The sequence below is a fragment of the Scedosporium apiospermum genome (assembly GCF_000732125.1).
Source record: "Scedosporium apiospermum strain IHEM 14462 chromosome Unknown SEQ_SAPIO_0092, whole genome shotgun sequence".
NCBI classification, from domain to species: Eukaryota; Fungi; Ascomycota; class Sordariomycetes; order Microascales; family Microascaceae; genus Scedosporium; species Scedosporium apiospermum.
Genome location: NW_015971793.1, coordinates 203,212 through 475,042, shown reverse-complemented (window position 1 = coordinate 475,042; position 271,831 = coordinate 203,212). Strand labels below are relative to the sequence as shown.

At 52.1% G+C, this 271,831-nt stretch overlaps 53 protein-coding genes and 19 pseudogenes across 53 annotated transcripts in view; 42 read left to right on the top strand and 30 right to left on the bottom strand.

Annotated features, from left to right (window-relative positions):
• The window catches only part of SAPIO_CDS4513 (Uncharacterized protein), a gene marked incomplete at both ends in the record, with an annotated part of 1,728 nt that extends 1,411 nt beyond the window's left edge, over positions 1–317 (top strand). The window contains one exon of the mRNA XM_016787040.1: positions 1–317. This exon is cut by the window's left edge and continues 628 nt beyond it. Within this exon, the coding sequence (XP_016643385.1) occupies positions 1–317 (317 nt within the window).
• Positions 318–2,771: 2,454 nt separating this feature from the next.
• SAPIO_CDS4512 (uncharacterized protein) lies at positions 2,772–5,852 on the top strand (the record flags this gene model as incomplete). The annotated part of the gene is made up of 3 exons (XM_016787039.1): positions 2,772–3,525; positions 3,612–4,437; positions 4,490–5,852. The coding sequence occupies 3 exons, from the start codon at positions 2,772–2,774 to the stop codon at positions 5,850–5,852; spliced, it is 2,943 nt and encodes a 980-aa protein (XP_016643384.1).
• Positions 5,853–10,562: 4,710 nt separating this feature from the next.
• SAPIO_CDS4511 lies at positions 10,563–12,827 on the top strand (annotated as a pseudogene; the record flags this gene model as incomplete).
• Positions 12,828–13,671: 844 nt separating this feature from the next.
• Positions 13,672–14,422, bottom strand: SAPIO_CDS4510 (uncharacterized protein; the record flags this gene model as incomplete). Its single annotated transcript, XM_016787038.1, has 2 exons — positions 13,672–14,246; positions 14,374–14,422. The coding sequence occupies 2 exons, from the start codon at positions 14,420–14,422 to the stop codon at positions 13,672–13,674; spliced, it is 624 nt and encodes a 207-aa protein (XP_016643383.1).
• A 940-nt stretch (positions 14,423–15,362) lies between these two features.
• Positions 15,363–18,597, top strand: SAPIO_CDS4509 (uncharacterized protein; the record flags this gene model as incomplete). The annotated part of the gene is made up of 14 exons (XM_016787037.1): positions 15,363–15,529; positions 15,598–15,690; positions 15,780–16,197; positions 16,258–16,314; positions 16,378–16,491; positions 16,554–16,605; positions 16,668–16,699; positions 16,757–16,944; positions 17,002–17,062; positions 17,133–17,199; positions 17,266–17,397; positions 17,462–18,120; positions 18,201–18,357; positions 18,422–18,597. The coding sequence occupies 14 exons, from the start codon at positions 15,363–15,365 to the stop codon at positions 18,595–18,597; spliced, it is 2,373 nt and encodes a 790-aa protein (XP_016643382.1).
• A 695-nt stretch (positions 18,598–19,292) lies between these two features.
• On the bottom strand, positions 19,293–20,415 carry SAPIO_CDS4508 (uncharacterized protein; the record flags this gene model as incomplete). The annotated part of the gene is made up of 4 exons (XM_016787036.1): positions 19,293–19,661; positions 19,763–19,956; positions 20,134–20,229; positions 20,364–20,415. 4 exons carry the CDS (start codon positions 20,413–20,415, stop codon positions 19,293–19,295), a joined length of 711 nt encoding a protein of 236 aa, XP_016643381.1.
• A 2,658-nt stretch (positions 20,416–23,073) lies between these two features.
• On the bottom strand, positions 23,074–25,499 carry SAPIO_CDS4507 (uncharacterized protein; the record flags this gene model as incomplete). Its single annotated transcript, XM_016787035.1, has 4 exons — positions 23,074–23,170; positions 23,254–23,380; positions 23,461–25,186; positions 25,335–25,499. The coding sequence occupies 4 exons, from the start codon at positions 25,497–25,499 to the stop codon at positions 23,074–23,076; spliced, it is 2,115 nt and encodes a 704-aa protein (XP_016643380.1).
• A 7,429-nt stretch (positions 25,500–32,928) lies between these two features.
• On the top strand, positions 32,929–34,189 carry SAPIO_CDS4506 (Uncharacterized protein; the record flags this gene model as incomplete). The annotated part of the gene is made up of 2 exons (XM_016787034.1): positions 32,929–33,030; positions 33,248–34,189. The coding sequence occupies 2 exons, from the start codon at positions 32,929–32,931 to the stop codon at positions 34,187–34,189; spliced, it is 1,044 nt and encodes a 347-aa protein (XP_016643379.1).
• Positions 34,190–38,144: 3,955 nt separating this feature from the next.
• SAPIO_CDS4505 (uncharacterized protein) lies at positions 38,145–40,476 on the top strand (the record flags this gene model as incomplete). The annotated part of the gene is made up of 3 exons (XM_016787033.1): positions 38,145–39,409; positions 39,468–39,891; positions 40,090–40,476. 3 exons carry the CDS (start codon positions 38,145–38,147, stop codon positions 40,474–40,476), a joined length of 2,076 nt encoding a protein of 691 aa, XP_016643378.1.
• Positions 40,477–43,464: 2,988 nt separating this feature from the next.
• SAPIO_CDS4504 lies at positions 43,465–45,600 on the bottom strand (annotated as a pseudogene; the record flags this gene model as incomplete).
• A 4,500-nt stretch (positions 45,601–50,100) lies between these two features.
• SAPIO_CDS4503 (uncharacterized protein) lies at positions 50,101–52,316 on the top strand (the record flags this gene model as incomplete). Its single annotated transcript, XM_016787032.1, has 2 exons — positions 50,101–50,128; positions 50,764–52,316. The coding sequence occupies 2 exons, from the start codon at positions 50,101–50,103 to the stop codon at positions 52,314–52,316; spliced, it is 1,581 nt and encodes a 526-aa protein (XP_016643377.1).
• A 7,445-nt stretch (positions 52,317–59,761) lies between these two features.
• On the top strand, positions 59,762–61,667 carry SAPIO_CDS4502 (uncharacterized protein; the record flags this gene model as incomplete). Its single annotated transcript, XM_016787031.1, has 7 exons — positions 59,762–59,829; positions 59,952–60,090; positions 60,173–60,245; positions 60,315–60,746; positions 60,877–61,306; positions 61,378–61,532; positions 61,600–61,667. 7 exons carry the CDS (start codon positions 59,762–59,764, stop codon positions 61,665–61,667), a joined length of 1,365 nt encoding a protein of 454 aa, XP_016643376.1.
• An 848-nt stretch (positions 61,668–62,515) lies between these two features.
• On the bottom strand, positions 62,516–66,831 carry SAPIO_CDS4501 (Spindle-pole body protein; the record flags this gene model as incomplete). Its single annotated transcript, XM_016787030.1, has 2 exons — positions 62,516–62,840; positions 62,927–66,831. 2 exons carry the CDS (start codon positions 66,829–66,831, stop codon positions 62,516–62,518), a joined length of 4,230 nt encoding a protein of 1,409 aa, XP_016643375.1.
• Positions 66,832–71,032: 4,201 nt separating this feature from the next.
• On the top strand, positions 71,033–73,530 carry SAPIO_CDS4500 (uncharacterized protein; the record flags this gene model as incomplete). The annotated part of the gene is made up of 4 exons (XM_016787029.1): positions 71,033–71,478; positions 71,844–72,090; positions 72,219–73,294; positions 73,356–73,530. 4 exons carry the CDS (start codon positions 71,033–71,035, stop codon positions 73,528–73,530), a joined length of 1,944 nt encoding a protein of 647 aa, XP_016643374.1.
• A 641-nt stretch (positions 73,531–74,171) lies between these two features.
• Positions 74,172–76,200, bottom strand: SAPIO_CDS4499 (uncharacterized protein; the record flags this gene model as incomplete). The annotated part of the gene is made up of 6 exons (XM_016787028.1): positions 74,172–74,722; positions 74,793–75,007; positions 75,116–75,297; positions 75,376–75,475; positions 75,534–75,622; positions 75,694–76,200. The coding sequence occupies 6 exons, from the start codon at positions 76,198–76,200 to the stop codon at positions 74,172–74,174; spliced, it is 1,644 nt and encodes a 547-aa protein (XP_016643373.1).
• Positions 76,201–77,500: 1,300 nt separating this feature from the next.
• Positions 77,501–81,539, top strand: SAPIO_CDS4498 (Nucleoporin; the record flags this gene model as incomplete). The annotated part of the gene is made up of 4 exons (XM_016787027.1): positions 77,501–77,989; positions 78,057–78,205; positions 78,284–80,364; positions 80,434–81,539. The coding sequence occupies 4 exons, from the start codon at positions 77,501–77,503 to the stop codon at positions 81,537–81,539; spliced, it is 3,825 nt and encodes a 1,274-aa protein (XP_016643372.1).
• A 545-nt stretch (positions 81,540–82,084) lies between these two features.
• On the top strand, positions 82,085–85,463 carry SAPIO_CDS4497 (uncharacterized protein; the record flags this gene model as incomplete). The annotated part of the gene is made up of 2 exons (XM_016787026.1): positions 82,085–82,327; positions 82,425–85,463. 2 exons carry the CDS (start codon positions 82,085–82,087, stop codon positions 85,461–85,463), a joined length of 3,282 nt encoding a protein of 1,093 aa, XP_016643371.1.
• Positions 85,464–86,483: 1,020 nt separating this feature from the next.
• Positions 86,484–88,265, top strand: SAPIO_CDS4496 (Succinyl-CoA:3-ketoacid coenzyme A transferase 1, mitochondrial; the record flags this gene model as incomplete). Its single annotated transcript, XM_016787025.1, has 3 exons — positions 86,484–86,543; positions 86,675–88,042; positions 88,134–88,265. 3 exons carry the CDS (start codon positions 86,484–86,486, stop codon positions 88,263–88,265), a joined length of 1,560 nt encoding a protein of 519 aa, XP_016643370.1.
• Positions 88,266–89,285: 1,020 nt separating this feature from the next.
• On the top strand, positions 89,286–91,168 carry SAPIO_CDS4495 (uncharacterized protein; the record flags this gene model as incomplete). Its single annotated transcript, XM_016787024.1, has 2 exons — positions 89,286–89,761; positions 89,833–91,168. The coding sequence occupies 2 exons, from the start codon at positions 89,286–89,288 to the stop codon at positions 91,166–91,168; spliced, it is 1,812 nt and encodes a 603-aa protein (XP_016643369.1).
• Positions 91,169–94,208: 3,040 nt separating this feature from the next.
• On the top strand, positions 94,209–95,158 carry SAPIO_CDS4494 (uncharacterized protein; the record flags this gene model as incomplete). Its single annotated transcript, XM_016787023.1, has 3 exons — positions 94,209–94,284; positions 94,422–94,966; positions 95,054–95,158. The coding sequence occupies 3 exons, from the start codon at positions 94,209–94,211 to the stop codon at positions 95,156–95,158; spliced, it is 726 nt and encodes a 241-aa protein (XP_016643368.1).
• A 493-nt stretch (positions 95,159–95,651) lies between these two features.
• SAPIO_CDS4493 lies at positions 95,652–96,695 on the bottom strand (annotated as a pseudogene; the record flags this gene model as incomplete).
• Positions 96,696–97,199: 504 nt separating this feature from the next.
• SAPIO_CDS4492 (Uncharacterized protein) lies at positions 97,200–100,450 on the top strand (the record flags this gene model as incomplete). Its single annotated transcript, XM_016787022.1, has 3 exons — positions 97,200–97,223; positions 97,290–100,233; positions 100,299–100,450. The coding sequence occupies 3 exons, from the start codon at positions 97,200–97,202 to the stop codon at positions 100,448–100,450; spliced, it is 3,120 nt and encodes a 1,039-aa protein (XP_016643367.1).
• Positions 100,451–100,749: 299 nt separating this feature from the next.
• SAPIO_CDS4491 lies at positions 100,750–101,931 on the bottom strand (annotated as a pseudogene; the record flags this gene model as incomplete).
• A 777-nt stretch (positions 101,932–102,708) lies between these two features.
• SAPIO_CDS4490 (uncharacterized protein) lies at positions 102,709–104,855 on the top strand (the record flags this gene model as incomplete). Its single annotated transcript, XM_016787021.1, has 4 exons — positions 102,709–103,254; positions 103,349–104,030; positions 104,103–104,551; positions 104,649–104,855. The coding sequence occupies 4 exons, from the start codon at positions 102,709–102,711 to the stop codon at positions 104,853–104,855; spliced, it is 1,884 nt and encodes a 627-aa protein (XP_016643366.1).
• Positions 104,856–105,367: 512 nt separating this feature from the next.
• Positions 105,368–106,309, top strand: SAPIO_CDS4489 (annotated as a pseudogene; the record flags this gene model as incomplete).
• A 287-nt stretch (positions 106,310–106,596) lies between these two features.
• Positions 106,597–107,576, bottom strand: SAPIO_CDS4488 (uncharacterized protein; the record flags this gene model as incomplete). The annotated part of the gene is made up of 4 exons (XM_016787020.1): positions 106,597–106,841; positions 106,910–106,974; positions 107,046–107,139; positions 107,216–107,576. The coding sequence occupies 4 exons, from the start codon at positions 107,574–107,576 to the stop codon at positions 106,597–106,599; spliced, it is 765 nt and encodes a 254-aa protein (XP_016643365.1).
• Positions 107,577–113,078: 5,502 nt separating this feature from the next.
• Positions 113,079–117,753, top strand: SAPIO_CDS4487 (uncharacterized protein; the record flags this gene model as incomplete). The annotated part of the gene is made up of 6 exons (XM_016787019.1): positions 113,079–113,081; positions 113,329–114,020; positions 114,119–114,368; positions 114,423–114,450; positions 114,511–115,521; positions 115,592–117,753. 6 exons carry the CDS (start codon positions 113,079–113,081, stop codon positions 117,751–117,753), a joined length of 4,146 nt encoding a protein of 1,381 aa, XP_016643364.1.
• A 2,683-nt stretch (positions 117,754–120,436) lies between these two features.
• SAPIO_CDS4486 lies at positions 120,437–120,871 on the top strand (annotated as a pseudogene; the record flags this gene model as incomplete).
• Positions 120,872–125,380: 4,509 nt separating this feature from the next.
• SAPIO_CDS4485 lies at positions 125,381–125,962 on the top strand (annotated as a pseudogene; the record flags this gene model as incomplete).
• A 1,041-nt stretch (positions 125,963–127,003) lies between these two features.
• On the top strand, positions 127,004–127,499 carry SAPIO_CDS4484 (uncharacterized protein; the record flags this gene model as incomplete). Its single annotated transcript, XM_016787018.1, has 3 exons — positions 127,004–127,178; positions 127,251–127,273; positions 127,332–127,499. The coding sequence occupies 3 exons, from the start codon at positions 127,004–127,006 to the stop codon at positions 127,497–127,499; spliced, it is 366 nt and encodes a 121-aa protein (XP_016643363.1).
• Positions 127,500–141,703: 14,204 nt separating this feature from the next.
• On the top strand, positions 141,704–142,989 carry SAPIO_CDS4483 (Phosphoserine aminotransferase; the record flags this gene model as incomplete). Its single annotated transcript, XM_016787017.1, has 2 exons — positions 141,704–142,566; positions 142,620–142,989. The coding sequence occupies 2 exons, from the start codon at positions 141,704–141,706 to the stop codon at positions 142,987–142,989; spliced, it is 1,233 nt and encodes a 410-aa protein (XP_016643362.1).
• An 8,010-nt stretch (positions 142,990–150,999) lies between these two features.
• SAPIO_CDS4482 (uncharacterized protein) lies at positions 151,000–152,873 on the bottom strand (the record flags this gene model as incomplete). The annotated part of the gene is made up of 3 exons (XM_016787016.1): positions 151,000–151,156; positions 151,217–151,537; positions 151,828–152,873. The coding sequence occupies 3 exons, from the start codon at positions 152,871–152,873 to the stop codon at positions 151,000–151,002; spliced, it is 1,524 nt and encodes a 507-aa protein (XP_016643361.1).
• Positions 152,874–157,945: 5,072 nt separating this feature from the next.
• Positions 157,946–160,733, top strand: SAPIO_CDS4481 (uncharacterized protein; the record flags this gene model as incomplete). Its single annotated transcript, XM_016787015.1, has 3 exons — positions 157,946–158,611; positions 158,712–159,674; positions 159,741–160,733. The coding sequence occupies 3 exons, from the start codon at positions 157,946–157,948 to the stop codon at positions 160,731–160,733; spliced, it is 2,622 nt and encodes an 873-aa protein (XP_016643360.1).
• A 474-nt stretch (positions 160,734–161,207) lies between these two features.
• On the bottom strand, positions 161,208–161,937 carry SAPIO_CDS4480 (uncharacterized protein; the record flags this gene model as incomplete). The annotated part of the gene is made up of 4 exons (XM_016787014.1): positions 161,208–161,336; positions 161,429–161,485; positions 161,578–161,736; positions 161,806–161,937. 4 exons carry the CDS (start codon positions 161,935–161,937, stop codon positions 161,208–161,210), a joined length of 477 nt encoding a protein of 158 aa, XP_016643359.1.
• An 817-nt stretch (positions 161,938–162,754) lies between these two features.
• SAPIO_CDS4479 (uncharacterized protein) lies at positions 162,755–164,537 on the top strand (the record flags this gene model as incomplete). The annotated part of the gene is made up of 2 exons (XM_016787013.1): positions 162,755–164,445; positions 164,510–164,537. The coding sequence occupies 2 exons, from the start codon at positions 162,755–162,757 to the stop codon at positions 164,535–164,537; spliced, it is 1,719 nt and encodes a 572-aa protein (XP_016643358.1).
• A 1,137-nt stretch (positions 164,538–165,674) lies between these two features.
• On the top strand, positions 165,675–166,427 carry SAPIO_CDS4478 (annotated as a pseudogene; the record flags this gene model as incomplete).
• A 101-nt stretch (positions 166,428–166,528) lies between these two features.
• SAPIO_CDS4477 (uncharacterized protein) lies at positions 166,529–167,364 on the bottom strand (the record flags this gene model as incomplete). The annotated part of the gene is made up of 2 exons (XM_016787012.1): positions 166,529–167,208; positions 167,304–167,364. 2 exons carry the CDS (start codon positions 167,362–167,364, stop codon positions 166,529–166,531), a joined length of 741 nt encoding a protein of 246 aa, XP_016643357.1.
• A 4,055-nt stretch (positions 167,365–171,419) lies between these two features.
• On the top strand, positions 171,420–172,437 carry SAPIO_CDS4476 (Protein GCY; the record flags this gene model as incomplete). Its single annotated transcript, XM_016787011.1, has 2 exons — positions 171,420–171,962; positions 172,024–172,437. The coding sequence occupies 2 exons, from the start codon at positions 171,420–171,422 to the stop codon at positions 172,435–172,437; spliced, it is 957 nt and encodes a 318-aa protein (XP_016643356.1).
• Positions 172,438–172,788: 351 nt separating this feature from the next.
• Positions 172,789–174,445, bottom strand: SAPIO_CDS4475 (uncharacterized protein; the record flags this gene model as incomplete). The annotated part of the gene is made up of 6 exons (XM_016787010.1): positions 172,789–172,975; positions 173,047–173,355; positions 173,424–173,530; positions 173,601–173,760; positions 173,816–173,925; positions 174,218–174,445. The coding sequence occupies 6 exons, from the start codon at positions 174,443–174,445 to the stop codon at positions 172,789–172,791; spliced, it is 1,101 nt and encodes a 366-aa protein (XP_016643355.1).
• Positions 174,446–175,493: 1,048 nt separating this feature from the next.
• Positions 175,494–177,794, top strand: SAPIO_CDS4474 (uncharacterized protein; the record flags this gene model as incomplete). The annotated part of the gene is made up of 12 exons (XM_016787009.1): positions 175,494–175,725; positions 175,800–175,845; positions 175,919–175,950; positions 176,021–176,145; positions 176,223–176,386; positions 176,469–176,552; positions 176,605–176,781; positions 176,843–176,942; positions 177,033–177,336; positions 177,400–177,427; positions 177,499–177,573; positions 177,635–177,794. The coding sequence occupies 12 exons, from the start codon at positions 175,494–175,496 to the stop codon at positions 177,792–177,794; spliced, it is 1,527 nt and encodes a 508-aa protein (XP_016643354.1).
• Positions 177,795–178,236: 442 nt separating this feature from the next.
• On the bottom strand, positions 178,237–178,812 carry SAPIO_CDS4473 (annotated as a pseudogene; the record flags this gene model as incomplete).
• A 1,379-nt stretch (positions 178,813–180,191) lies between these two features.
• Positions 180,192–184,792, top strand: SAPIO_CDS4472 (uncharacterized protein; the record flags this gene model as incomplete). The annotated part of the gene is made up of 4 exons (XM_016787008.1): positions 180,192–181,219; positions 181,277–182,885; positions 182,961–184,638; positions 184,728–184,792. The coding sequence occupies 4 exons, from the start codon at positions 180,192–180,194 to the stop codon at positions 184,790–184,792; spliced, it is 4,380 nt and encodes a 1,459-aa protein (XP_016643353.1).
• A 2,245-nt stretch (positions 184,793–187,037) lies between these two features.
• On the bottom strand, positions 187,038–188,384 carry SAPIO_CDS4471 (annotated as a pseudogene; the record flags this gene model as incomplete).
• A 1,665-nt stretch (positions 188,385–190,049) lies between these two features.
• SAPIO_CDS4470 lies at positions 190,050–191,490 on the top strand (annotated as a pseudogene; the record flags this gene model as incomplete).
• Positions 191,491–192,225: 735 nt separating this feature from the next.
• Positions 192,226–193,062, bottom strand: SAPIO_CDS4469 (uncharacterized protein; the record flags this gene model as incomplete). The annotated part of the gene is made up of 3 exons (XM_016787007.1): positions 192,226–192,387; positions 192,463–192,553; positions 192,611–193,062. 3 exons carry the CDS (start codon positions 193,060–193,062, stop codon positions 192,226–192,228), a joined length of 705 nt encoding a protein of 234 aa, XP_016643352.1.
• Positions 193,063–195,052: 1,990 nt separating this feature from the next.
• On the bottom strand, positions 195,053–197,461 carry SAPIO_CDS4468 (Eukaryotic translation initiation factor eIF2A; the record flags this gene model as incomplete). Its single annotated transcript, XM_016787006.1, has 2 exons — positions 195,053–196,606; positions 196,895–197,461. The coding sequence occupies 2 exons, from the start codon at positions 197,459–197,461 to the stop codon at positions 195,053–195,055; spliced, it is 2,121 nt and encodes a 706-aa protein (XP_016643351.1).
• Positions 197,462–201,142: 3,681 nt separating this feature from the next.
• On the top strand, positions 201,143–202,973 carry SAPIO_CDS4467 (uncharacterized protein; the record flags this gene model as incomplete). The annotated part of the gene is made up of 7 exons (XM_016787005.1): positions 201,143–201,239; positions 201,300–201,347; positions 201,421–201,786; positions 201,863–202,143; positions 202,204–202,255; positions 202,323–202,713; positions 202,796–202,973. 7 exons carry the CDS (start codon positions 201,143–201,145, stop codon positions 202,971–202,973), a joined length of 1,413 nt encoding a protein of 470 aa, XP_016643350.1.
• A 393-nt stretch (positions 202,974–203,366) lies between these two features.
• On the bottom strand, positions 203,367–204,614 carry SAPIO_CDS4466 (annotated as a pseudogene; the record flags this gene model as incomplete).
• Positions 204,615–208,361: 3,747 nt separating this feature from the next.
• Positions 208,362–210,369, top strand: SAPIO_CDS4465 (Uncharacterized protein; the record flags this gene model as incomplete). The annotated part of the gene is made up of 2 exons (XM_016787004.1): positions 208,362–210,013; positions 210,093–210,369. The coding sequence occupies 2 exons, from the start codon at positions 208,362–208,364 to the stop codon at positions 210,367–210,369; spliced, it is 1,929 nt and encodes a 642-aa protein (XP_016643349.1).
• Positions 210,370–211,361: 992 nt separating this feature from the next.
• On the top strand, positions 211,362–213,193 carry SAPIO_CDS4464 (Surfeit locus protein 6; the record flags this gene model as incomplete). The annotated part of the gene is made up of 3 exons (XM_016787003.1): positions 211,362–211,382; positions 211,516–211,605; positions 211,769–213,193. The coding sequence occupies 3 exons, from the start codon at positions 211,362–211,364 to the stop codon at positions 213,191–213,193; spliced, it is 1,536 nt and encodes a 511-aa protein (XP_016643348.1).
• A 941-nt stretch (positions 213,194–214,134) lies between these two features.
• Positions 214,135–215,534, bottom strand: SAPIO_CDS4463 (uncharacterized protein; the record flags this gene model as incomplete). The annotated part of the gene is made up of 4 exons (XM_016787002.1): positions 214,135–214,224; positions 214,317–214,768; positions 214,920–215,166; positions 215,268–215,534. The coding sequence occupies 4 exons, from the start codon at positions 215,532–215,534 to the stop codon at positions 214,135–214,137; spliced, it is 1,056 nt and encodes a 351-aa protein (XP_016643347.1).
• A 1,685-nt stretch (positions 215,535–217,219) lies between these two features.
• On the bottom strand, positions 217,220–218,995 carry SAPIO_CDS4462 (Uncharacterized protein; the record flags this gene model as incomplete). Its single annotated transcript, XM_016787001.1, has 4 exons — positions 217,220–218,356; positions 218,418–218,462; positions 218,522–218,812; positions 218,873–218,995. 4 exons carry the CDS (start codon positions 218,993–218,995, stop codon positions 217,220–217,222), a joined length of 1,596 nt encoding a protein of 531 aa, XP_016643346.1.
• Positions 218,996–223,348: 4,353 nt separating this feature from the next.
• Positions 223,349–224,179, top strand: SAPIO_CDS4461 (annotated as a pseudogene; the record flags this gene model as incomplete).
• A 1,836-nt stretch (positions 224,180–226,015) lies between these two features.
• Positions 226,016–226,984, top strand: SAPIO_CDS4460 (annotated as a pseudogene; the record flags this gene model as incomplete).
• A 2,459-nt stretch (positions 226,985–229,443) lies between these two features.
• On the top strand, positions 229,444–230,537 carry SAPIO_CDS4459 (uncharacterized protein; the record flags this gene model as incomplete). The annotated part of the gene is made up of 2 exons (XM_016787000.1): positions 229,444–229,788; positions 229,857–230,537. 2 exons carry the CDS (start codon positions 229,444–229,446, stop codon positions 230,535–230,537), a joined length of 1,026 nt encoding a protein of 341 aa, XP_016643345.1.
• Positions 230,538–230,960: 423 nt separating this feature from the next.
• On the bottom strand, positions 230,961–232,292 carry SAPIO_CDS4458 (uncharacterized protein; the record flags this gene model as incomplete). The annotated part of the gene is made up of 4 exons (XM_016786999.1): positions 230,961–231,179; positions 231,347–231,832; positions 231,896–232,208; positions 232,282–232,292. The coding sequence occupies 4 exons, from the start codon at positions 232,290–232,292 to the stop codon at positions 230,961–230,963; spliced, it is 1,029 nt and encodes a 342-aa protein (XP_016643344.1).
• Positions 232,293–233,656: 1,364 nt separating this feature from the next.
• Positions 233,657–234,825, top strand: SAPIO_CDS4457 (uncharacterized protein; the record flags this gene model as incomplete). Its single annotated transcript, XM_016786998.1, has 4 exons — positions 233,657–233,711; positions 233,786–233,939; positions 234,032–234,677; positions 234,760–234,825. 4 exons carry the CDS (start codon positions 233,657–233,659, stop codon positions 234,823–234,825), a joined length of 921 nt encoding a protein of 306 aa, XP_016643343.1.
• A 266-nt stretch (positions 234,826–235,091) lies between these two features.
• On the bottom strand, positions 235,092–235,943 carry SAPIO_CDS4456 (annotated as a pseudogene; the record flags this gene model as incomplete).
• Positions 235,944–236,612: 669 nt separating this feature from the next.
• SAPIO_CDS4455 (uncharacterized protein) lies at positions 236,613–237,954 on the bottom strand (the record flags this gene model as incomplete). The annotated part of the gene is made up of 3 exons (XM_016786997.1): positions 236,613–237,339; positions 237,419–237,646; positions 237,764–237,954. The coding sequence occupies 3 exons, from the start codon at positions 237,952–237,954 to the stop codon at positions 236,613–236,615; spliced, it is 1,146 nt and encodes a 381-aa protein (XP_016643342.1).
• A 2,261-nt stretch (positions 237,955–240,215) lies between these two features.
• On the bottom strand, positions 240,216–242,532 carry SAPIO_CDS4454 (uncharacterized protein; the record flags this gene model as incomplete). The annotated part of the gene is made up of 4 exons (XM_016786996.1): positions 240,216–240,705; positions 240,793–240,877; positions 240,969–241,143; positions 241,228–242,532. 4 exons carry the CDS (start codon positions 242,530–242,532, stop codon positions 240,216–240,218), a joined length of 2,055 nt encoding a protein of 684 aa, XP_016643341.1.
• An 18-nt stretch (positions 242,533–242,550) lies between these two features.
• SAPIO_CDS4453 lies at positions 242,551–243,309 on the bottom strand (annotated as a pseudogene; the record flags this gene model as incomplete).
• A 1,305-nt stretch (positions 243,310–244,614) lies between these two features.
• SAPIO_CDS4452 lies at positions 244,615–245,235 on the top strand (annotated as a pseudogene; the record flags this gene model as incomplete).
• A 1,232-nt stretch (positions 245,236–246,467) lies between these two features.
• SAPIO_CDS4451 (uncharacterized protein) lies at positions 246,468–246,798 on the bottom strand (the record flags this gene model as incomplete). Its single annotated transcript, XM_016786995.1, has 2 exons — positions 246,468–246,619; positions 246,723–246,798. The coding sequence occupies 2 exons, from the start codon at positions 246,796–246,798 to the stop codon at positions 246,468–246,470; spliced, it is 228 nt and encodes a 75-aa protein (XP_016643340.1).
• A 2,929-nt stretch (positions 246,799–249,727) lies between these two features.
• SAPIO_CDS4450 lies at positions 249,728–250,549 on the top strand (annotated as a pseudogene; the record flags this gene model as incomplete).
• Positions 250,550–250,966: 417 nt separating this feature from the next.
• On the bottom strand, positions 250,967–253,384 carry SAPIO_CDS4449 (annotated as a pseudogene; the record flags this gene model as incomplete).
• Positions 253,385–253,985: 601 nt separating this feature from the next.
• SAPIO_CDS4448 (putative phosphoribosylglycinamide formyltransferase protein) lies at positions 253,986–254,799 on the top strand (the record flags this gene model as incomplete). The annotated part of the gene is made up of 3 exons (XM_016786994.1): positions 253,986–254,160; positions 254,233–254,478; positions 254,543–254,799. The coding sequence occupies 3 exons, from the start codon at positions 253,986–253,988 to the stop codon at positions 254,797–254,799; spliced, it is 678 nt and encodes a 225-aa protein (XP_016643339.1).
• Positions 254,800–255,990: 1,191 nt separating this feature from the next.
• SAPIO_CDS4447 (uncharacterized protein) lies at positions 255,991–257,044 on the top strand (the record flags this gene model as incomplete). The annotated part of the gene is made up of 2 exons (XM_016786993.1): positions 255,991–256,789; positions 256,887–257,044. 2 exons carry the CDS (start codon positions 255,991–255,993, stop codon positions 257,042–257,044), a joined length of 957 nt encoding a protein of 318 aa, XP_016643338.1.
• A 706-nt stretch (positions 257,045–257,750) lies between these two features.
• Positions 257,751–259,425, bottom strand: SAPIO_CDS4446 (Major facilitator superfamily transporter; the record flags this gene model as incomplete). The annotated part of the gene is made up of 3 exons (XM_016786992.1): positions 257,751–258,177; positions 258,294–258,868; positions 258,985–259,425. The coding sequence occupies 3 exons, from the start codon at positions 259,423–259,425 to the stop codon at positions 257,751–257,753; spliced, it is 1,443 nt and encodes a 480-aa protein (XP_016643337.1).
• A 2,110-nt stretch (positions 259,426–261,535) lies between these two features.
• On the bottom strand, positions 261,536–262,817 carry SAPIO_CDS4445 (Altered inheritance of mitochondria protein 24, mitochondrial; the record flags this gene model as incomplete). Its single annotated transcript, XM_016786991.1, has 3 exons — positions 261,536–262,375; positions 262,444–262,562; positions 262,643–262,817. 3 exons carry the CDS (start codon positions 262,815–262,817, stop codon positions 261,536–261,538), a joined length of 1,134 nt encoding a protein of 377 aa, XP_016643336.1.
• A 470-nt stretch (positions 262,818–263,287) lies between these two features.
• SAPIO_CDS4444 (Kinesin family protein) lies at positions 263,288–265,572 on the top strand (the record flags this gene model as incomplete). Its single annotated transcript, XM_016786990.1, has 2 exons — positions 263,288–263,498; positions 263,639–265,572. The coding sequence occupies 2 exons, from the start codon at positions 263,288–263,290 to the stop codon at positions 265,570–265,572; spliced, it is 2,145 nt and encodes a 714-aa protein (XP_016643335.1).
• Positions 265,573–266,524: 952 nt separating this feature from the next.
• Positions 266,525–267,966, top strand: SAPIO_CDS4443 (uncharacterized protein; the record flags this gene model as incomplete). Its single annotated transcript, XM_016786989.1, has 2 exons — positions 266,525–266,851; positions 266,929–267,966. The coding sequence occupies 2 exons, from the start codon at positions 266,525–266,527 to the stop codon at positions 267,964–267,966; spliced, it is 1,365 nt and encodes a 454-aa protein (XP_016643334.1).
• Positions 267,967–269,641: 1,675 nt separating this feature from the next.
• SAPIO_CDS4442 (uncharacterized protein) lies at positions 269,642–271,152 on the bottom strand (the record flags this gene model as incomplete). Its single annotated transcript, XM_016786988.1, has 3 exons — positions 269,642–270,412; positions 270,637–270,965; positions 271,053–271,152. 3 exons carry the CDS (start codon positions 271,150–271,152, stop codon positions 269,642–269,644), a joined length of 1,200 nt encoding a protein of 399 aa, XP_016643333.1.
• Between the last annotated feature and the right edge of the window lie 679 nt (positions 271,153–271,831).

Sequence of the window (271,831 nt, the reverse complement as noted above, 5' to 3'; positions counted from 1 at the left end):
CCGTGATGGAGAAACCCGGCGTCAAGACTCCCAGTCGAAAGATAGAGTCTGCCGCCGCCACCCATGAGCATGAGTCGGCTGAGCGTGGGAAGATCGGCGAGGTCCAGGGTGTCCAGATACCGGTTCCGGTCATCAAGGTCAAGAAGGCCCTGCCGGAGGTTCCTAAACACCGCCACGGGGTCCCGTTTACGCAGATGGCGACCCTGCATGTTAATGGTACGAAGAAGATACCACCAAAGACGCCCCCGCCTAGACGGAGGGGCAAGCTCCTCAATTCCCAAGCCAAGGTGGAAGGTTCCGGAGTGCCAGGACAATAGGACATGTTGCGATGGCCACTACACAAGAGACAAGGGAGTTTGTGATGCCAGTAGTGCATTGCTTGCCTCGTCTCTGTACCGGTTCCGGAAGAGGGAGAGAGCTCGCGTTTCTTTGGCTACCCTCACGGCTTTATAGCAGGCCATACTCTTCCCTGTTCCCTTGACTTTCGGAGATACTACTTCATTTCTGTTCGTTTATGTTTGGTTTACGCGCCTTTAATTCCCTGCGGCACAGAAGTCACAAGCATCGCATCGCAAGGAGTCTGGATTTCTTTCTCGTTCATGTTTCGTTTCCCGTTTTCCCCTCTCCTTTTCTCTGGCGTAGTGTGGCACACTCAAGTGTCACTTAGGAAGTGGAGGAATGGCTCAAGAGAGAGGAAGCAAGATTTTCGCATGTCCATTTACAATACCCACCAGTTCGCCTGCACTCAAAAGTCAGAACTCAATTCCAAGAAGAGTGACTGTTCCCTGCAGTAATAATTTTGTCCTTGTGCTATGTGACCTGTGAATCTGACATCTGTAGAAACCTCACGAACAGTGTTGAACGACAATCGTCGATGGAGAAGCCTCACATCCAGAGTCTCTGAGCTGTAGACTTGTTTGTTCGGTGCGCATTCGTTCAACTCGTCTATGTCTCGTCGAACATAAACAGGGTGCCACCGAGTCACTTGGGCACGCAGCCTGAGACGGTCGATCCGTGAATAAGAAAAAAAAAAAAAAAAAAAAAAAAAAAAAAAAAAAGAAAGAAAGAAAGAAAGAAAATATTAATGTATCTAAGGAGAGCCTTGTTTCTCTGCCGTCTTTCGGATCGCTTCAGTCGTCCGTACTTCCGACAACGGTGTAAGTCAAGATTACACTTCGTTTGCATCTGCATTGATATTCAGATACAGTTTATTAGTAGTAGATCGGTTGTTGGACTTTCCTAATTTTATAAGAGGGCACCATCTATCGCTATTACGAAGTAAGCTCCCATTGCAAAACCAGGATTAATCCCGAGGACCCTTCCTGAGCTAGCGTCGCTTGAATCCCGCATCGCGACAACCAGGCAGGATCAATATTCGAGTCATTGATGAAGTCAGGGTCCACTGCCCCCGTATTCTCTGCACGGCGCCGGCGCCGGCGCGCCTGCGATAGCGTCCTGGACAATTAGTTGTGTACGAAGCAAGGCGGGGTTGGTTCAAATTGTCTGGGCTTGCAGACAACGTAGCACATGCAATACGTCATTGTGGCTGAGATCCAGCCGCCACCTTCCCGATGGAGGCAATTCTCGGCCGACTAGATACGAAGTGTGTCGTTCCCAGCCTCTGGCCATTGAAATAATGTAGTGTAGATGAGAGGGACTAATATTCCCAGTAGCTTGGAAGGAAGATTCACATGGGAAGAGACATGGGTTGGAACGTGTGCAAGTCTCTGGGGGACAGATCAACGTTGCACCTAATTTCTCCGAGCCACGCCTGCCACCAGACGTAGACCGCACTGCATTACGAAGTAGAAGCATGTCGATGACGCTATCGCTGCTTTCGGATCTAGCTCTACGCATATCTGGCCAAGCCTTTCGTCTCGTCGACGCCATCAGCATATCATCAGGCTTTGATGGATGGAAGTTTTATATGGGCGGGGATGTGGGAAGAGCAACCGAAAGTTCAACCATTTGATTTAGCGTGACCTGCCTGGGAGGAGGGGAGGCCTCTTCTGCTGTGTTTCTGGAAGACAGACACGTCTTTCGAATGAAAGTTTCGATGATATTGACCCTCGTTGACCCGGTATTATCCGTCCTGAGATTCTTGATAGAGATCGAGACTGTTTCTGGAGATGATTGCTCTCGCTGAGGAAATCTACTCCGTAGTACACGAGTGCAAGTTGCTTGTTAGCTCCAGGTTTCTTCATCGATCAATGTGTTGTCTTCAATGTCAGGCTGTCTCAAACCTGGCGTGACATGTTTGGTGACGCAAGTGCTGGATCAAAGATGCCCCCGAGTCCCGACTCAACTCCCCATCAACGTCGCCAATTGAAGGGTGAACCCTGAATTGCCACCGACGGAATCCGGGCCAAGAAGTGCCAAGCAAAAGATTTGCATCATCTCGAGGAACGGCTTCAAAAGACCGGCCGTCCTATCGAGCCTTGAAGTGGTTCCATTGAAACTCAAATCTCGACTATATACTCCTTCCCCAGCTAGGCGGCTGGCTCTTTCCGTCCTTTTTTGTTCACCGTACCATTAGAAACTAGTCTCGAGACCCTTTTTTTTTTTTTTTTTTTTTTTTTTTTTTTTCTTCTTTTAGATCAACCGCGTTTGTGCTTTTAGCTCGAGAAAGAGGACCAAGACCAATTGATATCAAAAATTAGTCAATTGGATCTTCCATCCTAGCTAAGCATACAGAGAGCGCTATTGCGTCAGTGCTTTTATGACGATACCTAGGGAAACGACAGCACAGCTTGAGCCTACATATTGACGCTATGGTCACCAAGTCCCCGGCGGTGTCGCCCGTCTCGACGAACCGCGAACCCCTACAGGACACCACCTCACCCACTTATAGGAGCGCCACGCCCCCCAAGAACATGGCGTCGTCATCCGCGCCAAGATCGTCAGGCTATTTCCCCCCATACTCCCTCAACCAACATCAAAATGACGAACCAAACGACGCCGAACCGCAACGAGGGATAGGGAATGATGCCGACGATATCGATACTGAAATTCATGCGCGTTACGGTTCTTCATACACCGACTACCACCGCCACTATTACACTCACTCAGCAGCGCAACCGGCGGCGCAGGAACCCGTCGATTCCACCCAACAGGAGCAGCTGCATCCAGGTCAGAGCTCCTCCCTCGGACGATCCCAATCGGCTCGAATAGCACCCCGACCGAACACTCCATCGCGCGAACACGGGGAAACCGACCAGCGGGGGAGCTCGGGTCCCGAACAGAATATTAACAATAACACCGGCAAGATGCGGCGGTCCAACTCGTTCGTGTCCAATGTGCCCGACGATATCCAGCTCGCGAGGGGCAACACTCTCAGGAAGAAGGCCTCCATGAGGCGCTCGGGCAGCCTGCGCCGGAGCAGTAGCCGCCGGAGCATGAAGGCCGGCAGCGTGAGGAGTTTGGCGCTGCAGCCCGATGCGGATCCCGACCAGATGCATAGCGCTCTTTACTGTCCCGTGCCGACCTCGGCGAGTCCCACCGAGGCCCTTGCAGAGAGGTTCCAAGGTAAATCATGTTCCTGATACGGCCTTTTCCGCTTGTCGACTCATATGGAGACTAACTCGAGGTTCTTGTTTTTTCTTTTTTTTAAGCTTGGAGGAAGCTATTGAAGGAATTGATTGCCTACTTCAAGGAGATTCAGACACACTACGAGCAACGCGCGAAAAGCACAACCAGGCTAGCGAACGCATCAAGTAACTTCAGCCAACACCCTAGCTTCCTCTCTTCGGACGGCCTCGCCGATGCCATGCAGATCATCCGCAAGTACAACCGGACAGCGATACAAGACGCCAACAGGGCGCAGGAAATCGAGCACGACGTCATCCTGGCCTTGACCGGTCTCCGCAGCGACCTGCAGCAGAAGATCAAGGAGATCAAGAACTTGTCGGGCGACTTTAAGAACTCGGTGGAAAAGGAGATGGACGGCACGAGGAAGGCTGTCAAGGCGCTTCAGGATGTCCTTGGCCGTGCGGAGCTCGACACTTCTCTTGCGACGGGGAGGCAGGATCCTTATCTGCTGCGGCTGGCTGTAGATCGACAGGTGGAGAGGCAGATCGACGAGGAGAATTATCTCCATCAGGCCTACCTCAACCTCGAGACGTCGGGCCGCGAACTAGAATCCATCGTCGTTGGCGAGATTCAAAAAGCGTATAACGCATATGCTTCCATTCTTAGGCGCGAAGCCGATGCTGCTGATGCTGCGATCGAGGAGCTTCGTCTCGGGCCCGTCGACATGCCAAAGGACCATGAGTGGGAGCGGTTCATGGATAAGAACGACGAGTTTGTTGATCCGAGTATACCGATGCGATCGCCGGAGAATATTCATTACCCTGGTCGTGACCATGTGGCTTGCCAGGAGATTCGGGCTGGCCTCCTCGAGCGAAAGAGCAAGTACTTGAGAAGTTACACTGCCGGATGGTAAGTTGAGAGCGACATCCCATTGTATTAGTTAATCTAACCAACGATGTAGGTACGTCCTTTCGCCCACTCATCTCCACGAATTTAAATCGGCAGACAAGGCACAAGCTCCACTCATGTCGCTATACCTCCCAGAACAAAAGCTAGGCTCTCACTCGAAGGAAGGCGCCTCCTCACAAAAATTCATCCTCAAGGGCCGACAGACCGGCGGCGTGCACCGCGGCCACACGTGGGTATTCCGGGCGGAGAGCTACGACACAATGATGGCCTGGTACGAGGACATCAAGGCCCTCACAGAGACGCCACCACACGAGCGCACCGAGCTCATGCGCAGCAGTTCGCGGAGCATCAGCCGCACGTCGCGGCGTTCCATGAGCAGCGACGCGGGTGTCGTCGACGAGGAAGACGAGGAGCCGTTCGCTGCGGGATCTCAGATGGGGATGAATACGGCGGTGAACCGGCAAGTCGCGCAGGAGCGCCGGCCTCAGGCGGGAGGGCGGTTCCCCTCGGATCTGCAGGTGAATGCCGAAAGGGGGTTGCAGGCAACGGTGTCACAGTCGACCAGCAGTTCCGGCGGCGGGGCCGGCGGGCGAGATGGTGCGAATTCCATCATTGCCAACGGGGGTATTCCGACTGGCGGAGTCGTCGCGGCCGGCGCTCTTGCCGGAAGCGGCACGGACGAGCCCGTCTACCGACAGAACGGCAACGGCAGTTACCAATACGGCGCGACGGCGCAGACTCCAATGGAGCAGGCGCAGTCGCACGCGGCCAAGGTGAACCGCGAAGCTGCGCAGGACGGTGTTAATCCGTACACTGGCCAGCCGATCGATCAGCTGCAGACTACGAGTTACGGCAACCTGACGATGAACCCTGCGCTGGGGGGATTCCAGCACCAAGGGACATCTACGCCTAGCCAAACGGGAAGCCTGAACTACGTGGGCCAGACTCCGTCGCACCTGGACGTTTCCACTGCCACTACTACGGAGCAGGTGTTAGTGCACTCCCCACAAATTCACGCCGCGCGGACTCAATCGCCCGCAAGCCAGCAAATCACCTCGGCCCAGACCCGCGCGTCTCAAGTATCCCCGCTTGATTCTCAAGGTCCGGAAACGGCGGTAAACGAAGACCTGACGATGAGGCACAATCTGTCTAATGGCGCTGCCCCGGCGGCCGATGGCAGCGTGGCGTCGATGGCTTTCCTCAGTGTTTCGGTCTCCGCTGGGAATCACGGAGAAGAAGGGAAGAAGGTGTCTGAAGGCCGCGTGGAGGAGATTACAGAGGCGTCGGATGATGGGGCTGCGGAGAGGCCGTCTGAGGCGGAGAGGTCGACGACGCAGGGTAGTTATCATGTGCCTGGACAGTTTCCTCGGTCGAATTCCAATGTGAACGTTACAAGGAATGGGGTGGCGACTTGATGATGGAGGCCGGTTTACTACTCATCACTCATTTTAGGAGATTCACCGAGAGTTGGAACAACAAGCCTGTTTGTGTTTATGGGATTGAGAGTGGAAAATCATTTCATGTGCATTCGAAGGGGGGGATCAAGTTTAGAGAGGGGAAAAGGGAAAATGCGATTTCTTACTCGGGGCTGTATGTATGCTGGATGCTAGATAACATTGATGTTCGCACGAATGAAGACATTTGAACAGCGGTTTCTCCTTTTTTGGCCTCGTATGATCTCGATGGGATGGTTAAGTGGTCTATAGCATGACGACTTAGATGGTTTAGAGCATAAAAGCAAGGTACGGCACCAGGAGTTTCCTTTTGGCGAGACGATCAGCGTCCTGTCTAAGGAAGAACGCGGAGAGAAAAGAGAAGGGATATCAGCATTGACCTTAGTTGTATTAGTCCCCGATGGCTAAATTTGTCGACGGGCTACTTTCTAGTATTCCCCGGATATAACGGCCGGCGGATGTCGATCTCTTATAATACGGCAGCGGGAAGCATTGAGACAGTGATTCTCTTCCCACCCCTTGTCCAGCACATACTAAGAAAGCAGCGCAATAATATACTAACAGTGGCTAGCAGTAGAGAGATATTCGGATACGCTACCCAAGGATGAAGAAGTCGTGAGCGAAGGCAATACTCAACATCAAATACTTGTGGGATCGATGATGGCTCCAAAAAAAATCCTCCAACTCCATCGACCCCTTCCTCAAGTTCCCTTACCACTTGGGCCCCGGGTCTGCCTTTAAGGCTTTGAATCCTGTCTACCAATTGTAAAGGAGGAGAACCTCCTGAGGCATCACCCAGCCAGGAATGATTTGTCGAATTGTGGTTGTCGTATAATTTGACCCTCGTAAGAGGGAGAGCGACTCTAGAGCTGGAGAGCCAATTTCCGCTTGAAAAATCCGGTAGCACGGGGTGCGGATCGAACCGGCGAGGGGTCGTCGGAGCGATCGTGGCCTTCGTGGTTCCGAACGCGTCAAGCGTCAACTGACCATTGGTGAAAGCTTGCCGACGGATTCTGATATATGAGGGATATTGGGCTGGTTTTGGAAGGGGGGGGGGGGGGGAAGGTGCTGCTCAGTGAGCTCTTTCCTCCTCTCTCCTTCACTCGCCTGCCCTTTTCTTCTCTCTTTGTTAAGTGAATTGATGGAACAAGGAACTGGAAACCACACACTTAGACCTCCTTCAAGTGCCTAGGCCGGAAAAGCGGCCAATGCACAACTGGGTGGCCTTCAGGGTTTCATCGTTCGAGTGGCGGTTATTCGGCCGGGGTTTGGGAAGGATACCGCATTCTTTCTGACTTCATAAGATCGATTCGATGTCTCTCGAGACGCCTTTTCCTCCCGTAGGGCCGACAAGCGGCATTAACTGCTACAATTAGGCTTGTCGAGGCCAGTTGTCGTTACTATCACTCAGCCACAATCAAGCGAGAGCATAAAGCCGATTGAGGCTGAACCAGCAGGAATGTTAGCAACAGGGTGGTGGCCTTTGCGGCGGGGGAGAGAGTTAGAGGTGATGGGGCTGTGAGGCGTTGGGGGGTAGGACGGCATAAACTTCGCTGGGGTCCAGTGCCGGTCTGTCGGGACCTGTGAAGGGCGACTCGTTCGGCCGTTGGTTGGTCCTTGCTTCGTTACGGGGATCCTTCTTGTTGAAGCTTGAAGGTGAAGGCGCCTTTTTCCACTTCGTTTCCCCCTTGTTGCCCAGAGTACACGCGAACTTAGAGAGTCCCAGGAGATCCATCATTGGCCCATCGATCTATCAAAACTATCACTGCGCGAGTTCGTTCGACTTCGGCACGCCAGTTCTGTGGTGATGTTCCCGGGTCCAAGTCGAGGACCCTAGTTCTTAGTTCCCCACGATTAAAATACACGACCTCGAAAACCTGGAAAGACACGCAAGGGAACAAATCAAGACCTATCGGTCATACTTCATCCCTAGGTTCAAAACAAAGAAAGACAACCACAACAAAGACCGGCGATGGGAGGTTTCTGGATCCAGTTGCCGCGACTTGCAACTGGTTCAGGGTCAGTGCGTTGCCCAAGCCAGTCCAGTCCAGGCCACTCCAGTCGCGGTGCTGTGCCACTCGAAACAGGACCGGCCGAGCGACCGCCAACAGCCGAGAAGCGACATTGCTTTCTCTAAAGCTCGTCGTCGCTTTTCCATAATACCTCGTATTATTGCGCTGTCGGGCTCGACCCGACCTTAGTGATGTAGTACTTTCACCTCCGCGATGATTGCCCGCTCCTGCATACGCACCTGGCATTATCATCGAAATCAAAGAATCCTGATAGGCGACGAAGACGAGGACCAGATGCGCTAAAGCACGACCCAGAGTTGACTGCATTAGTCTACCTTTAGGCCCAAGCTGGGCGGTTAAAACAAAAAGAAGTCTACTTCGTATGAACTCTCCCATGACTGCCTTCGTGTTGGGTGGATATTAGCATCGATACCTCCTATCTTTATCCGGACGGCCTCGAGATGCGACAGACGGAACGGCCCAAGAGGTCAAGATGAAAGGATAAAAAACGGATCGCCCTGGAGTAATGCCCGGGTCTCGGGTCTCGAGTCTCGAGTCCAGCGGCATCCCATTCTCGGAGCTTCTGGTTAAATCGCTCTGGGACAAGCCGAATGATTCTGGACAACCTTCAGAGTCTTGGTGCGGGAAGCCTATTGTTCCGTGTCGGCCAATGGGCTCGACGACTTAACCGCGCCACGAAACGTGCGGCCTGCAACGCGGTAACTAGCGAGCGCCATGACACTTTTTGGGAGGTTGGCGGAGGCGAGGTTTGGCACTAGTCTCATTCTGGCAGTATGCCGCATTCCTGACCACCCTTGTTCTCACCAAGTAACCCTTCTCTGCCTTCCTTTGACTCTTGTTGTGCTTACTTTCCACGATAGGAAGAAGTGATCGTCGCCTAAGTCGGAAAGATGGATGGGTGGCTCTTTGAGCACGCAATGAGCGGACAAAGGATCACCGCTGGAGCTCGATCTACAGGGGACCAACGACACATCCTCGAGGATCTAGGACGATAGACAGGTAGACAAACCCCGTCTCTGATCGAGACAAGGAATTGAATTGACGGGCTGGGGGGATCAGCCCTGCAACGACGAAAACTCCCAGCCCAAGCCCTGTCCCGTTGGCCAGGCCTGTCATGTTCTGCACAGGAGATCCAACTCAGAACTGCTTCCTAGTTTTACCTCGCAATAGTGTGGTTCGAGAGACGAATGCAAATCCCGCCTGGATGCGGTAATTCTTCCACAGCGATTCGAGTTTCCACTTAGCAAGGAGTGTACGAAGTAGTGCGACAAACAATATGTTGGCCCCAGGAGATTTGCTTGGTACGTGGGACGACGCAGATAATGCAAGTCCTTTCACATTGGCTTCCGATGTTGAGGAACGACAAGAGATTGTTATTATCAAGAATAACAGCCTCGCTCTTCGATGCATGAGAGGGTTCTCGCGGCCTTCGCAACAGCGATCAGTGAGTCTGTCAACCATGAGAGCGAACTTGGAGATCTCCAGGGTGCCACCCACGACCACGACGAACCAGCCAATGCTGATGGGTGCTATTTTTAGTGAAGCTGCCACAGACTTAGTGAGAACACACTGCCTGGCCCCAACATTCCAACAGTGAACCTGAGGACTCTGACCAAATTTCACAGCCCGCCAATTCCCGCTTCCCGCTTCCCGCTTCCCACCCACCATCTTAATTTTGTTATCGTGCTCAATGTCTTTCCAAAGAACCCAACCTCCTCACCAATTCGGCGGTCTACTTCGTAGCGTCCACTAGATCAATTGATTGATCGAATGCATTACCCATCACTGCCATTATAGGTCAATCACGCTCCCCACCATCTTCTCGTTGATGCATCCACAAGTCCAATGTTGCATGCAGTCCTTCGAGTCCATTGACCTGTCCTGTTCTGTGTTGTCTGGCTCAGGCTTGGCAGCACGGGCCTTGACCACCCCCAGCCGGGGTTAGGTTGCTTTTTCTCCCGCTGTCTCGTCGCCCTGTTCGAGTTCATCCTTCATCCTTCAAACTCGATCCCTGTCCATGTCCTGTCCGTTGTCCATTCATTCTCGATAGCCTGGCAGGATCGTGGGTGTGACAGGGTCCACCTGTGGAGCTGTGCTTCCTTTCTTCCTTGCAGGGGTTCAGTGTTAGTTTGCCTTTCTGGGCTCGAGGCATACATACCTGTGGACACCTTCGAGAATAACAACGAAAATACCAGCCCCCATCCCGTCTTTCCATTTCCATTTCCATATAGAGCCATCCACCACCCACTCTCTTTTTTTGCCTTGAAAGAAAAATTCCGAGTCCGATTATATACCTCGATCCGTCTTTCCATCCCGCTTTATTACACCTTATTTCTATTCTAAAGCGCTTGTCGGGAACAATTAATTGTCTTAGTGCATTCAACTAAGACTGCCTGCCTTCAACCCACTCCCCATATGTGAACCTATAACTGCTTGCCTCCCACCACCCTCAACTCCTTAGGTCTTACACGCACACGCCGGCTAACGCCTCCAACTTCATATCTCATATTTAATATCCCCGCCTCATCACGCGTGCTTCTGCTGTGGTCGTATCGTCTGGAAATGCATCATTGCTAGACGATGTGCTAGTGCGGAGGACTTACAGGGCATTACGTTAACAACACTTATAAGTGGAAACATGGAGGACCACGATATCGATGCCGCCAAGGAGAAGCGCCAGTCGCATAACTCCGTCAGTTCGGCCGCCGAGGCTATGCAAAGAGCTGCGGACAGACTTATAGCGACTACCGAGTTCTTTAGGCTTCAGCTTCGCGAGAGGCAGGAGGCGAGATTCGCGAAAAGAGAGCATGAAGAGCCTGCTTCTTCTTCTTCCGAGAAACTTCGGGATTCCAGCCCTCCGAAGGCGTCGAATGAGGCAGTAAGAGTAGTAGTCGATCAAGACCAACCTCTGCCCTTCACAAATGGCAGCTCGGACGAAGCGACTTCGAGCCCCACGACCGATCCGCGAGCGAGTCATCCGTCTATGTCACCCGGAGACTGGCCAGCCAAGGTGCCAGAGGATCTCCCCATAGCCGCCTCACCCTCAACCCCACAAGTTGTCCATTCTATACCCATCCCAGAACCGAATGCCGTCAGGATAGAGTCTGCAACCTCAACAGCGGACAGCTACGCCACGGCGCAAGCCCACGTCTCCCGCCCCGCGCCTGCCGCAGTGGCCGGTTACTACCAAACACCGTCCCCGGGCCAATATTACTCAATGTCGCCCAATTCCCCTAGTTCAGCGAGCGATATGGGAAGCTCTTATCTTACCCCGCGATATCCACCTTATCGATCGAGTGCCTCCGCCTTGAGAGAGCCTTTGACATCGGAGACGGACAGGCCCTTTCCGTCGACTACCACCAAGGAAAGCAATTCCAAGTTTAGCGACGGAAGGCCCGCTTTCTCCTTTATTCGAGAAATTTTCTTCGTCTTCGTGATTTGTTTCTCGCAACTTCTCATGTTCGCCGCTCTTGCCCAGGCCCTCGCGCCCGCTCAGAAGATCGGAGCTTCGTTTCCAAACACCGTTCCGTTCTATCTCTCCTGGTACTCAGCAGCCTACGCAATGGCCGTTAGCGCCTTTTCGCTCCCCGCTGGCCGACTAGGAAGTCTTCTCGGACACAAGAAGGTTTTCGTCGCCGGGTTCGCGTGGTTCTCGCTGTGGAGCACCCTAGCCGGCTTGAGTGTGTACGTGGAGCGCAACGGAGGAAATGGTACCCTGTTCTTCTGCATCTGCAGAGGCCTGCAGGGGATCGGGCCCGCCATCATCGTACCCAACGCCCAGGCCATGCTGGGTCGCGTTTACGACCTCGGCCCTCGAAGGAACCTCGTCATGTGCCTGTTCGGTGCTTCCGCGCCTTTGGGCTTCGTCTCCGGGGCCGTGATGGCTAGTCTCTTCGCCGAGCTTACATCTTGGGAATGGGCCTTTTTTGTCCTCGGTGCCGTCTGCCTTACGTTTACATGCCAGAGCATCATCGTTCTCCCTGCGGACGACGCTCCCGCGCCTGGCATGAGTTCGGACAGGTTTTGGAGGCTTATTGATGCCCCCGGGATCATCACCGGAGTCTCCGGTGTTGTGCTCTTCACATTTGCCTGGAACCAAGCGCCCATTGTATCCTGGACCACACCCTACGTTTACTTCATGCTCATCATAGGCGCCCTTCTGATCGGAGCCTTCTTGTACATCGAATCGGCCGCCCAATACCCCATCCTCCCCATCTCCTCCCTAACCACCACAACCTACCTCGTCCTCGCCTGCACGGCCGCAGGCTGGGCATGCTTCGCTGTCTGGATCTACTACACCTTCCAATTCCTCGTCGTCCTCCGCACCTGGGACCCCCTCCTCGCCTCCGCCGGCTTCGCCCACATCCCCGTCATCGGCCTCCTCGCCTCCATTCTCGCCGCCTACCTCCTCCGTCGCATAACCCCATACTGGGTCCTCTTCATCTCCATGCTCGCCTTCGCAGTCGGCGCCGCCCTCATGGCCACCGCCCCCGTCAACCAGTCGTACTGGTTTAACGCGTTTTTCAGCATCTTGTTCATCCCCCTTGGCATGAACATGTCTTCCCCCGTCGCTACCGTGTTAGTTACAAATAGCCTGCCGCGAGAGCACCAAGGAATCGCGGGTAGCCTCGTCGTGACGACCGTTTTCTCGGCGATATCGATCGGGCTCGGCATGGCGGGAACCGTCGTGTCGAACGTGGGCGGCGACGGGCGGGATGTTTTGGGGGGTTATAGAGGTGCTTTTTACTTTGCGCTGGGGTTGGCCGGGTTGGGGATCGTGCTGGCGCTGGTTTCGGCTGTTAGTGATATGTTGTGGCCTGCGGAGCCGGAGGAGGGAGCTGCGTTGAGGATTGGTGGGAGGAAGGGGAAGAGGGCGGCTGTGAAAGCGAAAGCCGTCGCTTGAATGATTGATGATTTCTTCTCTTTTTTACTTTGTTCTTTGGATTTCATGAGGAAAAGAATCTGGGAAATAGGAGTTTGGGACGCCTTGGGAGTTGTAAATGGGTTGTCTGGAGACCTGGACGAGTTTTGGTGTTTATGGCGGATACCCCCTTCTTTCATCTTGCATCCTGGATTTTTTTTTTTTTTTGTTTTTTTTTTTTTTTTTTTTTTTTTTTTTTTTTGTCATAACGAAATATCAATGAAATATCATGAAATATCAAAGACACGACGGACGTGCCCCGGTGTTGCTGAGAACATCCAATCTTGTGCTGATGATCGTTGCTAGCATGGATATACCATACCATACATCGACCAGGAAAGGAAGTAGTTGGGCTTGCCTTTCCTGCCACCTCACCTGAACAAGACTCTCGAGGTCGAAAACGTGGGCAAGGTGATCGCCAGATGCGGTGAGTCCGGCGCTTCAGTCAACGATTCTCGACATGGCCAACTGGGTCTTTTTTGGACCTGGAACATCGAGACAGAGGGGCACAAGACAGGAAGCACGGTTATGAACAAGGAGTCGGGAACTTTTTGGATATCAGATTCTCGTTTTGGAGCTCGAAATGGCTGTATAGTTAAACATTTGCCCAACCCGTTTGTTTGCCCTAAACGCCAGAAAAAACAAAACGACATGATAAACAAGACCAAGAAAATTGGCTGGGGAACAGAAACAACTGGTATGAGAGCCGCATAGCGTACCAACAGAGTACAAGCCATCAGCGGAGTCCGATGAACGTGGATATCTCCCCATGAAGAAAGGGGAGCCCACCACCAACTCGCGGGCATGATGAGCACCTTTCGTCTCCTTAACGACCACCCCTGCTGAATCCACCGCCGCCTCGTCCCCTTCCACCACCCCTCGAGAAACCACCGCCGCCCCCACCCCGACTAAAACCACCACCTCCTCCCCTCCCACCACCAAAGCCCCCGCGACCACCTCCCCTCGAAAAACCACCACCCCTCGGCCCACCCCTTCCTCCCCTCGAAAATCCTCCCCGACCACCGCCACCCCTACCGCCAGCGCCGCCCCTCGAAGGCTTCTTCACCCTGGGCACACCCAACACCTTAGGCTTCGGCAGGAACCTCTCCATGGGGAGCAGCTTCTCGGAGCCGATGTAGAACTTGTCGCCCTCCTTGAACGAGGCGGCCTGGATACCCTCGGTGGGCTTGATGGTGAAGAAGACCTGGTTGATGGGGCCGAGGATCTCGTCGACCTTGCCGACGGGGGTCTTGTTCTCGAGGAAGATTTGGGCGTTGAACTGCGGTACCTTGGGGTTGATGGATTCGCAGACCATTTCGCCTTCGCAGGCGTGCATGAATTTGCCCATTTCTAGGACGGTGGCTGGCGGGCCCATGTCTCGCTGTTGGTAGCCTCCGCGGCCTGTGAAAGAGAAGAAAAAAAATGTTAGGATTTTGGTTCGGCTTTTTTTTTTCTCTTCATCCTTTTCTCTTCCTGTAGACTTTGCGATTTTGGATTAGGCGGTGGGAATTAGAAAAGAAATACATACCTCCGCCGCGAGAGAAACCACGGCCCCGTGGCGCTCCCCGAAATGACATTTTGAAATTGGATGAAAAAGAGAGACTTTCGAAAATTGACTGGTCGATAAGACTCTCGAGAGCGTCGCTCTGGTGCCAGTGGAAAAGGAAGGCTGGCAGGTTCTCTCGGCGATTGCAATGCAGGATTTGTGAGAATCCGAGTCCCTAGATTTTTTTTTTTCCTTTGCGTCGAAGTGTGAGAGCTTGGAGCGATTGGGGAGATGTGATTGGTCAGACACCGTCGGAGCGGAAAAATATAGTCCCTCAATTCTGCCCCTCCATTTTTTTTGGTACTTTGGCACATTGGTACTTTGGCCTGCCCCTGTCACCGCTTTTAATGTGGGGTCTGTCTTGTTCAGTCTTGGTTCAGGTTCTCTCGATATTTGATCTGACCTCTTGATCTCTTCAACATCTTGATGGATGAGAAGTTGCCATGCTTGAGATGAGAGAGGGTGCCCTTTCCATGGCCTCGAGTGGCTTTGAGGCCTGGTGATGTCCGAGAGGGTCGGCTGTAGTAATATCAATCCATGAGTCAACGAAACACTGCCCGGTAATTCCGCGCTGGCAATACGAATTGCGACTGCTGTGATACATAATAAACCAGAGAATTCATAATTCTAAATGTCAATGACTCGAAGATCAGGAGAGCAGCAGCAAGTAATCTTAATTTCACCTTCTTCTTCTGGCTCTTCCAGCTTGAAACATTGAAGTTGGGGTCTGCTTTTCGAGACTCTGCCTGAGTCACCGCCTCCGTTCCGCACTTAAAACCCTGGGCTGAATTTTGGCGGGGTACTTTTCACTACTTTCGACCTCGATTGCTGTGCTAAGACCTAAAAGAACCAGACTCGTCTCGAATTTGATCTTTCTACCACCTCCGCCTCAACCACCTCCCGGAAGTGCATACAACACCACTCCCGTTCCTAGCACGTACGATTTCACTACTCAATTCCTGCCAGAAATCATGGCTCCAGAGAAGAAGGCGGTAGATGCCGTCACCGAGGGCGTCAAGAAGGTCGCCATCGCCGGCGGGAAGAAGGAGAAGAAGAAGGGCGGGGCTGCTGGTGATGCTCCCCAACGCCCTCTCGAGCTACAGCCCGCGCCGGAGTTTTTGCAGCGCCGTATTGAGCTGTAGGTGTTTTCATCCTGCTCCTGGCGTCGGTGTGCTTGTTTCTCTAACAATCCCCCGCCCTTCCCAGGTTCGACCGGCTCAAGAAGAAGTACGATGAAGAGATTGCGAAGAAGCCACGCGAGCGCATCACCATCACCATGCCCGACGGCAGCATTAGGGAGTAAGCTCAGAACAAACTCGATAATACGACTCGATGTACCCCCAACTCTTTCGCCGAGATACTTACAAATATTTACTTCTTCCTGACAGGGGCACCTCTTGGGAAACCACCCCCGGCGAGATCGCGAAGGGCATCTCCAACAGTCTGTACAAGCGCACCGTCGTCGCGAGGCTAGACGGCGACCCGAACAAGCTGTGGGATCTCGACAGGCCTCTCGAGGCCAACTGCAAGCTCGAGCTGCTATCCTTCGAAGACGAGCAGGGTCAGATGGTCTTCTGGCACTCCAGCGCCCATATTCTCGGTGAGGCCTGCGAAAGGCGTTTCGGTTGCTCGCTCTGCATCGGTCCCCCGATTGAGTCTGGTTTTTACTACGAGATGGCGCTTCCTGATGGTGGTGCTGTCCACGAGAGTGATTGGAAGCCGATTGAGACCTTGGTGGGCTCTATTGTTAAGGAGAAGCAGAAGTTTGAGAGGCTTGAGCTGTCGAAGGAGGACCTCTTGGAGATGGTACGCGTGCAGAGAGACGCCATGCTCGATCAAAGGGAAGATGCTGACTTCGGGTATTAGTTCAACTACAACAAGTACAAGCAGCACATCATCAAGGACAAGATTCCCGATGGCACCGTAAGAGACCACTTGGCCCACGACAACTGCGGAATCGGAATTATTTTATTAACTGAAATTTAGTACACTACTGTCTATCGAAACGGTCCCTTGATCGATCTTTGCCGAGGTCCCCACGTCCCCGACACCGGCCGTATTGAGGCTTTCTCGATCCTGAAGAACAGCGCCTCGTACTTCGTATGCCTTCCACACCTCCGCCACCACTGTAGTCGACTGCGCCTGAGACTAACGTGGAATAGCTCGGATCTCAAGAGAATGACTCCCTTCAGAGGCTTTACGGCATCAGCTTCCGTAAGTACCGGATCCAGTGATATCGTGAGGTGTTGGTCACCCCACGACTAACAAGATTATAGCCGACAAGAAGCGCATGGCTGAGCACAAGAAGGTATATAGAGACTCCCACTGATATCTTGTTGATATTCCCGCTGACCTTCTATTGTAGTTCCTTGAGGAGGCCGCGAAACGTGACCACAGGAAGATAGGTCAGGACCAGGAGCTCTTCTTCTTCCACCCCCTTTCTCCCGGCAGTGCCTTCTGGCTACCTCATGGTTCCCGAATCTACAACACTCTCCAATCGTATATCCGAGAGCAGTACTGGAAGCGGGGTTATGAGGAGGTTCACACCCCGAAGTAAGCATATCCTAAAGATCATTGGCCCCCTCGTGGTGCATACTGACAGGAACATAGCATGTACAATGCAGATCTCTGGAGGCAATCCGGTCACTGGGATTACTACCAAGATGATATGGTGAGTTCTCAAGCCTTTTTTTTTTTTTTTCTATGCATGCGTTGATTGAGACTAACTGACCATTTTGTAGTTTGTTGTTGATGTAGACAAGACCAAGTTCGCTCTCAAGCCTATGAACTGCCCTGGTCACTGTCTTAGTACGTTTCGCGACTTGTCCGCCTTACAATCCATATGCAGGCGGTATTGACAGTTTTTGACTTTAGTGTTCGGCCACCGCGAGCGAAGCCATCGTGAACTCCCTATCCGCTATGCTGACTTTGGTGTCCTTCACCGAAACGAGGCCAGCGGTGCCTTGTCCGGTCTTACCCGAGTGAGGAGGTTCCAGCAAGATGACGGTGAGTATCGAGCAGAACTGCGTGAGTAGTATCAGACGGACTGAAATCCCTAACATGTTTATAGCCCACATTTTCTGCCGAGAGGACCAAATAAAGACCGAAATGGACGGCCTCTTCGATTTCCTCCAGGAGATGTACGGCCTTCTTGGCTTCACCTTCAAGCTCAACCTCAGCACCCGGCCCGAGAAGTACCTCGGTGAGATTGAGACCTGGAACCGAGCCGAGGCCATGTTGAAGGAGTCTCTTGACGAGTGGAAGGTCAGAACCGGAGGTGTTTGGGAGCTCAACGAAGGTGACGGTGCTTTCTACGGCCCCAAGATCGACGTCAAGGTCTTCGACTCGCTGAGACGAGAGTGGCAGGTCGCCACCTTCCAGCTTGATTTCATGAACCCTCAGTCCTTTAACCTCGAGTACGTTGTTGGAGAGGCCCCCGTGGCTAAGAAGGACCAGGATCCTAAGCCTGCGGCAGCTCCCAAGCCCAAGGTCGAGGAGGCCCCGGCGGCCGACAAGGCTGACGGAGAGAAGACTGATGGGGAAAAGCCTCAAGAGAAGGCCAAGGAGGTCGCCTACAGCCGTGAGAAGAACATGCGCCCGGTCACTGCCGGCTGCGCTCGCCCTGTCATGATCCACAGGGCGATGGCAGGCAGTATTGAGCGGTTCACTGCTATTCTCTGCGAGCATTTCGGCGGCAAGTGGCCGTTCTGGCTCTCCCCCCGTCAGATTGTGAGTGGTGCCCCTTTTCTTCTTTTTTCTAATCTTCTTTTTCTTTTTTTTTTTTGCTTCTGAATACTGACTACCCCTAGATTGTTATCCCTGTTGGTAAGGGATTCTTCGACTACGCCGAGGAGGTGCGATCCATCTTCCACAAGCAGCGCATGTTTGTCGATGTAGACACCAGCGGCAACACCCTGCAGAAGAAGATTCGCTCGGCGCAGCTCGCGCAGTACAACTTCATCTTTGGTAAGTTCCAGCCCTGGCTATTTTACCTTGTGTGTCATGGATGCTAACATGATCAACCTTCAAGTGGTCGGTGATGAGGAGATGCGTGGCCGCCAGGTGAATGTCCGATACCGAGACGACACCTCCACCCAGGACCGCGGCAAGCCCGTTCCTCTCGACGAGGCCATTGAGAAGCTCGTCACCCTTCGGGACGAGAAGGGCATGTATAACCCTTTCCCGGCGGCGGCGAAGAAGGCGTAAGTAGGGTTTGGGTGTGATATGAGAAATGCTAGATGGGGCGGTGTATGTAGGTAGTCATGGTGTTTTTAAATAAACGGAGCTTTGAGGCGTGTTAGAAGTTGTCTATTCTGAACCTCGTCAACCTGTGATTTACAACGCCCAGGTTTGACCTTCTTTATTTTCCCTCCACTACAACCATTCACCGAAACATCCCATCACCTCCCAATTCCCACCAAGTAGGGAGATCAAATTAAAAATAAAGCGATCGCATCCCGAAACACTAGGAGGCTCGTTTTCCCCCCCATTCTTCTCCTCTGCTGTCGACTAGCGAGAGCATATCTCAAGCTGCTGACCCTTAAGCCTACATCACCGATTTCTCCAAGTCCGATTCAGCATCTGTGTAAGGAAAGGGGATATCACTTATTTCATAAGACGGGTTGCCCCAGTACAAAAAGCTACATGATGCGCAATCCAAGGAATCTTGCAAGACTTTCCCAAAAAAATCCAACGGCAAGTCCAGAGCAGAGACAGAGAATAAAAAAAGAAAAAAATAAAAGGGGAAATCCGACATCATCTCAGTTTCATTTCCGCTTTCTTCCACAAAGTTTTTCCAACCTGCCCTTCCCTTACCGTCTTTCATCTATGCCCATTATTCCACACACAATCGCACGCACACAATCCGCCTCTCCCACCAAACCTGGTCCGATCCGGTCCCCTTACGGCTTCGGTACCTTGATCGTCCTGCTCGTCATCAAACACCCATGCGCGACAAACAACAACACAAGCGGGTGAACCTCCAGCAAAGTGCCCTCGCCCCACACGCCAAAGGGCAAGTTCTCGAGGATCCAGCCGTTGGCGACCCAGTAGGCCATGATGGCGTCGATGCCGAGGGTGGTCGGGATGGGGGCGCCCTCGAAGTAGGAGGATTTTCCGGTGGCGTCCTTGGGGAGGGAGGAGACGGTGACGTTGAAGCGGGCGAGGCGGACGAGGCCGCAGAGGGCGAAGAAGGAGAGGGAGAGGGCGTCGAGGGGGGTTCGGAAGCCGATGGCTGTGGCTATTGTTGCGGGGGCGACGCCGAAGGAGATCTTGTGTGAGAGGTCATGGTTAGCATTGCTCTTTACAGGTCTTTTTTTTTTTTTTTTTTTTTTTTTTTTTTTTTTAATGAGAACATTGTGGGCAGACGTACTAGGTCAGCGAGAGAGTCTAATTCTTGGCCCATCATGCTCGTCTTCTTCCGCCACCGGGCCACGCGGCCGTCCATAAAGTCGAAGAAGAGGCCGAAGGGAAGGAAGGTCAGGGCAACGTATATCAGGGTGGGGTCTTGGGGATCGCCGAGGCAGTAATGTAACGCTGAGAAGATGGACAGTATACCGCAGAGACCTAGAGTTATCTGCCTGTCAGCAAGGGCTAGGAGGGGCTGTTGTATCGTAGGATCGCAAAATGCGAGCTTGGAGTGCGAGTGCTGAGTCGCACATGGCAGCCGCGAATATCGGTGAGGAATGGCACGATCGAGAGGGGAGCCCATCTACGCGAGACTATTGGGGGCTATATGCGTACCGTTGAGGAGAGTAATAGCGTCGGCGAGGTGAAGAGCTCGAATAAGAGAGAAGCGGCCTGCATCGGCAGATAGTAGAAGCTTCTGCTTGTCAAAGGCTACATCGCGAAGGAAAAAAGTCGAAAAAGAGATTAGCCTCATGTCCCGGCTCGGCCCCTACGGCTTCAAGAGTCCCCGCGCTCCGAAGAGAGAGCCGTGGCACGCAATGTCAGGTGCGTCATGGATAGCTCACCTGGCTGAGCGGCCTGGCCGTCTTTCAGTGCGGTGCCATTGGAGTTCGCCATGGCGCCGGACCGTCTCAACATAATCCCGGAACCGGCGGTGGGGGGGAGTCGGAGAAGGCGGGGGGAAAGGGAATGGAAACGGTTTCGCGAAGATATTATATCTCTATCTATATGTGTCTGTGTATTTCTCGGTCTACTAGATGTGTCGGGTCGAGTGGGAAGAGTGAGGCCGGGATCTGTGTGTGGGTGTGGCGGTTTGACTCTCGCTTGTTGGCAACAAAATGAATCAGGACCGTAGATCGACGTCAGTTGTGTCGGCTTAGATTTGACCGCTGGTCAAGGCGTCAAGGTCGCGGGTTCGCGAAGGAATTCTCGAACGTCAAGGAGAGGGCGAAGAGAAAAAGGTTAACGCCGAAGTGAGCAAAGACAATTGGGAGGTTCAGTCCTGCGGTTGTCGGGGCTTGTTTCGTTTACGTGAGATTGATGCTGTCTGGATAAAGTTGCTTTTGGAGGGTTGAGAAAACAGAAAAAAAAAAAAAATAAAGCAGGGCCAAAATTCTTGAGCCGGCTTTGGCTGGCTTCGGAAAAATGTACATGTACCGGGGAATGGGCGCTGGTGGTTGGTTGTGGAGCAAAGACAAAGCCTCAATGATCGACCTGGGATTGGAACAACAGTGATTGATGGCAGGGTCAGAACAGGGTCAGCCGGGATCAAGCCAGGATCAGCCACACTGGACGGACACTGGTCCCCCGCTCTAGCGCTCTAGCGTCAAAGTCTTGGTACATACGATTTGGGCTGCCTTGTTGCTCGCATGTGATCTTGCCAGGGTGTGTTCAGCGTTAGCATTGGCATTTTAATCTTAATTGCTGCGCAACGTTGAAGGCTTTTGCTGGGCTCAAGAGAGCTTGCCGAACCCCACCAAGCAGTTACGGAAAACCACGAAGTACCGGTACAAACGACCACTGGAAGCCCAGCCTTTTTTCCTTTTTACTTCGTACCTGGTCATTCTTTCCCGCGGAGCTGGCAAGACTAGTCGTCGCTCTCAACAAAATATAATGGCTCACAGGACCTGGCAGAAATTTCCCCTAACTTCAATTTGATGCTCTAAGCTCTTTTCGACGCTGTTTCTACTGGGTCAGGTACTTGGTAATTCTTTCCATTTATCCTTCTTCTTTGTGCTTCCTCATGCCCGGCTCGCCACGTCGACAATCAACAAGAGTAACTTATCCGGGGCCCGAAGAGTTGAGGTCCCGAGCCTACGCCCGCCAAGCAAACCGTGCGTCTTCTGCCAAACTTCGTTCACGACAAACTGGACCCTTCATGTTTCCTTTCCAATTCCGACATCGCTATATATAATCAGCGCATCCACAGCCTCCAGCGTAGCACGGGCCCTGCGTACCTACATCCCACGAGCTCGGAGGCAGCAGCAGACGACAAAATAATCCCCGAGGGCCTGGAGCTGCGTCGGCATTGATACAATATACTAGTACCTGTGTAGTGTACACTCATAGTAGTATACCACGTCACAAAAAGAATGAAGCCGCACACTTCGCTACTCCTCCGTGTGAAGTTATTGCATGACGACACATAACTACCAAGTAAGACACTTTTTGGCTCCCTTTGGCAACCATGCACGCAGTCATTTGCTCTGTAGAGAACGACCGAGAGTGATGTAATACGTCCACCATTGTCCTTCCGACACGCGCCAAACCAGATGGACGCGGCGCAACTTGGGCATGATCAAATCTGTCCATCAGCGGATACGCCGCACCACGCTATACTACACTTACACCACTTACTAGTAGTCTTTAGGTGGAGCGTGTCTCCCTGCGGAAGGGGCGGCAATGGTATGGAGTACATCAATAACTTCGTAGCTTCGACTCAAAAGAGATTGGCCCACGAACTGTAAATTGAAACTCGACGATTGCTTTGTCCATTTGCTCGTCGAAGGAAGGAGACAAATGAATTATGTAGTATGAACACTAAATCATCGAGCGAGACACATCTTAGAGTCAAGTAAAACCTTGGGCCATCAACATTACAAGTCACACGGGTCAAAGACCAAATCAAGACATTGGCTCTCTGCTGCTGCCCAAAAAAAAGCAAGCGTCTATTTGCAAGGCTCTCAGGCCCCAATCATCTAAACTCCGCAGAAAGCAGAAAAAACATGAACCGGGCAGCTTGCCTATGCGCCGTGACAAAACCTCCTCTCCTCCCTAGAGAACAAGAAAAAGAAGGAAAAAAATAAATAAATATTATGTTCGTAGTAGTGCCGATGACGATGATGAAACGGGAGAACAAAGCCGAAAGCGTGAGAGAACGCAAAAGAAAAAGATGCGATGCAAAAACAAAGGAAAAAAGTTCCGCCTAACTCAGGTTATGTTCCGCCCAATGTTCCTTTCACAAAAACATGGGATATGTGTATATACGTGTACGAGCTCTTCAGCTCTTCATGCTGCGTATGGATATCAAGGCCATGATTATAGGGGAAAAAGATAAATACCGGCTCTGAAAAAACAGTCGAGCGTCGGTCCGTACCGAAGGGGGTATAAGATGCTTGATGTAACATGGAGAGAGAGAAGGGGGGGGGGTTCATCTCTCCCGTTCTATGCCGCCTTTTCCTCAGTTTCTCTCTGGGCCCGTGGGGCCTCTCTCTTATAACTGTTCTGTTGTGTTCTCAGGTAAATTATATGTCGTGTCGAGGCAGATTTTCCTCTCTACCTCGAGACGATCAATGAGAAGCCGTCAACCCACGAGCCGCATGTGCCGGATACACCGGCGACGTTGTAGCCGCTTGGGGGTATTAGTGTTTGTCTGCATCGAAGATTTGTTAGCACTTTCTTTTGGTTCCCGTAGCAAATACAGATGGCCACCGGGAATGTTTCTGGTCGACTTACGGTGATCCGCCCTGACTGTTGCCAAAAATCGGCGACTTCCTCCCCACGCTCGTCAGGATCTGGATTCCATCTAACCACGCCCCGGACCTCACATGGAAACCGGTCAGGTACTCCCCGCGCCGGATATCTGTAAGCCAACAATTTTGTTTAGTAAACCACATCCCGGGGGGGAACACCAGAAAATTTCTCGTGGGGCCAAGAGCTTACCGAATTCGAAAATATCACCCCCGGGCTTCCCGCCCTTCTTCCCAAACATCTCCACCGACCCATCATCGAAAATAAATTCCAACCCATCCACAGCCTTCCCATGAAACACAACAATCTTCGACACAACCCTACTCTGCCCCTTCGACTCCCTCGGCATGAACACAACCTCCTGCGGCACGCTCCCCTTGAGCCTCGACAACCCCACCTTCTGCCCGCGGAAGCCCAACCGGCCCGTACTCCCGAGCTTGACGGCCGACTCCTTGGAGCAGAATGCCTTGAAGTCCGGGATGTCGACGCTGCCCCCGCCGTACGACTTGGCGCACACCTTAAGCTTAGTAACACGTTTCCCTTCCGGGACGCGGGCCCGGAGGTCTTGCTCGCTTAGGACGATCTGACGCTGCGGTATGCCGTTTTCGACGGGGTACTCTATCCACGTACGGCAAACGTCGTCGCCATCGGTGAACACTTCGAGGAACGAAATGCCCGTGGTGGCCATGATCGCCACGCTATTATTATCGACAGGGTACGTCTGGACGCTGCTATCCGGGTGCAGCACGGGATCGTTCGGCAGCCTGAAGCACGGATGGCTCCTGAACCGGAGACAATCGAGCCGGTGCCATTTACACTCGTCCTCCATAGCCACGGGGCCGCCCCTAGACCGAGTCCGCGTGCAGTACGCCTCGCGAGCCACGAACGACCTGTTGAGCGTAACGTAATCCCGGAGCATAACCCCGCTCTCCTGGTGCGGGCAGCCGAAAAGGTGGCCCACCTCGTGGAGGTGCGCGCCGATGCCGATGTTCGCCGCCTCCCACGAACTCCCCGCCTGGTTGCAGTCGTTGGCGACGTGATTGGTATCCGTCGGAGTGCAGTCCGTAAACGCCGGCACCACCTCCTCGAAACTGGCGGGGTAGCTCTGGAGACAGTGTGAGCCGAATACGGCAAGTTGCAGATTGGCCCCCGCCGAACCGCCGAGCGCCGCGTGACCCCGGATGGTCTTGGCTTCCGTGTCCCAATGCGCGTCGAGGATTAATACGCTGACGTACTGTTTCTGGCCCGGTAGCGGCTTGAAATAATTTTTGACGGCTTCGGCGGCAATGTCGAACAGGGCGTTCTTCTTCGTTGCCTTATTGTATTGCTGGGCCTTGTCGAGGTCCCGGATCTCCTCGACCGTCTTGTCTGTTCGGATAATATGCACCTTCGCCTCCGACCGCATCGTGCAGAGATCGGCGTCGCGGTAGGTCGAGCTCCCCAGCGTCCACTCCTCTTCGAACCGGAACGCCCGCCTTCCCAATCTATTCCTAAACATTTGTTCCGCTGTAAAAGCTTGCCACAAATATGCCGCCATTCGAAATTTCCGCACCGCGAGATCCAGATCGTTCCCTTCTCTCTCGATTCGCGCCGGCATCGCATCGAACGTTTCGGGTGAGTCTTTGGCCACGAGGATGGCAAGCTGTAACGGCGGAGAGCTCGTGGGAGGCAGCATGTGCAATGTGAGGCAGGAGACGTGTACGGGGGCGGAGGATCGAAGCTTGGGGTTCGTGAACTCGAGGCGTATCCGGTTGGCGCCGGGTTGGAGGTAGACGAGGGCCTTGAAGTGGGAGCTGCATACTGGCCAGTTGACTTGGGGGAACGAATCGTCCAGTCGGGTAACGCTGACGGTGCCGTCAATGGCCTGCATCGCCGGATCGCCAATTGTGCCGTGGAGTAATATCACTTTTTGGTAGACCTATGAGGTCGGACATAGCTGGTTAGCCATCATTAAAACAGGCACAGCGAAATCATGTGAAGCTCCCCGGCTCCTCCCAGCACATCGCCAGAAAAAAAAAAAAAAAAAGAAAAAAAAAGAAAAAAAAAATCTATCCTCACAGACATACCCAGGCATTCTCGCTAATATTAGAAATCCGAGGGGCATACTGGGACAGCGGCACACTTGGTTTCCTATTCAAAGGTGGGTAGTTGTATCCCAGTCCACTCATGCTCGACACGCTGTTTCTAATGCTCCCCGGCGCCGAATGGGAAGTGAGGGGAGGTCGTGGCATTGCCGGCGAGGGAGGAGCGAGAGAGTCTTTGCTATCCGGCAGGTTTAAGGATGGGTCTGAACAACTGGTGACCGAGGGCGGCGTAAGCGAGCCGGTTGTGGGAGCGGTCCCATGGCTGCCGCCCGCATCACTAGACGTATCGGTCGAAACATCGGTTCGGAAGCTCGCTCTCGACCGCCGCCTTAATTCTCTGAAACTGAATAGGGAGGGAGCCATGGCAGGCCCCAAGGAGTTTGAATTAAAGACAGCTTTGCTGCCTTTTTGCACTTGTTGTCAGTCTCAATCGAAGGGGACTCTACTCGCCGCCCGGCGAGCTACTCCTAAGAGAACCGGATCGTTTCGGCTCCGATATCGAGGTATTATAGTAAGCGGCGCAGACACAGCTCGACATTGGACCCTTCGTTTCTGTGTTTCTGTTTCCTTTCTTTTTTTTTTTTTTTTGTCCCCCTTTCCTTCTCTTCTCCGGGCCGGGTGGTTGTTGTGTCACTTTTGTCTCCTCGCTTGGGGAAAAGGGAAAGACGAGGCTCTTTGGACTTTAGGGGAAGAATGTCAAGAAAGGGAAATGAGAGAACAGGTAGTAAGTATTGACGGATCTACCGCAGGCTCGTATTACATGGCAGTGTGGGGGGGCAACCTCGCAGGATGGTGGCGCTCATGTCGTAAAGAAATGGACGAATGCATTCGGGGCTCGGAAGTCCACTTGTGCCTGGCAGCTTCCCTATTCCAGTAGTTCCGGGTGGGTTCAATGATGTTGCAGCGACACTAAATCCTGTTTCTCCAGTGTAACTTGTCCACAAGCTAATCAATTTGATCAATTCATCAGCAATAGCAACAAGTTTGGCAAAAAAAAACGTCAATAACTCAACGTTATTACATCAATCCGGGACTTTGAGGGGCAGCGAAAGATGTCCAAATGTTGTTACTTGCTAATATGATTAAAGCATGGGCCCAATTGGTGACCTTGGCTGTGGAGAGTGCTAAGATCCATCGATCCCCAAAGTGGACATTTCGAGAAATGGCGTGTGCAACTAAGCTCGTATACGGTACTCGAGGACATGAACTTGGGTACTTTCGCGCTTTGGTGTCTGAAGCTTGCAAGGCGAAGTATTACTTTTACCCACTATGCTACTCCGTAGGAGGAGGTACAGGGGTTGCAATGCTTCGTGTTCAAGTTCCCAGACTGCGAAACTGGTCCAGTGAGGAGACGAACTCGTATCCGGCTATATTTCCGGATCAGTTTCTTTGATTCTAACTTGTACAGCCTGTCTTTCAGCCCATGAGCAGAGACGACTTTTGGCCAGGCTCTGTATGTATGTCCTCGAGTTCGAAGAAGAAGAAAATTATGAGGACACAAAGTTGGGAGACTTATCCCTCGATGGTGTGTGTGTGTGCTGGGGAGCGGATTGGTAGACGAGGCTTTCGATGCTGCAATGACAGAATCGATAACCGAGAGTCCTTTATACAGCTAATAATAACAGCGGGAGCCAAGGATACCACCGTCCACTATGCATGTCGGGGCAGCACAGCACCCAAAGCGACATAGTGGCTGACAATCGACCGACAGGATCAGATCAGCCATCATTACCAGGCTCGGCTGCTGTCGTCCTCCGTATAATCCACCGTTGATCCATGCACACCGCAGTCCAGGCCCTTTTAGGCCAGGCTGTCTGGGCAACGGTGCAACCCACAAAGGTTGACGTGCGATCCTATGCAGGACACTATGAGTATTTTAGATGCTTTATGGTGTACGAAGTACTTCGTACTTGGTAAGGCTCTTATGATGAGGCTTGTTCCAGCAGCGGGAATGGTGCGCTTGCACTATTGTTGTGTGCCTGCAGTACTCAGGCATAAAATTGTGGGTAGAGTGGAGTTTGATGTTTCTGTATCCTGTACTTAGTAAAATCTAAGAGAGCAGAGAACATGACGTTTTGTTGTCAGGTATGAATGAGTCCCTCAAGGTAGATCGGCCAAGGCCCAATGTCCTCGCAGTACGCGTCGCCTGCAAGAATATACATCGATCGAGCACATCATCAAAGCCCGCTCAGCTTAGCATCTTGAACATCAACATTGACATTGGCATTGGAAGAGTTGATTAACGTTTTCAGTTTTTGGATATTTCTATTCCAATGTTCTCTTTAGCTTCGAGATATGCCCGTCATCGGGGTCATCCTGGCCTTGGCCTGATCTTCAACAGTCCTTTGGGTCCTGACATCAGGTATAAAATCAGATCACATTTCAAGTTTTGCCTCGGGATTTCCAATGAAACGCAAACGTCAGATCCTCAATTTCCTGTTCTCCATGTCGAGTACTCTGGTACGTAAACAAGGATCTATGCACAATTAATGTATTGACACAGCTAAGAATGAAATAAGCATTAGTTTAATGTTATGTTACGTTATGACGATCTCGCATTAGACTCGATGACCTTGACTTCGACTGGTCCACATCAGTTGAGAGAATTGCAAGAAACCTGTCTAAACTATGACGTATGCATCCAGACGGCGGCTTGACAATTTCGATGCCATTGACGCCAACATCTACATCAGCTGAAAATATGCAACTAATATCAATAGCAACTAGCAAGGACCAGATTTTGCTCCTCCATGTAATTCTCCGTGGACAATGTCAATCAATCCTCTGCCTATGTCTACACGCGAGAACTATTCCCAACCGGGCACACCACCACATTTTATAAGTTAGGAGACCCTCGATCAGCTCCCTTCTTGCGTCTTGGAGACAACTCCACGCCATGATAAGCCCCGTCCTGGCACGCCAATTCAGCTTGAGCTTCGGCCCCTAGCGTGGCTCGCCGCTATCCTGCTAGAGCACGTTCCTGTCGATCCAATGCCCCCATGCAGTTCCAGGAAAGAAAGAACAAAATCAAGGCTGTGGTTGCCAACACAACGTGGATAAATTGGCCAACCCCATCACTCCCACGCGGTGGATAAAATGAAAGCAGGATTGATCTAAAACTTCCCTGTTTCCTTATCAACTGGTGGGGAATCGGCACTTTTTCGCTCCCCGTCTCCCATGATCCCATCTCCCAACCCCACGGAGCGCAAGTCATTTTGTAGAAATCCCCGATCCGTCGGTCGAGAGGTCGCGAAACAGAACTGGGCAAGGCGCACTCACGCATCACGAACGAGGAGACTGCAGATTAAGCCGGTAGAGTTCCCTCGAAAAAGCCTCTCCGGGTCTCGATCAGCTGCTTCCAACCTGTTTGGATGGAGCTCGTAAGAGGTTCCCTCTCAATTTTCACAAGGTAAGGAATAATCCTCTCGCGACTTCCCTCCGCAATGGCTCTATCGTCAAGATACAGGAAAAAAAAAAAAAAAAAAAAAAAAAAAAAAAAAAACCTTCGGCCGAGAAGCTCGGGCAACATTGAACACTGCGACCGGTTGCCAAGTAGGCATCAGAGCGCTCAGAGTGTTAGATTGAAGTTTTGGTTCCTGTGCAGAAAGTGAACAAGGGTAGCCTGAACAAGTCTTTCTCTTCTTCTTCTTCTTCTTCTTCTTCTTCTTCTTCTCTTCTTCTTTCCTTTCTTTTTTCTAGCAGATTAGCATCAATTTCAGTCTTGCGATTCTAAGTTGAAAATTGCCGACTCACTGCAACTAAATGTCGTGTTGTCACCGACTCGAGTCATTGAAAGCCTATGTTGAAGCTGAAAATCAACGTTCGTATAGGACTTGAACTCAATGGGCATTATGAGGCAGAACAGTGAGAACCACTGGTGGTGAGGAAGAGCAACATTGGAGTTTCCCCCCCGGCCATGTTGTTGGGAAGGCGAGTTCACCAGTCTAGTTTGAAGCTCGACACCAATGTAGATATCTCGGAAGGCTGTTGACGGTGCTCGCCGGCCGGTCCATGGCGCGTGAAATTTGACCTTGCTCGTAGCCTCATTGTTCGGGGTCTGAAGAAAGACGGTGTCTGGGGTTGCGGGAGAATAAAGAACAAAAGGCTGTTATAATAATTACAAGGCGGAGCTTCACATTTCTCAGACAAACTATTGGAGTTTGTGAGCGGAAATGCTGAAGATGACACTTCTCGATAAGCGCTAAGGCTGCTCCTAGAGAGTCGAGGGGAGTTCGATTCGATAAGAGTGCAGGACATAAATGTTACTCAGCTTCTATGGTCCATCGCTAATATCACAGAACAGGCTCGTTCTTAATAGCCAGGCATTCACGCCGTGCCAGCTGCACCTTGGTCGCCCTGCAGGATGCAAGCCCACTGCACTATCTTCAGGGATAACCTTCCAGCGCATTGGAACCCTCGGCGCCTCATAAAACACAGCCATTATGCGCAACAAGTTCTGTGCATCCATTGTGACGGTCAAGAGCGAGCCAATAGACAAAACTTGCACGGTGGTTTGGAAAAAGAGCCTTGGATCACGACCGTGTTAGCATGTTCCTCTCCGTATCAAAAGCCTGATCTTGAGACGTTTACTTTGTAAAAGTGTATGTCCATCCCGCGTACTTCGTACTCTGTCGTCCAGGCAAATGAAAGGGGTCCTGGTCGGAGGGCTGCAGGGATGTAAATTGGCCCGTAGAACCCTTGTCTAGGCAACTGGTTGCTAGCGGGATGACGGCGGTTTGTCTCGACTGGTGAAATGAAGCAGATGACTCGGAAAAGGATGGACACTGATCTTTGTGTGGTGTGAATCAAGTGCTTCGTTCTCTGTATAAGTGGACATCAGTATCGTCTTGGTATTATTACCACACCCTCAGCAAGCATCCCAAGCCAGGTTCAAACCTCGAGAATGGATCGCAGATCTCTGTTCCCAGGGTCACTTCACAGTCCTCATAGATTAAGACACGAAGGTCCCGAATATCTTTCCACTTCTCTATTTTCCCCGGTATGCCGTCCCTTCACCGTCCCGATAGTTGCGTCGTACTTGTATATTAGGCTGCGGTCGAAACATCATCCAACCTATTAAAGCATCAAGGAGCTTTTACTTTGAAACTTTCTTAACATCACTCAGCCGTCCCGCCCTGCCGGCAATCGTAGCGGGGGCTCTAGTTTTGAATCGCCTTGTATGCGACAGCTGTATCACTGTCATAGACTAATTACCCGTGCAGAGCGAGCGAGCCGACACGCAAGTCCCTGCTGTCCCTTGCATGACTTCCCATTACGCAGGCCGCTGGTAGTATATTTGAAATGTTATCATGATCGCTGCTCAAAGACCCGGCGGCTCGTGAAGGGTCTTTTTGGAGAGCGAGTCGGAGCCTCGGGGGGCAGTTTGATGTGGACATCGATTCGTACACATGGGCACAATCTGCCCGTTTTACACTGTCGGAATCGCTCGTTGCTCCCTCCGTGCTCCTCAAGTACATTCTGAGATGTCAAGAGCAGACAAGTACTTCGTCAATGTTCACACGAAGCCCGGGATAGCCGCCCATTATGACGCTCTACGAAGTAGGCATGAGTGTTATTGACCCGCTTTCCACTAAGAGAAGAAGTTGATGCTGACCGGGGCTCTGAGGTATGAAGGACTGTGAGATTTGAGTGTAGACTTTACTTCGGAGAAGGCATTATTAAGCCATTGGGACTCCAAAAAAGGAAAAGATAGAAAAATAGGGGGAAAGGATCGAGATGAGCATCTTTACTGACTGGGCTTCCATGACCTGAAGGCTGAAGGAGATGGGGTCTCAGCCCTGGGAGAGTCGCACAAGGAGGCAGCCCTGTTCGCAGGAGCCGAGAACACCAGCGATAGGCTAAGAAGCTGACTTTATCGAAGATGTTGAAGTAACAAAAAAAGAGAAAGGGACTTTGCCCTGCAGGGATGCGGCCTCCTCATCGAATGGTATCTCTCCCTGGCCCGGTAATTTACGCAGAGCCGGGGGCTTTGCGTTGTTACAAGGTCTTAATTGGTTGTTTGTCCGGGGTTAACGAGCGAGTCCAGGCCCAGTGTTGCATCTTGGCTTTGCTCATATCCACCATTCTCAAACAATGGATTGCTGGTATCTTTGTACGAAGTCTTGGTACATGTAAGATCGAGTGGCGCAAGTTACGAACAGTGGTGATGTCAAGTGGAAAGTAGTCTTGGCCAGTTAGGCCATTTGCCAATGAATCAAGAAGAAGCTGGGGCAGTTGCTAAGATTTCGCTAACAGTTTTAGGGGCTGCCCAGATATTGAAGGAAAGAAGTGGGCATCACCTTGAAGAGGCCGGGGGATTACGCCGTCGCTCGGTCCCATCCCTTGAAGGCTTCGACGGCACAAAATTCCAATTAACCATAGATCCCAAGTCAGAGTTGTGTGCTTGTACAAAGTATCAGTACAGCCGACTTCGAGAACCACAAGCGCTTGGTCACAGCATATGCGAGATGCAGTTTCGAATGCCGCTGTCGTCTCTTGTCTCTTCTCGGCGACAGCATGCAAGGAAGCTCCCCTCACCGATTAGCAGCAATTTGTACCTGCGTGCAGAAGACTCGCGTCAATGTCGAGGAAGTGTGTCGTCAGGGCAGACTGCTACTTCACGGCGGAACAGGCAGCACGGGCAACATTGAAGGGATAATGCAATACCTGAGGCAGTGTATGTCGATCAACCGACTCTTCACTCTCCGTCATGATCACACAAGCGGGTCAGTCCCGGTTTCCACAGGAATCGAATGTCAAGTTCAATTTAGCAGCGAGATATATTACCGGGTGTGTGAACAGTGAGCACCACCTCGTAGGGTCTTGGACCGCCCCCAAATGCTCCGGGAATTGATGCTCGGTTGCTACTTGTCCATATTTGATATAATACACTGCTTGCTGCAACTGGCACCTGGGAAATCACATTCCCACAATCTGTGAGACACCGGTAATTCTGGGCCGGAATGGAACTTGCTTGGACCCTCTGGTGAACCCTCCACTTTGGCACTTTGGCACCCTCTCAGCCAGGCATTGGTGAAGCAACGAAGCAACGCTGGCGATTAGCGTACCACCACCCTACTGGGTGGCACCTTCCACCCCCATCCAACAGTGCAAGAAATTTTCACCTCCACTTCCAGTTTCTAGTCTCCAGTCTCCAGTCTCCAAAGTACAATTTGAACTGTATCGCTGGTGCATGGTCTCGGTGCCTTTTTTTTTTCAACCTTGGATTTGACGTGCATGTACAATCGAAGCTTCAGAGTTTTCCGATTCTCCATTTTTTTCGTTCGAGAGAATCCCGCCATCCCCGGTCGTATTGTGCCGGATCAATCATTAATCGCCGCCCATTGAGCTCTGCACGTTACTCCAGATACAATACCTATACTGACACAAAACGGAAATTGCCCTTTGGTCAGCTTACCTCTTCACCCCCCTCCCCTATCCTCGGTAGCCGCCCACCCACTTCACCACCATCATTCACACCAAGATTTCCGACGCACACCGCGGTGGCCCTCTTCGATTGTCGAGAAAACGAATGCCTCGGCCGTCCGTAGGTGCGGCCCATGTTACAATCGCAGCGATGGACAATATGCACTCGCAGCAGAGTATGAACATGTCGTCGACATGGCAACAGCAGGATTCAGTCGCAGATAAGGTGTTGAAGAGGGCAGAAGTTAGCAAGGTTAGTTACGACAAGAACTCTCACCCTCACCGAACCAAGGGGCTATGAGACGAATGCGCTCGAGAACCCCCACCCATTCACTCTACGAAACACCTCGTCTGCCCGCCATATATCTCTAGGCCAACTCCTTTGCACTTTACTCCTGGGACAATCGCCGGCTGACACAGGTGCCTCGTTTGCGTGCACGCCCCGTTCATAGATTGCTCGACGACTACAGAACCGATTAGCGCTCGCGCAATTCAAAACCAAGCATGGCTGGGAAGATCTCACGCTCGATACCATCGAACCCAAAGTCGAAGAGGAACGCAGGCGGAGGAGGCTAATCGAGGGAGACGTCCTTTCCGACTCGTCCAGCAGCACATCCGATATCTACCCCTCACGAACTCTCATGAGCTCGCCTCTTAAAGCCCCAGGCCCAATGTTCTCGGACAGCATCGGGCCCAGCACAGGTCACCGAAAACGGAGTTATATGGGTTCGCTAGAGACCATTGATGATCTTAGTCCCAGCAAACGATACCGCCTCTCCCCCTCGACTCATAAGTCGTTCCCTTCGGGACATGCGACGTGGAAGGATATGCACCAACTAGCACAGTCATCGCCAATTAAGCCAAGGCGGCAGCAGCATTTTACGACTCAGGCGGGGCCAAATGTTTCGTTCCTCACATCTCCCGCTCTCCTCTTGCAGTCAGATGATGAAGATGACATGTTACCAATGCATTCGTTCAATGTTGGCCCTCGCTCATCTCCTCCTCGAACACCGCCCATGCGAAGCCGCCCTCTCAACGGACGCCGCAGTAGAGAAAGGTTGAACGGGAACGACCTCGGTGGTGCCGCAAAGACTGGTGAAGAAGGTGCCGATCTACTACTTTACCTCGCGGCCTCACCTTCTCCTGCTGTTGGTTCTCGGAGGAACATGGAGCCCCCGTCCACACCCCCGCCCAAGAATAATCTTGCTCTTCCATCATCGATGATGGTGACGCCGGGAGGCAGCGGCCTTTTCCCCAACACCCCAGGGCAAAACTTTGACTTCTCCGATTTCGTCAACATTACACCAAGCCCGGCGCAGAAGCCTTGGAAGACGCCAGTCACTCTTTCATCTACGAGAACGCCGCTCAGCGTGGCGAGGCGGCGGCTAACCTTTGATGAGCCACTTGTTTAAAGTTGTTCCATATTATCTTATCACCCCCTATACAATATCTGTTAGGGTCTGTCCTTAATCCTTCATGCTATCACGACAGCCAGCCGCAGACCGGCTTTACTTGTTTATCGGTTTCTTGTTCCGATTGTTTTTGCCTTTCTTGTCTTTTGGATCACTTGCTCTATTGGACGAGCTCCTCTTCCTTTTGTTTCTTTTTTCTTGGCCATACGTTCTTCTTGGACATTCCACTTCTCAACCTTTTTTCCTTTGTCACCACTACACTATTTGCTGATTCTTTGGGGGAGTTTTCTGGCGGCGGGCTGGCAGGCGTTGACATTGCTCTACTAGACGCTCGACGTACGGCGGAGGAGGGACATCGGATTGCATTCATGTCTCGTCCTCCCTTTCTCACTCCCCCCCCAATCTACTATTGTCTGCCCGCAGCGGCATCTTGCACATATTCCGATCATACATATTTGCGCACTGCATGTTTCTGGTTTCTTCTTTTTTTGGTTATATTTACGTTGCGGTATTTTTTCACTTTATCCTAATTCCTATCCCGACACACGAGGTGGCTGGGAACATGGGCAGAATTTGGGGGGGATAGCGACCATGGCCAAAGGAGCTGAAACGGATTGACCGGGCCCAAATTTCGACGACCCCCCAAAACACCCGACTTTTTTGGGGATCTTATGACAGAAACCCCACAGGAGGACCGACTCTGGAATGGAGTGGAAACGAGGGAAGGCGAAGCAAATTTTGCTCGGGTCCAATTAACGATCGATCGGATGCAAACGCAACGACCAAGATGGGCATCGTGGGGTGGGGTTCGAGTTCCCCGAGCCAGAGAAGTGGGAAATATGGCGTTTCCTTGGGTCTCGCCACTTTACGCGTCAAAGAGACGCGTCTCGACACGCGAATCTACCCCCGAATGCCGGGAGGAGACGCGAATTTTCGCGTCGCGCTTTTTTCTTTTCTGCATGTCATTTATTGCGACTTGATAGCCAATCAGATTCCTCCGTTCCGAATTACTTTGTCTCTTTTGGTATTTTGTGAAGTGAAGACTTGCATTAGCGGGGAAGTGGAGGAGGTCGTAAGGCTGGAAGTGACCTGAGATTTGGCTTCATTTCTTCCTTCTTTCTTGGTAGCTGCAAGGGATTTTGTAGGGTACGCTTCTTGTCGGCGTTTGTTCGGTGGGAGGAGATTATTGGAGAGGGATCGAGCTGAGGCTTATTATAATCACAGCTTCCAAAGGGCGGCGAACATGATTTCTTGTGCCTGAAAGGAACGAACAATTTCCCTCCGCCACACTCGAGTATCCTCGCCCTCTCCTCTCCAGCGCGAATCTCTGATATACCACCACCACTCAGAGTAGGACAAGCCCTTCAGGAGGTCAAGGTTCTCTGGCGTCGTCGAAGCCACCATCTCCATCTCGAGACCTGGTGCAATCGGACCCCAGGATTCTTTAACACGGATGGTGGCGTATCCATCTTTGACATGGCCAATTGGGAGAAGATAGCACCCGCTGCACTTGTTGTACTTAACGTAGATTTTGGATCGATTCGGGCTTCCACCTGCCGCTTCAACAATGTAACACTGGATTGTCGGATTGAGGCAGATGTGTCATTCAATATATTTTGGAGATGCGCAGGTAGTTGTGGGGACGTGCAGCTGAGACAGAGAGAGCCAACGTGCAGCTCGGGAATGAAATTCAGCGACATGGCGGCATCGCTTGGCCTTGGTCTTTCTTGCATGTTCTCTGTCGAAGGGTGGCGATCAATGGATTGTTGACCCGGGACGAAAGGTACACCAATGATTGCTTTTTTTGGTCGAAGTAACAGAACAGGAAACGGGAATTGTTGGGCGATAGCATTTTTCATGTAGGAAATAGGGAAATGGTTTGTATGAAGTAGATAGGATATGCGATTTTGTTTGCTTTTTCCAGGGTACTACAAGCAAGAGTGACGATCTTCGGAGGATGGAAGGAAATGCACGGCGCGGAGCACCGTCTCTTGACCGATCCCGGCAAGCATGTGGGCGATGTTTCGTTTAATAGCCCAGATCGGTCGGTTCGGGAGTGGAATGGAGGAAGCCAGAAGGTTTGAAAGTGCTTGACAATGTGCTCTCGACATGGGCTAGTTGTATGACGAAATACCCAGGACGAAATGGGTCGTCACAGGAGGACGAACTTGATGCTGTTTTCGCAGAACTATTCGGAATGTATACTAAAAGCTAGAGCACCCGCCAGCTGACGCTAAACACCTACGTCAATGTCAGAGTCTTCTTACTTGTGGCATTTGTCTCCGTTATTATTGCCCCCGGCGATCAACTGGGACATGCTCGTTCCTCTGGTGTGCCTTGGTCGGTTAGCAGTCTTCGCGTGGAAGCAGCGGTTACGGGACCCTCTCGGATTGGGTCCCGTCGTATCGCAGTACGTCCTTGACAATTCCATGCCACGGTGAAGAGCACAAGATGCTCATGCCCTAGGTGTCCGGGCAGCTATTTGGCACAAACCCCCCATCCCTCGCCAGCATCGACCCTCGTCGGAACATATTGGAGAATCTGGCCTCTTGTGGATCTAGCAACAAGTCTGCACTATCCGCTATAGAACAGGAGACCGTCACTTCTGGTACAAGAACCGGCCGCTCCAGCTTCGACGACGGGAGAAGGATGCCTGCTCTGGTTCTCTTGAGAAAGGGAGGGGGTTCCGGTTTCATGCATCCACTAGTCTTCAAAATATATTAAAGGATCTGCTAGAGGAATCACAGGAATGTTGCTGGCCGTACATGGGACAACTCCAGGGCAAGACACTGGCCTTCGAGGATAGAGATGGAAGGTGGACGCAAATACAAGGAGACATCCGGCCGAGGTCAACAGTTTCGTCATCGTTCGCTTCCCCGAATCATCGACGAAGGTACAAATGAGAGCAGTGCGAAGAGGCGAGGTAGGAAGTGTTCTCAAAAAGTTGAAAGTTAAACAGAAACTCGTCAGCGCGTGTGTGGCGTCACGTCAAGTGCCTGCCCAAGATCGCTAGCGGCCGGATCACAATGTGGGTCGTTGCCATCGGAGCGGCGGCCCGCACAACACGTGCCAGGTCCTAGCAACGTCACCTCAAGAAATAGACCGAAGAAGGCCTGGATGATTGAGCAAAGGAAGAAAGGAACGCGGGGCAAGCGTAAGGAGGGAGAGTAAGATGAGTCCGGTAAGTAAAGATCGAGACATATGAAAGAACAAGTACGAAACATGAGAAAGTAACGCCCTGCTAGTTGAGCAAAGACGCCGATGACGATACTGCGCGCTCCTCGAGCTCTTTATTCGGCGAGTCAACCATGGCCTTGCCCTGGAAATTCGGCTATCTCAAGCTCGATTGTGGATTGTGCACAGTGAGTCGTGGGCTGTTCTTGGCGGCATGAGAATGCCTGTTTTATGCACCTCCAGCAAAGTATAAGAAATCGAAGCTGGCAGCCGGCCCATTGGCCTAATACTTTTTGGACTATACCGTGACCAGGACGGGTTGAAACGCGCCCTCTCAACGCCGGCTGTCCCCGTCGCGCGTCACTCTTCATGCCATTGTGGACGTGGATCTGGGTCTTGTGTAGCCTGGCTGTTGGCAGCGATATGACGCCTGGTCGTGGCATGCGGCACTTTACCCCGCCATGGATTTGAGGCGAGTAGAGTCTCGCCATCGTCCCAGAAATGCAGCCAGGCACTGATTGGATGACCGGGCTAACCAAGCCCACCATGCCAGAAGCGCAGCCTGGTCCATCTATCCAAGCCCAATTGAAATTTGTCGTCGGGCTTCCCCTCCCACTCCATCCAAGCCTCACAGACATTCATTATCGAGCAATACGAGCTTATCCAAATCCAACGGACATTCATGGCCGAGAAACACCAGTCGATCCAGCGTCGGCTCTCACCAACCCCAGAAGAAAGCTCTCTATAGGACTACCAACAAGACTAACTGCGGTGCCTCGCCATGGCTGACCCACTTTCTGTAACCGGATCCGCGGTCGGCATCGTGTCTCTCGGTCTTACCGTCTCGAAGGGACTAATCAAGTACATCGAAGGCGTCAGGGGCAGGAAATCGAACACTGACAACACCGCTAGAAAACTCAAATGTCTTCTTGACTCGCTCAATGTTATCAACAGCCAGATTTCCGACCCCAATTTCCGACCCAAGCAAGATCTTCTCAGTAACATTGAGAGGTCAATCCAAGACTGTAAAGACTCGATCGGCAAGCTTGAGGCCGAGAATAAGAAATTCCTGGACCTTCCCATGGACAGCATCCCAACCGTCGCCCGCGCCGGGCTTCGCCGTGTGGCATATCCCTTTAAGGAAGAGACGCTGAGGAAGCTCGAAGGCGATGTTGAGGCGGCTATCTCGTGCTTGAAATTGGCACTAGACGCCCTACAGAAGCATGATAGAAACGAAATGAAGTTATTACTCGACCTAGTCAGAGCAGACCAGATCTCATCGGACATCCGCGACTGGCTAAAAGGGCCTGATGCCTCCATTGAGTACAATGCCGCCTGCAAGAAGAAGCAGGAGTACCCTAGTACAGGGCTCTGGTTCGTCAAAGGAAAGCCGTTTTCCTCGTGGCTCGAGAGTTCCAATTCCCTCCTGTGGCTCAACGGCTTCGCCGGTAGTGGCAAGTCAGTGCTGTGTTCTACAGCTATCCAGTCCACCTTCAGCCACCGGGGCGCCAACAAACGCATCGCCATTGCCTTCTTCTTCTTCGTCTTCAACGATAAGTCAAAGCAGGATGTCTCCGCAATGCTCCGTGCCCTCATCCTGCAGCTGTCAACCCAATTGGAGGATCGTGGTTCTCTCCTAGAGCTGCACAACCGCTACCGCAACGCTTCACCGCCCGACGATGCTCTTGTCGAGTATCTTCACCAGCTCATCAGCATGTTTGACCACGTTTATATCCTTCTAGACGCACTAGACGAAAGCCCTCGGGACAAGTCCGGGAAGCGGAAAGATGTCCTTAACATCCTCGTCGAGATGCAGAATTGGGCGGAGCCCGGCCTTCATCTGATGGTTACTAGTCGCGACGAGCCTGACATTCGCGAAATGCTAAGTGCTCCTAAAGATAAAATAATTTCGATGTGGGACAAATCCGTCGATCACGACATTGCGACGTTTGTCTCCAAGCGTCTCAGAGATAGCAAGGAATTTCGAGTCTGGGAAGACGATTATGACAAGATCGAAACGGCATTTACCTGTCGTGCGAAGGGCGTGTACGTATTTCCCCGTTTCCTTTTGATCTACAGGAATTTACTGACCCTGCCATTGCAGATTCCGATGGGTGGAATGCCAATTCAAAGCCTTAGAGAATTGTCCACAATCCGACGACGAGCTCGATGAACTTTTAGATTCCCTACCAGACTCGCTGGATGAGACCTACGAGCGAATACTTCTAAATATTAACCCGAGATCGGTGAAATATGTCCAGCCTATGTTAACCTTACTTTGCTACGCCAAACGCCCGTTGACGGTACCCGAGCTTCGTGACGCCATTGCCGTGGACCTGAGCGAGCCGCCTCAGTTCAAACCAGGACGAAGATTAAAAACGGTTGACGCGATCCGCCGAATTTGCCCCGAATTTATCGAAGTTGACGAGCAACCCGATGGAGAGCCGCCCACCGTACGCATCGCCCATTTCTCAGTCCAGGAGTATCTTGAATCGGGACGACTTTCCAGCGAGATCGCCAAGTTCAGTGTTCAAACACAGGACGCCCATACTCAGATCGCCTCTATATGTCTAACATACTTGCTGAAGCCTGAGTTACATAAATCGATAAATCCGAAGGAAGAGTATCCACTGGCACTATACGCTGCAAGAACCTGGCACGAACATCTCCTTGATGGATATAAAACTGATAATTTTGCGGAATGCCAAATTATGTGCCTGTTTCAGAATACCAAAGCATTTGAGAGTTGGGTTACTATATGGAATATTGACGAGGAGGATGGCAAGAAGCCTATAGGGGAGATTCCATCGCCTATTTACTACACTTCACTTATCGGCCTTGATTCAGTTCTCACGAAGCTACTTCATAGTAGAGTTGGAAATATTTCCGATGTGAACGCCCAAGGCGGCGGCAGGTTCGGCAACGCGCTGCAGGCGGCATCACTTGGAGGCTACGAGGCTGTCGCGCGGCTGCTTCTCGAAAAGGGCGCCGATGTTAACGCCCAAGGCGGCTACTACGGCAACGCGCTGCAGGGGGCATCATCTAGAGGCCACGAGGCCATCGTGCGGCTGCTTCTCGAAAAGGGCGCCGAGACTAAGGGTAGAAAGTTGTAGAATAACGATTTTCGATTAAATAAGTAGGTATGATATATATCTTTTCTATCTCTGTAAAAGAGGGTCCTCGGGGACTGCGCCAATATATACTTTGCAATCTTATTTCCGCCTGATTCGAGAATATGCTAGAACTCTTATCGCATGTAGTCGAGATGAGACGGTGGCGAGTTAATGCGGATTAATTGTAAACTAAGAACTGACGGCGCCGATAAGCGGATGCGGTGTATCGGAGTCACTACGTGGTATCTTTAAAGCTATCTGCGTGGTGTTAAAAGACGATGGGACTTATCGTGTCCGCAGTGGCGAGTGAAGGTGGTGCTGGCAACATTCGTTCATCGATATGCAGTATCTCAAAGTTACGACTCACTAGGCACGAAAACAGACAAGGGATGGAAGCAATGCCGTACCCTGCAACCGAACTTACGATCTTGCAATGTATTCCCACAATCCCCCCTTCGAAATCGTATACTCCGACCATGACATCGTGCTTCTTCCTCCTAAGCAATCGCCATAACTGCGGCTGGGACGAGTGACTTCGATGTTTGTTGCCTAGCGGTATCATGTATCGCGTCTAACTAGGCTTTTGGGCCCACCTATCGCTTCATAGGTTACATCATCCCTTAGAGATATCGCTTTCAGGTGACCAAGGGAGCTTCTTCACCGGAATGATCTGTTGCTCCAATGATTTTGTTCGGTGGTCCTCATTAAGAGCGGCATGGGGGATGTTCGAAGAGGATTTCTCGGGAAGTTGCCGGGTAGAGCTGAGGATTTCTTGGGAGACTGGTTTATGGCATCGTCCCTCCGAAGGTACATAGGCATTAATGGAATATATTTCAGCAGCCATCGGAACAACATGTCCTAGACAAGCAATTTGGCTCGCCTGTGAGCATCCTACCTCTATTGCGAGGCGAGGGAATACTCTGAGCACAAGTGAGGTGAAGTTACTGCATTCGCTACACTTGCAATTAGTATTCCATAGAATCTCAGGGATGATAACAGTCCGTACCAAGCCGACCTAGTTTCGTCCCTAGGCTAGATAGATGAGTAGATTGAAGGGTCGAACGCCCGTTGTCGTTGAATCAGGGTGGCCGCAGAAATTAGTGCGGTGTTGATTGGTCGACTCGGGCATTGCGCAACCAGGGTTACCAGACCATAAAACATCTCCTATGTCAGGGTGGTCGAATGATCACGAGCATCCTAGTTCCGGATGGAACGCGCCATGGGAGCGCCATGGGCTGAGAGACCAAGGTGACGAGTTACTCGACAACATTCATCGTCGGCATCGCGATTCGGATAAAAGTAACTCCGGTCAAAGAGATCTATCAACGCGCAGACTTGGTTAGAGTTTGGCACGCAGAAAGGGGACTAGATGAGCTTGACGAACCTCTCGGTTTCACAGACAGGCCACTGCTCAAGCATATTGTTTGGAAGTGGCTCAGAGTTATCCGTAACGTTGTTCCTAGCGGAGGCTTGGGCTGTTGCCGGATCCAGCCTTATGGATTGAAAGCCGTGTTTCGTCATAGCTAAATGTGAACAATGCGGCAAGTGTCAGTCTGGGCAGCTCTGCGCCTCGAGTCCTACGGGGAAATCCCCGTTAAAACAGGTCCTTATGTTCACTCCAAGGAGGGTATCAGAGCCGTCTGGTTAACAATGTTAGCCGTCACTGGGACTGTACTTGACCTACCGCTTTGCTCGTCGTCCGGCTGCCCGCCGAGGTAATGAGACAAGGAGGCATCTCAATCACAACCCATTCTGCTGCGTTTGCCAATCGCTCGCTCGTTGGGATTCTTTTCCCGAGCTTGTGTAACGACGAATGAATAATTAGCGCTTTGGATCAATATCTCACGGAAGCCATGGACACGTCGTCAGCCTAACACTCCTTGCCGTGCCGGGATGTCAGGGAGGACCGAGGGATACAATCTGTAAATGGACCAGAAGCGAGAATTGAGGTGCCACAACTCTGGTACGAAAAAAAATCGACTACCAAAGGCGATCATCCAATTTTGTTAGACGCCCGCAAGTTGACGATGTTTCTCTTTCCTGGCCTTGTCGAGATGACGTTGCCGAATGGCCCCGCAGAGCAGAGCCGCAGGGGCTTGGGGTAGCGATGACTAATTGGGAAACCCACTGCAAAGGTAAAATGGACGGATCTGGAAACATCATCCCAATTTGAATCAAGACTCGAGGATGAGAGAATGGATCTGTCAACACACCCACTCATAAACGCTTCGCACAAGCACGACCACTTTTCAACCATTCAATATCTGAGACTATCCTCATTCCTCCCGCGGATCGATTCCCAATCCTCGACCCCCATCCAATGCCCACTCCTTCCCATCTCTCTTCAGTCTAGACAAAGAAAAGGCACAAGGCCGAGAAGCCAAGACGTGGAGAGAGCCTTATTTTTCGACGCTCAAATCAACCACCAACATAAACTAAGAACAAATCCCATCTATCACACCCACAAAAAAAGAAGAAGGGAACAAAGGAAATGTGAAACAAGTAGGAAACCGAAACGCTAGAACTCGCTCGATATTAAAAATAGAGGTAAACAGCATTTGATCGTTTCTGCAAAAGGAAAACAAAAAAGGAATTGATGCGCAAGACAACATTCGTCCTCGAGGAACTCCTCATTTTCTCGGGGAGTCGGATCATGGATAAAACGAAATTGTGTCGGAATACAAGTCTTGGAGATAGAGTGAGCACAAGGCCATTGGAAAGGTAAGTGCGGGAGCCGTCTGCTCATGCTTATCGAACGGAAAGTGATGGCAGAGAAAAAGGTAAGGATGGGTTGGGTATACACATAGCGAAAGTAAGGAAGAAAGCGTATCCGCATCAACCACTGGTAAAAAAAAAACTCCCAAAAGAAACGAAGAAACATAAAATCCCCAGCAAGAACGCCCAATGCCTAAAACGAAGACCATCCCCTCACAAAATGCATCTTTTCGCTTACTCCCTTACTTTTCCTTCTTCCCTCCTTTCGCTCTCTTACAATGCCTTCCCTACGCTCCCGTCACTTCCACCCCTCTGCCTCGACCCCGGCCTAAACCCTTCCGTCGGGCTATCCCACCGCGTCGACCCAGGCCCTACATCCGGACCCGGATCGCTCCAATCCCCGAGACTGAATCCACTCGAGTACTTGGACGAGTAGCTATCCGTCCGTGTATGCACCCTCTTGGGCTTGTTGAGGCTAGAGCGAGGGTCATTGCTACCACCACCACTCGTCATAGTAGCCGTCGTGAGATCCTGCCGACTGCCGAGCAACTCGGGTCTCTCGAGGTCGAAGGGATCGGACCGGAACTTATTTCGCTTCGGGCCGAGGTTGTCGACGCTCACCACGGACTCGCGGTAGACCGAGTCCACGCGGTCGTTGCGCGGCGACGAGTAGCCTCCGGCGTTGCTGGGCGTGCGGCCGCGGCCCGGAGCAGGGTTCTGACCGAGACCGCGGGACCGACGGACATCGGCGACGTAGGTGGTTGGCGGCTTGATTCCGCCAGTCTTGCTGTTATCCGGTAGGGCGTTGGCGTCCGAGAAAGGGTCCACACGTGGAGATACCGCCAGCGGCGCGGGCTTGGCGGAATCATGGGATAGCGCGTTCATATCGGAGAAAGGGTTCTTTGGCGAGTCGAAGCTGAGGTTGAGTCCGCCGAGGAAGTGGTTCGAGGATCCTACGCTACCGTTGGCTAAGTGGTCGGCCTGTCGCTTCTGCGCCTCGCGCTGAATATCCTTGTCGTCCATGCCGAGGAGTGTCAAGAAGTCAGGCTGCGACGACCCCTTGCGCTCGCTCAAGTTCCGCACGGCCGCCGCCGGGTCCGCATCCATGGTGCGGTCATTCCTCATCTTCCAGTTGAAGTTCATGTCGGCGGTAACCCTGGACCACCAGTCCTTGAATCGGTCCTTACCCGTCACTACATCTTTGGAGCCCGAGCGCGTCGAAAGCGACGAAGAGTTGCTTCGACTGTGCAGAGACCCGTCGTCCATATACTGCGAGTTCCCCCTGTTGAGATCGACGCTGGGACCGCTCTTAGACCCTCCCATTTTACCGCGGAATCCTTGCAATTTCGCTCCGACGGCGGCCTTGAACTTTTCGGCCTTGGGTGTGGGGCCGACGGATCCCCGCTCGATAATGTACGACTTTTCGCCATTGCCTCCACCGCCGTTAAACGTCGTGGGTTCGATGGTAAGCGGCGTAAGGAGGGAGCTCCTCCTCTTGTTGATGGCCTTCTTGCGCCAAAACCAGAGCAAAAAGGCAATGATGGACACGACAGCGACGCCACCAGCAACGCTTCCGGCTACCACCGCCGTAGGAGCGCCGGATCGGCCGCTTCCGCCACTAGTTACCGTAGTCGGAGTGGCATCGACCGCACCTTCTCCAACAACCGCCGCACCACCGTCGAGACCGCCTACTGCCGTCGTGGCCAGGTTTCCGTTTACAACATTAGGAGTCGTTCCGTCGGGAGTTACGGGCGCTGGTGTCGGGGAGGGTGCTAGCTCCGGTTGCTGTTGCAGTGATGGTTGCTGCTCTGGTTGTTGTGGTTGTTGCTGATTCGCACTATCTGCTTGTTCAGGAACGGCTGCATTGCTGTCATCAGTGCTACTGCTCGCAAAGGCAAATGAGGGGGTAGGTCTTTCAGGTAGAAGAGAATTCTGTACGCCTTCCGCCACAGTTGTAGGGCTAGGCAATGGAGAAGGAAAGGAGAGGAATGAAGGAGACGAAGCAGGAGGGATGTTTATGGGTGGTGGAGGAGGAGGAGGAAGAGGAGGAGGTTGTTGAGCCGCCTGCGTCTGCTGTACAGGCGGTTGCTCTTGGGTTTGTGCTGGGGAATCTGTTGCATTGTCGGGGGATGGAGTGTCTAGATTTGGGGAAGATCTCGTCGTACTCGCTGCTCCTGCATCACCTTCTTCCGACTGAACCTGGACGCTGCTCGAGCTGTCCGCGTTCGCCGCCGGTGTAGGCGTTGATTGTATGCCTACAGCGCCACCGCCATTGTTTCCGCTGGGCGCCGCCGCCGCCGCTGTCGATGCCGCTTGTGAAGGCGCCGCGTTTGTTTTCGGCACAGCCGTGCATCGCCTTCCGTTGAGGACGGTGATGAAAGCCCCCGCCGGGAGGTTCTGGTCTGACATTGTCGCCGGGACGTTTTATGGATACAAGAGGAACACACGCAGTGTGCTCACTCTCCCCTCGCTCTCTCTCTCGTAAAATGCGAGTCCAGTCGCAAGAAGAAAAAAAAAAAGAAGAATGTGTGTGATAAGACAAGAAAGCCCACGGGGCTTGAAAAGAAGCGAAGTTGAAGGAGTGGACTTTCACCGAATCCAAACTCCTTGAGGAAGAAAAGAAGAAGAGAAGAGGATTCCGGTCGAAAGCCTCGCGCGGGAATCGTAGTCGAGGGGATTTCGTAGGATGGGAGATCGAGAGATGAAAGGACGAAAAAGAGATCCGAAGCGAAGAAAGAGAGAGAGGGAGGGGTAAAGCAACGAGAAGCGTAAACGCGGGGAAAGCGGACAAGCAGTAGTATCGGGCCTCAACTGGCCGTCTAGAAAGCGGAAACGACCATCGAGGAAGATCGTCTTGGAGAGAGCAGGCGAGGGTGTGTGATTCGAAAAATGGCGACTAGCGGCTAAATTGGCGATGGAAGAAGAAGAAGAAGAATGGCAGGACTTTTGGCGTTGATGCGGATGAATTTGACAAGATTCGGAAAGTGATCAGTGGTAGCAGCGGAGATCTTGGAGTCTTGGGACGGATGTTCACGATGGAGAGTGTGTAATTTCCCTGAAGGGGGGAGGGGAAAGCTGGGCTAGCAGACAAGAAGCAAAGCAATTTCGTAGAGGACATCAAGCATGAAGCATCGAAAACGATGGAATAGAAGAAACTTGGGAAGGCTAGCCGCAAGAGGTGGAAAAGGAGGATTTACGTTCCGTCCCCTCATCGACGGTAGGGATCATCGACTTGATGGGGGAGGAGTCGGTTCAGACAACTGGGCCAAGATGTCTCACAATACCAAATTGAGCAGAGAGCAAGAGCCAGCTGGGAATAGAATCAATGTTACTATGGTTTCCGTGAGTATAGAAGAGTAGCAAGGCACACACGCCTGGGCGGAACCGGGCGTGAGCTGACATTGAGAGAGGTAAAGGAGCAATTGCGAGTGCAAAGAAGCGATTTGAAAAACAGCATGAATCAAGGTCTTGGCACTCTGATTGATCGATGTCAAGCCATCGTGGGATTGGCTCGGAGAATAACTAGGTGTCTGAGGAAGTCTATGGGATCCGTCGATCACTAGGGAGGCTCAGCTACGGAGGGAGGGGTGAATCCCTGACCTCTTACAAAACTGAGGCACGGAAGATCTCAGGTTTGACGAGGGTAACGCTGGGAGGGTGGTCGAGTCAAGGTGGTGATGGAGGGGAGAGCGTGCCTCGTGCAGGTGCCCTTGCCTCTGACTTTACCCCCTGACACAACCTCCAATGAGCAAAGCACCAGGGATTATCCGGAGTTGACCACCTCGAGCCTTCGAAGTGAAGGGAGAGGCGAAAGCATCGGGAAATAATCAAATAAATAAATAAAAATCGAATATGACTAGAAGAGTGTGATTACGAATAGCTGGCGATTTTTATTATTTTAATCTCGAACAGTCGGTGAGACTTATCGATCAAGGAGCGAGTGTCCGTCTAAGAAGTCGTTGAATGGCGTTGTCGATTGTGGGCCTGGATCAATGCGGCGTTTCCAAACGTGAATCCTCCGTTGCAAACTACAAATGTCTCATGCCCCTGGATTATGTCATGGACTGTGGGGTAAATCTCGCCATTGATATCGTGACTTTGGATTTGGAGCATCAAATAAACAACTCTTGCACTCTCCTGGGTTGTCAACTTCTTAATGACGCCCTCCGCTTCCTCATAATGTTGATGTCCAATTTATGCCTCGCTTCGCCATCTCGTCATTGACAGCGCTCCAGGGTATCAAGCCTCAAACTAACTTGATACTCCCATCAATACTGGTGTCATCCAGACTTGGGTCTCTTGATGGCATTCATTACTTCGTACAGAGTAACTCTCGGGGTTCTCGAGCAACCAGATCACGGCCTGGACGTCCACTGCTGCAAACGATATGCCGGAGCCACAACTGCCGGTGTGACGCGGATCCGGGGTATCCGTCGCCTGGTGAGGATCCCGAATTTTCGAACAATGTCATCCTCGACGCAACGCCAGATGGACTGTTGTTGGCCGCCGCGTGATACCCAACGATTTTTAAGATCAGTGCTCTCGGATGCTTTCCCTTCCTCGGCACAGATGAAAGTCGTCGTTCATGCGCCAGATCGGTCGCCTTCTCTACTATATATCTATATCCACCAGCCAGTGTGTAGCGTCGCATAATCATGTGCACATGTAGTTATGAAATGCTATTCCGCTGGGGATTTTTGCGAAGAGTAACAAAAGACATATCCTCTCAAGCTCGAGGGATTCGTCCATCACAAGAAAGAGAGCCTCAAAAATCGAGTCCAGTTACGGACCACGCATCAATCTTCTCGAGGTCCATGCCACCATCAACTGTTAGAGATTTGTGTGTCTGAACCCTTCTGATCCGAGCCGCGTTTTATGAAGAGTGCGGGGTTGCACCGAGAAAAGTGAAATCCTGGGTTTGTTGGTGCGACCACTCTCAAGCAAGATGCGGAATTCCTCCTCCCGGATAGGCTTGGCAGGAGGATTTGAAGAATATCAACGAATACAAACAATAGCGTCGACGAAGCCCGAGGTAAGACTAGTCCTCGAGGCACAGGGCAGGAGAGTTGTGCGTTTTTAAAATATGCGGTTCCCGCTACCTTTGTACAAAACAAACACATCCCGAGAACACGACTTCAAATGCTTCAAAGAGACTCGGTTCAAACGAGAACAGCCAGAAGTGGCTAGGCTAATAATGATGGACGAAGCAGTCAAGAGTCAGGACAGCACTGGCTAACTAGCCTAAGAAACGGGGCGGGAGGAAAACCGGGTCGTCCTCGACGTAAAACCCAAGCCATCTCGATGTCGGCTCTAAATATATTACAAGTGCGTCTGATCCGTCTCGCTAGCACGTTAATTGACATCAAACGGCTTTTAGTCTCAGCTCTACCAGTTGCGGACATCAAGATGCTAACGTCTGGCATCAATATCCTGTTGCTAGCCTACCCGCCCGCCAACATCGGCCCATGACACTAGGCTTCACCTGGAGCAGCGTTCTTGGCAAGACTCACCTTCATCGTGAGCTACGAAAGTACTTATGTTCGTTTGCGTTCGGCTGCGTCCGCCATCTCCACTGAAAAGAAGCATGCGACTCTGCGGCTGCACCCAGCTAGTCCCCCGGGCCTTCGCATTGGTGCCTCGGGCGCTGGACCTACTGCCAATCATTCCCCCCAAGCGTAAACAACTGGCGTCTCTTGCAGGTCGGTATCCGCAGTTACCCTTTTTGCCCGCAATTCAGGAGAACAACAGATGGCCACTGCCTGCCGCAATCGACAAATCGACCTATTACGCCGGAGGTTGAATGCTGAGATGTGGCCATGGGAGGCGTTGGTATTACCCACCACACAAGCCAAGGCTGCAACGTTGTCCGAGGAAAATCGGATGCTCTTGTGTTCAATGCTCTCACCTGGGCTGTAATTTTATTAGGGTTACTGTGCTAGTGCCAGCAGGAATGGGAAAATGGGCCGAACCGACTTCACTTTTGTGCAATTCCATGTTGTCCTGTACTTCCCCTCCAAGAAACAGGATTGATTTGGAACTTTGGAGAACTTCACTCCTTCTGTAATTCTCGAACTCGACCAATAGCCTCATTTGGCCCATTCCCCCATTTCCCCCTTGTTCCTGCGTTCTCCGAGACAAGCAGGACAAGAACCATTAAGTTCCGGGCGAAAGTCTGCTGGTTCTTGTATTTTGTCGTCCGGTCCCATCTTCACCCCGCTCTAGAAGGTAACTTGAGCGAGTTTATGAGGTAGATTTCATCAAATGTTATGTTCTCCCTCCCCGTCTCTCCCTCCCCCGCCTTCCCATAGCTTCCTCCCCCGCGCGACCGTGACCGCACCTTCCAAAACCCCCACCATCAATTGATCACTCCAATCACTACGTCGTACGTACGAAGTACCTCAACTGCGAACGAGAAGCATCACCTCCACTACCACCACTTTCGACCACCGCCTTTTTCTGCTCAACTTCCAATCCCATCCGCATTGGACAGATTTGAGCCATTCGCCAACACGCAACACACCTCATACCTCGTCTCGCCGCCTCCTTCGCCTCCATCACCGTTCTAGCATCTACACCGCTTTCCACCGCCCTTTTAGCCCCCCTGAACCACACAATTGGGAACCGGGGTTGCTATGTTTCGAAGCTCTCATTCAACTCCTCATCGTACAACTCTCCTCGTCATCACCATTCCACTCCGCACGTGGGTCTCCTGAGCTTCGTATGTCTCGAATCTAATACCTGCATACCTTACGGCCTTCCCACACGCCAATTGTACTGCCAGGAAGACTAAGGAGGTGTTCAGGCAAACAAAACGAAGACCTAGTTAGGCCTTCAGATACCCCTAAACTTACGCCATAATTTGGGTTTGGTTACAGGAAACGAGGTCGCTTGGCCCCTCTACCTCGGACAATGTTTGGCATCAGTTTGCCTTCTTTGGGTAAGTCGAGTTCTCAACAGGCGAATTCCTCTATTCTTAAACCCCTGCTTTCATACATTCCTCGGATACTGGGACTTCACTTGAGAGAGCTCAATATTTCTGTTTCTGTGTGTGAATGCCATTGGTCCTGTACCACACGTTGCTGGCTCTCTGACGGACGCTGCCACGGGAGATCGTCATCCAACCTGTCTCGGGAGCCTCCCTGACAACATTCTTCAGACCCCGGTCCGGTTCCCTCACCGGTCCTCACACCACAAGTAATTTTCAACGTCACACAAGGCCATAGCCATTTCGTCTTATCTTCATGCTAGTCAGTGCTGCATTAAAGGTGTGAATGAAGTTATCGCTCTTCATGAATAGTCATTCCACCACCCCATCTTACCTTTGGGGGGGCTTGGCTGTCGTGTAGCGACTTGGCCACGTTTTACTATTAAGTTCCTAGTCCTGTTACATTTTGAGTATCTCTTGACGCTCGATGAGTGCTATTATCCGTGGTTTCGATCTTTTCCTTTTGCCTCTTTTTTTCTCCTTCTCTTTATTTTTTCACTTTGGGCATTCTTCACCTCATCTGAAAGTCGCCATCTCCTTCTACAAATGCCACCTGTTTCTCAAAATCTAAACATCTTTTGTTCTAGGAAGTGCTGCACGCCCCAAGGTGGACCCTAAGGATGTCCCTGCACCGACTCGGGTAATTTTCCCTCCGCAACACGTACCCGACTCTTCCGAAACCGGGTCGGAGGCCGTGGACGGCGCTGCTCCGCCGGGCTCCGCGAGCCTTGTCAAAACCCTCCAGGCGATATGTCGCCCTGGTGATATCACGGGCACCACCTTTGACGCCTTTGGCTTGAAGACGTTCTACGATGCTACCCCAGCGGAAGTGGTGCCTGATCCTTCGTACATCCCCGATTTTTCGACCTGGGATAGCCTCACTATAGACGAAGCTAGGGAGAAAAATGCGTCTACGCGACTACCGTTGAACAATGGAAACTTGTCTCCCGGATGCCAAACCTACGTCGAGCGAAAGTCAGAGCTATCAATTCCGAATCAAGATGCCTTCCGAACTGTCCGACGCTTGCCCGCTGCCAAAGGCAAGCCTCAGCCAAGGCTAGGGAACTCGTACGAGTTCTTCCGTTGCTTAGAGCTGTTTACTACTTACTGGGATGATCCGACGGTACCCCTTCCTAAGAGCTCCTCGGAGGAACCTTCCACCGACCCTTCCCTTCCGGCTAGTGATCCTGCCGTTGTAGGTTCCACATCTACTTCTACTTCAGATGATAATGATGGGTATTACCGCACTATGACAGGCACGGCGATGCCCGCCGAGCATCGCCATGCTCTCCTATCCTCCTTCATCAGACTCGTCGCATACGATTTCGGCTGCAATGTCACTACGCCCCGTGCAGAACCCCGACTTCAACTCTGCACGCCGCTTTCTGCGGTCGATCCGGGCCACCAGCCTCGCAAGTCCTACGTTCCGTCCGGCTGCATTTTCGTCTTCCGCACGCCCACCAAGCGGGAGCACGCTAGAGCGGGTATGGTCGAGGGTCCCGTTGCCGCCGTTAGCGCGCGAGGCACCCTGAGCCTTGATTTAGAGCTTGAAAAGAACCAAGATCTTGCCAGGGAAATTCTCGCCGCCCTCGTCACGGCCCAGCACCGCGCCAGGGAAGGAAAGACGGAACAGCGCTTCGGCGAGGGCCAGTGGTGGACCACAAAGAAGAGGTGGGGAGGTGGTCCCGGCGGTCCCATCGGTCGAGAAGTCGACAAGGACGACGTCGTCGGAGACAAAGACGCCTCCTCCCCTCCGACGAAGAAGCCCCGGAAGACCATGGCTGTGTACGACAACTACCGCATGATCCGACCGCCGTCGCTCTCGTGGGACAAGAAGACGCGCTACGAGGCCATCGGCCGACCGGCGGGCGTGACGGAGTACGACGACATCTTCGTCATCAGCAGCTTGTTCCACCACGTCAGCGTCCTTCGGGTCCGCGTGCCGCAAAGGTTGCTCGACGTGATCGAGGGGGCGGACGAGGAGACGGTGAGGAGCTGGGGCGGGCTGGTGCTCTGGAGGAGTAAGTGGTATGATTTCTTCGTTGCGGAGGAGAGGATCCAGGCTATGAAGTTACTTTGGGGGGTTTTTGCGTATCAGATGAGGAAGACGGATTCGGAGGATACTGCGATGGAGGGTTGAAAGAGAGGAAAGATGAACCTAGATCACGGATGGTTGCTATCGAGTATAATGGAGGCCCCCGATTGGAGGGGGATTACTATTGAGAGAGGTCCTATATTTCTTGACAGCTGAGTTTGATTCATATCATGGGAGTGCGACAGTAGGTTGCATTAAGATTTTCGTGGCCCATTGGAGAGGGACTATTATACAGAGTATAAAAGCATTGTAGTTGAGATACATCTAGAGTTGATTCGTATTCGAAGCTTGACTTGGAAACATATTTCGTTACCTTTGATGATCCCCTCGCAAACGAAGTCGAGACCAAAGTCCGCCAAGGACTTGTCCGCATGTGAAAGATGGATCCCACAAAGGTCTTTCTAGGTGGAAGGCGACAGACTTAGGGTTTACAGATCCATGTTCCACCAAGAAGATATGCACCAAAGCAATGCTGGTGAAGTTACCATCGTCTCAGAGCTGGAGGCAAGGAGCTGTCGAGGCCAAACTTCGGCCATGGGCCGAGATATAGGAGAGTGATTCTTCATACACAGGTTTCAGAGGGGGTTGTGAGTGCGAGGGCGAGCTCTTCTCAAAGCACGCCTATCATGACCTCTTGGTGTGATGTGTTGTAGCTAGTTATTGAGTGAGGACATAAACTCATCTATTCTCTTCGAAGGTCTTGAACTCTAACAGGCTTACTTTTACCAGGATCAAAGACAAGATACCGGGCACTATCTAACGCACTTCTGCTTCATCCTCTTCTTCTCCCTCTTTTCTTCTTTTTTTTTTTTTTTATTTTATTTTATTTTATTTTATTTTTTTCTCTTTTGATTTTTTAAATCCTTTTTCTTCCGTTTCTTTTTTTCACTGCTCACGGCCATCAGGATTCCCCCTTTATCTATGACGAACAGGACTAACATCAATATCTTGCGTGTCCTTCCTCGGCCCTCTAAGGTGTCCTTCATTCTCCTCTGCCCACACGATTGGTTTGCTTTTTCCTTCCTGGCTCTTGAATCCTGTTATAAGCATGGGGAGTGACGATCCCAATGTGTTGAGGTGTACTTCCTAGGGTAGCATCAATGTAGTCAGAAGCTGAAACGGTTTCTCGGTGAAATACAAACGTTAATCAACGTTTGTGTGTGATTTTTCGGTGTGGTTACCCAAGGTCAGCCTGGAGCCGAAAAAGAACGTCCAGCTCTGGGAATAATCCTAGATGAAAGGGATCAACTACGGGGTATGAGGACTCTACAGGTTATACTTAACCTTGGCTATCTTTATTACTACTGATCGATCTGCTGCCTCTAGTCTCACAATTGATCTTCAGAGTGACATCTTTTGCAAATACCTTTGACATGAACCATTATTGATTTCCCTCCTATGATTGAAAATGAGTATTTAGATAAGGAGGCTCTGCTTGAATTTTCAAATATCATCGTCGTTGCTCTGAGTCCAAATTGGATTCGAGACTGCGAGTACGAGTAATCAATATCAACGAGATGCCAGGTAAACCTAAACGTGAAGGCTGCCTCAATGGATCTTACCGGGATTGACGTAATACAGCGGAGAACGAAACAATGAACCAGCAACAATTGAAGAGCGGAATCGAAAAAAGTCATAGTTCGTGCCATGGGAGCTGAAGCCGTCCGAGCTACGCCGAAACAGGACTGCGAAGGTGCCACAAAACCCCCGAAAAGCCATGAAAGAGATCGGCGCAGCAGCTCATCACTACTTGATACAGAAACTTTACCCAAGGAACTCCAGCTTTCTGAGAGGGAGCGTGTAAGGACACCCTAGCCTGCTTTAGGGCGATCCCAGTGCCACGGGTCCGGGCACATACATCATTTCGTGCTTTTCAGCGTTCCTGGTCGGTCGTTGACGATGAGCGCTAAAATGAAGACTCAACCCCACGGATCGCCGGTCCACCAAAAAGCCGCGTCGTACGACCTGTAGCCGGGCGATCAAGTGACTGGGACCCTTTCAATGTTCTCTTTTTTTCAAAGCCTGTCTTCTCATTCCCAGTGACATCCAAAGTAGATCATCAAGATAGGGAATTAAAAAAAAAAAAAAAAAAAAAAAAAAAAAAAAGGGATCAGTCCGAAATATGACCGCCAGCCGTTACATCGGAGGAAAGGCTGAATTAATCACTACGAAGTCATTTAAAGCCTCATGGGGATAATTCCCAATGCTGAGCCTTACCGGGACAGCTGAAGACCGTTTAAAAGATCTCTCATCTGGACCGTGAGGGGCGGGATTGATGCTCGGGTCTTAACGCTTGGCTCTGGTTGGCGAGGAAGCGAGGAGGCCCGTTCAAGATATTTACCGCCATTGCGCTGGCCCCGGGGAACGGGAGCTTGTAATCGCGAGATTGTAGTGCTCCGTATTTTGGAGGTTGGTTGAAAGTAGTTTACTAAAGGTAAGGTACCTCGTAGCCCTGCCTCAGCTCACAAGGGTCCTTGGCTCGGGGACCGTCAGCTGGAGAGGGCACGGAGATGACGCAATGGAAGCCGTGATGGGCCGGTTCTGGGACCGAAAAGCTGTCAATATGGTGTTTTTTCGGTGCTTGAGCTAGCCTGTGCCTTCTGCACTAGACCTTGTCTAGTATGTTGGCCGTGCTTACATCCGTGGTGCAGTGTGGTTTACTTTGTCGTTTATGTAGGTCTGGATACCCGAGCCAAATCTAGAACATATCCCGTCGCTAGAAGAATCTGTGGTGTACACTACGCTGAAAATACATCAATTCCATGTTCGGGGTCCGGCAAGTACTCCGTAGGCCGGGCCCTCCTCTGCGCATCTCCACGTTCGTGATGGGGAAAAGGAGAGTACGAAGTCTGATCAATGCGAGAATTCAAAGTAAACTAAGATCAATTCGTCCGTTTATGGGTACGTCCCTGCTCAGGAAAGGCCATCTTGGGCTCCCGATTGGCCTCGACCCGCCGTCGTCCAGGGGTCCTTCATTGAAGCTCAGGTGCGCCACTTCCCGCCACCGCACATCGGCTTTGCCGTGGACTTGACCCTTCTTGGAGGAGATCGTCCCGATGCGTCAAACCTTCGATCTTCCCCAGGGGGGCCCCCTGCCACAGTTCGCGCGATTGGGGCTTTAGGGGTCTCGAGTTGACGACCGGCACGTCATTGAGCAAGGGTTTGTTTTTTTCTCGACAACGTTGGAATCTTGGTTTTGCAAGATTGAGCTTCCTATCCGACCTTGACAAGTATTTTCGTCCAGAATGCTACGTTCGTTGATTAGAGGATGGAGTCGGATAATTTGGTCGGTTGCTTATCCTTTCGAGATCAATGTCAATTCCTGATCCTTCACGCTGGGGCAAAGGAACGAGCAATATTATGCAAATTATGTACAACCAGGGAGAAGCTTTCGGATGAGCCCGGGTCAATGAGAGCATACAAAGTAGTTTCAACATCAACAACAGTGTTACAAAGTACTACAGCTTCCCATGAAGAGGCGACGCATTCCCACCACCGCCCCGATCGGTTCCTGGGCACAAACCACCAGCCGTTCGATCGAAGAACATCAAAGAGTCAACTCCTTGTGAACTGGCTAGAATGGAAACGTTCCCTCGTGGTGCGGCAGGCGCTAATTGACTACCCAGGAGGGAACCCAAGCAGGTGACCCCTAGAGTTGCTGTCGAATGAGTACAGCTAGGCTCTAGTGCACCCCGTAGTCGCGTTGGCTGTGGACGCGTTAGTACTTAGCTGGTTCCGACTACTGCTAGTAAAACCGTGAGCTTTCTTTTTCGTCTCTTGGTTGATTCTTTTCAGCTGGTCTTGCCCACGTCTTGTAGGTACACACCCTCTAGCCCGGAAAGAAGAAAAAAATTGTATTGGAGTCTCGACAGTTTCTTTTCCCTTGGTGTAACTTTTGTACTAAGTCCTGCCGGGGCGGAATGGACCCCAAGACTCCAAGAGTCCGGGTCTTCGGTTTCGGATTGCGGTATTGGGCCGGGGATGCTGCCGTGGGATTGGTCGCTGCTACGATTATTCTTCATTACCTGTAAAATTGAGAACCATATTTTCTTTCTTTGTCGTTGACACGAGTCGAACTTTTTTTTGGCGGGATTTGGCGGCGTGCTAGCGGAGACGCTTTGCATATGTTTAATTATCATTGAAGCCAGTCGAATCCATTCCTTTGGCTAGCTCCGATGAGCGGCTCTGTTTCCCGAATGTCTTTTGAGCTTTTTTTCGGCCCCTTCGAAGCCACGATTGTCGACTCTCCTACTTCGTGCTTCGTGGGACACGGCTACATCAGTCATGTCAGCTTTTATTGGCCCCTTAGGTCTCACCATCTCAGGATGATTTGCACTTGTAAATGGCCCCAGCGGGATCGGGCGGGAGGTTCCTGTCTGTCGGTTATTGCGTCGCCTAATATTCCCGCCCCCCGCTCTTTTGGCATCCGTCAATATATTGACGAGTTGGCCTCGGTCCATTCGCAGAAGCCGGGGCTATGGGTATCTCTCAAGGTAGTCCCACTGGAGGACGAGCACATATCGTATCAAAGATGTGGTTACGAGTGTTGAGAGGCTTTATTTGGAATTAAGACGTCGAAAAACTCTGACCTGCAGGAACGAGGAACGATTCTTGGACGGTTGTACCATGTCAAGGACCAGGGTTCGAGGAGCTGGATTTCCCAGCTCCGTCGTATTGATGGGGGTTGTGAAGTTGCTGGTTCCTGGGCTGAGGTCAAGGGGGTTGGAGCTCTGATACTTGGCCAGCTTGAGCAATATCACAGCTTGGAATATTGAATATTTCATCGGAGGAAATCTTCGTTAGTCATCAATATTCTCAGGTCAAGTACTTCGTCAGTCACGAAGTTCGAAGTTTGAAGTTCGAAGTTCGGATGGCAAGGGTCTTGGGCGCGGCAAGTGGGATGATGCCGCCCAAGGCCGACAACTATGAACCAGCATCTATCTAACAAGTTGCCTTTGAATTCAACAAAATCAATTCGATCGATTGATGTTGATTGCCAGCACCGCAACAAAGATCCCCGCCTACCGGAGATCCCATTGTAGGGTTACATTTGGACCCGGCTGCCATCAGAATTTTGCAAGACCCTTGAGCGACCGACCACTGGCAAATCATCATTGTCACATTGCCATTGATGTGATGGGTAGTCGGGCTCAATGATGATCAATTGATATTACCTTATCCTTCGTAGTTGTGCCGACTTCACCTCCTTCGCCCAGGCATCAAGTTCGAAGTATGGATGTATGATTTGACAGCCTGTAAGGTTGAGAGGTCCAGAAGTTGAGAGGATGAGACGGAAGAAGTCCCCGCACGACCGTTGGCAAAAGCGTAGGATGGCGTGGCCCCCTGTTCTATAACTTGCAGATGTGCATGCATCCATCGATTCCAGGCGACTGGTCTGGATTCCGGTTGGGGGAACTTATTCCCTCTGTCAATCTCAACTGCAACCGTGTGTGATCGAAGTGATGCAAGAGCCCCGTCTGGCACCAACGGCTCTGTTGTGGTGGGCAGCCATCAACCTGCCCAACCGTTATTTGGCGCCCATTCGCCATGAGGTGTATTCGGACGAAGCAGGCCATCAAACGGTCGCCTTGAATGTGATGTGTTCCTTTGCCGTTTACACGATGTTACGTCGTGCAAGGTCTAGCCCAAAGGCCTCGTTATGATTCTCCAGATGCCGAAATACGTCAAATCTTCAAACTGCGCATGTAGGTGGGCCTGGTTTGGATCTGGACATACTGGAGGATCTATGATTCGTGGCCCGGCCCCGGCTAGTAAGACTAGAGCCCGCAACCACAAGACTGGAGAGAAGTGGGCGAAGTGGGCATCCTGAGATATGCTCGGCAATCTCTTCCTCTGTGCGTCGTCGTCTTCGTACTTCAAGCTCCCAAGCAATGGACTAGGCAGGATAGGCCGGTCTTTGTGACATTTGATGGGGGCACACTAGGCGTGGACAGGGCTATAGTTTAGCTTGAGGTATCAATTAATACTAAGCGGCACTACTTGTTTCGCACCAGAGTGGCAAGGCAAGGGAGAAGTAGAGCGAAAAGGAAAGTGAAGGGGTGTGGAGCACGAAGAGGCAGGGCAGGAGGAGACTGCCAAATGCGACTAGACTGGCCCGGCAAGCATCTCGTCGACTCCGTAGCGGAAAGAGCGATGAATCCACAGAAAGGAAGAGAAGACTCAGAACATTGAATGCTCTCAGTGCTGCTTTGCATACGCTACACTACAAATGCGGAGCCTCCATTTGGTGGCTAATTGTGGTGAATTTCCAACACCCTCCAGGCCAGGCGACTATTTTCCCCAACGAAGTACGAAGTGGTGTACATGATAAGTACCACTCCCCGCCCGCCCCCTCCTCCCCCGTTCAGTTGCGCCTGCACTTTGCAGCCATTGATGATTGCAGCCCGTGAAAGTACTGCGATTGAAGTACTGCAAGTACGCGAGTACCTCGACTTCGAACGGAAGGTCCATTGAATTATCAATTACCGCTGGTACCAGAGCTTTGCACAAGGCGAGGCAGGTGACACCCGAGTTCAGCAGCACCGAACTATTACTTCCTACTTCATCCATCGACCTCGACCTCAACCGCGACCACGCTCTCCTCTCAACTCTTCTCTCAACCCTCCCGCTCCCTCCATCCCCCTTCTACCCTAAACGGCCATTGCACGCCATCTGATCGTTCCTTGGCTCAGCCAATTTTCATCCCAGGTTCCTTGCTGGGTTCCCTCCCAGACCCAGCTGGCCTTGCTCCTCGTTGTCGTGCCTGTCCTGTCCTGGCATCCTGTCTTGCTTATCTTGCTTATTGCCGTGTGTGTAAAAGACACCGTCCCTCCCCCGCCTGCCGGTCTTCTTTCGGACTTATTCCGACGATCTATCGGTTCCACCTTGTCTCTGTGGCTGGCCTTCAGCGATTCGAAAAGTTACTAGATTACGAGGGAGAAGTGAGCCGGAAAAAACATATCCTCATACATTTTTACTATCCGGTTCTTCACGTCACCGTTGTGTTGCTTGCTTCATTTCCCTGTTTCTTCCCTGGACGTTGCTGGTCTATGCCATTGATCTAATGAGGCATTCTGGTCGTAATTTGAACATCCCTTCCTACCACTGAGAACCGAACTTCAAAAGAGTCAATCCAGGCAATCTCCACCGAAGCCTCGAAAGCGATTTACGCATCTTTTACTATCCTTTTCTTTTTTGTCGCCTCTCGTCATTATCTATCTGGAACCTCGGCTTGATTTCCCATCTCTGGTTGTGCAGTTTATAGAGTTCGCGAAAATTTCCAGTTTTCAGCTAGTCCGAGGACGAGAATACCTCTGTGGTCCACAATCTTTCCCGATTCCTGCCGTCAACGCCCTATAATTCGGGACGAAGCTCCACCGCATCCGCCGCATATTCCTACCTATCCTTCCTCGCTTCGATTAGCAGGCTAAGAATCTGCACTTTCGCTTCTTCCCTTCAGCCCTGTGACCGCCGGTCGGCGCGCCGCCGATATGTCGGGATTCTCGGGCTATGGTGGGGGCTACGGTCCGCCGCAACCTCCCCCAGGCGGTTACTACCCGTAGGTCTCTTCATTCGGCAGAAAACCGCAGGCTCAAGTCTACCCTTCTGATACCCTGGATGTGCCGGGTGACGAGGCTGCCTAGATGTGGAGAGTATGGTTCTAACTACGTGCATCTATAGCCCGCACACGCAACCTCTTCCTCACCCTCAGCATCCTCCCTACACCCTCTATCCACAGCCGATGCCGCCGCAGTTTCCCCCTCAGGTACCTTTCGGCTACCCTCAGCAACAACCACCGCCTTACGCATACGCTCCCCCGGTACGTATTCTCGCCGTGGTGCGGAACGAATGTTCTCTGCGACGATCATCAGAGAACTAAGACTAACACTACTCACTGGTAGACCACTCTTCCGCAGCAACCCTACCCCCCATTTGCTAATCCCTCTCCGCACCCGGGCCAAACTAGTCCAACGAGTGAGTATCCATTCTTTACCGCGCTCGGTGGACAAAGAGAGGCTGAACCAAGCTCTACCACCCATCTAGCGGGACCCCTTCCGCCACAACAGCAGCAGCCACCTCGAGGTCAACCGCAGCAGCAGTCTCCAGGATCTCAGGCCGGTAGCCATAACAGCGCGCCCCTCCCTCTCCCTCCGACTGGCGCGCAACAATTCGGCCACGGCGCACCTCCCTCCTACGCCTATCAGTACTCGAGGTGTACGGGCATCCGAAAGGCCCTTCTTATCGGTATCAACTACTTTGGCCAGCGTGGCCAACTGCGGGGATGTATCAACGATGTGCGCAACATGTCGGCCTACCTGGTGACGCACTTCGGCTACAAGAGGGAGGACATGGTTATTCTCACAGACGATCAACAGAATCCCATGAGCCAGCCGACGAAGCAGAATATTCTGAGGGCGATGCATTGGCTAGTGAAAGACGCGAGGCCAAATGATGCGCTGTTTTTCCATTACTCGGGTACGTGCATATCTGGAGGCAAAGAGATGGAGACATCCCTCGCCCTTTCCGCTTCCGACGAAAACCTACACGCCCAGGTTATGGTGTGGGTGAGACGCGGTGTTATGGAAAAGTACTAACAATTATCTAGGACACGGAGGGCAGACGAAAGATCTAGACGGAGACGAAGTAGACGGATATGATGAAGTCATTTACCCTGTTGATTTCCGACAAACGGGACATATTACCGACGATGAGATGCACCGGATTATGGTCCAACCTCTTCAGGCCGGCGTGAGGCTCACAGCTATCTTCGACTCGTGTCACTCGGGTACCGCCCTCGATCTTCCCTACATTTACTCGACGCAGGGAATCATGAAGGCACCCGACCTTGCAAGAGAAGCGGGTGAGGGCCTCCTCCAAGTTGTATCGTCTGGTAGTCTTAGCGAGGCGGCCAACGGCTTTACCTCTCTGTTGAAGAGGGCAGCGACGGGCCAGGAGGCTCACGAGAGGACGATGATGACAAAGACGTCGCCTGCTGATGTAGTGATGTTTTCGGGCAGCAAGGATAACCAGACCTCGTTCGTCGACTCCGACTTCTTGCCCCCCCTCGCCTGCATAAGAGTTGTTTTTGCTAATGTCGCCCGTTTAGTGCTGACGAAAACACCGGTGCCATGTCCTGGGCCTTTATGTCGGCCCTCAAGAAGAATCCCCAACAGAGCTACGTCCAACTGCTCAACAGCATCCGCGACGAGCTCTCCACGCGTTATACGCAGCGTCCTCAGCTCTCGTGCAGCCATCCTCTCGGTGCGTGGTCTTCATCTTTATGCGTGTTTTAGTCCGCGTCCTCTATCTACCCTTGCCATCGCCCCAGCACATGACGCCGAGCTCCGCGGTCGCCATGGTTTTCCTGATTCTACTTTTCCTACCATGTCGAGTTAAAAAAAAGTTATTGTGCTACAACGAACATTATCTCTGACATTTTTTTGCCCTTTCTTTTTATCTCGGAACAGATACCGACTTGATGTTTGTTATGTAACTCTTCTCCCCCGAGAGATTGTTAAGCCCGAGTGAGATGGAATGAGATTTTAAGGCAGAGTGATGAAACATTTTCTTTTTTTTTTTGAGGCCTATCGACCGTCTATCTATTGTAATAGACTCCCTTTGTGTTAGAGGTGTTTTGAGTTGGATCTCCGAGAGATGGAGGAGTTCGTTGGGGCATGGGAAGGTTGTATAATGTGACTACCCCCAATGATATGGCTGGATGAGGACACTCTGACTCTGTACTCCTTTGGTGCCATGTGCCGTTGAGCCAAACTATATGAGTGTAGATACTCGAAGTATTCAGCTTACTACCACTTGTGGGGAGGAGGTTACAGAGAGGATGAGGGAAAAGGTTAGAGGAGTTAGTTGCTAGTGCTTACACGAGAGAAAAGAGAGCCGCCTCACAATTCATCACCAAGATGGAAGGGTGAGCGAGGGTGAATAATAACAATCATAAACTCTTTCATAAGAAAACTCCAACTAATAACCGTCTCGGTATCCTATCTTATCCCAATACTCTAGACAGACCAGGAAAAGAAAAGAAAAGAAAAACTCTAGTCTGTGCGAGGGGGAAAGAAAAATAAAAGAACCCATGAATGCTCGAGCTCATGTCCGATGCCATTATCCCACAAGGCCTCATTGCAAATGCATAGAAAAACAATAGAACCAAGAATTGCTTTGCCAGTCAAACAACCAACCTCCAGAACCCCTGCGGCAAAGACTCGAACAAAAAAGAAAGGCAGGACTCAAGCAATAACACCCCTGCCACCAAGCCCCGACTGCCTCCCCGCCCTCCTCCTCCTCTTCATATCATCCACGCAAGCCGCCAACCTCCGCCTCTTCTCCTCCTGCTTGGCCCAAGCGCGGGCGGCGATGCGCGCGCGGGCGATGAACCGGGCCGCGAGGGCGACGGTGCGGAGTGTCGGTCTAGGGGGCGCGTCGGTGGGTGTGGATGCTGCTTCGGATCCGTCCTTTGCGAGGAGGCGTTGGCGGCGGGTGGGGGGAGGGGATTTGCGGGAGCCGAGGAGTTCGGTGCGGATGCTTTCTAGTTCGCGGAGTTGTGCTTTGTTGCTGTAGGGGGAAAATTAAAGTTAGTACTGTTTCGGGGGGGAGGGAAGACTTAAGAAAGGGGGGGGGGAGGGGGGAAAGAAACATACCATGCGTTGGCGACGTCAAGCTGGAGCTGAAGGAACTTCTTCGCATACCCAGCATCAGCGCGCAAACCAGCCTCACGCTCCCACCTCTTCTGCATCCACTCCATCTGCATAATAAGCCCCCGAATCTCCTTCTCGTGCCTATGGTCCTTGTCCATATCCTTCTCTTGGTCCGCCGCAGCTGCCGCCGACGACCTGACACTGTTTACCGCCGTCCTCTCGCTAGAAGCCGACAACCGGAGAGCCCCGTTGTCGAGCTCTCCGACCGCCTGCGCCGCCTTGAGCGCCTTGACGTCCCGCTGGAGCTTCTCGGCGCTGACGCGATACGCCGCCCTCTCGCTGCGCGCACGCTCGAGCTTCTTCCTCAGAGAGGCCTCGGCCGCCAAGAGCGACTCGATCATTTCCTGCTGCTGCCGGACGTCGTGCTCAAGCGCCTCGGTCTCGGCTTGCTCCTTGCGGAGGAGGCTCTGCAGGTCCCGTCGCTCGGCGGCGTTGGAACTGTCCTCGGTTGTCTTCTTCCTCGTCGTCGCCGCCGCCGCCGCCGCAGCGGCAGCGGCATCGCGCTCGGCCTTTTCCAGCTTCTGTTTTAGCTTCCGGACGAGACGCTCGTGTTGGGCGGTAGCCTCCTCGGATTCGTTCTTGGTATCCTCGAGGGCTTGTTCGAGGGCGAGCCGCTCATCCTCGAGCTCTTCGAGACGCATTTGCACTTCCTTCGACGACTGGGAAGCTTTCCTTTCGGCATCGCGGAGCTTAATCTTCAAATCGTTCATCGTCTGATGCGCGGCAGTAAGCTGGTGTCGCAGCTCAGCAATCTCGCTCTTCCGGATCGAGCCGTTAGAAATCGACCCCGGGGACGCAATCAGCCTCGACATCTCCGCTTCGTGAACCTGGCGCTCGAGCTCCGTAATCTGCCTCTTGAGCCCCCTCACAACGTCCTTGTGCGCCGTCTCCTTCTGGAGGTAATCGAGCTCCTTCGCCCGGGCCTCTGTGAGATCCCTCCGGATCATCGACAGCTCGCTGTTACCCTCGCCGGCGAAAGCAGGGTTATTGTTGCTGGAGGCGGTGGCGAGCTGCAGCTCGTAGTCGTCGACGCGTCGCTGGAGCTCCCTGATGGTGCGGCGGGCGGCGGCGAGGTCCTGGTTGTCGGAGGATGACGATTGTCGTAGCTTGGTCTGTAGCTGCAGGATCTCCTCGTTGAGTCGCTCCTCCTCGCGGGCGGCGCGGTCGATCTCCGCGTCGAGGGATTCCTCGATGGCGCGGCGTTCCTCGGATACCAGCCTGTTCTCTTCTTTGAGTCGGCGTACTTCGTTGTCGAGCTTGATCTTGGCGGTGCGGAGGTCGACCCTCTCCTGGTCGAAGCGGTACGTTTCCTCGCCATGCTTCTGGGATCGGTGAAGCTCGCTCTGGAGCTCGTCCCTCTCGGCCTTGACCTCCGCGAGGGTGGACCGTAGTGAATGCAGGTCGATGTTGGCCGTGGCAAGCTGATCTTGAAGGGTCTGCTTCTCTTTGGTGAGTTGGGACAGCTGAGTGGACGTTGAACTAAGCTGATCGCGAAGCCTGTCCAGGGAGCCCGATGTTGCCTGGGCCGTCTCGTGTGAGGCGTTAGTAGCGCTCTTGGCAAGGTCAGCGGCGTGACGAAGAGTCTCGACCTCCCGTCTAAGGCTCTCACACTCCTTCCTGGCCTTGTCCAGGTCCTTGCGTGACTTATCGGAGTTGTCGTCGAGGGCAGCTTGGAGCACGTCCACCTCGTCCTCCAGGGAGTTGACCCGCTCGGTCTGGGCCTGGAAATCGAGGTGCGACTGGCGAAGTTCGTCTCGTACACTGGAAATTTCAGTCCGTAAGTCGGTCAGCATGGCCTGGCGGCTATCGAGAGTCTGCTGCAATTCCTGAATCTGCCGGGTAAGGATGGCTTCCTCGTTCTTATGGCGTTCCGTCTCGCTCTGGATAGCCTCCTGAAGCTTCGTCTCCTTGTTGGATAAGGTTCCTTCAGCCTCGCGCAGCTTGTCAATCGTCTTCTGCAACCCAGCTGCCTTCTCCTCGGCGCGATCGCGCTCGGATTCGAGAGTGCGCTTCTCCGATTCCCACTTGTCGCTGTCATTATCGTACAGGTTATCCCTCTCCCTAATCTCGGCCTGGAGGTCGGAAATCTCGTCGTTGAGTCTTTCGATTTCTTGTCGGTACTGATTCCTGAGATCCCGTTCGATATCAAGTGCGTGCTGACGTTCCTTGCTAAGGCTATCCTCGAGCTCACTGATGGAGTGTTTAAACTGGGTGATTTCTCGTTGTAAGCTAGTAGCCTCGGATCTGAGAGTGTCGTTTCTGGTCTCCAACATGCTGATCTGGTCCTTTTGCGCGTCGAAATCCGCCTTCAGGTCGCCATACTCAGATTTGAGCGTTTGCAGTTCGCGGTCAGAGGAATCTCGCTCCCTCTTGCCCTCCCTGAATTTGGTCCTCAAATCTTCGTTTTCCTTATGGCACTCCGAGAACTGCCTCTCTAGATCCGCATAGTCGTGACCGGCCTGGTCTAGTTCGTTCTGTAGCCGGGTAACCTTTTCCTCGATTTGGCGAGACAGACCCTTTGTGACGACAGACTTGTTTGCCATCTCTTCTTGCAGCTCTTCAAGATCGTTCTTGGCACGCTCCTTTTCGGAGATGGCGTCGGCGAGCTTGTCCTTCATCTCATCAACCTGGGCCTCGAGGACGCGAACATTCCGCTCTAGGTCATCAATCGTTTCGTGGGCCTCGTCGAGTTCGTGATTGTTCTGGGCCTTTTCCTCCAGTCCGATAGCACGACGCTGAGCCGCTTTCTTGTCAGCCTCCGACTCAGCTAGGCTCTTTTTTAACCGCTGAATCTCTTCCTGCTGCTGTTCTATTAAGTCGTCCTTTGCTTGGGCATCACCGTTAAGCTTATCCTTGAGATCGTCGATGTTGTCCTCGTGCTCGCTAATGACTCGGTCTTTTTCTCGGATATCCGCTTCGAGGTCCACAATCTCGTCACGGAGCTTGTCCACGCGAGCTTGATCCTTCTGGCCCTCGCCTAATTCGTGTTTTAGGTCCTCGATTTCGGCTTCCTTGTCGTCGAGGATGCGTCGCAGTTGTTCCAACTCCGCCTTTTGGCTCTCGTCGGCATACTTTTTCTTGGTGCGTTCTTGAAGCTCCAACATTTGTTGCCTAAAAGTCTCTAGGTCGCGTTCGGCTGTGGTAAGATGTTTCTTGTATCGATGTAGTTCCCTCTGCATTGTGACTTTGTCGACCTTCAGCTCGGTGTTCTCCTTGAGAGCGGCCTCGCTGAAGCCGGGGCCAGCCTTCCGCAAGGCCTCTTCGAGGAAGTGGATCTTGAGTTTTAGGCCAAAATTCTCCTTCTCGATCTTATCGATTACATTCTCCTGTTCCCTCAATGATAGCTGGTTGCCGTCTTGTAAGGGTCCTTTTCCATTCCCGCGTCGCGTCGGGAGCGCCATGGGTGTTGAGGCGGTACTACTGCTGTCTACCACGGGCATTGTCGCATCGGCGTATGATTTCGAAAACATCGATACCTCTCCGGCGGGGACCGGTGTAAGGTCGCTGTCAAGCGTGTCGAAGGCGGGCGTCGCGGGGACTCCATTCTCCTTGCCAGCGCGACGCACACTTCGCGTTGCTGACTTGAGCATTGGGGTAAACTCGGCGCCGCCAAGATTCGCCGGGAGGTTCCGCCGGTCATGGAATGGTGCTCGACCGCGCGGCGTGCGAAGATTTAGGCCGCCTGAGCGGCCGTTTCGAAGTTGGTTGAGGAGGTTGTTGCCATCTTTGGGAGGGGAGAGGAAGGAGGGTTCTTGGGTGATGTCGAAGTCGGGGCGGCGGCTGAGGTATGTCGCGTCTCCTGGGTTGGTCCGAGGAGTGTCGAGACTGTCAAAGCCCGGCTGGACCATTGTGCCGGTGTTGACAGCAGGTGTGTCGTAGATGCGGTGTGTTTTCGAGGCGCGTGGTGAAGACGGTTATCTCATTGACACGTCGAGTTTGGTAGAAATATGTAAAAAATAGAATGACAACAGTGGCTACAAGATATACCACTCTGCTATCGACAATAGCCCGCCAATATTTTCGACATGGAAAAGGAAAAAAAAGAAAAAAGTTGCTGTCTTGGTTGTGACGTGAAGTTGGGAGCTCTGATGATATGCTGGTGGATAATACTTTGTATGGATGGTGGGAGAGGAATTGGAGCGCGTCTTGTTTACTTCAATCCCGATTTGGACTAGCGCAGGAATTAAGTGGGGGAGACAGTTTGTTGTGGCTTGGGGTTGGTCAAGGTCTTGTCGGCAAGCCGGGGGGCTTGGTTCACACGAGGATTTACCGGAACAGATGTGTCAGCAAACTGAAGAGGGAAAGAGCGAAGGCACTTGGATTCCTGCGCGCTGAATTGTACAACAAACGAGTTATTCTTCCCATTTCCCCTTCCGTCATCATGTGAAGAACAAATCCTATAGCTGTTGAATATTGACAACAACTAAGCTTGATTGCTGATTCTGTCCTCGACATCGAGAGACCCGCTTGGAAGCTTGAAGCAGGGTTGCCACATCGTCAACATGGTCGTCTAGTTGTCAATAGCCCATGCGCCAGATTCGTAGAGAATCGAGCAAAGTGGTATTAATACGGCCCCAATTACATCGGAAACCCAAGAAGCTACAAAATTTGCCTACTTTTTTGTTGGTTCTCGCTCACATATCTGCAGCGCAGCAAGATTCCCAAAATTCCTGTCCGATATTTCAAGTTCCATTGGAGCTATCATTCGATGGTTCAATATTAATTTTAAGAGCACCCCACCCGATCAATATCTGCAAGACGACGGTGCCACGACATGATACCAGACGTTGAAGTCTAGTATCAAGGAGGGTGACCCAGGTAACATGTGATCATGGAAGGCGTCAAGACGTAGACGTGGTCTTGCATTGATCCAAGTCAACAGCTCCTTGACACTTGGCAACGGTGAACAAGATGAAAAGACGTAGCAACCAGTAAGGTCCGAAATGCACGGCTATTTTAAGTAAAGCGCAACGCCTTTGGGTTGCAAGATACACTACTAGACCTGACAACAATCGGTGAATCCTCGTGGTCTCCAAGTACGAAGTAGTTTACTCAGCAAATGGTTGGAGCACACTCGCCCCTATCTTGCGCCAGGAAAGAACGAGTAAGTGTAAGCGGTCGTCTGGCTCAGGACCAGGGTCTTCAGTTGGAGGCAAACCGTGGTAACGGGTGGTGGGGCCATCGAGGCGTGGAATTAAGAACGAGAACCTAATGGAATTCACCAATCAATCGATATATGCGAGCACAGTAACTGCTCCGGGCTCTACGAGCAAGGCCCAACTGAGGGAAGTCATGTCGTAGTCTACCTCCATTTCTTGGAAGTTCGGTTCGGCGAGATTGCGGATTCGCCACTTCTGGACCTATTGATTCATTTAGAGGGAGAGAGCGCAACTGCAAGGAATGAAGAGCAAAGTCCGCAATACAGAGTACGGAGTACGTAGACCCCCAATACAATCCATGTCGAGCTCGTCCTGTTCCTTTGGCCCTACGAACTAGAAGCAGTACCTTATTTTAACGGTGCCTAAAAGTTCCAAGGGTCGTGTCTAGAGTTTAGAATTGAGTTTAATCATATCCAATGAGGAGGAGATCTGCCCCGCGATAAAGGATCGATCGCATGGGAACTCTTGGAGCTTGGGAGCTTGGTGGGGTAACAACCCTCCTCCATTGTCCCCCTCTGGGCGAAGTACTGATCATCGTCCTTCTTACAAAGTGTGTGGACTGGACGTGAGAATTGTTCAGGACCCCCAATCACTCGGCATTGTGCGGCAGGACACGGCACGATGCCAGATGACCTTGATCGACCCTTTGATCAGGAGCTAAACAGCACTTCATGCTTCGGAGGGGGTTGCATTCAACGCGGCCCCCGTAATACATGACATCGGGGGATACTTTCAGCGAGTTGTTCGGAGTTCGGATGCAACACTAGCGACTCTCGGAGTGGCTGCATGGTGGGTTGCAGGGTCCTCCGAGGAGCTCTGTTCATCCACGGTTGTGTCTGGCAAGCTCTCCACTGATGAGCCCGTTCGTCTGAGTATTTTTTGGTCGCGAGACGTCACATGTGCAACAGAGGTTTACTTCGTATAGAGACCTCCACTGTTTTGAGGTTACTCTTTGAGAGTTTGTCTTCGGCGGTTCTCGAGTACCGAGCGAGTTTACGCTGCCCGATCCGATTTGCATTTTCACACCCACCTATATCGCACGTCTTATTTTCAAGATGCATAATCGACCTCCCTAGCTGGTCTCGCCCTACCGGCCATGGTCATCATGGGACTGATGAAACTGTCCGCGCAAAATATATATCTTTGCGACGAAACCACACTGGCTTTGCATTACCGACTTGACCAGACTCCAAACTCTGAAGCACCCCGCCCGAAGAGGCCTAAGGGGTTGCATTAGCCTCGCAGCCATTCATTCCACGAAGCTCCCTTGAGGGGCCGGAGCTTGGACTGGTGGTGGACTTGTAAGCTACAAAGGACGAAGTACTTAGTAGTAATAATAGTGGATAAGAATGATCATGCAGCTTGCCTCCTGCTCCCTCCCTGCTCTATTCCTCTTTCGAAGCTGCACGCATCGTCTCTGTCGGTCTCTGTCGTGTGTTCTTGTCCATTTTCCTGGTAGCGGAACCTGGCGTCCATTCTCTAGCGCCGATCACCCCCAAACCGTCCGGTCTTATAGCCCCCACCCCTCCACCTCCTCTTGTCCCTCCCAATCTTCATCTAGATTAATAGTAGGGAGCCTCAGTGTACCTGTGTATCCCACACCCGGGTCTCGACTTGTCGCCTTCCTATGCCATACCGAGTACATACTTAATAACCCTTGTTTCTCGCTACGCTAGGCTGCCGCCTCTCTCCATGCGTCCAGACCAGTAATAGCGCCGAGTAGGCAGGATGGGAGAGAAAAGACCTACTTCATACAGGAGCTGACCCAAGATAGGTGTTCTGCTGTGGGTCGACGATGGCATCTGATTGATGAGAACAGGGGCAATACTTGTAGAGTCAGGTGTCGAAGCGCTGGCCGAGTAATACTTTGTGAAATAGTAGATATTCGATGCCTGTGCCACGCCGTTCTCTTCCCCATCTATCTCCTCGGTTTCTAATATTTGAAGGGGCATTTACACTCGGGCTGTCAAGGCAATTACCAATTCTCCTGCAATCTCCTGGCGCCAAGTCTTGCCTTTGGCTGGAGTGCTGTCCAGTGACCACCAAGACTGTTTGGACCACTGGAAGACGAGCATTGGCACTCGCATATCCAAGCTGGGCAATGCTAGGTTTTAAGAGAATACGAGGAAGATATTCTCACTGATCTTGTTCTTCGAGACTTGCCACAACTCGATATTTAATCATTGCGATACCCCCTCGGCCTTCATCCCAGTGGACGTTGAAAATCGAAACCTTGTTGACACCGAGCATCCCATCCCCCTTTTTCATCTCTCCTTCGCATCGCAATATCTCGTGTCATCAGGCAATTGATTACCGATTATCTCTCCAACCTAAACAGAGCAACCTGTCCCTGATATACGAAATATAATCTCGGCGACCACAATCAGTCTCTCCCGTTCCCATAGCATCTTTCGATTGTGCCGAGTCCTTGCCTTGCCAGCTCCATCTAAGAAAAAGTCGAAAACGGCCGTCCCGCCCTAGAATTGCCAGTCCCACGCGGGTTGCGCGCAAGGCGGTTCCAAATATCCGGGTCCTTCCATTCCCGTGTTGTGTCTTTGGCGTTACAGGCAGGGGAGGATAACGTTCAATTCATTTTGGGGGGCGCCACCGACACCGGCGAACACCTGAAAGTTCGCGCCATCAGCGCCTTCCTTCGCCCACTTTACACCAAGTCAGCGCACCTGCCCAATTTCCCAGGTCAAGCTCTGCTGACCTCATCGTTACGATTACCCCTCCGTCGCAGACTCGCCCTGTCGCACATCCCTTTGGCCTCTGCTCACTCGACCGCCGCCTCGCATTGAATTTATTGCTCGACCTCTTCCTCCTTAATTTCCTTTTTCTTTGCTTTCCCCTCTTCTCCCTTCTTCGACAACACCATCCGGATAGCCACATGGAGGCGGAAGCGACGACACAGCCGAGGATACCGGCCTCGCTGGAATTGTTCCCCAACGAGATCATCCTGCACATCCTATATTTCCTCCCTCCAGAGGACAACCTCCTCTGTTTCCAGCTGCTATCGAAGCGCCTTAACGACCTCGCGAACAAGCCGTTCCTGTGGAGGCACCACTGCAGCAACGCCTTCAAGTATTGGAACCCCGACCACGAGTTCCAGAGGAAGCTGGAGGGCCCGGTGTCCGACGTCGACTGGAAGCGGTTGTTCATCTTGCGAAAGCAGAGGAACGCGCGCATAGCGCATCTCTTTGACGGAATACTCGCGACGAAGCTCGGTCGGTTACGGAAGTTCGAACAGATATGCCATCTTGGCTACGATGCGAAGGAATTCTTGCTAGACCAGTGCCACGTCGACGACTCCGTTGAGGATGTTCTTGCTAGGAGGTAGGATTTCTTAAACCAAAACCACCAATTTGCCAGCGAATGAATCGCAAAGAAGCCTTGAGCCCAGAAGAAGGCAGCTTGTAAATGATATCACCATCCGTCTCCCTGAAACATATTTAAGATCCATGGCGCGTGTTACGAAGGAAATACCCACGTGAGCGGCAAGGGAATATTGTATTAACACCCCAAGATGCGAAGAAAGAGAAGGTGAATGAGAATGAGAGAGGATAGATTGGACAGTTGTTCTTTTGGTCTCAACTCAGAATATCCAGCTAGCAGCCCGTTTGTTTTTGTTTTGCTTGTCTTTTTATATTTCCTTACCTCATACTTCGGACGCTTGTAGCTAAACTAGTCTCCCTCCTCAGGTATCACGCAAATTCAATATTGGATAGCATCCACCGGGAAGTAGCCATTAAAGAATGGAAGTCATTCCCCCGAGATATAGAGATCAATAACGGACATGACACCGTGCAGACGGCTGGCGGTCGCCGCTTGAATACGACAGTTGAGCGGTGCCTTGCCGCCTTTGACATGTTCATCCTCCATGACCAGCCGGGCGATGTGGACGAAGCAAGTAGCCCCCCTCCCCTTCCTCCCCCTCTGTGCCCCACTGTCCCTTGCCGAGATCTCCTCCGGGCGGGTGGGATGGCTCGCGGTTGCCCGCTGCCCTGCTTGAGACCGGCATACACTATCATTGGTTGATTTGCTTTGACGACTGTGATTTCTAACTTCGACTTTAGATCTCACAAATGCTCGACAACCTCGCGGCTCGATTTCGTCGTCTTCACCCGGATTTTGACGACCTATCAACAAGAGACAAGGCTCTGACCTTGAATCTCTGGCTGCGATCACAAAAGTTACTCGGCATGGACTCTCCTGGCCGGAATTACCGCAGGTTACGAAACTGCTTCATCGGCCAAGCTCTCCGATACTCGCCTCACCAATCCCTTCCTCTAGTATCGAGTGCCATCTACTGCTCCGTAGCCGATAGACTCGGATTCGATGCGCGGCCCTGCCTCTTCCCTAGCCACGTCCACACATTAGTATTCCCTCCCTCGGGCGTATCTCTCGATGGCGTGCCCCTCCAACCGGTAGAGGATAGCGATGAACCCCCTCCTCTCCCCGAGGGCATGCATCTAGATCCCTACGGCACGGACGAGGAGGTTCCTAAGAGCTACCTTCTAGCCCTGCTTGCCAACTTCGGCTGGCAAGCCAATGCCGACGTCTTCCTCTCCTCCGCGCAACCCCGAAACCTTATCATGCGCCTCGCCCACAACATCCGAGCGGCTTTCACCCCCGACCTATCCGGCCCCAACCAGCCCGAACCCTACGTCCCCGCATCTGACACATCCCGCCCCACCAGCGGCAGTAGCGTCATCAACCGCGACGCCGCCCTGCTAGCCTTCATCTGGGCCCGCCTGATGCTCCTCCCGCCCAACGGTCTCGAATGGGTCGATTCGCTTCACCGCATCTTCGACCGCCTCACGACCTCGTGGATCGGCGACACCTGGCTTATCGAGAAGTACATCTGTCCCCTCTACGATATGGCGGGACCTCACGGTCAGGTCTGGGATAACCCCCGGAATCTGGTGCAGACGAAGAGGGACCAGGATATGGTTAAGCTGCGCGTTCGGAGACGGAGCGAAACGACAGCGAATATCAGGTACAAGGTTGGTCAGGTCTTTCGGCATAGGAGGTTGAACTTTTTGGGCGTTATTACGGGGTGGGCGGATGATGGTCCGCCTGTAGCGCCGGAGGATATCATGGCGCCAATTGTCGATACGAGCGAGAGCGGGACCGTGTATTATACCTGCATGTGAGTTTACACCACAAGGACCCTAAAGATCTAGGGGGAAATGCTAACTTAGTGTGATTAGGCGCATGGATTCCCTCAACCAGGTGAAGGTTCTCCAGCACACTATTCTCCCGGTCTACGATAGGGCTCAGATCCCCGACGAGCTGTTTGAACTTGCGGGGCTTTACTTTAAACGGTTTGATAAGAAGACGTGCAGGTTTGTCTCGAATATTCGGGAAGAGTATCCTGACGATTAAAATTTGAGTGTTTATGCCCATGGAGGAATTCGGGGGATAGGCTCCCCATGTCTAGGCGACGAGAGACTATGTGCTTAACAAGTTCAGTCTCGAATACAACTATATTTACAAAGGAGATTTTTATTATAGAATGGTGATGTTGATATATTTTGTCTTTTTTGTCTTGTAAAACGTAAACATCATCGTAGGAGCTATAGGAACTGGAAGACAGTCGGATTGTGCCGATATATCCGTAAAAACTCTTATATTGAGTGGTACCTTCTCATTCTCTCCTCCGGAATAGAAGCATGAAGAGTATGACCTCAATATGAAAATGATAAAAAGCAAGCCAACAAGTATGGCTCCAGGGTCAATAGATATCGATCCTAGACATCGCCAGGATGAACCTCTGCGCATCCACACACCGTCCACAGCCACTTAGCAAACAAAGCCAAAGCTAACAAACACCCACCCCCCTCCTCACCACCCTCAACTGACTTCTTCTCCCTAGAGAAGGAGGAGGATGAGGATGAGGTGGTGGTGGTATCCGAAACAAGACCCCGGGATTCATAAACCATACCATGCTCAAGGCACCGATATTTCTCTCGACGCGCTGCCGTGCCACAGCGCCGCTCCTTCCGCCAGCGAACCTCTTCAGAATCCTACGTAGCTAGGTCCTCCAGCAGGCCCTTCTCCGCCAACTTCTTCACCCAGGCGTGGATGGCCGGGGTATAATCCTTCTTGCGGCCCTTGACGGCCCTTTCGGCGTCCTCGACGAAGGCCACCTCCTTTTCGTAGTCTTCGATTAGGTGCCTTAGGCGGCTGAGGATCGAGGCGTGGTAGTCTACACAGCGCTGAGGTAGTTCGGTGCATTCGTCAGAGAGGTCGCTGAGGATGGGTTCGAGGTCTTGGGGGAGGGGCGCGGCGGAGATTATGGCTTCGGTTAGTTGGAAACGCGAGAGGTCGGGGTTGGCTTCGAAGAAGTTGAAGGGGTGGGAGCCTTGGAGGGTGGTCCAGTCCTTTGTGCAGAGCGGGGTGAGGCGGCGGAGTTCGCGGAGGGAGTGGATTTGTTGGGAGATTTGGGCGGTGATGGTGGGGATGGGACTGCGGGATATGGCGACGAGGTTGAACTCGAGACCTTCGTCGTATTGACACATTCTGCTATAGAGATGTTCGACGGCGTCTGTTTCCCACGACGTGGGGTCAATGGGGCCTGCATTCTCATTAGTATATGGGTGTAAATCATGCGTAAATTGAATGGGCAACGGAGGGTTGAAACCTACCGACTTTCAAAGGCCGGGATCGAAGGCCGTCAAGCTCCCACAGGGACTCGTTGACGGGAACATAAGCAACGTAGTGGAAACCGGCATCAGACTTCGGGGCTTTCTTCTTGGTAGGCTTTCCCTTCTTGGGTTTCTTGGTGGCTCTTCGCGCCTTCTTCCTGTACTCCATGGCCTTGTCATGGAGCCACAGGTCGGTATTCAGATGATCCATGCGTCTGTTGAAAATGAATCAGAATGTATGCAAATGGAAGATGTATGAGGGAGTACGAGACGGCGGCGGTTACATATGAGGAGATCGGGGGAGACTCCAAGATAGTCCCTACCTTGTGAATGAGTTATGGACAGTTCTCATGAATTGGTTTTCTGCGAGGGCCTTGCCGCGCCGCGCACTGCTCATGCGCTGGGTCGCCTCTTTGAATCGCCGCAGCTCTTCTCCTAGCTCCACTGCAGGCGAATTCATGAGAATGTTGATCATGGCAACTGTCGCGCATGCATTATCAACCGTCTGACGAGTTTCCCATGTTAGGCAAGAAGACAGGAGGACGATGGAGGTGGGGAGAGTCGTGCTTTTTTTCAAACTTACTTGGTTTGCGAACCAGACATCTTCGGTGTCGGATTCTTCCTCGACGTCCCAGTCGTCATTAACGTACTTGAAAAGGAATACGAGGCCATAAACCGGTTTCCTAGAAGAGGTGGGCATCAGACATTGTTCGAGGAATCAGTGTCATGGACAATACGCACGGTAGGAGAGCCAAGTCGCCGAGATCAAAGAGTTCTGTGACTTTGACGTCTTTGACCTGAAGGTCGCGCAAAATAGTATTGAAGAAGGCCTGGGTATAAAGATGTTAAAATGACTGGAGGGATATTCCAAGAGGCGATGTGGAAAGTGACCAAGGCTTACAGGATCAGACTCGAACTCGATCCATCCTTTCCATTCACTGAGCTCTTCTTGAGTCAGGGGAGCAAGGGCTTCTTCGAGGAGGTTATCTGGGATTGGAATGTCACTTAGTGGGGGGTCCATGAGGGCTGATGATGCCGTTCGCTTCGGGTTACGTCTGGCCCCAGCCGTAGCACTGCCGTTTAGACCAGGAGCACCAGGCTCTTCTTTCGGCAAGGCATTCCCGACTGGGTTCTGGTTTTCGGTAGAAGCATCTGCGTCAGGGAGATTTTCGGGGAGAGGTGAGAATGCATGAACAGAGGCCTCGGGTGTAGTAGAGCGATGTTCGTTGCTACGTCTGTTTGTCTCTCCTGCACTCTGGCTGGTAGGTGAAAGCGCGGGGTTAGGTGAGGCATGTCGGCTAGGCACAATCTCGTCTGGCGCGATGGATTGGCTAGATTGAGGTAGACTTGAAGATGAGGGCGAATCCGCGCTAGTAGGGCTAGAGGCTGTCTCGGGCGGCGGCGACATCCTGCTTGATTGACCGCTAGTATAACACAGGTACAGAGATGTGGTCTGGGTTGCTCTGGTAATGGCCGGAGTAGCGGCTGAAGAAGGATTTGGTGAAGCTGGAAAGTTGAATCAATATATGGCTCTGGTTGCAAAGAGGAGGTGGCTTTGGTGGAGTTGCAATTGAGATGGAATGGAAGTAATGATCAAAGATCAGGATCGCGAAACGGCAGACTTGGAGAACAATGGATGAGAGAAACTCGAGTCTTGGATCCTGCAAGGTCGAGATTGGGCCGAGATATTCTGGTTATTCTTGGAAAAAGAAAAAAAAAATGTTAAAAGAAAATGATTCAATATTGATAAAGGGAGAATATGAATATAAGTTGATGGAGTTTCTGCTGCATGCTGGGAAGGAACAACTAAATCGTTGAATAGCTTATTGAAGCCAAAAGAAGAGAAAGGAGGCATGTACTCACTTGTCTAAGTAGGGTCGTTGTTTATCAAGACCACAATCTGCAACTCTAAGTCCAACATGTTAACCATGGATGGAGACATTGAGGTAAGGCTCGGAGGCCGAGGTCATTTTCTGAGCGGAACTGGGGAGATGGTGAGGCTAAAATATCCAGTGATTGTTTTACATGGTGTGGAGTAGCTTAGACTCTGGGTAGACCTCAACTCCACATTCTGCTCATACAATCAGGAGAGTTGTCATATGTATAGATCATAGAAACACTTTTAAGACCCTGGTGAGCTCCCTCTATCAACTCTTTTGTTGCTTCATCCCCTGTGAAAGCGAAGGTGAAAGGTCAAAGATGAAAGGTGAAGCTTCAATGTTCTGTTGTTCCTAGCTCAAAGGTGGTCATAGCTTCCCAAACTGGAGAGGAGGGAAGTGCTTTCGGCTATTATGATTGGGCGAAATAGCAGAGAGGCATCAATAATTATGACCAATGAAAACGCAAGAAATTTCCTCCCCTCAGGACTCCATCCTGGTCTCTCAAGTCAAAAGTACCAAGTACTCGGGCACGTTTGGAGGAAGGTCGCGTCCAGGCTACGTTCAATTTTGACGTGAAGCTTCAATTTTAGTAAATTTCGTTGCTTCCAAACAACCAAACGACGACCCTCCCAAGCGTGCACAACGCGCGAAGCCACATCGCGAGGACTCTTGGACGCCTCCCTTCACCCCGAAATTCCCTCGAGTCGTCGAATTCCCGGATTACGGCTGTTTGCCCGGCTTCTCAATGATATAGCCATCTACTGTTCAACAACCCTCAACTAAACAAACAGCTCGTCACCGTCAACACACCACACCACGGGGAAGGCCATGGCGTCGACACCACGCCCGAGGCCGGGGCACTTCCCACAAACCCCAGCGAATGGGCCCCGTGCGAACGGAAGCCGCGCGAACAACCCTCGTGACAGTACTGCCAGCCTCGATAGTGGTATCGGTGGCAGTGGTGGAAGCCGACGAGAAAAGAGATATTCTCTCCCGGACGCCCCCGAGGCGAACCCAGTACAACCCGCCAACCCCCCCGTGATACCGGTCACGGTGATCGATGCCCCGACCCAAAGATTCTACGCCGCGGCCGTCTATGTTGCTCTCCTCTGCTGGAAGCTTTATGATTGGATCCACGTAGTAGAGAACCACGAGGTGTCACTAGCCCTGCTCGTAAAATGGAGCATCATCGACTTCATATATTTGTTTGGCCTCCCCGAGATGAGGATACCATGGCTGGAGCTCTCTCAACAGGCTGTCTTGATCCTCTATGCGGGTCACTTTATCATGAATTACATGTTGATGTTCGACATTCCCGTAAGTCGCACGTTTTACCCCTCTCGCCAGGTTTCGCTGAAGCATGCTCACCATGGCTCTCTTTTAGTTGCCTTTCCAAGGCTGGCTCTTGGCTGCAGGCAAAGCCTTCTTCGACAAGGAAATGGCTCTCTCTGAGCATACCGTTCGCGTGTCCAACATTCTCCACAACGAGTCCCTCATTATGGGAAAGCAGATCATCAACATTCTACCCGAGGGGTATGTAGCAGTGCAACCCCTCCCCTTCGCGCGCCCTCATGTTTGGTTCGTTGATTGCTAATTTGTTTGTTCGTGTAGATCCGCAGTCTTGAACCCAAATGGTACGCCCTTCTGCATCGGACCCGATACCCCGTCTGCTCGACTCCCCATCCGGTTCAACGGGACTATGCCTGTCGAGATTGAGCTTCTCCGTATCGACTTGGAGACGTCGCATCAGGAGGCCGTTAGGCTATCGAAGCGAGAGGTGGCCAACATCGTCAAGGAAATGAAGAACCAGATGTTGGATTCCGGTTCAGAGGAGGCCGAGGGTTGGTACACCGTTAGGAAACCGGGAGTCTATCGCCTTGGCCAGGTTCTGGACGAATACAAGCTGGAGGTCCAACGCACAACTCGAGATACCTACGTCGTCCCCTGTCCGAAGGCGAGCTTCCGCAACCCGGATTCATCCAATCGGTGCATTCGCGATTTGTCCGATCTCTACCTCGATGTTGAAGGAACGGCCCCTCTTAAAATCCTCTACGGACGAACCGTGAACGGCATCGATAACGGATTCCACTTCCAGAGCCTACAACCCGAAGGTTTCACCTCGCCTCTAGTTTCGGCCCCGTCCGGAATTATTGCCACGGATGCAGATATCGATGATATCTCGTGGGTTCGACCGGCTAAGGTCCGCGTCCCTCTTAATGAATCGTTGACGACCGCGGGTGATTGGCAGTACGTTATCAACGAGGTCCATGACGCATTCGGAAATGTCGTCAACTACACTCCATCGCCCGATGACCTTGAGCCTAAGCCACGTCCTAAGCATCTGGTTCAGAACTTCTTCGTGAACGAGCGCCCTCGAGCTCGTCTTCAAGGTTGCGATCTCCGAAACCCCCTAAAGGTCGCCAAGGGCCGCGCCACTAAACTACCTGTCAGCATTGCGATGGCCGGTCCGGCTAGGGACGATACCGGCTATTCAGTTGAATGGCGTTTCACTCCGGTTGACAAGCTCACCGACAGTGGGGATCACGGCGAACACCCAGAGTACGGCTCATTCAATGGAAAGAACTCCAAAGAGGCTCCCAAGATTTCCCAACCTGGCTTGTACACCCTGACGACCGTGACGAGCAAGTACTGCCAAGGTGAAGTCGAGGAGCCATCTTCCTGCATGCTGTTGAATCCTCTCGAACCCCAGCTATCCATCCGTGCTGAGGACATCGCGGATAAGTGCGCCGGCAATTCCGTTGGTCTTCGAGTCGATCTTGACCTCATGGGTACTCCTCCTTTCGTGGTGAGATACGACGTTATCACGAGCACTGGTACAAAGCACGAGTTTGTTGAAATCAAGGGTCTCCGACACCAACTTGAACTTCGACCAAAGGAGGCCGGCAAGCACAAGTATGTGTTTAGGGCTATTGATGACGCCGTATATTCTGGCCAAATCCTCTCTGGCGAGGGTATGACGCTGGAGCAGGATGTCAAGCCCGCCGCATCTGCTACCATCCTACACCCCTCGGGCTCAACGACCGCCTGTTTGGATGACGAAGTTGACGTTGACATTATGCTTCTCGGAGACCCTCCGTTCAGTTTGGAGTGGGAGATTGTTCACGACGGAAAGAAGAAGCCTCTCAAGGTTTCCGATATCATGGAATCTACCTACAGGATCAAGACGGCGCCGTTCACCAAGGGTGGCGACTATGTTCTTGCGCTCAATAGCGTGCAGGATAAGAGTGGCTGCCGCACTTTCCTGAAAGATGAACTCAAGATCTCAGTGAGGCGACAGAAGCCCCGCGCCGGCTTCGGTCTCATCGAGAATAAGCGCAGCGTTATGGCCGTCGAGAACACCAAGCTTGAGCTACCCCTACGCCTCCAGGGCGAAGGCCCCTGGACCGTATCCTATCGTAACAGGGACGTTGATGCTACCTTGGAGACGACAATTACCAACCCGAACGGATACATTCCGGTCAAATATCAGGGTATTTACGAAATCATTGATGTCTCGGATAGGCAATGTCGTGGATCCGTGGACCCTGATGCGTCCACTTTCCAGGTTGGATGGGAGCCTCGTCCGGATATTTCTCTGGCTGTTTCTCGTTCTATTTCGGGCGAGGGCAGGGTCTTCATCAAGAAGGACGTTTGCGAGGGTGATATTGACGGAACGGATATTAACCTTAGTGGTAAGTTGATATTTTTTATGCATCCCAGCCAGGTATTTTGGATGCGTATGTACTAATCCCAGTTCTCAGGACGTGCTCCTTTCCATGTGGAATACGAAGTCCGCCACACAGCTCCAACTGGAAGCGGTACATCGATCCAAAACAAGAAGCTGGATGTCGCCCAATTTAAGGCATCCATTCCCCTGGACACTTCGAAGCCCGGCACCTATGTATACCGCTTCCACTCGTTGGCAGATAATCTCTACAACAGCGACAGGAATTTCAGCCCATTGGTGCTCAAGCAAGTGGTCAATGCCAAACCCACCGCATCCTTTGTCAAACCCGGATCGTCATTCAAGTACTGCATGGCGGAGCAAGAGAAGGAAGACGTTATCCCCATCACCCTTACCGGTCAGGCTCCGTTCTACGTTGAGTTGGAAATCAAGCACCATAGCGGAGTTACGCCCGAGACGTTCACCATCCCATCCATCGAATCCAACTCGTACGGCATCCAGATTCCTCGCCGCCATCTCAGGCTCGGCACGCAACAAGTCAGGATTCGAACCGTGAGGGATTCCCGCGGCTGCCAGCAGACGTACGATCACGGCGGCCCCTCTGTCCAGGTCCATCTCTACGACGCGCCCGCCATCTACCCTCTCGATACCCGAACCGACTACTGCGTCGGCGAGCGCATCGCGTTCACGCTTTCGGGCACGCCTCCGTTCGAGATTACGTATGACTTCGGCGGTAAGAGGATCGCCAAGAGTCCGACAACCAACTTTAGGCGTATCGCCGAGAGCCCCGGCATATTCACGGTCACCAGCGTCTCGGACAAGGCGAGCGAATGCCACGCCGCCGTCAACATCACCAAGACCATCCACCCCTTGCCCAGTGTCCGCATCAGCCGCGGCAAGCAAGTTCAGGTCGACATCCACGAGGGAACCGAAGTTGATATCCTGTTTGAGTTCTGGGGAACACCGCCCTTCGAATTTACGTATACTCGAAGCTCAAATGCCAGGAAGGGACATCCTAGCACGGTGCTGGAGACGAGGCACGATATTTCGTACGACGCGACCAAGATTGTGCGGGCCTCCCTTGAGGGCACGTACGAAGTTGTGGCGATCAAGGATAAGTACTGTGCCTTTTCGAACCAGCAGGTTGAGAGGAAGGATGATAAGAAGTTGCTCAAATATTGAGGCGGCTGTAATGAGATACCAAGGACTAGAAGAAAGGAGGAGAGAAGAGGAAGAGGAAAGAAAGAAAAGAAAAACGGGAAAGAAACTTTTACGAAAATTGTGAAATGGAAGGGGGCAGGCTGGGCTGTCCATAAAGCTGAGAGGAAGCAGCAGATGGTGTAATTATCTACTGAGCATTGTTTGTTTACATGGCACGGCGTTTTGTGGGCGGTACATATCGGATGTTGGGATAGGACAGCTGAAGGCATAGAAGCAAACCCCAATATCAAGTCGGATTATCTCTTTTGTACACGAAATCGGTTGTCGGATTCCATCGACCATTATTGCCTGTCTCGAGGACTTTGCTGTGATGAGGACGGAGGAGTTTGTGCTTCGTAGATTATGTACAGTTTTATCAGGTCACGATAAGAAAACCGCACTGTATTCACCAGCTTTTTTTTTTTTTTTTTCCTTTTGCATCGAACTTTGTTTTTCGTCCTTGGACGAGCCCCACGTAGAAATTGAGCTTTCTAACTGTCGAAAAGAACAACCACCACGACAAAACCATGGAGTCGAGTCCGAAACGGCGCAGGATGTCCAAGGATGGCGCGACCTTGACGAAGACGGACCTGACGTTCAATTCCGAAGCGGCGGCGCAGATCGCAACGGCGAGTACGTTTGTTCTTGGGGCGGAGGAGCTCCTTCGGGATGTGCAGGTGGATTATAAGAAAGTTCTGGGGGACGTGGACAAGGTGCTTTTTAGGTTGAGGGAGGTGATTGAGGGGATTGAAGGACATGAGGCGATTTCGGTACGTGTTGTTCCCTTGGTCCTGGGGAGAGGGTGTTTTTATGGGAGCTGAAATTTGGGGACCGAGAAGAACTAACTTGGAGAACGACGAACAACAGATTCCCGAAGCTACGAAACGGATCGAAAAGAAGCACAAGATCGTCATTCCCTGGCCGTTGCCCAAACCCAGTCCCGACGCCCCCTACAAATTCGCCTACGCGAAACCATCCCAATACAACGTCGTCGGCAGCTACGTCTCGCGCACGATGATCAAAGGCCAGCCCCGCCACGGCGTCGACATGGTGATCGAGATGCCCAAGGAGCTATTCCAGGAGAAGGATTACCAGAAGATGCGGTACTTTTATCGACGAGCGTATTATCTCGCCAACGTCGCGGCGGGGATCAAGAGGGAGCTTGGCGGGGAGATGGAACTGTCGTTTGAATATCTCAATGATTGCCAGTTCCTGCCGGTGCTGGTGTTGACTCCGGTCGATAAGAGTACGAGGGGAGTTGTACGGGTCATTCCGTGCGCGCCGTCTGGGCTCTTCAAAAAGTCGAAGCTGCTGCCGTCGTGCAACTGCAACCAGAGGGGATCATCGCAAGACCGGCCCAAGGATAAACTCCCGGGCACCCCGTTCTACAATTCTACGCTGAAGGCGGAGGATACTTTCATACCATATCTCCAGGTTCTCACGCTTGCGAGGAACGAATGCCCGTCCTTCGATAAGGCCTGCATCCTTGGTCGCGTGTGGCTTCAGCAGCGAGGCTTTGGGAGTTTGGTATCATCGGGCGGGTTTGGCCACTTTGAGTGGTCCATTATGATCGCTCTTCTCCTACAGATGGGCGGTCGGAAAGGTCAAGCAGCTCTATCTTCTTCGCTCAGCAGCACCGCGCTGTTCAAGGCGGCGGTGCAATTCATCGCTTCTACGGATTTTATTTCGAAGCCGTTCCTTTTCAGCTCGTATAAGCTCGGTGCGGATGCCGTGAAGGAGGATGGCCCTGTCATGTTTGATCCGGTCCGACAGCTCAATATTCTTCACAAGATGACCCCTTGGTCTGCAACTTTACTCCGGATGCACGCCAAGTCTACTCTGGACTTGCTTAGCAGGCCTCTAGAGGACCAGTTCGAGCCGACGTTTATCGCAAAGGCCGACCTTCCTCGACAAATGTTCGATACTCTGGCGGAGATAACAGTTGACCCTGCTGAAGTAGATCTGGATCTCGGCGGGGACCTCGGCCTGGTTAGGTTCCAAGCTACTCGAGTGTACAATGTATTGCACGAGGCGTTTGCTGATAGAGCAAAACTTGTGCACGTCCAGTGGGACCAACCACCGCCCTGGCCTGTGAACGCGGCCGTGCCGGTCTCCGGGGATAAAATTAGCTACATTCGCATTGGTATTAGTTTCGATCCGGTCCACATGGGCCGCACGATGGAGTATGGCCCTCCAGCAGAGGAGCAAGTTGAAGCTACTAAATTCCGGAAGTTCTGGGGTCCCAAGGCTGAGTTAAGGCGCTTCCAGGACGGTCGGATTCTCGAGTGTGTTCCCTGGGAAGGTAGCGGGCCATTTACTCTCTGCCGAAATATCATGAACTACATTCTCGTGCACCATTTGGGACGCGGGGCTATCCCGCGGGTTCTGAGCACGGGTGTCGAGGATATAGGCCCGCCCATCTCTCAAGTGGCCGTCTTCAACAAGGTCCTCGAAATATTCCGGGACTTGGAGAAGACGATCCGCGAGCTGGAGGGCATGCCGTTGCAAATACGGCGGTTCTCCCCAATCTCTACACAAGCACGGTACGCCTCGAGCTCTGAGCAGGACTTGGCATCTCCGCATTTCCCAGCGCTGGAGGTTGTCCTCTTCTTCGAGACGTCGAACCGCTGGCCGGAGAACCTCGTTGCCGTCCAAGAAACCAAGCTAGAGCTTCTCCTCGACATCGCCCAGCGGCTCCAGGAGACCTCGAGCAGCATCGAGACGTATCTCGGTCGGGACAACGTGGAGCTCGGCATCGAAAATCTGGGCTACTTGGATGTAGTTCCGGTGGCGCCCATCACGATCAGGATACGCGTCCACAGCGATATGGAACGGACACTACTCGAGCGACAGGCAGCTAACATCACCTTCAGCCCTACGATCCGAGCCGAAGCCGAACAAGCCCTCGAAAAGTTCAAGTGGCAGTACGAGATCCTCCCGCTGCACTGCCAGATCGTGTCGACGTTCTGCACGCGCTTCCCGGCGCTCCAGGCGACTATCAACATCGTCAAGTACTGGTTCGAGAGCCAGATGCTGTCGTCGCACTTTAGCACGCAGCTCATTGAGGTGATTGTGCTCTACGTCTTCTTGCAGCCGCAACCTTACAGGGTACCGAGCTCGGTGTCTACGGGTCTCATGCAGGTGCTTTTGTTCCTGTCGCGCTGGGATTGGCGGGACGAACCCCTCGTCGTGGACTACGATAGCCACAACATTTCGGCTTCGGAGCGATCGGCCATGTACAAGAAGCTGGAGGAATGGCGGAAGAGGGATGGAAACATGAAGAGCCACGTCCTCTTCGTCGCGACTTCGCACGAAAAGTCCGGCGAGGCGTACACTAGGTACGGAGGACCGTCGAGGATGGCGGCCATGCGAATGACTGTGCTAGCCAAGGCCGCCACAAAGCTCGTGAGACAACAACAGGACTTTTCAGCCCGCTCACTCTTCCAGCGCTCGCTCGAAGTCTACGATGTCGTGCTCCACCTCTCCGAGAAGGAACTGAACCGGGTGCTCCGCGCGGCCGGTAGTAGTAGCGCCGTCGCCGCCAAACCCTCCAAATTCAAGAACCTTGAGCATGCATCCGGCCTCGCGGCGATGCCCGTGGCGACATGGCCGATTGAAAGGTTCGTCGAAGTGCTGAGGGACGTATACGAAGAGACGCTGGAATTCTTCTACGGCGACCCGCGGAACCATAAAAAGGCGGCGATTGGGGCCGTGTGGAAACGGCGATCGGGTGGTCAGCAAAAGTTTCGGGTCGGGCTGCCGTATAATTTTCGACAGGCCGATCCGTCCTCGGATAAGGTGGTGGTAGATCGGACGGGCATCTTGGCGGAGATTGCGAGGATCGGAGGGAGCCTGATTTCTGAGGTTGAGGAGACTTCGATACCGGAGGATGTGGGGATGGATTGATGAAGTGGGTTTAGTGTCCTTTTTTTTGGGTAGTCAGTTCCTCTCTGCATTATTACTATGTGGGAGTAGTGCATTTTGCGAGCACGCTTGATACCGAGTCGTAGTGTGCATAGAGAAAAAAAAAAGAAAAAGTATAAATAGGAAGGTGATGGCCAGGACTTTTTGAGGATGCAGACGATCCAAATCTTGGAAGGTCAAAATGCCAATTTGGCCCGTGGACCCTGAATAATCGGCAATGACGTTGGAGTTTCTTTCCGCGTTTGCTTTCCTGGTCCTTGTGCAGGAAAGCTGCAGAACCAGGAACTGCCGACACTTTCCGGCGCCGAAGCCGGTGGTGGGGCAAACCAGGCTACGCCCACTACAGATTGCCGAAGAGTGAACCCGACGGTAGAGGGGGCGGGGGCCAAGGGCGGACTTTCCGCATAAATTGTATCAATCGGGTCAATTTGATGTGTAATCCACGGAGTAATTCTGAGGTACTTGAGCACATGAAGTAACTGAGCTGTCTCGGAGGAAGGCGTTAGTGAACGGAGTAATCCATGACTTCACAGGTGCCCATACTTCTTTAGGAACAGGGGGAGGCGGGGCTAAGAGAAGCTCGGCCATTGGCTGGGGAAGGCAATCGTAGGCTTCTAAACGAGTTCCGCTCTCTTAAAGGGGGGATTTCCGACAAAGCCTTTGGCAGCGGCGTCTTCGGTAAATGGAGAACGGAACTACGAAGTCCTTTCGCCCAGTGAGTCGCTTCCCGGTTCCGATGGGGGTATTTATAAAGAGTTTGGCTATCCTCGGTGAAATTCGGGGTAGCTTCCCCGTATTTTTATTTTCCCTGTAGTTTTATTGTTGACGATTTTTCTTTTCGTTTTTCTTTTTTTAATTACTTTTCCGTTTTCGGGAGGAGATTCAATTGACGGACGAGTATTAGTGAGAAAAAGAGAAGAGAGCACCTTGGTGGCTTTTCTGATTTCCTTGGGGAACTCCTCGTTCTGATTGAGCAGAATCCTCTGTCACAAGCTTTCCACAATGCCGTCTTTCGGATTGTATGCGCGGACGCTCCGCGCCTATGCCCACCATGGCTCCAACGTAAGGATTCCTCCCAAAATGAAGAAAAGAGCAATCAATTGCTCTGCATAAGCCTTGAAAAAAGGGACGAGAAAAAAGGGAGAAAAGGCAAAGAAGCTCTTTTGAATACTGACAATGCTGCGCTCCTCCAGCCCGTCCCCGTCCTCTCGCGCGCCTTCTCCGCCACCGCCCGCCGCGCCGAAATCAACAAAGTCTACCCCTCCGCCAAAGCCGCCCTCGCCGACATGAAGCCCAACACGACGCTCCTCTGCGGCGGCTTCGGCCTCTGCGGCGTGCCCGACACACTCATCGACGAAGTCCTCGCGAAGCCTGAGATCGGCGGACTGACTGCCGTCTCGAACAACGCTGGAACGGACAAGTCCGGCCTCGGCAAGCTCCTCAAGACGGGCCAGATCCGCAAGATGGTGGCTAGCTACATCGGCGAGAACAAGACCTTCGAGACCATGTACCTCACGGGTAAGGTCGAGCTGGAGTTGACGCCTCAGGGTACGCTTGCCGAGAGGTGTTCGGCTGGCGGTAGGGGTGTTCCCGCGTTCTATACCCCTGCTGGTGTGGGCACCGTTGTGCAGACTGGTGATCTCCCGCTTAAGAACAAGGCCGATGGCACTCCCGATGAGTTTTCTTATCCCAAGGACGTCAAGGTTTTCAACGGAAAGCCTTACGTCCTCGAGCACAGCATCGCGGGAGACTACGCCTTCGTCAAGGCGTACAAGGCCGACAGGCTCGGAAACTGCCAGTTCAGGCTGGCCGCTAACAACTTTAACGGCGCTATGGGCCGAAACGCTAAGATGACCATTGTCGAGGCCGAGCACATCGTCGAGCCCGGCGAGATCGCCCCCGAGTCCGTTCACCTCCCCGGTATCTACGTCAAGAGGGTCATCCAGAGCACGTCGGAGAAGGGCATCGAGAAGTTCACCTGGGCCAAGGATGAGAACGACGCTGATGCCAAGTCTGCCCTCGGCACTGGCGACACCGCCGCCAAGAGGGAGCGCATCGTGCGCCGCGCTGCGAAGGAGTTCAAGAACGGCATGTACGCTAACCTCGGTATCGGCATGCCCATGCTCGCACCCACCTTCGTCGGCCCCGAGGTCGAGGTCCAGCTCCAGTCCGAGAACGGTATCCTCGGTCTCGGCCCTTACCCCAAGAAGGGCGAGGAGGACGCCGATCTCATCAACGCCGGCAAGGAGACCGTCACTCTCAACCCCGGTGCCGCCGTCTTCGGCAGCGAGGAGAGCTTCGGTATGATCCGGAGCGGACGTATCGACTTGACTATTCTCGGTGCTATGCAGGTTAGCGCCACCGGTGACCTTGCCAACTGGATGCTTCCCGGTAAGGTTAAGGGCTTCGGCGGTGCTATGGACCTTGTTAGCAACCCCAAGGGAACCAAGGTCGTTGTTACCATGGAGCACACGGATAAGAAGGGTAACCCCAAGATTGTGAAGCAGTGTGCTTTCCCTCTTACTGGCCCTGCTTGTGTCTCGCGTATCATTACTGAGTTGGTAAGTTACAATTCCCTGGAATTTTACTTCCCCTTTTTTGAGCCAAAAAGTGTTTTCGGGGAAGGAGTTTTGAAGCTAACAGGTTTTGTAGGGTGTTTTCGATGTCGACTTCAAGACTGGACTTACCCTCGTCGAGATTGCTGACGGTGTCACGGTTGAGGAGATCAAGAGCAAGACGGAGGCTCCCTTCAAGGTTGCCGATGACTTGAAGCCCATGTTGTAAAGCGGACGTTTGATATTGATACCACGGGATGGACGAGCAGGCTGAGCTAGGGAGGGAGTGAGTGGCGAGAGCAAGCACAGCGTCGTAGATACTCGAGATCAGGGGAGTTGGAATTTTGACACTTTAGAAACCACGGTCTTGATTTTTGGCGAAACTGGCCTTGTTCGTTTTAGAGCATTCATCATTTATTGTTTGCATAGTTTGGAGGTTCAAATACATTTTTGGAGTTATTCCTCATATAAGTTTGCTCTGAGCGGCGCGAAGCGAGAACTGGGCAGTTTCGATGTTTTCGTTGAAAGACTTCGAGGTCGTCAACCATGCGAGAAGGCGTCATCGACAATTAATTGTGAGGCTGCTCTGGTGACGGATGTTGACAATGTAGTGGACATGGACATCAATGATGGATGATCTGGATATGGGCATTGATCAATTGTGTGTTTCCGGATAATCGCTAGGGAAATTCCATTGCTGCAAAGTGGTTGCTGTGTTTAATGTTGTTGTTGTCGTTGTTTCTTGGCTGAACATTTCAGGTGTTTGGTGGTGCTTTGAATTTGGAAGGAGCGAGGGAGGCTTCAGAAAGTCTTCGAAATCGCACATCACCAACTTTCAGGGAAGGAGCGAAAGAGACAACTACTAGGGTCAACTAGCAACAAAGGAAGAAGAAAAAAAATAAACACTGCTGAAGTACGTGTACGCATCTTCCTTTCAGGTCATGAAATCTCCCAGATCCCACACTCTTCTCCCCTTCTCCCATTACACTGCAGTTGGATTGCCACCTTCAACATAACCACCAGCATTGAACATCAAATTCCTTTCATCAATCACTAATAAACTACTGTCCATCATTCATTTACTTGGTTTGTATTTCCCTACTTTGCCTCCTAGAAAAAGGAGTCAATTCTGCTGCTGCGATCCCTGGTCCCGGATCTCTACAGCTGTTAGCAGATCCACAACCCCTGCACGCATCCCAGATCGCGTAATAGTGCCTGGTCACACAGCTAACGATGATAATAGGTAAACATGGATGATTTGTATGATATTTACGAGGACGATGCGCCAGACGATGATTATTACGATATTGATGATGCAGATGATGCATATGGCAGCGGTGGAGACGATGTGGATGAGTATGATGCTGCTGAGCAAGATAATGCAGATTCCGATGATGAATTCCTGGCTGGAGAGGATGCCCCGGAATTCTTTTACTTTTCGAATAATCCTCCCTACTTTCATCTCGGCCCCTCGCCACAGACTCCCCCTCGGACGCCCCCTCGTGTGCCTCCTACCGTAGCATCTCAAGCCCAGGATGCTATCCAGAGCGGTAGCCCTACGCTCCCTTCCCCGGGATCTGCCATATCCGGAAGAAAGTCATTTATGGACATGGTTCTCGATGTGGCTACTTCGAACCTTGATAGCTTGGTTCACAAGAAGCTGTGGTATTCGATGCCGTCAAGCGTAGTCCTCAAGGTCTATCGGAAGGCAGAGAAGAAGAACAAGTAAGTTTTACAACTGCCCATCCATACAAATCGCCTAGTAGCTGCCCGTTTCTAACGTTCGGGCCTTCTAGGCTTTCCATGGACGCCTGGGGTCTTCTCTCTGGCATACTGTACGATACTCGGGACGAGGCGGAGGACGTTTTCCACCGAGAGTACCGTTTAGACTTGCCTCCTCGATATTTTGCTTCAACTGACACGACGAGTCTTGAGCGGTGCCTCGCCCCCGCTGTATCCTTGAGTTTCGATTTCATCACTCATCTCATCATCAAGGACACTTGCGGTCTTAGTGCACGAGAATTTCTCTGCATTTCGGATATGAAGAATCTCGGTCTCTTGAGAATCTCGGAGCCTCGTTCCGACCAAGAGTATGTTAACAACAGTCTAGGTTCGGTGGAACGACGCATCACAGACCGAGTCATACGCGCCTGGTCGGAGAAGGATGATCCCTTCCCAGTCTTGAGAATCTTGCAGTTCTACAGCTGCACCGAGATTACTCCCGAGAGCATGCGTTATTGGTCGCGCTTCCCCGCACTTGCCGTTGTCACAGTCCGGGGCCTCCGTAAGGTCTGGGATTGCATCGAGGAGGGATCCGTCGTGCATGGTTGGAAGATCCCCACAAATCCAGATGACCTGCAGGTGTTGGCTCTGAGGTACATATCCACTTGTCGAGATTTTGAGAGTGACACCATGAGAACGGAGTCGTACGCCGCTGCCTGGGCCATCGCGAGGACCAACGCATCAAAGCTCTCTCTCCTGTACGGATCGAATCCTGTGGCCAAATTGCAGACGCCTCTGCCCGTGCGTCGATGGAATGGCAGAATGCCAACCAACTCTACGAAGGAGACTGTCGCGATAAGTTCGATTTATTCTCCGTGGGGAATCCGCACGTATGCCGACAACCCGATGTGGTGGCTGTACGCTGCACTCGGCTACATTCTATTCAACGACGAAGACCTGAGGGCCAGGAACCCGGACATAGGAAGCCAGTACTTTGCCCAACGCACCTACCTCCTTCCTCCCGCCCCCGTCATGACGGTGACTCTGTGTCCCACCGGCGACCCACCTAAAATCGGCTCGCCCACGATGTTTCTCGACTATCAGCACGTCAGGGCGGCCCTCCACAGTGAGGCCCGTTTGGTCAGGTACAGATTCGTCCGGAAGGAGTTCTTTGATGACATTGCTACGCGTGAGCCCGGTTGGACTCCCGGCACGTACGAGGAGGACTACTTGAGGGATGACGATGATGCTTCGGGATCTAAGGGATCCGAGGGTTCCATGAGTTCCAAGAGTTCCAAGGGTGCTGGCTCGTCTGGTGGTTCGGGATCTCAGGCTAGGAACGAGGGGTCGATCCGGCGGGGTAGGAAGCGTAAGCTCGGTGATGTCCTCGCTTCCTTGTCTGGGATTTGATGGGTGGAAGAAGAAGGAGGAGCGTGTATGGCAAACGTGTTGAATGTTTGGGAGGGCAATCTTTTTCCTCTGCTTGAGGTTTTACGGCGCAGTATGAAGGGGAGTAATGAAGGGGAGTATGAAGGGGAGGGAGTATGAAGGGTGGTACGGAGGGTAGTATGAGGGGCAGCGTGAAGGGTGGTGTGGAGGGTGGTTGAGATGACGGTTATGATGTCGGGAGCGGGAGCAAGGTTGACCTTTTTAAGGGCAAGATGTACGATACGCATGTGTCTGGAGTTATGTGTTGTTTGCAGAAACAGGGCCGCTCACTGGAGCGAGGGTAACGAACCCGGAATGTACAATAGCACAGTATCATGAGCCAACGAGCAATGATGATGATGATTTCAAGCCATAGCCAAACCTGCGTGCATCGAGCCTCCAATCGTAGAACCACATCTTCAAATAGAGGCGCCAACCTCAAGTGGCACCTCTGGCCTGTTCCCAGGGCAATGGGGCTATTTCCTCCGATAGCATTCTCCGACGGTTTTCGGACGCCGGTCCCATTCAACAGAGCCAGGCGAATCAGGCAGACGAACACCTGTTTATCCTTGAAGATTCTTACCATTATATACTGGGTTACTATAAAACGGGCATGTCGCGCAAGTTATATTTCTCAAGCACCTCATGAGCGGAGAGATCCGCCATTCAGGAAGAGGGTAAGCAAGCGATAAAGTAATTCTCTTTAATCTCTCCTCCAGTTTCCCCTCTAGAAACAGCCATGGCAGAAAGAATGAAAGCCAGAGTGAATATGAAGGATTATTGATTAGGTTGAAGAGAGGGAAAGGAGGAAAGAGAGAGAGAAACGAAATGTTTCGGGGACGTTGCTATATGGGAGGAATTGGGGGAATTTTTTTCTCCAGTTATATCACGTGACTATTCGGATCGGGTCGGAGTAATGTTTCCACGATGGACGTAACTTGGCTCGGTTCGCTTTTTGATTCCTTGCATTCGGTTGGATTGACGCACGCATAATGAAGGGGTTGAATTGGTCGCATGAGACCCTTGGCTTGGCGGCACAGCAACCCACCAGTCCAAAGTCCAAAGCCCCCAATCCAGGCGACGAGATCTGGAAGCTACTTCGTAGATAGCTGGCTGGTTCCAGAGAAATCCTGCCCAAAGTGGAGACCCTTTCTCTGACTCATTTGCTTTTTCATTCCGCCTCTGCGCGAAAGAGATTTTAATGCAGAATTTCCTGAATTACATTATTATACTACAGTTGTGGTGCCACTGACATTCGGCGATTGCATCGACATCAATGGCTATTACGACGGACGACTGGGCAGGGGCGAACAGACCTGGGCGGCGTTGATGGCGGGGGCGGGGTTGGTTTTTTTGTTTACTTGCGTACTTGCGTCACACGACGAGATGTAAACGGTAGATCTTAGCCAGGGGGTCATTGGTGGTGTACGCCACTCAGGTCAGGTAAGAACTAAACTAAGTAGCTTACGAAAGCTGAGTGTGCGTAGCGTATAGTTTAGTTTAGTTCGCCGGGACGCTGGAGGGTTTGGTCATGCTCTCTTGTTGCTCCAACTCAAACAGGGAGAGGGGTGAGTTTGAACAAAGGGGGAGGGAGGGGCTGGTTTCCCACTTGCTTGGTCGGGAAGGAATTGCACGCGACAGTGGGATGTGGTGGGTCTTGGGTTGTCTTGCAGGAGAGCAAGTGGCTTGGGTGCGATGGGCGTATGTAGGCATGTATGTAGGTATGTATGTAGGTATGCAAGAGGCCACGGCCTCGGTCAATGTTTAGATGGTTGATGTCGTGTCGTAGTTGAGAGAGAGCACTCGAGGTGATGATGGTTGGTATCGGGTGAAGGCGGTTGGGCTGGGTTGCACATTGTGGCCATCTCCATCTTGGATGTTTTTATGCGATCATTGGGCTTGGTCGCATTGGAAAGGGGACTCTGGAGTTGACGTGGGCTCGATGAATGGATGGGCTGGCCGGCCGGCTTGAGGCGAGTCGTTTTCGGGTTCTGTTGGGGGCTAGTCTTGTGGTTTCCTGTCTTCCTGTTCGAGTTCAGCCTTCAATTCGAGGGGTCGGTCTGTTGATGCAAGCTGGCGGAATTCACAAGTCGGGCCGGGCTGAATGGTTGTCCTCGCTTACTTTCTCTCTTGTTCTGCTTGCATTCCAGGCGTTCAATGTTCCCCTCTACTGCTTGCCAGGCCGACTCTGTAGATGGTTTTCAACTTGACTGGGATTCCCCATTCAGAAGAAAGCAGACCATGATCCAAGGTCGAGTTGGGTACCGATTGATGTGATGTCATTGTCCAAAGCTCGGGACAGATCGAAAGATTCAAAGTAGTACGCAGTGCGACTAGTTTAGAAGAGAAGTGGCGGCTGGAGAAAGATCCAAGGGTTCAAGGGCTCCATTATTCCTCATCTTTCGATGTTTGGATCGATGGAATGTTGGAATCACTTGGAGATTCCATGACCGCCTTTTCCAAGAGTCACTTGATTCTACTATTTTTCTTCAATTCTCTTCCACCCCGCTTATTTTTAGTATTTTAGCTACAAGTGCAAGTATCCGTAGAAGAGGCAGAAAAATCACAAGGAACATTGCACATTGAACCGCCTCATTCGACCAACTCGTGTCAATTTGATCCTATTCAGTCAATAATAAGTCTCTTAGGCTGCAGGGCATAAATAGGAACCGAGCCGCCAGTGTCGCCTTTCGCTTTGAGTCTCGCCCTCGCCCTCTTACAGAACACAACCACCCCGCATTGATTTCATCAATCACCCCGCATTCCCGCATTCACGCTTTCATTCCATCCTCCCACAGTTGAAGTCGCCATTCAGTCAGCTTCACTCTCCCACTCTCAAACACCACTTGTACCCGTCCCTTTTACTTCCCCCCTCTCTCCTCTATTATTTCCATCTCCCGTGCCCTCTTACTTCCTTTACAAAATCTTCTCTGTGATATATCTATTCTATTCTCCTTCGCGTCTTAGCTCCCTCTCTCTCTCCTCTTCTCTTGTACAACCTTCCGCATCTCAGATACCCAAAATGGCTAGAGCTGGTGCTCCCCCCGGATCCAACTCCCGTGGTCGCGGAGGCAAGTTTCGGAAGTTTACTCGCGGTGGTAAGTCTTCTCCAGCTCTGCATTTCGTTTCAATGGACCTGGTATCTTCTTCTCAAGGCTTTGAGCCTGTCGAAATCTCTCCGCTCTACCCAGCCCTCCCTTGTCATCGAATCCGCTAACACGTCCTCTCCCCACAGGCGGCAAGCACTACTCCCGAGACCTCCGACCCCAGGACGAAAACGGCAATGAGATAAGCATGTGGTCCGAAGACGCCCAGAAGCACATCGCCGGCCTCTCCTCCAACAGCGAAGAAGAGTCCGACGAGTCCGGCTCCGAGGACGAGCGCTCCGGCCAAGCCCTCAGCCGCGAGGACCGCAAGAAGGAAAAGAAGGCCCGTAAGGAGGCCGCCATAGCCCGCAAGAACGCCCAGTCCGTGCAGGTCGGCGACCTGCCCCCCTCCGACGACGATGACGACGACAGCGAGGACGGCGATATGCCCGCCAACCCCAACCATTCCAAGGCCGCGAGGAACCAGACCAAGATCGTCGACAACGTGGCCGACGACGTGAGCAAGCTGGCCTTGTCACCGAATCGGAAGGAGAGGGAGTCAGCTGATGCTCAGGCCGCCAAGGAGAGGTATCGTGCTTTGCATGAGCAGGGGAAGACGGATGAGGCCAAGGCCGATTTGGCTCGTTTGAAGCTTATTCGCGAGCAGCGAGAGGCCGAGGCCGCCCGGAGAAAGGTGTGTTCAGAGACATATCCCGCTTTCATTTATTTTCAGCCCATTTTTGTGTGAATGATTGCTAACCCTGCTTCCCCACCTTTTCAGGCTGAGAAGGAGGAGAAAGACGCCCAGGAGGCGGCTAGGAAAGCGGATCTGGAGGCCAAGCTCGCTGCCATCGAGTCAAAGAAGGCTGGCAAGAAGTTGAAATAAGCAAGGTCTTTTTTTTGATCCGGGCGGGCTCAGGGGTCAGGAGGATGGAACCAACAAACCATCCCAAAGCGGGGGATTAAAGTGCCCTTCATTCTTATGACGTGCATGAATTTTGGCGATACTTGCATTAGGGCCGACGATGGGGCTTGGATGGGCTATGATAACGGCATTTGCATATTCACCGCCTCGACAGCGTCTCTTTCTTTCGACAGCAACTGGTCGAAGCAGATCCAATAAATTAAAAGATAAAAATAAAATAAAAATAAAAATACATTCAGAGGCATATGATATGATAACCATGACCGTAAAACTATCCGTTTCTCTATGATAACTTTTGATACCTGTAAAATCCTATTCCCCCATCCTTTTTTGGTGTCCATATCTCTGGATCTCGCACTTTGGCTTCGCGTATTAGTCGTCGTCCATTTATATGTCAGTCAAGCAAAGAAGCACAGCGGCTTTCACGCAAATGGTTGAACCAACCCGTGTTGTTTTACATTCCAACAATACCATCGGCCCCCACACTCTCCTTCCAAAGTTCATCAAAATCAACGTTCTCCTTAGCAAACATCTCCCTAATCTTCGCCGCCACCTCGACCTGCTTATCGGGCCCAAATCCGCCCGGCCGCGTGCTCTCAAACTGCACGATCTCGATCCACCGGAAGAACAGCTGCTCCTTATCGAGAGCCACCAGGGCGTCCCTAAAAGCGAAAACCTGCCTCCTGCGCTCCTCGGCGACGGCGTTCTCGCCGCCCAACATGTCGAGGGATAGCCAGCCGTGCGTCTTGTCGTGAAAGAGGACGACGCAGCGGAAGGCATCGAGGGGGAGGTCTTTCTTATCGACTAATTGGGTGGCTTTTACCATGAGGGCCCAGTCGAGGTCCCATTGGCCGTTCATGGTGAGATAGCCCGTCTTCTCTCGGATGAGCGAGGGCGCCGTGGCGGCGCGCAACACGCCCAGGAACGTCGACTTCATCTCGGGTCTGTGAACCAGGGCGTCAAGATCGCGATCCCACTCCCGGCTTCTCCGGATATATATCTCCTCCTCGCGGAAGCCCACAGATGCGCGCCACCTCACTGGATTCCCATGCGTGCGACCGGCGCAAAACTCCACGGGCCACGGCCACACAAAGATGAAGAGCACGAGATCAAGCAGCATCGACGCCGCGCGGGCGAACAGCTCCCAGCCGATCTCCCCCCACGTGTGGATCGCCGGATCGAATGTCGTCTCGTTGACGTGGCCGAGGGCCGATTGCCCTAGCTTGTAGTAGTAGGGGACGATGTGCTGGGCGCGCCAGAGGAAGAGGGCGCTGACGGCGAGGTTCATGGCGACGGGGACGAGGAAGACTTTGCGCTTGAGCTCTTTGGGCTTCTTGTCGGTGTGGGCTACGTAGACGTGGGAGGTGTCGAGGTGTTTGGTGAAGTGGGTTTGGAGGGCTTCGGGGGCGGGTTTGAACGGTTTCGGGGGAGGGTCGGTGGTGGACTTTTTGGAGGAGGAGAGGCGGATTTTGTCGGATTTTCTTTTTGAGCTGGCCATTTTGAGCTAGGGAGGGAGGGCGGACTGGCGCGATGAGCGATTGTTGATGAGATGAAAGGTGTTATAAAAGAAGAGGGTGTGGACCTTTCATCAAGGGCCAGGTTTTTCTGGCTTGTGCATGCGAGCTCTGGACGCTTGGGCCAACAGGGAGAGTCGGAATATTCCTTGATTCATGACATCATCCAGGTTGGTCGAAGTCGACACAGATATCTTGCCATGCTTGCCAATTGCTACTTTACAGTTGTTTTATGGACAAAATCTATAGATAATCCAGAATTCCTAGAAATTCCCGGTCTCCGAGAAAAAAATGATAAGGAAACAAAGGAACGCAGAATTGTCCTGAGGTTGGCTTGACTGGGTGGTTGTGCCTTTGTTTGTACCTGGCAATTTTGCCGAGTATTATCCAGCTGCCATTGGTCCAACATAAGTCAACTTTTTTCTCGACGTCGGACGACAATTGAGAGGCGATAATACAAACGGCATCGCCCGGTCGCAAATGGAACCATGATTTCAAGAGGAATATGGAGGGTAGGACGTCCATGGATTTTTCGCTCCTCAACTTTTGTTTACGGAACTGACATTTTTGGAAATTAGAAGAGACGGAACCTCTACATATGCTCCCTCTGTAACCGCTTGCCCGCCACCCGAACACCTGCCGCATTCGCCCACGCTCTACGATGGACGAGTTCCGATTCTTCCTCCTCTGACAATAAGGGAGGTCCAGCGGTGCCTAAGTCTACTGGCTGGGGTTCATCTTCTACTTTCGTTCCTCGGACACCCAAGAAGACGACCGAATCCCATGACCTCTCGCCGGATGAACTGGCGGCGCGTCGCGCTCTGCAGCCCAGTTCTGCTTCCAACGGACAAGGACCTAGGTCCAATTCGCAACAACCCCGGAGATCGAACCAATATTATACCCCCAGGGCCGATTCGAAAAGCTCTACGTCGCACAAGCCTAACTGGGATGGGCCAGCAAGTTTGAGATCTGGGAATGGAAACAACGCCGCGGGACAGAACCGCGGTGGGGGCAACCGTCCTCAGAGGCGGAATGATAGGGGTCGGTCGTCATGGGGGGGTCAGGAAGGGGCTAGAATGGCGTCGCCGAATGTGACCGGTGCGGACGATTTTTGGAGTCTTTTTGGCCCGAAGGGTTCTGGTGATAAGAAGGGTGGTGCGGGAGTGAGTGCGGAGGACGATTTGCCTACCTGGAGTGGGCTGCCTAGGCGCCCCTGGAACAATAACGGCTACAGCAGGAACAATAATAATAACGACAATTCAGCGGATGTGAGCCAAATTAGCCAGGGAGCTTGGGGCCGCCTCTCTCAAGCTGGAGGTGGTGGCACTGCTAAAGGCCAGCAGCGGTCCAATACTTCTCAGAAGGGAGGGACGCGACGAAACCAAGAGTCCCAGGCTCCCTTCCGGCGTGCTAATCAGCAATCGGAGTCCTCCAACACTTGGTCAACGAACTTCGGCCAGGCGGCGGATTCTAGGAGGACAAGTGGACGGAACTGGACCGAGTCATCGCCGTCGAAGAATGCTTGGTCCTCGGGATCCAACCAATTCCGAAGGAGCCAGCCCGAGAATGAGGTACCTAGTCCTGTCGAGATGACCCCTCCCGAGCCAAGCAGATCCACCGATTCAGACTGGGGTTCGAGGCAAGCTCACTCCCTCGAAGCGGATCGACATTCGCCAAGGCCTAAGAAGTCAAGGGGGGCTAGGTGGTCAAACAGACGCGACCAGGACGATGAAGATGGGTATGATGAGGACGCTGAGATCCTTGCCGAAGAGAGGCGACGTCTGAAGGCGGAAGAAAAGGCCGCCCGAAAGGCTAGGAGGGCGGAGAAAGAGGTGGAGACCAAGGCGCAGATATTCCTGCCCGAGTATATTGGCGTCACTGACCTTGCTAATGCTCTCAAGGTCAGAGTTGGCGACTTCCTCAAGGCACTCGAGCAGCTCGGCTTCGAAGAGGTCACCGAGGATTCGATCTTCACTGGCGAGACGGCCGGCCTCGTTGCCCAGGAGTTCGGTTTCGACGTTAGCATTGACGATGGCGCGAGCCGGGATATCAAGCCCCAGCCGCCACCGGAGGACTGGGACAGCGTGCCTTCACGACCTCCCGTGGTTGCCATCATGGGCCACGTCGATCACGGCAAGACGACCCTCTTGGATTGGCTCCGGAAATCATCGATTGCTGCCCAGGAACACGGTGGAATCACCCAGCACATTGGCGCCTTCGTGGTTAACCTGTCTTCTGGTAAATCCATCACCTTCCTCGATACTCCCGGCCATGCGGCCTTCCTTAGCATGCGGCAGCGCGGTGCCGAGGTGACAGACATCGTCATTCTCGTTGTCGCTGCTGACGACAGCGTCAAGCCCCAAACCCTCGAGGCGTTGAAGCACGCTCGCGATGCCAAGGTGCCCATCATCGTGGCCATCACCAAGGTCGACAAGGAGGATGCGCGGATTGCCCAGGTCAAATCCGATTTGAGTAAGCACGGCGTGGAGCTGGAGGAGTACGGCGGTGACGTGCAAGCCGTCTGTGCCAGCGGAAAGACTGGCCAGGGCATGAGCGATTTGGAAGAGAATATCCTCACACTATCGGAAATTCTTGATGTGCGGGGTGATCCTGACAGTTTGGCCGAGGGCTGGGTTCTCGAGGCGAGTGTAAAGCCTGTCGGAAAGGCGGCCACCGTTCTCATTAAGCGTGGAACGCTACGCGTGGGAGATTACCTCGTTTGCGGCACGGCGTGGGCCAAGGTTCGAGTGCTCCGAAACGAAGCTGGGCAGGAGCTCCAAGAGGCCCCCCCTGGCACGCCTGTCGAGGTCCTCGGATGGAGGGACGAGCTTCCTAATGCCGGAGACCAAGCGCTTCAGCCACCGGATGAGGCGCGGGCGAGGGCGGCTATCGACTACAGGAGGGAGATGAAGGAGCGGCAAAAGACTTTGGATCACATCGCAGAGACAGAACACCTACGCCGACAGGCCGAAGCCAAGGCCGAAATCGAAGCCGCAGTCGCTGAGGGCGAAGGGGGATCACAGGAAGCTGCTGAATTGGAGCCCAGCATGACCACCGTCAACTTCATCGTCCGCGGCGACGTCGTCGGGTCCGTCGAAGCTGTTTGCGCCACCATCCAAGAAATCGGCAACAACGAAGTGCGACCCAAGATCCTCCGTTCCGCCGCGGGCCCCATCATCGAGTCCGACGTCGAGTACGCCAGCATGTCGCGCAGCGTCATCGTCAACTTCAACAACCCGATCCCGGGCCACATCAAGCACCAGGCCGAGGAGGCGGGCGTCAAGATCATCGACCGGAGCGTCATCTACCACTTGGCGGATGACATCAAGGCTGAGCTGTCGGCGCAGCTGCCCGATAGCGTGTCGCAGAGGGTGCTGGGCGAGGCGGAGATTCTGCAGGTGTTCCCTATTAATGTCAAGGGGCGAGTGTATAAGAACATTGCCGGCTGTAGGATTAGGAATGGGGCTCTGAGGAAGGTGGATACGGTGAGGATCTTCCGGAAGGGAAAGAAGATATTTGACGGTAAGATTTTTTTTTCCAGTCTTTTTCTTTTCTAGTTGTTTTAGATGGCACTAACTCAGATATAGGCAAACTCGAATCTTTGAAGCACGGCAAGAAGGACGTTTCCGAGATGAAGAAGGGATCCGAGTGCGGTCTGGGCTGTATCGACTTCCAGGACCTCATGGTCGGCGACCAGATCCAGGCGTACGAGGAGGTCCGCGAGAAGCGAACGTTGTAGAATTACTTGTATTATCATAATCTCCTCTGTTATGTAACAACGCAAAAAAAAAAAAGGGAAAGATGTAAGCGAAACTGGGTTTGGTTTGGTGGTTGGATTTCAGTCAAACGTCATGTATATATAGATACTTCCATCTATAGACGATAGAACGGTGTAGAATGAATCAATAGTTCGAGGCAAGTCACGGCATGTTTTTCGCGTGAGCGATGGAGTCTCTATTGGTATTCCCCCCCCCCTTTCTGGTTCTTATCTATTGAAAAATAGTACAGCCGGCCGGGCTGGGTAGCTCTTGTCTGTTTTCAAATGTACTTCCGCGTCCCAGCAGCATTGAGCGTTATCGTCTTGCTTGAAGCCGCACGATCTCTCTCCTTCTTTAGTCTCTGGAGCCCCAACTTGTCAGTGTTGGGAGTAGCTTCGATAAGCTGGTCGAACTCATCATCATCCCCATCATCAACCTCGGAACCGGAGGCGGATTCGGCTTCTTCCGACGCGGGGCGTTGTTCTTGTGGTCGAGGTATCGTGGCTGGCTTCTTCTTGTCCCCCCCCGTGTCGGCGAACGCTTTTGAGGCGAGGACTTTGCGTCTTATTTCCGCCATGGCGGCGGCGTCGTCTTCTGAGTCGTCGGATAGTTCGTATCTGTCCTTCTCTTCTTCATCTTCGCCGTCCGGCTCGTTCTTGGAGACGGGCTCTGGCTTCTTTCCAAGGTATATGCCGTCTATCTCGTCGTCGTTTTCTCCCGCCGCACCATCCTCATCATCTCCATCTTCGTCTTCATCCTCGTCCGAATCCGGCAAGATTCTTCTCCTATTCACGTTTCCGCTCTCCCATATATCCTTTCCGTCTTCCTCCCTATTGTCACTATACTCCTTCTCCAACTTCTCCATCCACTCCTCCTGCGTCCTCTTCACACCCTCCTCATCCGCACACCCCGCATACCGATTCAACAGCGCCTCATTAATCTCAAGAAACGCCTCCCCATACGCAAAAGGCTCCATAATCTGCCTCGACCACTCCTCCTTCCCACAAATCCACATAGCAGCCGCCAACGCCTCGGCGCAATTCAACCTCCACGGCTTCCCGTAATTCACCGTATTCGCCGCCACGAGGTACGGCAAGAGTCTCTCGCACTTGCCCCCTACTTTACTCCATTGGACCTCTTGCACGCGCGCCCACGAGCACTCGACGACGGCGACGCCGAACTGCACGAGGAGCTCGGCGTCGGCGGGGGACAGGGTCTTTTTGCCGTTCGGGGTGATGATTACTCCCGGGTAGCGCTGGCCCACGTGCAGGTCGCGCATGAGGCCGAGCTTGAGGAGGCGTTTGCCGGAGCAGCGCTTGGGGTCGCAGTGGCCTAGGTCCCAGCAGGCGGCTTTAAATTCGGGGGTGGAGGAGGAGGAGGAGGAGGCATTGGGGCGGGGTCGGGGGGGACCGTAGTGGGGTTTTTTGCCTTTGGTGAATTTGTCCTTTTTGTGGCGGACCATTTTGGAGGTGGGTGGGAATTTTCCGGGGGGATGAGAGTGAAGGCGGGTGAAAGCAGGCGGGCCCGGGTTGAATCGAGAGTATATGTGTATCGAATGTGAATGTGGGATGAGCATGAACCCGATCCTAGCTTGTAATGTTCCTCTCAGAAAATCTGGATGGAACAAGAAGAGCTCGACTTTGACCCCACCACGACCCAGGAAAGTGACATCAATTGAGGTACCTTTGTACCCAGCCTGAGTGTGTAATTAAGAGGTACCAACGGTGGCGGAAAGGAAATATGTTCTTCCGAGACTCTTGTCGTTAGGGGCGAAGTCACTATTTGACCAGGGGCCTCCGTAATTATCGTCTGGGCATCCTGAATCGTCGTCTGAGTCGATGCTCTAATTTCCAACGCACACGCAATGTGTTCTTTGCACCTGCTAGGCAGTCACATTTGCCCAGAACTCTCTCACAGCTCTCTCTAGTTCTAGAGTGTAGTTCCTAATAAGCCCCCCGAGAACCGTCCCCGTACTATGGCGCTTTTGTTGGCCCCCACAAGCCAGAAACTCCCTTAGCAACTCCCGTCATCAATAGCTGCAGGATACCAACTGCACTGAACCCCCCACCCCGCCTCCCCCGAGCATCAATACCAACGTTCCCTCCCCACCACCACCACCACCCCCTGGCTTTCTCGAACGACTTCCTCCGACAGCCAGCCTGGTCCATTCTCCCTCCACCCAAAACCTGCACCGGAGGAATAAAGGGAAACAAGAAGAAATAGAAAAAGACTGACCACGATGGAAGCGGCTTCGGCAAGAGCGGCAGCTCGCGATCGGTGGAACGACTTCGGCAGGTCCACGCCGTCGCAGCTCCAGCGCTTCATCCAATCCGCCTGCAGCCCCGAGAACTTCGAACCTAACCTAGCCCTATGCCTCGAGATCGCCGACCTCGTCAACTCCAAGAAGGGGACGGCTCCGCGCGAAGCCGCCAATACCATCGTCAGCTACATAAATCACCGGAACCCCAACGTCGCGCTCCTGGCCCTGCACCTGCTCGACATTTGCGTCAAGAACTGCGGGTACCCGTTCCACCTGCAGATCAGCACCAAGGAGTTCCTCAATGAGCTCGTGAGGAGGTTCCCCGAGAGGCCGCCGATACGGCCGACGAGGGTGCAGATGAAGATTTTGGAGGCGATTGAGGAGTGGAGAGGGACGATATGCGAGACGAGCAAGTATAAGGAGGATTTTGGGTTTATTCGCGATATGCATAGGTTGTTGAGCTACAAGGGGTATACGTTCCCTGAGGTCCGCCGTGAGGATGCCGCTGTGTTAAACCCGAGCGATGTGAGTTTTTTTTTTTTTTTTTTTTTGCGATTCTGGGGGGGTTAATGTAACCTTTTGCGATGGGATGAATTAGACGTGCTGACAAGGAGTCTAGAACCTCAAATCCGCCGAGGAAATGGAGGAGGAAGAGCGCGAGGCACAATCAGCGAAGCTCCAAGAGCTTATCCGCCGTGGAACGCCACACGACCTACAAGAAGCCAACCGTCTTATGAAGATTATGGCCGGATACGACACGCGATCGAAGACGGACTACCGAGCGAAGGCCGCGGAAGAAGTCGCGAAGATCCAGGCCAAGGCGCGGCTTCTCGAGGAAAGGTTAGAAGCCTTTAAGCCAGGCGACACCATGAAGGAAGGGGATGTGTTTGAAGAGCTCGCTTCGGCGCTTTCGAGCGCACAGCCCAAAATTCAGAAGATGTGCGAGGAAGAATCCGAAGATCACGAGGCCGTGGCAAAGCTTTTGGAGATCAACGACAGCATACACCGGACGGTTGAGAGGTACAAGTTGATGAAGAAGGGCGATCTGGATGGTGCTGCCAAGGTTGCGAGCGGAGCGCCGATATCGACGGCTGCCTCGTCATCGAAATCTGCGGCGGCCGAGCTTTCACTTATTGATTTTGATGCGGATACACCCACGACGAGTGCGGCTCCAGCTGCACCGGTTGCGTCGACACCTGGTGGTCTAGAGGATGATCTCCTCGGTCTCAATATTGGTGAGCCTGTGCCAACAAGTTTTGGTCAACCGGGAAGCATAGCGCTGGGCTTTGGTGCAAACACTGGTGAGTCATTGCATATCCCTCTTCCGATCATCCAGTTGCAAAGCTCCTAGTTGAAATTCTAACTTTGGATAGGCATCCCTGGTCCCGCATTGCTCTCATCTGTAACGCAGAGCAACAGCGCAGGGGCACCGCCCTCGCCATTTTCATCCTTCATCTCTCCCTCGGCGTCTACCTCAGCTACGCCCCAACCCCCAGCACAACTAGCTTTCAGCCCTCCCCAGCCTGCCGCCGACCCCTTCGCTAGCTTAATTGGCGTAACGTCACCTGCCCCTACCTCTACAACGCCTGCTGCTCCCGCAGCGACTGCCAGTAATAACGACGATGACGAGTGGGCGTTTTCCTCGGCGTTGCCTCCTGAGCCAAAGGAGTACAATGCACTAGTGAGCGATGCGGCTGTAAAGATAGAGATGAAGGCTGCGAGGAATCCGTTCGACCAGAATTCTCTCCGGGTCATCTTCTTGTTTTCTAACAACTCTTATGAGCCGATTACCGAGCTGCACTTCCAGCTGGCCGCACCAAAGGTGGGTTATTTTTTTTTTTTTCCATTCTTTTCTCTTTTACTTTCTCTTTTTACAGTTGTTACGTCAGGTGCCATGATCACTGCTAACATAGATCCAGGTTTATGAGCTCAAATTACAGCCGCAGACGGGAAGAGCACTGGAACCTAGGCAGATCGGTGGCATACATCAGATTGTCATCGTCCATCACCTTGGTGCCAACGACAAGAAGGTCGAGTCGGTGAAGCTGCGGTGGCGAGTAGCCTACAAAGCGAATGGAATCCAGAAGAAAGATATGGGAGAGATCCCAGAGTTTACCGTTCCCTAGGCGGAGCATCCGTGTCCGTGTTTGTGGTGTGGTGGATTCTAGGCATCCTTCAAAAGCTCGCTGGGAGTGAAAAGGGGAGGGAGGGGGTGTTCAGTTAAGCGGGTGGCAGGGGTTAGTGGTTTATGAGGCTGCGGAAGGAGGCAAAAGCGTTGTTATAGATTTCGTAAAAGTAGTTGTTACGATGAGATGAATGAAGCCAAGCCTTCTCTTCGCTGGCCATTTTGATGTTCAGATATTGATTCTTGATGAATGTGGAGTTGGTACATGGAGTGAGCTTGGTGTTGCGATGACTAAGTGTATGAGAGCTCCATGTCCCGAAGCTCGAAATTGAATATCCCACAACAGCTTCGCCTCTAAGCGTTGTTCCTTTTCCAAACCTCGCCTCTCTCCCCAAATTTGACCCAATTCGCCCGCATTTCTTTACCAAATTACTGCGCAAAATCTTTCCGCGAATTATATTCGATCTCTAGCTGTTCCGAAGTAATATTTTCCACATTCCGCTCCCTTCCGCGATGCCTTCAGACGACGAAAGACGCGACACCAACCGCAGCCGGCACAGAGACGACGAACCCGAATCCAGAAGAGACCGGAAAGATGACAGATACAGAGACAAGGAAGGGCGCACGAGGGAACGAAGCTCTGAACTGCACACCACGGCGTTAGTAGAGCGGCGCAGGTCCCGCGAAAGTCGGAGATCCAAATCTGCGGAACGGAAGCGGTCGCGATCGCGGTCTCCTGGGGCGTCGTCGTCACGGAGGAGGCGGTCGCGAGATAGAGATGGGGATCGACACAGGGATTCCGATAGGAAGAGGCGGCGATCTCCCGAGGGAGAGGGTCATCGAAGGAGGCGCGACGAGAGGGAGGATGAGGAGGGATCGGGGCGAAAGGGGAGTCCCCTGAGGAGAGGCGGGCCGTTGCCTTCCCAGGGAGATTCGTTTGCGCTCACATTACCCGACGCGCCAAAAGAAAAAGAGAAACCCAACTACAAGCCCACGGGGATCCTGGCAGCGGCCTCGAACCAGGTCACGCAGGCCGACGGGACGGTCATCACGTTAAAATACCACGAGCCACCCGAAGCAAGGAAACCCTCGTCGCGGGAAGATTGGAAGCTATTCGTTTTCAAGGGCAAGGACGTTGTCGACCAGGTCGATTTGAATCTGAGGAGTTGCTGGCTGATCGGGCGGGAGGCGGCGGTGGTGGATTTCCGGGCGGATCATCCCAGCGTGAGCAAGCAGCATTGCGTGATACAGTTTAGGTACGTGGAGAAGATGGACGAGTTTGGGGATAGGAAGGGGAGGGTGAAGCCGTATCTTATTGATCTGGAGAGCGCGAATGGGACGGTTTTGAATGGGGAGAGGGTGGAGGATCGGAGGTATTTGGAGCTGAGGAGTAAGGATGTTATTCGGTTGGGAGATAGCACGAGGGAGTATGTGGTGATGGTTGATAAGAGGTGACGAACACTCGGGGCTTTTGGTATGGGGAGAGATGATGCAGTAGAAATGAATGCATTCTCCTTTTCCTTCCTTGGTTGAAAAGGATATCAATGCTAAGCCTGAACACCCCTAACTCTGTGGTATCCCGAAAAACTATAACAAAACAAACCCAACATTGAAACCGATTATACCTGCCTCCCTTGGTATTTTCTTTTTGCTAGAACGCCATGCCACCCAACTAAATCGTACCTTAAAATACACTAGAAAATGGAAACAGAAAGAAGAATAAAATCATTACAAGCCCACTTCTAAAGCAAACCCGCCCGCACCATGGAGCGGTACAACACCTCACTCTCGTGCAGTTCGCTGTCGCTACTTTGGCCCTTTTCAGCGTCTACCGAGTTCATGTCTCGGAGGGGAACGGACTCGGGCGGCGGGCTCGGCGAGCGGTGGGGCGTGTCTTTTATGTAGGGCCGGATGGAGGGTAAGGTGCCGGCAATCGTGGTGAGGGTTGCTTCGGCGACGCTCCAGAGGAGGATGTATGCTCCGTGGTCTGGAGGCGAGAAGGGTTGGCGTTGTTAGCTATAAGCTCGGGAGAGGATTGGGGGTGAGTAGTCTTACAGGTGACGTCGCCGTCTTCAAGGTGAGCGTACTTGGATCGCTTGATTAAGGCAGCAAGGGCAGCGCTGAAGCGGAGTTTGAGTGTTAGTTGGAGAAAGTGAGAAAGAGTCAAGATTGCGCAGTGCTCTCCACTTACCATACGCCAAGCGCAATGGCGACAAAAGCTCCGATTCTCTCCTTTGGTTCAAGTGATAGCCGGACAGCAATGCTTGTCGCTATCAACACGAGGACTGTATTCAAAATAAGAGAGAAAACTGCTCCTCGTCAGCACCAGCAACCATTCAAATACCCAAAATATCAACTTACACGCCAACAACCTCGCCGCCGTAACAAAGCTCCCCAACGAAACGCAAGAATCCCCGCCCGTAGAGCAATACACCTTGTCCACAGGGATACTCGCCAGCACTATAGCAGCAGCCATGCCCAGCGCCGACAACGCCACAACAACATCGAGGATCTTGCGACGTCGCGACACGGAGGGGACGTTGGGCTGAAGGACGGCGACGACGAACAGCTTGCTCCAGAAGATGGAGAGGGTGACGAACATGTCGGCGAGGCGGGAGACGACGGCGATGGAGAGTAGGGTTTCGCGGGAGTGGGTGGAGGCGTGTTTGCCGTGGCCGAGGGAGATGGCGCGGGAGGAGAGGACGCAGGAGAGGAGGAGCATTGCCTAGGTGGGATTGTTTAGTTTCCTCCCTTTCTTTTCTTATCTCTTTCTTTTTCCGTCCATTGTTGAATATTGTTTGTTATTTCGAGGTGTATAATATCGCCAAGTGGATTTGATGTTCTTTGTAACACCGAGAGGTCAAGAGAGCAAGTAGAAGAAATGAATAAAATAAAAATAATAAAATCAACTTACACTCGAGACCAATGCCGCCCACGTAGCCCAAGATTGTTGGTTTCTCGCCGGTATCCTCGCATTCCTGTATTCCCTCACAGCAACGGCACCAATTGACATGGCTAACAAGTTCCAGATGAGAAAGTAGGTCCTCGGCCCCCGATCCTCACTCTCAAAGGACGCCATATCCCTCACGAGATGGAAGATCCTTAACGATCTTAGACTCTCCATCTTTTTCTTTTTTTGCATCAACCCTCTTCAGAAATCCGCAGAGAGACTGAGATTCGCCGCAGGCGAGGGAAGAGCGGGGTGAAAAGTCTAATAGAATTGAAGTTTTTGCGAGAAGTCAAAACAGATGTTTCTTCCCAGGCTCTAGAACCAGGGGTGTGTGCAGCAAGTATATTAAAATCTGGAGAGCATTTCGAACGTTTCTGTTTTCGATCCTGCGGGAACGAAAAGATCCAATTTTGGTGAAGGGGGGGTGTGCGTGGAAACTGTTGCGTCGCATCCCCGGAGCTTGTCCCGAACTATTCTTTGCCCTTCATCCTCGAGTTCATCTGTTCGTTGTTTAAAATTTGCCAATGCGCATCACACAGGAAACAGTACCACGGTCCCCCCCTTTCGAACCATTGATCTCTTCTTGCGGCGAGAGTTCCCACACCCAGTTCATGGCGCCACACCTGTTGGCGGCGGCGCTCAGACGGTGTCGCAGGGCGGAAAAGGGTGAAGGTTGGGTGCGACGTCAATGGAGGGAGAGAAGATTGGGGAAGCTACTCATCCATCGGCTCAGGCAGGGATTTCGTGGCGCCCTGCTCGGTCCCTACGCCAGACAAAAGGACTATTGGTTCGGGGACGGGACGGGGAAGGCCAGATTTCCGTTGGCAGAGTCGATTCTTTTATGACAATGCTACACTGCACTGGACTTTCGTGCATTCCTGCGTTATTAGCCGAAGGTAACTCTCTTCCTGCGAACTGGGAGAAAGGGAAGGTCGAAGTTAGGTTTATCGGAGCGATTCCGATTCCCTCACTCCCCCTGCACCCTTCAGCGCCTGGTCCCATTAAATGATTTACACGTATTTATTTCTTGATGGTAGTCCCCATATGTTAATGAGGAACGCATTTTCAACATTATTCGGCACCTTTGTAGGAAGGAATATGGATCTCTTGAGATTGACAGCTTGGTCCCGTCCTTGGACAAAGTCTTCGACCCCCATCAGCTAATGGAGATGGGGCATCATTGATTCTGGATGCCATTGCGCTCGGAGCTCGCTGCGAGTGGGCTAGTGGTGTTGTCCTCACAGGGCGGCAAGCCTGGAGTGGCTGTACGATTCCCCTTCCGGCTTAGACCTAGAGCCTGTCCTATGAAGCATCCAACTACGAAGGAAACTAGTGATGGGTCTGTGTGTCGCTCGTTCATCTCCCAGCGCCCAGCGCGGTATTATTCACACTGCCTGCAGTGTTGGAATATGGTTCGAATTAAGCTTGAATTATGGTTGAGTGTTCGTCTTGAAGCGGATTAGTGCGTAGAGATGCTACATCTCAGCTTCTCGTGCGAGCCCAGAAAATGACGGGAACAGTCTTTTGATTCCGCGCACTTCTTGGGATCTCTTTCCCGTTTGTATTAATTGGTAGGATTGGAAGCATACGAAGTTCGTTCATTGCCCCGGAGAAGAAATCGAACTCGGAGAACGAAGAAATTAAGGTGCTAGCGGACGGAGCAGTAGTTTGGCGTTGACAGGCTCAATCCCTGTTCATTAAAACGTTTTGTCTTCGGAAATCCAGGGATTCGCACTCTCGGAAACCGGGGAAAGATTGTCCACTCGTCTGATGAAGGGACGGATCAATTTTGGGGTCTCTCTTAATGAATGTGGCAATCGCGTGTCTCGATGGAACCTCAATGTTGCGCAATGTGGGGAACGAACTGGCGGAGAGGATTACAGAGGTCTTATTCGCCTGGCACCGCAGAGAATGGATGAGGCTCAGGGGAACCATCATCAATGGTCGGTTACAAAGAGTAAGGTTCTTATGGTTGCATTACGACGACACTTTTGGCGTCTCCGAAATGTTTTCCTCGTGAGACCAGAGCAGGGATCACAAGCTTGAGTTTACGAAGTAAACTTATATGGTTGATTCATGATCACAGTTGCCCAGGCTCAGCGAGCTCACTGATACGCGCCTGGCTAGAACAGAAGAGGCACGTGCTGTTCCCGTCTTCTTTTCCAAGTCTGGAGACATATTCACTTCAAGCGATAGGTTCGTGTATGCCCACGATGTATCAGCAAAACGTCCAGAGCCAGATACATCGACGATCATACTCTCGGAGAGGAACTCGAGCTTCTCACTAAACACCTTACAGCTTTCGGTGTCTTACGAGTCGATAATATGCCGTTCTGCGCGGAGGCGAAGAAGGTGGGGAGTTTAAAGAGAGTGCAGCAAAATCGGTTGGAGGATAGAGTAAATGGGAAACTTCCCATGTCCCTCTTCTCGCGAGTTATTCGGGGCTGTTGATCCTGGGCACTCCGTTCAACGATCTTGCTCCAAGAGTTTGCAGAATCTCCCGTGCCATCATATGCGACGCCCTCAATAGCAGAACAACAGCAGGGCCGTAATCCTCTCAAAGGGGCGGATTCGGGATCGGCCAAGGCTTTCGCCGTGTTGTCTTCTCCCTGCCCAGTGCCTGATATTGGCGTCTTCTCGATTCGGCATCAATATTCGATGGTTGACGCCAGCTGAAGAGTAGGGCCCCTGGAGGAATAGTGTCTACAGCCTGCCGGGGCGCTCTGAGTTTGACACGTACGCGCGGAAAATTGAGGAGGGCCATGTGTTTCGAACAACTTCGCTTTCGTCGCTTGCTTTGTAAAAACACTTGTGAAAGCCAGCAGTCTGAGGAGGCTCTGCCAAAATGCAAAACCCGTGCCCACAACCGTTCGGGCGATGCGGACCAGCCTCGCAAGGAAAGGAGCCTGGATATCCATATAAATTAATAACTCCCGGTGTTGACTGGGCGACAAGATCGTGAGAGCCGCGCAAGCTTTATAGAGTGGCGTTGCCCACTTGCGCGTGAGTCAGTTCCTACTGGGTGAGTGTATCGATTCTTCCGGCCGCCTGTTGAGAAGGCTATCTGAGAAGGATCACGTCCTGGGATGGAAATAGATGTGCAATCGGCATCGAACTCGAAGTGACCGGTGCCTTACCGAAATTGGGCTGTTATTACAAACAACCTTAAACAAGTGAAGGACAAGAACAGGGCCACGGAAGCCTCGACTTCGAGGACACCGTCAAGGTATCTCTTGATGCTTTGATGTTAGTTCGTATTCAGAAGATCGTGGACGACATTCGAGGCCGTCTAGGCTTCCAAATTAATTTGCTTACTGCCCGCAAGGCACATTCACACACCTCCCAGACTTAGCGAGGCTCGGCATCAATCGTACTTGCCTTTTTCAGCAACCGATGCGACTGCCAGCTGCGATCAATTTGTGCCAGCCGATTGATGAGGCTCGCTTCCGAGAATAGAAGATCTGTCCATGTTAATTATTACTTCGCTCAGATGAAGGAGTCGCATTCCACACGAAAACAAATTGCCTGGCATGGATTACTAATTGGTTCCCTCTCGTCCTTTGTGGAGGCTGAAATCCTGCTTCGTATTATTAGTTGATATGTCAATATGAGCCCAGTCTGGATGACAAGCGGACCGGCAGCGGATATGCAGGAGGGTGGTGGTTGCCGTGGTGAATCCACTCACACCTCACACATCGATCAATCAAGTTGAACGAGACTGACAGTTCAGTCCGGTCCTCGAAGATCATTGATGGAACAGCGGGGTTGGACCCCTCGGTTCGGGGCGCAGGGCAGAAGATGGCCAAAAGCGGCGAAAGCTGGGCACGACGAAGGAATCGGTCGCACTGAAGTGTTTCAGTGAGTGCCCGCAATTGATTCTCTTCAGGGCCCAGCACCGTCCACCATTGGATCACAGGCGGGGGCGGAGCGCTTGCCCGCAACCACACCGCATGAATCACTAGTGAACTAGGGTCCAGTCCCGATCCCTGTGAATAAAATTGGTGGAGGGTGTTGCCATTCGTTTCTTGTCCTGTTTCCCACAGTGCTCTCCAAATGCCTGTCCTTGGTAAGCTTAGCCCATCAAAATATGATGTTCACACCCGATCCTCATGCCACAGGCGAGCGAATCGTTCGGTTTGGTCACAAGTCGTCCTGGTCCTCCTCGCCTCACTGCCATTGCCATGTAAGAAAAAGGTGGGAAGTCGACTCCAAATCCCGGCAGAGCGGTACGGCCAATACGAGCACTGAGAATAGCAACTTCGCGGTCTCTGTGTGACTGGATAACCGGGCGGGTAGCCTCCCCGCCAGACCATACTGCTCCCAGATCATTGGTTTTGGGGGGAATCGTGACCCTTGTTTGTGTACACACGCACACACACTCTCACACACACACTTCTTCCACGTACACTTTGGTAGTGGCTTTGCGCCTTCTTCTAGAGAAAACAAAGGAGGAAATAAAAGTGCCGAATCAAATCGATTCATTCTCGAGATTTTGAAGGACACGTCAACAGAAGTCGCCGAGGAGTCGTGACATTTTCTCATCAGGCGTGTGTTTGCCCTGGCTGTTATTCCCCCGTCGAGGAAGTTTCTCGACAGACTCGCCGTCCACATGATTTACTGGACTAGAGCACTTTGATGCTTCGTCGCACAAGTGTCCCTTGAAATGCCCCCTGCTTCGTAAGACTTGGGATGCGAGATGATGGAAGCCTAACTTGAAAATTCGTCTGCCAATCGAGAAGTCTCCAGAATCGCCGGTGATCATGTTCGCCTGCCAATTATATGCCAATTATACGGCTTGCAGAGCCGCCCACGACGAGCCTTAGACTTGTGTTTTGGATCAAATCGATCCTCGTCGCGCGCACAAGTGGGCGCGAAATTTCGACATCACTTTGCGACCGGTATTTGGTCTCGCTTGGGTGGTTATTCTTCCAAGAGCCGCAGGTTAGGACTCACCTGGGTGGGCAGGCTGGGCTGACTCGCGTCGTCCTAGGTCCAAGGGCACTGCCCCCTGCAGCATAATATAAACCCCGTCTTTCCACCCCGGAATCCTGCTGCATTGTTGTAATGAGTTGTCACCCTGCAAGCTAAATTAGTTCTTTTCTCTCCCGCATCTACGCATCCTTCTAAATAAGCGTTGAGAGCTCCAGCTCTTCAAGCCTAGTACAACCATCTTTACATCAGACCCGGACTTATCTTTATTTTACTCGGGCCCTTACCTGTTTATAAGTCGAGACGAATGATGCCCCCACCGAATAACTCCCTGCCTCTTCTAATATGGTAGGTTTCTTCTTATATCTGTGCTTTCCAGGTTTATGATCGCCGAAGCTACCCCCCTTGGTTTCCCCTCACTCCCCGCTTCGTGATCGCGTCTTGCAGCCCCCAATACTAGACTTCCTTCTGCCTTCTCCAAAATCTTGAGCCAGTCTTCGATCTTCAAGTGGACAAGCTGGCAGTGCAGCCTTTTTAACCTTTTATTATATTTTTGTATCTCCACCACTCCGGTCTCTCTAACATGGCATCCTAGGCGTCTCTAAACCCGAAACTCATCAAGCGATTCGAGACCACCGCGGTCTATACCCATCCGAGCGCCACCGCTGACATCGTATTCGTTCACGGTCTCAACGGCAGCCCTGACCATACCTGGACCGCCAAAAACAATGTGTTCTGGCCGCTCCAGCTCCTTGTGCCTTCGCTTATTCACACCCCCGCCAATGTAATCGTGTACGGATACAATGCAGATGTCGCGTCGTGGACCAAGGATAGCTCCCCGTCCGAGAACTTTATCTACCAACATGCCCAAGACCTCGTCACTTCTCTCACAACCCATCGGCGAGATGCCGGTACAGCTAGGAATCCCATCATTTGGGTCTGCCACAGCCTTGGCGGGATCCTGTTGAAGAGAGCCCTTTTATATTCCAATGATCTCAGGGACCCGGACCTTGAGATCCAGCGCTCCATCTACATCTCTACCTACGGAATAATCTTCCTGGGTACACCGCATACCGGCTCCAGCTTGGCCCCGTGGGCCCGCGTCCTACAGGCTATGTCTGGGGCCTTACCGAAGAAGTTTCTCGACTCGGAACCCGTCCTTCTCAAAACGCTGAAGAAAGACAATGTCGTGCTGCAGGAGATTAACAATCACTTCCTCGACATCTACCAGCGTTTCAAGATTCATATGGTGCGCGAAAACAAGAAGACTGACCTCAAATATACAGTGTAAGTCTCCCGTCTCATACTTATACCTACATTATGTCTCCGTGTCCCAGCACACTTGTAATCTCCGCCAACAGACATTGCACTAACTGTATTTCTAGAGACTACGTCGTCGATTCTCAGTCGGCAGGACCTCAGCTACCTGGGGTGACTTATTACAGCATCGAGGCCACTCACTCGACCATGTGCAAGTTTGAAACCGCCGACTCGCCTGGCTACTCTAATGTGTCCAGCGCCATCCGACAGTGGGTTCAAGAAGCGCCGGACTCCATCCACACAAGGTGGACGCTCGAGGACGAAGAGAAGAATACGCGAGCCATCAGCGCGCTTAACCAGATGGCAAAGCAATTAGTATGTTACTCGCCGATCCCGTATCTTTATGTGTATCGTGCTAATCTATGATAGGGAACCGCTTCCCCTGCGCCTACTCCTGGTATGCCACACATGGCCCAGCTCGACTCGAATCCCTTTTTATCTACTAACATCAATTCAGCTATCGGCTTCCAACCTCCATCTCCTCCATCTCCAAAGGATACACTTGTAGCTCAAGAGACTCTGGTACCTGTTACTCCAGAGCCATTAGCGACCGCACCCAGCGAAATACCTTCCGAAGTCTCCAAGGGCAAACAGCCAGCGCCGCTCCTCATGTATCCGTATCAATTCAAGCCCAATGCACACTTCAAGGGCAGGGAGCAGGAACTTGCGCAGCTTCACTCTTACCTGAGAAATAAGAACCGAAGGGGTCTGGGCACGTCGGCCGTCCTTCTCCAGAGCCTTCCCGGTGGTGGCAAAACCCACCTGGCCCGCCAGTATATCCAATTGTACGGTACTAGCTACAAGGGTGGGGTCTTCTGGATCCGCGCGAGGTCCGAACAGGAGATGGAAGACGCATTCTGGAAGATTGCCAAAACCAAGATCATTGAGGACGCCGCCGATGAGCCATGGAAACAAAACCTTCTCGATCCGAAGCGCATGGTGAAAACCGTGCGGAACTGGTTTGAAAGTTTTGAGGATTGGCTCATCGTATTCGACGGCATTCACTTTGATAGCCATCGTGAAGCAGCGTTTATTCCTCATGCCAAGAACACCAGTCTGCTCTATACCTCGACGAATAGGGCTGCCATCGGAGACTACAAATTCGACAACCCCATCCTGATGGAGCTAGGGCCTCTCAGCAAAGAGCAGGCAAAGGAACTACTTCTCGAGGAAATGGGAAAACAACCGCCTTTCTCCAAGTACGACCTTTCCGACGCCGAAGAGGCGGTAGAACTTATGGATCGACTTCCGCTTATGATCCACGTGGCCGGACAGCACCTCAAGATAACGCGAGAACCCCTGCGCAAGTATACGCGCGCGTTCAATCATGCGCGTGAGGCGGGCACACTTGATGCGTACGAGAACGTAAAGCAGGACCTCGAGCGGCGTGGTGCGATCGAGGCTCTTAACCTCATGTATATTCTGTCATTCTTTGCTCCGAACATCCCGGTTGAGATGCTGGCGCTCGGTAAGTGTTTCAATCCCCTCTCTCTTCTCTACTCCTGCGTCTTTCCCTCTTTTACTAACAGTGAATGCAGGTCTGGGCGCTCTAGACAAGCGCACACCAGTCAAGGCTGCCGATGCCTCCAACCGACGAAGTCTCAACTACACTCTCAGTATTCTGATCAAGTACGCGCTCATCGGACGAAATGAAGAGGATGACAGCTCTTCGACGTCATCACCAAGCAAGAGGCGTCATCGTGGCATGGCTACCGATCATTCAGACACGCTTCGGCTTCACAGCATCATCCAGCGCTTCTTCCGGACGAAGATGGGCGCGCCAAAGGAGGTTGCGTTTTGGCTCGAGCGCGCAGTCGCCGTATTTTGCCGTTCTTTCGACGTTGCCGACTCGCGCATAAGGCGAACCCCTGCCGTCGGCCTTCCCGAGGACTACAGAAGATATTCTATCCAGGGACAGCAAATCCTCGCTCATGTCGACAGGCACACGAAGAAGCACGCGGCCCTTGTATCCTGCAGAGTCTCGGTCATAGACCGGCTAGACATGGTGGAACAGTCCATCGCGAATCTCACAAGGGCAGTTTCGAGCGACCTCAAGAGCCGGCGCACCGACAGAAGGTCCGTATTCGAGATGTCCTCGAGCAGCTGCTCTGATTCGGACTCCTCGCGCACGTCCGAGCGGTATACACCTGACCGTGAGGAGGATGAAGGGAAAGGGTGGATGATTCATGAGGAAATGGCGGTGCTTGAATCGCCCGCACCGTACGACGACTTGGGTCATCATCCTTGGGACGAGTTTCCTTATCCACAAGTCAACATGATGCCTATGCCACCTCTACCGGAAGACATGGATTTGTCCGACACAGAATACATCGGAACTCCTCGTCCACGGCCACAGACAACATTCAAGAGCAAAACCAAGGAAGACCTTGTCAATCACAGGACGGTCAAGAAGATGGAGGAGCGCCGTTATCACGACCGAAAAGGGTCGATGCGGTATGTGAAGGGAGGACCATATTCTGACGTCCGCGTCAGCGTCAACGTTGATCACGAGCCCCCCAAAGCCAGGATGTTCAACTCCATGCCCTCGGACCTTACGGAAGACGAGGTGGAGGCTGCAAAGGCGGAGCGGGCAAAGAACAGTAAGGCGAAATCACAACTTCTCCGAATCTCCTCGAGCCAGTCGTTGGGACGTGGCAAGGAAAAGTCGAAAACATTACCGAATGGAGGGAATAAATCAGCGTCACCCTTCCTCCAGTTCTTTGCCAAGGCATTGAGAAAGAGTCCGGTTGCTCAGAGTGATGTAACCTGGTCTCCATCGGCTAGTACCGTGCGGGTCGGAGAGCACGATACTCCTCGCCCGGAGAGGATGACACCGTCAACGCAGTTCAGCCCCGACCCCAACATCCAGTCGCCGTCGCATGGCGGAAGCCCACCCATTCGCACTCCAAGTCAAGATAGTTGGGCATATCACCACGACCGCATGTCAAAATCAGAGCTAGTGCAAGGAACGACATCGCCACCGTCGAGCAACCAACCGAGCAAGACGGGCCGGAAGCGAGGCGACTCGGCACCGCCTGTCTGGCAGGTCCACACGAATGAGTACTTGGACGATGAGGACCTCCGAGCCGGGCTACCAGTTGACATTGGAGCGAACCCACACGCAGGTGACGTGACTGTGTGGAATGTTAATCTTCGGCCGACGGGCTACTCATCCCAGCCAATGTCGAGACAGACCAGCGACAATCCCAATACGGGGTCGAGGCAAGGTGCTACGGCACAGTCTCTCGGTTCTTCCTTCCCGCCTGCGGTTTTAAGGGCGATTCCACTCAGTGACCGACCACCGTCCCATATTGAAACGGAACCTTCGCCGAGGCTCGTGACGCTAGCGGACGCGGGGCCGTCGAAGAACTGGGAGGAGCGCCACGCGATTCGCGGGCGCGCGAGGTTCAGCAGTAGCATCCCCGCGTCTCGCTTGAGTCACATGTCGCCGAGCCGGATCTCCAACGCGACAGGGTCCAGGCCCGTCAGCAGGGGTGAAGACGAGGGGCCTGGGTCTGGGGGGATTTTGACTGGGAACGGGAGCTTCGTGTCGTTTGGGAATAATGCGACCGAGGCCCAGAGCCAAGGACCGCTGGTGGAGCATGACGAAGAGGAAGGCTCCAGGACGCAGACCAGGCAGACGCAGCAGGATAGGGATCAAGCTCTTCTGGGTGTGGGGTTAGGGATCATCGAAGGGTAGGCGTCTTGCAGGATTCATTGTTTGCATGACCCATGCGTCTTTTTTTGCTTGTCCTTTTCTTTTTTTTTTTTCTGTTTAGGCATTTTCATTGGATTTTGGGAGTGATTTTAATTGGTATTTTTTGGGAACATGCAGCTTCGGATATCATGGAGATACCCTCTAACCCTCACATATACATTTATCGATAGACATAGAAGGGCCTCGGAGTATATCTTCATTTCAATACATGCTTTCAATTTTCAAGGAACAGGCTCTTTCCTCCCTTTCCCTTTCCTTCTTTTTAGAACCCCTTTCCCTATTTCATTGTTGCAAAGCAATCCCACTTCTCTTGCGCATGCTCACACCATTGACCAAAGTTTGTAGAGCCACGCAGCCGCGGCCGCCAAACACTCCCCATGACACTCAAGCAAGGCACAAACGTGTTCCTTCTCGAAAAAGAAACTGGGAAAGTCCCTAGGAGGTGAACGACCCAAACAGGAAGACAGCCATTGGACATTTACAGGAGGATCGAGCCCCGATGGGCTTGAACCAACAGCTGAGATTAAGAGTCTCGCGCCTCCCTCTCTTCAGATTTGGGGGGGGAGGTTTGGGTATATGAGTAAATTGGCTTCTGATGAAGGATTAATTGGTTCTTGCCTCCCCTGGAAATCATCCCCTTCCTCACATATTCTTCCCGACGACACATGCTTGAGGGGCCTATTGAATCTGCAGGTCCTATTCGGAAGTAGGCACACGCTGCGATTGAAGTGAATCAGCTGTTTGGCAATTCTGATTGTTTGTGAATAGGCCATCTGGTGATTCTGTTCGGCATGTGGCTGGGATCAGCGCGGCCGGGAGGGTCTATATAAAGGACCCAACCCTCTCCCCATCCCCATCCTCATACCTAAACCTTTTCTCTCCCAACTCATCCAGACCCCAGATCGTGGTTGACTCTCGCCATGGACATAGGCTCCATTCCTCAATCTTTTATATATTCATAATGACCTACCAGACGATCCTCAACTTCAACGTCATACTCTTCCCCCACACCCTTGGGTTGACGAGTAGCCTCTCCCACATTTCACCCTCCAGCTACATTTATAGCTATCTCGGCAGACATCACGCTTTTGTTGGTAAGCCTGCCACATGGGCCAATCAGCCCTTCTACGAATGATGAAGCGAGTTACGCCTTCAATGAACGGACTATGTTGGTGACGATTCGAAGCCAACGATACTGTTGCAAAACCTCTGGAAAGAGATGGACCTTGTCTTCTAGATGGTCAGAAACGATGGCTCAAGCTATCGCAATCCGACACAATCGGTGCGTTTCTGCACTCGAACTAAGAAGCTCCTCCACCAGTCATCGGTGGAGGTCCAGAAAGGCGTTCAGGCTTGTCTTCAGAACGTCGCTCTCGGCAAGGACCTTTGCCTTCGCGAAACTGAAGGCGGATGCACCGTACCGCTAGCCAAAGTCTCGTGCCTCACGTTGTCCTAAAAATCACGGTATATACTGCATTTGGCACGTCCTATATACATGAGGATGACTATGGAGTGCGCAGGTTCTGCCTTCACGGTGGCTGAAGTAGACCTCCATATTCACGAAGGAGCGCCTGGTCCTTGTCTGCGTCGGCTTTCGCAGCATCGGAAAAGACGCACTTAAGTCTTTGCACGCAATTTAATCGACGAATCATACTTGGTAAGGAAAAGGAGAGTAGGATCGTCGAGCCCTGTCTTCTGCGCCAGACCTTCACAGCTATATATACACCCTGTGGACACAACACTCATACGATGACCTACAATGCCTTCTGCCACCCCGTCCTTGACGTTTGCGGTACGTCAATGCGCCGTCAAGTGATGATGTTTCCAGCCATTGGGTTCGGGTGATGGCGAAGCGCTTCCAAAGTGTTGTGCATCCTTTTTTGAAGCAAGCCAAGGACTTCTAAGATTCCGATGGATGAGACGAACCGTCCGCCGGTCAAGCGGAATTATGACCGTCTTGAGTATATACTTTTGGGCCCGTTCAACAAAGGGACCTGGACCAATGTCTTGAAATTCAGTTGGCCCGAGGCTGTTTAGATCTTCATTGATTCTAGGATCAGCAGGCCCAACCGTGGTATCCCTTCGTCACATCCCATTGGCGGGGGCTGCGGCAAACTCGCACGAAAGAAGGCCGACATTGTGGGTGTCTATTACCTACTACCCTTCAACCGTCCATCCGTGGGCGCCCCTCCTGCGGCTTGCTCACAGATCGGGTCCATTTCATCGTTTGCATTTCATTCCTCTTTAGTGATCGCCGAAACATGGAATGGGTCCACCGTCGTGTCCCGGTTGGCCCACCCTAGAACAGATTTCATTCAAGCCCGTGCTGTCTAGCCATATGATGGAATACCACAAAGAGCGAGAGTTTCTGTATTAAAGTGCGAGGAGCTTATGCCTTGCACTACGTTAAGTAAGTCACGGCAAGAAACGATCTCCTGTTTTCGCTAGGACTGCCCTTTATTGTGCCACACCTAGTCCTAGCCCATTCATCTCACGATCAGTAGGCGGTTTGTCGCCGCTGCCGTTTCTCTAAACGGCGACCACGTCAACGCCTCAGGCTGGCCTACAGCCTCTCAGCCAGCGGGGCCGGTTCGGAGTCGCCAACACGAATCCAGACAGGCGGGACGATTTCGTCGGTAAATTCGCCTGGTTCCTCGCACCCTTCATGCTCCGGTGCCCAACCGACGGGACGTTTGGCAGGCAGCCCGTCGATAGAATACCACTTTCGACTCGCTCCACCATCATTCACTGCGCTACCTTCAAATGCGTCCCGAGCGACATCGGCGAGATGGTGAACGATTTCAAGGACAAGGTTCAGCTCCAGACCAACAACGAAGCTGTCATGGCGAGAAGTCCCGCCGGCCTGCGTTCTCTGCCGTGCTCCTATTCGCACACCTTCCCCTACTCCTCACTGACGCCGACGCGAAGTTGCTTCGCCAACAATTCCTCACCATATTCGAGTCCGACAGCATTCGCGCCGAGCCCAGATCGGGTTCGCTCCTCCCTGGAGGCCAAAGAATCTCCTTCGGTGGCCTCACTCAAAGGCCCTCAGTACTACCAGGCGAACGAAGTACTCCGCAATATTCCCCAGACGCGTTGAACAGACGAGCCACGGCGATCGTCATCCTGTCGTGGGCAGTGGGAAGCTTTATGGCCCGGGACGTAGGTGCTGGTGAATATTCACGCCCTTCGGCTTGGCCCTCGTCCTGTTCTTTTTGCTATGTAGTCCTCATCTTGGAGACTAGCAGGAGAAGAACAGCAATACCCATGGCTGTTTTTATTGGCAGTACATGGCTCAGACGCTCTGCGCGTCTGCACTTTTGCCCGAGACATTTTGATCCCAACCTCTACCTAGGGACACGAGAACCATGGGGTGGATGGCAACGTGCCTTTGCACGGCGTTGTCATGCAGGAGAAAGAAAACCCCTTGGCGCAAGAGCCGAAACAAACTCCGATGGAAAACGTGACCTAACCATTGGACAACTCGACAAGGACCCTCGGCTGCTCTTTAGGTAACTACACAATAGCCCTGTTCCGTTGTTGTCGGCCTGCGAGCTCGGGGTCCAACAGACTTCTGTATATCTTGATCATAAGGGATGTGGTCTTACATATGGACCATAAGGGATGTGGTCTTACATATGGACCATGTCTCACACTTTGATTCCTTGCCTGGTTCACCAGGTGTTGGACAAAGCAGTGAAGCTGCGTTTCTGGTATCCGCGGGGCATGTCAGAAACAAGATGCCGAATGGATTCATTTCTCGAGGTCTGGCTTTCCGCGGGTGTATGACCGAGGATGACCGGTGGTTTGACCCTCCATTACACGAAAATGTCTTGCGGGCGATAGGTGTACCCCATTGCATTTCTTTTTGCCTCGAGAGACGCGGTGCGTTTGTCTCCTCCCGTGGGATGAAGACAAATAGCCAGCATACGGCGGGGCCAGATATACAGTCCCTGCATGGTAACGAATGCTTAAGACGGCGTATATAACTTAGCTCGCCGTCTCCTTCTATACTCCGGTCGGGATCGCCTATATCCTTTGGGGTGTCTTAGCCCCCCCAGGAAGCCCTGGTCCTACACTAGCCGGATGAGTGCCTAGCTGTCCTCCAGATCAGTGGCTGGCAGCTTGAGGCCTTCTACTGTAGCGACCTATAATATGCCGCCCTTGCCCTGCCCGGCTGGAATATCCTTGTCATATAAGGTGCTATCAACGCCCAGCAGGTGTTCTCCTACTGGCCCAACTATATCAACACCCTACTTATCCAGTCAAGGGGTATCGACATCCATCCGGCCTGTGCCGAGTGCTAGAGGCTATGCCACCGGACCAAACAGGCATGTGATGGAAAATGCCGTTCTAGAGATGAGCGAAGTTCGTCATGGCCGACATATATAACTTACCAAACTTCGCGCTGGAAGCAATATCGTTGCCCTGGCGAATATATGCTGCTCCGATCCAGCCCGAAGAGCCCGATCGTAGCGGACCGTCGTGAAGTTCCGGCGGGGAGGCGCCGTGTATAAGTGAAAGCCATTGCTGGGATCACATTACCGCAGACTATATACTGACAGAAAGGATTGTCAATAGGACGGAGCCGCATGCCGTGCAAGAAATAGCTCACCAAGAGACAGCCTTGAACGTCCCAATCTCCCTTCGGCCCGTGGTTACAAGATCGACCTACACCTCTCGTGTATTCTCTAATGGCGAGTTGGGTCGCCAATAAGACGCCCAGACTGTAGACTGGGCAGCTCGTCCGCTTCCACAGCGACCCGGCAGTCCCTGATGAGCCAGTTACTGGGATCGTCTCGTCGTGGAGCTTCTCAACTGCAGGGACGAAAATGATGGAACAAGCCATCGGCCGTGCGACTAGAATCAACCAATATATTCCAATATTACAGGCCATTATCGGGCTTCGAGGACCCCCTGACTATGCAATTATCGGGAAATTTTCAGCGAATGCCCGCCTGGGTCAATATAAGTTCAGCGCCGACCGTGGAGGCAGGCCGTTCATCCACAACATGACTGTAGCAGGATTATATCTCTCCAAGTGGGAGAGAGGCAACCGCCGTGATCTGCTTACACCCTCCTGGACTCGTGCGTATATATTACAAGTGTGGAAGCGTCTTCTACAACGGGGGCGAGGAAATGCAGACTGCGTGCGGCATGTGGAGCTGTTTACTCGGCCGTAGGCGTCCCGCCTCATCCAGGTCCGGCACCCCAGATATCGTCGTCTCCCCCTTTTCCATCTGACTGCAAATCCAACCAGCCCTCAGCAAATAAGACGTTGGCAACGATATTTACTAGCTCGCTGTTCGCCGCCCTGTCTTCTCCCAATCATCCCGATTACAGGGGTCATCGCCGGTTTCTCTCCTAATGGCCAGGCCATATCTCTATCAAGTCAAGGCTTAGATACCGGGATAGGGGCCTGTTATAGTCTCGATTTAGGTGCTTGTTTATAAATATATGATGAACTAAGGATCATCGCGGAAGTCAAACAGTCTCATCCCGGGGTTTAACACCCACGGGATTCCGCACCCCCTAAGTATCGAGATAACGCTGCCAAACCCAAGGCATCTCCTCGAGCGGACGACTCACGCGGAAAGGACGCTGTTCAGAACTGTAATATCTGTACTAAATATTTCTGAAGTCGATTAGAGTGCCAAGGCACGCCCAAGCTCGCAGCCGGTCGCAACATCCTTTTCAATCCACTTTCGGTTTTCTCGAGTTTTCTTATCCTTGATGATTGGTGAGGCAACGATGCGCGAATGGCCGCTACAGAGTGTCCGAGGATTAACTTACTGTTTCTTTGGCGCTGCTGTTATATATCCCCTATATCCTCGCATCTCCTCATCCTACGAGAATTAACGTGGCCTACTGGATGGGAGTGGACTCGAGGTGGGATGTCAAGTAGGAGACAACCATCGACCAGAGTCACCTCAGCTCTTTCCCCGTGGCCGACTTTTCTTTTTATATATGGCTTTTTTACTGGTATACCTGCGAATTCGTCGATCGAAGAAAGCTTGTGGAACAGAACTACCCGCGAATTACTTCATCTTCTGCCATCGTGAATCGTCACGAAAGGGGATACTTCCCTTGGTATAAGGCGTCCATATATAACCCTGGAGACGTGGGGATGATACCACGCCCACAGACTCGCCAACCAATATACAGATGTATATTTTATATTTTGCCAACAAGCCTTAGGCCATGAACCTTGGCGCTTCAGCATTGCCTCTTCCAAAGGATCAGTTTCAGTTTCGAAGTGGCCATAAATAATTTAATTCTTGTGCCCCGGTTTCTTCCCGGGTTCGAAGCCTAAGACAGGATTATCCCTTGGAAGACCGTTGATTAACTGATCCCCAGCATCAGACAAGTGTGGACTTCGATTGATGTTCGGGGAGGTCGTTAGGTGGTGACCCATTTCGAAGCCGGCCGCATGTCTTAGTGCCCGACCGGCTTCGCCTGCCCGCTGATATACACACTGCGGGTTCTTCTGCTCGGACACTGCTTCATACTTGCAGGTAATTTTGGTGGATCCAGCTCGAGTTCTCGAAGAACAGCGCAGGCTCGCATAACGTATACGTTTGTATATGTCTCCGGATGCCTTAAAACGTTTTCCCCCACTCAGCAGTTACGAGAACAAGCGGGAAGGCCTGGCAAGATTAATAGAACGATGCCCGGACACGCTCCCCGATGACTTTTTCGGCTAATTCGAAGGGTTGAGGCGTATGAATCAGGACCGCGCGAGATCTGGGAACGTGGAGGAAGAGACTAGGCTCCTGATTTATCATGCCCCCCCAAGGGAGTTCAGAGTCATCCAGCGAGATTTGGGAACTCTCATTACCCAGGCCCGAGTTTCTTATCTAGCCTCCGATTTTGAGGGTTGTTGTCCGAGTTAATAGAATGGGTCGTAAGGATGTGGTCGATGTAACGGGGACAGGCGGCTGTCTTGCGTGCCCTTCGAAGCGCGCGAGGTGCATGCACTCCCAATGCCAACATCGACCGGGCCTTTTTACGGGTGTGGAGCGTCGATCTATGGTTCTGCAATCACAAAAGACAAGCGGAAAATAGAAACAGACTCCTGAATCTGGGGGTGGTTTTCCTCCCTTTATATAGACCCGGACCGCGAACTTCTCGCAGCCCAATCCGATCTGGTATGTCCACCCGGAGTTCCTGACATGTCTACGGGTCGATCCTAACTAGTGATAGGGGCTTGCTCAGATGAAGTGGTTTTCCGCCCGCACCGGATGCTTAGCAGGAGACCTGCCAAAGGATGAGATGCATCATTGCGGTAGCGAGGTATTATTTTCGACCGCGGAATTCATGCCTTGAATCGAGGGTGGAGAGGCTCCAACGGGCAAGTGATATCCCGAGAGAAGGGAAAAGGGGCGGACAGGCAGGACTTTTCTCCACTAGGCGGGGTAAACTACATGCCCCCTTGCAAACGGTCCCCCAAGTCCATACGAGCGCCCCCACTCCAGAAGAGCTAGACCAACTACGACTCCGCCTCCTCAAAAGTAGGGTCCATACATTAGACGCCCTTCAGCCTGGCCCCAACCTCCCCACAGCATTGGAACAGAAGGTCATCTCCTCCAAACTATCACAACTGCCTCCGATGGACGAGGAGTCTCTCAGGCTTGTCATAGACGCCCTTCGAAGAAGAATCCCTCCCCCCATCACCCCGCCCACCGAGACGCCCTCCCGCCTATCCTCGCTTATAGATCAAGACATACTCCAAGAGTCCCTTCAACAGTCGAGTGCTATCACGGATGCAATCGAGGACGAACAGGAGAGGCAGAGGCCCATCCAATCAACACGGCAATCCTTCGTGCTAACGTCGGTCGTTTCAGAGCACCCTCCCCGCGAGGAAGATCTGCTAGAGGCTTGTGGTGCCCTAGGCCTGGACGACTGGACTAACCTGTCCATCAACCCCACAGACCCCACCCTAACCCTCATGCCGCACCAAGTACTCGATGCGTATTGGATGCTGCAGAAGGAGCGTTCCCCCCTACGTGGATCGCTTCTTGCTAATGAAGTGGGAACAGGCAAAACCGTGACCTACTTGTCCCTCATCCTAATGGCCAGCATAACTCAGAGAGAGGGGCCATACCTCCCCACCTTATTGATTCTCCCGAGCGCCTCGACGGACGGTGGTATTGCTAAGTCTTTGGTCGGCACGATCCATTCTGCGCCTTGAGGCTGATCTTGACCTTCTTTTGGGTCCGTCGGTTTCTTCAGGAAGCCACGCGCCATGACCTTCTGGTGTCAACGACGACACCGTCTGCGGAATAGTTAATCAAGTTATGATCGAATTCGCCTGTCAATTATTCGTCAATGCTCATGAAGCTTGTGCCGCCGGGCGCGCTGGCTCCCAGCACTCCGTGCCCCGGGCCTTGAAGATGGAGAAGTAAGCAATTCGAGGCTCCAAGGACATGGGAGACATAAATCCTCACTAAAACAGGATCTATACAACAATACCAATAGCACCCAAGTGGCAGGCCCTCCTTGCAGCACACTATGAGAGATGTTTCTGTCAATTTCTTGCTGGCCACGATAACGGAGTTCGAAACCCGCGTGAATGGGCGTAAAGTATATTCTGTGGATTGACGATGGTGAACGATGGCGACTGAAAGTTGAGGCTGTAAAACTCCACGGAACAGCTGGGCTTCGGCCAATCGGCAGTCACAGGCCGACGCAGCCCCTTCCCTCCGTTGCAAGCGGACAGAGAACACTGAACTCCTCTTTGTGTGCCTGCCTGACAAAACCGTTGTCCTCCCAGGCAGGGTGTACCGCTATGTACCATCGTCCCTGGGGAGCTCTCATTTCATGCGTGGTCGGGCATGTTGTTCTGTCGATGTCGCTCCCAAACTTCTCTCCTTGTGCGATTGAGCCGAAGTCCGCGGCTCGTTTTCAACGCTGCGATGGAACCGCCTCAGGCTCCAGGGAAATACCAGGCATACTTTACCGAGTCTGGAGCTCAGATATTCACAATCTATATATGAACTGGGAAAGCCCAAACCTCGCCGCGAAGATGGCGGCTTTGTCCGCTGCGCCGTCTACACTTAGGCGGTGATGAAGAGTATGGCGATGTAAGCCAGGTCAACACGGTTATTGCTGGGTGCTTCCACGAGAACAATAAGCCTCCCTCCTACAAACACTGCATAGCATATATCTAGATATATAGAGATCCATATATATCTAGATGCTCCCCCTTCCACTCCCCCCGCCCCCTTACGCAATGGCCAGCATCGACCCCGCCGCGACAGCCGATGTGCTCTCCAAGACGCTGTCCGAGATCACGGAGCATTCCCAAATATATATCCATCCCAACGCTTTTCCTTTCGCCACGGCGGCGATAAGACGAATCCTGTCTTTGCTTACCCAGGCATTGCTCGCCACCATGTCCCTGGCCGGTTCTAGCTGACGCGACGTTGAGAAGAAACATGAGAAATTTCAGCCGCCCGTTCCGCCCTCCGCCGCCCCAGCCGGACCCCTTGTTGACGATCGAGTAAGGACAATTTCCCTCTGTTCCTTCACGTGAAGCAGTCAGCTGACACGGTAACAAGCTTGGGTCCCTCGCCTCGGCCCACCCGCCCACCACAGACACCACTGGTGGCGCCCCCGACCCTCTCGCCATCACCAACGCCGCCCTGCCCCCCGGCCCGGCCTCTAGCCCTCCTACCGGCCCGAACCCGGTCCGTCGCGCCGCCGCCGCCAGACTACATCCTTCTTAGAAAGATGGTTGAAAGGTGGGGCAACCGTTGTTTCTCTCGCGGCTGTGGTTACAGGAGTGGTGTTTGCAGGTCTTTCTTATTCTAGAAGGAACTAATCAATATTATATTGAATGCGGGACGGGAAGTTCTTTCTTTTTTTAATATTCATTATTAAAATAAACGATCATTCGCGATGGGTATCAACCGAGAGCAGAAGTCAGTGAACGACGAGTATTCCTTCCTCCTCTTCACCCTAAAAGTGGTCGTAGTGCACGACGCAGAGCGATAACACACCCAAGCGCAGTCGCGACGATGATGGCGCCACGCCGAATCTTCGAAGGCGTAAGACCGACCACCACGACAGGCGCGAGATGTCCTAGAAGGACTTCGAAATCAGGAACATTGAAATTGCTAAGATCCGGCGTTGGATCCTCGGCTGCCGACCAGCGGGGATTTCGAGGCCGCCCCGTGGGCCCTGTCGCCCGATATACAAGGGTACTCTGGGGGTAGCATAATACCGTTAGATCCTGTCGCTGATCAGGGCATGGGGCTGCAGAAGCTGCTATCTGATATCTCTTACGATTGCACGGTCTCCTAACCCCGGCTCGAGCTCTTCTGCAGCACTTCTTGGGCTTGGCTGAGGCGCTTGCAGCACACCACACCTTACCACGCTGCACACTAACACATCCCCCATCTTTTTACCGTAGGCGTCGTAACCAAGACCGTGGAAAACCAACACTTATTAGAGGCTCAGTCCTCCCTCCGGCTATTGGCGATGATTGGAGTCTTCCTGGTTGTACGGAAGGGGTACTCGACATATCGCGAATTAGCCATGATCCGCCTAGCATTCCGGAACTGATACCGCCAGCGGCTGCTGTTCCTAGTCCGCCTGCAGTCCCTGCCCAGGCCGGAAATCCTTCACCGCCCGCCACCCCAATTCCGAGTGCCGTTTGCGAACCGGACCCACAAGCTGGTCGGCGAATATGATACCAAAGTCACCCATCTTGAAGCCTCTACACTCCGTTCTTTCTCCGTCTCTACTCTGCTACCGTTGGCTTTGTCTGGGTTCCGGCCAGATTTCTCCAGAATCAACGAGATCGTTTGCAGCTGGGCCCCGTTAGACTAAGATCCTCATCAGTCTTTTCCCATCTATCCCATTCTTCCCACAACAAGCACTCGGGCTGCTCTCTACCTTTTCTCCTTTCCAAACCTCGCCCGCTTCTCTATTTGAGTCGTTTCCTCTACTTAGTCCATTCCAAGCATCCCCTCATGTTCGGCGGGTATCCAATTCACTGATCAGGATGGCAGGAGATAGAAACGGTACCGAGCCCTATGGGCAGGAGGAGAAAATGCTTGGCATACACGATATCTGGTTGCTTGCCTACACTTTGACGACCCTGCCCATTGGACGACTATGATCTGGGACGAGGAGACATTTGAATTGTACCTATATGATGCTCTTTACGACAGGCTAGACACCAGAATTGCTATCAGTGTGGAAGCATGGGCGGCGCGAAGAAAGGAAGGCAAATCTGACCAATTCGTTGTCGTCTGTCCTACTCAGACAGCACAAGGTGGTTGAGAGTGTGGCCTATTAGCCATCGCTAACGTATTTAACTTCTTTCGACCCCCGTCAGCTGCATCTCGCGCTCACGATCAATCCAACCGCTAGCGTTCTGCCCATAGGGTGGGCAATTGGGCGCTTGATGGACGGGATCATGCGGGAAGAAACGAGCAACTGGACAAATTGGTCAATTCTTCCATCTCGGCCTTTCTCTAATTCATCCATCCAAACACCCACACTCCCACCATTCTTCCCCATCCTACCCTCTACAAGCTCTTCTTTATTTCATCCTATCAAGTATCCCTACTCTCCAGTTGGTACGAGGTTGACGGCGACTGAAAGAGGGGGGACGTGCCGGACGAGGCGCGGTTGCACAATCCCGAGGACCATGCGATCATAAGCGCTGCTTGCCCGTCGGGGGCACAAGTTCCGGATACAATGCCATTGCGTGCCATTGCGTGCCCGGCTGGTTGGCACGTACGCTGGCGAAGAAAGTTTAATTCCCAGCGGCCTATCTAAGTCCGTCTCACCTTCGTCTCATTTGTTACTCTAGACCACCGATGCCGTGGTCATTTATTGGTGAACCTACCCAACTTCCTTTCACAACAGACCTACAACGTATTGCTATTCAAGATCGATCACGTTAGGGGCACTTGTCTCCACGGAGACTTTGGTCGAGAGTGTACTTACTGTTTAGTAATGCAGAGAAGCCACCAGCTATCAAGGGGAAGATCGGGGCTTTGGTCTGATTAATTGGCACTTTGGCGCTACGAGGCTAGCAAGGGATACATCGCGGAAGCAGGGGCAGTCAACTACATTAACAAGGTCTATATGAATAGAGGCCACGATGACGAGCTAGCCAACGTCCTCAAAGCCATCGACAGCATCTAAAGGAACAAACAGGGGCCGCTAGCCAAACAAGTGGTGCTACCCATCGGACTAGTCATCGATCGCGCCCTTGACACGGCTAACTCTGCCAAGAATGAGAAGAAGAGCAACTAGAAACCTTGGAGAAAAGAAACTATAGATCTAGAGAAGATCCTGACTCTGCGCAAGCTGATGCCTGCCGTATGTAACCTACAAAAGGATGCTTAAAGGCGACTCTCGGCGGGTACAAAGCTCTCGTATGGGAATATGAGGATGCCCTGACCGATTTCCACCACCATGGGCGCGCGACATCGGGGGAGACCCATACACCCCCCGTCCCTCGGTCCTACGCGCCGCCCACCTATAGACGAATCAACCAAGCTAGCCTTGGGCGACTCAGAAACGGTGTACGTGGGCAGAACTCGTCGACAATGCAGAGCAGCGCATCGAGCGCGCTCGCCTCGCTATCGGAAGGGGGTCGGCAATCATCTGGCTAACGTGGAGGAGACGAGGGCCCTGAGGGAAGCCGAAGATTCACGGTGTAGTTCAGAGGTATTTTCTTCTCTCTGTTGTGCGAAACATTGGTTCTCAGGAGATGACGGCGCAGTCAATAAGCGACATAGCCCAGTTCAGCGCCAGTGAGTTCCGCTTGTGTATGTCTTCTCGACATGCGCCTCTAAGCCTGAACTTTGGTTCTCCTTCTCTTCTGCAGAATCGACGAACTGCACACATCTGGACACTCGAGTGAGAAACCGATACGTGGGTTCTATTACCCGGCAACTTCTGGAAAGCAACCATTCACTTCTGCCAAACAAAATGACCAGTGTGAGACATTCACCATTGTTGCCACTTATGAGGCACAAGCAACACGCCTAGGACAGATGCTTGGCCGAAGTTGATTGAAAGTCAGAGACAAATGCCAGTCGTGACGGGCGCAAAAGGAGGGACCCAAGTTTCAGTAGGTGAGGTGATATATTGGGACACAATTCTTTTGTGTCTCCTAGTGCAGTAACGAATACCGATGGACACGGTCGACGAGAAATGAGAATCTTGTCTCAGTCATCTGTCACCTCGTCGACGATGGGGAGCCAGGATCGAGTTGGAGCGGCGGACGTAATTTCCTCAACTAGACGGGGCTCTCTACATGAATCTGGGCATCAAAGACATGGTCGGATCTTGTGATCTCGGCTCGTCGCCTTCTGGAACTATGGAGACCGAGCACGTCCGGCATCCTAGCTATCAACGGCGTCAAGTATTATATAAGGTGTCGGTATGGCACTCGACTTGAGTCCGCTGTGCAGCCCACAGCGTCCAGTAGATGGTGGAAACTACGTCAGTCGGAAAAATCATGGACAAGAAGCAGTGCCAACTCTCGCCGAGTGAGGACTTTGAAAAGCAGTGGTATTGATACAACTATTCACCCATACCACCTGCTCAGTAAGCCTCAAAAGCTCCTAATCAGCAGCCAACATGGTGGTGAGAGCACTAGTACTGTTGACGGATGGGGCGATGGTTTTCCTGCGGATGCAATGAACCGGATCACAACAAAGCTTACGGAAAATAGGAGCCTAATCAGAGACTCCCTATAGCTCACAATCAGCTTTGTCGCAGCCCCAAGCAAAAAAGCCGTAGCGCCGTCGAAACTGAGGGAGAATCCCAACTTCCAATTACGAGGAGGCGCAAGGCTTCAGACTGGGTATCTGGGCCTGAGCTCGAGTCGGACTCCGACTGTCTCTCACTAAAGGAGAAAGCATCGACAAAGGCAAAAGTTGGTTGGCACAGTTATCTTGTCCCTTCCCCGTTCGGCGGAGTCTAACATGGCTTTGGTTACGAATGTTCGAGATTCTAACTCATATTTCTGGCATGCCGGGTCGTTGTGACGCTGAAAGGAGTCCACAATGAGAGGGGCCTTATAAAAATCTTCTGCAGCTTGAAGATAGAAAAATGTTGATACCCCAGTGCTTGGGTCTTCTATGCGTGGGGATTCGACAACAAAAAGGGATTTCTCACGACTACGCATTCGACATCCGGTGCTTCCACACGGATAGTGGTGGTGCGTCATCCACTACCTAATACGGAACGATTATCCTTCGACCCCCGAAGAATCAGGGACTGAATTTGCGGTATGAGCATCTTCTTATCGTTCCAAGTCGTGGTTTGGCTGGCGAGATGGAGGTGTCATCTCTAGTAGAGACCTAAGTTTGGTATCCACCTTCTTTTGCTGCAAGGTAGGGTGCCTTGGGTCGCTGCTAGGATCAATCTGTTTCCTGTCGTACCTAGCAAGAGTGTCAGCTGGTGTTATAATATGAGTTCAGAGGAAAATCAGGCTGGTTGATCACAAACTACTTTTTGTTGAACTGAATCACCCACCCCTGCCCATCTTGGCGAGGACTCCTTCATAACACGTTGGCTTTTACGGCTGGTTCGGGGTTCCTTCTAAAGCTTCCCCTCAAAAGATTCTACTTACAACGCTCATCGGTTTCTCGACGGGATGGCGGATCCTGTGATGAAGAGATCCATAGAGAACCGCTCAGACAAGAACAGATGCGATCGGCAAAGAACTGGTCCCCGGCACCGTTTCCCCGCATGTTGTGAAGAGAAGAGTGATAAAAAGGTATATCTGAGAACCTTGTTCTAATTCCATGGGTGAATGACTAGAAGGGGAAGATTGGTCAAAAGGGAAGTCGCTCTAGGCAAATGAAAGAACGGCATAACGAAGAAGCCCTGTCAATAGGTGAGTGAGACAGCAAGCGGCTTGTTCTCCTCACCTCCATATAGCAGCACCAACAGTTCAAGAGAGATGGAGAGGGCAGCAGAATAGCCTCTCGGGTGTCCCCCAGTCCTGCAGCACGCCCCGTACGTGCGAATTTGTCAAAATGCCTTTCGTCAGAAACTGTTTTCTACTGTAGTCTAAGCGGTAGGTCTGATAAGATCTCCTCGTCGTCTTGCAAGGCGTAAATCTGTATATATTTGTGTTTCGATGGGGCTACGTATCGAAATCAGAGCTGGCAAATGTCTCAGCGGGCGCTATGCAAGTGGGTATTCTCATCGTCTTCCTGACTGGCCCTTGCTAACCACCCGCTTTGCCAGATACATCGGTAGAAGTGCGACCTGTTCCAAAAAAAAATGAAGAAAGGCGGCATCCCTCCCTGAAAGTGCGTTTTCGTTCTTGTGGACACCATGGATGCCGCACAACCAACTCTACTACTCAGACTGTTAAATCCCTCTGTGCCGTTCGCCAATACGATCACTTCCGATGCAACCATTCCCAAGACATACAAGGAAGCAATGGACAGGCCTGACTTCGAAAAGGTGTGGCTTCCGGCAATGAAGAAACAGAAGAAGCTCTCGAGGACCGAAAAATGTGAACTCTTATCAAGAAACATCCCGGTGCCAAGCCCTACCCGGAAAGTGGGTATATAACACAATGGCGGATGGCGATAGTAACATCGTCGGATATAGAGCCATACTTTTAGTGCGGACTTGGATTGATGTTCGGGGAGGTCGCCAGGTGGTGACGCATTTCGAAGCTGGCCGTGTCGGCAGTTACATGACTACTGTTTCTAAAATGTACTTACCAAGCCGCTTACGGGATGAACTTAGAAGAATAAGACATGGCAGACCAAAGATATTACTGATAATTGCCTTGGGCTCCCATAGTAGTTGTCTTGATATCTAAGGTCTTTCTAATTGAACCATTAACTTTGTTTCCTTCTTTTTGGTGACCCTTTTCGACTATATTCGACTCCCCTACCTCCCATCCGCCTGTGACCAGCCACAGGCTGCATGTCTTAGTGCCTGACCGGCTTCACCTGCGCGTTGATATATACACTGCAGGTTCTTCTACTAAGACACTGTGACGGGGAAAAAGGCGACAGCGGTGGAAGTGGTGACGTTCTCATGGGTCCGCAAGAATGGGGGCGGAAGAATATTATTCCTTGCCATGGGCCATGAGTATGGTTATTTCTTTTCTTTTCTTTCCTCCCAAGGGAGGAAGAACAAGTTCTTCAACAAGTTTCTTAAGTTCTTCGAGTATTCTAGTCATTAGTCCTTCTTTCAATTGACTTCTTTATTATTACTTTCATGGATCATCTTGTGTGGTGACTCCAGACAGTTCTTCCTGTTGTTTTGTGCGCCCAAGTGTCCCCTATTTGACACTTACACGATCTTTGACTTCCCCCTATTTGGAAGCCTCCTATGGTTGCGATACGGCTCTATTCCTGTTGATCAACCGTTCCGACGTTCCGTTACCATTCCTGCAGATTGCAGCAGCTTCTTGCAGGAACTGTTCTAGACCCAATTAACCAACTGTTTCTGTTGTTTCGTTCTTGTGGTGTGCGGGCAGGCTGCACTGCTCCGTCTCACTACTAAAAGGATAAGATATATTATTATAATAGCAAGGTATTATTTTCAACTATAGAATTTATACCTTGAATTGAGGGTGGAGAGGCTCTAATGGGCTTCTTCCCCACATCCTTCGCATGTCATCTCCCTACATACCGCCAAGTCTGAATGTATTTTGACGGACCTTTCAGAACGGAATCTTTTCTCACAGTTTTGGCACCTAGCCGTCAGGTTGCGTTCGGATCCAAGTAACGGCGTAAAGCTGTCTTGCAGGAGTCTATTGAGCGCCCAGGGAAATCTTCTTGAGATCCGAAGCTGGCGGAGAAAGACGGCTCGTCTCTTGTCGTCTATCTCTCTGGTCTTCCGTGTTGATTGTGCTTGGCCCTTCTATATTAGGTGCTGTTTTCGTGCCGCTCGTTGTGTGAGTTCCCTGCGGAAGTTTGCTCAATTTAAGCAGACGACGTTCCCTCTTATCCTTGATCCCTCTTTCTCCCTCTTCTCTTCTCTTCTCTTCTCTTCTCTATCTTCTTCCTATACCCTCCACTTCCTACCCACCCTCACAGCACAAACCCTTTTCCACCAATGTCTGCCAACCTTAGCAGAGGCTCCGCTGAGCCCAAGGCCTCCCTTATACTAAGCGGAACTCTAGGCCGGACGCGGTTCGGCCATACGTGAATATAAAATGGCTGCTCTCGCTCGTTTCGCTATCCTGTCAATTTGGCAATATTCATAATTATTCACATACAGCTTCCTACCATTGCCAAGTATTCAAGTGCACACCGAGAACCATGCATATCACATCACAAAAGAAGAGATCGACCATAAAGAGTTCAGGCATGATCTTAGAACTTGCTCTGCTATTTACTACAACAGGCCAAGCGACCACCAACTTCGCAAATAGCCCTAGCAGTACATACTACACCAAAGGTCCCGCTAAACTAACCTACAGCGTAGCAGCAACCAGCAGTGTTACCTGTATTAGCACGTAGATTAGAGGGGTGGGCAACACTGACACAGTAGTAAGACGTACTGTTAGCACCACCATCAACATTGTCTGTCATAACCTAGGGAACAACAAGATTGTCAAACCGCACTTGTAGTCTAAAACGGCGATGACTGAGGTAATAGTCACCTCGACGAGGAACGGCCAGCTTAAGGTCCCAGCACAGTCCACTTTTGCTCTGAGTATTGAATTTACCTGCCCGAACGCGAACTGGAGACTGGAAGTAACTAGCATCGTCACCTCCTTCGAGTAACACGCTCACCTTTGCTGGCTCCACCAGGCCATTCATCCATATTACAGGCCCCTAATATTATGACACTGGTTGGTCAACCTGGACAGGCGGTTAGGTGCGGCAGAATGGGTAAACTTCAGCCAAAGAAGGGGACACCATTAGCAAGGAGGGAGTGATCACAACAATCCACAGTGACCTGGCTACAATGGATCGCTACGAGCTGTCGTAATCTACGATAGTAGAAGGCCCAAGTCCTCATTATCTCCGCTCTAGCATCACATGCATATCTATCCCGCACGTAATAGTTAGCGAGCCTTCCTAGTTCTGATCGTCTACCGTAGGATCCATCAAGTCATTGATATAACGAGGTCCTTGCACCTACTATGATTTCTGTTCGTGGTTGTGTCCAGGCCGAGGCCCTTCTTTCGGCTTGAGCCAAAGTGGATCATTTTGTAACGATGGCACTGTCGAATTGCCCACAATAACATCGACGCTGTAGTAGAAACATGCAAGGTGCCCGGATGAACTTGATGAACAAGGTCATAACGCACCGGCGGGGTATATAACACAAACTGGGTCAAGGACGACGCCCCAGTCCAGGATTCAGCCTCCTCATGCATTCAGCCCCGCATAACTGCTCAGCAATACCGGGCATGATGCCGCATGCCTTCAATACCTCGATTCCCGCGGCCTTGTTATTGCAGAACCATTGAAGCTCATAACCCCTCTCTATGGCCGCCTCACCAACTGCCTGAGGCGACATTTCACCTAGCCCTCTCCCCACCATCCCTTTCCGTCTTAGACTTCCCTCCCCATCCCTCTTTTTGCCTCTTTTGTCGTTTTGCCTCCTCCAAGACGTCATGTCAGACACCAACTTTGCGATCCCCTCTTCTGACTTTCACCACAATGACTGTGATTTTGATTCTGACTTGGGAGCACACCTGTGGCCAGCACCGCTTATCCAGATGGACTGCATCAGAGTGAACTGGCAGTTCCCGGGCCAAGTGACCAGGGACCTGACTCCTCCCCATGCTTTATACCATCACATGGATGTTGCGATTGCGGAAGGGGAGATTGATGAAGCTCACAGAAGATACCACAGAAAATATCGACAGTGCGCCTAGTGCGTACTGGAAAGTAAATCTAGAATCGAAACTCGCGAGCGAAGCCCAAGGAGACTTAGATTGAAGCGCAGCAGCGCCCACCGCCTGATATCCCAGCAGGGATATGGACCTGGCTGAGCCGGGGACCCAACCATAGCGTTAAATAGACACACACACACGCACACACACACCTCTACCACGCATAAACTTTGCTCCGCCGATATGTTCTTGATTGGGGAACTTCAACTTTCTGGTGGCTTAGACGAGAAAGCCTAGAGTAGGTCAAGCCTAGATTTGACGGCGAAATGACGGAAAGGAGCATCATAAAGTATTATACTAGAAGAAAATTTTATAATTTTGGAGCGCCCGGTTGCCTATAAATATGGCCTCCTCGACCGCTCTCCCTTGGAAGGTTTCCATTTTTAAACAGCAATCATTAATTATTCAGTTGCTGAAACTGAGCAATATCGACCGGAGTCTTGGTTACACCCCAAATATTGTTGAAAAATGCACTTCGAGAACTTCTTTGTTGTCTTTGCAGCTATAGCTGGTGCATCTGCTACTGGCACGGGAACCTGCACGGGAACCTGCGAGCAAAAATGTATTTGCACTTGCCCGGACACCACTTTGAGCCCCCCCACCGGGCCTGGTTGTGATCCAGGTTCAGTCCGTGCTCTCGGGGTCTCTTGTCCTCCATCCTCGGGAAGCACAACCAGCACCGGGTCTTGTGACCAACGCTGTCAATGCCCGACGTGCCCAGCTGTGACCCCCACCTGCCGTGGAGTTGGTGCTCCCGCTTGTTCAAACGTCATCGATAGATGCCATCTCAGTTGTGATTGTCCCCCGTAACCGTGGTAGGTATTCAAGAATTTATACCTAGTTCCTATTCTCAATAGACTAACATATCCAAGCCTTCCTTTTCACACTATCTCCTTCCCAGCCATAGGGAGTAACCTAGAACCAGGGGGGAAAAAAAAGAGAGGAATACAAGGAAAATTTGTTACAGGTAGATAATGGGGGGGGGGATTGGACATGTTCGGGGCCTTTCAACCTGTGCAACTATCCATTACTGTTGTTAGGGTCCAAAGCCGCCTAACTGGCTTGGTTAAGGAGATCTAAATCCCGGTTCAACCTCGCGTTGAGCTCAGTTCGACCTCGCGTTGGTCGCAGTTCAACCTCGCGTTAATAGTTATCAGTCATTATTCTAGCTATCAAATCAATTTTCAAGTCCTCCTAGCTAAGGAGGTACTAGATAGTTATTTCTTTTAATTTGCAAAATGCTCTAAGCCTTTAGTAGTATTTTCTTCGTTATACTCCCGTTATGCCCCTTGGCTGCGCTGGCCTTCTTCAGTTGCCTTGCTTGGTTGTGTGTTAGTCACGAACAATTTACTCGAGATGCAATTTAGCTCGCCAATCACATTACGACCACGCCGACCATTGGACCATTTCTCAAAGTTGTGCTGTTTTCAGTCTGCGCCCCCATATTCCTGGGCAAGCATAGTCACCTTCAACTTGGGGTTGTGTTGCTCGGCTCCGACAATCTATGGCAACGGACTGAGAAGGAATGCTTAGCTACAACCGCCCAAGCGAACGATTCCGAAAACCCAGAGATCATGACACATTCGATCAGGATCCTCCCCACCAGTGCCTCGTGGACGGTCCATCCAGTATTGTCATACGGGCCGCGAAATCTGTCGCCAGAGTCTGGGCCCGACAGGCACAAAGCAACCTGGATGGAAGCGTGTTCTCCATCCACCTACTCAACACCGACGGCACGGCCCTCAGGAAGGTCTAGATGCCGGTCAGCAGCGTAGGGCGAAGTTTAGAGCGGCGGGTCCCCATCAGTGCGTGCCTGTTATTTACTAACGTATTTCTCTAAATGCATCCGCCAAGTGCCACCTCTGTGCGGCTGGGGGGAACCCTCTGTGAGTGCCTCCTCGTTTCCGGGGACGCTTTGGTTGCTGCTCGCGCAGTGACTGCTGTCGCCTGGCAGACCCTTGTCGACATAGTATGTCCCTACTGTTTTCTTTTGATCCTTCCTATGTCCTTGTTAACTCTGCGTAGGCTGCCCTTTCCTCAGTATGGCTGAAATTGAAGTAGCTCTGGAGGCCCCGAAGGAAGACTAGAGAGCGACCGGAGCCAAACAGGCTAATATCGCCGCTCCTATGGTGTTGGCGCTCTGCGAGGAGTGGGTTCTGGAGGCCTTGGAGGCCTTGCGTTCTGCTGCTAAGAGCGCTAACCAAATCCTCGGGGCCTTAACCTGCTTCTTCGTGGCTGCGGCTATCGCTATAGACCGTCTGCTGTTGACGCCTGCGGCTCCCACTAGTGCGCCGGTTGTTCAGAACGCCGGCCCCAGTGGAGCGGGGCCGGCCAGGGTGGGAGTCAAGGTGTGGATAATAATGGAAAGACTCGCCGTGGTTCACCACCGTGCCCTCTTCGGCGTAAGAGCTTTTCCAAATCGCGAACGAGCTTGAAGGCTATATAAGGACATACGAAGCCCTAGAAGGTTGTTAGTATGATCCCACCATCGCCTTGTACGACATGATATTATATATATTCTACCGGATTCAACATGGAACCCGTGCCTTCGAGCACTCCGGGACCGGATAGAGACTGAGCTTTAGAGCGGTTCAACAATACCGATCCCGATTGTCAAATATTTGTCACTTCTATGAACCTCTCCGCATTCGGGCTCAACATGTATAGGTGTTGCTCAAAGGGCATTATTGCCCTGTTACGCTGGAATATGGGTCCCGTTTGGCTTTTTGTGCCTTTTTTCCCCTTCAACCAACTCAAATCATTATGCGTGTATTCGAGAAAGGCACTGGCGCTTCGGTCGTTACTATAACAAGCAAAACCGACGCCAGAAATATCGCTGACGGCATTATATAGCACCCATATACAGACGTCACACCCGAGGTTAAACGAGACCTACAGACCGCCTGGTCTGACAGTGAGCTCTCGTCTGGTATTATGGTCTGCTATGATTTTACGAGCAAAGTCGAATCCCAAGGGGTAGCCGCTGCCTACCTTAAATTCAAGGGCATCCCGACCTCCACACGTTCCTTGATAACATTGGTAAGTTACCCAACCCATTTTCCAAATAGCTCATTTCTGATATTCAAACTCTCGGTCTTGATGAAGGTCTCAGTTTTTCACAGTTCCTATATAATCTCCGTGGCCCTGAATTTCGGGATGTCTTGATCCTTGACGCTCGCCAGCTTCACAAAGCAGGATACAGACCGCTTCCATCGGACAAGCCCCTTTGGCGATTGCCTCCGTGTCGACGTTTGGAGATATGCCCATCGAAACCTGAAAACTTGCATCACAGCATATCGCATAAAATCTACGTGTCCAGTTCACTTCTTCGCATGACAGGATTGAGACTGGATTTCGGTGGCTGGTCTAGTTCCATGATATACTACCGACAAGTGGTCTCGCCTCTTTCCGATGAAGGCGACTATGCCAACAAGCTCGGACCTCAGCTACCTTCGCATTAGGGTTGTGCTTCAGGTTGCCATCGAATCTCCGATGCAGGCGAATTCTCCAAGTACTGCCAACAATATCCACATTAGTCGCTGATCTGCGTTTACTTGTGGATCGAGACTGTGGCAGCATGATACACCACTGTTAGACGAACAGTAAACCTGAACTACGATTTGGTTAAGAAGGGAGTTTGCGAGGATAATGCACGACAAGGAACAGCCAAGGCTAGTATATCTCTTAGGTGTATGAGGCTTCGGTGCTAATGAGTTTACCGTAATAGACTAACACTACGTCTTTTCGAATAGCTCCTGGGGCGAGCTCGTCGCTAACCTTAACCTTAATGCCAAGCTCTCCCGATCCTGAAGCGGGCCAGCTTGATTAGTCACTAGGGCTGGTTGAAGAACCCGATGCCGAGATGCCAAAGACTTCGGAATGTTTTCAACAATGGCCGTCTATCTTTCTCCAGGATCGTCTTAACCTCAATTGATACCCAGGTTCCATCAATTTCTAACTGACCATCCTCACAATTTGTGAAGTCAGACATCCATCTTTGACCACTCGAGAATCCTTGGTCTTGGCAACGAAACAACAGCCCATTGTCACACGCACAAGTCTTCCTCTAGGGCAATTCCCTCTCTCATGCATGCATCGAGCTGAGGATGCGATGCCCCCAACCCCCCACCTTAGCCCGAGTCCCTGAGACCCTGAGTGAGCCGTGGGCTAGTGGGATGATTTACGTCACACTTATGCAGGCCTAATTCCTTGCTTCGTCCCTCGCTGGAGTTGCATAGGGACAGGTGAGTCAACCATCGAACTGTTTGCCTAGCTTTTATCAAGCTTCCCGTTTGTGTGGTCCAATTGATGATGCCGATTTGCAATCGTGAGGGACTACCTGGCTGGCCCCCTCCGTGTGTCATGGCTGGGACATCCTGAGGAGTGTGTGGCCCTCTCCAGTCTATCCCAGAGTCGTTCGTCGTTCGCGCAGCCCGCCCGCCGGACCGGCGCGCCAAGTCCATCCCACGCTCAAAGCAGAACCCCCTGCCACGCAACAAAGTTAAATTGAAGCTTCTTGGAAGGCCAACTTTCTATGAACATAAACTACGCATCCACAGGGCGGGCTACTTGAATTCCCCACGCCTTTTGTAAACTAGACATGTCCATGGAGACAACGGAGCAGCGTTCCCTCTAGGTCTCCCTATTCTCCCTATTCTCCCTGTGGCTGTTCCCGCTCGACTGACTCTTCGTCGACGGAGCGCGAAACCGCGTGATGGGTGGCGCACATTTATTCAAATGCATGATTTCCAGCGCCGTCTTTGCTTCCCACGTCTGGTGAGAGTCATCAGGATGTTCGCTTAGCCCATAACCAAGTTACTCTTCCCGACGCCGCTCCGCAATCGGTCTCGAAATGCAAGAGTTCTTCATCTGCCATGCATGCGGATCATTGACTCATTGTTAAACTCCGGGTATTATTCATCTTTCGCACCATACAATTGTATAATTATCGCAACCAAATTTTTTTCCTTTCATGATCCAAAATTCGCGATATTTTTCCCTCTCTAAGAATATCTTTTCTACCCCTCCTCAATTGACCAGGTCAATTCAACCCCTCCATACCCCTCATACGTCATGCCCTCCAGAGCAGAGATAACCCATTTCGGTGCAGGCCCAGCCGCTCTGCCTACCGAGGTAATTGAGAATGCTGCCGCCGCCCTGATCGACTTCCAGGAGACTGGATTGGGAATTGCTGAGCATTCCCATAGGTCGGCCTTGGCTTCGAATATCATCAACGAGGCCAAGGCTGATCTGGCGACATACCTCGATATCCCCGATGATTACGAGGTACTCTTCATGCAGGGCGGCGGATCGGGCCAGTTTGCTGCTACGGCTTACAACTTTGTCGGCGCTTGGGTTGCGCGCAAACAAAAGGAGCTGGGTGGCTCGGGCCCGGAGCTCGAGGCGGCCGTGAAGAATCTCAAGATGGACTACATCATCACCGGTAGCTGGTCGCAGAAGGCGTCAGCTGAAGCTGAGCGACTCTTTGGCGCGGAGCACATCAACGTTGTGGCGGATAGCCGCAAGACGAATAACGGCAAGTATGGAACGATTCCGGATGAGAGCACCTGGAACCTTTCTCAGGATGCCGCTTTCGTTTATTTCTGTGACAACGAGACGGTTGAGGGTGTGGAATTCCCCGAGTTTCCCAAGTCCCTTGAGAATGGACAGATTGTCGTGGCCGACATGAGCTCCAATATTCTTTCAAGGACGATCCCGGTCAACAAATACTCAGCCATCTTCTTTGGCGCTCAGAAGAACCTCGGAATGGCTGGTGTCACTGTGGTGATAATCAACAAGAAGTTCCTACCGCCTACGACATCTCAGCCTCCCGCCATCTTAATGAGACAACTGGGTCTGCCGATTCCTCCTCGCATCTTCGAGTATGAGACTATTGCGAAGAACAATAGTCTCTATAACACACTTAGCATCTTTGAGTAAGTATAAACCCCGTCCTTAAGGAAACACTTAGGCTAATTGTGTTCTGTAGTGTATACCTTGCAGGCCAGGTATTGAAGCGGCTGCTGAAGCAGAGCCCTAAAGTGCAAGGACAGCAAGCCATAGCCGAAAAGAAAGCTGAGCTGATCTACGCAGTTCTCGACGCGCATCCTGAGGTCTATCGCATCACTCCTGATAAGACGGTGCGATCGCGTATGAATATCTGCTTCAGGATCGAAGGTGGCGATGCCGCAGAAGACGTTTTCTTGAAGGAGGCTACTGCCCTTGGACTCACTGGGCTCCGCGGCCACAGGTCGGTTGGCGGTGTGCGTGCTTCTAATTACAACGCCATCCCTCTTGAGGGCGCGGAGAAGCTTGCCAAGTTTATCGAGACCTTTGCGGCGCAACGGAAGACTTCCTGATCAGTGGGCTAGTGCGGGTATTTGAGCTCTTGACCTCCTTGGAGTTCTCACTTCTGAGGAGTATTTGTGTGGATTCGCGGATGGGCGGACATTTCATTCATACTTGTATGCACGCAGAGAGAGTTACAGAAATCTATCCTTCATTGCTTGTGGTCTCCTGAAGAGAGTTTCTTTGTATGGTTCCTGGCCATCTTAACATTCCCCGGGCCTGATCAGAAGAGCTGTGTGCTTTTCGGCCCTTTCTGGGCCTCCTTCGGCGCTGCGATCGTCAGTCGCACAGAGATGATGGCTTCTCCGGAGGCCCTAGGCTCTAGGGTTAGTATTGGATAGTAGAGTCGGCCTGCTGTTGCAAGTCTACTCCAACATGATCCCAATTGACTTTCACCTCAAATACCATACCCAGGATTCGAATAAACCTACCCATTTCCCAAACTGCTGAAAATGAGGAGTGGGTAACTGCATAGGGTCAGCTTTTCCTCAACTATCCTGAACCTAATTCGAGGATGGGAGCACAGAACGGTACTCTGCGGACCTGTATATGGGCATGGAGGAAGACTGTTGAATTATATACTAGATCTACATAGCCCGTTCTACGCATCCAGAGTCTTCAAGGGCCATTAGCGAACTGTATACCTTGGTGTCGTTGCTGGGGTTTCCCAAGTCGACCTTTTCACGCCGGCGATTCAGTCCTGGAGGAAACGACGGAGAATTGTCGTGGGAGAAGGAGAAGACGGAATAAACTAATGCCAGCCCTTATATGTATATATGAAAAAATACCCTCGTCTGCTAGGAGCACCTCGTAGAATGATTCGCCGATATATCAATCTACTCTCCACGGCTTGGACTGTTCTTCCGGTTTTGAGAGCCTTGTCTTAAGATATTAAATGAAAAGAAGTATTAATTATTTGGAACATCCTGATACATTTGGAGTATTACTGTGGAGAACTTCTGAGAATAGTATTATATCATTGGACTATCTAGACCTTGTACCTGGAGGTGATAGTGTTCCTGCGTGGCAGAATCCTGCCCTTATTATAGACAGAGCACAGAATGTCGGAACGCTAATAGGCGGCGTATTTTCATGACTCGTGAATATACGTGACATGTGAAAGCCGTTTACTTCCAAGTGATTTTTATTGGTAGGGATTTCTTTTTCTTCTCTTTTTATTGGGATGGCATTAGAGGCACCCGTAGCGCGTTGCTCGTGCCAGACGCAGACCCTTCGTTGTTTGGGCATTTTGGTGTATGTGGCTACTGCTTTCTGATTCGCTTATGCGTTGGTATAGAGTCGCTACATCCCGATAAATATAAAATAGGAACTAAGACACAATTTGCTGTCCTAAGGTGGTGGATCAGATGACTTGCAGTTAAGCAGGGGAGGCGAGGAGGAAGAGGGCCGTGCAAGCGGAGTCAAGTGACAAGATGAGCGGTTGAGTCCTCGCCCTCTCCAACCAGTCCCATTCCTTCGAAGAGGTCGATCCAGTCCTCGAGTCTTTCTCGAATAAAAACTTCAAGATCCCATGGTTCCGATGAAACACAGTCCCTTTCCCCGTCCCAGAGATACATGTCTGCCTCTACGATCTCATCTGGTTGGCCATCGCGAGAGACTGCGACCGAGACCGCCGTCGGCTTATAGGCCTCGCCTTCGAAGTCATCCAGTTTTTTTCGCTGGGAAGTTGTTTCGAGATCAAGAAGACATCCTTGTACAGATGCGCCCTCTCGTTTGACGGCAGCGGGGTAGTCTCGGTGATGGATAGCGAAGCGTGCGTATCCATCAACCCGGGCAGGGCGTGCGATTTGTGAAATGGAGGCGGTATTGGAAGCGTCGCCAGTTGTTGCCCACGCCAGAAGTGGTTTCGCACATAGGGTGCCATAGACAAATAGAGGTCGTGGTTTTTGCGAACGCGCCAGTTTTGGGGGGCTTTCGCTCTGTTTTGCCATTGTGGTGGAAGAGAAGGAGCGGGCGAGTTGTGAAAGAAGGAAAGAGAACCAGGGAGATTGGCAGGGGGAAGGTGGTTTTATGTAACCTACTGTCCAGGTATATATTGCGGGATTTACCCGCATTCAACAAGCGCACATGGTAGGACCAAACTAGTCTCTCTACCATGTGAAAGGAGGGATGAATCATGAGGCTGATCCCAAACGGAAGGTGAGGCTGAGACGAGACACTTAATGGCACCAAGGCTGTTTGTTCTTTCCCTGGTCTAGCACCCATCATTGTCAGTCTACAGAGAATTTCCACCCACCCCACCGGTCTGAGGACAACGAATACATATGCTCCAATCGCAACAATGATACGCTGAAGAGTATGCCCATCAACGAGGTTTATGCGAGAATCAGGAGCGCTAGTACCATGGAGGGTATTTGTCAGGTAGTCAACTACTGTCCTGAAAGTGGGCTTCCCCCTTTTTGGGGAGGAGGGGCGTGGATGTACTTGCCTTATTCCTTTATCAAAGCTATTACTTCTATTAGATGAGACGAATCTATATGACCGCGCCCCGGTACAGCCCATGTGACATGCTGCTCCTTCTGCTCACCTTTGCTCACCCCAACCACTGCTTTGGGTAATGTCACGCAGCGGCTCATGAATTGCTTTGAATCTAAACGAGTGGGCCCAGAATTGGTCCTGGGGGTGGCCAAAATGAGTTCCTTGGCTGGGCTTAATAGGCTGCACTGCCTTGTCCCTTCGCGCCTTTTCTTGATCCTGCTCCTCCTACGAACTAGAGACATAAAATGACCGTCCCTTCTCGCCCTCTTCCCTCACTCTCCTCAGATATGCTCTCTGTACACTACATTAAGCAGAGTCTCGGTGCCTCGAATTCTCATCTCTTGTGGATGCCCTTTAATACCGCTTCTAACTCGCTCCTATCACCTATACGTACTTTCCCTTAACAGAAGCACCGGGGTAGAAATATAGGCACAGAAGCGAAGAAATGCAGTTTAATAGCCAAAACGAGGACACGTGAGGATTCTGTAATCGGTCAGGCTAAGCGGAGAGAGCTTACGACAGATCGCTTAAGATCAGTCCTCACACAGTCCGCAGGAACGTCAGATTAAAGAGCGAGGCTCACTCGATGGAACTCTTTTCTTTTTTAAAGTCTGCAGCACAATTCAACATCGCAATTCTCATCCATTTACCAGATCTCCTCTATATACCTTAGTCAATCCCTTTTCATAACTTGCTTACTCACAGAGAGCAAAGCCGGAATGTACTCTAATCAAGAGGGCCGTCGTTCGGGCCAACGTCGTCCTCAACCGACACACACGCCACGAGGACGACCACGGCAGCGTCGAGACGGGAAATCCAAAATATCCATGACAGGGGCATGCCATTGCCGTGGCCAACGCTTTCATCTGGAGTCCTGTTGTAGGTTGCTATCGACGTGATCGTGGCCGCCGACGCGGCGGCCTGTTTGGACTCGAGCTAGAGAGCCCGATCCTTGCGTTCGGCGGCCGCTGCCTTTCAAATGCTCCAAGGATATGCCATGGCCTAGATAGTGAATCCATGGTACATGTACCATAAGTAGAACTACAAGCCTAGTCGTATACATACGACCCAGGCATCAATGGAACCACACTTTCGCCCGAGTCACTGTCATCCTTTTCCAGGCCCTCTACGAATTCATAGCAACTCCAGCAATACGCTTCCTGCGGATAGTACCATTTCCGCCTCTCAACCGGGGAGGTTGGAAATGGGCAACCGTCTGCAGCCTGGCTAGCTCGTCCACCCCAAGGTTCCTCTGAGGCGGGCGCCTGCACTCCCAGTCGCCAGTTGCGTATGTCTATCGGAGGCGAATAATAGCATTGGTGGCCAGCTATGCTGTGCGAGGTGCTATCTTGCTCGAAATAAGCGTTTCTTCCATCTTGCGGGGTGTGCTCTGCTCCTTTCCCTTGTCGAGAATTTGTCTCTGTAATGTCGTCTCTATCATCGAGTCCGCTGTCACTAAAGCCTGATGAGGCAGTGCTCCAGGACGAGGTTGAGGCTATATCTCTGAAATAAGTTTCTTTCAGAAATCCGCATACGCATTTCTGAGCGAGGATCATCTCCAGGAGCCTGTCCCACCAGGGTTCTATGTCTGCCCCATGGCACCTCTCCGTGGTGAGCATTCGGCAACAAAGATTTGCATCTTCTTCAAGGAATTGATAATTTGCCGTTCTTCGTGCGAGCAGAGGGGTTTTAGATAGCATAATTAGAGTCCGCAGACTATCCTTCGTCCATCCTTCCAGAGACAGCGGGAGTTGAGCGGAAGCGAGCTCGCCAGCTATAAGTTCTTCGTCTCTGATAGGCGTTCGTTGTAGCAATGCGATCCATTTCCGAAATTCCATGGAGGACGTCATCGCAGAAGAGGTTGGAGTTTCCCCGTCCACCACAAGGTGAATGTTGGCACCTTTTTGGAGCACGTAGTTGACATAGACAGCCGCTTCTTCCTCGTCTTGTTCGTTAATTGTCCTTGCAATGTGGTGCAAAAGGCCTTCCCGGCCATCCGTGAAATTTGCTGCATCCTCGTGTAGAGCTAGGCACATTTTGAATGATTCCATATTCGAACCGCTAGAGGAGAAGATCAGAAGGTTGAGGACATTATTTTGGCAGATGTTTTCTGACATTTCCCGTCGATACTTTCTGAGGAGATGCGGTACGAATGGCTTCGGGTGGAGAGTGGAGTTGTCCTTGTCCGCCGTTCGGCGTACAAGAGCCCAGCCATCGGAATCTTCATCCCAAAAATCAATACAGTCGTCAAAAATGTCGAGGAGCTCGAGACGTCGTTGCGACAAGGAAAAAAGTAATGATATTGGAGTGCTGGAGCCAATCACGTCAGTAGGTCACAAAAAGTAGATGAGCTAATCGTACCTGTTACTTTCATGACCAATATGCGGATACGTGCGGGCTGTCTTGTCAGCTCCTGCCGATATCAGAAATTTGCAGATATCTACTTCCCCGTTGCGCGTGGCGTACTGAAGAATTGTCGTTAACGTGAGGACTGGTTATGTGGAGTACTCGGGAGAATTGCGCGCTTCTAAGCCCTCGTCTGAGTTCGGCATGGGGTCAATACGTACATGGAGTGGCCTCCACCCTTGTGAGTCGGTGTCAACAACAGACGCTTCCCCCCTTGAAAATAATTCGTGAACTCCATCTAGGTTGCCGTCACGACAGAAAGTGAAGATGAGTGCGTCATCTTTCACCAAGCGGATTGGCTCGAACTTGTAATCCCAGCCCTTCAGAGACTTCAGAATTGCAATTTCGATTCCGTATCTAACTCCGCATCTGAGGAGCCAGGGGGAAGGGTGAAACAAGATGGAGTACGACATCTCGCCATGAGGCGCTCGAGAACCCTGCCGAAAGGTACGAATGGATGTTATGACCAGTTTGAACTCAAAAATGAATGTCCCGAACAAGTTGCGTGTGGGAACCCGACAGAGCTGTGTACGGCAGTTTGGAAACGGTCTTATCTGTGTCCCGTCGACAAAAATCGGGTCGACTTGTGCAGACTCGGCGGGGCTGTTGAATGTGTGAAGTGTCGAATTGGGGTGACTAGGGCTGGGATGGACGTATCTCGAGCCTTCTACCTCCGTCTCTAGGGAGTGTCGATAAGTGGTTGTTACATTGCTAAGAGCAATTTTGATATCCTCGCTCTTCTTCAGCTCTTGTAACCCTTGTTCTGCGCCGATGACGAATCCTGTGCGCAAGACGGAATCTGGAATCTCCTTGGCCATTTGTCGGATTGAAGCCCCTAGGGCATCGAAATGGGCACTGATCCCGGACGATTCCTGTCTTATTAATCGGGAAATTTCAGTCACTGTCTCCAGCTGCATTGCCGACATCCTCTGGCTCAGGCTTGCCAATGCCTCCCCGACATCCCGGTGGCTCTGTTCCAGCCGATTTGTGTTATCGAGCAGCTTGGTCATCGTTTGCCTGCTATGCATGGAATTCGCGACCATTCGACGACTAGACATATGTTAACCAGGAAATCAATTCAGCATCATCGAAAGGTCTGCATCAAGGCCTAGCTCCACAAGATAGTATTCATGTCGAAGACTTACTCAAGTGAAGCTTGAAGAGCCACGAGAAGCGTGCTTTTAGCCACCTCAATAGACTGGCGAAACTCCGTGGTTGATTCCTTCTTCCAGGCTGCCTTGATTGCTGTCCACTTTCGTTTTCGCGTTTGCCCTGTCTCAAGAGGCCCGTGAAATTCCACGACAGTCTCACGAAGGCGCATTATGCCCCGCATACAGTTCCCAAGGGCTGCTGTCAAATTCCCATCGATCGACTCATTCTGTGCTTTGAAGGCAATTGAGGTAAGAATGTTGGAGAGCAAATCTAGCTCTCTCGTCATGGTGCAGATTTCATCCGGGGCATCTCTCACGTTCCTCCAGAACGTTCGGAGTTCTTGAGCTGTGTCGGCAAGTTGGAGTGCTAGAGAAACCACAGCAATGCCTGCTAAGCCGTTATGATGTGACGCACGCAAAGGGCGAACATCCTATGACACTTACCGCTAGCTGCAACAGATATACCCTCCATTTCCAAGATGTATTTTTGGCCTACGATATACTAGCGCTGGCAAAAGTTTGGTTTACGGGAGTCATGGAGATGCATATGAGAGACGGAAGGGGGATGTGTTAAAAGACAATCACAGAAGCAGAAGAATTTGGTGATCATGTCAAGTTTGAGACCACGAGAGCGCCTTAAAAGAGGGTGCGCTGTGGCCTGTGCGCCCTGCAGATGCCAACAGGATGAGCAAGAACGCCTAGTCACGGTTATTTATCAATTTCGGGCAACACAGCCACGGCCACAGCCCCTCACTCCCTCCATTGTGCAGTGCTCCGTAGCATGCGAAACAGCCTCGTGTTCGATGGAAGTAAAGATTATGACAGAAGCAAAATATCCCTGGATGATTTTGGACTTGTCTTTCCAATGGATCATCGCATCAAAGATTGCGTATACACATAACGAAAATGGTTCGTCTTGTTACCATCGCCTCCTCATGCCGTCAGAAGAGAGTCCCGGACGGGCGGGTGTTTGACTTCCGCTCCATGTCTGCAGTAGTCAACCACGTCCAGGTCCACTCCTGCTTGGAGGCTTATTGCATGCGAAAGCTAAAGGATCCAGTTTCGAATTTTGCGGTTTCTGCTTTCCGCGTGAGATTCGTGACGTTCCCGTTCTCTCAAAGGAACTTAACCCGCGAGACTTCTATCCGCGCCTACTGCTACTATAATGGCCAGCTCTCAAATTGCTCGTCTCTATCACGATGATGTCTGGCTGTCTTGGCTGGATGGGTTTCGAGGTGGGATGCCCATCTTCTCCCCATCTCCCTCTCTGCCTAGCTTGTACATCAGCCACTCTCACCATTCTCTACTTTAACTACTCCTGATCCGTTACCTGAATTCATTCCCCAGATTGCATCGGGGATTAGTTGACGGTGTACCGAAGGATTATTGTCTAGAATCTAGGTAAAACCATTCTCACATCTATACCGATCATTTTTAATGTCCAAATAGTTCAGCGGTTATCATTTGTGTGCAGTGGCGGCTAACGTTCCGTGCCAGCACTGTTTCGAGTTACTATGTCTAACAACGAACAAGTAGGACAGACAGTGTTATCCAAACCCAGCACACACTACCCCCTACCCTCCCCGGAAGAGAACATCAAAGCCGTGTTACAGGCTTAGTTCCACCCGCACTGTCGGCAGCTGAGAGCGTCATTGAGTCGTCATTTGAAACAGCAGCATCCTCAACTACTTTCCCTTCTGGAATCAAGCTATTACCTGCCCCCCCCCCCCCCCCCCCGGGCGGCGCCATTATCGAGTATATGCGCAGCTGCCCTAGATAACATAGCTAGCACACTTCCTCCTAGTATCGTCTTTATCCACAGCTTAACTAGCGACTGAGAGAAGACCTAGACTACTAGCGACACATGCGAGCCATGGCCTAAGACCCTTCTCCTGTCCAAACTCCTGACCGCACGCATTCTCACATACAGATACGATGCATCCATAGCGGACTGGTATCACGGGGTCAAATAGCTAACCACGCCTGGAATCCACTGACCTCTCTTGGTCGTACCGAGAGGATGATGATACGGTAGGTGCTAGCAGCTGTGTAGAACTGGCGATGATACTGACGCGGGTAGAATGAGCGGCCGATGATATTTGTCTGCCACTGCCTGGGAGGCCTAGTTTGCGAGAGTGTATGTTTGCTCTTGTATACTGAGCTACAGCCCCCAGGCTAATACCTGCTGTAGGCCTTATTCACATCGAGGCAGCAAACAGAACCCGGACCTCCAGAACATCCTCCACTCGTCGTTGACTCATGCCAGCGCTCCTTCTGTATTGCTTTTGCATTCCTTTCTAGCGAGATGCAAGAGGATTTCTCATGGGCCTTACAACATCGCCGTTGGAGGTGAAGCACGGGAGTCAGCGTCTGGAGGTTGAATGCCCCGTTAGGCTCCTTAAGAAGGGTCTCCAACACCCAGGACACGAGCTTGTAGGGCCAGGTCTTGACAGCACAATCCTGGAGCACGGCAGCCACGGCGTGGTCGTCTCTCTGACGCAGCCTGCGGAGCATTGTAGTTAAGTTGGACTGATGATATCTACATGGCAGAGCCAGTGGCTTAAGAATGTCAACAGTGCAAATTTTTTCAAGGGCTATTAGAGAAGCTCAATGCGCCACGTCTGGCCATCGATTGGACCGTTGAAGGGTCGCAAAGGGGCATACCGCAGGTTCTACTCCATGTATTCGGAAACTGATATCACGAAGCATCGTCTGTATAGCAGTGACTAAGGCTACTCTAAGTCAAGTTTATCTATCTCAGGCATACCCTCAACCCGGCCTTTAATTGTATACACCCAGCCCCGCTCCTTAAGAGCCTGCGCCAATGTCTTTCCATCCCCAGCATCTGAGTCCAGCGTAAACAGGCCCTCCTCCAGAAGTGTAGGCAAGCACCCATACGCGCGATCTTCATCTTCAAGAGCAATCTGGAGAAGGGAGCGCCCCTCCTCGTCCCTCGTGCAGACATCCGCGCCCGCTTCGACCAACATCCTGAGCGTCTTCATATCCCCCCTTTCCACACAACAAGAGAGCGGCGTCCGTCCCTCCACCGTCCGAGAATTCAGATCCATACCCGACTCCAGCAGCGCTTCCATAAAGTCCATGTCTCGTTCATTCAGAATCGCAACATGGAGCGCTGTCTTGTTATCCTCAAACATTCCAAGCTCGGTATTCGGGCCAAGCTCGAACATCGCCCTCAGCGCCGGGATACACCATGAATCCGGTGCCGGCTTGCCATTCATCATCATGAGATGCAGCGGAGTGCACCCTTCCTCATCTTGCGCGTTGATATCGGCCCCATTCTCAACTAGGATTCGAATGGCAGTGACATGACCTTCTTGCGCTGCGAAGTGCAGCGGTGTCCGCTCCTCCCATTCCCGCGCGTTCACATCTGATCCCTTTTGAATCAGGAAGCGAATGATCTTCGCGCAACCTCCGACCGCGGCCCAATGAAGTGCCGTGCGCTTGTCGTAACGGCTGGTAGCATGGATGTCCGCGCCGTGCTTTACCAGAAGGAACGTACTTGGTGCATTTCGCGCCATCGCATTGCCATGCAGGAGGGACATGTCTTGTCCATATTTGACCTGGTCAAGGGCATCGAGATTGGCACCGTGCTTTACAAATTGGCCGATGACTGCATCGCGGATAGCGATCTCCTCAGTCACCGGCATTGGCAGACCATCCGGCGTAGTTAGCTGAGAAGGGTGGTTATATTCTTCTAGATCCTCCTCCATTTCGGCGAAGAAGCGTCCTATGGGATGTTTTGTTTCCAAAGGAGTAAGCTGCGCCTTGAGACCTGAGCATTTGCCATATTTGATGTTGCGTTGGTAGAGGAGGGGCATGACCAGAGTGTGAACATGGCGATTTGTGCGGCTGAACCGGGAGAGTTGTGTATAGCTTTCTAGACAGTTTGCGATGGAAATGATGAGTTCGTTGGGGAGATCGAGCAGGTTCATAGTGTGCCTGGTGTTTTTGCAAGGAGCTGGTTGGGTTTGATCACTCCTCTTTAAGACATATAAGAATGAGGAGGGAGGTGGGATTTGAGGCTAAAGGATGAATCATTCCAGTCAAGAGATTCTCGTGAGTTTTATATAATACCCTCCAGTGGGAGCACATTATCAGAAAATGCTGGTTAGGCCATGGCGGCAATGCATAAACGTAGAACAACTAGAGAGACTATTGATAGAGGGATAACCAAATTCAAGCGGACAGGGTAGCAATTTTCGGGCAGGAATAACCTAGTGTGGAGCCGGGACATTTCTGTGGGGGAAAGCTCGATTTTGGAAGCGGGAAGTGGAAATACCTGTATTTATAGTTGTACGCTGCAGAGCCCCGCTAGGGCCGCTGGGCTTGGGCGTGAAAGGTTACTAGCAGCAAGCCGTCTCCAATGATCTGTTTCAGCCAGCTGGCTGCCACTGTTTATGCAGACACAACCAATTACATTTGATGCATCGTCTCCACCCGGAACCAAGGATTGAACAACTTGTATCTTGAAATTAGGCAGCAAGGCGGAAGGCGCACGGGGAGGAGCTCCACTCATCACTACCGAGAACAACCCTTCCTTCCTGAGCAGGTGTGGAGACATCATGGATTCCTTCAGTGGGGGCATAGCTGCAGCTCAACTAGTCGGCCTACTCTCAGGCGTCGCGACTGCTACACAAAAGTTCTATAATGATTACAAAGGCGCGATCAGCAGCTACCCTACTCTGATGCGACAAGTAGAGAATACAGAGAAGGTAGCGACCAAATCCCTCATTTCTCCCTCCAAGTAGCTGACTCATTGAAACAAGACGATTACATTCGCCGCTTTAACCTATGCCGATGTCATCAAACGATGCCCGGACACGGTGCTGAACCAGATTTTAGACGGGGAGCAAATTAGATCACTACTAGAAGATTGCGGATCGCAAGTCAAGAAAGCAGGCGAAATCCTCCAGAGATGTAAGGTGAACAAAACCCATGGGAGGATTATGTTCGCCCTGAAGAAGGAGAATGTGCAGAATATCCTGCTTGACCTCAACCCAGTTGCGGTGTGGATGTCTGTGAACTTGAGCTGTGTTCTGGTTAGGCTGGTTGAGTGGCAGCTTCAGAATCCACCAACCCCCGAGTTGAAGGGCCTGGCGCAGATTCGTGCTGTTACAAGGGAGCACCTCGGGCGTGCGCAGGAAGCCGCATCCCAGTTGATGGCTGCAAGCAATCTGAGAGGACAGGAGGTTAGGCTACCAAAACCTGGGTCTTCCAGTCCTGCCGGTTCTGCCGGAGCAAACCAGCCAGCTAGGAAGCGGAGACTGACCGCTCCAAGCTGGCTCCTTCAAAGGTCAGTGTTAAAGGCGCGGCAGGTCAGATTGAGGGTGCTGGCCAATGCCTCAACAAAGGATAGGCAGCGGCATGTCACACCTTGCACCTCATCCATCTGCCATGCCCGAATCTCCTCAGAGGACCAGCCTGATCAAGTATTGGCGAGTTTAGAGCAACAGGCAACTCCCACGGGCAGTTTTGATGAGCTTGCTTCATCACCGGTTTTACCTCTAGTGGATCTATCTGATACCTGGGAGCAGGCCGCCCCACCACAGCCCTCAGTTACAACTAGGGCCTCAACACCTCCAGCAGCACGTCAGCCCGACAATAGCCTAGATAGAGAACGCAGTCCAGATCCTTCCCAGCGGAACTCTATTGACTGTGGAACAGCTATCGCATCCGAGTTCCGGCCATCCGCGAAAGCTCACTTAGAATTGCCTGCTACTAGCAGCCTTTCGAGCGCCCCTCTCTCTTTCAAGGGAGATCCTGAGAACAACGCGGAAGTTCAGGGCCACAACCCCATAGACCTACTTGATGCGGTTACGAAGATGGTCTTAGAGCGACAATCTCGGATGGCAAACGATGGATCAAGCTCCCAGATAAGCCGGGTAGTTGTTTCAGCGAGTACAAGTATCTCTATCATTAGACTACTCAATGCTCCTTGGGGATTTCTCTTCTTCCAGCGGCCGGATGACTGGATTCAACTTGCCTTAATTCCCGCTAGGGGTGATAGAAGTGCCATCCTTCTTGATCCCGTCATTCAGGTAGAGGCTAACTCTCTTATACGGTGCGACTTAGCCCATGCCTCTAATGGAATGTTAATATTGAGACTTTTCATATTCGCCAGGGGTGGTGAAGGGTATTGTGGTGTCACCGAATGCCGACTGGATTTTCGAAAAGCGCGAGAGGAGCGCCGCTGGACCACGCAGAGGACAGAACTACGGATGGACATAACCTCGGCACCTCCAACTGAGGGAAACCTTGTGGTCTGGGAAACAGGGAACACTAGATTTGCCTTTATCTCTTCGTCTGGGAAACTTGAAGGCATTCGCACGTGCAGGCGCTTAAGCGGCCACTGGGATCTTCTACCACACCCCTTTGAGATCCCCCTCCAGCCAGGTGATCAAGTTTGCTACACTGAGCAAGAGAACTCGATGCGAGTATACAAGTTCAACCAAGCCGGAATAACGCGATACCAGGTGCGAGGCTTCAGTAGCTGGTGTGACTTCCAGCCTGAAAACCTACATGATTTACCTGTAGATATCAGCGAGAGGGAGATAAACTTACATGGGCATCTTCTCGGACCATCTCCGGGCTCATGTCAGCTAGTATTCAGTCCGGATAAGATTGGACCAGCAGTTGGCATGTTCTGTCAAACGGTCGAAGACATGATTTATTACTTCAGAGGACACCCGTGGTACGACAACCTTCACTCCCCGCAGATGATCAGCCCTGTAAAACCTGGCTCGATATTTGTGTTGGATGAGTCCACGCTATTCTTCATTTCCCCCGAAAACGAGATAAAAGGAGTCCACTTCTCAGTAGACAACTCCGGAAATATTACAGTCGGGGCCCCTTACTCGGTATTTTACGAGGACTATTTCGCGGCAACGTTGGATGGCCTTTCACTAAGCGGTCCACTTGATGACTATCTACAGCGTTCACTGGTCTTCCGGTCTCGCCTTTCGGACTATACATCGATTAGTCCAATGTCCTCAACGGTGCCTAGCGGAAGCCCGAGTAGTAGGCCACACCGAAGCGCACAAGCTCGAAGTCTCGGGTCCTCAGATGTCTCACCCGAAATATTGGACTGAAATAGCCAGTGCTGGGAAGTAAAGTCTAGGGTTTGCCTAGCTCTCTATATCCTTCACTAGAGTGGCCAGCAAGCTTTTACCTAGATATCCCTGTTTACATCAACGCTTCAGCGTGCTCACGGGAGCCATCATGGAGGCACGCGGCACGAGCAAATCGACCACGCATTTGGTCTCTTTCTACCCTAAAGCCCCAGCTCTCCTCGATCGGGCACTTACTATGGGTTTACAGTAGATTTGTTTTTCCGTTGGATCATCGCATCAAGACAGAAACCGCATGATTCGACCTTGTAACCTTTAGCTTTTGAATACAACAAGCTTTCGAGCAGGAGTGGGCCTGGACGTGGTTGGCTACTACAGAGATGAGGCGGACGTCAAGCATCTGCTCGTCAGGGACCCTCTTCAGACCGCATGGGGAGACGATGGTAACAAGACCAATTTCGTTATGTATATATTTTCCGCGTGAGATTCGTGGGGTTCCCATTGTCCCAAAGGATCTTGACCCGTGATGCTTCTATCTGCGCCCACTGCTATTAAAATGCCCGTCCCTCTCATACTAGTTTGGCTGTCTTGGCTGGGAGGGCTTCGAGGAGGGACGCATCGAATCCCCCCAGTCGCTTCTCGAAGGAGACTTGGCACAACGAGTTATAATAGGCTATTATTCAGTCTGACGTGAGCTGTATATATTTGCGTCAAGGATAGAAATGAGGACGTCGATGACGTACCTGGCCTCACCCCGTAACTGCTCACAGGAACGCCGAGCGGAGAATGATATGGACACAAATCGACAAAGCTTACCGGCCAGAACATGTATCGTCCTGTTAATCGGAATTTTGGTACTCGAGGACGCCCGCGTTCTTCACAGACAGTTAATACTTGCAGAATTATTCTGTCTGCGTCAGCAACATGGAAGGGAGTGATTATCGGATTGCCAGGCAGCCGAGCTCAAATGCTGTGACACGGATGACGAGAACTTTATGCCAAACTTGAAGAATTCTCTTTCAACCCTGGCATGAATATGGTATGGCCTAGTGACTTTCGGTATCGGTGAACTTGGGACTGTCCATTGTCTCCAATTTTGTATAATTGCACCCATAACCTCCCGGGCTTTCAGACAATATATCGGCAACTACAACGCAAACAGCTTGAGGTCCAATGGGACTTTCTGAAGAGTAGAGCTAGTATTCGACATCATCGACACCCCGCACATCATTGAGTGGCGTTATTATCTGGGGCCGGCGAAGTAGTCGCCGACCCCAACCTAGAAATATTCAACACTTGGCTCACGCACGTCACAGATGGATGCGCGAGGCAGCAGACGGTCTGAATCCAGACGAAGCAAGTGCTCGAACCAGTCGGCCATGCACCAGCTTTCATGAGGATGACAACTCTCCTTACCTCTATCTATATTTTACTGGTAGAAAATGTTTTAAAGGAGTCTAAGGAGGCTCGCCTAGGCGCTGGGACAGTCGGCCGACTCTCAACTCTACCTTCTTCTCGGTGAGCGTACGAGGAGTGCCGTCTGGTACTGGTTGCCCAATCGCCTCTCTACCTAACACGTGTACACCAGCCGCTCTCGCCATTCTCTCCTTTAACTCTTCCCGATCCGTTACCCGAATTCAATCCCCAGAATGCATCGGCCGCGGAGGGAAGGAAAATCCCTAGGTCAAAGCGCTGCGGAAAAGGCACGTGACAAACCGTTAATCCTTAAATTGCCTGTCTCGCCAAATCATTCACCCGACATTCCTAACGAAGGTGCATCACTCTCGATCCTGCTCGAAGTTCTGTTCAATTGGGCCAAAGGCATGAACTCACCCACCAACCCGGTCCCGGACCCCCCCTACGTGGCCGATTCTGTAATCCATACCGTTGGTGAGAGCATTGCGACGCGGTTGGAGGAGGTGGTCAGGAGTCGGGAAGACGCAACTCCTGATTTCGCATGCCCAGACGACGCCGACGAGGGCAGTCAATGGAGATGCGAAACCTTGCGCAACCACTTCAAACCCGCTGAAGCTGATAGGCACCGGATGCAGATTTCTCAGAGCAAATATTGGGAGACCGAGTATCTCTACTACGACAATGCTCTGAGAGAGAAGTTATCAGAGAAAGTCAACTCGGCGCACAGTGCGGACTACGATTCTTTGGCAGATCACTGGCGGGCTCTGGCGCGATTGTACCAGAACCTACTAAGACTCAGCGGGCTATCGACAACCGAGATTAAAGAACTGCGGCTCTCGATTAAGGATCAGAAGTACTGGGAATACGAGGCCGATATTTATCAACAAGCAATTAGAGCCCAAGAGTACAAGCTGAGAGATGCGCTTTTAAAACGCGACGAAAGACGGCGCCGGCGGTTGGCGCGAGCTACAGAACCTGCGAAGCGAACGCAACCGACGGACAAGCAGGGACCTCCAGACGGCGGGGTAGCGAGCAGGACCAGGTCTCGCATGAGGGCTTCTGCTGGCGCTGGGGTCGGGAAAAGCAGGCCACGCAGATCGAGAGCTGGCCGCTAACACGACTCATCCGTTCGTGAACATGGGATAGGCAGCAACCCCGCCTCTCCCTGACCAGCGAATGAAGCCGGATCTTGCCCTCCCCCCTCCCTTTCCCCGTCAATCACGCAGACTTCAGTCTCCCGGTGTGCTTCTTCTCCCCGAAAACCATACCCAACACAACATCCTCCTTATCGTTCTTTCCATCCTTGGAATGTCGACCACAAAGGCCCTCGACCTCTCCAGTGTTGTACTGATTCTGGGTTCTTTTGTTGGTGTCGACAATATTCTAAAACTATCTGATAACTCAAGATATGAGTTTCTCCCTCGTGATGAAGATACCGATGAATCCTGGAAGGGTGGCCAGGCAGGCGAACAGATGCCGAGGCCTCCTTTCCTTTGTCTGAGAATCGGAGAGCATTTATTTGATCCCCAGGGCTGGGTATTGGGCTCTCATGACGACTCCGATCAGTGCGACCTCCAGCTTGCCGAGAACAACCAAACGGGGATCAGCAGACGGTCTATCAGACTCGACATCAGTCCAGTGACGCATTATCCGAGAGTAACGGCATTGACCGATAAACGGATCAGCATAGAGCTTGGCAACCGCAGCTTCCGGTGCAGGCCCGACGAGCCCATAGAGCTACTCTGTCCAGCGACCGTCGATCTCGGGGCGGTTAGCTTTCGAGCTTGGGCCCCAGAGCGAACAGCCGCTGAAGCCAGGGAGTATGGAAAGTTAGCTAGGGCCTTCAGTCAGGACATCCTATCAGCCTTACCAAAATACATACCTTCCATCAAAAGCCATCCAGAGACCGAACCACACAACGTTCGCTACGGGAGAAATGGCGCCGTGTATGTCGGTGGGTGGAGAGTCGAAAGCAAGGGGATGCATGCGTCGGTAATGATGGTTAAAGATCGGAAGACGGGTAGAACCTTCGGGGCGAAGGAGCCATATTATAGAACTACCGACAACCCTGACATTGCGAGGAAACGGTTCGAGACGCTTCAAAAGGAATATAAATACATCATGCAACTCGACCATGTGAGTCGGATAACACGCTCCCATTATAGACGGGCCGACCGAGTACTGACGGCCTATTTTCACCAGCCGCATATTGTGAAAGCCTATGACCTCGTCGTCGCCGAGGATGTCACACTGCCGCCATGGATGATCGTTGAATACATACCGCTGAACCTCCGTGATGCCATGCCAAACCTAGATGAGTGCGACAGGCTGACAGTGATGACCCATCTCTCCAGCGCACTACACTACATGCACGGACGCGGCATCACCCATCGGGATGTCAAACCCGATAATGCGCTTGTTCAAAGGGACGACCACGGACTGACTGTCAAACTCGCCGACTTTGGTACCTCGAAGCATAACGAATCTGGCAAAATGGATACCTTCACTGGAACCGAGATCTACATGGCCCCTGAGCTATTCGAAACCCCTCGAAACTACACGAACAAGATCGATCTATGGGCGCTCGGTCTCGTCGGCATGCATCTGTTCACCTCTTGGAGCCCTTCTCGGGATAGCAGGTCCGACGGAAATGACTTCGGGCCCTGGATGCGCGGTGTAATTATTCCACACATGTCAGAGGCGCCGCAGCAATTCCGCCCTTTTCTAAAGGGATTGCTATACAGGGAGCCCAAAAGGAGATGGACTGCTTGGAAGTGTCTGAAGTGGCTATGGGGAAACATCCATCTCGATAATCCTCTCGACGAACACTTGGGGGGAAGGGAAGGGTTAGCTGCCGACCTTGAGAAGCGCTCTGCGGCGACATTAGGCGGCTCACATGAGAATGACTCTACGGCGAGACGTCGGCGCAGCCCGAATCCGTCACTCTCAACAACCCGCGCACGAACAGCCCACCTCACTAGCCAGGGTCCTGAGGAGGGCAGTCCCCTTCCAGACGGACTGTTTCTTGGAACTTCAATACCTGAACTCGTCTCGCCAGCACTGACGCCCCACGCTGATGACGCCGCTTCTGAGAGTAACGATGGAGGGGATGCCGATTCTACAGAGGAGGGCAACGTTAGTCTAGAGGATGACTGGGGCGGGGATTCTGGCGAATTTGGAAACATGGCTGCGTAAACTACAACATGTCGATCGGCAGAGCACTCTAATTAAGTCTTTCATCTTATATAATACGTCGTGAGGCTATTTTTAGGACAGAAGGGTTTGCAGAATCAGACCCGAGTAATCAATACATATGATGCGTTGCTTGATCGCGTCTTGGAGATGTCAGCTTAGGTATTGCGCGGTCTTAGAGCTCTGTAAGTATGGGAGCTACCGCAGCGGGGATTGGTTGACGGTGTGTTCTTGTCTAGAATCTAGATAAAATCATTCTCACATCTATACCAATCATTTTTCAATGTCCAAATAGTTCAGCGGTTATCATTTCTGCGCAGTGGCGGCTAACGTTCCGTGCCAGCACTGCCTCGAGTTATTATGTCTAACAACGAACAAGTAGGACAGTGTTACCCAAACCAAGACACACGCCCATGCATGCAAACACACACTACCCCCTACCCTCCCCGGAATAGAACATCAAGCCGTGTGACAGTCTTAGTTCCACCCGCACTGTCGGCAGCTGATAGCGTCATTGAAAGGGTAGTCCAGATAGGCGTATTCCACCCGTCCAGCGAGAACAATGCCGACGCCGTAGCATGCGCTATTGCCGTCCCAGTCCGTCCACTACAGGTGCCATTTGATAGGCAAGTCAGCAAGGATCAAACAACCAAGTGGACCAGCAGGGAAACTGGCCATCGTTCGCGAAAGAAACCTACGTAAGTGCACTTCTTATCATAGTCGAAGTTCTGGATACTGGAAATACGATTGTTCCACTAATGGTTTTTGTTACGCGTCTAGTTAGCCTCCAAAGTCCCAGGACTGAGCATCACCAAGCTGTATTAGGGAATTATCGGAAGAACCTTACCTCGTCGCCGATATAGTAACCCTTGTTATCGATGTTGGCGCGATGGTAGAAGCCGGCGCCCTGGAAGGCCCAATTTTCAAAGTATGCGCCGAAGGCCGGGACCTGGCGGCTCTCGAGACTGGCGGGCTCAGCAGGCCCATCTCGTTTGAACAGTTCGGACTGTTGACATTGTCAGCTTTCTCTGGCATGACATATAGGGGGCAAGTGAGGAACTTTGGGAGATCTCACCAAGGCTCTGGCCTCCTCCAGAGTACGAGAAACAAACGTGACGTTCCCCTGGGGTTCAGTCGGGGCGCTGGCAACTCTCCCGATGGAAGCAAGGGCCAACAAAGCGGCCGCGGTAGTAAAGATTTGAACCATTTTTCTTTCTTTATGTCGTTGGGAGCGTTTGGTTAAAAAACTTGGGGAGTAGGTGACTGGTGATGGAGGGAAGTTTTAACAGAGGAGTTGAGGGCGAGGAAGGCGGCGCTTTATACCCACTCGCTGCCCCAGGCTGGCGATATGATCCCAACTCAACGTCGCCTCTGGAAATAAATCAACCGTTCACGATGCATCATCTTGTCCCTTTGATGGCCAATCATCCGGCCTCGGAAAGCTCCCACGTATAGGATTCGAATTTCGAACGCTGGCTCTCGGCAACACTGTAAGCTGATGGTAACAATGACAACGGTAAGCCCAGAACTAAAATGAGAGACGCAGTCTTGCGGACGAATGAATCCATGTTCTGGCAGCGTTGGCTGTTGCAATGGGGTTCGGGGGCTTCAGCTCGTCGACTGCGCTGATCGGCCCGCTTGCGTTTATCCCGGAACGGAGTGGCCGGCCGAGAAATCAGTGTAAGATTTTGGGTCCAGGGGAAGCTGGCCCTCGAGTTGCATTGGAGAATGAGACGGCGTCCTTGATTGGCTCAATGCTCTATCGTATCCAGAGAACCAATAGATTCACGAGTGTAAATCAGCCCCTGCGCCATAAGCTGCAGTTTTCAAGTCTTGGGAGAAAAATATACAAAGTAAACCCGTCGCTGCCACCCTCGCCCTACGAGCCAATGCGTTCATTATGCATTTTTGCGGTGAGGGAGCCAGGCCCATGCCCATCGCCCCATCCCTCTTTTCCTAAGCCACTCCATTTATCTGCTGTTGTTTTCTGGTCTATCCTGCCCATTCCCCATTGAGAAATCAATATGCCTCCGAACCATGACCAGACCGGCTCATGCCCGCCCATGAAATCGATGAGCCTACCCCTCTTACGTCCTAGAGTCCTCCTGGCGCCCCACGTTAACGCCCTGGACCGCCAGGTCGAGACTAAGACGCACAAGAGGACCCGGGCTAGCAAGCCAAAGAGTCGATCCGGATGTTTGACGTGCAAAGCGCGCAAGGTCAAATGCGATGAGACAAAGCCCACATGTACACGTTGTGCAGCGATTCAAAAGCAGTGTAGCTGGCCCGTCCATTGTCCCCGGCCTGCCCACCCTCGGAAATCCAAGGTCGAAGCGGCCCATCGCCCACTTTATTATCTTTTACCACGGCCGAGCCCTGTCCCGCCTACCGTTGTCGCTTCGGGCTCCGATACTGGAGGAGCTGGTCCAGATTGGTCCAAAACCCAGTTGCCACGGCCCTTGACCGGCCTACCTTCGCTCAACGGCACGGAAGCCGTCTATTTCAGTATCTTCCGCTATCAAGTTGCCCCCGAACTCTCTGGGTACTGCGACACCGAGCTGTGGTCTCAAGTGGTATCGGAAGGACTTCAAGATAGCTGCGTCCGTGAATCAATCTTAGCCGTTGGAGCGCTAGCCAAAGCCATTTTCTGGGAGGGCACCACCACTACGCCACAAAGGCACACCCTCTCCGCTACCAGACCACCCCCGTCAGTGCTAAGCCCGTGGTCGGCCCAGAACATCGCCAATGAACATCACCGCGCCTCTCTCGTCCACCATCTCAATGCCATCTCAGCTTTCCGAGTGTCCCTCGGCGGTGATGGTAGTGAAGACCCGAGCCGCCACAGAAAGATATTCGCCATGACTTTGCTTCTCATCGTATATGAGATGCTTCAGGGAAACCTCAGTGCAGCCGATAACCTTGTCAGCTGCGGCATCGGCACACTGCAGCGCTCCATCACGTTATTTTCCGGTGCCGAGTTGGCGACGCACGGGCTAGAGGACGTAGAATACGTGCTACCCCAGCTCGCCGTCATGGGCCTATTTACACACCAGCTGAAGTCCACATGGTCGTACGTGCGCCACCTTCGCGTTGAGCCCGAGTTCAGGTTCCCTCGTCCCACGATCGATCCCATTTCGAAGGCTGTCGCGTATTGGGGCCGATTTTACACGCTCGCCGTGACGTCGCTTTGCCTCACAACCTACGACAACAATTTTTGCCCTTTCGAGGTGTCGGTGAGGCGAGCAAAATTCCTATCTTGTCTGTGCCGCTGGAAATCCGTTCTTGAGGGCTATCTTGACGATCCTAAGACAAGCGCTGCGGGAAGCCGCACACTGCGGCTCCTTTTGCTTCACTGGCAGGTGATCTGGATCATGGTCAGCTGCTGTCTCGATCCGACGGGCGTCGAGCTTGACGGGTTTACGGCACAGTTTCGTGATCTCCTTGACTGCTGCATCGAATTCGTCGATCAGGAGATGACTGGCAAAGCCCCGGCTCTGATGATGCTTGGTGAGGGAGTCCTTATGCCTCTCCTGTGCGTCGTGACGTGTTGCCGAGACCACGACTTGCGTATGACCGCAGCGGCTGTTGCGTATAGCTTGCCGTGGCGGGAGGGCACGTGGGATACCAAAGTGGTGTTGCTAGGTCAGCTCGGAGCCGTCATGATGGAGGAGAAGGGAAGAGGCCCCGATGGATTCATTCCTCCTGAGTCGAGATGGTATTGGAGGGGTGGAGATGCTCGTCTCGGAAGTCGATGCATGACGTCAACCTATCTACGACAGGTACCCGATGAGGCCGGGGAACCTGTAATGAAATCGTTAAGTATAAAGCTTGATCGATGGCCGGATATATGTCGAGCGGTTGGATGTGGGACGGATCATACTGCATCCCGACGAAGACGGCTCGGGAGACCCATAGAGGGACCAATATCCTCCGTGACGCTAGAGGTGCCGTGCCTGGGAGTTTTAGAAGAAGACTATGTTTGGAGTTAAATTCGTCGGCTGTAATGTGGTAATTCGTGTGGACAAGGACGAGAGAGTTGGTGCTGGCGGTATAGACTTGGGAGCCTTTGTCTTTGAATATAATATGACAAGCTGCATGCTTCTGGTAGTTCACATAACCGTGGCCCTTGAAGAAGATGTCGCCCGCTAGTATATGAGCCTATCATGCCGCTTTACGCTACAACACAAGGAAGGCAACAGTAAGTAGTACGCATCCTTAAACGCGCTGCCCCAGTCTCTACTGCATCCTCTAAGCAAGCCCGTAAAAAAAAAAAAAAAAAAAAAAAAAAAAAAGCCCTTACCTAAAATTGCCGTCTGTCACCTGCTTCCACTACACTGATTGGGACTTGCTCTAGCTCTCCAAGACTCGAAAAAAAATTATGTTACTGCAATTATCCTCCAGTACATGTCGAGCCCGTCAACTGCCGACCCTGTTCATCCATTCTTGGACGATCTGGGCATCTCCACCCGAGGCCATGCCGGACGCTGGCCCTGCCCTGAATTCTTGAGGACAGCCATTAAACACACAAACTAGAAGTCTCACAACCGGAAAGTTGAAAGTGTCATTCGTTGGTGATCATGGAAGCAGGGGGCAGGCGGCAGGCGGCAGGTGCGGGAGTGCCAGCATATAATAAGTCGGCGTTTTCCCAACTTTTATAAAACAAATTCTCTTTCTTTTCATATTTTTTTTCTTTATATTTCTCTCTTTTTCATACTATTTTAATAGCCATTTCACAAGGCCATTTTCCTGTGTTTTTAATTCGTAGCGCTTTGTATAATACTGAAGATGGTCACCAGAAGTACGGTGCGTAGTGCATAGCTAGAAATATTTCACACAGTATATCGCTGGTCGGTGCATTAAATCAAATCTTTGGTCGCCCAGACCGATGATCGATGCCTGTTTATCATCCTCCTCGCCGCCCACTGCCTCGACACTCTCATCAACATGGCACGACTGCGAGAGATATTTCTCTATTTCTGGAACTTCCGCTACCTTCCTATTAAGTACCGATGGCCGTTAATCAAGCTGAGACGCCGTCTCCTGCCGACAGAGACGGGACTCGGTCTCCGATACTCGTTACGTGCTGCACGTAGCCTCCAACATCCGCCTCAGCCTCACCCCTGGCTCTTTGTCCTACGGCTCCTGTGGCCTTTCCCTCACTGGCACTTCGAGGCCGTTCTGCCGCCGCCACCGCGTGCCATAATGGCGGCGCCTGAGGCTATCAGGTGCCAGGTCCGCGACCTGATGCGCCTGCGCATGATGCCGCTGTGGCAGGCCCGCGACACGCCCCAACGCTCTTTTTACCGGCTGTATGAAGCCTTTTGTGCGTCGGACGGCCATATGGTCACATACGAGACTGAGTACTTTTGGCACCACACGTCGCCCCGGTGGGCCACCTCCAATATCCCAGACCCAGAGTGTGAGGATCCGGAACAGTATGCCGTGATGGCGTCTCTGGCCGAGGTCCTTGTGCTATCCTTTTTGTGGCGACTTGAGATTGGTTTGCGTCGTAGTGGCGCGGCCGAAGGACCCGAGGCTGAACCGCCTGAAGTGCTGGAATGCTGTCCGCCATGGACGGCCAAAGTGCCTCGGTTGGATAAGGAGCTGATCATCAACCCTGACGATATCATGTACTTCGACAGCCCCTTCCACAGCAGAAATATCACGACTTCAACAGGTCATTTCTACACGGTATGATGTTTATTGCTAGATGAGTATACCGGTAATAATACACACGCCATTTCCTGCCTCCATTCCATCTTACGCCGTGTCGTTGTCGTCTATGCCCATTCGGGGCTCTACTCATACCATACCCACTGGTCATCAAGGCCCCTGTATTTGTTCTTCTGGTGATCATCATCCCACACTAACTCGACAAGACCGACATCCCCGTACACACCAGCATAGTACTGAGCGACCTCTTGTAGAGCTCCTTTTGTCGGAGGCACATCAAAGCCGTTGTAGTTGAGGCTAGAGGTATACTCGAAAGTTAACGGCCGGCCCGAATCGCTTACCATGCGACGGATCAGGGCCGCAGCATCAGGGATATCGACATCCTTCTGTTTACGGCGGTCCTTGGCATGCGCAACTCGCCGTAACTTTCGTTCCAAAGCCCAGTCCAATCGCCCGGCGTAAATAGTAAGATTAGTGCCCGAATAGATGGGAATCCCTTGCTGAACTGACTCCATGAAAAGATTGGCGCGCTTGGTGCGCGAGATGAACGTCTCCAGCTGGCGGTTCAGCCAGAGATTCGCAAGGTCGCCCTTTGTTGCGACTTTTTCTACTGCTCTCTTGAACTCGTCTGCGTACTCGGCAGCTGCCGCAATATTGGGATCCAGAACGCAGTCGATGTCGTAGGAGGATTCACGGTTGCCCAGCACACAGACAGCGAGGGAACCCCCGATGGAGATCAATCGAATGGGCGCAACGCTCATCAGCAGATCGCTCTCGCCAATCTGCTCATCCAGAAGGGCCAGCGCTATCGGACTCGTGATGTCAGGAACGCGAATAACGCTCAAGGCGCGGCGTAATCAGAGGCATGGTGAAAGTTTACTGAGAACTGTCGGGACAAACCTCGTTTCATGTCGTCTTGCTTCATCGGCTTCTCGGCCGACATTGCCTGTGAAGATGACATCGCGAGAGTGGTAATTAGGCAATTCCTTAATAGAACCGGATGGAGACGCTTCCATTAGGAAGTCAGAGGAGTTGGGAAAGGGAAAGGTCGAGCTTATCGCGTTCGAACTTCGAAGGCGGCGGTTGGTTGGGTGCCTTTTGTTTTAAGTAATGTACCCCTCCCCGGATCCGACCCACTGGGAAACATGCATTCAACGTTCACGTGTTCTCAACACCCATCGACCTCTTAAAGGATCAACTTCTTAACGGCATCGAGACAACTTGCACGATCGGGTCAATGCCACTGCCAAGTTATATTGCTCAAAAGACGCCGCCGGAGCGCTCATGGCTCTCGGCGGCCTGAAGGAGAAGGATTTTTCTAGGTACCCCCAGTTTTCGGACAGCCGACTTGCTCGAACCCTGGCGGTGGACTAGAAAAGCCCCTCTCGCATTAACAACCCGGCCGCCCCTGGCAACAGTCCACAGGCAAATTGAGGGGTATAAGGTTCAGTCTAGTGTGTTTTTTCTTTCTTTCTTTTTTTTTTTTTTTTTTTTTTTTTTTTTTGGTTTGTTTCTGATGTTAGGGCTGCTCTTTCCTAGTCTGAAGGGCCTTGGTAAAGGCGAACTGGGACTATGGCGATAAGAGTAGTAGCAATAGTGATGGCATCTGAATTTGGGATCTCATAGAACCAAGGGCTAAGACCGCTTCTGCTGCCTTGCCTTAGGCTGGAGACTTGATAGTTCGGCCACTCTGATCTTGGCTTTTATCAGCTTTCATACCCATGCCGTTAACGGAAGACCTCTGAAACTAATCGGTATATATTAGACGATTGTCCATAGTGAAGACGTCTGTCGCCGCTTGCCCGCCAACCCCTTTCTTGCCCTCCCCTTCTTCTCCTGAACAATATTAGATTTACCTAGCTTAGGCCGGACACTGACGTAACCCTGAACTTGAGGACCGCCATCTCACGACCGGAGAGTTGATTCTAAGTGTCATTTATTGGCCATCATAATAAACGTTGTCCAATACCCTTGCAATACCGTCCGAGTCTAGGCCGCCATTGTGCCGTGAGTTAACCATTGTCCGGGATTCCAATATTTATGCCACGGTGCGTTCTTGGTGGCCGTCTTCCCATCTCCAACTGGGATTATCCCGCGCCCCCAGCACGCGCCAAGACAAAGGATGGCTGAGGGAGGCTTTTAGGCGAGGCTGATATTTGAGCAGTATGGGCTGACGTAGACATTCCAGTCATTCTCCGCTCCGGCGCTTATCCCTCGATCTTCATCTAAACTCAAGTCCCGCATTGCCCAAATATTGCGAATAACCGCGCGAGTTTTGGCAATATTGAAGAGGGCGAATCCAGACAATGCCTCTAATATCTCGAGCACAAGTCGTCTCCCAGATACGCGCTCCCTAACAAGGCAGTTGTTTTCACTTCTAAACACCAACTCGTCGCTCAGGGGGTCCAGTTCGACAGCAGCGACGAAGAGAGGAAATGCCATGCCAGAGGTGCACCCTGCCTGCACGTGCTCATGTATACTTTGTAGGATTCTACTAACAGTCTCTACCACTAGAGGCGTGGATGGTGAAGCGTCATGTAGCAGACAGTGATGGTATAACTTGGCCGCTTCCCGCATGAGCTCGGACGAGCTGTCTATTTCGCTGTCGACCGTAAGTGTGCTACTACCGCTCTCTTGGACTGCTTGAACCTGGGGGCTTCTGTAACTAAGTGATTTGAGCTCCTCTTCCAAAGACCTCGCCTGCTTCTCGAACGCATCAGAGCACGGCTGCTTATGACCTCTCGTACGGCCAAGCTCCGTGATCTGAAAGATAATTCTCGCCAACGTCGGGCTACATCCGATCCAACCCTGGACGTTGGATAGCTGAGTAGGACTCTGCCAGTACTCCAGGCCGAATTGGGGAGAGTTGCCACAGGCTGTTCTGCTGATGACGTCTTGAAAAGCAAAGAAGCGTTCCGCAAAAATGACCAGGCTGTCCTCGGAGTGCAAGCCAAGTGAAGAAGAAGGAGGGCACGAAGAAAGAAGCTGTTTCCGGCGACATAGCCAACCCTGACAGGCGCGGAGATGTATGACCCAGCGATGATCGCAATTATCGAGGATTTCGTCGAGACATAGGAACATCATCGCAACGGGTACTTGCGGGTCCGCAATGGCATCGGTCGTTATATCAAGAAGACCAAGCCTCTGTCGAAGGGCGGAAAGAGCCCTGCCTTTAAGTGACAGAGCGACTCGGGACCAGCTAGAATCAGTTAGGCTCCTGTGCCGAGCGGAGAAGGCCATTATGGACTGCAAGACAAATTCTTGGCCTCCGGCTGCAAAGAGTGGTAGTATCAAATCGACAAAGGGGGAGGTGATGAGATGAGATGACATCGTTAGGGGACATAGACGTAAAAAGTAATACTCGAGGAGGCTAGGATTGAAGTCATCGAGACATGGAAAAGGTGAGAGAGATGCCGGTAACGTGGCAGTAGGGTACTCGTAAGCGGATGATGGGGACATGGAGTCGTGGCAATACGTCGTGAGTTGTGAGTCCGAGCCCGGAGAGCCAGCGACAGAGCAGCTCTTGCGCCCGACGCTTGTACTCTCGTCCAAGTCATCCTCATTCTGATCCGCCATATTGTTCTCGAGGTGACGAACAAAGATATTGATGAAATGATGCGCCTCGGTTGGTATCGTTTTGGGAAGATACAGGCAAGTCGTGCCCAGCTCGCTACCAGGCGAAGATGCCTGCCGCGACCGCCGCGGATGCTCTTTGCTCCACACTCCCTGCCGCCCAAAAGCCCGTCCGTGGGCCACAAACTCCTCTTCCCACTTGAGGCGGAGCCCATTGTCACAGGCGAGACCCCGCCTTGCACAATTCACGCATTGTGGCCGGGTCTCATCGCACTTGACTTTCCGAGTGCGGCAGGAGCTTAGCAACGCGCAGAAGTAAGTAACTCAAGCTTAATCATGGGAGCTGGTGCAGGAAGGAAGAGCGAGTGGCGGGGGTAGGGGGGTGGAGTGCGAAAGGGAGAGACCTACTTGCAGCCGGAACGTGACCGCCGCTTGATGGGGCGATTCCGTTCGGCAACCTTACGTCGTGGCATCCTCGTCTACGCTTACCCGAGCTCCAGCTGGTTTGCGAGGAGCTAAGTGGCAGCAGCAATTCTTCGTAAATGTTACTCCTCTTTCCGGTCGGGAGAGAGGGTCCAAGTCATGGGGGTGTGGTGGGAGAGAAGCGAGGCAGGAAACGGGAACTGTCGAATCAAGGAAATTAGGAAAGAAACCGGGGTTGTGGGGTTTCCTCGATCCAGTATGTTCCCCCTCTCCTCCCCTTTTCCTTTCACGCCGCTATTTTTTAAACCGAATCCCGACACAAGTAGTGATACTGTTGATATTGATGGAGTCAACGTCGAAGTACCAGTGAGGTACTATGTGATACCTTTGAAGGCCTGGAATTTCTCCTTAAGATCTGCGGGGCCGCTAAACCTTCAAGGGTTTAGTGAAGAAGCTAGACGCGAATGGACAAACTTATCCGGGCCACTAGTTTTTGCTCCCTGCAGAGTTTCACTCGGCTGGACCTTCACGTTGCATTTGGGCATTCCTGAAGTCGGACTCGCAGGGTTCTGGAAGAAACTATTTCCACCGCTTCTAACTCCATAGATACATAGCTTAATGCGATAGCTTGTCCGGCTAACCTCGCGTATCTCCAATATCTAGAAACGAATCTTGGGGTAACGGCTTGTCGGGTCTAGCCAACATGTTTGATCCGGCCCCACGATGGAGTCCATCAGCTCATGATTGCGCGTGGACCTTCCCCAGAAACTGTTCGGGAGGACCTTCCTTACAAATAGTTCGGCTGGACCTTAGTGATGGTATATCGGCAGATTCGAGTCATGGCGACTCATCTGTCGTCGGTCCTTATCCAATATTGATACCGCATGATTTATTTCCACACCAGTGACACCACCGAGCTAAAGAGCTGCACATCTTACAAGTTCTCGTTGACACGAGCGCCGTGATATCATCACCATCGTTGCTATCTCCCAACAAACCCCGGCACCCCTCCACACCACAATGTGCGGTACCCGTCTCGTAACGGCCAAAGTGTGTTTACTGACAGAAGTTGTACGTAGGAAAATATTCACCCTTAACACCGGCGCCCGCATGCCCGCCGTCGGGCTAGGCACCTGGCAGTCCAAGCCCGGTGAAGTCGAGGAGGCGGTGGAGTCTGCGCTGCGATGCGGCTACCGCCATATCGATACCGCCTTGGCCTACGGCAACGAGAAGGAGGTCGGAGTTGGCATGAGAGCCTCGGGCGTTCCGCGCGAGGAGATTTGGTTGACTACCAAGCTTGACAACGCATGGCACAAGCGTGTTGCGGACGGCATTGACGAGAGCTTAAAGAACTTGGGAACAGACTATGTCGACCTTTACCTTATGCACTGGCCTGTTGCGCTTGACCCTAGCGATGAGACTAAAGTTATCGACGGCTGGGACTTTGTCGATACTTGGATGGAGATGCAAAAGCTGGTGGCAACGGGCAAGGTCCGCAATATTGGCGTGAGCAATTTTGGTATTGGGCATCTGGAGAGGCTGCTGTCGGCGAAGGGCCTCGAGGTAAGTCTCCCTTTCAACATCTTCCACCCTCTCCATGGAGGCTAACACAGAGGTTCTTTAGATTGTCCCGGCTGTCAACCAGGTCGAGCTCCACCCTCATAACCCCTCTCCAAAGCTCCTCGACTACTGCGTCGGAAAAGGCATCCACCTGACCGCCTACTGCCCCCTCGGAAGCTCAAACTCGCCACTAGCTTCCGACGAAATCGTCCGCTCCATCGCCCAGTCACACGGGCGCACACCCCAGCAGGTTCTGTTGAATTGGGGTGTTCAGAGGGGAACGAGCGTCTTGCCCAAGTCTGTCACGAGGCAGCGCATTCGGGCCAACATTGATTTGGAGGGCTGGAGTCTGACAGATGATGAGATGGCCATATTGTCTGCTGTGCCGAATCGGTTCAAGGTTGCGGGTGACGATTGGCTGCCGGTGAGGGTATTCTTTGGGGATGATGAGGAGACCGTGTCAAAGGGCAATTTATAGTGTGGGATATCGGTCCAAAAGTTCAACAGTCCCTTATAGAATCATCTGGCTATTTGCATTTGTCTTTTTTTCTACATTTTGTATAGAATTTATTAAGAAAACAGACGTACTCATCGAAGAAATCGGTTGTGACTTGGGGGTTAATCAAACAGATGGTAATAAACCAGATAAGACTCTGAATGTTGTTTCTATAATTGTTGGCAAAAATAATAGAGAATATACCTCAGTCATTCACAACGTCTTTATTCCTCCACTCGGCTACTAGTATGCGTATATGCAACGACAGTGGACACAGAATACCCGAAACCTGATAACAAGAAGGAATTCGCATCGGCTATATCTCACGACTAACTACAAAGCAGGATCATGCCTCCACCCCGGCATATCAGCGAGATCCTTCGCTGGAGCTGCTCGTCTAGATTTCAGGGCGTCACCACCAGGCCGCCACCTCCAAGCCTCAGCCAGATCCTCAGCAAGTGTCCCTTCGATGAGCTCAACCACGTGCTTGCCAATATTCGGGAGGAGTTTAAAAGTATGACTATAATACGTGGGGGGTTAGCGGCCATATCCAAGTCTCTGCCAATAAACCTCGGCTTGGGTCACACTTACCCACTATCCCCGGTTGCGAGGATAAAATTCTTCCATCGTGGGTGCTCGCAAATGAGCAGAGCTGCGTCGGCAGTATCGGTACACCAGCACATAGCGCGATTGAACAACTGCCTATTTTTGAAGCGAGGGAGAAAAGTTGCGACTGCCCGGCGGATCGACACCTCAGACGCGTCAGGGTAGGTGTCTGTCGGATGCCGGGCGTGTGATCGAGGAACTGAAACGGCCCTGGGGGCAGCTGCACCATAGGGCTGGTGGAGCTTGAATCGAGAAAAACCGGGGAACTCATCACACACCTTGATGATGCCGTGCCTGAAGAGTGATATAGAGTGATCAGATTCACGGGAATATTTACAACAGTGACATGGGATAGAACTTACTCATTGGGTTCGAAGAAGAAACCTAGCTCGCCGTTATACACTACTGGGGTATTCCTATACTCGGCGGCTTCTTCTTGTGATAGTTGGAGATAGGCGAATACCCATGCCTATGGCCACCAGTTAGCACTTCTCAGCACCCAGTTGGTATAGTGGGGTCTAGGCTGGACTCTTTCTTACCTTTGAGCAGCACTGATCTTCAAGGTCTACCAATGCCGGACTCCAAGCGCCAGTAGCCAGGATCACTTTATCAGCGAAATATCTCGTGCCATCCTCAGTTTCCACACCGATACATGTCGTTCCGTCAGCCGCGAAAAGAGGCTTCTTGAAAGATCCCGCGCTATAGTACGACGTTAGTGACAAGCCTCAACAAAAGACAGTCCACAAACTTTTACCTTCCAAATCCGAAATTGACTCCGCGGGATTTCAACACCTCTCCGATGGCGTTTATAGCTTTGGCCGCAGCCAGCCAACCTCCATCCTTAGCAAATATGGCTTTCCACCCCTAATTATATACTGTCAGGATGATTGGCCCCGGTCCTGTATTAACGTCTTGGGTGGTATGAGAAAAAACCTGCCTTGATTTGATCGTGCTGAAGAAGCGGCATCTTCTTCAATATCTCTTCTTCATTATCAAGCCATACATTGGTTTCTTTCAAACTGGGATGCTTGTTGATAAGGGAGTGATATTTTTGCCGGAGTGAGGCGATGCCTTGTTCCGATCCTGAACAGTCCAGCTAAATAAAAGCCAAGTTCATCAGCCAAAGGCCCAGAGGCTGAAGCAGAACCTAACTTACCATGCCAGTATTATGGAAGAAAGGCTTGAACAGCTCATCGTTATACCACATGTATCTCGCCTCCAAGCTGAGCTGGAGATCGACTTCATTGCGAATGCGCACGCTCATGATCTTGTTTAGATCATATCCGGCAGATTGCGCAGAGGGAATGGGATAAGTGTCGAGAACCGTGATGTTCTGAGGACAGTACCCAGTTCTGATGAGGTGGAGGGCCGTCGAGGCGCCCATTGTTCCGCCTCCGCCCACGACGATGATTTTGGTGGTTCTACGATCTAGTGCCATGTTGCAAAGTCCGGACTGTGGTTTTGCTCGAATTCTTCAAGATAAAAGTTGATTCTGATATGGAAGAGATAAGTCAAATGGCACAGTATGGGGAGGACGTCATGAGATATAACTAAGGAAGGGAAGCGATTACTCACAAAGCTATGGAGTCAAGTTCTGATGTTGAATCACCTGGGCCCACAAATGCTACATGCGTTCTTGAGGTCTGCGGATGATGTTGTGAATTGAGATCTTAAGTGGCAGGCATAAGTGGCACGATTGCAGGGATTTGCGGTATCGGATGATCCCTGATAAACCTTCAAGTTCATCGCACCTTGCCTCCTGAATGTGACAATAGGTCGCTTACCTCCGTCTACAGTGTCATTTGATTTTGACCGACAGTCCGGACTCGTGGTGGGTGGGGACCGATCCTGTTGGGTACGGGCTGCTTCTCTTTCCATGCCCTCATCTTCCTTTGGCTTGCCTATTTCCGAGATAAGGAATACACTAAACTAATACTGGGTCTCGAGACATCCAATTGGGCCCACGTATGCCGGCCAGGTAGCATGGGAAGCGAATCTGGACTAAACTTAGTATAGCAAAAGTGCAGCGGAGTCCCAGATCCTCGTACCGAGCCATGTACCCCAAAGTACCCGAAAACTTCCCCCGATTCTCCGTTACTTCAAGCCCTCGTCAGGGATCCACCCGGCTATCTCCAGCTTTTCTTTTTGAATATGATCTCGGCTGGACCTTCACGTCTCACAAAACCAGAGTGACACCCAATCATAAACAGACACCCCAACCCCAGAATCATCCCGATTCTAGCTTCTCTTTGAGATGCGGAGGAGAACCCGCTTGCCGGATCACTATTACCCCAAGATAAGCGCAGCTATCTTCTCTGGGGCATGCATTTATCTTCGGCATGCTTGATGTATAAATAATCATCATTTACTCCAAGAGTTGATCTCTCCCACTCACCTTAACCGTCCTAGAATCATTACCGTTCAACATCAACATGGCCAAATCTGACTCTCCCGCTGATGGCACCTCCGTTCGGGAGGACGAGGCCGTTGGAGACATCAACTCGTCTTCCAAAGCGCCAGATGTCGCCGAGGGAACAGTTGACATGGTGGCGTATAGAAACACCGTACCACTGTGGCTACGAGTCTGGAGACACAGCTTCACGCAGATGATGCTTCTGAGCATGCAGGCATTCTGCGGACCAGCCATGTCGGATGCCATTCAGGGTAAGCGCTTGACCAGCGTAGATGAGACTGCGTGTGTTGGAAACCATATGTAACTGACTCACATTGATGTTTAGGTCTCGGTGGTGGTGGCCTTGCAACTCCCCAAACGTCCAACATCGCGTAAGCCTGCGTGCATCCCCAAAAAATTGGTATATTCGTTTAGGGAGAGGGACTGACAGGGCACATCTATTAGTACCGCTATTAAGTACAGCATGCTTGCGCTTGGTATGTATCCATGTGCTTTCGTCCCCTTTCGCTCTTCAATCTGGTGCTAAACGTGGACTTCAACCATCAGTTTGTTTCTTTGGCGGCCCCATCGTCAATAAACTTGGCATCAAATGGGCACTGGTTCTCGGCGCCATGTCATTCCCCATCCAGGGATCTTCCTACTATTGCAACAGCAAATTTGGAAACCAATGGGTTAGTGGAGGCCTGTTCCGATTAAGCAACTCTATAGTTGGTGATGACCAAGTATGACTGATTGGTGTCCCGCGCAGTATCTTATTTTCGGCGCCTTCTTCTATGGCATCGGCACAGGGTGCTGGTATGTCGCAGAGTCTGGGGCCATCATGACACTTGCCCCCGAGAGGAAGCGCGGAAAGTATTTGGCATTCTGGATTGTCTCCCGAAATCTTGGCCAACTCGTGGGCGGTGCGATCAAGTGGGTTTTCAGTCGCATTGTGACTTATTGTAATCCCGTTCATCTAGTTCGTGGCTAACCGTTCGGGTCTCCTTCGCTGCAGCTTGTCGAAGAATTACCAGAAGGGCGTAAAGGGCGGAGTCACCGCGGATACCTATGTCGCATTCCTAATCATTGAGTGCATGGCGTACGTGGATAGACGATCCAATCCCGGGCAAAGACTAACCTTTCCTCTCAAGGTTCCCATTCGCTCTCATGATTGCTCCCCTTGAACGAGTTGTTCGATCTGACGGATCACGAATTCTCATGGCCGAGGCCCTGTCTACAAAGCAAGAGATTAAGCGCATTTCGCGCACCATGGCCTCCAAGCTCATCGTACTTTCAGCCATTTGGGCATTCTGGTCCTTCTTCTACGGGTGAGTATACACTATAGGCACCGAGGCTACCATTGTAACATAACCACGATGATGCAAAAAGGCTAACCGACATACAGCGGCACATGGTCTACGTATCTTGGCACGTACTTTTCTGTGCGCTCTCGCGCGCTATCTTCGCTTATTTCGCCATTCTTCTGCATGTAAGTAGTGATTTTTTTTTCTCTTTCTTCTATGCCCCATTACTTGGGCCTCGGTGCGCCCCAACGCAAGACGTGTCACTTTTTTTTCAGCATATTGAAACAGAGCCTAGCGTCGGTTGTTTCGGCCTCGGATTCATCCTCGATATGAAGGGCGTCAGCCAACGTCGACGAGCCCAAATCGGCCTCTTCACCGTCGTCATCCTCAACGTCGGCGTATACATATGGTCAATCATCATGCAGGTACGGTTCAACGCCTCTGATCCAGGCGCCATCGACTGGGACGAGAAGCTCTACCCCTCTGCATTCCTCCCCTACTTCTTCGTCCAGACGACTGGGCCTATGTCGCAGTCATACATGTACTGGCTGCTGTCGTCTTTTGCGACAGATGCGCAAGGTGAGTAGTACACAGTCCTGAAACCTCACGCCGTCGATCTAGGTAGCTAATCCATGCTTCTAGCGAACGTTCGCAACGGTGCTGCATTCCGGTATGTCTATTCATGATAGCCTCCACTAATTAGAAAGCAAGATGGTGTAGCTAACTCATGATAACCCCCAGTTGCATAGAAGCTGTTGGTCAAGCCGTTGCGTACGGTATGAACACAAAGACCAAGGGAAGCCCTCTAGTTGGATTGTACGTACTCTCAAGGCTTTGTTTCGCATTATTATCAACACTGACATGCCATCCATTCCAGCTGCGTGACATTCGGCCTTTTGGCGGCTGCTCTTGGCCCGATGATCGTTTTGGTCAACTCGACACCCGATCGAATTCCTGCCGACGTGATAGTTGAGGAACAGGATCGGGCACAGGAGAAGGGCGTCAGCGCCTCGGTTCCGGTAGATACTAAGGTCTGAAGGGAAAATTACTTAGTAGCTTGCTGGCGATATCCGTGTTCAACACCAACTGATTTATCGATTGGGCTTTCCTTCTACATGAGATAGTTACATGAAGGCTTCAAATGCAAACTTCATTCCATTGGCTCCGCGATCGATTCCATGGCTGCTTGGCACCGCCACTGCGGCCGCCTGTCCGCTGTACTGCCCAGCACACTGGGACGCATTGGAAAGATTTACTCTTTGCCCCCCCAGATTCGACGAGGTGGTTGGCCGGGGCAATCATGCTTGCCCTGCTACAATTATCATAAGTCCTTACTGGTAACCGTCGTAACCATGCCTGGATATTCGGCACACAACAATTCTCTTCACTTCGGGAGATGTGAAACTCTAGGTCAAGTCTATTAGTATTGATAGTGTCCAAGCTCCGGAACTCCGGAGAGCCAATCGTGGTGTGGGATCATTATTGAGGTAGCTTATTATATCGCAAACACCGAATAATTGTTCTCAGTGCTTGCCACTGCCAGGCAAGAATCAAAACGACCAAGACAATTGGTGCCGCCACCACAAAGTAGACCCAGAACAGATTTTCGCCAGGGCCGTAGCCTTCTGACATGCTAAACACGCTGGCAACCCACGAGAGTGGCACGAAAACGAGTGCGATATAGGTCATTTGCTGGATATTAGAAGCATCCTTCAATTGAACCATCGACATTGCTATGGGCACCATTTGCTCGAGAGAGCGGCTCTGGTGATCAAGCTGTGCGCAAATGAAGTCGATATCCTTCAGGACCATCTCCCATCTCTTTTGGTCATCTTCATGCTCTATCCAGTACTTGACATACTCGGATAGGAGAGTGAGTTTGTGGCTACTCTGCTTGCTGCGGCGGCGCCAGCGCTGCAAGTCGATCATGTCCTCGTCGTGAAGCCTCTCTTGGATATTTCGCACAGAGTATTCGTAGTGTTTGATGTAGCGGCTCAAGAGGTGCGTGTACATCACCCACTCCGCTATAACTATCCTGATAGGGTAATATCCCATCTCCAAGGTACTCGGGCATGACGTCGAGGAACGTGGGGCGTTACTAGCAAAATAATGTGATAGGGCACAAAGCATTGAATTGTGATCCCAGGGCTCGTGGTTTGTAAGGCTGGTTCTAGAAGAGGAGAATGATAGAGGCTGTGAAAAGTCCTCAAACCCATCATGCAGAGGTTTGGCTTTAAACCATCTTCCTGGGCAGCCGGAGCCCTGTCTTTCAGCTACACAGTTTAAAGGCGGGTCTACCAGGATGATACCTGCGTTTGGTTAGTCTAGGTGATGGAAAAGATTTCCCTTATAGATAGGAAATACGTACAAATCCAAGTACTTCCAAGATTTTTGGCAAGAATAGAGCAGCACCCTCGAGCTAGACCTAGCTGACATCCTCCGATGGGTGGAAGCCGACGTACATTACGAGGAATGTTCGACGGTGTATTTAGCGTATATGCGGATGTTTTATAAAGATTTGCATCCCCAAGATCGAGGACTCGTTGGTAGTGAATATTGACGTATCCCCTTTCTGCGAGCAATGACGGTGGCAGCGCTAAGGATGGGGGAGGCGGCGCTTTTTCGATTCCGCCGAAATCAGTGCTTATATGGCTTGCGAAGAATAGCGGATCGATATCGAATATACATCCTAGAGCATCTATGACATCGGGCTCGATATCCTGGACGAGAAGAATGTGGCCAGCTATTGTGGGGTCGATATATTGAGGTCCGTTAATATCCTCCAAATTCAGCTGTCCCACCGGCTTCGCTGCGTATCCTCCGTCTCTAGGATAGATTATGGAGAAGATCGTGCTTCTGGAGAGCAATGTCTTGGATGAGAGATATTTTGATAGCCCGACAAGACATGGATTATTTCGACATTGCATCGCCACCAAATCGCGGTAGGACAGGCTTCGGCTTCCATCCCCCATCGGGTCGTTGGCAAAGCGCCAGGGGGATCTGAGAAAGCGTAAGTAGAGAAGGGTAAAGATCAAGGAGGCTTTAAGCAAACACACAAAGAGCGAGGAAGGGAGCGTAATGAAGGAGATGGGTTGGGCTCAATTATAAGTGAGAGCTTCAACTCCCAAGCCGAGCCTGATGTGCCTTTTTTCCACTTTTCTCGGAGATCAGGCATACAATCCACCCAGCCCTGCAAGCCACGGACTAACTTGAGGTTACTATTCGCCAATATATATGCATCTTCACGCCACACAACAGACAGCGGTCGATGGTCAAAGTGAAGAAGCGGGGTATCTCCCTTCTCCAGCTCCTCATCTCCTTGCTCTTCTAATCTCTTCCTTCCCTTTGTTAAATTTTGCCTTAATTCTTTTGAACGACTTGCCTTCATCTTCCCGCCGTAATGTCCCTTATGGTCGACACCAAAAACGAGAGACATGGAACCGTCATCCGCAGAATGCCTTGGCGCGAGCCCTACTTTGGACACTAGCAACATCTCTTTGCAATCAAGAATCGCTAGCATTCGTTACACGAGTGCTGAACATGGGGATCTCAAGGGTTTTTTCGTTGAGACGGTCTGGCCTAAGCTAGCGCCTTGTTATGAAGACCTTGTTGGAGAAGTCCAAAAAATATGTCGCGAGGAGCTGGAAAGACAAAGGATTGAGTTCTGGATTTCAGGAAGGGTGAAGAAAGCAGGATCCATTGAGAAATCCATTGAGCGCCGTGAAAAAACGCAGCTCGGCCGGGGAGGGCGTGGATACGAATCTGTCGAGGATATATTCCGTGCAGTTCATGACCTCGCTGGTGTTCGAATTGTGCTCAGATTTGACACAGATGAAGAAGCTGTCAAAGAACTCATCCGAAGGCGGTTCGAATTCCAGGATGAGACACAGTTCCCCAACAAGAACGCTCCTAAACCTTCATACGAACCACGATTCGGAAGTTACGAGGCAGTCAACTATCGTTTCAAACTTAGAAGCGAAGACACCAAGGTGCTTTCGAGCTTCTCGGGGGTGTTATTCGAGGTTCAGCTAACTGATATTGTGAACTATCTACATAACCAGCTAGCACATCCCTTTTTATATAAAGGGATAGCCTCGGATCTGGGTGTCGAAGACAGGATTGTCATAGACATATCCCGTGGGTTAGCGCGATCATATGCACTCTGTCTGGTTTACTTCAAAGACAAGGAGGGAAAGAGGCTTAGCAAAAGCAAGGTAGAGGCTGAGCTAGGGCAACCATTGATGAAGGAAATTGGGCTCCATGAGTCAAACGCTTCGGCACCAGTCCCCAACCCACCGCTGCAAACTACTACGGAAGATACAGCATCCGAGTTCGTCGAAAACCTAAGCCAGAGGGCAGGGAGAGAGATGCGGATTGAGGACATTCGCGGGTTATATGAGATCATGCGAGGGGGGTGTGACTCCATCACTGACCTCAGACTCCAGCTTGTCCGTGAGCTTGAGTAAGTTTATGTCCAATTGAGCTTCAAGACCTCTATCTCTAATGCTGAAGGAAATAGTAAGATTCGCAACACAGACCAACCAGCCGTGAGGCTTCCAAATGTTCATGCAGCAGCATACGACAGCGGAGATGATCAACACCTTTCCTTTTGCCAGGATGGCACCCGGGTAGAGTTATTAAAAGAGGTCACAGGCTGGATATACGGATCCCACGAAGAAACGATTTTGTGGATCAACGGTCCCGCTGGAATTGGGAAATCTACTGTCAGCCGAACCGTCGCTCATATGTGTGACGGAATGGGTGTGTTGGGGGCAAGCTATTTCTTCCGGCGAGGGGAAGATGCCCGCAGCGACCCCCTCCGTATCATCCCGACTCTTGCAACACAGCTTGCTGCCACTGTTCCGGGATTCGGAAAGGCTCTGCGAGAATCCCTAGATGACCCCCGGAATGAAGGTATTGAGAGCAAAAACATAAAAAAGCAGTCTGAAGCTCTTCTCTTGACCCCGACCAGAGGGGCTATCAAAGCCAATTCAACAACCACCTCGTCAAGGCCTATGCTCATCGTCATTGTTATCGACGCGCTAGACGAGTGCGAGGGAGATCCCAGTGTCCACCAAGGACTACTGAAAGCATTGGCAACTTTAGGCTCCATTGACAGGGTGCGATTCCGTGTTGTGCTCACAAGCAGAGAGGCTCACGAAGTCGACGCCGCCATAAACCAAGATATCCCACAGCGAGCCTGGCGCGCTTTGCCTCTACATAAAAAGTTTCAAGAGCAAACAGAAGTCGATATCTCTAGGTTTTTCGAAGCCCAATTTGAGCGCATTGCACGCAAGAAAAATATCCGCGAGACATGGCCTAGCGCAAGCGACCTCGAGCGTGTGATTGAGCTCGCCAATACTCCATCACCATTATTCATCTACGCTGCAACTCTCTGCCGTTACATCTATAAAGGAGACGGAAGGAAAAATCCAAAGCGTCTACTGCATGATTGGCTGAGACAGGTGGATAATAATGCTTCACAGCTTGATCAGATCTACATGCCAATCCTAGATTATGTTTTCTTTGGGAGGCACAAGGACACTGACGAGCCCGACCCGCTTAACGAAGAAGAGCAACTTCAACTCCGACAGCTTCTTAGTGCCCTAGTCGTCCTCGGCACTCCCCTCACACCTCAGGCCATTAGCGATCTACTAGAGATCCCGCTGGATGATACCGATCACTACCTTCGCAATCTCCATGCAGTTGTACATCTCCCAGAAGACCCAGATATGCCTGTACGTCTCTTCCATCAGTCTTTCCGAGACTTTCTCGTGGCAGAGGGGAAAGGCAGGGAGTTCTTCCATGTGGATGAGCGCGAGGCCAATAGGTGGCTCGCGCAAGATTGCTTGAGGGTCATGCGCAGCTTACTGAAGCAAGACATTTGCAATACCAAGGAGCCCGGCATTCTAAGGCATGAAATAGCAGACGAGGCCGTAGAAAATCATATTCCGCAGCATCTCCGATACGCCTGCTGTTTTTGGCTTCATCATGAGACGATTCTGGATGTAGCAGAGGTTCGCGAGTTCGTGTACACGCACCTATTGCACTGGATAGAGTGTCTCGCTATCCTAGGCAAGTATAGAGATTGCCTGGAGCTTCTGGAACACCTGTTGGATAAGTGCCGGGTAAGTGCACAACTAGTGTATTGAAAACGAAAACGCATGAGATGCAGACTGTTTTTCTTTCTAATACCGTTTTAGTCAACGCCGGAACTTGGCACAAACCATGATATATGCCGGCTTGTGGAAGATGCACTTCAGTTCGCCAAAATCCATGCGGCAGTCATCCGGCGAGCGCCACTGCAAGTATACGCCTCAGCGCTGACATTCCTCCCGCAATCGAGTCGTGTTCGGTCTCACTTTTGGAAAGACAGGTGGCCATATCTCAAAATCGCTCAGGGTATCAAACAAGTATATTCTAGTACGCTTGAGGGCCATACGGATCGGGTTACTCATGTCTCCTTTGCCCCTGATGGAAAATGCCTGGCATCTGCGTCAGTCGACCTCACGATACGGCTTTGGGACGTAGATCTGGGCACATACCGACTGTTACTCGACATAGACTCTGTTGCACATGACATTGCGTTTTCTTCCGACGGTGCAACGCTCATGTGCGTCACTCGCACCAGCGTTTTTAGCTGGGATGTCACAACTGGAACACCCCAAAACATCGCCTGGCCCACGCTTCCGAAAGGCCGTAGATCGCTCTCACCCAGCAGCAAGATGCTTACCATCGCTACTCGAGAACACAAAGAAGGGGCCATCGTTGGTCATATTCAGGTTTGGGACGTTGCTCAGCGCAGCCGCAAATCCACAATAACCGATGTCCGCTGGCTTGGATATTTTGCCTTTGACCTGGAGAGCAATATGCTAGCCTTCAGCTCCCACAACTCAATCAGTTTGTGGAACATCCCAGGCGACACAATGGATTGGAGTGTCGGGACCCCTAAGTCTGCAGAGGTTGGATCGCTCGTCATCCGATCAAACAAGGTCTGGGCCCATGTCAGGAACAACATTCACGTTTTAAACATCAAAACTGGCGGGGTTGATCGGGAAATTAACCTTGCTGAAATCGGGGAGATATCGGACATTATAGTCCCAACAGATGGTGAAACTATAATCGGATCCTGCGTCGACGAAAAAATACGCATCTGGGATAGTGTAAAGCCTAGGAAAGGGTTTGTGATTGGGAGCGCGGAAGGCATCACCGGCCGGCTGGCCAGTGGACCGAATGGACGCACGATCGTATCCCCTTCCAAAGGAAACGGAATTAGACTTTGGACTATTCCGGAGAGATGGAGAGAGATCAACCAACTCTCCCATGGACCCGCTAGGGGCAATGTCAAGTGCGTAGCCCTTTCGCCAGATGGTACAACTATTGCAGCGGGCTCAAGGGAGACCGTTCAACTATGGAACGCCGAGACGGGTAGCGAGCGCCGCGTGCTTACGGGGCATGGAAGCCCGGTGGACGCAGTAGCTTTCTCGCCCGATAGTAGATACCTTGCCTCCTCTTCGTCAGGCGTCGCCCGTCTCTGGGATATGATGACAGGAGAAGAGAAGCAATCGGCGAGCTGTGTTAGCGGTAGTTATATCGGCACAAATGCTGGAGAGCCAGGCCAATCACCAGACCGCGACAGCAGATGGGCCGAATGTGGCCTTGCCTTCTCAGGGGACGGCCAAGCTCTGGCATGTGCATCGCAGATGGGAATGCGTGTCTGGGATGGCACGACGGGCGTCTTCCGCTTCACAAGTTTATTTTTCAAGGCCCAAGATCGAAGCAAGGCTTTCCCAACAGATCGCTGTACCATTTTCTCACCCGATGGAAGTACTTTAATCACGGCAAATGGGAATGCCGCATTGTTTTACGATGCGGGAAGTGGTAAGATGAAAGGTCTGATCGACATATACGAAGCGGAATTCCAAAACATTACTTTCTCCCCCGATGGGATATCGCTAGCGATTCCGCAGAGGGGATACATTCTCCTTACGGACTCGAGTACGATGTGTCGCCGTTGTTGGATTTGGGGGGGTGACTCAAGTTTGCAAGCCTTAAGCTTTTCACCGGACAGCATGGTACTCGCCACGACAGACCAAAATACGATCCACCTATGGAACGCCGTTACAGGAGCCTATGTTCGCACGCTCGAAGGCCACAGATCTTGGGTTAATCTGGTTGCATTCTCTCCCAATGGCAAGAGATTCGCATCAGCCTCGTGTGACTTGACGGTTCGGCTTTGGGATCCCCACATGGGAGTTCTTCTGCAAACTTTAAACGACCAAGCGGGCTTAATGCACTCGCTTGTTTTCTCTCCGGATAGCAGAACTGTTATTTGCTGCTCTAGTAGCGCTAGTTGCGCCTGGGACTGCGATAGCGGTAGGCTCCTGGTGAAGCTCACTGCCATGGACGGGGTGGTTGATGCTATCACTATTTCACCAGCGGGCAAGACAATTGCCTTGGCCTCATGTAGTGGAAATCAGTGCACGATTAATCTATGGGACACTGATTCCAATCCTCACCACCAGAAGAATATCCGAGACGAGAGCACCAGAGTCCACCACATGGTATTCTCAGCCGATGAAGCCACGCTCGGGGCATGCTTGGACGGGCGTGCCAGGCTCTGGGATGTTGCCACTGGCCGGCCAAAGCACACCATCCGTACGGACGGCCACGACACATTAGCGCTTTCGCCTGATGGGAGGTTGCTCGTCTTAACAAGGAGTCATTCGTCAACGGTCGAACTCTGGCATACTGGGGATGCCCAGCCCAGACACATGGGCACAATTGGGCCTATGAACTCCAATATCCGAGAAATCTCATTTTCGCCAACAGGGACAAGGCTTGTCCTCCAGGTTTCCAGACTTTTCCCCCGCTTCGTATACAAGATAGTAAGATTCGACGTGGAGAAACAGAGACACCTGGTCGATAGGCTTGAAATTTCACTTAACACACCCTTTAACCTCCTGAATATGGTACCAAATAGTGATTACATGGTATCCAGCCCATTCCTTGCAAAAGATGAGGTTAAGAACAAGCTGATAATCAGCGGCGAATGGATATTCCGTCAAGGGAAGCGTACTTTTTGGGTCCCGAGGGATTACAGGATGGGATGTAGGGCTACAGATGACCGCACGGTTGCTCTTGGAGACGCAGATGGGACTGTAACAATCTTGAGGTTCGAGTTTGACGGATAGTTTGCCTAAAGGCTGTCAACCACGCTTGCTTCCATGAGCGATTTACCTGACCGGCTGATAATCCGCGTGGTAATCAATCCTGTTCCTTTGTTTATTCTTGGATCAACTTTTCTTTTTTCTGACAGATCAGAGTGGCCGAACTATCAAGTCTCTAGTCTAAGACAACGAAGCAGAGGCAGTTTTGGTCCTTGGTTCCATGAGATCCCGAATCCGGATGTCATCGTTACTATTACTTATCACAATGGTCCCAGTTCGTCTTTATCAGGGCCCTTAAAACGAAGAAAGACTAGCCCTGACTCCAGGGGAAAAAAAGCATACTAAGCTTGACCTTATACCCCCAATTTGCCTGCGGGCTGTTGCCAGGGGCGGACGGGTTGTTAATGCGAGAGGGGCTTTTCTCGTCCACCGCCAGGATTCGAGCAAGTCGGCTGTTCGAAAACTAGGGGTGCCTAGAAAAATCCTTCTCCTTTAGGGTAATCGTCGATATGTGGAGCACGGCTGCATGGCCTGTCCAGGATGTCCAGGAAAAGGTCGATCTTCCATGTCGACTATTCTTTACGTCTATGTTTATGAGTGCTTCCTGAGGGAAATGCTCCACCACTTTAATGGGTCCGAAATATGATGCGACCAACAGCGTCCCTGGCATATCTCTTATCGCAAGCATCCGTATATGTTAAACCATGCCGAGACGGCCAGTAAATGCAGACACGAATAATTCACTGCCATCTTGGTTACCCAACCTATACTTCGTACAACTTTCATAAAGCGGTCAGTTTAGTGCCGCACTAAATAATCTAGAATATATACTAATCTTGTTTCTCACATGCTCGAAGGTTACCTAGGACAAAGCCCGACAAGCAGAGCTAACGCGTGCGCTAACGCGTGCGGATTTCGGCAGGGACGCGATTTGATTCTCTTGGATAAAGAGAAGGCTTGCACTGTAGCGCCGTGCTGCTAGGGCTAGGAGGTACCGAGGAGCCCGAAAATAGTAGAGAAGCTAAATTCGCGGGCGGTTTCATCATACGTGACACTCTCGAATCATGATTCTGCCAAGGTCCCTGGATTATCATTCATTCCCCTGCGGGATCATGGCTCCTGTGCCCTAGGATGGCGGAGTGGCGTGACAATGACAAAAGCGCTGTCCCTGTGGTCCACAATGGACGACCTGGATTCAAGGGTAAATGGGGATGCTAGAGGGGTGAAGCCACCGATTTCCGAAGCCATGGCAGCTGAGGATCGTTTAGAAAACAGGGAAGGTATTCTTGAGAATCTGGAGACAATTCTGCGCGGCGCGCGGCCTAGTTCTCCTGAGGCAACAGGATTCATAGCCAATGGACTCAGCCAGCGCGAACGATGGGATGGTTTGAGCGTCGCGTCTGGTGGTTGCGGCTTCTCAGTCGGAAACCGGGAGGTGGTATTGTCATCCGCGGACGGTGCACCGGGTGCAATAGTAGCGGCTTCGAGCAGCGAATCGTCTATCCGATCAGTCTGTTTCTGACCCCGGCGGAAGACATTAACCTTTATGAGTGCTCCGAAGTTTGGGGCCGGGAATGGCCACATGGTAGCGGCCGTAGCCTCAGTGCCATTGGTTCTTCGTCCGATTCGTCTCCTTCGAACGAGAAAATAAGTAACTCCAAGCATGAAAATGCAGCCGGCTGTGGCTAGGTTAGTTATGAATTGATTGGTCCCAACGTAGGAAACCTTACCAATAGCGCCTAATGAAATCCCCGCCGCCTGGCCCGCGGAGAGTTTGGTACTGCCCGCTACCATCTCTGAGACGGCCCCTGTGCGTCGAGGTGTCGCAGTACTCATCAATACTGGCGACATTCCCGTCCAAAGTGAAGAAGAAGAAGAAGAAGAAGGAGGAGGAGGAGGAGTAGAAATGCTAAGTATTGTACTCAGTAGTTCTGAAGTAGAGCTCTTAGGGCTCGGAATAGAGGGGATCGGTGGTGAACTATCCTGGCTTGTCGGTGCTGGTGGAAAGCTAGTCGATGGGGCGGCCTCACTTGTCGTAAGAGCGATTACATCGGCTTCTGTAGGGGTTTGTAGGTCTATCGTAGGCGAAGTCGACTCTGTGGTCTCGAGCCCAGTGTCGATTATCGTAGTTGTCAGAGCAGGTGGAGGAGGCGGTACTGGAGGAGTAGCTGCACTGCTAGGCAGTGGTTCTGGTGAGCTCTGCCCACGTCCATTCCCATTTCCGTTATTCCCGTTCCCATTTCCATTATTCCCATTCCCGTTTCCCTTGTTACCATTTCCATTCCCATTGTTTCCCTTCCCATTTCCGTTATTGCCATTGCCATTTCCGTTGCCATTATTGTTCTCTCGACTGCCTTCATCGCCTGCTACTCCTTCGTCTCCTTGACCATCGCCAATCTCATCTTCAACTGCCCGAACGGCAGGACCAAATGTCGTTCTGCGTCGCTGCAACCCCATTGGGAAAACAAAACCTTCCATACAAGCTGGCTTGTTGCTTCGATAGGAAACCCTATTAGCAATCGGGTGAAATAGCTTCGTGGCCTGGTGGAAAGACCGGACAGCATTCCTCATAAGAAAGAAACTGAGGGCTAGTTTGTTAAGTGCTGTAATAGGGATCGATAGGCCTTGCACCTGGAGAAAAGCGGCAGCAGGAGGACTTTAACCTCGAGCGACTCGGTGCCAGGAGTGAGGCTTTTAGAAAAAGCACGGCGGCCATGCCTCACTAATATCTTAATTGAAACACTAGTCCGTCGAAGAACCGGTCACAGTCGCAGCCGGAGCCACGGGGGGACGCAACGGCTATTGAAGAGCTCCGTTGATGTGCGACGATCTTTGGCCCCTTTAGGCTAACAGGTTCATCGGGAGCATGGGTGTGATCAGGGACCTGTTTCGAAGTTGCCTCTGCGGCCCGTGCACAGCCCGAAATAGCAATCGCATGTTTGGACAGAAGCAGGTGTGTTCACTCTCTCCTGTTTCAAGTTTCTCTTTTCTCTCAATTAGTGCGATTGGGTTGATCCCGTTTGGGCCAATATGCAGTGGCAAATTGCGCCACAGGTTTAGGACATATACGCCACCGAGTTTCCACGGCGTCGGTATCGATGGTTACCGAGACAAGACCCATCCTCGAGAATTTGAGGTCAACAGGGTAATTACGGAGTACGAGGAGCGATAAAAATATCTGTGAGAAGAAGACATGGAGCAACACCTAACCATGTCACTGGTTACCTGGTATCTTCAGTTGATCTCGCTTACAAGGGTTTCGTACCTTACGTCGATAGAGTTCATCGGGTATTGGCGCAACTCATCGGACAGGGGCTCTAGTTCGAAAGAGACTTCCTCCCCGCGGGTTTAAGTTCGAGTACTCGCAGTTTCCCGGGGGCGAGGACACCTATCAGCACCGAAAACCTGCCAGTTGGTGTGAATGGTAGAGGTTTTCGATGGGTTGACCTCGATGGCGAGGGGGAATATTCCGGATTCTCACCATCTAGCAGAACTCGTGATGCTACAAGCGTAATACCAGCGCTTCCAACCACAGTAGCGACGAGAGTAGACCGACCGTTCGACTGGAGTCACTCGCTGTCGATCCGGTGCACTCTCTGCCGCGTCGGCGGTTGATAACGCAATTTGGGGACGTAATTGTATATGTCCGTGCTTCTACGATACCGCCGACCTCACTGAAGTAGCTAATTAGGACCTGGTACGGGCCTACTTGAGCTCAACCACGCTACTCTACTTGCAGATCATGTTTTAACTATAGTCGATGAAGATGCGGCACGGCATAGGGCTAGTGTTAGGCGAGAAAGTTGATGTCGGCTCGGCTACACCCGCGTGGCGTATACAAGCAGACGCCGATTTAATTGCACGAAATTCACGTTGCCGTTTAATACTGGTGTTTATTACCTCGAAATGGCTCGCGGCTGCCTGCGGGTATTGCGGCTTGGCCCGTTTTCTTCATTTTCGCCAATTTAAGAGCCCTTTTAGCCAAGCGGCCTCAATATACACTCTGTTTTCATAGTGCCCAGCTTCTATTACTGCTCCTGCAGCCTTTCCACGTCAAAAATCATAATCCTTTTAGAGGCATTGGTTTACCAATAATTACCCCTTTCCAACCCCACTCCTTCGATGGCGACTTCTGCGACTCTGGAGGGACTTCCGCTCGACATCCTTCAAGACATCTGCGGTTATGTTTCCTCTTGCGGTCGTGAGCGACGCAGTCTATTTGCATTTTCGCAGGCCAGCAGATCTTGCTGCAAGGCATCAACGCCGTGGCGATTCGGGCGCATCCGGCTCACGATACGCGACAGCGAGATTCTGCGCGACGACCTGCAGCAGTGGACCCGTATTCTTGGCGTCGACAACCGGTTCCGATATGTGCGCCATCTTACGACAGAAGGTTTCATGCGGGATGATGGCCAGCCTGAAGACTCAACTTGGACCAATGGCCAGATGGTAGAGCGCGCAACGGAGGACGGAGAAAACGACTACTTCCACACGGACAGAGACCACTATTACTCAGACAGCGACGAAGAGGACCAAACGAGGCCTAGCAGCCGTTTGCGCAATTCATCGGCCAGCTACCCGCCCTCAAGGACTTTGTTTTTGCCTGCACCAACCAGATGCCCATGTGCGTCTGTCCTCACGGCTCTGCATACGCACCACCCGCGGTGCCGTTTGCATGTACCGACCTTCAGCCTGAGAAGTCTCTACCAGGAGAAGAACCGGTTCCATGTCATCGATGCCGACGATTTTGCCCTTGCCACCTCACCGTGCCTGTACAGCATTGATGTCAAGTGCTGGATATATGGCCCCCTCAGGGACACGTCAACTATAACGCCGAAGCTGTGGCTGAAATGGTATCCGGATGCGCGCCCTCACTGAGATGGGTGCGCATGCGGAAAATCACCCCTACACGGTCGGCCGGGCTTTATAACGCGACGTTGACCCCTAGACCGCCCTGGAGGGGATTCTTCCTTGAGAGACCACCAGAGGAGGACCCCACGGCTGAGGCAGCACCGCCACCATCGTCAACAACCGCCGCCGGTCACCCGCATACTCTCGTTCTGGCCCGCGACCCTATCTCGCCTCGGAAAATCGAGGACTGGAGCAATCGTACCGACTTCACCCATCCGGCGTCTCGAGCTTCTCACACCGGAATTTACCGTGACATTCAAATGTCTGACGGCCATGGCTGGCAGAAACCAATTCAAAGCCCTTCGAAAACCTGAGCTTGGGCGTAACCTCGCGTGACGAAAATGACTACTTCAGCGACGACCTGGACAAGGAGGCTAGTCAATTTTTACTGGCCCTGCCGCCCCTCGAGGATCTCACCCCCATCTCCTGTTTCCGCCAGCACACCTTTAAGGCCGTGCTGCTTCGCCACGGACCGACGCTGCGCCAACTCCTGATGCGTCCGCATGCCGGTCTCGTCCTCTCGCACCACCGAATCCGCGAAATCGAGCAACGGTGCCAAAACCTCGAACGAGTAAACTGGTTATCCGCCGGTGCGAGGGCGGTCCGGAAGAAGTGGCCATCTACCGCTCCCGAGGGCGGTTGCCCCGACTGAAGCGGGTCTCGCTTCTGTTCGAATGCATACCCCAGAGCGGGGAGCCAGGGGGTGACGAGCTAGAACCAGTTAGCACTGAGGCCAGCGCCGATAATAGCTCATTCTACGGTGATGAGTATGACGCGGTCCTAAGCCTCCTCGTCAACAATGCCGTAGACGCAAATCTTGCTATATCCATATTCGACACCATTTCGAAAACTGCCGCTGGCCCGTTGGAAAGGCTCTCGCTCGGAGTCGATGTTCTTACCCACTACCTCCCTAGGCCTCTAGCGCCTAACGCGGACTTTAAAAAGCTTACGGAGTGGGTTGGGCGTAGCTGGATCTGTAGAAGATATGACGCAGGGTCCAGTGGTGGGGATGAGGTGGTTGTCGAAGAGAGAGGGGAAAAGAAGAGGGAAGCGCTGCGGGAGAGGTTGAATCTTGCAGCCTCCAGGTGTGAAGATCAGTGGAATGAGCTGTGGTCCCCATGGAGGACGGGAGACTGGAGGGACGACTGGAGAAGTCTTCCACTCTCACGGCACGGTTGGTAGACAACTTTCTTTACTTCTAAACCACCCAAGTTACCAGGTTAGAATAGTCCGATTTAGACAGAGCCTAGGCCAGATAACACCCCGGAACATCATTCCGTCGACGTTTTATCCTACTATCTGCGGTCTCGGACATGGCAAGGTATCCCAAGAAACAACCCCTTCGGTCACTGCACGGAGTACAAAGCCTATGACATGAAACTCCTTGCTAGAGCTCGGCCAAAACTGCGTCCGCGTTGCCGTCGTCGATAGTGAGTTTCGTCGCATGACTGGGATGACAGAGAGGTTGGCCAGCCCTTTGCACCTTGTTCTTGTAGTCCTGATAGAGCTCGAGACGGACGCTCGCCGCCAACACCGCGTCCCTCATCCTCTGCTCCGATAGAGAAAAGGAAGAGTTTCTTAAGCTTACGTCTCTTTTCTATCAACTGCCCAAGTCTCTGAGAACCCTCTCTTCCAATCGAGAAAGCTCCACCCAAGGTTCGGCCTTCAGTTTCATACCCTCAGCCGACCATCGCACTCTCCGCTTCCTTCTCAAGCTACGTAATGCGAAAAGCTTCTATGGGCTTTTCGACACTCCAACATCTCGATATAACCTGGCAAGATCTTCAGCAGACCACTTCCTAGTGGCGACATCAACCATCGCATCAGCGAGAGCCAAACCACGCGGCGAGATCCCGCGCGCCTCCCTAGGATCGTCGACCAGCAACCCAGCACCACCGTTTACCCGTAAGAACATATCCGCGGCGTACAATGCCGTACGCTTGTTTCCGTCCCGGAATGCGTGGTTCAACGCGACTTTTTCTGCCAGCAGCGCGGCGAGCTGGAACGTATCGTCGACGCCTCCGTAGTGATGGTGGTTTATGGGAGATGAGGCTGCGGATTCGAGGTAGCATGGGTCGCAAATACTACTGTCCTGATCGGTAGTGCTCGTGTCAATTGGAGCGGTGGTTTTTCTGGTTGATGGCGTTTTGAAAACCAGTGGCGTTATGTGTATGTAGTGGAGGAGCTGCAGGTGCTGGGCTGTGAGGAAACGGACGGGCGTCATTGCTGGGAAATAATGAATGCAGTTCCAGGAGTCAAACAAGTCAAGTAACCTATGGCGGAGGCGCGATTCGTATGGAATGGGCAGAGAGGGGTGGTGGACTCGAGGGAGATGATCCAATGCAAAGATATGGTGAAATGTTTCAGTCGCAATTGATCGATGGGATCGATAAAATTGATGAATTGATGTGCTTGGTCACTGTGGCTGGACCTTTTGGACGAGTTCACGCTCCCTGGTCACAGTGGTCAGCATTACGACGACCTTAAATCCTTTTGATTTTCGGTCTCCTTTCCTTTTTCCCCTTGGCTCCTGCGGTCCTGTCTAGAATTCTTTTTCAGTACCAGCAGAAAGCTAAGATGAAACTCCTCCGGTCGGTAGGATGGCGCCGAGTCGCGTCTCCAAGGCGTATTTGTATTTCCACACTCCCAGAACGGAGCCTCCGTCATTCGACAGGAACCTTTGTCGCAAATGAGCAAGGCCGCACCTCGAGCTATTCTGTCCCGATTCTTCTCGGCGGCGCAGGGACTTCATTTGTTATGGTGCCAACTACGGTTGGGCATGCCATGTCGACCGCTCCAGAATCCCGCTCTGCCCATGAGCAGAAGAGGCCAAGCGAGGAGGGGACGATGTCGCTAAGCTATCACCACTCAACCAAGCACTTTTCTCCGGGTCCGTTGCTTCACGCCTGAACTATACCAGAGCAGCTGCTGATCTGAAAGAAATGAATAGCCGACTCCGCATACCCTCAACTGATCATCCCAGAGCATCTTTCTCCACGCAGTGCAAGGGAGGGTGAGGGCTCTGGACAGAATACCTAGACTGAGGGGACGAGCGGCGCGACGCTGTGGCTGTTTGGTGCGACGCACTCCATCACGCTTGACGGGACCCCAGATGGTAAATTTCAACTCTTCACACACTAAACTTCTTGGAATGCCTATCTATATACTGATAATGATGTAGAAGAACTCGTGCGCCATGCACGGGATAGCCACTTTCGACTGAAAGAGGTCGCGAAGAATTTGATGGATAGGTAGCGCGAGAGGCGTCTGGTGGTGTTTACGTCTCGGCCGCGATGGTCAGGCCCGACATGTTGTTTGAAGGCTCCCCATCTTGACCATGAACTCAACTTGCTCTTTGCCTCACGTCCTGGATCTCTCTGTCTTCGAGGCGAATTCTTAGCCACCAATGTAAAAGCTTGAAGACCATTAGCTACGGTGGAAGCATCTGGTAATGAGATCTAGGCGACGTGAATGTACCGACCACGATTTCCACCCATACGAAGCAGACCTCAAACTCTATCGAGATCTCGTCAAGGACAGGACATTAGATGGTCGGAACAGCGTGGGAATCTCCGGGCAAGTAGGTGGAATGAATGGCCACCTCCATTCCTTAAGAGCCACAAAATACCCACGGACAAATCTAAATCCTACATCAAGCGCCATGCCACGAGAAACGCATCTACTCCAAAGAAGAAAAAAAAAGTCTATTTTATCTTGATTTTTTTTTGTATCTGTGTAAAGCCCCTCCCATCTCAGGACACTTCATATCCCACTCTCCTTCACCCCATCAGCCATCAACCCACTTTCAAGTCCCTTCATTGGCAACCCAACCTCCCGCTCCCGGCAACTTTCGTCAGGAAGACTCCGACGAACCCCAGTCTCAGAACAGAACCAGTGATGGGAAGGAGGAGGCAAACCGACCTCGACTCTCTCTTCTGAATTTCCCATGTTGACAAAAACTCCGGCTTTTCCCTTTCCTTGAACCAATGCAGTGCCTCCTTAAGCCTGGAGGTGAGTGAATCTTCGTCCCCCAATGCTTGCTCTCCTCCACTTCCAACCGCCACTCTTTTCCAACTAATCCTACTCCGCTTCGCTCTACGGACACCCAAGCTTCCGCCATTGTGCTATCGAAAAGGCAACTGCTACATTGACCTTCCCGATATCCAGACCCTGGTGGAGAATGGAGAAAAGAAAAGAAAAAATCTCAGGGACATCTAGCGCGACGTTTCCAGAGTCGCCAGCTCGGCCAGAACGGCCTGCTTAGTGGCAATTTTCTTCATCTGCGTATCCTCAAGCTTCTCCTTCCTTGCCAATCTCATCTCGAGATCCTCAATGGCCCGAATCTTCTTCTGCAGGCTGCGAATCTTCTTCGCGTTGGGGTTCTGAGCAGCAGCATCGGTGGCGGCAGCGGCGGCGGAACCGTTGTTAGCGTTCTGATGCTGCTGGTGCTGGTGCTGGCCATTGGGCCCGTTGGGGCCGGCATTCAAGAGAACACCACCCTGGGGCTCGGGGCGAACGCCGCGGGTCGTGTTGCTGCGGCTGCGGGAACCGGGGTTCCTCGATACGCTTCGGTGATGTCGGTGGTTCGAGCGTCGCTCAGGGCTCCGGCCATCGTTGTTGTTCTGCCGAGGCGGCGCGAGATTAGCGTTGGCGTTGGCTCCGCCGGTCGTCGCCGCGGTCTCGCCATCAGCACCGGCTCCATTCTGGCCGCCAGCACCTTCGCCCTTGCCCCTCCTACCGCGCCTCTTCTTGTTCTTCAGAGCCGCCTTTGACAAATTTTCATCGCCGTCGACGGGCTCTGCGCCAGGGACCTGGCGAGTCTCCGGTGCTTCGACAGGCTCAGCTCCCGGGACAACACGTCGAGCACGCCCAAAGCCGTTCAGGCCAAGGGTGGACGTCGCCGTCGTGCTGGAGGTCATCACATGGGCGGCGCCGCCTTCATCCTCGCGCTTAAAATGCAGAGGGGTGGCAAGGCCCCTTGCTCCGGGCGGACGGTAGGCGCCAGCGGGCTTGCTCGGCGTCTTGACGGTGCCCAGATAGGCGGTCGCCGAAGGGTGAGGCGCGGGGATGGCGCTGAGGGGATCGATCTTGGCTCGATTCTCGGCGGGGACCGGGCGCCAAAGGGCCATATAGAGCTCAGTAAAGTCCTGGGTATAAATGAGTGGTCCAGTGACATGCCAGAGCTTGACTCCGTTGTCGACGCGAAGTCGAGGAGACAACGTCGCCGTCATGATGAAGCGGCTATCGGCGCTCCATTCGCAAACGCTGGGGTTTCCGCTCTCAATGGTGCAAAGCTTGCGATAATCCTTCTCCAAATCGTAGATATCGATTTGGCCGGCGAGGTTACCGAAGCCCGCAACGAGCGCGAACCGTCCTGCGGGGGAGAAAATGATCTTGTTGCGCGGGCCGATTGGGAACGAATGGGTGGCAACGGCGCGGTGATTGAAGATGGTCGTCTTGGCGGGCATATAGCCGTAGACAACACCAAACTCCTTCGAGTTTGGGGACCAAGCGACGTCATGGATGGGACCATCCTTGTCGAGGGTCACGCGAGCATCAAAATCTCCCTTCGCGCTGAGAAGGTAGAGAGTAGTCTCACCGTAGTAGCTCTTGTTCGACTTGTCGACATCGGTCAAGGCTTCCACGAGCAGGCTGGTGCCCTGGCTGTTCCAATCGAGCTTCACCTTATCACTCTTGAAGAATGACTTTTGGGCGATCGGGCTGGTGAAGTTGGAGACATCGAAAATCTTGACGGCGGCAGGAAAGCCCTAAATTCGAGATCCGTTAGTAAACGAGCAAGAAGCAAGAAGGAGGGAGGAGAAAAAAATGCGATAAGTCGTTTTGCCCCACGCGAGTGCAGGGCGCAGTGGCGGAGCGGGAGTTTTGGAATGAGGCGAGACAAAAGAGGAAACGATGAACACAATGTGCCCAGGGACCGAGACAAAGCAACCATCAATGCGGGCATCGATGAAGTTCCAAAACAGGAAGTCAGGGCTTAAAAAAAGAAAAGGGAAGAAAAGGAGCGAGAAACCAAATTATTCTTGGGGATAGCATACCTGTTTGGGAGGCACATAGACAGCTACGCTTCGCAGCTGGCCAGGGCCGAGGGAGAATTGTTTCACGCCCTCGACCCGCAACTTGTTCCAGACAACCTGGAGGTCGTTACTTTGATAGAACTGAACCTCGTTGGTAACAAGCCGGGCGCAGTACTTTTCGTCTGAGGTGTAGTTGAGATTCCATCCATCTTGTTGCTTCTGTACAAACTGGCCAACCGGCTTGGCCTCACTGGTCTGCTCAACGCGCCAGACCTTGAGGTTCTTGGTGGCATCGCCAGCCTCGTCCTTGGAAGGACGCTCCCACGTACTCAAGAACGTGCCCTTCGGGGAGAAGGACAGCTCGTAGACGCTGCTGAGGGGCATGATCAGGACGTTGCTTCCGGTAGAAGCATCGCTGATGCTGACCTCAGTCGTGGTGGCCCAGGCGAACCAGCGACCGCAGGGCGAGTATTGAGAGCACCGACAGTTAACGTCGGTGATGGCAAGGACGGGCTTGTAGACAGGATCGGCGTCCACGACACCGACAGCCTTCTGGGTTCGGTACGCGAATTGCAACGGCAGCGCCATGACTAGTCAAAGTCACAGTTGATGATGTCGTTGTTTTTGTTTTTCCGTTAGGTTGGGAGTGGGCCCCGAAGGCGATTAGGTGGACGAGGATATGTGGGAATATTAGGGTAGCAGCGGTAACGAGAGTTCCAAGGCCTCCCCGTAGTTCCTTTGGTTTCTGGCTTCTACAAGCGTGTGTATATGCGTATACGGCAAAAGTGCGTTATCGTGTGGGCAGGCAAATATTTTTCGGTCGGATTTGGCAGAAGAGTTGTGGGGGAAGAAATTTGGCAGTCCCAACTCCTTTTGTTTTGGCTCGGCGGAATCGCGTCGTCGAGATTATTGATGGCGGGATCCAGAAAACAGATGAATACTGGATACGATCCAAAGGGCTATTGATGATACTCGCGATGAGGCGAAAGTGATCAAAAAGGCGGCGGCGGCAGGGCAGTGTAAGGCGGTGATGGCACGTCGACACTGTTTACCTGGGCGTGGCGGGTTGGGCTGAGATCGTGACCAAAAAAAAAAATTATGTGAGATAACTTCGAAAGCTCTAATGCGATGCGCACAACGCTGCTTGGAAAACAGGGTCGCAAAAAAATATAACGGGAAAGGGGCGGAAACTGGAGAGGGGAAGAGAGAAGAAGAGAAGAAGAGCACCGAGAAGGATGAAATTGACGAGCGGTGCGGTGGCGGCGCCGACAAGATATGATGACCTCAAGTCTACACGAAAAGGAACGGAGAGCAGAAGAGAAGAGAAAAAAAAGAAAGAGAAAAAAATTCCTTCGGTGAGGGCGTAGGTTTTCAATGTTGATTCAAGCCACAACCACAACACTGCAACGCTGTTTCCGTGTCTGTAGGCGTGGGTCTGAGCTTAGACAGCCTGAAAGTCAGCATGAAAGTCAGCATGAAAGTCAGTGTTGCCGCCTGCCGTGGAGTGCAAGTGCTGGGCTGGCAGTGCATGCACGCTGGGTGTAGGCTGGTGCTGACCGCGCTTGCCTCTTATTTTGCCACTGAGTTGAGGGCTTGGTTTGAATGGTGGGGCAATCCCGTTGTAAATGTACTTTGGGCATCACAATCCTAAGCTAGTGCCTGAAGTACCGTTCTCGAGGCTCAAGCCTTTGCTTAGCGCACCAAGTTCAACGCGAGCTCAAATTCCAGAACGATAGCGGGGTGTCCTCAGTGGGCTTGAAGCCACTGAATTTGGGGGTCAGCCAGCCGACACGGGCAGACCGACGGAATTCAGTCCAATGATTTCTCAGTGATTGCTCACTCATTCTTCAGCCAATAATCACAGGATGATGCTTAATGCAATGCGGCAGGTGCGGTCTGTCATGCCGCTCTAGCTCAGAGCCACGGAAACCATTAGATGAAACTTGTCGCGAGATGAAGTGTGAGTTGAGTCCGCAATATTCTACTATCCCAATAGACCCCAAAGGGAAGCGGGCCGTATCCCTAATTGAACTCTTACCTGAGCAACCGACAAGCATCAAAGGCATCATGACTTGGTGATTTGTATCACGTGACTTTCTCCGCGATCAGAAGCAGACTCGAACAAGTTCAACATGGATTTTGCTTCGACTTTATTGGCGCTGCCTGCATCGTTGAACTCGGGAGCTGAAGAAAGCATGTGGAAATCGGACCTCCAGGTGCTTTCCCGGTTCCGGTCGGATCCGAGGCTTTCCTGTTGATTCAAGGGGTTCAGGAAATAACGGACGATGTCTGGGATTGAATGGTAAGTGTCACGTCCTGACCTGGTTGAGTGAAGGTTTCTGTCTCAATACTCGACTGGTTTTATATCAACATTATCACTCCCCACACCAGTGCTGTCTTGGCATTCGGTTACTGCGTTGTTGGAATCAGCCAACTTTTTAAGCAGACCATCCGCCAGTCTCAATGGCATGCGGCCTCGGGGATAATCCGAAATGGACATCATCCCAGTCGTGCTACTCACCATTTTTTTTTCTTCTGAATCCAGCAAACGTGGTCTTCGTCAACAAGACCGTTTCCTCGGTACCTCTCTGCTAATAGCCAAGAGCATCATCCATCTCTAACAAAGAGGGCGGGCAGGAACCAGAACACCTCGGTTCCTAAGGTCTCTACTGATTGCCCTAATTATATCGTCGGCCTCTTAAGAAGACAAACACCTCACGCCCTAGTTTATAGACCTAACTTCTCAACCATCGAGATTGGGCCGCCACCCGCACCTGGGATTTGCCAAATTAAACGTGTTTCCAATGAGCCCATCCGCTCGTTGCCGTACCCGCTCGTGGCAAAGAAAATATGACCACGTTTCCTAGAGAAGAGATATTGCCGGAAGCTACTTCGTACCTAGACGTTCACCACTCCTTCGACCTTGGGTCTCGATGAGTTACAACACAAGGGTAATGTCACACTTTTCGGCATGCACAACCCCCAACATTTGGAAAGATGTATTAGAAGGAGAATTCGGGTGAGATCTCCTCCGTGCGGTCACACAGCTCCCGTCCGTCCAGAATTTTAAGATCAAAAGTATTGATACTTGCAACGGCGCGAGACCCTCGGTGTCGACTCACTGGCCATTCAAAAATCCCAGGTTGATAATAATTCCCGGTGGACTACTTGTACCTCACCAGTTCTTCCTGATGAAGATTGTAGCGAGGCACCCTTCCGATCCCCCGGTCTCTCCCATCCCCGACTCTTGTCGACCATGTCTGGCAGCTAACCATTAGATCAAATGAGGCTACGTCAAGACCCCAGAAAACCTATGCGCAGACTACCATCAATTGTTCTCTGTTCTAAAATACTCGGGTTATATCCTCCCGACACGAGGCCATGGAGAAGCTTTCTACATAACGCTTTCGTACAGTCTCCTTGCCGCCTGATGGTTGTAAGCTTTTCTCCGCATGAGCGGCAGTACTCTCGGTCGCATCCATCTCCTTCTCCACCACACCCCCTCCACTGGCTCGCTTTCCCCAGTGCAACCTACATGTCTAGGGTTGCAGTAGTGGACATAGACTCGGGACCGCACGAGACCATTGCCGTTCCCATCGCACCACAACGCCGCTAACCTTGTCACACTCCGCATCGTCGGTTCTATGTCCCACCGAGGCGCTCGCTGTAATGAACGAAGGAGACCCGCTTCTTCCCCGGCTTTGTCGCGTACTTCAGTCTTCACTACGAGGATAGATCCGGGGTAGAACATCGCACGTCGTGCATTGATGGCAGTTTTCCCCGCAAGTCTTTGCAACCACCACGTTACGGGACTCTGGGGAAGGTATGCGCGAGCACCGAGGAGCATGTAGGGCATGTAGCCAATCTCTCATATTCTATTTGGATAATTCAAGCATGCTCGTCGCGTAGTACCGCCTGTCGCTTGTCCTTCCTCATGGCTTATATATTTGCATCCGATCCGTGTAAATGGGCTAAATGACCTGCATGCTCTCCCGATCCCACGCAGCATCCCCAACGGTCTCTCCACTTCCCCTCTTCTTTGTATATTTATATATACGCGAGAAGCTGTCCTGTCTGTCACGCGGGGTCTCGCACTTGGGAGTTTTTTTGTTGCTTCTTTTTTTCAAGTCTTACGCGCTGGAGCGCTGATCATCACTACTCTGAGCGGAGAGGAAGCCCCATCGTAGTCTGGAACCTTCCCAACCGCACTTCGTTGCTCAAACAAAGAGTGTCGCTCCCCAGTTAGACGAAGCTCTTTGCCTAACCGCCATGGGTTGGTTCAATCGCAAAATCGTCGTCGCCGACAGCGCCGTGACCTCGGCCGCGAGCCTCACCTTGAGGCAATCCCTGGTACCAAATGCCTTGGGTATGAGGCGTCCCCAGACCCAGTTTTGCCATGGGCTCTGATTAATAAACGACGCTATAGTCACAATTCTATTCTTCCTTTGGGGCTTTGCGTATGGACTCCTTGATGGTATGCTCCCTGAATAAAAACTCGATTGGTGAGTTCTTATCGGTGAACATGCTAACAAGCCACGCCGATGTAGTGTTGAACTCCCATTTCCAAAAGAGCCTTCACATCGACTTTTCTCGATCTTCCGGTCTTGCCTCCGCCTACTTCGGCGCATACTTCATCTGCCCGCCGACCATTTCCGGATGGATCCTCCGCCGATTCGGTTTCAGAATCACCTTCATGACGGGTCTATCCGTGCTCGCTGTCGGATGCCTCCTGTTCTGGCCCTCGGGTGTTAAGAAGTCCTTCGGCGGTTTCTGCGGCAGCATGTTTGTCGTCGGTGCGGGTCTTTCAACTCTCGAAACTGCCGCCGATCCATTTCTGTCGATCTGTGGTCCGCCGAAGTACTCTGAGATTCGACTCAATCTTGCTCAGGCTATTCAAGGTGTTGGTGCTTTCGGTATGGCCGTTTTCTATTATTGCTTTAATTTTCCTAGTTAGTCAATGGAAAGTGAAGCTCCTAACCAGCCATATAGTCGCGCCGCTCCTTGCCTCCCGCGTCTTCTTCGCCCACACCATCGACACCGACCAGGGTCTCAAGAACGTACAATGGGTCTATCTCGGCGTCGCCTGCTTCGTCGGTCTTCTTATCATCCTCTTCTTCCTCGCGCCCATGCCTGAAATCACCAACGCCGACATGGACGCTCAGGAGAATGCCATTGGCGAAGTAGATCCTGGTCCGTTCCGCAAGCAGTACAACCTCTTCCTCGCCGTGTGGTCGCAGTTTTGCTACGTGGGTGCTCAGGTTGCTGTAGCTGTATGTCTGCCTCTACTTCCACGGGATAAATTATAGAGTAAAATCCTGACCATGGACTAGAACTACTTCATTCCCTTCGCCGCCCAGACCGGCCGGAGTGATGCCACATCATGTAAGTACCCACACTTCATTACCCATGCCTACAATCCAAGCCATCCTCGTCTAACCTCGACAACAAGCCGACCTCTTTGCCATCGCCCAGGGCCTCTATGCACTAAACCGCTTCATCGCCGGCGGCCTCATGACGATCCCCGCCGTCAAGCCCCGCTACGTCCTGGCCATCTATCTTGGCCTCTGCTTCGTCTTCATCGTAGCCGCCATGACCACCACCGGCACCACTTCCATCGTCATGCTTACCCTCGTCCTCTGCTTCGAGTCGGCCTGTTTCGCCACCATCTTCACCCTCGGGCTGCGCGGTCTCGGCAGGCACACAAAGTTTGGCGGTTCGCTCCTCGTTGCGGCCATTTCGGGCGGTATGGTGTTCCCTCCTATGACTGGTGCTGTGACGGATAGGAAGGGGGCTCATACTGCGATGGCTATTCCTATGATGGGGTTCATTCTCGCCTGGGTGTAAGTATTATCGCTTTGCTTTTTCTTCTCCTTACCATTGGTGCAGGTTTGCGAATGTTGCAATCACTAACCGATAATGTAGTTATCCTCTCTACGTCAACGTTTGGAATCGGGAGATCATGGACACCCACCGAGCGACCAATTTTGGTATTGAGGGGAAGGAAGATATTCAAGGCAAGATGGAGAGTCAGAATGATACTGTACCAGGCAAGGCGGATGTCGCTATGAATGAGATAGCGCCAACCAAGTCATCATCCTAAAACGGTTGCGGGCTGTGGAATGATTTAGCTTTCCCTTGCGGATTTTACACTACAATAGTAGAATGATTGCTATAATGCCAATGTGAATGTTAGGTTTATTCCATGGCGGTAGTTATTGTGTGACTGAAGCCTGGTAGTTCTACTTTCGGCGCATCTCCCTACGCTTGCCGTTCATGCAAGGTCCCCGGCGAAAGTCCGAGGTCTGTACATCAATCGCATGGAGGTAGTCAGTCTTCTATTATGAAAGTGAAGTTGATCATGTAGCTTTTCCATATCCGTAAACGCCCCTGTGATGCCAAAGTCCAACCTAACGACGAAACGCCTCGGTGTGCTCGTGAATACATCATTCGCTATCGCAATTTTCCATCCTCCCAATGCTGGCTATACCCGGGTTCACCTCCCACTAAACTTGGCCTTCCACCCTCCCTTCTCATACAGCCACAACGCTTCCAACGCATACGCCTGACTCGACCTATGTCCATGCTCCTTAGTCGCCTCCTCCGTGAGACTATCCAGCACTTTCCCCTGCTTAACACTCCCCCAGATACCCATAGCAATGGGATCGTTCTCATCCTCGCCCCATTCCCCGTTACCCAACCTAAACAGGATCCTCCCGAGCACCTGAAAAGCTATACAGCGCTGCGCTGGAACCGCACTGCGTGCTAAGATGGACAACTCCTCAATGGTATAGCCCGCTGCCTCGGGTGCCAAGCCATGGTGATGCAGGCCCTTCGACACAGGGATCTTGCGGCTGAGGCGGGGCGGGATGAGCCTTCCCTTGAAATCGAAGCGCAGCGCTCCCGTTGAGAGGGATTCCTTGTCGGGGTGGTATGGCGATTCCTTGTCTGCGACGCTGTTTTCTGTGGGGAGCGGCGCCATCCACGCGAGTTTCGTGGGATCTGCCGGGAGATTTGGAAAGTATTTCTTATGGAGGCTTTCGAGGAAGTTTGGATCGGATGGGTCGAGGTCTGGGTCTTTCTGCGAGGGGAAGTGGGTTGTGGATCTGGGAAAGTCGGTTATGGGTGTGAGGTCTTCGGGGAGTCGAGTGGGTGCTCTATCCTCATCGATGGGTTGTGGGTTCGGTCCCTTCGATAAGGGTTGCTTTACGGTTCTTTCATCTGTCCATGTCTCGGTGGGTAGCGTAGCCTTCGGCGCTGGCGGGGGCGTCGATGTGTCTTCGACCTTAATCTCAGGCGGGGGAGTAGACTGGCTGTCAGTGTTAATATTGAATGGCGACGAAGATTCGCTATCATCAATGTTCGCCCGCTTAAAAAGTCTCTCGATCAACGATGGATCCAACCCTTCCATCAGCTCCCTCCTCGCCGCCTCAATCTCTGCTGGAGTCATATCTGCGAGTCGCTGTCGATTCTCTTTGTCGATCTTCTGCTTCTCCGCCGCGTAGAATTCCTTTTCTGAAGTCGGCGCATTGTTCCTGGTGGCTGCCGTCGATGGGGATGCTGACGCAGATGCTGCTGCTGCTGCCGCCGCCGCCTGCCTGCGCTGTTTGAATGCCGAAACCTTGGCTCGCTTCTTGGGCGCGGGAAAGCCGCTTGCGGGTGTTTGAAAATCCGACTCTTCGAGGGGCTTTGGGGCTGAGGTCTCCTTTTCGACGAGATCGCTCACGAATACGTTGGTCGCCATGATTGTCGCCTCCTTGATGTTGTTGTTGAAGCTGTGACGCTTTCTCCGGCTTTTGGTGGAAATCCCCAGATCAGACTGGGAGGTAATGGATTCGTATTATTAGTAATACATCGAGAGTGACTCAAATAGCTTGGAACGGGCGCAAAGCCACAGGACCCCAAATCAGAATCTCGTAGCGGAAATAATCCAGAGCCCAAATAAATGCAAAGAATCCACTGGGGCATCCTAGTATTCCGAAAGGCCTTATCTCTCGCTTACCGCAGTCAGAAAAACAAAGGTAAAGTCGATTGACCCGAGCCTTTCTGGAAGGTGTTTACATAAGCAAGAGTGAATGATTCCAGGTTTCTCTCACAAACTGTGGCACAGTCTCCTATTTCTGGAAATCAATGAAACAATTCAATGTTCTCACCAGCCACAGTTGCGGCTGGATGCCAGGCTTGCCAGCACCGTGCATTAGCGCCGATCCGGCGCCAGATTCCTTTTCCAGAACAAAACCACAGACGCGGTGCCGGGGAAGGGGGTGTCCCCAGCTAGCCAATGGGCTTGTGCCAACCCCGCCAAGAGAGAGCCTCCAAACAAACAATTCTTCAGCAATCAGGAAAACAAGTTTAGGAATATTCATGTGGATATGGATAATAATCCGAGAAAAAAATATTTAGGAGAATGGAATGAATAATCGACGTAGCGAGGTTTCGAGGTGAATATTTTTCAGCAGTCAAGTTGCAGCAAAGAGATCGGGATTCCACGTGCTAGGTCGCAGTGCATGAAGTGGCGCACCTTGGTAGGACCGGGGAGGGAGTTGACGACCGTTCGTGTGCGTAATTTCAAGATGACGAAAGCGAAATTTTGCGAGATATCGAGGCGAGACCATCGAAATAAATCCAGCGAATGGAAATACGAAGTATGATCTGGACAAGCGGGAGGGTGATGTGCAAGTACGAGTAGATCGGAGCTGCTTGAATTTTGGCGAGCCTTCGTGATCGACAGATCAGAGCTTCAAGTTCGGCGACTTGATTTGGGGGGACATTTGCCCCCTATTGTACTTTGAAGCCTCAGGGGAGGTAAGTCTGTTGGGTTGTGTTCCGTATTACTTCGTGCACCGGAGGAGCATTGAATTAGTTGATTGATTGATATTTTCTCCCATAAAACCCACGTGAGGACCCTACGTACCCCATTGTGTGGATAGCGTTGAAACTGACATTTGAACTGCAGACTTGGAGCGGGAGCAGAATGGTGCGGGGACAAATGTGGCTGGATGACCACTTGTACCCCTGCCTCCCATTGGCTTCTCCTTCCCTGCAGATGCACCGTTCCCTCTTCCCGGATGGTTCAGGAGATACACAGGTATCGGTACTTTGATGAGAAACATTTGCGGTATTTCTTAAGCGCGATTTCACCCTGTGCAGCGACTGCCGACGACAACAAACAAGTGTCGGGTAATTCCGATGCTCTTCGACGCGGAATCATTTTGTGTCGCAAGTGGAAAAGGGACCTGTGAATATCCATAGGGAATCTTTGCAATGTAATATTGTTTGTGGTGCCGACTCATCGGCTTCTGCGATTGCTGGCAACACAAATCAATTTTTCGGTCGCCCTTGCAGGCAAAGAAAATTGCAAGCTTCTTCTCCAATGTGTACCTAAATCGGGAAATAAGGTGCGGATACAGAATGTCAGGTACCAGTACAAGGGGGAATGATGGGCAGCTGAGATGAACTCTCCCATGTCAATCACGAATGTTCAATGTACCGGTACGTTTTAAGTGGGTTGTGGAGTGCAGAGGCCTGTACCTTCTCCGTCTATGTATGGAGTACATGTGCCTTGGACTTTTCTGGCAGCCCCAACCCTGCACCCATGATGTACAATACCGGGATATTCCCGTGTACCGCCCCCAATCGCTGGTGCTGTGTACCTTGACTCTTTGCCCCTCTGGAGCTACGAGTTACGTTAATGTTCGTTCATCAGGTTCCAGGTCCGATGCCCGTTTCTCCATGTGCAACCAAATCGGGCCCTTCTCTGCGTCGCTTCCAATCTTGGCGCCACCACCTTGTTCCCTCCGAGGCATGCCGCATCGATGTACGAAGTATATTAGTGCAGTTGATGTCTGGTCTCTCTAGTCTTTGTTGTGCATTTGGTGCTGCTGCTGGACCCCTTTGTAGTTTGTACAAGGATGAGCTGTTTCGCTTGCCTCTGGACTTGGAGCTCTTCGTGACCCAGTATCAATCAATGCCGACGTGGACCTCTCAGTCTTGTTGGTTTGTGTTGTTTTCCCCTTCGGGCTGGTTTTGTTCCAGCATATTACCGTCCTCGTCCTTTCTCCAAGTCGTCGATGTTCCGCCGCCGCCGTACTGTCGCCATCACCCCCATCACCGCCCAACGGCTCCCCTCCCCCATCGCCCTTTGCTTTGATGCCCTTTGGCCCCCCCTTTCTACCCGTGATGTCCCATCTTCCAGACTGGAATCTCCCTTCTTCCGTCACCACCCCATCCTGATGATACCGTACTTCGATGTCCATATGTTTTTGGCAACCCGGCGATCCACATTCTCCCACCCCCCCAACGTCCAAGTAACCAGTGTCTCCAAATAGCGCTTTGCTCCGTGTTTAATAATAAAATTGGTTCCATGCCCCAAAATGAAGCTTTTCATCTGGCGTCCCTCTCCCTTAAACGGCCGACACCTGACGTCTTTGTGTTGTTCTTTTCCCCCCATTGCCCCCATTCGCAATTCCCATTCTCGTTTCTCTGCACTGGGCGCTGTTTCCCTCTTTCCCATTTCCCCCTGCTCTTATTTTCCCTTGTCTCATCCGAGCTAAATAAAACCCGAACTTGATGCTTTCCCCGGATAAAAAAAATTGTATCCATCACCACATCGCCCCCCAACTCTCTCCTCTCCCCGATTCTCTCTTTTACACCTTTCATTTTCCCACCACAACAACGCACCACATTTGACCACATCGGACGAAAATCCATCAAAACACATTGTCGCCGCATCGAATACATCTCAAAAAGTGCATCATAATAAGCTCGAAATCGCGACCTTTTGATTTATGCAATCTGATTGGCACGAACCCGACCTCTCTACTGCGTTTTCGAACCATAAAAGCGAGCGATTGTCGTTGGGACGAGATATCGTGAGGTTTCTGCTGTTCTGCGAGTGAGGCTATTCGGGACTTTCCTATTGTCCCTTTTCCCTCCACACACGCACGGGCCTGGTGCCCGGAATTTCCCACCCTGCCACACTCAGCTGTTTCTGGGTGCCAAGTCCTCTTTTTTCTTGGTCACGTTCCCACTGTGTTCTACCGCTGGCACAGCCTGATCCGGCCTCATTTTCTATTGGTCGATATTTACCAAGCCTTCCCACGCCAAATCCACACGCTCCTGCGATTAGAGTTAGCCTCGAGGCCATTTCGCGACTGGTTCCAGTCAGTCAAAAGAGAAGGCCATTGTCGATTCACATTCGGTCCCGCAATATTCTCGATTCGTTTTTGAGGCTCCGGCCTTTCTTTTCTCCTCTTTCCTTTTCCCCCCTCCCACATATTTCCGGTGTCGATGGTTTAATTTTTGTTCGCCTTCTTTGTCGACCAGAAACGCATCTTTTCAGCATTGCGTTTGAAGTTCTCCTGTTCTTCGACCTTCGTCGTTTGCATTTGACTACACTATCAATTGTTGCGGATTGCTAGCCTCAAGAAGCTATTCTTACGAACGTGCAACGAGACGAGACACGAAAGCGCGAAATTTTTATCATTCCAACATGGTCACGGCCCGACAAGATAGGGCCGCGGCAGGAATCTCATCACCAGAACTCTCTTCACCCCCTTCCGTCATTTCTCCGCCCGCCTCTCCTCCTAGGACCTACAAGCCGACAAGAAAAGATATGGATGAGATAGTCGTCGGCTCGGAAGCGGCGACGAAAGATGGACAGCCAGTACAGTTAACAGCGGCCGGTCTGCCCCGCAAGAAGCCTGGACGAAAGCCAGGAACCACGGTCAAACCGAAGGCCACTACAGCGGCTACCACCGAAACCACTCAAGAGGCCCCAAAGCAGCGGAAGCCCAGGAAGCCCAGGGATCCTAACGCGCCTCCTGTACAGCGTAAGCGAAAGTCGGCACCTAACACCGAAGCGAACGTGGGCGCCGACTCGAAGTCTCTAGCGTCTGGTGCATCAAATGCGTCGCCTACCCCCACGTCCGCCACTCCTCCAGCAGTCCCGTCGCGCCAAACTAAGATTACGGACCTCGTCAGCGTGGAGCCGAAGACGGAACCCAAGACACCTAGCCAGCAGGATTTCCCTGTCAAGGCACCGAAACGTGAGCCACACGTGAGCTCTATGAAAAACATTTTAAACGCGACCGATGTCCCCGTTCGCACCAGCGGTCAAAATTACGACCCTATTCGCGGAAATTACGACCCCGTCCGCGAAACCATGATCACGCGCGACCCCTACGGGACGAACTCGATCAACTCGCCACGCCAGCCCACAACCCAAGTGTCTAGCCGAGCTAGCGCTTCACCGTCCATCTCTATTCTCGTCGACCCCATGCCGCACGCCCACCCTATTTCTCCCCCGCAAGTGTCGCGGCAGTCTTCTCAACAACCAGTACTGCCGTTGCGCCCGACCCAAGAACCTCCCTCGATTCCTCCTTCTCCTACACCGCAAGTACCGCGCTCGAGCCTTCCCGACACGAAGCCGAAACCGACATCTTTCCCCGCGCTCGCCGTGGAAACCAAGAAGGCCGCATCTGCCAAATCCGAGACCCAAGCGAAGGATAAGCCGGCGAAAGAGAGCAAGCATGGCCAGACGTCCAAGAAGCCTTCGCCGAAGCAAAGAATAGCACCTACCGCTGCTTCCTCTCCAAAGACACATAACCTCGAAGAACCCTCGGCGGGCGGAGAAAAAGAGAATGAACGGTCCATCCTCGACTTTGGCAAAGCGAAACCCGGCGAAGAGTTCCAGGCGCCTACCATCGTGCTGGAAATCTCCATCGCTCCCGGAGAAACCAACAAGTACGTCAACTTCATGCGCTTGGCCGAGGACCGTTACGGTTGGGATGCGCTCCACCCGCGACTGGCGGCCCACCGCGACCGTAAGGCACGCATCGCCGCTGCTGCGTCGGCGCTTGAGAAGAGCGGATCCGGCAGGGAATCTGGCGATGAGATGTCCGAGGACGTTTCCGACGGCGAAGGCGCGAGCGCGGACCACGCTGGTGGTGCTGCTAGTGGTGTTGATGTTCCTGCGAAGCCGGCGAAGAAGAAGCGTAACTTTAAGGAGGACGAATACGATAGGGAAGACGACTTTGTGGATGACTCGGAGCTGTTGTGGGAGGAGCAAGCGGCGGCCAGCCGAGATGGATTTTTTGTTTACTCAGGCCCTCTCATCCAGGAAGTGGAGAAGCCTGCTGTATCGTACGTTATCATCCTTTCCCCCCTCCCCTCATGTGGCCTATTTCCATCGCTCGAACAGAGTTGCTAACATAGTACGCAGTGAACCACCCAAGCGAGGACGCGGTAGCCGAGGCGGTCGAGGAAGTCGAGGCGGTACCACTCGAGGTAACGGCGGCACTGGCCGGGGTGGCGGCCCCGGATCTCGGGGCGGCGGCGCAGCGAAACGAGCGCGCGGTGCCAAGGCTAAGGCTGCATCTGAGCGAGAGAAGGCAGAGAAGGAGAAGCCCGCTAAATCGACTTCCCCGAAGCCGAATAGCAATCCTTACGGCCTCTTGCAGCCCACCACGCCCCTGACAGCTACGGCGACGGCCAGCTAATTCAATCACGAGATTCACGGCGTTCGCCGACTGTCAACTCAAAATTCTTCATCCTTTCACAAAATCATTTATTATCATGATTTCATTTGTTTTGTTTCTCGGAACTCTAGGCTTTACAGCAGCCATTCATTAGAGGAGCTGTTGACATGTGAGCTCTATGGTACTGGCGTATGGTTATTGCATCCGTGGCTTGTTGCGAAAGGTGTCTGTCGGCTCTGGTGTCTTTTTTTACAATGTTTCTGTTTCCTTTGTCATTTCAACCATTCGGAAGTCATTAGCATAACATTGATGTATAATCCCATTACCAAAGAGAGAGATATGGAGTGTTAGGTCTGGACCAGAGATACCCAGTCGAGACATGGTTGACCACCTCCCTGCACCTGGCAGCCGTAGCAACTTAGATCCTGCTTAATGGACTCGCATTTTATTCTAGGTTCAACGTCAGGAAGAGGTTGCAGAGTTTAGTTATAGACCTTGATGTTTCGTTTTTCTCAAAGACAACATATTCGCTACATATTGATAGAGCGAATCCTGAGAAGGAGCCGGGCACTTCATGATCTCAAGGACTTGGAGATGGACAAGGAGGTGGGGGTACCTCGGTACTTCTCGATCTAGTCTCGATGGGTGCGTGGGATGTGGTACCTGAGCACGTACCACTTTAGCTCAGAGCTGGTGTGGTTGCTCCTGCTCCTGCTCCAAAAAAATGAGGGCTCACCGCCCCCGGGCAGAAAAAAAGGAAAAAAAGTGCCAAGATTTCCTGCCAAGCCAAAACCTCCACAAAAATTTCCAATCAAAATACCCACTTCAGGCCTGGTTTTACTGGGCGAAATCAAATCCATCACCGAAATTTTACCAAATCCATTTTCTCTTTGTTCACACCCACCACCGACTTTTTTCCCTTCCCCCACGGCCTTGTGGCACTCTCCTTCATTCTCGAGCCCATCCACGACGACAATTCCGGGCGGGTTGCTAGAAGTCTAAGAATAGTCAGAATGGGGCCTTCTGTACTCCAGGTTCGTTTTCTAATTGATTTTTTTTTCCTTTGAACCAGGCAAGGCCCTTGCTTTGTTGCCCCGCTTTCTGATGGCAGGGCAAATTGTTTTTCAAGGATGGCTGAAAGCTTACGAGATGAGGGTATTTTCTTAGAAACGCCTCGCCGAGGATGAGAATGCATTTAGTGGGCTTTTGAGCTTGATCCCGACGAGGATGCATTATGCGGATGATGACGAGCCACAGGTATGTTGTCCGTTTTAGTTCGACTTCCACCGGAGGTCTCGTGCCTAGATAGGCCGAACTCCTCTCGTGCCCCCCAAAGCATAGAGGCTTCTCTCAGCTATGTTGTCAAATCAATACATTACGTTCTACTCCGGACTCACAAACCCCCGCTTTTCTTTTACAGAGCAAGAAGAAGGCAAAGAAGGCCAAGGCCAAAGCGGCCAAGGCAGCGCAAGCCGCCCTTGACGCCGAGAACGCCGTAAACGATGGCGACGACAACGACGAACAAGAGACCGCCTCCCCCGAGAAGGAAGGAAACAAGCGCAAGTTGGAAGATAGGGACGCCGAGGCCGATAATAAGGATACCCCCGCCGACGATGAGACGGCAACGGTCCAAGGAACCCCCGGGCCGAAGAAGAAGAAGCTAAAGGTCGACAGCCCTACGGACGAGAAGAAGGCCGCCGACCAATTACTCGACGAGGCTACTCGGGAGGCCAAGAAGGCCAGGAAAGCGGAAAAGGCACAGAAGCTGCAGGAGAAGAAGGCGGCTAAGAAGGCGGCCGCCAAGGAGAAGAAGGAGAAGAAGAACAAGGAGGACAAGGAGGACGTCACCGCGCCGGCCACAACCGAAGATATCGAGATGACGGAGCCTGCCACAGAGACAGCTGAACAAACAAATAATGTCCCCCAAGCCGACAACGAATCGTCCACATCCTCCGAACCCCACTCCCCCACCTTCGACTCCTCCGACGCCCTCTCCCAACAAGCCACCCAAGCCGAAGCCGCCAGCACCACCACCTCCGTATCCTCCGCCGTCCCGCCCTCCGACAAACCCAAACACATAAAAATCCCCGAAGACACGACAGCCTTCCGTGAGCGGTTCGCCGCGCGCCTCGCCGCGCTCCGCGCCGCCCGCAAGGCCGACGGGCCCGACGGCAAGCCCATCCGCTCGCGGCAGGAACTCCTCGAGCAACGGCGGCAGAAGCAGGCCCAGCGCAAGGAGCATAAGAAGGAGATGCGCAAGGTGGCTAAGCTCGAAGAGGAGCGGAAGCGGGAGGAGGCGCTGAAGGCGAATTCGCCGTCGGTGATGAGTCCCGGGGATGAGTTCGACGAGGGGAACTTCTCGTTTGGTAGGGTCGCGTTCGGCGACGGGACGCAGCTCTCGCATGACCTTAGTTACGTGCTCAACCGCGAGCATAAGAAGGGCCCCTCGGATCCCAAGACGGCGCTGCTTAAGCTCCAAAACCAGAAGAAACGCCTCGCCGAGCTGGACGAGGAGAAGCGCAAGGAGATCGAGGAGAAGGAAACGTGGTTAACCGCGCGGCGTCGCGCCGAAGGCGAGAAGATCCGCGACGACGAAGGCTTACTCAAAAAGGCCGTCAAGCGAAAGGAGCGCACGAAGCGCAAGAGCGAAAAGGAGTGGAAGGATAGGAAGCAGGCCGTCGAGTCCGGGATCAAGCAGCGGCAGAAGAAGAGGGAGGAGAATATTCGGAAGAGGAAGGAGGAGAAGAAGTTGGGGAAGCTGGGGAAGAAGAAGGGCGGTGTGGGTGCTAAGAAGAAGAATCGGCCGGGTTTTGAGGGGAGGTTTGGCGGTGCTGGGAAGAAATGAACGGTGGGGATGAGGGGATCATGTTTTGATGAATCGGTTTGATGGGGTTGTAAGATTTCTCTCATTTTTTTCTTTTCTTTTTGTGATGCATGGAAAGGAGTTTTTGATTTCCTTCTTTTTTTTTTTTTTTTTTTTTTTTTTTTTCTCTTCCTCCCTTTCTCGCAGCATTTACGGATTCGCAAAAAATGGGTATTTCTATATTGGCTCAATAGCTGTTCATTTTCCTACTCTCATTTGCGCTGAAGCGGTTGACGTCGCCAATCTCTGTCTGACCTTAGCAAGATCCCTTAACGGCATCGCTATCAGTGGGCTGAAAACAACATCCTTCCATACAAACAAAAGCAGCATACATATCACAAAACAGTTCCCCATCAGTGAAAAGGGATAAACAAGAGAAGAAAGAAAGAAAGAAAGAAAGAAAGAAAGCTGTCAAACACCAGAGAAGAACTACCAGAAAAACTATCAACATTTGTAAATAACCCTTGAAACCCCAGTGTACGAACCAAGTCCCCGGTTTCTTAATACCCCCCTTTCCAAGAGAGACCATGATCCCCCCCCAAGCCCTCATCACGTCGGAAATTCTCTCCCTTTTCATCTCGCATATTCTCTTATCTTTTCGTCACCAATTCAAGCCAGTGAAGCTTCATCCTCGAGCAGAAGGTTTTGGTTTTTGGCAAAGAAAAACAAAACGGACCATAAGACTCCAGGAATATCTTTTTCCACCAGCTCATTTTTAAAAAAAAAAGAAACCCAGCCAGCTCCTAGCTTTCCATTCCCTGTTATACCCGGGAGAAGAAGAATCAGATGTAGGTAGGGGTGTCATCTCAATTCGAGTAGGCTTTCTTCTTTTTTGAATTATTTTTTTTTGCAAAGTTATTAGCGAGGAAAGAAAGGTGTACGGAAAAGAAAAGCGAATATAAAGGTTGTCTGATCCAGGAAGTTTACAGGAGAGAGTCGAGAGTAGTGAATACGTTCAAGCATGCGGCTACAACTTCGAGCTGAAGTTCCCTATCCTTGGCATTGTTCACCTCCTATAAAAATTCATTGTCAGTCTCAAATCCGAAAGTTGAATAACGTAAAATCGTAGAGAAGGGATGAATGTGTGTTCATGTCCATCACCCACCTCAGCTATAACACCCGGCAAATTCGCCCCAACCCCATTCCCCACCGCCTTCCGCCCAAAAGGCCACTGGCTATAATCCGCCAACAAATCGTCCGTTTGCGCGAACGCCCGCTCCCTCGCCTCGTGGCCCAGCGACGAGAGCGCGTTCTCGAGCACGTTGGCAGCGTAGGCGGCGCAGACCATGGCGATGGTGCGGAGGTAGCGGAACTCGAGATTCTCGGGCAGGAACTGGTTGCCCGCGAGGACGACGGTGCGCTGGGTGAGGACGTTGCGGACGCGGCGGCGGAGCTCCTCCTTGGCGCCGCCGTCGGCTACGGGGTGGGTGGCCATGTCGAAGAGGAGGAAGTTGCGCTTTTCGGTGCGGAGGATGCCTTTGTCTACGAGGCCTTTTGCGAGGCGTTCGCGGACTTGTTTGAGCTGGTAGCCTATTTTCATGAGGTTCCAGGTTTCGCCTAGGGGTAGAGGCTTTGTGTTAGTAAAAGGCAGAAGGAAAGGAGGGTTAGAAAATATGGTGTGTATATTCAGTGTTGTGTGCGCTTGCGTGTCTTTCATGTGGGAGGTGTCTCGAGAGAATAGAGGCGGGGTGCAGTTTGTCGTGCGTACCACTCAGTAGATCGATCCAGGAGCTAACGCTCATCTTCTCGCTCGACTTCATCAACTTCAAGGCCTCGTCAAGAAGAACCTCGCCGGTAAGGGTATCATCAATAACTTCAATTATACGATCGGGAAGGGGGAACCGCCGCCTCGAAGGGTCCTTCTGCATGCTAACCCGTCCACGGAAAGCAAGTTCGATGACTATGCATCCTCTGAGAGCGTACGAGATGTTGTCGTTCCAGAAAGAGAGATATCCCTGCAAAAAGAAGGTAACGTCAGTTATAGCTGTCGCGATAGCCCTTCATGTTCCTTGTGTATTACTTCGCACGCGACCCCTTTCTCAAGATGTGTGCGTACCTGCTTATCTTTCAATCCAAGTAGTAACACCTCCTCCATCAGCGTCAACTTGGGCTGCTTGCTCCGCTCAACGCTCTCGCTGATATCGCGCGGGTCAAAGGCAATCTTGTGTCCGTTCTCGCCGCTCTCGTAGCTCGTTTCGGGGGCGCTGTCCTTAAAGTTACTCGACGAGCCGGCTCGAGGGGCGCCAGGCGAACTGCTGCCGGCCTCGCCATCTCCACCGCCGGCGCCGGCACCACGGCGCCGCGTTAGGCCCGATGAAGACATTGTGGGTTGTGGAGGGGGATGAGGAGATGGGATGTTGCGGTCTGGGTTTTCGAGGTCGTTCGTCTGTTGTGCGAATTTGGAAGCGGAGCGTGGGTGGCGCAGCCGTCGGACGCAGGAGTAGAAGGGGGGAAGGAGAAAAGCTGATTGGAGAGCTTGTGGCTATTGACGGTAGCGATTTGGGAGGTGACGAGGAGAGTTGGCTTGTAGGATCGAGGTTTCTCGGGGATGAGGGAGTTGGTATTAGGAGGTCAGACGCTCTCGTTCCCAGCTGGCGAAAGCAGAAGCCACCGGGTTTTTTTCGGTCGAGGGAGACAAATGTTCAATGTCTATTGCTACGAGGTCAACCGAGGTCAGCTTTATCGAAAGGCAGACCTGTCGTGCAGGGTCGTGAATAGCGGATTTTTGCTTCGAAAGGACAATCGGCCTTGGTGAAAAGGGGAATGTGGATTCAAATTGAGCAAACAGAAGGGGAAAAAAACGCGCCGAAACGGGCCAACAGCCTTGTGCGAGTACGGATGCGCCCGAGGCCAACAGGGGTCCAAAAAAGGCCTACTTGAAACAAAAATATTCCCAAACACAGGAACAACGGCCCAAAGAAAAGAGAGAAATACGATGAGGGATCGAGGGGAGGTGGCTTAGAGAACGAACCTTTTTGTTTTTGTTTCCCAGCAATTCGAGCGAGAACTGGAAGCAGGGGCCAGGAAGGCAGTGCAATGCGAAGTCGCAGCGTGCGGAGGTTTTTCGTCTGGGGGGGCTTTGGGGGGAGAGGAACGAAATGTGGCAGTAAATTTCGACCAGGCACCAGAGTCCCGAACAACTTGGATGGTGTGGACAGACGGGAGAATCGTGCAGTGAGCCAGCACAAGTTGAGGCGTCTCCAGCGGCGATAAAGGTGGCGGTGTCCTCGTCTTTGGTGGGCAATGGTCGCTGTAAGCGGTGAGACGAGCCTGAATCCCGCAGTTGCCAGCTGCCAGCTGTCAGACTCTGAGAGTCAGCTCAGGGCTCTGGTGTCTCATGAATTCACTCTCCCCTGTCTCAGACGCAATTAGCAGGCCAAGTCGGGGTGCACTTATTGGCATCGATGTCTTTGAGCTCTAATTTTGTTTTTCGTGTCATTATTCTTCGCTATTTCTAAGAGACAGGTTGTTCAACTTCAACATGATTGATGCCTTCATCAATAGAGGCAGATCACCAGGTCGATAATACTTACGATGTATCTATTTTTGGTGATGATTGGTGGAAACGGTCGCTTGAAGAAAGTATCCGGTACAAGACACGACTCCAGGTCAATGAGCGGGGGGGATTGTCGTGTGCCCCCATGCTCCCAATCTGATTGAAAGGGTTCGATATCGTGGACGTACAGAAAAGTGACATGTAAGACGAACAGCCTAATACTATGTAACTCCATAGTTCCTCGCCCAAACCACGTTTAACTTCAACAAGGGTATGACAATGGCCAGCGATCCTCGGCACATTCGACAGGAATCACCGTACGTACTTGGTACACGATAAGGTTCCATGATCCACAGGGTCAGGACGATCGATCTGCAACATCATTGTACTAAACGCACGTGGACATCAACTGAAGAGATTAAACCATGTTGAATGTACGTCAAAATATCATAAGTCGAGATCTATCAGGATACATCAAACCAGTCTATTTATTATCAAACACACCCAGCCCTTTATGCCTTGTTCTCGTTCCAGACCTCCTTCCCAACTTCCTCAACCGCCTTCACCAACCCCTCCACAGTCCCGCTCAATGTCTGACAGTTCACAACCACCCTAAAGAAACTTCCCTTGTCGCCCGGCGCATAATCGATCATGAACCCCCTCGAAACCAACCTCCTCGCCACCTCGCTCGTCGTCCTCGTGTTGAGCGCCACGTCGTCCGAGACCTTCCCGCCCGGCGCGTAGTAGAAGCACACCTGCAGGCACGGCGGCGGGTTCGTCGACACGAGCACGACATCGGCGCTCCTGTCGATGAGCGTCGCCAGATACGCCGCCATGTTAAAGGCGTGGTCGATTTGCTGCTCGAAGCCCTGCGCTCCGTAGTACGTCCACGCCAGCGCGAGCTTGACAGCATCGCCGCGACGACCGCATTGTAGCGTGAGGTCTGCGAGGTCCCACACCTCGCCTTCGTCTACGGAGTGGAAGAGGTAACCAGCTGGGAGGCTGTTGGCCCTATGGAAGACCTTGATGTCGGGGGTGAGGAGGAAGGAGCAGGTTACCGGGGCGTTGAGCATCTTGTGCGGGTTGACCGTCAAAGAGTCTGCGAGGTGCGATCCCTTCATCTTAAGGCTGTGCTTGCGTGACAGGATCGCCGGGCCACCCCAGCTACCGTCTACGTGCATCCAGAGGTTGAATTCCTTGCAGATGGCCGAGATTTCCTCCAGTGGGTCGTACGATCCCAATACCGTTGTGCCAGCGGTAGCGTTGACGTAGAACGGTGTCTTTCCTTCCGACTTGGCCTGGACGACAGCGTCTCGGAGCGCTGAGGGTATCATGGAGCCGAACTCATCAACGGGGATGGTTCGGACGCTCGACTTGCCCAAACCGCATGATATCGCACCCTTCTCGACAGAGTAGTGGCCGTGGACACTGGTGAAGATGGCAAAGTCGTAACCCGCGTTGCCAGTCAACTTAGTCTCCGGGTAGAGAGTGTTCTTGGCGATGACAAGAGAAGTGAAATTGGATGAGCTTCCACCCTGGCAGACGACTCCGCCTGCCCTAGGGCCGGTAAATCCAAATAGTCTTGCGAATTGCCGAGCCGTGAGCTTCTCTATTAGAGTCAAGGCTGGTGATACCTGGTACACATGAAGCTATGAACACCACGAAGTTAGCACAGTCGCTATCCCTTCCGAGTTGGTATCGACGACTCACATTTGTGTTTAGGACAGAGAGTAACAAGTCTGCAACAACACCGACCTATCCGTGATTCAGTACTTGGTGTCTTCCAGCATGATCCGAGACAAAGAACTACTCACGGCAGTGTTGCTTGCATAGAGCTTGTCCATGAACCCTTGGTCCCACGTGTTGACGCTGTACTTTAGCACCTGTTGGACCAATCCCAGGACCCCATCCTTGCCTTGCGCCTTGTCCGGAAGCTCAAGCTTGAACTTCTGTAGTAGGGCCTCGGGCTCATGCTCGTCGACGAGAGCATTCCACTTCTCACCAGTAGAAGCAGTGACCGTCGAGTTACCCGATGCCTTCAGAGGGGCCGCCTCATCCGCACTGCGGATAAAGGGTATAATAAGAGCCTTGACTGCATCCAGGAGCTATGATACGAGCACAACATGTTAGCTCTGGGAATCTGTACAAAGATACAAACGCATTACGACATGGATATTGTGGGGAACGGAAGAATAGTTAGAGGGAAGGGAGCCACTTGCATCCTCGACTTCGTCAGCCCTATTCAGAGACTGATGCTCATCGACAGCAGGGTTGCTTGCCCCGCCCATCTTATCTGATTGTAGTCCCCGTGGTGAATTTTTGTCTTGGCTCCTTTTCTCTTATGCCCTTCGTTGCTCGAGGACTATTGTTTCCGAGTGATGTGTAGAGTGTGGTGGAGAAAACAAAACGGAGAAAGAAAAAGAATAGAATAAAAAAGAAAAAAAAAATTTGAGAAAACCACGCGAGTAGAGAACTTTAGACTTGTGTGCAGACGAGAGGAGGAGGAATGTGTTTCCTTGTTCTATTTTTTCTCACTCCTTGCAGCTTCTTATATAGATGTCGTTCTAAATCATGACTCCAGATACGCGGTACACTCCAGAATGGCCCTTCGACATTTTTTTCGTTCCACTTTGTACGGAAGAGAAGGAAAGAGTGAGAGAATTAAAAAAAAAAAAAAATAAAGGTGTCCCAGTGAACTAACCTATGGGAATGAGTAACCAAATGGGGCCCGGTGCCTGGCATCTCCGGCGCCGGCGTGCGGATTTTTTTTCTCACCCACAGCAGTCAAAAGCGATTCTGGGGTTAGTGTGGTTCTTGCGAGATGGTGATGTAATTGGCCAATGGGCGGCGAAGGTTCGAAGATTATTCGATTTAGATCTGGGGTGACGTGATGGAGAGGGGTGCCGAGAGTTTCTGGCTCCGATGATGAACGTGGGATGCGAACAGAGTTTCCCATTTCATCTTTGGGAACATAATTGCTAACTGGTGTCTGTACTTCTCGCTCTGTAGCGTTCGTTGTCTCCTGCTATTCTCAACGGCTTAGTATTTCAAGGCAAGGAAGGAAGCCCAGAAAACCCTGAAGCTTCACTTAACCTTCCGGGCCTCAACCTCGGCTCCGAGTTCAAAGTCGGATTCTCGAACACGCCATGACTAATCCTCATTACCCGGCCTGAAGGTCAAAGTTCCTGTCGAACAATAGGTCGGAGCAGGCCCAAGCAGTCTTCGCCGACTGATCAGCCATGACCTTGGAAAGTGGTTCCCGATGCTTCTGGGGTACACAAGAAGGGCCAAGAAGGGCTCGGCTCAGAAAGTGAGGCCAACGCATCTTCTCCAAAGAGGTGGGGTCCCCATGTGGTACGAAGTACTTCCCCACGCGACCACTCAAGAGGCTGCCTGCCAACGACATGCACCATGGCGCTTTCGCTCGCTCTGCTTAGACAGTTCGACTTGCATGCTGTGAGGGTAAAGTTGGATTGATAGGTAGAGTCGAGATTGGCACAGGGATATCGAAGCGCTTGCCGCGACCATCTTAGGAGCTTGAGCTCAGATCGCATGGTTTCGGAGAATAGTGTGCGAGGTAGGGACTGATGTCAAATCGCACTCTTGTTGCGGAGAGTATAAAGCTTCTCTCGGTAGAAACGGTAGCATTGCATCACATCTTGTTATGCGTTTAAATGGGTGGGGGCAAACCGTCCTGCTCGTTGGGGAAGAGAGGTCTTGAGACGCATTGATGGAATGGATGGTGTTTCGAACAGATGACTTTCGAGGGTCAGGGCTGAAGACAAACAACAAGTGCCGGATCAGGGGGAACCACGATGCCACGGTGTATTACAAGAAGAGAGCTCGAATAAAACAGGTCAGCGGGGCGGAGCTGTTTCTCATCTTCTTGGCTGCGAATGTCAGAGACGGTAGAGGCCTTTGACAGATAACGTTCGCATTGATCAATTGATGTCTTGGGATACCGGGTTTATTGATCCGTACCGTTTTCTGCCACTCCAGCAGAAGAGAGGGGAAATGGTTAGGGCTGCCCTCGGGTTTTGTTGTCATATGGTCAATTCTGCATGCGAGTTAGGTAATTATGCTGATCTTCTCAATCCAAAGTTGTTGGCGTGAAGACAAGTCTCTCTGTGCGCAACAGGATGTGCTGCTGGAAACGCCTGAATCATGGCGCGGGGTGAAACACGGATCTCTGGGTCGACGCCATATTCCTTGAAGACAATCCCGGTCCCTGCAGAAGGGATCAACGAGATCAATGGGCACCCAAAATTGATGAAAGCGTTCAACTAACACTTCGGTATTCACTCACAATTGTCTTCTCGGACGGATATTGATCTTACTGCCTGCTCCTTAGCGCCGCAGAGGAGCGGGACCCTGGGCGTCGGCTAGGCCTTCCCCGCCTTGGACGAGGTATTGATGAAGTACAAATAGTATCACCAGCACCCTTCATAGTGTAGTGTATACCTCGTGTCCAGGACCAGGAAGGAAGCCTCGCCGATGAGTGGCTGGCGGACTGGCAATGGACCCCTGGATTGCCATTCCAGACTAGGGTCAATTTGGAGCAGGGGCAGGAGGGACTCAGGCAAGCCTTCCCAGCACCCACCACATTGCGCCCTGTTCTTATCTTGTCTTGTACCATGGGCTCACTTTTTGGAGTGGTTCCTTCTCTCCCACCTGCATGTGATAAGGCGAGGGTGGGGTTTTGATTTGAGCACAGTTTGCAAGATCAATCAAATCAATGGGTGCAATTTCTTATTTCACATATCGTACTCAGTTTGTACTCCGTTTCCAAGAATTAAATGGAAGGCACCAGCCAAGGGGTCCTCAGACATTACATCACCGCACGAACATGTAGATATGTAGATGTTCCGTAGAGCCTATCACAGGTCGCCGGCGTGCAAGGCACAACAACTTCCCGACCTCAGTCCTTTCCATGATACGAAGCCCTTTTTCAGGGGTCAGGCACCACCAGCCCTGTCAACAGGAATTATCGAGCCTCGGACTGGCGTCAATTCCTGAGCTATCCTGAGGTACGTACTGCTCCACTTCGTAGGGGGCAGGAGTGATGTACATACACCATGAAGTTGGGTATCTTCCAAAGAAAACTCCTTCTTCCCCACTGTGAAGGCCGAAATACCCCAGACAGAAGCGGAATTATCAACACTTGTCCTGCAGATATTCCCTGCAAGCCGTGACATGATGGGTCAGATTGGCGATTGTCAAGCGAGCGGGCTCGTGTTGGCCCGGTCTGGCCTGTGTGATACTGGCCTGCAAGGTCCTCCGCAGTTTGATGCAGATGTCAATCGATGCCACGGGGAAACGTAGGAAAGAGGTGGGTTGGTCACCACGCAGAGAAACACTCTCGCACCGACACTACGAAGTAGAGTAGGAGAAGGCACGTTGATTCCGAACTGTTACATGTGAAGTAAATTTGATATGAGATGTGACTTGTACTGAGGATAATCCCACGCTATTTCCATCAACTTCTTCACTACAACCCTGGTGATGAGACTCTACCATTCGCTGGCGTGCTCATGGTCTCCTTGGAGAGAAAAACAAAAAGATATCCTGCGAAGTTACTCAGCTCTTCGGACTATCTGTGCCTCCCCTTTTTTCCATCTCGATGCCCCCGCTACTTGCGCACTGACACTCGACGGGAATTTTCGTGGTGTGAAGGTGCCGAATCCAGACGCGTCTGGTGGCTGCTCTCCAAGTACGAAGTAACCGATCAATCCGTTGAAGACACCCATTTTCCCGCTTAGACCTCCAAGTTACAACCGTCGAACCGCCACTGGAAGGTCCCGAACCAGGAAAAAAGCAAGGGCAAAAAGTAGGGGCCCCCGTGCCTTTGGCAACTCAAAAAAGCACAGCCATCGGGAAACGAAAAACTTCGACATCCCCAAATCCTCGAGACCGATATTTCTTCCAGCTGATTCCTGCATCAGAAGGGTGTCCCTTGATAGGATCGAACGTCGACCTTTCGAACTTGGTCCCACCTTCGTATTCGCCCTCATTCACCTCTGTCGTTCCCCTTAGCGATACTTGCAAGTCTAATACGACCTTGCTGTTTCTCACGGCGGTGTCTCGCTTGATCCTCTTCGAAACGAATCAAACTCATTTTGGTGGCAGCCGTTGGCCATTAGCACGACAATACGGACCGAAACAGATAGCCTTTGACGAACTTGATCGCTCTACCTCTTGGCTCTCCTGTCGTCGCAATCAAAAGGCCCACCGGAACATTTTCCCGTCCATCGGCAGAGATCCTGAACCAATCTTTCCCGACTGGTTTATACGGTTATTATTCTTCCTATTATTTGTTCCTTCTTTCCCTCTGGCCATTTTATTTTCGTTTTGTTGCCCTTCCTCCAACCCAGGAGCTCTAGGTGCACGAAGTATCTGTAACTCAATCGCAAGGCCTAACTGTCAGCCAAGCTCACCCCAGACAATCGCGCCTTAGCCCTAAGACAGCGCCTGAGACAGGTGAACTACTAGATAATACAAGTCGCCAATCGCCACACTAAATTCATTCTGACGGCCCCTCTTTACGTACCGACAACCGTTTTTCAGCCTCCCGCTTACGATCGATTGTGAGGTCGAGCCGAATCGCCCTCGACTACCCATTTCCCGCAGGCCGACATCACGATATGACGTCCGATTCCACAACGCAGCAAACGCCGATACCCATATCCATCACCATTTGCGGCGATGGCGGTTGCGGAAAGTCCTCCATCACTCTCCGACTCGTCCGGTCCCAGTGGACGTCAGAGTACGACCCCACAATCGAAGATTCCTACTCGATAACCCGCCGCATCGATGGTCAGATTTACCACCTCTCTCTCACAGACACGGCCGGCCAGGAGGAGTACCGCGGCATGTGGGCATCGTCGAACCTAGGCGCCGATGCCTTCCTCCTAGTCTACGATATTACCTCGCAAGCCTCGCTCGAAGCGCTACAGTACTTTAACGACCTAATCGACATGGAAGCCGAGACGCGACTCGATAACGCCGAGCGGGCGCGGCGCGCGGGCCTCACACCGACTTTCCCCTCGGGTAGCTACAACGGCGGTAACATGTACGGGTCCTCGAACAACGGTTCCAAAACGGTACCGCCCGTCAAGATTATCGCGGGGAACAAGTGCGATCTGCAGGAAAGCAGGCAGGTGCCCGCCGCCGTGGGGCTCGAGTGGGCGCGGCGTCGCGGCTGTGGGTTCATGGAGACCAGTGCCAGGCTGGAGGTCAACATCGAAGAGACATTCGCGCTCATCGTCCGACGCGTCGTCGAGGGTAGGAAGCTCGCCGAGATGGGCGTCCACGAGAGTACCCAGATGGATAGTAGGGGGATGACGAAGCCGCTAACGCCGCTGCCGTCTGAGGAGGCTGAGAAACGCGCGCCGGGCGTGCGAGGTCCGAACTTGAACGGGGGAAAGGTTGGTCGGGGCGGCGCAGGCTTCTGGAAGAAGCTACGCTGCTGGTAGTGGCGCCTGTCGATCGGAAACACATTTTGCGGACTCGGCGATGAGGGAAAATATTTGATGATAAAAAGGTCCTCTCAGCGACCGGGAAGAGCGAGGGAGGGGAGGGGTTTTTTTGCGCCTTTGTCACCGACCTATGGCATGTGTGTTTGTCTTACACGCTGGCCTGCGATTGTCGATCATGGTCCTGTAGTGGGGGATCATCCTACTGGGCCAGTTTTCATTTTCTCTTTCCTTGCACTTTTATATGGTTGGTTATTCGGACAGGTTTCCCCCATGGGATGGCGAAGGGGCACACAAAAATATTGGGTCATTGTTGTTTTTCTCTCTGTTTTGGTTTCTTTCTCTTGCTTTCGTACCCGCCGCGCGAGCGTCCTCTTGGGTTTTGTTTCTCTTTACATCCATCGCGTATCAGTCGAACGTACCTGTCTCTTGGTTTCTTTTCTTTTCCTTTTTTGTACTCCTTCAACTCTCATATCGTTCATCATTGCTCCTTTCTTCCTCTTTTGGGTTCAAGCGGTGGGGTTTAGGGAAGGGTCAACGGGCGCGCGGAAACCAGGATTCGCTTTCCTACCTTTTATCTTATGTGCGATTTTTTGTTTATATTGGAACTTGTGGGGTGTTAGCTGATGGTTAATGGGAGGGAGGAAGGGATTGTAACGGGGAACACGAGATGCTGATGATAAATGGAGAGCTATGTCGAAGATGTAAGGGTTGGCCTCCTTCACAAATGTGCCTGGGATGTTGCTTTATGAATGTAGGTGGTAGCTCGCCAGGAGATCGCACTTAGGAGAGAAGCGGAGTCCGTCGGGACCGCGATTTTGTCAGGTCCAGATGCTCCCATCGATGAGATTTCGAGTCCACCGTAGCATGCCAGATATACCCTCGGCCTCGCCTTCATACTTGGGATTGATGTTCCTTTTTCACTAAGAGTTGAGCCTAGCCACTTGTTTCAATTTATCATGGAACACCACGACGTATGGAAATACATTGATATACGGTATATCAGCGCCGGTAACCCGGTTGCCTTCATATTTGTAATATCTCAACGCATCGGAGCGGGTCAAGTGAATCCTTCGATATCAGACCTCCGCAGAAACGGCGGCAACAATATCGGGTTGGGTGAGCTGAGGCTCACTGTCGGAATACCCGGGTAGCTATCGATATATTTCATAATAGCATTGTCGATAGCAGCAGGTGTCCCCATAATGGCCCACATTGATCTATAATCAAGAGCCCCACGAGTCGATGGACTACGCGCCTGAGATTACAAAGTTCGGACAGACTCCTGCACCGCGCTGTCGAAGGATTCAGGGGAGCAACGCAGCAACGTATCATGCATTAGTAAAGAGGGAGTTGGGGAAAGGAAGCCCTCAACTCGCTGGCTTCGGACGCCGCCAGCCATCAAACAGCGGTGGCGGACTCAAGCGGGAAGCCCAAGTCCAGCATCGCATTGGGAGAGAGCAATCAAATGCAGGGGGCGGGAAGAGCAGTTTGCCTGAATGATGGGTGCGGGGTACTGGTAAAAGTGTTTGGGGCCAGACTTCCGGAGCTGTCTGTGTTCCTTCCCGGTAGCGGACATTCGGACGGGATCGTGGTCCGCTTAGTCCGCTTTAGCTCGAGCCTCGACCACACGAGCAATATAAGAGGGATTGGGGGCCGGAAGCGGCAGGGGAGTTTGGAAATGGCTATATAGGGAGAGCACCATCCCTCACTCGACCCTCTTGATTCTCGATGGATAAAGGAGTAGATCCCGTAGACTTCTCACTCATTTTACCATTCTTGCCTGTAATCCACAATTACTGAAAAGATTCATCAGAAAATAAGAAAGTCGTCACCATGGGCGGACTCCGCTACGACCCCGAATTCGCCGGTGTCCTCGCCGTCGCCCAGGCGCAAGGCACGCCCAAACCCATCTTCACCAACGTCTTCGACCTCCGTAACTACAATGAACAACTCCTGCACACCCTCTTCCGCCTCGCACCCACCCCGGAAACCGTCCAACAGGAGAAGTTTACCGTCCCTTCCTTCGACGGCGCCTCCATCGAGGTAGTACGCTTCACGGAGTCCGAGGTCCTCTCGCGTCCCGAACCGCAACCCGCCATCGTCTACTTCCACGGCGGGGGAATGGTTTCTTGCTCCGTGGAGATCTTCGGCCCCGCTCTTGCACGGCACGCGAAGGCGAGCGGTGTCACGTTCTTCGGTGTGGATTATAGACTTGCGCCTGAGAATCCGGCGCCGTGTGGTGTGGAGGATGGGTTTGCGGCGTTGAAGTATGTGAGCGAGCATGCGGCCGAGTTGAACGTCGATCCGAAGCGCATTGCTGTCATGGGGGATTCCGGGGGCGGTTGCATCGCGGCGGGGACGGCGCTTTTGGCGCGGGATAGAGGTCTGAGCCCCGCGTTGGCGAAGCAGATTCTCATCTACCCGATGCTCGACGACAGGACGCACCTCGACGAGGGCGAGGATCTGCATAAGTTCTTGACGTGGCAACTTCACGAGAACGTGCTTTCGTGGAAGGCGTTACTCGGCGAGAAAGCTGGGAAGCCCGAGGCGGAGGTGTCGGCGTATGCGGCGCCGGCGAGGGCGGAGAGTTTACGGGGGTTGCCGCCGACCTATATCGATATCGGGACTTTGGATCTATTTAGGGATGAGAATGTGGAGTATGTGGCGAGGATGGTAAAGGAGGATGTTGAGGTGGAGTTTCATTTGTGGCCCGGTTTGCCGCATGGGTTTGAGGGGGCGGCGGGTACGGCGATTGTGAAGAGGGTCTTGGCGAGTCGGGAGAAGGCTATGCAGAGCTTCTAGAAAGGGGACAATAAAAGAGCTCTAGGAGGAAAGGGGTTTGGGGGGTTGACGGAGGCCTTTAGCTCATATCAAGAAGGTGGCTTGTGTAAGTGAGAGCGGAGAATAAAGAGACACATTACAATCAACGAGACGCGATGCATGGAGAGCATGTTCACTGTGCTTGAGATATCCTGGTATTAGGAGGCCTGGAGAGAGAGAAAAGAAAGATAAAGTCGCACACAGGAAAATACAACACTAGGTTGGCGGGTTAAACAGAGTCAAGTTGCTCCGTGCCTGGCCATTGTTAATTGACTTGAAGCGAGCGGCGGTGGCTATAAGACGTCCGGTCTTCTCTCCGTATTTATTTTTTCTCTTTTCATTATTTTTATCCCGACTTCTAGTTCCTTTATTTCCTTTCTCAGATCAAATACTTCCTGTTTTAGCTGTCAGAGTGGCAGTGTCCTTCCAATCGAACACGAGGGCGGTTAGCTGTGCTATGAAGGAAGGTGATGATACTGTGGTGTTGTTCAATGACGGACATCAATTTGGAAACCCATAAATCAAGCTTGGCCAGCAATGAAGAATAGAAAACCACCCGAGAGACCATCTAGCCCAGGATCTAGCAGCTTTCCTCCATGGTCTCTTTAATGAAGGTCAATAGGTTCTTCGCCAGACTGCCTCTGAGAATTCAGGCTTGAGAGAAATCCGCAGATCCGAATGGATATCAGTAGCTCAACGGCGTGGGGATGCGTTCCCGCTGCTTTAGATGATAGAGAATGATGTAGGCCCGGCGAAAGCCAAGGATGATCACGTTGAAGAGTCTTAATACCGGTAGGAGTAGAGGTAAGAATATGGGCTAGACCATCAATGCCTATAATTTGTATCAGGTGGGTGGCCCCTCTCTGGTCGTCCCACTGAACTCGCCTGATGTTGAGGTTGGCTTTTTTCCTCCTTTGCAGCACGAGCCAGATTTTGGCCTGGAGCGGTCCGCAACTCACGATTCTTCCTTATCGAAAGGCCATGGTGGAGAACGGAACGCACAGGCTGCAAAACAGTCGGTTTCAACGCTTGATCACCTTTCCATCTCCTCGAGTTTCTCGTCTTGAAGCGAAGGAAATGCTTCATCTCCGTTGACATGCTAATACACCCATCGAAATTACGCTTAAGTTCTCGCAGGGACTTGAGCAATTTCTAAGTCGGGTAGAGACTGGAATTCTGCACCATCTTGCTTTATACAACCACTCAATCGGGATCTCGCTACTGTTTATCGAAGACGAGAGGGTGTCACCAGAAATGACGAGCCAAGAGCGGTCGGTTTCGTCCACACCTACCGGACGATCCGTTCGGAGGCTTTTTGTGGATTCCCACTTCCGGATCTTGGAGTTTCATCCATTGATCTTTTCGACGGGAGAAGTCTCCGTACTCTTTCAGCTAACAAAAACCAAGAATTAGCCAGGATTCGTTCTCATTTTTTTTTCTTCTTCTTTTTATCAATTGAGCAGTGTAGTAGTGAGGAAATATAGACGATAAAAATTCTCCGCACAAGAACAGAAACAGTGATGGCAAAGTAATACTGGCGCTCTGAAAATCCCGGAGATCTCAAGCATTTTCACCTCTAATTCAGCCAATGTCGTAGCATCATTCGCTACCGTTTCGTACCCGCAGGCTCCGCTGCGTTCGACCTATCTGAAGCCGGACATGTTCGCGTCTCACAACCATGGGTCACGGAGATCATTTCATGCGTCAGGTCAACGGTTGGCGCCAGGACCATCGTGATCCCCTGTGCCACAGGTCGGCGCTCTCGACTCTCCAGTGATCGCCGGCATGGATGAGTTTTGTTCAGATGAAACTAAAACGTTAATTGAATTCAGCCTCATCTCGTCTGGGGCGGGGAAATGTCAATTGGTGTTTGGAAGGCGAGGGCTGTAGTTGGCGTACGGTGGACGGATGAAGAGGATGCGGAAGGGGGGAGACGAGGGGGATGAGGCGGAGAAGGTGTGAGGCGAAGGGAGGGAAGGGGCGGCAGACGAATGAAGAAATGAAGAAATGAAGAAATGAAGAAATGAAGAAAAAGGCTGGGAAGGTGTAAGTGAGGGTGACCTCTACTCATAGTAAAGATATGGAAGGCAGCGCCCACTTGTTGTTTCTTCTCCGCTCTTCTGGTCTCTCCTTCTCTCCTTCTCTGCCTCTTTTCTTTTCTCCCCAACAATCTCTCCGTGATACATCATTTGATCTCTCTTATCTCTCCAGCTTTTGAAGATGTCATCCGAGTGAGAACTCTACATCCTTTTCTCTTCCGCCTGCTCATCACTGGTATGCATCAGTTGTGGTGATGTCTTTCATTTGTCCGAGTAACACATTCGTTATATCATTTCCTTCCCCTTCAGTCTATCTCTAGAGCCGCAATACCGGGCCCGAGGCCATAATACCATCGAAACACTTAGAACAAAGACATCAATATTCGAGAGAATCCATACACGATGTTGCCACCGTTTCTGCCGCCGATATCCATCCTCATCCTCCTCTCTACTGCCCCCTCCACACTCGCCCAGGACGCCGCCCCACTGAGGCCAGAGGTTCCCTGCTATGCCCCCGACGGAGTCACTCTGGCCGACGACAGCTATCGGCCATGCAACAATCTCGGCGTGTTAACAGACCCGGGCATGTTTTCAAGTTGCTGCCGCCTCAACGCTGTTCCGGAAACGAAGGAGCTGTGCGACGCTAGAGGGCTCTGCGTTCAGGGGGATATAGTGAGACGAGGGTTCTGTACTGATTCCTCGTGGAGCGATCCTGCGTGTTTGAACTTTTGCATCGATGACGACGAGGTACGCGTCCGAACCTTGATGCAATTGAAATATCATGAAGGAGAGTCGCATAGCTGACAGATTCTTAGAACGGCTCATTCAATGGATCTGCCACTCTTACATCATGCAGCGACGGCACCTTCTGCTGCGGTCAAGACAACGACACTTGCTGTGGCACTCCCAGCGCCTTTAACGTATCACTGGCAGCCTCTATCACAGACCCGTCCCAGATGACTACGGTAACAGCGACTGCCGAGTCTGTTCGCGTCCAGAAGATGATTCCATCCTACGTTTGGATTGCCATGGCTGCATCTATACTCTTTGTCATGCTCATTGCCCTTGGCGCCATTCTCTTCCTACTTCGCCACATTCAGGCTCTCAAGAAACGTAACGAGGAGCTTGCAGCCACTGTTCGCGACTCTAGGGCCCCCGTGCTGCCGCCAACGCCCCACGTTTCCTCGATGCAAGGTTTCCATGAGTTTAAGTCAACCTATGGCGAGCTACTTGCTCAGAGGGAGAAGCAAGAGCAAGAAGAGAAGGAGAAAGAGAAGCAAAGAGAGCAGGATATCGAGAGGAGAAGAAAATTGAGTATGAGCGTGCGGTCTGAGACCGACACTATGGTTGGGGAGAGGTCGGAGGTGGGGGTCTCACCCATGCTCATGAAGGGAACCACTGCATCCAGTATAAGTGAGGAGAGTCCCCTGGTCTCACCGCCACCGCCAACGACTGGTGAGGATACCCCACCGATTCCACCAAGAGGGCGGAGGTGACGACAACACTAGCAGGCTGCCTGCTCCGCGTGAAAATCCGAGTAAACTTCTGTTCATGATTTCGATGAGATGGTTGAAGCGTGAGTTTTGTTTCACTGCATTTTTTTTTCCCTACCTTTTTTTCTTGTTTTACTGGGCCGGGGGAGGAGGATAAAATGGGGAAAGGAATTGGGCTCCGGCGGTTTGTGTAATTGTATGAGGCACGCATTATATCCCTTTGCTTGGTGTGTTCTCGAGCGGACTTGTTATTTTGTCTTTTCAGATATGTCGAGTGTGGAATTGGCGTGTTGGCGTGTGTGCAGCTTCCGTATATTCATCTTTTCTTCTCTTCTTGCTAATAGACACATCAACTTTACACATCACTTTCTCCCCGCAATCATTTCTTGCTTTTCACTGAGTGGCCAGTTTCCCATTCCTATTCATCTACAGATTCTTGAACGGGGTGTCTTTCCGGTACACCCAGCGCGAGCTCTCTTGGTACGTCAATTCATAACCCAGCAGACTCTCGACAAGCGAAAGGATAATTGGCGGGGTGATGCAATGACCGCCGCTGTAGCGATTCTCGGCATAGAGCGTGAGGCGGTCATGCCACGTCCCGAGGCCGTAGGCGGACTGGTGAAGATTGGATTCCACAGATGGGGGCTGTGAGGATGTTAGCACGCTCGGTACTTTTTGAACAAGGGAATCGAAGAAGTGCGTTAAGGGGAGCGGGAGCTTTGAAAAGTAGGCACGGTGAGGATGAATTATGAGGGAGGGGCACATATGGAAGCGGGAGAAGGCGTAAAGACAGAATGCGAGGGATAACCCACCTTGTTGTGCAGCTGGTGATTGGTACGGCACCATTTTGCCAGATAAGCTGAGAGGAATTTCAGAGTTGGACTGTGACTGCACTGGATCTCGATCTCATTGAGGCTGCGAGCGAAAACGATGAGGTGATAGGGAGGTCGAAGGAGGAGTTCATCGGGGCGAGGGACGGAATTGATGTCTGGGATGTACTCCACGTTGGGTGCTCGTCGCTGTGACGAGGGGGTTGGATTGATAGAGGTCTTGACGACGGGCTCGACCACTATGGAGGCCCAGTCATCGCCGGGGCCACCAGGGATATCTGAGTGGCCAGAGTCATGCAGGACAGGGACCGTGGGTGCCGCCTTTTTCTCGTCGAAGGCGGTGAGGAGGTGGGCTTGGAAGGGGCTAATGTAGGAGAGAGGGTTGGTGACTTGGGTGTTGGGGAGGGAGATGACGAAGGCTTCCTGGACGGGATTCCAGGTGGTCGAGGCATCTTCTGATTTGGAAGCCTAGAAAAGATTAACATGCGCAAACACTCTCCCATGCATGACTGAGCCCCTCGTGAAACTCACCTCCAGGACCAATCTCAGTCTCGAGCCCGATTCCTTGAGCTTATCGAGCACCTCCTCCGTCCACTCCTCATTGTTATCATCCTCGAGAAGCTGCGCGGCCGCCTCGCTCCAGGCCTTGACGACACCAGCAACGGCCGGCACGAAGTTGCCCTTGTCGCTGTAGTGGTCTCCTAGGGCGGCGAGGAGGAGGGGCCATTCCGGACTGATGCAGACCTCGTAGCCGATGATGGACTGGAGTTTGGCGAGGGAGGCTTGCACGGTGCTTTCAGGGCTGTCCCAGTGGTCGCGCACGGCGACTTTTACTTTGAGCGTACTGTTGAAAGGATGAGAAGATGGCGTGAGGAAGATATGGCCGGAGTTTCCGGGCTCGGAGTTGGGGAACTTACAGCGTGGCCATTATGATGAGAGCTTGAAGGCGGGGGAATTGAGAGAGAGTTTGTTGGGAAGGGAATGATGCCCAGACTGCAATGATGAGATATTTCGGCGAGTCTAGACTCGGGTTCGTCTCAGTTGAATGTGTTTGCTTTCCTCTTCCACCTTTGTCGGCAGGGAGAAAACCATCAAGTTGTAATTGATAAGAAAGTACGGATAGTTTCCGCCTCCTTCACCTCCATCCTCTCGAGCTTGAGCTCCCCCCCTGCCTGCCTGCCTGCCTAATAATTCCCCCTCCCCGCCGCGCCAAGCTCCAAGGGTGCCGCTCAGCCCCAAGCCGAGCTCCCAACACCCGGATGCTGCAGCATGTCACTGCCTCACGCCTACTTGCGCTTAGCGCCTAGCCAAACTCGACTAGCCTAGGGTCTTTGAGGGGTTCACCCCTGGAGCAAGGGGGTGGAATCTGCTCACCGCGTGCGTCATACGAAGTCAAACCCATCCCCGGACCCTTTTGCTAGCCCAGAAGGGCTGAACAAATGAGCGGGGCCCGGAAACATGTTGAACTCCGTGTTGGACCCCATGCTAACGCAGGGCGGAAAGGTGTTCGTCCTCGTCCAATCGAGGGTCTGCGTGGTTTGTGCTGTTTCTCTCCACATCTTCTTCGAACCAAAAAAAGGTCCGCGCCAAGCCTTAAAGGCCAACACTAGGGCCAGGCACCATCTTCCGATGAAGATAGGATGAGGGGAAGATTTGCAGTTTGCCTGGTGTTTAAACGTCCATCTCCACACTTTCTACACTTTGGATTTGCTAGGAACCCCTCCGGCCTCCCCAATTTCGTTTTAGGACTTTAGGACTCCTGCATGAAGAGGCGTGTTTGGGTCCCTGGATTGTGAGCCGATTTTAGTTAGGGCCGGGCGTTTCGCGAGGGATGGCCATGTGGGAGGTTGAGGTCGATTTCACACGAAGGCACGAAGGTGCTTGCAAGCGGAGCGGGGTTTTGTTAGCTCCGCCATCCTTGATGTAGCGCGCGAAGTACGAGGTCCGAGGCAGGCACTGGTGATGGGATGTGACGGAAGGATCGGACGAAAAGAACTAGGGTCGAAGGGGGGAAAGGGGGGAGCTAGGGGAGTTCCTCATGGATGGGGATCTTGGGAGAGGAATGAGCGGTGGAGAGGAGGAATGGGTATGTCGAGATGGGCTGGTTTCTACCTTGATGGAGCTTGTCTATAAGATGGGGAGCTTTCCGCAGCAGAGTTAGAGATGAGAAATCAGACACATTCCACTCATCTCAATTTCACCATCTTAACTTTTACTCATCTCCAATTCTCTTTCACTCAAAAAGTTTGAGCTTCTATTTTTTTTTTGTTTCCCCTTCAATACAATCCCAAAATGCCTACCCGTCTTCCTCCCGCCGAGAAGCTCCCCCTCGCCGTCCGAAAGAACAGTAAGTTCCGAAGCCTGACTCGAAGACGAGGCTATCCTCCTTAAAGACCATCCGTATGCTGACTCTTGATGTAGTTCGGGACGAGTGGGATGCCAAGAAGGCAGACCTGGAGAAAAACCTCAGTGAAGCCCTCGGAACTGAGTGGACCATAGAGGCCGATCCCTTGGCCATCTACCCTTATGCTACCAGTGACTGGGGCAAGAACTCTATCGGCAGCGTCCTCCACCAGTGAGATTTACCTTTCGTTCTCTTCTTTTTAAATTTGCATATACGAAGCACCACTCGAATCATAAATAATACTAAACATCCCTTCCCCACAGGTACTTCTCCAGCGCCATTGACTACCTGAAGGACTTCGCCAACAAGCACGGCGAGCAAGGCGTCTCCGAAATCAACACCCTCATCCCCGCCCACGCCATCACCATGGACTTCGACGAAGCCGGCGCCAACACCTACTGCGGCTGCGACATCACAGACGGCAAGCTCCGCATCCTGTTCTCCGAGACCTATCTGGGCACCAACATCAGCGACGCCGTGGGCTACTACACCTTCGAAAAGGCGCTCAACAAGGCGGAGCAGGCCGAGGACGCCACGCTGAACTTCTTCGCGCGGAAGGGTATCCGCGAGGTCGAGCCCGAGATCGAGAAGTTGACGAAGGAGGTGCAGACGATTCTCAACAATGAGAACTTGAAGCTGAACCCTAACTGGGTGGCCGTGTTTGATAAGTTGAAGAGCAGCAAGATGGATAGGGATGATTGGGATTCGAACTTGGGATCGTTCTTGAAGTACTACTTCGAGGGGCTCGTGAGCCAGTTGAAGTATCAGAAGTTTGATGGGGATGACATGTTGCAGGAGGGATTCAATGAGGTGGTTGAGAAGGGGGAGATTGCGTTCAGGGTGGTGGATAAGTTGGAGAAGTCCAATTATAACGAGTGCGTGATTGAGGATGGAGTTCTCTATCTCCAGGTGAGTTTTATTTCTCTCTACTTCTCTCTACTTCTCTACCAAGTCTGGATTATGCTAACGGGTTTCGCTTTCTTCCGCCTAGACCGTCCCGAACTATTTCGGCACCAACGCCAGTGATGCTGCCACTGGCCTTTTGGATCTCTTGTAATGGATGACTCGAGATGGAGAGTGTCGAGGTTGAAAATTGATGGAGAGAGCCGGAATGTGTCGACTTCCTGCCATTGAGATTCTGCTTTATATTCATGAAATGAGGGCTTTTTTAACGCTCCATATGATGCGAAATGCAAATACAGCCATTGATCTACCTTGGTACTGACCGACTAAAATGACCAGACCATCCGTGAATTTATCTTAAGCAATGTAGCGAGTCTACTTTATCTGAAAAGTCCGCCCATCTTCATTCCAGAACTACTCTCATCTCTTCTTCCATCTCAATCTCCCAACCCAAGCAGCCCACTCCTGAACCTTCTCCTCAGCCAACAATCTCTCCACCGTAAAGTACTCCCTCGCCAACTCCTCATGCCCAGCAAACGAATGCACAAACCGATGACAAGCGCCACAAAGCCAGGCGACATTCTCCAAATCCTCCTTCTTATGCCACCCCCTCTTGACGACCTTGTCATGCACCATCCGCGGTATCAAGTGGTGATACGACAGGTTGATCCAATCCCGACCGCAAATCTCGCAACCCTGGGCGTCTGCTTTCGTCGATCTCGGCGGCGGCGGCGGAGTGGCGATGGCGGAGAAGTAATTCGTCAGCACGGGGGCGAGGAATTCTTGCGGGGTCTGCGTCGTTGTGGTTATCCCGTACGTGGAGAGGGATGCTTCGATGCTTGGGTCGAGACTGGGGAGGAGGTTGTCGGCGATCCATTGGCCAGTGAGGGGGCTTGGGTATTTGTCCTCGAGGGAGGAGGAGGTCCAGATGTAGTAGGTTAGGGTTTGGAGGGAATCCGGGAGGGAAGTGAAGGTTGAGTGGGCAATGTAGTCGATGAATTCGGAGAGGTCTTGGCTGGCGGTGGAGGCATCGTCGGAGGGGGTGTCCGGGGTGGGGGCGACGGACTGCGCCGGGTCCGTGTCCGTGCTCGGTGTTTCCGAGACCAATGCCGATACCGATGCGGAGGTGGTTTTGTTACGTTGGCGGCGTTGACGACGGCGCGGTTTGGCGGCCGGGGTGGTGAGACGGAGAAGGATGGCTGGAGCGAGACAGTCTCGGAAGGTGTCGTAGTTTCTGGCCGAGATGGCGTCGGGGAAGTAATGCGAGGACATGTTTGATGTTCTGGGGATTTATGATGATGAGATGAGATGAGGTGAATTAAGTTGAGATGAGATGTTGCGTGAGTGCAGGGCACACAAATTGGATCAATTCGGTGAAATTGAACTAAGATTTTATATAACTCAGTGGCTTCTCAATAAACTCTCTGAAAACCTCAACTTCTCAACATGTTCGCTATCTGCCTGCATCTCTAAAAATCCAACTATATCCAACCGATTCCATGCATCTCAATCTCATCGGCGACATGGCTGCTTCCCGAACACAATGATCATGTTCACCTTCCCAGATTCGTCGAAATCCTCCGGTTGACTCACCGGGAGTCGGCGAGGCGGAGGCTAAACTAGGTAGCAAGGGTCGCACGAACAAGGGTGCCAAGCCAGGGAGATGCAATGAGATGCTGCCTTGATGCTTTCGAAATTGAGGAGAATGAGAATGGAGAAAACAAATCTCGAAAACGAATTTGAAAAATAGAATAAAATAAAATGGTATATCGTCTAAAATACGCCCAAAACCAAGACAGCAACGCCTACGAAGTACTAGAACCGCAACCTCCCAAACACAACTCCAAGATCAAACCCTCCGATTTCTCCAGATCGAAAAAGGAAAAGAGGAGAAAAAGTGAGGAAAATCATCATGACGCCGCATCACATTGTATCACCTCTCTAATGCCTCCCATCCTCCAACAACGCCTCCCTCGCCCTATCCTCATCCCCTCTCCTCACATCGCCCCCCCTCTCTTCGACCTCCTCAGGCACCGCGCCCAGTGAATGCGCAGTGCCGCTTGGCACCCTAGCAACCGTAACACCGCCCGACCCCAACGTGCCCGAACTCACTACGCTCCCCTTCCTATTCAAACCCTCCGCGAGCGCAGAAGGAGAAGCCCCCAAATTCCACCCCAGCTCGGCCCCGAACGCCTGATCCACATGCTCGCGGAACGAGAGCTGCGAATTCCGCGCCGAGACGTACTCGTCGAACTGCGTATCCCTCTCGTGGTTGTATACCGAATGATGCCTATTTAGATCTTGCAGCGGCACGGTCTCGCATGCTGATGGTACCAGTGGTGCTGGTGCCCCCGCGGGCGAGGACCTTACCGAGATCGTCGTGGTCACGGTGGGTGGTGCAAGGGAGGGAGGATTCGTCGCGGCGGAGGGTAGCCGGCGGATACTGAGGATGGAAGAGGCGGAGGAGATGCGTCGCGCGGAGGGGATATTTTCGCCCGAGAGGGTGCTGATGATGGAGGCGCGGGAGGAACGGTCGAGGTGTTGCTGGCTTTCGGGGTCGGCGAAGAAGCCGTAGGGTTTGGTGTTGGTGGGGTAGGTGAGTTCGTCGTAGGAGGCGAGACGGCGGTGGTTACGGAGGGCGTAGAGGGCGGGGATGAGAGAGGCGGCGCTGTTGATTTTGGACGTCTGGTTAGCTTGAAGAGAAAAGAAAATGGGAAGAATAAGCAGTGATAGAGATAGAGACTTACACGGCGACCGAGCTGAGGATGAGCCCGATGACAGAGTCCTTACCAGGTACGCGCCGTTGTGTGTGGACGAAGACACTGAGGGTGAGGGCCGCGGCTGCGACGCCGAAGGTGATGAATTGGGTGGTGAGCACAGTTCGGGGTGTTAAGGTTTCTTGGACGAATCTAAAGATCTCGTAGCCTGCAAGACAGGGTGCGACGACTCCCAGGGCGAGGTTTGAGCATTCCCAACTTTTGAGGAAGCGAGCTATGTTAGCAAACAAGAACAACAACAGTCGAGAAAGAGATATGTTGGCAAGGTCGCCAACAACAACTGCGACAAGAGAGGAGGGCAAGAGAGGCGCTTACATGACGACGAAAAGAGGAAATCCCCCCTCACCTCCGCCTTGCTTCCATGCTTCTAGTGTGGAACGTAATCTCGTAGCGAAGAGGGCTAATATGGCAATAGAGAGAAGAATTTGGAGGATCCAGAGGGGGACTAGATATCTGAGGCGCCACTCGGCGCGGTCGAATCGCGCGTGGGCTCGATGACGACCCATGATGGAAGTGGTGATAAGATGGCGTTGGAGATTAGGAAGTAGCACAGGCTGGAGGGTCGGCCAGGGGTGTCAAAGGAGTGGCTGAAAGGGAAGAGAGGAAACAGAACAAGCCACGATAAAATCAAAGGTATAGAGTAGTGTTAAGAGTATGTCGCTGTCGACTGCATCTCGGACAGAGTCAGGAAATGTTCAAGGTTAGGAATTCTCATTCCAGCATGGGAAGGGAACGCATAAGCGTTTGGCTAGGATCAGAACAAAATGAAGGACGTGCAAGCAACTATTACCAGCACTACTTCCTGGGCAAGGCTATGGATGGGGGGTTTCTGTGCACGTTTACTAAATTCGGACATGGGTATCGTAAGAGAGGAAATCAATGGGTTCATCGAACATGTCCTGGCGGCTTCACGGCGCCTAGGAAACCCGAAAACACGACGCCAATTGTGGAGAGAGACAACGAATTTCCCTGCGGAGCGATTTAAGCCACACTGATCTTCATCTCTCTCACGAGTCGAATCCACCTTTAGGGGACAATGAACCAGCCATGATCCCCATCCTTCCACCCCCATCGCGCCATTGCTTCTTACACTACGTCGTGGCATCCTTGTGGCATTCTCCACCAGGCCAAGGGTCTCATCTAGGCGCGGCAGGCTAGTTCCGCCCTTGACCGAACCAGGCAGACTGAGACACTTCGAAGTAAAGCGCGAAGTAGGATCGCTCGCAGTACGTGCCTGTTTGGGACATTCGTTGTTCTAATGTATAAGCAGGCTCGACCTGCCACAGCCACAAACCAGCCAAGAAAAACCATTCCAGAGGCGCCAACGGGAAAACAAAAAAGACGAGGGAACCAACAAAAAGAGGCCCACAGAGCGCGTGTCAGGCAGGATGGAAGGATCCCTGGCTGTCAGACCCTACGCCGAACCCGGCTGGGATCGGTTGGCTGGGATCGGACTCCTTGCTTGGCTCGACCTTGGCAATCAAAAGGGTGTCGACGGAATCGTTCCATCTCAAAAGCGGCCTTAGGGCTGGTTCCTTCAACCAACCCAACCAACCAGGGAGGAGAGGAGTCAAGCCATCCGTCGGTTTGGGGTTAGTGGCGTGCGGCTGAGGGGAGACTGGGACATGGACCACATGGGCCAGGCACCAGCATTGACGCCTGTTCCGGACCAATCCTGGAAGGGAGAAGTCCTAGAAATTGGAGGGGATCAAGTTTGCTTCTTGTTGGCTTGGCAGTTCTTCCTTCGGCTCGTCTGAAGGGGGAGGCTCAGGATCCCTGAAGGATTGTAGACCTGGTTCTTTGCACCGCCTCAGACAAGGACTGAAGAAGCCTCACTGAGGTTCGATTCAGTTGATGAAACTGGGGCAGTTTGGTGGCTTTTTCTCCAAAGACCTGGTTTACTTTGAGGGAATCGTCTTGAAACAAACTTTAATATGAAATAAAATAAAACAAAATCTCCAAAAACTGCCAGCCCTAACAAAATATCGCCAAGAAGCCCGTGTTCAATGTTTAACGGCCCATAAGCAATGGAAGCCACAATTCCAAGATCGAGAGCTTGGTCCCTTTCTGAACTTCAACCCATCACTCAGACCAGGTCGCCAGAAAAATCAAGCTCCTCTACCGCGCCTTCTTTGGCCCAATCACTCTTGCATGAGCCACCATTTTCACGAGAGGGATAGTCTTGATGTTTTAGGGATGAATATATATATACCAAGGTACGCCAGAGACTGTTTGAGCAACATCGAACCACGCTGTCCTACAACATATCAAAATGTCAGTAGCGCCTTCGACGTCCATGGATCTGGTTTAGCTCCGTCCTACTGCCCCTTCAGTCTTTTTTATGATGGCGCGTTACATGGAAAGTGCCACGCTGTTCGATTCGTCCCTTTTTTCCAATTCTCGCGTGCCTCTTCAGCACTACACACAGGGATATGAACGAGACCCGGGGCGGTGATTTTTATGTCGTTCGAGGTTTCGTCGAACATCTTGTCCAATAACTCCCGGTTTACTGTGACGGGCTGTTGGTCGTTTTTCTTACCCAAATACTTGCATGTATTTACAGCCCTAAAAACAGGAAGAAATTGGGCGTTAGCGAGTTGGAAGACGGCCAGGCGCAGGAAAGTGTTCAAGGCAAAAAAAAAAAAAAAAAAAAAAAAAAAAAAAAGAGACAGGTCAAGTTTACCCTTCGAGCAATTCTGCTTGAGTGAGCCCTTTTGATCCCCCTTCACGCCGGAGCCTATCGTTCCCAGGGGGCGTGAGGAAGTAGTTATTGCTCCCCGGTGTCCAGCATAGTGGTGGTCCTCCCATGCAACGGTGATGCACAGAAGCAATTTGGAGTCTCAGATTCCCATTCAACAGCGGTTGTGACGAGGAAATATTGCCGGCCATCGATGCATCCTCCCGTCTCCTCGGCCGTGGAGCTAGTGATCCACTCGTACTCTCCCGTCCCCCGGGAACAGTCGCCGGCTTCGATGACCACGGGGCTCCTCTGCGCAAGGCTCCAGGCACTCGGGATCAGCCAAGCATACAGGAGTCGCATGTTGTTATTTTCCATCGTTTTCTTTGACCAGTCCTCTGCGCTGGACTCCTCCCCGGTGATGAACTTGCCGTCAGAGAGGAGATTGTCCAGCACGGGGAGGGCCTCCGCTCGACCGCTGAGCAAGTACAGAGAAAACTCGGAAACGCCATCCTTGAGTCCATCTTGCAAATAGTGTAAGCCAATTGAAATGATTGCCTTCCGGTCAATCTTTTTATCGCTGCAGGGTGACTATATCAGTGCCAAAAGTCAAACATGGAACGGAGCGTGGAGATTGTTCCCCCACGGCGATGGTGAAGAGGCTTACTTGCTCGGAATGTCCTTGATAAGACTACCACCCAATGCCAGTAAATTCCACATTAGATCTTTTTTGTTGCCTTCAGTCCCAAGAGCTGCTCATACCAAAGAATCGGGGTCAGTAAGTGTACTTTTGTGTGGAATAGACAGAGCTGGGAGAGGGAAGGTATCTCCAAATAGACTTACTCTTAAATACGCCAACACCTAGAAAAGTGAAGGCAATACCCAGAATGTCAATAAAGATATTCATATCATTTCTCTGCTCGGGTGGATCTGGTGAGAAGACCGCCATAAATTCATCGATATCTGTAATGAAGGATAGGGCAGCGCTCCCCACGCCGTCGTAGAAGGTAAGGAGGATCTAAGTAGTTCGATCCCATCAGCATTGCCTAGTCGATTAAAACTCAGTTTTGTTGAACGGACGCCACAGTTTTTCTCATCTTACCTCGTGGAGTTTCATGAAAGAGCTGATGATAAACATGGCAGCAGGGCCGCTCTCGATAGTCTGGAAGACGGTGCAGAGAGGAGTGCTACCAGAGCACCCATTGATACTCATTTCTTGGCAGTTGAAGTTTCGTGGACCGTTCAATTTTTTCGACACAAAGAGTGAAAATACTTCGCCGGATTCATTGCCCTTTTGCTTGCTCCACTCGGTCTTCACGAAACGCCAAGCGCAGTCGGTGGCAGCTTCATGCCATTGCCATTTCTTCGGAGAGGAGGCATTCCGTATTCCTTCGTTCAGGCAGTCGACACCCTCGAGCCACCTCCATTTGCATTCCTCACCTTCCGCCAACTGCTTCATCACGAAAGGGGTGATATACTCGTTCGGAGAAAACTCCTGCAAATCCACGGCCCAGTCTGTGATACCGCCGAAGTTGAGCGCTTGGTACGCGGACTTGCGTGCTTCCTTGTTGCTTCTGTTCATATATGCCACCCACTCGACGTCATCGTATACAAGGACGTTGGACTGGCTCTTGTGGTCGTAGAAGACCTGCACACCCTCTCTACGCCGGAGGCTAGAGGCGGCATCTTCTCCTTCAACCTTCCACGGGGTGCTAGTGCCGTCCTGGATAATCTGATTGATCTCTGCATCAGATAGATACCCTGGTGTACCGGTACAGAGCCCTTTTTTCGCGCCCGACTCAGGACCCATGTACTTGCATTCCGGGCCTGTGCAGCCTGGTTCGACCATGCGGAATGACCGTCCGTAGCTGGTCACCCCAACGATGATCTTGTTGGATGGGACTCCAGCTTTGGTGATCATCGATAGTGCGTTCTCGGTTTCCGTGTAATTGACATGGGAGAGCAGACAGTCTCCTGTCGGGCACGATATCTGGCCGTATTTCTTGCCCCAGTCCCACTGGCCGTGAAGATCGTATGTCATGTACACGATGTAATCCAGATATGTGGCCATTTCCGCAATAGGGAAGCCTTGGAGGTACCAAAACGATGCAGGTGTGGCGATGGCCAGCGTCTTGCCCGAAGGGAGCATACTCCGGATTAGCTTGAGCGTCTCCAGGTAGTTCTCTCCATCCGACGCGTCGGGGACAATTCCGTCGATGTCCTTTGCACCGGGGTACTCCCAATCAATGTCAAGGCCGTCAAGGTCATGCTGGATGATAAAGTCGACGACGTTTCTGGCGAACTGTTCGCGTCCGGTGCTTATAGCCCCGCGGAGAATGAAGGATCTGCCCCCTGAAGTGGAATCCGTCCAGCCGCCAAATGAAATGACTCGCTTGACGCCGGTCATCTGGACGAACTTGTCGAACTAGCCCTGTGTGGCGCTGATGTCCACTGTGTAGTCTCCCGGCGTGACGCGACCGAACGCATAATGGATGTGAGTGTAATGATCTTTCTTAATGTTGTCAACGTCCATCCATGGGCACGGACGCTCAGCGTTCCAGGCTTCGAAATACCCAATACTCATGAACTGAGCCGGTGGCGTGAGGCTGGTGAGAATGCCTGATCCGCAGTTGGAGATGCAATTGTCCGAGTTGGCGGCCGTAATGGGCTCTCCCTTGGGAGGCGTAGAGAAATCCGCCGTAGTTCCGCAAAATCCCCAACCATTGCAACAGGCATTGAGAGGGCATGGGTTGAGAGAAGCCAGGTCCGTTCCCTTGGGAGGCATTTCCGTACCGAGCTTCCGCGGCCCACACGCGACCTCGTCGTTTGGTACCGGGAGAGGAGGATCGCCGGGGCCAACGCAGATAAGAGTGTCCGGGAAGAGATGGTCGCAGTCGGCCCAGCCCCAGGTCGTCCCTTTATTGCATTCAATCAGCTTCTCGACGGTGGTGTCATACTCCTTCGCGATTTTCCAGCATTCGGAGACAGCCGTGAGCAAATGGGTTACACATGACCCGTCCGCGTTGGGCTTGGGAGAATGGTCGGGAAGATTTCCCGGGGTGCAGCAGACCCATTGCCCTTGTCCGAGTTTGGGTCCACAGAGATCGGGGCCGTTTCCGTTGAACTCCTCGAACTCGTCGAGGGTGCTATAAAAGAGCCGCGAAACGAAGTTGTCGACCGCCATGACTGGGGACTTCGAGAGAATTGCTAACGTTGACTATGCCCGTGAGACTCCTGGCCACAGGAAACAGGTTGAGCAGCCCTGCCTTTATATAGACCTCCATGATATCCACTGCCGAGACAGACTCACGGGCATCTTTGATCCTCAAGTGCGTGTTCGAGCGTCTCCTACGTCCCCAGCCTCCCTAGTGCGTGCTCGCATTCCCCCAACTTCACTGATATCCCATCCTATTCATCCCCGCTGCTTGGGGGCTGAGAATAACCTCCCTAAGATGTTTGCCTGCAAGTGTGTTGGTTCTTCGCAAGATCTTGCCCTATCACGTCCCGGCTGAACATTCGTTGTTAGTGGTGGAAATACGGATATATGGAGACAGCACTAGAGGTCTCCGTGTCGCGCGTTCGGTCCATGAACTGAGGCCCGGGTTCTGAGTCCAGAGACATCCACCACGCAAGAACTGCTAGGAATCTGCCTTGAGTATACACGCGCGTATATGGGTCAGGGTGGAGGCAGCCGGCATCAAGTTCTTGTCAATATCTCGTATGTAACATCTGAAACGGAGTACTGGTATTGAGGCCGCTCTTACTAGAAAGATATCATAGGAGATGAGCCTGGTGAAGTCTCTCAAGAGCATTCAGGGTCGGGATGTGGAAAATCCTTCGCTCCGAGCCCGCCCTTCATTTATTTCGCGAGACGCAGTTGGTGAGCCGGACGCATCACATCCATAAATATATTGTCTTTAAGATTAAACCCAGGCGTCAAGGCCTTGTGCGACAGACAAATGCACAAATGTGAATGGGGTAGACTGATCGATGGACCTTTTGTTCCATGTCAGAGCAACTCCCCCAAGGGTAGATCTGCCGCTTTCAGTTCTTCTGCTACTGCCACTTGGGTAATTGGGGTAGTATATAAACCCTTTATAATTGCCTTCTCTTGATTAGCCTAGGTCTCAAGAACGCGCTGAGGCGATTCCACCTTTATCTCCCGTCCTGCACTGTGGCTTCGCATAATATGGCTATATATCGCGGGCCGATTGACCAAGAGAATCTAAAGAAGGGGAGAGAGAGAGATCATGGCCATTTAATATAAATAGAAAAGGTGTTGGTTCCTCACTAGAAAATATGTGCACCCTAAGCTACTTGTTCCGGATGGCCCTCTGATGCTTCCTAGAAACGGCACAATTCAATGTCTACGTTGGTGCTTATTCCTGTTCCCACTCATTTCGCCGCCACCCCCCTCTCTTGGCTTATTGAGTCACTCTTTACCTACCTCTAAGGTCCCTTTGTCGCGTCTTCTTCCCGTCCATATCCGATGCGGTGGTCTTGGATCTCTATTCCGCTCTTGGCGGCCTGGTGTGCTGCCGGCGAACCCACCTATCCTGTTGATGTCGAAGTAGACATCATATTCCCCTGTCCAGGAGGGATGTACAAGAAAATATATCCGTTCCCTATCGTCTACGTTGTGCGAAATGCGGTAGCCGTATGGCCGTTCGGGTTTTCCTTCAGCTGGATGCTTATGGGCGAAGACCTCTTTGCTGGAGGATACCTACCTCTTAACGAGAGTCAAGAGCCGTCGCGACCCCAAACTAAGGGGAATCTGCCTGAAGACCAAGATCCTTTTTACGCCACAACCGCCGTCCATAATGTCGTCAACGCCACCCAGACGGACGCTGTTCAGTTCATCTGGAGCTTTGACATCTATGCAAACTGCACGATACCTCCATCAAACGCCAAACCTGATATCCTGGGTGCCGGGTATTACACCATCAAAAATTCCTTTTCTTTCAATCTTTCCGACGATGGTGAACTGCCGGACTTCTCGGTCGGAGATCAGTGTCCGGAGGCGCTGCATGCGGCTCGCCTATCAACCGTCAGCGACGATGGAGGCTGCGTGATGGTGGAGGACGAAGACGTCGAGCCTGACCCTTGCTAGATTAAGCCGAAGGAGGACTTGGGGGCCATGGTGGCGGAGAAGATGCTCAGTGTGATCGGGTGCGATAAGGGAAGACAATGGCCCGATGAGAATCTGAAAGAGAAATGCGATCCCGACGAGAGGAGCGGGGAAAGCGTGGCAGGCCGTGGGAGATGGAGCATTGCGGGTGCTGCGGCTGCCTTTATAATTGAGTCCTATTACCTGCTCTCATGATCTACCTTCCTAGCTGCCCTGAGTGATGGATTCCAGTCTAGAAAGGAATCATGTCCTCGATGTCTCGATCTTGGGACTGCGGCACTCGTTAGCTTTCTCGACCTCTCTAGTATCCAGCTTAATTTTTGAAATAATATCATAACTATTAATAAGGTCCATACTCACTCATTATTAATTCTAACCCGAAAACTGCGTTGTATTTTATTAGAAGAAGTTAATAGAAGTATGTTGAGATATCGTCCATGTCAGGAGTCTTCATGGAGAGGACTCGGAGCTGTGATTTGAGGAATTATGGCCCCGACAGCGAAAGCCAATATCCTCAAGCTAAAGTCTCGTTCACACTTACACCTTTCCTCCCCGGACTACTCTCCTAGATCGGTCTAGGACTGTACATCTCACCTTTCAGTTGTGGACGGAGTACAGCATATCCAAGTTAGCAATTGGCTAATATGTTCACGTCGGAAAAGAAAACGAAGGTCATGATCACTGTAAACTCAGGCGGCCCTCAAATCTTAGGTTCTGTCCCACAGCATCAACATCTGCAACTGTTATTCTTCCTTTCTCCGCCTTTAAACTATCCTTGCCATGTGGTGTGGTGCCTATGGAATCCAACATCGATTTCAAGGGAAAGAAACGGAAAAAAAAACGAAGCGAAAAATAAAAATCTATGATCCCATTTGGTTGTTGACCTTCGTACCTGGATGTTCCCCTATCCAAGGTCCGGATTAAGACGAGAGAAAAATAAGAAGGAAATGGAGCCCGAAGTGGTTTGTTGGATATAAGAAAACCAAGTCCTCCCCCATGTTTGACCACTAAGATAAGAAAGCTTTGTACAGATGATCCGACAGAGCAGAAGAACAGACCCCTTCCCGACGAGCAAGCCTCCCCGGGTGTCAGACTCGGAAGGAGGCGATTAATCGATCGTCTCAGGGGGTCTTTCTCGCCCCTGAACGCCGTTGGAGAGAAAATTTTGAACGGTCTCCAAGGCCTATTGAATGCAAATTCTCGGTGCTGCTGATTTAGAGACCGGCTTCCTTGGCGGCGAGGTAAACCTTGGTGCTGTCGAAGTTGATGACGTTGCCGTTGCGGTCAGTCATGGCGGGCTGGTTGACAGCGGGGCCGCTCACGATGGCGTTGGGGTTGGTGGGAGGTTGCTGCCTGGCGCGGATGGCTAGACGATGGAACACCACGTTAGTTCTTTTGTATTCCTTCTTCTTCGTTTTTTCCCCACTTCCTACATCTCCATCAGGTTTCTTGGGACTTGAGTTTCGTACCGGCCTTGGGAGCAGAGAGGGGGTTGGCCAGCGCGACGGCGGCAAAGGCAACAACGGCGAAGACGGAGAGCTGCATTTTGGCGGATTTTTCTTTTCTTTGTTTTCCTCGAAGAAGAAGATGTTGGATTATGAGCGAAAGGAGTGGTAAAGGGTCGGCCGGCGACAAACGAGAGAATAAAAGTTGACGAAAAAAAATGAAGTTGACAAGAGCTCGACGAGATGAAGAGAATGTGAAGAGAAGAAGAGGAAGGGGAGGAGGGAGATCAGGAGGAACGGGATTATGAGGAGCGGGATAGGTATATGTAGAGCGGATGGAAGATATGGGCTTCTCGGAACAGGATTGACATCTGCCAAGGGGATCCGAGGAAGATCAGGCAAAACACTGCAGGGGAAGCGATGTTCTGTCACCCTCCAAGTGCTATTACAGATCTCCACAAGAGGCCCGCTCGGTCAGTTACAAGCTTTTCTAGTTCTGCACTGGTAGCCTCGATACTTGGCGGTTATCATCTTGAGACAATCCCCAGCATCAGCAACGAGGCGTTGCATGGATGAGTGGGAGAGGGGTGTGAGCCGTCTCCACTGACAATTGCCAAAGAGAGCGAGAATCAGGGGGATGTTTCTACTAGGTTGACGGGCACTTGGAGCCTACGAAGTGCAGTAAAAATGGTCTGCACTCGTCTCTCTTCTACAATGTGTGATATTAGGGAGTTGATATTGAGGCAATCCCAGCCTGTGTCTGCTTCGGATGTGGTCCTGCAACATTAGCAGGGTTGTCGTTCTGGAGAAGCGCTGACAGGGGTGCGGGAAAAAAGCTTAGCACAAATAAAGCTCGTTCCCCTGCTTTCGCTGCTCCTCTTGAGCCTGCTCAGGGATGAGCGTAACAGCTTTAAACTCCTGGAGACCAGCCCGAAGCGGAGCGAGGACAAAGGCGTTGTCGTGTAAGTGGAGACTGAGAGGAGACGTAAGAATCTTGGACACTGAAGCCCATGTACTCTGTCGCAGTAACAAAGTGAAGGGATACAAAAGCCCCTGCGGTTAAGTGCACTGGGCGTGGGATTCCGGAGCCAGGTTCGCTGAAACGAGCGTGGAGTCGACGAGGGGTGAAGGGGCGCGGGAGTGTTACAGCCAGCGCACATCAAACACCCGAGTCTCTCGCTTCATGCCCTTCCGGTAGCATCTCGATGACTGAAGCGCCCCCCAAATCTAGGCCAGATCCCTGAATTCGTAATCCTTTCTGGAGTAGGCGCCGAGGATGGGGATTCACGTGCACCTGGTTGGAATTCCATTTGTTTTGTTGCTGGGTTGGAATTGACGAAAATAGAATCAAGCTAGAATTGGGACGTCTCAGGCCCGGTCTGTGCATGAGATCTGATACATGCAATGCCAAGACCGATCCTGCTTAGGTCAGCCAATTGACCTCATCACTCCAATCCATTCATTGTGACTGCAACAGCCCCGAATACCGCCTAATATGGATACATGGAGTCTTTTGCATCAATTGATGCTCTTCATGACGAATATCCCGCTTTAGCGGATAACATATTCGTAATGGGATGAAGTAGAAGGGCTCAGGAGAGAAGATGAACTTGTGAGAATGTCAGAACGACACAATCATCATCAAGATGATCTGAAATCGAACGCACTAACCCAACGTGCTTTCACCCCTATTTCGGTTTCCTCGGAATGATTTCAGACGCTGATGCAAACGCCACGCCTATGCTCAATAGCTCGATACCACTCTGTAGGACTCCGTACGTCAGAGACACCGTCATCCCCAGTGCCACCCAGGGAAGTCTCAAGACGAAGGGTTCTAGAGGCTCTAGGTCCTCTGGTCCCTATCTAAGCAGCCTCTTATTCTAAGTGGGGCCTAACCCGAGAGATGGCCTACTCTTTTGAGCCCTTGGCAGTGCTTCGGGACTTGAGAGGTGGATGCTTCCAGGTTTCTGCTGAGCATTTGCCTAGAGAGGAAGGACATGGAGCCCACAGGGGTACGCGAGTCAAACTCTATAGCCTCCAGATGCCTGTAGTCAATCTTGGGGGCCTTGGCTCCAAAGTCAGGCTAGTTGCTCTGCAGATGCACAAGAATTTATCCTAGGAAAAAGAATCCATTGGTTTCGTCATGTTGGCGGGTCTTAGAGTAACCAAGCCAGATAATCTACAAACATATACTTCATATACGAGAGAAACGGGAACCTTGGAAGAGCATCTGATTCCAAGTGCCACGCTTCCCAACCGATCTCCCCATGCAGGCATCCACAGCCCGTCATGTCGAACAGCGTTAGCTCACATGCAAGCGACCGTAAAAAGATGCATATATCCCGCTCATGTGGCCCTAAAATTTGTCTGCCGAGCCACCAAAGTCCAAGATAACATCAAACCAGGCGGCATCTTGAACTCCGGTGCTCATCACTAGTTTAATTCATTGGCGCTCCGGAGCCAGTTGTCATCACCTGACTTACAATGACCCCCCCGCCCCCCCAAAACCAATTTGGGCTCAGTCCCCACGCTAGGGCAGCTGACAATTGACGACAGCCCACGTCCATCACAGCCCCAACTTTGACCCCTCTATCAATTTAGTGGAGTTATTTTGGCTTACTTCGTACTCCATTCCAATGCGAGCTCTCTGCCCCTCACTCCTTCCGCCCCATCTTTCGCTGCTGTATCTTGTAATCCGCCCTGCCTGAAAGCTCGGATCTCCGGTGCTTCCCTGAGCTTCACTCATTTTCCCCGCTGCAAACAACCTTTTGAGGGGTGAACAGAAACCCTTGGAAACAGGCCCAACGCTTCCACTTGCCTAACGTTCACCCACTGTCTTTCTTTCCCCTCTTTGCGTTGTTTTCTTACTAGGCTGAAAAGCAACTCCAAAATAAGGGTCCTGCCCGCTTCCGCTTCCGCTTTCTCCTCTTGGCATCTCCCCGTTCAGTATCCCCAAACACCACTGCTCCTGAGAAAGATCATAAATAAAAAAAATCGAAATAAAATAAAAAGAAGAAAAAGTGAGAGTCATGGCGACGCTCGCACACTGCCTCTACTCCTTCGAGGCCCTCTCCGCCCACCTCGAACGCCGCGAACCCATGGACCTAGCCGACATCCAAAAGACCTGGAAAGCCTACCTCAAAGCCTCCGCCTCCACCCCCACAACCCTGACCAAGGCCCTCCCGGCCCTCCAGCGCCTCGCCTCGGCAGCTTCTTCGTCCAGCGGCACTTCCACGCCGGACTCTACCTCCACTCTCTCTCTGGCGACCAACACGGCGGCCACGTCCGTGACCTCCTTCACCGAGGACGAAGATGACGACGACGATGACTCGGGGATTCGGGAGTCTCCGCTCTTCGTGACCTGGAACACCGTTTCCCAGAGGGATGGCTACAGGTCGCTCCGCGGCTGCATCGGCACCTTCGAGGACCAGGAGCTCGAGGACGGGATCGCCAGCTACGCGCTTACTTCGGCGCTGCACGATACGCGGTTCAGTCCCGTGCGGCCGTCTGAGCTGCCGAGCCTGGAGGTGTCGGTGACGTTGTTGACGGATTTTGAGGATTGCGATGATGCGATGGATTGGACGCTCGGCGTCCACGGTATCAGGATCAGTTTTGTGTATCATGGGAGGAGGTACGGGGCTACCTATTTGCCGGATGTAGCGACGGAGCAAGGGTGGACGAAGGAGGAGACTATTGTGAGTTTGATGAGGAAGGCGGGGTGGATGGGGAGGAAGGATAAGTGGCAGGAGATTGAGTTGGATACGGTTCGGTATCAGGGGAAGAAGGAGAGTTTGGAGTATGGGGAGTATAAGAAATGGAAGGATTGGGTTGAGAAGAATAAGGTTGAGTGAGCTCTGTTTGAGCTCTGTTTGAGCTGAATGCCGGGTTTGAGAGAGGAGGGATGGCGTGGGACGGGTGGATTATTGGGATATCCTTCTGTCTGGCGGCTTCATGCCACGATTTCTCTCCTCTCCTCCTTTTTTTCCTCTGCCTTTTTACCTCTGCTCTTTTTTTTTTTCTTTTTTTTCTTTTCTTCTTCTTCTGCTTCTTTCTGCTATTGTTTCGAGGGTCATAATGCCGGTATCGGGAATGGGATTGGGACGGGAAGTCATAGGAGTTGGCACGGAATAGATTTTAATTAAGAACCACTCAACCGTAACTCTCGCGGCTCAGAAACGCTCCTACATTGACCCAGCGCTTAATGTTGTTTGGCAATTTGTTTAATTTAAATACCCGAGACCCTATAACGAAAATGATATTATATGTAACTACGCTTCCACGACAGCCTCGTCCTTCTCTTTCTTTGCCCTCTTCTCCTGCCTTTCCTTCTTTGCCTTCGCGTACTTGTTCTCTCTCCTTTCCTTCTTCTTCCCCTGTTCAACGCCATCTGTACCATTGACCGACTTTTCCTCCACTACCTCCCGTGTAACCCCCTTCACGTCATTCCCATCACCACTTTTCCGCTCTCTCTTCTGCTCTCTCCCATTCAGGGTAAACTCCTCCTTCCCTTGCATCTTCTCCCGTTCCGCCCTTCGAGCTATCCTCCTAGCAATATACGGATTAGCCGGAACAGCACTCCCAGCCGATGCACCGTTCTTCCCCCTCGGTCCGCCGTTCTGACTACGGAACCTCCTATCTCTTTTCACTGGCGCCGCAGCAAAAGCCTGCTCGGCTCCATCCCCAATCTCTTTAGCCCATTTCGCCCAATCGCCCCGACCCCTCTTCCAGACATCCCCCTTCCACGTCCGCCACACGCTCCTCCCCATCCATGAATCGCGAAGCGTCTGCTCGTTCTCGGCAAGCTTCACCATGATAGCCTCCTTGAGGTGGAACGGAGCCGAGCGCTCCTTACCCCTCGAGGGAAGCGAGATGATTTCGTTGATGACGTTGTGGCCGGACTGCGAGGTCGCGAGGTCCGCTGCGTGGGGGAGGAGGGAGGCGACGAGGGATTTGTGAAAGTTGAAGATGGTAGGGGCGGCCGGTTGGGAGAGGGCGGTCGTGAGGACGCTCATGGTGGCCATGGAGCCCGTGGCAAGCTTGAGGAGTTCCTCCGACGTCAGGCCAAGGAGGGAGGTTTGCGCGGCGGCGGCGGCGGAACCACCGGTGGTGAGCATGGTGGAGATGAGCTGGGCGCCGTGGTTTACGACGGCTTGCTGGCTTCGGGCAAGGTGCTGAGGCATGTTCTTCTTGTCTTCGGCGTCGCCACCGTTACCTCGGAGTTGGCAAAAGCGCGGGACGAGACTCTTCGCGTCGCCGTCGCAGGCCTCAACGAGGGCATTCGTCAGTTTTGTGATTTCTTCGGGTGCCTCACGGACCGAGCAGCGCTCAAAGAGGGTCTTGATGACGTTGAACCTCCCCTTGTCGATGAGGGTCGGTATCACGGGGATGATCTCACCGACACACGCGATGAGCTCGTCCCTACCCAACCGGTTGAGGACCTTGATGGCGGGATAGGAGGCGATTTCGTTGCGGACGTAGCTCTGGATTCGCTGCGCGAAGAAATTCTGATAAATGGCCTTGAAGATCTTGCTAGGTGCGTGGACGATCAAAGTCTCCAGTAGCCTAGAACCTATTTGATCATAGATTAGGCTCGTGATGAACTCGGATGCTTTGGAAGATTCGTCCTTGAGGGAGTCCGGCGCGCCGGGGAGCAGTCGGTCGAGAAGCGTCCCTCCAGAGGCTGCCTTTTCGTCTTTAGATTTGGACTTGACGTTGAACGAAATGTCGAGCTCGAGTAGAAGTTGAAGGAGAGGGTTTCCCGTGGGGTGGGTGACGAGGACTCGAAGACTGGAGCTATCCATTGACATGATGGTGTCGGAGATGATCTTTTGGGTGGCCATGGCGAACGACTCCGGAACAGCCCGCAATTGCTGCCCGGCGTCATCAGCGGTGGACGGCGCCGCACCAGGGACCGATATGCGCTCCTTCTTCTTGCTCTTCAGCAACGCGGTGGTCGACGCATCCTCCAACGGCCGTCCTGAAAGGATTAATAGGAGCGCTCGCAGAGTATGCGATGCGTAGGTCTGAGTAAGGAGGAAAGTAAGGTCCCCCTCGAGTTCGTCAAGCGTCAACAGGAACAAATGCTCCATAGATGACTCCGCTTTCTGCTGCTCCTCACCCTCAGCGCTCTTTTTCCCCTGGACATCAATTACGAACCCCTTAAATTCCTCGCCAACGACCGGCGCCGACTGCAAGAAGAGCATCTCGCAGCAGTGGCTAGCAAAGCGATGCTGCACCAACGACAGGAAATTCCCCGCAAACGCCTCGAAGAGGTGCTTCTTCTGCGCCTTGTTCGAAAGAAGAATCAGCTTCTCCATCAACCGCGAGCAACCTTGGCTGCAGGCGAGCTTCAACTCCTTGCCCTCAGCCTCCTTGAACACGTTCTCGACGAAGACGTCCCTCTCCTCAGGCGTGGGGAAGGTGTTCAGCTCGAGGACCTCGGCGGCGCCGCGGAAGTATTCTTGCTCCTCGTCGGAGAGGAGACCGAAGAATTGAGTTTCGCCGGCACCTTCGTTTTGCTGCTGGGCGTCGCCGTCATAGTTGTAGCCTCCCTCTCCTCCTTGTTCTTCTTCTCCTGCTTCATCTTGACCGACGCGTTGTCTCTTGGTCGATTGCTCTGCTTCGTCTTCTTGTTTTCGCTTGCGGCTTTCGCGAAGCGCTTTTCTTTTGCTTCTAGGGTTCGGCATTTTGGGTTGGGGTTGGGTGTCGTGGAGGAGTTAGGTGACGCACGAGTGGTGGTTGGCTTGTCGTCAAAATCTGGGCACCAGGAATTTGTCGTCGCCTCTTTTTTTTTTCCCCAAACTGTTTTTTTTTTGTCGGAAAATTGCTTATCTTATCAGGACGTGGGGCAGCGAAATAGTCGGACCGACAGACAGTTGTCAATTTTGTGGCAGCTGTCAGGAGCTACCCCTCCATCAATGTACCAAGTACCTCAGGACCTTCAAAGCTGGTCTCGACCATGGTGGGGCAGTTTGAGGGTTTTCATCAGGAAGGATCGAATGCGATTCGGACGAACAACGTTTCTCTCTTCGCATCTCGCATTTTATATCTTAGCTGGATACGCTTCTAGGCCAATTCATCGTCGGGAAACTGGGCTATCGCAGATTTCTCTTTGGCAATTGAATCAATCATTTCCAAAACCATTGAGCGGTGCCCTTACTTCAGGTCTTTTTTTTTTCTCACCTCATCACTGCCCCGCAGTACCTCTCACCCAAGTCTCGCGAAAGCTCACACTCACCTGTTTCCGCTTTCCAGGCTGAACAAAAATCTCACAAATCCACCGTCAGGATGACCGACCAGAAGCAATCGCCGTGCCGAATCCTCGTGATGGCCTCCGGCAATGGCTCCAACTTTCAGGCTTTGATCAATGCAGTCGCGTCTGGTGTAATCCCTAACAGCAAGATTGTCCGTCTTATTGTAAACCGCTCAAAGGCATATGCTACGACGAGGGCGGACCAGGCTGGTATTTATATAAGCCACCTCTTCTTCCACCACATTAAGCAAAGAACCTCCATCTAATTCTTAATTTCTATAGGCATTCCCTGGGAATACTTCAACCTGATTAGCAACGGGTTTCTGCCCAAGGGAGAGAAGGATGAGGCCAAGGTAGCTGAGGCGCGTGCGAAGTACGACGCCGCATTGGCAACAAAGGTGCTAGAGCTCGAGGAGAGGCCAGAGCTCATCGTTCTCGCTGGGTGGATGCACGTCTTCTCAGCTCCCTTCCTAGAGCCGGTAGAAAAGCTTGGTTTGAAAGTAATTAATTTACACCCAGCGTTACCAGGTATGTAAAACCATCCCCGTCGTATCACTCCACGGAATGAGCTGCTAACAGCCCCCAAAAACAGGTGCGTATGATGGAGCGGGGGCGATAGAGCGCGCCTTCAGCGACTTCAAGGCCGGAAAGGCCACTCGCACTGGTATCATGGTGCATTACGTTATCCTCAAGGTTGACAGGGGAGACCCGATTATGGTGCAAGAAATCGAGTGGAAGGGAGAGGACCTCCCCCAGCTGGAGGAGAGGATACACTCTTATGAGCACGAATTGATTGTGAAGGCCACAGCAAAAGTTGTTGGAGAGATTCTGGAGGCGCGCGGGCAATGAAGAGCGACTTCGTCCTGTGAGCGAACTCACACAGATGTGTTTGCCAGCCCTCAGACTCGCAGGCGCTTGAATCAGACTCCCCAAGGTCAATGGGGCTCATTAAGCGATGGGATGCTTGTCTGGTTAGTGAGTATCGAAGAGTCTACAAGCCGATGCAGTTCAAAGAGCACAAAAAAAAGATGGTGAATGGGAGCTGGCCGACGGCGAGAATTGTAAATGGGACAATCTTCTGACATACAATCGAATGAATTTCAGAAAACAAAAAGAGGGACGTCGATCGAGTTGTCTCTCCGGCCAATATTTAGGTCAATAGTTACAGCCAGAGCTGAATTGATATGTATTTTCTATTCGCTTTGATATCGCGAGTCTGGGTCTTATAAAACCGAGTACGAAGTATCAATTATGTTTTGTTTGTAGTTAACATTTGACGAAGAGGAAGATGAATGCAAACGGAAATGATCTCGATTGTGAATGACAAGAGAAAAAAAAAATGATTAAAAATTGTGCTGTAAATAAAGGGAAAATGGGAAAAAAAGCCCACACATAAAATGATAAAATAAAGGGTACAAAAGCAAAGCGATAAAAAAGGAATTTAAAAAAGAAAAGAAAAAAGAAAAAGAAAAAAAGACAAAGAAAGAAAGTAAGAAAAAAAAAAAAACAGGTAGCTTAGAATACGAATCCTGATTGGCCGCCCAGTTCGTACGATGTTGTTGATTGGCTGTTTGCTTTTCCCCCCCCTTTTTTTTTCTTTCCCATTTTCACACTTTTTTTTTTTTTTTCTCCATCGCGACTTCCTTTTCTTTTTTCGGTTTCTTTTCTCCTCAACTTGAAGCTTCGCGTCTTCATTGTCCGCCTTCTCTTTTATCAACATCTACACATTCTCGGCAGTCCAGGACACACCTCCTGGAATTATTTTTCTTCTCCTTTGATTTCATTCCGTTGTTTGTCCTTAAAAGCGCAAGAATGATGAGCGGTAGGAAAAGGTTCGTATTCCCCAGCTGTCCCTTCTCATCTTGATATCTTGATATCTCGACGACCGCTCATCCCCTTCGACTACACTCTCATTTTTCCTTCATCCCGTTTCTTTTCCATTTCACTTCTTATCGTCAATTTCCCACATCTTTCAAATCTCAATCTCAACTTGATCGCTCACACTTAACTCACAGTCGTTCCCAAGTCCAATCGGGACACATGCAGATGGCGCGTTCCAGTAACGGAACCCCTGTGGCCGGCTCCATCGATCCCCGAGATCTCACCTTTGCCGCCGCCGGAAACGCCATCATGCCCGCAGGCATGACGCAATCGAACGGCTTCGTGGAGCTCCTTCTCAGACACATGAAGGAGGACCAGAACGCCTACCAGTATGACCGCGATTACTGCGCTTCGCAGCTGCGGGAAGAGGGGACCCTCACGGCCCAGGAAGTGAGGACGCTACGTCTCCGGATGCTCGATCTCGGCCACCAGATCCGCCTGTGCCAGCACAAGATCGAGATTCTCACGAGCCTCGCAAAGTACGAGCAGCCACCGCCTAGCACCGCGACGGTCATCAACAGCCTCAACGCCGTCACGCATCCTTCGCCGGCCAATAGCGGTCGCGTGCTCGGCGTAGCCGCGCCGGAATCTCCCAGTCTGTCTCTGCTGCACCAGGCGAGCCAAGCCGTTAGCCAAACGCCTGCTAAGCGTTCTCTGAAAAGTGCCGAACATTCCTCCGACGGCCAGTCCTCTGCCAAGCGGCCTAGGAAACAGGTCCCCGATGCCCCCCCTCCCGACGAGAACCCCGGAAACACCGTCCAGCGCCTGGGGTACTGGAAGTGTCGCCTATGCGCATCACCAAAGTATCTTACCGCCACTCCACCACGACAGCCTAGCGCACCCTGCAAGTGGCCACTCAAGGACGTAGCGAAGATGATTACTCACTTTACGGAGATGCATGTCGAGCACTCGCCGGCTGAGCGCTGCGAGGAGCTCGGCGATGCTTTGAATCTCAATCGTATGCTGCCTTCTTTTCTTATTCTACTCCCATCCCCCCTTTTCATTCCTCTCTTCTTCTTTTTCTAGTTGCTTTGCTAACATTTTCCCCTTTGAAGGCGGTCCCTTTGAGTACTGGCTGAATAGGTCGAGGTCTATGGATGTCGGCGACGGTAGCGTTATTGACGAATGCATCTCGATGCTTCGGGCCGGCCGCCTCCCTCCTCTTCTGAGACGGCTTAGTCGTGCCGCCTCGACCTTCCCATCAGATGCGTGATAACCTATCAACATGGACCCGCGAGTTCTGGTTCGACCGTTGAAGTTCTCGTTATCATTGCTACTCAGTTTACTTAGCGTTTCGTTTGGGCTTATGGGCTTCTTCATTTCTGGGGTTCTAGTGAGGGATACCAGGGCGTGGGTTCGGTTCTTTATTGTTCATCTCTTCAACTGTTCCTTTTACGGGACCACTCTTATCGCCGTGTTTTTTTCTTTCCTACGTCTTTGGAGGCTACAATTATACCCACGCCGTTCAGTTTTACATTAAAAAAAATAGCAGATTGAGAATATCTAGCGTCTAATTCTCTAATTCCCTCCCCAGTGTTTTCGTACCGGTATGTCCAGTCTTGTGTCTATCAACAAGCGGAAATATGCTTGCCAACCTCAGAGACTTGCCCGCCCGCCTATGTATCTCGTAAAACGCCAGCCCTTTCTATATAATGATTAAGCAAAATAAGTTTGGAGGAGAGATTTGTGGAATTGTTTGAGATGGGCACGGTTTGTCGACAAGATGCTCACCGTTCTTTCCTCAAAAGCAATCCGCCCCAACAAAAGCATTTTCTGCCCCACAACAACCTCTAGAAGGAAATAAACCCCGACCGTTTTTGGTTTGCGAAGCTCGAGAAAATTGGGAGGAATTAAAGGAAGAGAGGAGGGTGACGAAAGGGGGAGGGGAAAAAGAAGCATCACCCCAACTTCTTCACAAATCATATAACCTTCAGCTTGAACCCAGCCTGCATATACCTAGCGACCATGAACACAACCACGGCCGCCATCATAGTAATACCGCAAAACAGCTGCAAGCCAAGATAATCGCCCCCCTGCGCCGAAACGATAGCTCCCGCGATGGGCGAGCCCGTGAGGCCGCCGAAGGACTGGATGGCGAAGGCGGCTCCGGTTCGGGTTCCGATCTGGCGGATGTCGCAGATCTGGGCGATGAGCGGCGGGCTGAGACTGATGAAGCCGCCCGACGTGAAGCCGAAGATGACCATGTAGACGACGATGGCGGCGTTGGATTTTCCAGGGATCCACAGAACGAGGGTGAAGAGGGCCGTGAGGAAGCCGACGACGATCATGGCGTTGTAGCGGCCGATTTTGTCGGCAGCGAAGCCTGGGAGGATACGGCCGATGATGCTGAGAGGTATGGTTAGCAACGCTCGTTTCTTTTCTCCGCTTTCCTTCTTCTTCTTTGCCCCCCCGCCGCAACGACGTGACCGGATGGGGACTTGGGACAAAGAAAAACAACATACCTGAGAGCGTTCATAATAGGGAGGAGGTACATGGTAAGACTCGGATCCATCCCCTGCTTCTGCGCCTGCAAAATAATATACGTAAAAGGCAAAAACATCCCCCAAGCAAACAAGAAAAACGCCAAACACGTCGTAGCAAAAACCGGCTCCCTCAACCCCTCCAAGTACTCCCTCAGCACAAACGGCGTCTTCTTATGCGGCATCCTCGAGCGGATGGTAGCGCACGCGATGGTCAGCAGGCCGAGGTACATGAAGGCGATGGCGCGGACGGCCCAGGGGAAGCCGATGCGGTCGATGAGGTGGCGCAGCATGATGGGGCCGATGACGCCGCCGACGGAGGATCCCGAGACGACGATGCCGAAGGCGGTGGCGCGGCGCTTGAGAAACCAGCCGGCGACGGAGGAGAGGGTTCCGTTGAAGATGGCGCTGGAGCCGAGGGAGGAGACGATGCCTTGGGCGAGGATGAGTTGGTAGTATTTTGTGGAGAGGGAGGTCATCATGAGGCCGAAGATGTAGGTGACTGTGCCGCCGAGGAGCAGCCATCGGGGGCCGTGAGCGTCGAAGATGCGGCCAAACTATGTTTTGGTCAGTATTACTTTCTCTTTCTCCCTATCTCTTTATTCTCTTTAAACTTTGAAGAAGGGGAGGGGTTGATTTCATCACTTCGATGAGTCGTGGATGTCAAACTTACAATCGCAGCAGGAAACGTCATCATCCACACCTGAATCGACAAAATCCAACTAATCGTCGACGGATTCGTCCCCGACAGCAAGTCCCGCGTATAATACTCCTGAAACACGCCGATACAATTCACCAAACCAAAGGTGCAAAACAGCGAACACCATCCTCCCAAAACAACCAACCACGCCTGCGTCCCACCGTCCGGGAAATCCATCGGCGGAGACCCAGCCGGAGCCGGCGCGGCCACATCGTTACCGCTTCGAACACTGGCGGCATCGTCCTCGGCGCCCTTTTTGAGATCACGTCCCTTTTCGTCGCCGCCGAGAGATAAATCAGATTTCCTTGGGTCAACGGGAAGCACCTTCTCGGGATCGGAGTCTAAGTTGCCCGCCGCCGTTGATTGGGGAGAGGGATCCCTCCTGGAGCTGGCTTTGGGTGTTTGCGTCTCCATGTTGATCGTGGATGAGGAGGACGCTGTGGATACTGCGGACTTCATTGCTGATTGGGCTCGGAAACAAAAGACTGGGGGAAGAAAAAAGAAAAAAAAAACCCAAGCTATGACTTAGCGCAACGAAAACAGAAAATCCGAATGAAGATTGAAATGCTTGGATTATATGTTAATTCAAGAGGTGTCGTTTTTCACATCATCGTCGGCATTTTACGGGGCATCTCCGATATCCGCTAGTATATCCCCGAAGGAGAGGAAGAAATAGGTGGGATCAAAACGAATTCAGCGAGAGAAGGGAAGAGAAAAAAAAAATTGGAGCTCTAAACGGTTTTCGAACAACAAACTCGACGTGGTGTGAGAGAGACCTAGGCCTTCAGCGGCTCGGCATGGGACTGGAACCTGCTTGCCGGGTCATGTATTCACATCTGCAATCTTACAAACATGCGCAATGTTGGATTGCCGGCAAGCCTAAGCGAACACGGCAAGGCTCGAATTTGCGTCTTCTGGTTTTGGCAAACCACATGGCACACGCACCCCTTGCTTTCCTCTCGACTCTTTTCGCGGATTCGGCTTTTACGTGCCTGCCAAGTACGAAGTACGGGGACAACATCTGGAGATAGGGAAACTCCATTATAAATCACTGCTGCTCCGTCCTACTTCTTCGTCCACCTGCCGGAGTTTGGTTTCACACCCACTCTTCCGGCTTTTACAGGGAGATTAATAATTCAGCGCACACAGCTCGTCATTGCGATGCATACCAAGACTCTTCGGGTTCGAAGGCAGGGGAGCTAGGAGGAGCGTGCAGCTGGTGTTGCTGGGGATTCGTGCTGTTTCGTTCTGTGTGTGTGTGACAGAAGTCCCTTTCCCGGTTGACTGTGTCGGCGGGACCCACTTCGGTGGTTCGCGCTCTCGGAGTTAACCTTAGTGGCTTTTATGACGAGCTAACACGAGGAAGGGCGGAATTTGTTGCGAGGCCCTTGTCAAGGACAAGGGGGTGGGTAACAGGCCTTTCTGCGTTCCTGAAGGCATTGTCTGAACATGTCTAGGTGGTGATGCGGCTGATTTGAATCACCAAGAGTCCAGAACAATCCCTCCAGAGCTTGTCCGTTCTCTCGGCCGAGTAAGAGGCGCTAAGCATGTATCTGGCAAGCCGACGGAACTCATCTGGATTGACCACAAGGGCGAGCTTCATCGGCTGAAAATGCCGTGATCACCGATGATGTTTGCTTCAGAGAAGTTTACAAAAATGTGGGAAAGGAGAAGCCATAAGAAAAACAACCCACGGCGTAAATCCGCTGCTGAAGGAATCAGAAGATCCCAACCATCTGATAACTGTACACTCCGTAGCGCACCTAAAACCGAGACGGCCCGCCTGAGCTCACATGTGGGTTCTGGACCTTGTTCTCCTCCCCATGGGGGGCTTTGGCTCCCTTAACTCTGCGGAAGCTTCGGACGGACAGTGGATGGGGTTTCTTACTTTGGAGATGCTTACTTCGCCGAACGAAACCCACATTTTGTCGGCGATTACAGTCATGGGTTATGGCGGACCCAACGTAGGCCTCATCTATGCCCTACGAAGGAATGAGAAATGTTTAGGCAGATCTATGCAAAGGTTTTTTGAGGTGGGTTTGTCCCGGTGGGTGTTTTACTGCCTGGCGACGAGTCACTTCACCCCTCCGCGCAGATGCTGTTGGTGATTGAATTTCCCGTCAATTCCCAAGCTCCATCCAAGAAAATGGAGGAGATTGTTCCTACGTTGGTCTGGAGAGCTAGCGAGGATGTGCATACTTCGTACATTACTTACATCACTTTGTATGCTGAGATGTACATTATATCAGTCTCACAATGAGCTTTACCACTCCAATCAGTCACAATACTAATATACAGAAGCCGATCTAGCATTTTTATGAGACCCATCCGCAGGATCACACTGCCGTGCTGCAACTAGAGAATTCTCTCTCACCAGATAACCATAGTAGGCCTCGGACACGAGACTTAAATTCAATGAGTTGTAATAATCTCTTATTGTACACACAGTTTACCCTCCTGAAAAGGCCATTTTATACACGTTTTCTTTCGACCCCACCATACCCATCTAGTCTATTAAACCCAATCATTGCATCGTATCCTTAAGCCTCCTCAACCCTTCAAGCGTAACTTTACCATCCACCGCATCCGGCGCCTTCCTCACCAACACCGTCTCCTTCGCCTTCTCCTCAGCCTTCACAGCCTCCCGCTTCAACTTATTCACCACCTCGGCAGCCTTGCCTGCCTCCGCGTCTGCAATCTCATTAACATCCTCATTCGTCAACGAGTCCGCCAACCTCACGCCCCTGCTCGACATGAGCAGCGTAGCAGGGCCCTGGAACCTCAAAAACAGCCTATCGCCCCAAATCGTGCGGCGCAGCGACGTGCGCACGTTGTAAAACAGGCGCGCGAGCGTCTTGTACGTGTCCGTCGTGCGCATGACACGGAAGAACTCTGCGTTGGCGATACCCCTAGGCAGGGAAGGGATCTGCAGACGGAAGACGGAGCTCTTGAAGCGGAAGGGTTGGGGAGGCGTGCGGGTTACGGTGTAGGCGACGACGTTGGACGGATGCGCGATGAATTCTTCGCCTTCGGAGAGCGTGAGGCGGTACACTTGACCGGGGGAGGTGAGGGCCACAAGGCCGCGGCCCGTGACGTGCGTGGTGCCCCAGTGGGCGGCGGAGAGGTGGCGCTGGAGGCGTGGGGTCGGGGAGAGTGTGTGGCCTGTCCAGGCGAGGAGGGCGTTGCGCTGGGAGATTATCCAGTCGGTTGTGCCGTCGAGGTGGAGGACGGAGAAGGTCGTCGTGGGGGATTTGGTGGATATTAGTGCGGTGAGCGGGGTGGTTGAGGAGATGCGTTGGTAGAGGAAGGGAACACCAAAGAAAGCTCGTGTAAACGGTGAAAGGATCGACAAAGTAGATTGCGCCTGGACACAGAGTGTAAGTAATCCCCCTCTCGCCATAATTATGAAAATCGGACCAGGTCTTCGCATACGTTTTCAGGGTTGCCGGCGACAGCTACCAGCGTACCCCGGCGAGTATAAAGCTTCTGAGAAGCAGAAAGAGTGACAGAGAGGAGAGAATAAGGGCTTCCGAGAACTTCGAATCGGGCATCTAACACGACCAAAAGAATTAGATTAGTCTCTCGTAAGAACCGACACCCAAGCAGAGCCAATTGGAGTCGTAATACATACCGGCCGGATCCCGAGACGAAGCACTCAACCCAAAAGCATCCGCGCCGACCTGCTGACTCTCCGTGGCCGGCGACGCACTAATCTGAATGGCCCGACATTGCCGGCTCAGAATCGAGCGCCTGCTCTGCGCTCGCAGGCCGGCTGCCACTCGGATCAGGGGCGATTGGCCGCGCATGGCGATAATGTGAGGCGGAACTGAGGTGTACGGCTCAGATTCGAGTCATTCCCCGGTTCTTTCACTTGCAGATGGGAAAAGGCTCCGGAACACCATCTGAGCCGGGAAAAAAAAAGTGATGATGCATGATGTTTGGAGCTTGGCGGGTGCTTCCGGTCTGGGATGACACCACGTGATTTGGCGCTTCTCGCGTTTGGCTTAGTCAACAATCCGTTGCTGGGCCGACGAGAACGTTCCAACACACCCGCTTGGATCTCCCGATTGGATCGTTTACTTTGGGACAGACAGAACGACCGCACAAACTTGGGTTTCTTTTCGACACGGACTTAGCAAAGCATTCGCTGTGAAGCACCCAATTGAGGTCAGGGTTTTGTTTCTGTCTTTCTCTTTGCTTTATTATTTTCACTTATCCTTTCTTTTCGGGGCATTTTCATTGGCATTGGTAGCTTCAATTTGATTTTCTCGAAAGCATGTCTGTTCGAGTCGTCGCCCGGATACGTCCACTCCTGGAGAAGGAGCTCGACAAGGACGTTATTGTTCGTGCCGACAGCACCGAGGAGGGCAAGCATCCCACCATTGTCAAGATTCCGAATCCCAAGAATGGCACCGAGGAGTTCTCCTTCGCCTTCAATAGCGTCTACGACCAGTCGACGACGCAGGAGAAGTTGTTTACTGCCGAAGGTAAGCTCCTTTTCTTCTTCCCTCCTTCGATTGACGCCAAAAGCTAGAAAAACCCCCTCTTTCCCGAAAGTGGGCGGTATAAAAAACGAAGAAACGAGACCATGAAATTGACACCCTGTCTCTCAATCCCTTCCTCCTAGTCGCACCTCATCTCAAGTCCCTCTTCCAGGGCCTCGACGTAACCATCTTCGCCTACGGTGTCACCGGCACCGGCAAGACGCACACCATGCGAGGCGGCCTGAAGCTCGCCGACCGAGGCGTCATCCCGCGTCTTCTCAGCGGCGTCTTCCGACGCGGCAAGAAGATCATGAAGGACTCTAACGGCAAGACGCAAATAAACGTCGACCTATCGTACTACGAGATCTACAACGACAAGGTCTTCGATCTCCTAGAACCGCCCGAGAAAAGGCCACCCGCGGGTCTCCCTCTGCGCGAGAAGGACAGCAAGACGTATGTCGTGGGGTTGACGGAGCGGCCGTGTGAAGACCTCAAGGACTTTGAGAGGCTGTACATCGAGGCGAATAATAACCGCATCACGGCTGCGACGAAGCTCAACGCTCATAGTAGTAGGAGTCACGCGATTCTCCGCGTCAAGCTTACCCAGATCACGGGGAATACTATTCGCGAGAGCACGGCGTCTGCCATTGACCTTGCCGGATCGGAAGATAATCGTCGGACGGACAATAACAGGGAACGGCTTGTAGAGTCGGCTGCCATTAACAAGTCTCTGTTCGTCCTGAGCCAGTGCGTCGATGCCATCTCGAGGGGCGACAAGCGGATTCCGTACCGAGAGTCGAAGATGACTCGGATTCTGTCTTTGGGTCAGAACAATGGTATCACCATCATGATCCTTAACCTCGCTCCACTTCGAAGCTACCACCTCGATACCTTGAGCAGTCTGAACGTTAGCTCCCGTGCGAAGCGAATCGAAGTTCGAGAAATCGAAAACGAAGTCGTCTTCAAGCAGGTGCCCCGGACTACGTCGGCTCTTTCGGGTGCAGGGATTCAGCGACAGCCTCTGCGACCGCTCGCCAACGCCCACAACGTGCACAGTGGTGCCGTCGTGGCCAAGGCCGCTTCTTCTGATTCCAATAAGCCCACCAAGGCATTTAGCGTGTACGCCGATCGATCCAAGCCCTCGCTTGCGACGCGGCCAATCGCCAACACCTCGCAGATCCGGAGGTCCAACTCCACCAAGCGCAAGTCCGAGACGGGGGTGCCGGTGCCAACTCACCGTCTTGCTCCTCCTACCAAGATCGCTCGTCCTCCCACGCAGGCCTCCTTGCATCCCAACCCGGCGAGCATTACTGAGAAGGATATTGAGGCCATGGTGGAGAAGAAGGTGAGCGAGATCTTGGCCTCGAGGGCCGCTGCGGCACAGAATGCTGCGCCCGCACCGGCACCGGTGCAGCCCGATATCAACGAGGCGGTGCAGCGTCGACTCGAAGCGCTTGAGCGGAGGATTGACGAGGAGGACCGTCGCGAAGACGGGCGCTCGGATGGACTGAGGTATCTGCTTGCTGCGCGCCAGAGCAAGGAACGGGGGGATGATGCCGCTGCACTTAAGATGTACGAGATGGCACTCCCGTTCTTCCCTGGCCAGGCGAAGCTCCTGAGCAAGATCGAGAGGTTACGCTCCAAGCTGGGTCTCCAGCAGGAAGCGTCGTCCAAGGTCCAAGAGGCCAAGGCGGAAAAGAAGAAGCGGAGGCGAGTGGACGACGATGACTACGAGGCGGCCGAAGCGGATGACGACGTAAGCTTCATGGACCGATCATCTCCCAAGCCCAAGAGCAGGAAGAAGAAGGCCGTCAAGGTTGCGTCCGTTGAGGAGGAAGGCCCAGTAACTCCGAGGGCGCAACATTTGCTGGACATCATCAACTCGCGGGATCTCATGCAGATCAAGAGCCTAAACGGGTTTGGGCCGAAGAAGGCGAGGGATCTCGTCGACTACCTCGAGTTGTTGCCGGAGAATGACGGTGCGAAGATTGCCTCGCTGGGGCAGCTGAGAGCGGTGCCTGGCATGGGTGGCAAGATGGTTGAGAGGGCTTATGAGGGTCTTGGAGTCGCGCTTTGATGAGCGGAAGTGAGCATTTTGTGCGTGCATGCGTGCGTGATGTTTCCACTGTTATTATTTCTTATTCTTCTTTTATTGTCATTGTTTCTTGGGGCGGCTCTGGGTTGCATTGGGGCAGGAGTTGGGGAGTTGGGCAAGAACTACTACGTGGACAGAGTTCTTGGCGGGTGTATATCTACCCCGGTATGGTGTGTCTTTTTGATTTTGGTTATTTTGATTCATTTTGCACCGCAGAATATACCTCCGTTTTCTGTTTCTGCCTCGTTGATCGAAGAGAGCACAATTGGACCTGTGTACGAAGTACTCCGTAGGGAAATGTGATTGTCGGAGTCCAGTGTCGGACCGAGCCGGACTCGACCGGCGTCATGCCACTTCCCCAGCCCGACGGCCAAGTGGCCCAGCTCACACAGATTCAAGCCCTGTGACAGCTTGATGATTAAATGACTTAAGTTTACGCAAGCCGCATTTCCCGGCTTTCTCGGCCCACCTCAATTCCCATAATTCACAAGCTCGATGCATTCCGTTTCCAGGGATTTTCGCCCATCGCCGTCTTGGCAGGATCGATCAATGCGATGACGTCAGTGATGACAGCTGGTTTTACAAGTTGGAAAGCACATTCGAGAATGCTCTAAATAAGGCAGTTGCGCACCCGACATCACGAGCGTTGAATATTTCAATGTTGTTATTACCTTTCCTGCTATCAAGGACTAGCAAAACCTAAACACCATTCTCATTTCAGATTATTCCTGCTTGCTTCTGGCATAGCTACAATGTTTCCCTTCCGAAAGCATCGACATTGACCCATAATAAAAATCAGTTCCTCTATTTACGTGTTGTTGGTCTTGTCGCTCTTTCAAAAAGCTGTCCGGCCGAGTACTTCTCTTCCAAGATAACGGCAACGAGCGAAAGGAAGACTCCTCGGAGTCGAAACCAAGACTTGAAACTTGTCGAAATGAACTTTCAACAGAACCGGCCGCCCGTCGCCCAGGACGAGGGTATAATCCCTCCCACAAACGGGCACGCTGAGAAGAATGGAGCTGCATCTAACGGAGCTAAAGAACCGCCCAGGTACCAGCGCCTCTTTGGTCCGTTCAATAGGAGAAACGCCCGCAACGCGACGAGCGGCACCGGTCCGACGGCGACGGCGACTGCGTCTGCGGCGCCGCGTCCACGACGAGGATGGAGGCGTAATAGGCATGTCAACTTTTTCGTCATCTGGCTGAAGCAGACGTGGTTCGATATTGCCACTATTTTAGTCGTCGGTCTCGTTACCCTCGCTGTAAGTGAGCCCCCACCCCCAGCGTGCAGCGAGGATGGATGCCGAAAAGAAATCGCTAACAGACACTTTTTGGACAGCTTTACCTTGCATCCCCCGTTGGAGGACGCAGGTTCGCCATTACCTACCCGATACCGGGCCCGGGGAGCCGCCCTAGTACCCAAATCCTCGATCCTAATATCGCGTACCCATACCGTAGCTGGGCGATCGACTCCTGGCTCGCCGCTGTCCTCAGCTTCGTTATCCCCATCATCCTCATCGCCCTGTTCCAGATCCGCATACGCAGCCTCTGGGACGTAACCAACGGCATCATGGGTAACGTCTATGCTGTCATCATCGCCGAATGCGTCCATGTATTCCTCAAGACCCTCATCGGAGGGTTCCGACCCTACTTTCTCGAGGTTTGCGACCCGGACCCGGCCCAGCTTCAGAATGGCACCGGATTCGGCCAGGTTTATTACTCGACGGACATTTGCCGACAGACCGACAAAGGTCTGCTGAAGCAGGCGATGACGTCGTTCCCCTCGGGCCATGCCGCGTGCGCTTTTTCCGGTCTGGGGTTCTTATTCTTTTACCTCAATGGCAAGCTGAAGCCATGGAGTAATTATCGGCCCATGAGCTGGGAGGTGGCTCTTACTTTGATGCCTTTACTAGGAGCTCTGCTGATTGCTTGCTCCGTGCTCATTAATGCGGATCACCATCCCCATGACGTTGTCGTCGGGTCTATTATTGGTTTTCTGAGTGCATTGGCCGTGTACAGGGCTTACTATGCGGCCGTCTGGGATTGGAGGTTCAACCACATCCCACTGAAGCCGAGGGAGTTGGTGGAATACGACCTTGCGAGAGAGGAGAATCTTGAAGGTGTCATGCTTACCAAGGGCATGTGGAAGGTCAGCCATGGGGCTAGTCGAAGAACAGGGCCTGATATCATGTTGGGTGGTCTTCCGGGGGTTAATGGCGCACCTGGTGGGCAAGCGTACAGGAGAGGATCCGGAATGGCGAACGGGCCAGCGATGACTAACGTTAACGCTTACAATACCGGCATGGCCGGAGGTGTTCCGGACCGCAGGCCGGTGGGGAATGGGAATTTGGCCCCGCTCGGCGACAACATAGTGTGAGCGGGGGATCCGGCGCCGAGAGTGGGAAAGAATGGACGAATTCTTTGATACCGGGATCTGCGGCGCGGCCTCGCGAATTGTACGATGCTTTCATTTCTAATGGTTTTTTCTTTTCCCCTTCTTCTACCAGACGGGTCTGTTGCGTGGGTAATGATGGGGTTTGGTCAATGTGTCATTGGGTATTCGAGTAGGTTCAGCGCAGGACAGAGGAGACCACAGCCTCACAGGCTCATTGTATTAGTAGTCGGGATATTGCCTATTCTGCTCTCGAATATGAGCAGAAGGGCGCATGACTTTGTATCAGTTGGCTACCGGGTATAGATATCGGGATACTAGGAAGAAAACGGGCACGGGAGCGAGGCTACTCGCAGCCGTTTATCCTTCCCCTTCCCCCCCTTCCCCTCTCTAGCCTTTCTTTTCGAAGGGACTTGAGAATGGAGAGGAAGAAGTATGTAACTTAATCAGTACTCATCTACTTTTTTTCCCAACCTTGTCTCTTGTTGACCCAGCTGGTGCTCCCACGTGGTGGGCTTGTTATTGCTCTCCCGCAATCGACCGATGTTGGACAATGTCAGGCACAACGCTCGCAGCGACATCCTCAACATAAAGGGATCTTATATCGAGCCGTCTGCGAAGCAACGTAGCACTGCGGCGTTGGGCCAACGGAAGACGAGGGACGGACCCGACAGTTTGGTTAGGGTGCCGGAGGGGGGATGGGTGCATCTCCGATCCGAGCTGGCAGGGTAAGTATGATGATGGTGTTGGCTTCATTTCTTCCGAGTTTTCGTGACTGTGACTACTTCATTGTGGCTGGGTTTTTCTTTCGCAATATCGAATCGAATATTTGTATTTTACCCGGAGTTTTCTCTTCCCTTTCCTCTTCCTTCGAAGTTGGGGTTGGACAAGGGAGGATGATTTCGCTTCTGCTTGCGGCAGGGACACGGGTATTTACATGTCTCTCACGAGTTCTGGCTAAGCTTATTCCACATTCCACGCGCAGTCCGTCCGTACGAGGTCTAGTGAGGATGGGAAGATGCGCCCAGATGTGTGGATCGGAAAAAAAGTACAGGTGACGGAGGGGCTCTCCGCTCTCTCTACCTTGTCAAGTCCGTGAGGGCGTCTTTAAGCCAAGCCAAAAACTCCAGGATATCTTCCTCTGGCCAGGCTTTAGAGACCGCATGTGGCGGGCACTCTATTGTCCTGCCCTTTCCTTTCGCTTGCGGCCTTCCTTTTGAATTCCCGTCCCGGCTCAAATCTCAGTGTTACACGAGGCATATTGGACATCGTCTCCCAGGCGAAAGTGGCACAACGCTAAATATTACCCAGGAAATGTATCGAGGAGAATGGACTCGTCTTTTTTTCTATGCTGTCATGGTTCCACAATGATAATATCACATGTATCTGGATGGTATCTAAAAAAGGGGTCTCCATATCGCCCAATATTAATGAGATGAATGCGTAAATGAAATCCATCTTGTGACTCTTTTGAAAAGAAAAGTACTTCAAATGTTTCCCTGTCTACGCTCCAATACGCTGAACCCGGCTCCCCCAAATCAAAATCCCTTGCATATGCACATTATCCAAGCCGTGTCCATGTTTCCATCCAGTCATACAGGCCATTTCAAATCCAAGAAAGAAAACAAACCAAAAATGCAACAAGACAGAAGAACTCGCTTTAGGAAAACAAGACGTATCCGAGAACAACAACCGCAGCAAGGGTAGACGACAACCGGGCCGCCACTGCGCCACTACCTTGGCCGTTACCATCCTGGTCCGAACCGTTGTTCGAAGAGCCACCATCGGCGCCGTCGGTGGGCGTAGAGCCACCCCCCGTAGCGCTCGTAGAGTTCGAGCTAGAAGAGCTGGAAGAGCTAGACGAGCTAGTCGAGGAAGAGCTAGGCTTCGAAGCCGAAGAGGAAGTAGGCGAAGAAGACGAAGTCGTCGAAGTAGAAGTCGAAGACTTGCCCTTATCATCCCCAAAGCCAACATCACTGGAGCTCCCCCTCACCTCAATGCTGCCCTGCGATCCGCTCGAATCCGTATACACATACTCGCCCGCCTGATCCTTGCCGCCGCAGTAGTCCGTAATCTTGACCTCCTTGTACCAGGCAATGAAGGGCGCTTGGGCGAAGTCAGCGAGACCGCCCGCCCAGTCGATGGTGCCCTGGGGGTTGTCGGGCTTGCCGCCGACCCAGGTGCCCAGCTTGACTTGCACGGGGGTTTGGGGCCAGGTGGCGCCGTTGTCGGCCTCGGCGGGCGTGGCGCGGCGGATCTCGGCGCCGTCGACTTGGAAGCTGATGTAGTCGGGGGTCCAGTCGATGGTGTAGGTATGCAGGCCCTCGATGGCGTTGAAGGCGACGCCGTGGGTTTGGCCGTGGATGTAGTTGTTTACGCCTTTGGAGAAGAAGTTGGTTTGGACGTTGCCTGGCTCGCCGCCGATCCATTCCTGTGAGGTTCTTGGTTAGCAATTGGGAACTTCATGAGAGATCTACACCTGCCCCATCCCCCTGAGGATCTCTTTGTACCGGACCCCACATTGGCGTTAAGGTTTTGCCCCTGAAAAAAAGGTGCCAAGGACGAACCAAACTGGCGGGGGGATGAACGACTGATAGAAATCCGAAAGAGGGAAGGAAAGAAGAAAAAAAAGAAAGAAAGAAAGGTCCAACGTACCCAATCGATCTCATCACGGTCATCCGATTCAAGCACAACCGAAGTAACAATACCAACACCAGGCGCAGCCTTGACCGTGACGTCAACCTTGCCGAAGAAGAGGTACTTGTTCGACTTGATCAGCGGCGCCTGGTCCTTGTTGCTAATGGTGAGGACGGCGCCGTGCTCGTCGATGGTCAGCGGCGAGTTGTCGCCCACGATTCCCTTCTCGGGCGTCCAGAAGTCCAGGAAGGTCTTGTCCGTCTTCCAGCCTTCTCCGCCGGCGACGGTGGAGAAGTCGAAGCTGGTGGTCTTCCTGCAGTTTCCGAAGGCGGGATCAGGATTGCATTCTGTTTTTGAGTTGTTAGTGGGGAAATCCTTCGTAAATGTTTTTCAAGAGTACCTTGAGGGAGGAAAACGGGGGGATATGAACGTACTGTCTCCCTTTGTAGGGTCGCAGTCCGAAAATGTCTGGGCTGCAACGAGCGCGGAGCTAGAAAGTGCCGCGAAGGCATAGGCCAAGCTTGTGGAACGCATTTCGTTCTTTCTAAGCGATCGTCGAAGCAAACGATTGTGTAAGATGTGTGGTGTACCACGAGGACGTGGTGTCGGAGCGTGGCTATTGAATAACAGCTTCTCGTAAAGCTTGTTGTCTATACAAAAGCGAGAGTCTGGGGGATATGAAGATATATACCCCGAATGTATGGGTGGATAATAATACAAACACACAACGAGTGTAGGTAGATACAATATGGAAGTCTTCAAAGCTCTCCCAGATACCCTTGGGTGAGGGGATGGAAGGCTGTCTTATACTTCGAGACAAACAGGTCCCTCGACAGACATTCGTGTTCAGGCAGCCCTCTTTGTGGATCAAATCCATTTATTGCTCCGCTTCTCAGGAAGTCAGCATGACCATTTACCGTACCTTACCTGACGTGACGTTGTGTGGTTGCGTCGACCAACGCCAAAGCGACGAATGGGACGAGGGCATGCGGTTCGACGGAGGAGCCCGGTCTCAGTTTGAGAGCGCTAAAGCGGACAAAAAAAACAAGAGGGTGGGTATTTTTTTGCTCCTCGCAACGGGGTCTCTGATCTGACACGGGCAACCCTGCCGAGGATGTTGCATACGAACTGACTGACCTGACTGAACGGTAAAAAGCCTAGTGAGACGGTGGCAGTGGAGCCTACCTCGTTTCCTGAGGTACTAGCAGAATGG